Source organism: Mauremys mutica, chromosome 16 (assembly GCF_020497125.1).
Source record: "Mauremys mutica isolate MM-2020 ecotype Southern chromosome 16, ASM2049712v1, whole genome shotgun sequence".
Classification (NCBI taxonomy): Eukaryota; Metazoa; Chordata; order Testudines; family Geoemydidae; genus Mauremys; species Mauremys mutica.
The window spans coordinates 7,507,209-7,709,420 of NC_059087.1; the positions used below are offsets into that span (position 1 = coordinate 7,507,209).

Consider the following 202,212-nt stretch of genomic DNA (forward strand, 5'->3'; position numbering starts at 1 on the left):
AAAAAAAGAGAACTATCGATGTGTGAAATAAGGTCTCCAATCCCTCCACCTACTCAGACCCCCTCACCCACCAGCAGACTTCCCACTCTCCTCTCCCAGAGTGCCCCCCTCTGCCCAACACTCTCCCCACACCCAGATTCCTCCCCTCCACTCAGGGATCCCCAAGTGTCCCCCCCACTCCGCCCAGCGCGCCCCCATGTGCCTCCCTCTCTCAAGTCCCCACTCCCCCCTTCCAGGGCCCCGCCCCACTCGCTCTCCCGGGCCCCCAGCCTCACCGACAGCCGCCCAGCTATCTGTGTCTCCCCCTCCATACTCCCGCCCCCTCATGCAGCCTCTCGCCGGGCCCGGGCTCAGGTTTCCCGCCGGAATTGCAGAGCCCTGCACCTCGTCACCGCCGCCTCGCTCGCTGAGTCTGGTTGGCTCTTTGCGAGCTCACGTGACTGAGACCGGCTCCTGCGATTGGCTGTTTTGCGGGGAAGCCTGTTGCCCGGGTGATGGGGATGGCGCTCTGGCGAGTTGGTGGAGGCTCTTGAAGCCTCGGGCTGTGGTAGCGGTGGCTGCCTGGGCCCCCCTCGCCCGGCTCGGCCATGGCCAGCGTGCACGAGAGTCTCTACTTCAACCCTATGATGACCAACGGGGTGGTGCACGCCAACGTGTTCGGCATCAAGGACTGCGTCACCCCCTACAAGATGGCGCTGCTGGTGCTGCTCAGCGAGCTGGGCCGGGCCGGGGCCCAGCTCAGCCTGCTGGAGAGGCGGCGCCTCAACCGGCTGCTGCTGCCGCTGCTGCAGGTCGGGGGGCAACGGGCCGCCTGAGGAGGGGAGCAGGCGCGGGCAGCGGAAGGGGTTGTAGGGAGGGGATGGGGGGATCTTCCCCAGGTGGAAGGGGTTGGGCTGCCTCCAGGTAATAGGGGTCTGGACATCACCAGTGCGGGGGCCACAAGAGAAAAAGGCAGCAAGTGTTTCTAGAGCGTGGATCTTGCTCATGGATCTAAGGGAGGGTGGAGAGGGACTGTCACTAGATAAGGGCTGGGGTTGGGAATCTGCTGCAGAATAAATAAATAAAACATAAATAAATTAATGGAGATATCCTATTTCCTAGAGCTGGAAGGGACCTTGAAAGGTCATTGAGGCCAGCCCCCTGCCTTCACTAACAGGACCAAGTACTGATTTTGCCCCAGATCATTAAGTGGCCCCTTCAAGGATTGAACCCTGGGTTTAGCAGGCCAATGCTCAAACCACTGAGCTATCCCTCCTCCTATAAAGAAGAGCGTTCACAATTCTCCCTGCTCGTCACCTGGGGCAAGTGAATGTTGCTACTGTAATAAGGGTGGCTAAGGATTTTTGTGCCTGGGCCGTTACATTTTTGTGATTATTATGGAATCATAGAAGTCATCAAGTCCAGCCCCCTGTGCTGAGGCAGGACCAAGTAAACCTAAACCGTTGCTGACAGATGTCTATCCAATCTATTCTTAAAATTCTCCAATGACTAGTGTTCCACAGCCTCCCTTGGAAGCCTATTCCAGAGCTTAACTACTTTCCAGATGTTCTCAAAAATAGAAAGCTTTTCCTGATATCTAACCTTTATCTCTCTTGCTATAGATTAAGCCATTACTTCTTGTCCTGTCTCCAGCTGACATGGAGAAAATTGATCACAGTCTTCTTTATAACAGCCATTAATATGTATAGTGATGCAAAGTTGCTGTTTTTTGTGGGTCCAAATTGACTGTTTGGATTTCTAAAATTGATTTATCATTTTGTATAGGGTCCTGATATGACGCTGTCACGATTGCATAAGGCTATTGAAGAATCCTGTCCTAACTTAGCAAATTCTGTGCAAATAAGGTAATTTATTTGCTCTATCCTTTGGCTGGGGATTGTATACTGCTTTACCAGAGACATGGGGCCATGTTGTCTAATCACTTTTTTCCTTTTTATTAGCTTCTGTAATTTATATGATTGTTACCAAAGAAAGTGATTAAATCATAAACATAACTGATATTTTAAACTTAGTTGATTTTTAGAGAATGTATTTCCTTGGAGACTAGAAAGGAAAAAGAAAAGAGAAAGGAAGTGTAGCATACAGCATATTTTTTCCTTACAGTAACTACCACTCAACCTATACTTTGATGATTTAACATGTTGTGATTTGGTTCATTGTACAGTTCTCCTTTTCAGATGGGAAAAAATAATCACATGCAATTTATTTTTTTAAAGTGATTGGTGATCATTTTTCCAGATGTTCAAAAATTTAGAAACACTTTTGGTATAAGTGAACTAATAACCATTTGGTTTCATTTAGGTTTGTGTCTCATTCTTCCAATACCTGAAATGAGGAAGAGTTTTTCATGTGAGATTTATTTTGGTGGTCAAGATTGGAAGGGAACATTTCTATAAACTTCTTTTCCCTGTTTAGGATAAAACTGATGGCAGAAGGGGAGTTGAAAGACATGGAACAATTTTTTGATGACCTTTCAGATTCATTTACTGGGACAGAACCAGAAGTTCACAAAACAAGTGTAGTAGGTAAGTATTTTATATTCTTTCAGTTTTGCCCTGGAAATCCATTCATAATACAGATTTTCTTTTTATATCTGAAAAACAATTACAAGTACACTACTTAAGACAAATACTCAGTCTTTGTATAAAACCGTATACAAAGAATGCATCTGTTCAAAAATGTTTCACATTGCAATGCCATTAGCAGTTCTCATTGGTCTTAATAGGCGTTCTGTGATCAGATTACCTGTGGAATTGGGCCCTAAAGTAAACTTGACAATGTACCTGAGAGACAGTGAGAATTATTGGGCCACTTTTATAGATTGGTATACTGAGACACCGAGGTGAAGTGAAATGCAAGTTTACATTCCCAGTTAGTGCTGGAACCAGGAATACTGACTTTCAGTCTCTGATCTAAAACTACTAGGCACCACAACTAGCTATCTTTCTCTGTGCTCAAATGTAACAAATATTTTCCTTGTATAGGTTTATTTCTGCGCCACATGATCTTGGCATACAACAAGCTTTCTTTCAGTCAGGTCTATAAACTTTACACTGCACTTCAACAGTACTATCAGAATGATGAGAAAAAAACTGGAATTGATGAGACCGATATGGAGCTGACAAATACTGAAGAACTCGAAGGGAAAATGGAAAAAGAAGAACTCGATGTACCTCTGAGGTAATTATTATTGATTTCTGTAAAGTCTTTCCACTTTCTAGAGAGTCTTCCACACTAATCGTATTAAAAATTCCTCTTTACATGTCAAAACAGGGATTCAAAACTTTGACCAAACAAAGGACACACTCACATTAAAGAAGTATCCTACCTTTGTTAATATCATGATAAACCTTATGCATGTGTTATCACAGGTAACTAGGCAGGCACAGCCTTTGGGATTCTAACTCGGGTAGTAGAGCAGATTGCAACTGCTTTGATCTTCAGTGTGGAGGCATAACCTCCTATCTAGACTACAGGTTCCAGAAAGCAATTTTCAATTACTATGTTTTTATTTATTTAGATTAAAATAATAAAAAGACATTATACAAGGTTCTAGGTACTCTTAACGTATAATTAGTAGTACAACAAAACTCCCAGCAGCATTAAAATGATAGATCAAATAGGAACTCAGCCAGCCATCTTAAAAAAACAAAACTAGAAAAATCAACCGTCTTTTCCATCCCTTCATCATTCTTAGAAGCTAACCTCAGCCATCTCCAAAAACCCTATGGAACAGTTTGCTTGGATGGAACATCTCATGGTCCAGCTGTTTATTGTGGGGTGGCTTGCTTTATATTATGGCATGAAAGGAGGTAGATGGGAATTTGATACTGTACTCTCATCTTTCTATAATGGCACCCTTCATTAATGGTGAATTCAATCATGAAGAGGATGGGTCATGGTCGGTTTTTGCAGAGAGCAAGATAAACTTTTTTTTTTACATTTAGTGCTGGGATGGCCACTCGGTTTCTTTGGTGCCACCATGTGGCAGTATTTCTAAACTGCAATTAAAAAATCTGCAATAATTCTATATTCAATTAAGTACAGTACCACTGTATAAGATGGCGGTGCCACTTTCTCTCCCTTCACTTAGCACTTTTGATTTTGTATGTCCCCTCTTAATAGTATTATTAATGCTAAAAATGAAGATTTTAATGCAGTAAAAGTGACTTTTTTTCTTTCAACATGATCTTTAAATAAAAGTAGTTTTCATATACACATTAAATTGTATTTTCAGAAGTTGGACTCTTCTGTGTCCCTGAGCTTTTCTGTGCCTTCCTGATGGCTGGGAATCTAGCTAATTGTCCTCAGAGTTTTACTTTTTGTTGTATATTTCTGTTTTCCCTTTGAACAAGGTTCTGTTTCTAGCAAAGCAGTTGCTTTCTGGAACTAATCTTACTATGCAGAGTACCATGATCCTCTGTGTGATCAGCTTCCTTCAGATGATCATGAACATTGCTCACGTTGCTCATAGTCTCTGCTGACTGAAGATTAAAATTCAGCCATGGTCTCATTACCAGTTGAGACATCAAGGTGGTATGTCTGTTTTTCTTCAGACATATCTATATACTGTATTTAGTCTTTTGTCTATTAAAACGTATAATAGTGTGTCTGACTACTATATTGTGGCTTCCGTGTGCCAGGTTTTATTCTTTATTAAAGTTTAATCTCTGTAATCCTGGTTACTTTTCACACTTCCAGTTGAGCACTGATGATGTACCATAATACTTTGTAAACTAAAATTGTGCGTGTGTGTGTGTGGCCTCTAATAAAATGTACTTATTTTTGTATCTCCCTTTATTATAGCTACAATATAAGCTACACAGCTGTAGCCTTCTGATTCCTTTTTCACTGCTTTTATTTCTAATCATTTTTTGTTTAACAGGGAAGAAGAAATATCTTGTAGTGGGCCTCTCTCCCAGAAGCAAGCAGAATATTTTCTTTCTCAGCAGGTATGTTAATTCTGACTAGAGCTGGGAAATAATTCATAATGTAAATTTTACCTCTGTGTTTATGAATTATCAACAAACATCACACTTTCTTGGATTAATTAGAAATTATTTTGTTGAATAATTCTCGGTTTATATCTTGTGTGTGAATAGTTCATTGTGAGTACTTGAAATTCAAACAGTTTTAACTGGACACATAAGTCGTGGAATGATTCTATTCCTTGAGAAGAGTGTTTCAGAATCAGCTTTCCAACGGGAATATTTGTAGTTTCCAATTGGTTTCTCCAAAATGTGTTTTTTAAAACTTTGTTTGTTTGATCATTCCTGCAAATAAATATATGCAGAGAAACTAAACACACAAAGAGCACAACCAGACCTCTGAAGCATGGTAGCAATATTAAATATGTACAATAGCGTAAAGTACTTCTTATATATTTGAAGGTCTCTAAGTAATTGTTAAATGCTACTGGTTTCTTTAATTCTATATCTACATCTAGTGTACAATTTTTGTTAACAGTCTTGCTGCTGTGCTGTTATGCAAATTTATGAATTTAACTACAGTGGCATCATATTTTGACTTCATTTTAGATTTTTAACTAATTTATTGTGTAGTATCCTGCAAGTGTATAGAAATCATCTCTCCAAATAAAATGACAATATTATGGAGCAAGAGAAATCAAAATGTTCAGTAATTTTCCTGAGATCTGGAGTCTTGTGATAATTTATGATTACTATAATAACTGGAATTTTTGTTTGTTTGTTTCCCATTTATCAGTATTCTTCCCAAAGCAAATAAATGATTTGTTTTTGTATAGCTACCTGAATTTTTTGTGAGCAGTCAGATATATATTTACGTCAGAAGTCCAATATAATCAATCTCCAAAAAGAGAAACTTGAAGAAATCTCTGTCTTAAAGCAGTTTTTCCATGTTAGTCAACGCGATTGTGGTCTCTCTAAATGTGAATACTACAATTTAATTGAGAGTAAAATTGCTGTTGGCAACATTTAAACATGATAGCAGACATAACCCTTATGAAATTTTATGTAATTGAAGCTATACAGTTAATAAATTGACTAGCATCTATTTATATAATATTCTACCGCTCCATTCCTAGTTACTTAACAACAATTTACCCTTTTATTCTAGGCTTCTTTATTAAAGAATGACGAGACAAAGGCTCTTACTCCAGCATTTTTACAAAAGGAATTGAACAATTTGCTGAAGTTTAATCCAGACTTTGCTGAAGCAGTAAGTGTCTTTCCCCCTCAACCCAACATGCTCACGGGGCAGTTCTTCCTATTTCATAGACTTTAATCATAGAATCATAGACTTTAAGGTCAGAAGGGACAATTATGATCATCTAGTCTGACCTCCTGCACAATGCAGACCACAGAATCTTACCCACCCACTCTTGTATCAAACCTGTGTCTGAGCCATTGAAGTCCTCAAATCATGGTTTAAAGACTTCAAGATGCAAAGAATCTTCCAGCAAATGACCCATGCCCCACGCTGAAGAGGAAGGCGAAAAACCCCCAGGGCCTCTGCCAATCTGTCCTGGAGGAAAATTCCTTCCTGACCCCAAATATAGCGATCAGCTAAACCCTGAGCATGTGGACAAGACTCACCAGCCAGACACCCAGGAAACAATTCTCTGTAGTAGGGAGACCAGATGCTAAATGTGAAAAATCGGGACAAGGGGTGGGGGGTAATCAGTGCCTATATAAGAAAAAGCCCCAAATATCAGGACTGTCTCTATAAAATTGGGACATCTGGTCATCCTACTCTGTGGTAACTTAGATCCCATCTAATATCCCATCACAAGCCATTGGGCATATTTACTGCTAATAGTCAAAGACCAATTAATTGCCAAAATTAGGCTATCCCACTATACCATCCCCTCCCTAAACTTATCAAGCTTAGTCTTGAAGGCAGATATGTCTTTTGCCCCCACTACTCCCCTTGGAAGGCTGTTCCAGAACTTCATTCCTCTGATGGTTAGAAACCTTCGTCTAATTTCAAGTCTAAACTCCCTGATGGTCAGTTTGTATCCATTTGTTCTTGTGTCCACATTGGTACTGAGTTTAAATAATTCCTCTCCCTCTCTGGTATTAATTCCTCTGATATATTTATAGAGGGCAATCCTAGCTCCCCACAGCCTTCTTTTGGTTAGGCTAAACAAGCCAAGCTCTTTGAGTCTCCTTTCAAAAGACAGGTTTTCCATTCCTCGGATCATCCTAATAGCCCTTATAAATAATAATTGGAGATATACCCATCTCCTAGAACTGGAAGGGACCTCGAAAGGTCATTGAGTCCAGCCCCCTGCCTTCACTAGCAGGACCAAGTACTGATTTTTACCCCAGATCCCTAAGTAGCTCCCTCAAGGATTGAACTCACAACCCTGGGTTTAGCAGGCCAATACTCAAACCACTGAGCTATCCCTCCTGCTCTTCTCTGTACCTGTTCCAGTTTGAATTCATCCTTAAACATGGGAGACCAGAACTGCACACACTATTCCAGATGAGGTCTCACCAGTGCCTTGTATAATGGTACTAACATTTCCTTATTTCTACTGGAAATACCTCACCACATGCATCCCAAGACCACATTAGCTTTTTTCACGGCCATATCACATTGGCGGCTCATAGTCATCCTGTGATCAACCAATACTCCAAGGTCCTTCTCCTCCTCTGTTACTTCCAACTGATGCATCCCCAGCTTATAACAATGATTCTTGTTATTAATTCCTAAATGCATGACCTTGTACTTTTCACTATTAAATTTCATCCTATTACTCCAGTTTACAAGGTCATCCAGATCTTCCTGTATGATATCCCGGTCCTTCTCTGTATTGGCAATACCTCCCAGCTTCATGTCATCCGTAGACTTTATCAGCACATTCCCACTTTTTGTGCCAAGGTCAGTAATAAAAAGATTGAAATAAGATTGGTCCCAAAACTGATCCCAGAGGAACTCCACTAGTAACCTCCCTCCAGTCTGACAGTTCACCTTTCAGTACAACCCATTGTAGTCTCCTCTTTAACCAGTACCTTATCCACCTTTCAATTTTCTTATTGATCCCTATCTTTTCCAATTCAGCTAATAAGTCCCCATGTGGAACCGTATCAAATGCCTTACTGAAATCAATCTATTGTGTTTCCTTTGTCTAAAAAAATCTGTTACCTTCTCAAAGAAGGAGATCAGGTTGGTTTGGCACAATCTACCTTTGTAAAACCATGTTGTATTTTGTCCCCAGTACCAGTGACCTCAATGTCCTTGAAAATTTTTTGAAAGAGAAAGTAGTTAAGACCTTGCATACTACAGATGTCAAACTAACAGGTCTGTAGTTGCCCGGATCACATTTTTTCCCTTTTTTAAAGATAGGAACTATGTTAGCAATTCTCCAGTCTTACGGTACAACCTCTGAGTTTACAGATTCATTAAAAATTCTTGCTAATGGGCTTGCAATTTCATGTGCCAGTTCCTTTAATATTCTTGGATGAAGATTATCTGGGCCCTCCGATTTAGTCCCATTAAGCTGTTCGAGTTTGGCTTCTACCTCGGATGTGGTAATATCTACCTCCATTTTGTCATCCTACCATTATCCCTAAACTCCTCATTAAAGACTGAGGCAAAGTATTTGTTTAGATATTGGGCCATGCCTAGATTATCCTTAACCTCCACTCCATCCTCCGTGTTTAGCGGTCCCACTTCTTCTTTCTTGGTTTTCTTCTTATTTATATGACTATAGAACCTTTTACTATTGGTTTTAATTCCCTTTGCAAGGGCCAACTCTACATGGCTTTTGGCCTTTCTCACTTTCTCCCTACATGTTCTGACCTCAATAAGGTAGCTTTCCTTGCTGATTACTCCCATCTTCCACTCATTGTGGGCTTTCTGCTTTTTCTTAATCCCCTCTCTGAGATGCGTGCTCATCCAGCTTGGTCTACAACTCCTGACTATGAATTTTTTCCCCTTTCTTGTTTGTTTTGTATAATCTGTACTGTACACTGAAATACAAAACATTAATACAGATTTGTACAATCTTTGTGTATGCTAATATAGTATTTTAGGATGGGACTCCTTTTAAAGACACAGAGCATAATTCAGTTAAGTACTTACATGTGTCCAACTTCAAGCACAAGTTCCATTGACTTGAGTGGCACTACTCAAGTGCAAAAAGTCAGGCATGTGTTTAAGTTCCTTTTTGAAATGGGGCCTGAGACTTACTTGTCTTTCTGACATTAAGTTGTCTTGAATAACATGAAACAGTTATGCTTCTAAACATTGTGAATGTAAGAAATGTACCGGTGATCAGTACTAGATGGAGTATGCACTGGCTATTGATTACTTACACTGATTTCTGGTTATTAAAAGAAGTTTGAACTCTGAAAGTGAAATGTATTTGACAGAATAATGCCATCTGGGCCTGTACTACATGTTTTGGGCCTGATCCTGTAGCCCTACCCATGTGAGCAGTCTCACATGAGTAAGAGTTGTAGGTCATGCCTCAGAACCACTGACTGGTGGGAGATGTTGAAAATATTAGCTGTGGTCAGCAAGCCTTTCCTTGTTCCATTTTGGAGCAGAGTCATTTGATATAAAGGAAACATGATCAGCTTTATCCCAGTAGTTCTGAACTGTATAAATCATGTTGTTTGAATTGATATTTCCTGCTAAACACACTCTCATTCACAGAAGATCTTACTGCCACCTTTCTCAGTAAGAAGATACAACATACATCTAAAAATTGTTACCAATTCTGTTTTAATTAAAGCTGATTCTGCTTTAAATTTTAGCATTATTTAAGCTACTTAAATAGTCTTAGAGTACAAGACGTCTTCAGTTCAACACACAGCCTCCTTCACTATTTTGACCGTTTGATTCTCACTGGAGCAGAAAGCAAAAGCAATGGAGATGAAGGTTATGGCCGAAGTCTGAGATACGCTGCTCTTAATCTAGCTGCGCTGCATTGTCGGTTTGGCCATTAGTAAGTTAATACACCTTGCTGCATAGTTAAGAAACCCTTGTGCTGCTATTGTTTCTGAAAGTTAGATAAGGAGAGGGGGAGGAGGACTCTGTAGTTGGGGAGCAGGCACAGATGGGCTGTGTTTGTAACTATCCTTGAATCTTGATTTGATTTTAACATCCATTTGGTCTTCTTGTTTGGATCAGTTGAATCATTTGGAATATACTAAGATTTAAGGTTCTTTTTATGTCCAATTACAACGGTTTCCCAGGGAATTAGATCTTTACCTGCTGCACTTCCACGACTATACATAGGTCAGAAGGTGTGGGTGCTTATTTATAACTGATACATGTTCAGGGGCAACTGTAGCTGCCAACCTATTACTCTCGCAAAGATAATGATCAGATGAGTTGGAGAGAGTACTTTGCAGGTGTTTATTTATTTTTTTTAAATCTCTTCGTGGAGTTGGGGTATTGTTTCTGCAGTGCTGTAGATATGCGTGGTGTTCTGCAGACAAATGAGAGCGGTCCCTGCCCCCAAAGAAACCTGTAATGTAGGCCTGCATACATTGCCACATGACTGGACAAATCACAGTTGGTGATGATGGGAGGTGGGTCAGGAAGATGATGATGAGTACAAACACTTTCTACCTAGGCAGGTATTTTGTATGGCACTCATCAGAATAATCTCAGAGCATATTTGAACATATACATGTCCTTTAAGGCCCAGTAATAGGTTACAATTAATTTCTCATGAATTGTAGGGGCTATCTTTTATATATCATCAGCCTTAAGACTAACAAGAAAGTGGATGTGAGGAAATACTCTCTCATCTGAACTGTTTAATTGGAGTTCACTTCTGAGTGGGATATGTATCATTTAGATCAGTGTACGTTTGAGATTTCATACTACTACTTGTCATTGTTACCAGAATATTAATATGCTGTATCTTTGATTTGTTGATAGTCAGCAAGCTGAGCTTGCTCTCCAGGAAGCCATCAGAATTGCACAGGAGTCCAATGATCATGTTTGCTTGCAGCACTGCTTGGTAAGGCAGCCATGCTTAGGGGATACATTGCCTTTGTCTTAGCCATCTGTCTCTCAACTCAGTTAGACTTTTGATGCATTTTCTGTAGCTATATCTAGTGTTTGGTAGTAGTTTTAATATTATTTCCCTGCCTCAGGATGACTTTTTTTGGTCTTAATTTTTTCAGTAAATATCAAGGGATTCAGTAAATATCCAGAGATTTTGGGGTTTTTTTTTTAGTTGTGCAACTCTGGTTGATTTTAGTGGGAGTCATACATTTAAACCCATATACAATGCTTTGAATGTTTAGTCTTTGCACTTTTAAGAACTTTGTTCAAGATAATTTATAAAAACCTTTTTTCCCGTATCCCTCTGTTGTCCTGAGAGTGAGCATAAGGCTCTCAGCCAATAGAAAGAGGAAAAAGGCAAAGATTTTAGTTTCTCTCTCTCTCTCTCTCTTCCCTCCCCCCCTTTTTTGGCAACTTCTTTTTCAGTTCTTTCCTGTCCATAATAGACTGACTAATAGAGTGTGTTTATAGTGATGGTTTTTTTTTAATTTACAACCTAGAGAGCACTCAGCAGAGGTCCCTGTCTAAATCTATGCAGTGTAAACAGTGCTCTTGCTAAGAGGGGTGATCCACTTGATAAACTGCCATAGACTAGGCCTCTTCCTCTGCCTTCCCAAACACGCTGCAGCATAATGGCTCAGTTTTAAGCTCTGCTTTTTGGCTCAGGAAGTTTCAAGCACTTTGTTATATTCAACCCATGAGAAGAGAAAGAAGAGCTCTTGTTGTCCACTTGATATGAAGAAGAGTTAACATATGTATCTGAAGGGAGCTCTCAAAGTGGCACAGGTCACCTGTTTCTCCTTGGAGAAGCAGAGCAGGTTCTAAGGCTTCTGTGTCTTGTTGATTTTGAGACTGTATTGAGGAAACTTATAGGTCCAAGGTGAAAAGCACCACTTTCTAGCAAGGCTCATTCCATGAGAGTTAATCTATCTCTTGGGCTGAGAGAGGATGTTATCCCAGAAGTCCTGTGGAAGGTAACCCTATGGGTGCCTTGCATAACTTACTATACCATTCCAGACTTGACATGGAAGCATCCTGGGCTGCTGCCTTCCATAGGAGGGACTCTGATTCTATAGTCAATTGTGGGGGTTTTTTGTTTGTTTGTCTGGGGTTTTTTTTTGTTACCACATATGTTTTTGTGTCCCCTCCCCTCTCTTTTTTTTAATGGTTGCACAAAAATGTTGTACATGACATTTTACATCATGCCTTTGCAATGATCTTTTTATCTTGTTCCCATACCAGAGTTGGCTGTACATTTTGGAGCAGAAGAGATCAGATAGCTGTGTCCTGTTAGAACACTCTGTGAAAAAAGCTGTACATTTTGGATTGCCAGTAAGTCTCTCAGCCCTCAATTTTATTCTAGGACAAGGAGAAGAGGGTGTGTGCACTCACATATAATGTATGATCTGTAGCTTTTCTTTTTGCTGATCTTATGAATATGTATAGCTGAGATTTACCCGATCTATTTTAGATTACAAAATCTGCCTTTTTCTTTCTTTTAAAAACATAATTAAATTAAAAACCACAGTGGACTTGCTCCCATAGGGATCTTTGGCTTTCACCCCCATTTCTCCCTGTCCCAGCTGCTTGGTCTTGCAGGGCAGCCCTCTCTCAGCAAGTCTCATGCCAGCTTCCTCCCCGTCTCCTGGCTGTTAGAGTGTGGCGCTCTCTCGCTCTCTAGTTTTTCTGTTCGAGATAAGAGAACGAGCTGCACTAGAAGGAATAGTGTAGCTCACGTTGGGGAAGCTGAGAGCAGACGTTAGATTATTTAGAGAGAGGGCTACCCTCTGGTACCCAAGAACAAATAGAGAACCCAGCCACTAGATTGCTGGGGGTGAGGAAGTAAAAGTCATGGGGAAAACTGGGTTGGGGTGAGGAGTTAGGTGGGGTGCATACGACAAAGGATTGGGAACTAATTGTGTAGATGGTGTATGAGCCCTGGAAGGTGGAAATTGTATTTTTTGAGGGAGTGTCAGGGGAAAAGCAGAAAGTTCTGTGTGTGTGCACAAGTGTGCGTGTGAGTACTTTATCATTGGAGTGACTCAGATGTAAACACCAGCTTCCCAGCCGCAGGACTGTGGGGTGGGGAAACTACAGATTCCCCTTCCATCCCTTTACAAGGTGGTATTATTAACTATGTATATGAAGAAATCCCCGTAGCGGCATTTTGTCATCTGTACTGAATAATAACTTGTTTTTTTAGGTGGGAATTTTGATAGTTTGTGCTTCCTGCTTAGTTGTAGCATGTATATGTTTAATATGTTTGTTTTGATTTCCCTCTCCTTAGTATCTAGCTTCCCTGGGAATACAGTCCCTGGTTCAGCAAAGAGCTTTTGCAGGAAAGACTGCTAACAAGCTAATGGATGCTTTAAAGGACTCTGATCTGTTGCACTGGAAACATAGCTTGTCAGAGCTCATTGATATTAGTATAGCACAGAAAACTGCCATTTGGAGACTCTATGGTCGCAGGTATTTTCTCTCATCAAACTTTGTTTTTATATATGTTGTAAATGTTGCAAGCAATGCCTTTACTATCAGTCGTAGAAGTGCACAAGCAACTGCATCTGTTTAATGTGCTGAAACCAAGTGTATAGGCTATTATTCAGGAGGTGTTGGGGGAATTTTTGTTTTCCTAGTTCGGCTCATTTAAAACACAGTCTGGAGGAACAACGACGAGTCTGGTGGCACCTTAAAGTCTAACAGATTTATTTCAGCGGACGAAATGAGGTTTTTTACCCATGAAAGCTTATGCCCAAATAAATCTGTTAGTCTTTAAGGTGCCACCGGACTCCTCGTTGTTTTTGTGGATGCAGACTAACACGACTACCTCTTATATACAGTCTATAGGAGAGATTTTAGTCCCTATGTTATATCTGTAAATAGAACAAAGTTTTAATCTCTCTATTTACCCATCCTCAACATCACCTTATAGAAACTGTGTTCAGCTCTTAGCTGGGTTGATGCCTTGTTCATGAGCACTCGATGTGCTGGCACAGTGGGGAGGTCCTGGGTAGCAGTTGCTTACAACAAAAAGGGGGGAAACTGTAAAGCTAGAAGGCCGGAGAAGCAATCTGTGGCAATTTATCATGACTTTTGGAGTGTAGATTAGAAATCTCTGATGTTTGTTGCATGAAAGTAAATGAAGCTCTTCTCACTGTAGCACCATGGCACTTCAGCAAGCCCAGATGTTGCTGAGCATGAACAGTCTAGAAGCTGTAAATGTGGGTGTTCAGCAGAATAACACGGAATCTTTTGCTGTAGTATTGTGTCACCTGGCTGAGCTACACGCAGAACAGGTGAGGCTTACATTGAGTTGCACAAAAAAATCATGTGGGTGAAGATTCAAAGGCCCGTGATTAAAAAGTGGCTTTTTTTGATGAATTGTGTGCATGTGTGGTTCTGATCAACATTTTGGCAGGTGAGGGAAATTTAGTTTCTCCTCTTAACAGTTGTTTGTGTCTCATAGTACAGAGACGAAATTAAGGAAAGGAAAATAGTGCTTGCACTATTACTTGCTCATCATACTCCTGTTCTTGTGTTGTAGGGATGCTTTGCTGCTGCTTCAGAAATATTGAAACATTTAAAAGAGAGATTCCCTCCCAGTAGTCAGCATGCACAGGTAACGTGTGGCTTTTATTGCATAGAGAAAATACACATTCACGTGACAGAGTTATATGTTGGGGATAAGATCTGATTTTCTTAATTCCTACTGTACCTGTATAAAATGTGTTTTCATTAGAAAATCTGAATTGGTTTCATGTACATCTGGTCACTGTGCAAAAAGTTTTAGCTTTTCCCACTAAAGTCAGAAGCCATTAAAACATTATGCACCACAGTTGGAAACTTGAGAAAGTTATCTCATTAGTGCCTCCAGAATGAAGAGCTATTTGGATTTTCCTTCCATGCCCTCTGTTCCTTCTGTGCAGCTTACCTTTACTGCTAGCTATATCATATTTAACGCCCTCTGAGGGCGTTATCGGGATGAAATGTTTGTAAAGTGCTTTGAAGTTCAAAATGCTATACAAGTACTCTGAGCTAAGAGAAGGGGCTGTGATTTGTGTGGCACTGGGAAACACCCTAATGGAGTAAATCTGTAGGACAGCATCTATGTCATTTTAAGGCTTTCTAGATCCAGCAAACTTATTTTTTCCAATCTTTCCTTTTCTGTGTTACAAAGGGAGCCATACTGCCCAAAAACAATTATTCAGGACATAACTAGAGGAAATAATTTTATTTTAAATGTGATCCTGTAAGCTTTGTTGGGGTTCTTTTGCCATTTTTCTTTAGTAGACCTAGACATGTCTGCTGAAGTTGTTTATTGATACAATGTGTTACAGCCAATAAACTCGGACAACTTATTTTAATAAACAGGAGTATAGTCAGTTATGTCTGTAAATAGCATGCTTTAATGTTAGGGCTGTCAAGCAATTAAAAAAATTAATTGCACGATTAAACAATAATAGAATACCATTTATTTCAAAACTTGTGGATGTTTTTTACATCTTCAAATATATTGATTTCAATTACAACACAGAATATAAAGTGTACAGTGATTACTTTATCTTTATTTTTTATTACAAGTATTTGCACTGTAAAAAACAGAAGAAATAGTATTTTTCAATTCACCTAATACAAGTACAGTAGTGCAATCTCTTTATCATGAAAGTTGAACTTACAAATGTAGAATTATGTACAAAAAACTGCATTCAAAAATAAAACGATCTACAATTTTAGAGCCTGCAAGTCCACTCAGTACTACTTCTTTTCACCCAATCGCTCAGACAAACAGGTTTGTTTACATTTGCAGGAGATAATGTTGCCTGCTTCTTGTTTATAATGTCACATGGAAGTGAGAACAGACGTTCTCATGTCACTGTTGTAGCTGGCATCGCAAGATACTTACGTGCCAGATGCACTAAAGAGTCATATGTCCCTTCATGCTTCAACCATCATTCCAAATGACATGCATCCATGCTGATGCTGGGTTCTGTACAATAACAATCCAAAGCAGTGCGGACTGATGCAGGTTCGTTTTCATTATCTGAGTCAGATGCCACCAGCAGAAGGTTGATTTTCTTTTTTTGGTGGTTCGGTTTCTGTAGTTTCTGCATTGGAGTGTGACTTCTGAAAAACGTGCTCCACACCTCGTCCCTCTAAGATTTTGGGAGGTACTTCAGATTCTTAAGCCTTGGGTTGAGTGCTGTAGCTATCTTTAGAAATCTCACATTGGTACTTTCTTTGCGTTTTGTGAAATCTTCAGTGAAAGCGTTCTTAAAATGAACGTGTGCTGGGTCATCATCCAAGACTGCTATAACATGAAATATATGGCAATATGCAGGTAAAACAGAGCAAGAGATATACAGTTCTCCCCCAAGGAGTTCAGTCAGAAATTTAATTAATACATTATTTTTTTAATGAGCATCATCAGCATGGAAGCATGTCCTCTGGAATGGTGACCAAAGCATGAAGGGGCATACGAATGTTTAGCATACCTGGCACGTAAATACCTTGTAATGCCAGCTACAAAAGTGCCATGCAAATGTCTGTTCTCACTTTCTGGTGACATTGTAAATAAGAAGCAGGCAGCATTATCGCCTGTAAATGTAAACAAACTTGTTTGTCTGAGCGATCGGCTGAACAAGAAGTAGGACTGAGTGGACTTGTAGGCTCTGAAATTTTACATTGTTTTGGTTTTGAGTGCAGTTATGTAACAAAAATCTATGTTTGTAAGTTGCACTTTCATGACAAAGAGATTGTACTATAGTATTTGTATGAGGTGAATTGAAAAATACTATTTCTTATCATTTTTACATTACAAATATTTGTAATAAAAAATACACACTTTGATTTCAATTACAACACAGAATACAATATATATAAAAATGTAGAAAAATGACCAAACTATTTAATAAATTTAAATTGGTATTGTATTGTTTAACAGCGCAATTAAAACTGCGATTAATTGCAATTAACATTTTTAATCACGATTAATTTTTTTGAGTTAATTGCGTGAGCTAACTGGGATTAATATCTGTTGATTTAACTTTGAATCACAAAATGAACATTCACCATTTCTTCTTAAAACTTATTTCTGTACACTCTTGGTTTAGCTGTGGATGCTGTTTGATCAGAAAATACAGTTTGATAGAGCTATGAACGATGGGAAGTACCATGTTGCCGATTCTCTTGTGGCAGGAATTACAGCACTTAATAGCATCGAAGGCGTGTACAGGTAAGAAACCATCAATCTACAGAAAAATCTTGCAATAATATCCCACTGAAATAAAGATGGAATAAGGTGCTTGCTTGAGATAATACATTATTTGTCTCGGCGTACCTTTCTTCAGTGAACTACAGTAATGTTTCCTTCTTCCTTGCATCCGAAGAAGTGGGTATTCACCCACGAAAGCTCATGCTGCAAAACGTCTGTTAGTCTATAAGGTGCCACAGGATTCTTTGCTGCTTCTACAGAACCAGACTAACACGGCTACCCCTCTGATACTTCTTCCTTAACTCTGCCATAATTATCCTAAAACAATGATCTTGGTATAATCCATTTTACCCACCTCCCTGGGGTTATTTTAATGGCTATAAAGCATTTAAGCCCTAAATTTATAAATTATTCTATGACTATAGATCTCTTGCTCTCAGAGAATGCATTAATCTATTTATTTTGAAATCTGTTCACTGTGGCTATCCCAGGAGCTAGTTGCAATACAGAATTTATATAAAACAATTAGGAGAGTTGGGGCCTATTCCTGGTTTTGCCATTGACCTACAGTGTGACCATGGGCAAGTTGCTTCATTTCTGGCTGTTACCCCATCTGTAGAATGGGGGAATACTTCCCTTCCCTTATAAAGTGCTTTGAGATCTGTGGATGAAAAGTGCGATATAAAAGTTACATGTTATTAACGGAACATCCCCACCAGGCTCTGGTTATAATTTTATGCATTTGGGTAGAAAGCAGTTTTACAAGTGTAGAAGCTGAGTACACAAAACACAAGTGTGCTTTTCCATTGCATCCAAGTGAAGGATTGCGTCTAAAATATTATCATCTGGTAATGAAATTCTTTTTATTATAGAAAAGCCATTGTATTGAAAGCTCAGAATCAAATGTCAGAGGCGCATAAACTTTTGCAGAAACTGTTGATCCACTGCCAAAATATAAAAAACACTGAGATGGTGATTAGGTAAGAACAGTTAATTTCCAGAGATTTCCTTAAATTATTAAAGCTACTTTACACTAATTAACATCAATAGTCACAATCTGTTCTGTATTTCTTTGCTAATTTGTAGTTTATCCACCATTTGGATAAGAAAATATTCTGATTTATTAAATGTAGTATAGAAGAATTTATTAAATGTAAAACTTTGGGTGGTGATAAGATGAAACAATACCATGGCAATACGAAAGTGCTTTCACTTGCTGAGGTAAATGAACTTGCTGGTACCAACACTGTTTTAAAAGAAAGTCATTTGGAATGGCCCCTAACTACACATGTTTGCACTCAACAAACTGAGTTTTAGCAGGTAAACTTCCATTATCAAAGTGGATGTATGAATTGAATTCTTCATGGACAGTGTGAAAATTCAACGTTAGGTTTTTTTTTCCAGGGGGGAGTTGTTGTTTTTTCCTATGGCATGTGTGGGGTATGGGTGGTTTGTTTGCAGGGTGTTTTTTTTATAACAAAATTTAAAAATTGATATAAAGGATACTGTGAAGCTGAAATTTAGAAGTCTTTTCAAAACTAAATTCAAAGTAGTTTCAAGTACTAAATCTGCCCTGAGTGGATGTTTTGCAACCACAATTTCCTTTTAAAAAAAAAAAAAAAAAAGGTGGGTGGGGTGGATTAGTTTCCCTGTTGAGTGAAAGAGCCACACAAACCAACTGTGCCTAAAATAAACTGGGAGATGTTTTCTCTCTACTCTGTGTCATCATAATCGTCAGTGTCACTTATCACAATAGTATTTTATTCGTGGTAATTGGTGGAATCCCTTTTAAGGATGAACTTCAGATTTATTGTGCATGTGATATTTTAACTTATTAAGAATAAATGAGAGTGTACTATTAGGGATAAATAATTGACATCCACTTGCTTGTTCTCTGGAGGTTAGTGTGCTGGGGAAACACTTCAACATTTTCAGCAAAACTGTGTCACTTTACATTTTTCACCCCTCTTTTTGGTTAGTGTACTTCTGTCAATAGCAGAGCTTTACTGGAGATCTTCATGTCATACAATAGCACTGCCTGTCCTGCTTCAAGCTCTCGCTCTTTCTAGAGAATACCATCTACAGTACTTGGCCTCTGAAACTGTTCTGAACTTGGCTTTCTCCCAGGTAAGTTTGATTCATGTTTTCACAGGCTGCAAATCAAACATTTATGTTATCAATCTGGATATCACTGTTAGATTTAAGAACATAATCCTGTCAGGGTTCAGTTATTGCGTCTAACGAATGAAATGTATTTCAAAATGTGAAGTCTTTCAAGGAAGTTTATAAAAACAATTGAATGTCATTGAGGCTTTTAGACTCAGTATGTTATAAAATATGCGGTTATAAGTTGGCACTGCCTTCACTTCTCCAATTGATATTTCTTATGCCATCTTGTTGACTTTGCGGTACCGTAACTTGTTGACATGAGCTGAGTTTAAAAAGAACACAGGTTAATGGAGTTCATTCGTATTGCTTATTCTGGGCAGATGGGGATCCTCGTTGTCAACACTGGGCAGTGTCTGCCAATCAATTCAGATTCTTACTGGCATTCGCCACCACAGTGCTTCATCTCTGTTAATGGAAACAGATTAGAACATTATGGGAAGAAGCTAAAAATCTTGTCTGGACTATCAATTCCTTTTAAAACAGATGTGGCATTTGAGTGGCTTATGTTGGCCTCACCAGAAGTGGCTGCTATTTCCTGTGGGCACCAATTTCAGACCAGCAAAGTATGTTTTTCTTTCAGCTAATTCTTGGTATTCCTGAACAAGCGCTGAATATTCTGCATACGGCAATAGAACCTATCTTGGCTCACGGGGCAGTACTGGACAAAGGCTGTGCCATGTTCTTGGTGGCCAAATGTCAAGTTGCTTCTGCAGCTTCCTACTCTCAACCAAAGAAGGCAGAAGGTAGAGTGAAGAATAATTATGTCCATTTATACTTCTCAGCTTTGAATGAGCTACAATCCAATTTAGATATTTGAATTTTAATATACAGAGATATATTATCATTGGTAATAAAATCAAAACAAAAACAAGACAGGTAGTGTTATTGAATGGGAAGATTGGGGGTGGGGCAGGAGGGTCTGAGTCTGGACTCTCAATGTCACTGAGGCCAAAAGAACAATGTCCATCTTGAAAATACTCAATATTTACAATAGAACCTTGTTTATCTGCACACTTTATCATCCACACCCTGCAGCAAAGCTTGAATAGCAGAGGCTGTAGTTGTATGCCCATGTTGCCAAGACCATTATTTTTACAAAAGATGCAATAAAATGTTTTCTCCCACATCATGAATTATTTTAGAAATTGCTAAAACCTGTGCTTTTAATTTGAAAAATGAATTCATAATGGGCCTCCCTAGTGTGGGATTGTACTGCAAGTGGTGTTTATATGAACACAATTTTAAATGTTGGACTTCCTCACCCTTTTGACAGCTCTGGAATCTGCTATCCTGAACCTAAATGAAGCCAAGACTTATTTTGCAAAAGTGGACTGCAAAGAGCAGCTCAGAGACGTTCTTTACTTTCAGGCCCGACTCTTCCACACCCTGGGAAAGGTTCAAGAAAGAAACAAATGTGCCATGCTATTCCGTCAAGTGCACCAGGAGCTGCCTGCTCACGGTGTTCCGTTAATTAATGCCTTCAAGTGAAGTGTTTAAAGCTGAGGCTTCCCTCTTTTCCTGCTGCCCCCTCCCCCCGCCCCCTTTTTGTTAATGTCTTCATTATGTTCAGTCATCACTGTTTGGAAATAATTACCAATAAACTATGTTCTTCTGTTTAGAAAACTTTGTTTTTTACTTGTAATGATTTGTGGAAAGCAGATGTTTGCACACACCTCATTTTATTCTGTAAATGAGTAGTCATCTTCTGTAGTCACAAAATAGGAATCAGATTTTTGAAGAAAATGCCTGCAGTTCACAGATTTTTATGCTAGGACCAACACTAAGAGGTATTGGCAGGAAAGGGTGTGTATGTGTGGAGGGGGGAGGTGTAGTGATGCAAATAATTCCTGATATAACTAATGAGATGTTCACGCTGGTAAATGCAAAACAGCATGGAGATATTAGAGTAGAAATTACAGACAAAAGATGCTTTTCTGCTAACCTAAAATAACTGGTATTTCTTTGAATGTAGAATTTCATTTAAAACGTGTCTTTGCCTTTAATATGTTTGCAGGCACTATTTCTAGAGATTATATTAGCAGAAAGGAAAGAAATAGAATCCTATTGATGCAGGACCTTTGTCCCACTGCTTGCCCTCTCTATTGTGCTAAACAGACACATCTATGTGCAAAGAAAGTAAAACATGGTAGATTAATTTGGTGCAGTGGGGAAACCTATATCAGCTTAAACGTTTTTATTGCAGATGCATTAATTAGTGTGTTTCATGGGTGTGTGTGTGTGCACTTTACTCACTCTGATTTATGTATCGATAAATGAGGACAACTGCTAACTTAGGGCTCAATTCACCTATCGTTGGATCCATCCTTAGAAGAAAACTTTTTAATGCTTATATAGTTTGTGTATAGTATTTATAGACACACACACATTGGGAGGCAGTCTGAGTCCAGAGGATAGAGATTCAGGAAATTCTGAGTCCTATTCTTGGCCCGTCGGGGTAAGTTGTTTCACGTCACTGTGCCTCAGTGGGATACTTTTTGCTCCTGTAAAGCACTTTGAGATCTACAGATGAAAAGTGCTAGATTAAGCGGTAGTTATTGTTAACTGGTGCAAACAAGATGAAAACTAAATCTACCGATTTCAGTGGAGTTACTGTGATTTATTTGGTATAGATGAGATTTTAAGGGAGGTCGAATAAGTGTAGCTTAGTATTGCTTCACACCTTTTAGTTTACATCATGCTGTGGATGTTGGCAGATAACTAAGTGTTTCAACTCTTAAAACAGTAGCTGCATTTCAGACCTCAGTGAAAAGCATCTCAGTTTTACACAGGAAGCTTTATAAGGACACTATTTTAAATAAAGCCAGTGTTTTGGCCATGGAGGCCCTTCCTCTTACATTATTCAACCCCTCTGATGGGAAAGCACTTGAACTTCAATCCATAATCTTGTGAAATAGTCTGGAACACCTCCTAGCACTTACATTACAATTGTAGGTCTGTCCAGCTTCTATAACGATAAAATTTCTTGTCAAAATAATACAGCTCTGTCATATAGTTAATATTGATCTGACTGATGTTGAAGTGTAGAATCTTGAAGTGATGCCTTTGTAGGTGCCTGAAAGCAAAACAAGGTGTGAGGCGATGCTGTGTTCACTCTGAAGCTCGCCTGCCTTTCTCACTTTGTGAGATGGTCCAGTTAATCTGATCCCTACAGTTTGAAAACAAAAGTTACTGTGGTGTTAAATGGGAGTGGGTTTGGCAAGAAAGAAGTCATCATTAGAATTAATAAAGCAGGGGGTACAAAGGTTGGTAGTAGATTTGGCAATGACATGCAGATATGGGCAAGGAGAGAAATTAAGTTTATAAACTGCTACTTTTTTTTCATAATTTAAAGAGAGGATGGTTGCTTTAACATTCCTGCTGAATTTTATAGCTCCTTTTATCCAATCTTGAAGTGCTTCGCAATCATTTTAATCAAGTTTTTTTCAGAACATCTTTTAAGAGAGGTAAGCAAGATATTGGTTGGGCCAAAACTTGACACATTCTGTTTGCAAAGTACACCTCTACCCCGATATAACGCGGTAAAGCAGCGCTCCGGCGGATCAAAGCAAGTTCGATTATAACGCAGTTTCACCTATAATGTGGTAAGATTTTTTTTTTTTTGGCTCCCAAGGACAGCGTTGTATCGAGGTAGAGGTGTAGTTGTAATCCTAGATGGGAGCAGGAGTGCGATGGGTTGTTTAAAACCTATTTCGGTAATGTGCAGGATGGTAATGCATTTGTCCCTCGCGTTTTCTGTGTTTATATTTTGTGATGTACAGTATGGTGTATATGTTTTGAAGTACATTGCGATCTGTCTCTTTTCATATGGAGAGTGCCAGCTGCTGCTGCCAAACCCTGAGAGGCTGTCCCATAATGTAGTGTCTGTAAGCGTGTGTACATTTTGCTGAAGATTTCACTGTTACACTTCCAAGACTAGTTTTACAATGTGTAGGGCCCCAAGTTGCTTCCTACTGTACTTGTGGGGGGGGGGGTGGAAATCTGGATGTGAACTATCTGCAGTTGTCTTGCTGCTACAGACGGGAATGAGGTTGACTCATGAGCTGTGTAATCTGCAGTTAGAGAATAGAGGCTGAAAATGGCCACTTCTTTGCTTGTGCTTAAAGTTGTTTAGGATCAAGAAGTGGAGATGGAAAAGACCTGCTCTGCTGGGGTCACACCAGCAATTGCTGAACCTCTCCTCCCCTCTCTCTCACACACCTACTCACACAAAGTTTTAAATAAAACTGCTTAAACATAGTTTTTGCTTTGTTGACTGCAAACAGGAATTCTGTCACAGCTTGATGGGTCACTGTGGCCAGACCTAAGTAGTGTTCAGAAACAGTGCTGTACCCTGGCTCTGTATATAGTCTAGAGCATCATTGTTTAAACATGGCTTGGTCTTGTCTGTGTTGGCTGTCTACTCTTGTTAGAACCTAGTTTGGCCAAAACATAAGTACAGGGCGAAATCTTGGCCTTACTGAGGTGAGTGGCAAAACTCCCATGCACTTCAATGGGCCAGGATTTCACCCACTGTTTTTAAATTGATTAGCCTGTGCATACAGAATCATGGATAAACTTTATCTGCTTGCATGGGATGGACTTGCACTCCTTTTAAAGGGGACATTACATTGGCACTTAGGCCAGGGCAGTGAGCTGAGAATTCCAGAGATTTGGGTTCTGGTGTCTGTCCTGCCTCTGATTTACTGTGTGCCTTTGGGGGAAGTTACTTCTTCTCTGTCTGTTTCCTCATCATCAAAATTAAGATCATTACATTTTCCTTTGTAAAGCTGTGTGGGCTCTCTGGATGAAAAGCTGGACTAATTGCTAAGTATCATTTTGATTGTTAAACTGATCAAACTGGCTGAACAAAATTTATTCTTAGCCAAAAGGCCAGGGAAGAAGTTATCTAAAAGGGTGTCATAGGGAAGAGGGAGAAAACTTGTTCACCTTAGCCTCTAAGGATAGAACAAGAAGCAATGGGCTTAAACTGCAGCAAGGGAGGGTTAGGTTGGACATTAGGAAAAAGTTCCTAATTGTCAGGGTGGTTAAACACTGGAATAAATTGCCTAGGGAGGTTGCAGAATCTCCATCTCTGGAGATATTTAAGAGCAGGTTAGATAAATGTCTTATCAGTATCAGGGATGGTCTAGACAGTATTTGGTCCTGCCATGAGGGCATGGGGACTGGACTCGGTGACCTCTCGAGGTCCCTTCCAGTGCTAGAATCTATGAATCTATAAGTTATTCCCCTGAAATGGCTTTTCTAAAGGGTGAGCGACTGGGGGTCTGCAAGGAAAGCTAGGGCGACAGGCCGTTCTGCACCCTCGAGCACGCAAGGAGAGACTAGAGAGCGCGTGTGTTGAGTGCCGCCCGTTTTCCATTCCCTGCTGGCGTCTGCCGCTGTCTGTGCAGCTTGAGAGCAAAATTGAAAGCAAAAAGGCGCTGGGAGAGAGCTGCGTGCAGGCTGCACATCTGGGCCAGTCAGCGAAGCTCTGGCTTTGCAGCGGCCAATAACAAGGGTGCTGGTGAAATCTGACTCTCTCCTTCTGGGCCGGAAAATCTCCCAGTCGCAGCCAATCGAGGTGCCGCTGGCCGCAGCCGGGGGAAGGTGGGGATCGCAGCGCAATGGAGACCCAGAAGAAGGGGGCGGCTGCGGCTGTGCCCGGGGGCGATTGCTAGGTAAGCGGGGGCTCCGTGCCCCTTATTCCGGGGGGAGGCGGCCCTGCAGCTCGCTGCTCTTCCCGCGGAGGGAGCCAGGCATCCGAGACCGGCCGCGGCGTTTTCCGCTTGTCGGTGGGTGGAGGGATTTAATTCTTGCTTTGCCCTGGAATTGGGACCGGACTCCGGGCGGGGGCGCGGGCGCGGGGAGGGGATGGCGGAGTGGGCGGGTGTTGCAGCCCGTGTCTGGCTGGCAGGGGGAGGCCTGGGCCAGCCCAGAGAAGGGGAGTCGCTTTGCCCGGGGCTCTGGGGGGGGCGGGGGGAGATAGTCCCCGGTATCTCCGCGCTGGATGGTGCTGCGTCTTCTGCCCCTGCTGCATCCTTGGCTAGTGCCGAGGATGGACCCCCGAGTCCCACGGGGCAAAGAGAGGCCTGGGTTTGGCTGGTGGGGAGATGCTGGGAGGAAGAGGAGCTGCAGCTCGGTGGAGGGTGGCTCCCTGAAGTGATGTTATGCAGGGACCATGCTGGGAAACGACTAAGATACTGGCCGGGGTGGGGCGGGACCCGCAAAGGACGTGGGATGGGAACCTGGTGAGAGGCTCTGCGCTGCCTCTCTAACGGGGCTTGCTTTGTTTGGCGCTGGTGGCTGGTGCCTGTCACTCAGCTGCCGCTGGGTACGAGAGGTGAGCGGTGATCCTGTCCAGCTCCCCGGGCCTGGGAATGCTGCGCGGATGGGGCGCCCACGTGCAGACCCCGGCAGCTGCTGCCATAGGGCAGTACGCACCCCTGAGTTAGCTTAGTCCGCGTGCCCTTGGGATCTGCCCTCTTTCAAGTATGTATATGGGTGGGGGCTCATTCCTCATCCTCCCCCGTCAAGCGCACGTGATAGTGATGGCTGGGAAGAATCAAATCCCCGGCCCCCCACTTCATTAGCTGAAAGTCGACTGGTCTCCCCCCACCCTGCCAAAAAACAAACTAAACAGCAACACACACCCCACAGCAGCCAGAAAGAGGCAAGACTGACAGGCTCTTCAGACCCTAGGGGCTAAGGAACTTGCAGCACCTGTTCCCATCCCCAGTGCGCACACAACCATTTTTGCATTTTTCACAGGTTGGGGAAAAAGGAAACTAGTTTTCACTTCTGTTTCTACTCAGGTGTCTGTGGTTTTATGCACTAGCCTAGTGTGCCAGTGTTTGGGTTGCAAACTCTGGTGAGGGAGGGATAGTTAAGAATATGTTTCTGTTGGAGTAAAGCCCCCAAGTTCTTCCTGCTGGATCTAGGTTTGGCAAAGCCTTTTTTTTTTTATGGCCATTTTTATCCTAAGAAAATGTAAGGTTGGGGCCAGTTTTGACCTGATAGTGTGTCTCTAAATGGAGATGTGGGAGCTGCAAAAAGGCCAGTCTTTTAACTCTCGGGGCAGTAGCTATCAGTTTATAAACTGATTGTTTGTTTTTGTATGTTCTGGGAATAGGAATGATACAAATAATTCCAGAGCCCAAGTGGCCACCATTAAATTAGCCTCCCCTATAGCTTTCTTTTACTGCTGTAGGCCTATGCTCACCCCTTTTTTTAGGATTGTTCCAGATTATGTCAGGGTATGAGCTTAACAAACAGGTGCAATATGCTAATATTTTTAAGTTAGTGCCAACCGCCCCCTCCCTTGTTCTGGGTTTCCCTGCAGCTCCATGTGTGTCGGAAGCAGCCGTGTTTAGTAAACCCTTTAACAGTCAGTTTTCCCTCTAGCCTCCCACCCTAGCTCCTGTTTGTTTCATTTTGCATTGCATCCTGATTTCTGGCTCTGGCTACTTTCACAGCCACTGAGGCCTTCTTGTTGATCTGACTTGTATCTCCTATAATCTGCTCCTGATGCAGCTCTCTGCACTCTCCCACATGAGACTGTCTCCGCATTTCCCCCAGTTTCACACTGGGGGAGGATTGAAAACTTCTTGTTCCTTCAAGCGGTTGCTCTGATTTTTTTTCCCCCCAGTAGTATTTTTCTTCTGCACATTGAGCAGCCAGCACATTTACTTTCCCTCAGGATACCACTGGACATTAACATTCCAGAATAAGGAGAGTGTTTCGTATTTATCTCAGCTGAGATGACATTACTTATACTTCTCCCCCCTTCTGTCTGCTCTGTGTGTGTCTGCTGGGTAGCAGTGTGTACTTCTCTATATTTGTTTTGATTAAACTAACGGGCCTATTCTCCCCTTATTGCAAGTTCAGATCACTTGTGGCCATCAGTGACCAAGTCTTCATAGTTTACATAAATTATTTCATTCTCCACCAAACAAAATGCCCTTTTCTTTAATGTTATGACCGGAACCTGAAATAACAATACCTAGTTCTTGTGTAATGATATTTATCCATAGATCTCAAAGCATGGAGGTTAGTATCGTTATCCCCATTTTACAGATGGGGGAACTGAGGCACGGGGTCTCAGTCCACTTAGTCTCAGTCCAGGGCTCTATCCACTAGTCACATTGTTTAAGTTACCCTTTTTATAAAGCGTTGTCTGACGGAACTACATAGTGCATGCTTCTCATTTTCCCTTTAGTAATACTAAGAGACTGTCGAGATTTCTTATAAATACTGTCTTGAGCGTGTTTGTGTTTTAGCATGAGAATCTATTTTAATTCTCTCGTTTTGTAATTTTCAGACTATTTCTCTCTGTAATGCAACTTATCTTTAGTAAAGCCTTTTGAAAATCCTCTAGAAAGCACTGTGTAGATTCACAACATCATTTTTGTTGTTTATCTCAAAATATTTTGATTGTTAAAAAGTATGAGCAGAGTGGAGAAGAATGGTCCAGCTCTCTAGTCGGGGGTTTCGGATGCCAGGGTTCAGCTTCCTGCTCCACCACTGACTTCCTGTGTGACCTTGGGCAAGACACTTTAGACTCTCAGTGCCTCAGTTCTCCATCTGTAAAGTGGGGATATAGCACTGCCCTGCCTCACAGGAGTGCTACGAGGAGAAATACACGAAAGATTGTGAGGCACTAAGCTATGGTCATGTGGGCTCTATGTAAGTACCTAAAAGACTTACATTGTTTGGATCAGAAGGAAAGATCTTTTCAGGTTAAATTTGAAAAGAAATGGAATCAGTGTGGTTGAGAGATACAGAAAGACATGAGCTGCAGAGGAGAAGGCTTTCACACCATCAGTGGCCAATGGTAAAGAGACTTGCTGTGTGGTGATACTCAAGAGTTGTAGAAGCAGTGGAAGAAGAAGAGAGAGAGCAAAATCCTTAGAAGGTTTTAAAGAGGGAGCCATTGAAGCAAATCCTGAGGCCAATGGGGAGTTATGGAGGCGTTGCGTGCAAGGAGGCTGGCAACTGCAGCCAAGGACTGCACATGCGCACGTGCACACGCACACCATTTGGAGAGCTGGAAACTGGCTAGAGACGTGGGACTTCTCATAGTGAAGGCAGGAGGAGATGAAGGCATGGATGAGGATTGGTTCAGAAGCGATACATAGGCATCATTGCAGAGGGGATGATAGGCAACTTGTTGATGTGGGAGGAGGAGGAGGAGGAAGAAGAAGAGAGTTCAGGGTCATGGATTACTACAGTTAAAGGCAAAGGGGAAATGTGAGTTGAGGAGGAAGATAACTCTCTCACTTTCAGTAAATGTGTATCTGAAGGAAACAGAGACAAAACCACACAATCTTACTTGCTCAAGACACCCAGAGAGAGGTCGGGGGGGTACCAGTAATGCTGTGACCATATACATGGCGTTGAGCATCATCAGCATAAAAGTGGCAGCAAAAGAACAAAGTAAACAGCAGAGCATCTGACTGTGTGGCCCTCCTTAGAAGAGGGGTCTTAGCAGAGCATGAGCCATCACCAGAGACAGGGCCTAATCTGAGCTGCACAGGTATACAGCCAGAGTAACTCCACTGGCTTCAGCAGAATCCTCCTGGGTTGATGCTAGTGTAATAGAGACCAAAATCTGGTGCCATGAGTGCTTAGAAAGGAGGAGCTTTATGATCCCAGGGAACCAGAGATGCCTGCATAGCGATGGAGATGATCCAGCTTCATTCCTTAGGATTTGGGGCTGCACTGAGCTCAAAGAGAATGAAGACAGATATCGAGCTATCATCAGCCAGAAGGAGGAGGCTGCTCACTCCACCGAGAGTGGCTTCTGTGCTACGACTAGAACAAAACCAGACTTAAGTCCAGTGGAGTTTGATAAGATCAGCTACTTGGAGGCTTTGCCAAGCCCCTGTTCAATGGTTTGTACTGTAATACACTCCCAAAGGCTTGAAAACACCTGTCTTTGGATTTCATTTATTTCACTGTTCTTGCTGGATTTCACCTGTTAGCAAATGCTGCTCAGTACAATACAAGGTCCAGTCAATTTCACAGTTCAGGAGAGCAGTGCGCAAGCAAACTAGTTCAGTTTCCTTGGGATCTCTCTGGGCAAGGATTTGCAATAACTGCTGAAAGCCATTCAGCAAATACTTATCTGAGACTCATGCACTGATATAGGAGCAGGAGCCCTATCTTATGTCTGTGAGGCTTGGGATTTAAGGCATCCAAGAACGGTCAAGTAAAGCAATAGTCTCCATGGATGTGTGAATGGTGAATTTAGCGCTGTTCAAAGGTGCTGATTAATTGCTTTGGAGAGTGGTTTTCTCTAGCCACAGAACATGGTGGGAGAGCAGCACTGTCTGTGACCTGGAGAGATCTCTTTCAGGGGGAGAAGGCAGTTAATTCTCTGCTGGGGCTACCAGTAGGGGGGCCAATTAGTGCCAGTTTTTCTGGTAGTTCTGGTGATGTTGCCCCTAGTCTACCAGGAGCTGAACAGGGACCCGCCAAACTCATTTAATATTGGACCACTTTAGCGCTGAGGGCAGGGATTGTCTCTTTTCTTTGCTTGTACAGTGCCTGGGACAATGGGGCCCCAATACCAGTTTGAGGTCTTTGAGCACTACCATAATATACTTACTTTTCCTCACAACCTGGCCTTGCAGTTAGTCAGTCCACAGTGTCCTAGAAGTGAAAAGGCTGTCTGTCCTTTTAGGTATCCCTTGCCTGAAATGAATATGGTATGTAGGTTTAAAAATAAAACCCATTTGTAACCAAATGACTTTAAGTATCTTGCTGAGCAATATCAAACCAAGGGAACACAGCTTTCATTAGACGGTTAAAGCATTTTGGGGGATCGGGGCTTTGCTTTCAGCCCAATTCTGCGTAATGACTTTTAAGTGGAGTTCACAAAGCAGCTCATTCTCTAACTAGCAGGGGGAACTTATTAAAATTATGATTTGTATGAATCCTGGGGGGATTCCTCTTGGCTAGATATTAGTGGAGGGAGCTAACATATTTATGACTGATACATGTACACATGCATTCAAGCAAGGTTTTCATCTGGAAAGTGCCAATAATTGGGGCTTTTAGTAGTCAGATGCTGCCTACACAAAGTTCCCTGGCATCTTTTCTCCTTCAACTGACAGGCGATCAAGCAGATCAATGCAGAGGAATTATTTTTGGGAGGTGGGGATTGGTTTGGGGTTTTTGTGTTCCAGACCCCTTCTGTTTTATGGTGGCAAAGTGCTTCTGCTGTTGCTAAATTCGATCTGGCTGGTGCTCTATTAACAGTGCATTTTAAAAAATTAAATAATTATCAGATTTACAAATTCTTTCGGCACATTCATAAAGTCAGCTCCCTAGGAGGTGGGAGGCTTGATCCTACTGCTCACATACTTTGCTGCTGTGAGCTCCAGGGTTGGAATTTGACCAAGACACTGGAGACAATGCTAATGGGAGCTAAGGAGGCTGAGTACCTCACGTAACACACCACACAGGCCCTAATTTAGCAAAGTGCTTAAGCATGGGCCTAATTTTAAGCATGTGAGTAGTCTCATTGAAGTCAATGGGACTGTTGATGTGCTTAAAGTTAAGTACGTGCTTAAGTGCTTTGCTCAACTGAGGTCTTAGTGCGTGCAGGCAATAGCTGTATCCTCCAGAGTATCTGCAAATGCTTCACAGTGCTGCATTGGTACCTTCACCAAGATAAGTGCTGTGGTTTTCCTCCCAGCAGTGGCTCTCACATTTCTTATCAAGATTCTTGAAGTTCTTGTAAAATGTCATTTTTGACTCCTCTGGGAATCTACCTGCCAATCCCTCAGAGTTATGCACACTCCCAGCTCAGCCCCCGCATTGATTTTCACACTCTTGCCATTTTCTGTTGGATGGGCAAGGCAGAGGGAAGTAGCCCTATAACTCACCAAACTGTTAACAAAGATCATTAGTGCTCACCCCTCACTGGCGGATTGAGCCTCATGGGGCCCACTGGTCCCAACGATGGGATCATAAGTGGAGGCAGGACTAGGGTTGCCAACTTTATACTTGAACAAAACTGAACAGCCTTGCCCCACCTCCTCCTCTGAGGCCCTGCTCCCGCTCACCCCATCCTCACTCACTCACTTATTGTCACCGGGCTGGCTCAGAGGCTTGGAGTGCAGGAGGGGATGATGGCTCCAGCTGGGGGTGCAGGCTCTGGGGTGGGGCTGGGGATGAGGAGTTGGAGGTGCAGGAGGGTGCTCCAGGCAGGGATCAAGTGGGTCGGAGGGCAGGAGGGGAATCGGGGCTGAGGCAGGGGGTTAGGGCGCAGGAGGGGGTACAGGCTCTGGGGCTGCGCTTCCCTCAGGCAGCTCCTGGAAGCAGCGGCGTGTCCTCCCTCTGGCTCCTACATGGAGGCATGACCAGGTGGGTCTGTGTGGTGCACGCTGCCTCATCTGCAGGCACCGCCCCCGCAGCTTCCATTGGCCGCAGTTCCTGGCCAATGGGAGCTGCAGAGCTGGTGCTTGGGGAGGGGGCAGCCAGGGGTCTCTATGCGTAGGAGCCAGAGAGGGGACATGCTGCTGCTTGCGGGAGCCGCACAGAGCCAGGTACGTAGGGAGCTGCGCTGCTGACCGGACTTTTAACGGCCCCGTCAGCAGTGCTGTCCGGAGCTGCCAGGGTCCCTTTTCAACCAGGCATTCCGGTTGAAAACTGGACGCCTGGCAACCCTAGGCAGGACTCAGTTGGCCTCTTGCATTTGTATCATCGTGTTATCAAACTCTCTTCTGAGTTGCACCAATGTAAAGTGCAATGGTGGGAGATTTCTATCAAAAAATCTAATGTAGATATAGTCTTTGTGTACTACAGTTGCTAGCGGGTTTCCATCAAGGTTTTTGTTAGCCTGTAGGAGGAGGTGGCATGTGATCAGTGCCACCATTATTACAAATTGTATTTTTGTCATCTTGTTCTTGGAAGTTATGAGAGACCCTTTGATCACAAAAAGTGAAATGATGACTGGACTTTGTCTAGCAAAAATGAGGCAACTGATCCCCATTGTTCTCTGGTTAACTTTTAACCAGGATGCAGAAAAAAAATAGCACTTTGTTTGCTATTAGATTGGTCAAGACATTAACAAGGCAAATGCCTATTCAGATGTGGGGGGAGGGGGGAGCTAGGGAGTCCAAAAGTGAGCTTGGATCTGTCTTCAGACACCAAAAAAGAGCTAAGAATGACTGTACAGGTCAATTCCTAGGCTCCGAGGTGTTACCGCAATGCAAATAATAGATTATCTTTATTTAACAGATGAGGAATTGGGGCACAGAAAAGTGAAGTGACTTGCCCAAGGTCACACAGGAAGTCCTTGGCAGTGCTAGCAGTGGAACCTGCTCTCTTTAGACCCAGTCCTTAGGTTTAGCCCCAAGACTATCCATTTCCTCCTCCCCCCTCCCCCCCGAACAGGGGAAGTATTAGCTATTGCAGCACACACTATGCTAGCTTGTACCATTTTCAGAAATGACTCCAATGAGCTGGTCCAGGGGGATATGCTAATGACTGACTTTCTTAATTCTGGTTCCCAGATGATGAGATATGAACTCTTTGCATTCCTATGAACTGTAGCTAGCCTGACTTCGTTTTTTGGCTTTTCTTTAAGTCAATTTATTGCTGTTAAAAGATTAACAGCTCTGGAGCCTGTATTTGTCTGTCGACCCCTGGGCCAGGTACAGCACTGGCGGGCCAGGTTTCCATAACACTAGGCTGACCAGATAGCAAGAGTGTGAAATCAGGACAGGTGTGGGGAGGGGTAATAGGAGCCTGTATTAGAAAAAGCCCCAAATATCGGGACTGTCCCTATAAAATCGGGACATCTGGTCACCCTACATCACACACACGCACACCCAGTCGTCTTGTTTTGCTAGGGGAGATCAGAGTCCTTAATACGTGGCCTTGCTGATGAGACTGTCAAAAGGGCCCAGTTAGTGGTGGGAATGAAAGCACATAGCAGTGTTACTATCTTTTCATCCCTTGCTCCATCGACATATATCAAGAAATGAAACTGCCTAGATACTGAAGATTCAGAGAAGCAAGAGCTAAGTGGGGTGATGAGTTAATGTGCTTTGCTTTAATCTCTGAGGTCTGGATTTAAATCCTGGCTGAGATCACTGGGTAGTCTCATTTTAACGACCCTAAAAAGGCTCAAGACATGAGCAGCAGGGATGCTGCTGCTCTGAATTGAATCTTCTTCCTGTATATTACATGTGTGAGCTGATCTTGTCTGTAATGGTAGAGACAATGATCTCTGTACAGTGCTTATCACTTAACATAAAGAGCATTGGCAGGGTTGTATTAGAGTCTAGAGTTAGGATCACAGGGAGAACTGCAGGTCAGGACTGAAGGACATTGGGAAGAAGATGACTGGCTCTGCACAGTAAAGCCAGTCCCTCATATACATGGATACCACCTTTAAAAATATATGAAACTAAAATAAACTAAAACCTGTAAGTAAGGGAATTCTGCCTGAGTCAGAAAGGCATCTCAGGGGAGTCCAGTGTAAACGAGCAATGTATGCTTCCCCCTCGCCCCGCCCACTTTCTGTTCTCCTGAAATTCTTCAGCTATCAAACTCCAGAAGCTGGGATCTTTTGGGCTAAAAATTAACAAAACACAACTCCTTGTGGAGGATCAAATGCTTTATTCACCACTGGCTTAAGTGAGGGGAACTCCATTGAGTTAGGGAAATGCACCCTCTCTGGCCAACTGTGAATTTGGCACCAAGCATCTATAAATACGTGTCTAGAAAGTTTCTCTCTTCCCTTGCATCAGCTTCCTGTTCCCAGCCTTTCTTAGCTTTGCAACATGTTCGCTGCCAGTAAACTCTTAGCATGTTGTTTATCAATTAAAACTTTTACACTTAATGGCTGCTTTTCCTCTCTGTGTTCTTCTGCATTCAGCGTGTTTGATGGATTGATAAATCACCCTCTGATGCTACAGATTTCGTTTTGCATGTAATGTTATTAGGAAGCACTCAACTACAGTTTTGATAGGAACAGTATCAATGAACAAATAACTTGCAAAGGAGTTGTTTTTACTCCCTGCCATCAAATATTGTGTAGTTTTACCTTGTTCCACTCCATAGGTGGTTGCATTTTCAGTAGTGTGCAAAGTGAGGGTGTATATAATTATAATATACACTCTGCAATCCTTTGGATGGGGAAAGGCATTCTATAAATGTCAGACTACTTCTCCTCCTCCTCACTAAGGTCAACCTCATGCCCATACCATTTTGTTAAGCCATGCGGACTTTTGAGTGATACTAGCATTGCATGAAATTCTTTCATTTTAATATTTGACTTATTTCTGAATTAGATGTGCAGTTGTTTGCCTTTAATGTTCTTACTGCAGTGGGTATGGCTTATATAGAGAGAGCAGCCCACAGGCAAAACATGTGCCAATAAAAAATTATACATACCAGGCTTTTCTGCTTCTTGCAGATTTTTCCATGTATGTGGCTCTACAACAAGGTAGTTATTCTATTTGGATTCTTGTAGCATGCTTTGATCCAATGCCACAATGGGCCAGTGTTCCACATGTGTGCAGTTTATGGGATTACAGGGTGTTGGCAATAATGGCGAGACAAGCAAATGCATTTTTCTTCTCAAAGTAATTCATTTCCAGTCCAGCTTTGCCTTTTTTTCTCCAGCGGATTAAATTTATATCCTCCTCCTCCTCCTCAGATTCCCCATATGCTTATTACAAAGAAAAACAGACTGCATGATCATTAGATTCTGCACATTCCCACGAACTGGCTGCATGATTAGCCCTTCTTGAAAGGCAACGGGTTTGTGGAATATTTGTGTGGGGGTCTAATTTGGTCATTGTGTTATCTAAGTTTTAAGACGACAGGTTTACCTCCCAGTTCTCAGGCCCAGTCGTTCCTCCTGCCCAGAGCAACACAGGTAAGGAAGTCTGTTGGATTTTCTGCCTTGACGCTGCCTACGTAAAGTGCCACAGTTCTTAGACATAAAGCTTTGTGTTGAGGGTCTGATGCTCTTTAGCCTGCTTACAGAGCACAGGAAGCCTGCTTGAATTAATCAGCCTTGATATGTTTAGCCTTGTCAAGCCAATGAACTCCCCAAGTCCAGTGCACTCTCTCTGCTCTAAAGTGTTGCTGATACTTTGTGACTTAAATTCACGTTTACACAAGTATTAGCCCAGAACCTGTTCACCATGAGCCTTTTAATCCCTGCTAGTCTTCAAGCAGCTGCCCTATTAATGAAAAAAGATTCTAATGTGACAAGCAAGTGGCTAGTTATGGCTGTGTCTGTATTAACCTTGCAAAGCCTATGAACGTTGCCGTCTCCCTTAATGTAGGAGGGGTACTGAGTACTTTCGGAAATCTCTGCTTTCGTATTGCTGTAAAACCCTGGCAGGTACCAGAAACAAATGCAAAGCAGCACAGTAGTTTAAACCACTACCGGTGAAAATTCATGTCACCTACGTAAGACCCAAATAAAGCCACGTTTTCTGCAGGTGAAGTGTGAGGGATCTGGGTGCAGAGCAGCCGTGCAGCCCTTCTGTTCTAGTGATTCCTTGTCAGGGTCCCCACCTGCCCCAGCAAGGGGCAGAGGGGCCTCTGAGGTCATGTAATTGGGATCCAGGCTTGCCAATGCTGCAGCCATCACCCACCCTCTTCTGTTTGTGGCGGGCCGGTGTGGGGCTTCAATGTGCACATTTTCACCACCTCGATGGATATTGCTCTGACTTCATTTCATACTCTTTCTGAAGGGCTGGAAGCTATTTTCTGTTGGGTAAAGACTATCTGCAAAATCTAGCATTTCTGGTAAGTAGCCCAAGCCCTGCATGGGCCCATGGCATACAATGGCCAGTCTAGGTTTGGATAATTGTGGTGTTATAGGCGGAGGGTGATGATGGCCGGCTGATAAGCATACACACCCTAGAATGCTAGCTGTGATCCTCCTTAGCTCGGGCCTTTGCAATACACCACATCAAGGGCAAGCCAGCTTTCCACTTCTTTCAGTTTCATCTCGCTATGCCCCATGAATGAGAAACGGCCAGGTTCTTCCTTGTTTGGTGTGGTTTCTGAAGTGAGGTGGCGGTGAATGGTGGGGGTGCAGGGCGCAGCGCTTTGGCAATGGTTCCTGGTTAATGGGAAAGCTATTTATCTCTGCAAGCTGGCGTGGTTCCTAAAAGAACCTACAGCAAATGGAAACCAGCCTTTAAGAGCCATCTGCTCTCTTTGCTTGTTTGCTTTTCAGTTTTCTTAATGCACCACTCTAGGGAGTGCATTAAAATGCACTTGTGCTGTGCAATTCTAATGGATTCACAAGTCCAGTGTCATTTACTAGTGCAGCTGCTTTGCTCCTAATCCAGTTCCATGGATTTGCCGGCAGCAGCAAGAATGCTCACACCCAAAGGCCTGGGCCAGCTCCCCCTGAACTTGATGGGGATTTATTTTGACAATTTCAGTGGCAGCAGGATTGGACTCTCAAGATGCTGAGCGCCCTGAAGTTCCAAGGAGCCTGATTTTTTTCAAACCTTGCCTTTAATTTTGCACATGCAGATTTGGGTGTGTGCTTTGTTCATGCCTTTCCCTGGCAACTGCAAAAATGAAGGCTCAATGGAAAAGATCAGATGAAGTATCCATTGATCCTGCTCCATTGAAGTCAGGCTCTGTGTGCAATGGAAGGATAAGCTTGTTGCCATGCTGGGTCCAATGCAATCTTCCTCAGGAATGGTTAACGTTTAAATCTTTAATTTCAATGGCTTCTTTGCCCTCCCCCTGCCATACCATGGAGGCACCAAGGGGCCGCCAATCCACATCAACAACCTGAACTTAATGGAGCAGCTGCCAAACCTGGAGGCTTCTTGGCTGAGAACAGGGGTCCAGGAACACATTTGCAAAATAGATAGATACAAGCAGCTTTGCTCCAAGCCAAATAGCACAGCGTCCTAGCTAGCACACATCAATAACAGACTTCCTGTCGGAGAGAAAAAATTCCTATCTAGTGTTCCTGGATATTAGGCATCCCAACTCTTTTGAACAGCAAGGGACAGATGAATCTATCGGGGGTGGGGAGAGGAATCCATCCCTTCTTAAATAATTTACCCTTTCTGCTAAGAACTGGTCTTATTTGTATCTTTCATTGTATTTTAATTCCTTTTTCTTCTTTGTCTCTTAATCTGCAAGCAGTAAACTGTGATGTGCCAAAAAAAAGCAGCATAGTTTTGTCAGTGGACCATTCCAGCTTCAGAGAAAATGGTCTCATTTATGCAGACGATTCTGTGTCTGAAATGGCAATTATGCAATTATAAAGGCTTTAAGAGGGAAAGAGACTGCTTGTTTTTTTTTATATTTGACATGTAATTTCTACTATATTGATTCAGAGCAGCTATGCCAGAGGGCACAGCATAATGGAAATTTTTAATTTTAGACAAGTGGATCTAATTTTAAGCAGCCACCTTATTGAGGTGTTGGAACAACATGGCAAAAATAAATAAATAAATCATTGTTTGTGGTGGTGTTTTTTTACTGGTGGCAACTTGTCAACCTAGAAATTAAAAATAAAATTGTGTTGCAGTGGGAAAAGCAATAATCTTTCTGCCTGTGTATTCCAGACTTGCTAAAATAAAACTCCCAGCCTGTTATCTCAGCCAAGTTGTTTCTGGCAACTCAGAAATGCTGTCTCTCCAACTGACACTTGGGTCATTCACGGGTTTTTACAGCAATCCACTTTGGACAAACAAAGATTCCACTGCTTAATTTCACCTTGATGGTTTTCAGATAAATAACTGTATGGAACTGTCTCTAATGCATCAGAGCTATAGAGACTTGCCAATTATATTGTCTTTTTTTAAACTAAGTTAATTTCGCAGTCATTACCATGGTTCATAAATCTAATTAAAAAAAAACTAAAATGGGAAAATATAGAAAGCAGACAATGGATAGAGGATAAGGTAAAATAATGTGGTTGATTGCAGGATTTGGACCTAAGAAAAATAACCAATCAGGTCTTTATGCCCATGTGTTGTCCCTTTGGCTTCAATGGTGTCCTAGACCGGTGCAGAGTTCTGCCTACCCAGACCAGATTTCAGAGTCAGGGCCCTAGTCCAGATAAAGGCCTGGTCTTTGAAGATACTGAGTACTCTCAGGACCATAAAACGTTCTGGGAAGGGATGGTCTTTTTTCCATTGCCTAGCACAAGAGGGCATGATCCTGATTGGATCATTGGGTACTTGTGGAATACAAAAAAAATATACAGTAATGTCCATTGATATTTATTGTAGTTGCATCTATGCATCTGAGAGCAGAGGGCCCGATTCGGGCCCTATTGAAGTTGATGATACAACTCCCCTGACCGTAAATAGGATCAGGCTAGGGTGTCTGGCTTTTCTTAAAGAACTTAATGCTGATGCTCAGGGTTGTTTATATAGGTTAGAGTAAAAGGAATATTACTGTCTAAACTGCCTCCCAGAACGCAGAAAGAGAAATGTTATGTGAGAGAATCCTAGCCAAATGTTTATACCTGGTCTTAGCTTTTACCCTGTTGTGCTAATAGTGGATCATCAACATTTTAAATAAAAGCCTCATAATAATAATTCAAACAGCAATAATACTGTGCACTTCTCATTCAAGGATCTCAAAGCACATTGCAGATATTAAGCCTCACCATGTCTCTGTGACATAAGTAAGGAATGTATAGAGTTTACTTTGCTTGCCACTGAAATGCAGTAGCTATTTAAGAACTCACAGGAACACCACCCAGCAGTCTGTCAGAAAGTGAGGAAACCCAGTATGTCTAACTGAAAATGCAAGGGGCATTTAGGGAGACAGCATCTAATTGTAACTTGAATTAGAATTGGGGAAGGACACTGGGACTAACATCTGCTGTTACAAAAAGTGCCACAGGACCTTTAATGGCCCCACGGGACCCCACTCCAAGGCTGTCTTCTCCTGTTCTGAAGCCTGACCTTATTAAACAACAACAAACACACCTAACAAGCTGCCTATGCAGAAGTACAAAACAAATGACATACCGGTAATACTTTCTTCTAACCTTTGTCTGTCCCAACCCATCTTTGTTGTGGTCCTTTTCTTTGCTTGTCTGATTTGGATTGTAAGCTTTTTGGGGCAGGAACGGTTTCCTTTATTTCTGTAAAGCATCAAATATGCTCAGGGCACTACATCAATAATTTACAGAAGGGCCCCAAACCTTGAATCTGAAATTCGTGCTCTGTGTACCCCAGATTCAGATGCTCCAGAACATGGATTTGAAATCCAGATCTGAATCCAAAGCTTCCCAGATCTCATAGGTGTTAGTATTTAGCATGTTGCAGAGATTGGATCTAGCTTCAAATTCTGATCCGAACCCAAACCTTGAGGTCTGGCTTGGCCCCATCTCTGCTAACATTAATAGGAATTAGCTGGATCACTACTGCCTCGGATGGAAAACTACCACCTGTCAAATTACCAACTCCATGGTGCTCATTGGATAATTTAGTGAATAATTCTGTAGAGTGACAAGTGCCAGAATTATTGACTTTCAAACAAATTGTTAGATCAGTTAAACATCCAACTAACAGTAAGTCTTGTCTTTAAATAAGCCTGTGAATGATCCATGGCCAATAGGTATGGCATTACAAAGTTGCTGCTAACTATATCTTATGCTTTTAGATTACTCTCTCTGATGGAGCTATGCCATCAGTTGGGATGAAGCCGGCCAGTGCATCATGCCATCATGTGTTCCCAGCAGACCTACCACCAAGAGACCCGTTTGTTACGATGAACCACGCAGCCAGTGCAGGAAGGCACCTGACTATCTGTGTAGCTTGTTGTCACTGACCATTGAGTACTTGGGCATGGAGTCTGTTGTTGTGGTGACAGAGTATGATTCGACTGGTGCCTCAGGTGAGGAGTGGGGACAGGACAGACGGGAGGAAGATGAGCATGTGGAACACTGCAGAGAAGAAATGATAGTGTCTGATAGCCAGGGTCTTGCAAGGGAGGGAGTTTCTGGCGCTCTAGAGGGCCCCCAGAGATGACAAGGGAGCCAAAAGCCAAGCTGAATCTTTCAGGTCAAAAACTATCTTGACGGGAAAGATCACAGTCACCCAGTAGCACTGCAGGTGTGAATGAACGTTACATTTACCCATCTCTCCCTTATTCTCCAGTTACATCTCCACATTCTTCTCCTCGGTTGCCCCGGAGGCCAACAGTGGAATCAAATAAAGTTTCTATTACAGGTTTTCAGGTAAGGAAAAATATATCCTATGTAATTGAATGTTTTGCACAGACTCTGCATTTCTGTGATATGTGTGTGGCTTTCCTGAGTATAGACCAGTTACTATTTCCGCAGTCTTACTGGTTCAGGATGCTTTTAGCCTACTGCTTTTTGACACAACCCTTTATTCATGGAGGGGTCCTCTTTCGATAGTGTTTTGTGAACTTTAAAGGAAATTCAGAATAGGGTGCAGCCCTAATGAGCCAAAGGTCTTGGGGATTCCTGAATTTATCGTATAATCAGATGTCCCTGAATATTTGCTCCTGTGGAAATTGCAGAAGAGCTCTGCTTCTGTGGGGGCTGGGTGTTGTGTATGGCTGGAGCATGAGTCTCCTGTCTAAGTTCAAAAGAATAGGGGCTTGACTTGTGCAACCCGTGACAGACATAACCAATGTTGAGTTAACTGAGAGTCTTGGCTGGGAGTCACTCACTCAGCAGGGCACAGTAATTTTTAAAAGTTAACACTTTTCAGTGTTCTGAGGTCAGTTTAATTGCTAAGTAATCTAGTGCTGTGTTTATCTTCACCTTCTGGGTGAGGCGAACATGGTGTTCTTATTAAAGCTTTCTCAGTGGAAGCAACCATGGATCCCCGTGCATGCACTCTCCTCACCCCTTTTAGGTGGAGACCTCCTGACAGGGGCTTTTCCCTCTCTCTCCCGCCAGGCTGTTCAGTTCCCTGCCTGCACTGTCCCCAGCAAGCCAGATTGCCTAACCAGACCAGCATCTGTGCTTTGCTTTCTCATCAGTGACTGTGAACAACGTACTGTTCAGCTACTCATGCCAGCCGTGGAGAGTTATCACACAGATCTTTATAAGCAAGCCCATTTACTCTTACGGTGAAAGCATTACAGAGAAAACATTTAAAAACAAAAAAGAAGTTCCTATACATATGCTTAACGCTTACCAGAGGTCAGTCACCCAAAGTCTTTCCAGCCCTGCCCTTGGACAGAAGGTCCTGTCCATTTGCTGGATCAGAAAGAAGGCTATTTATCCAAAAGCGATTTCTTTGTCTGTTTGGTCTCTGGAGAATCCAGTTTGGACTAGTATATGCAGCTTCTGCAGCTGGTGGTACTTCTCTGAAGGTGTTAGAACCTGAGTGAATTTGCCTAATCACCCCCCACTGTTCGTAATTCCTGGATGATGTGTGGTCACTCTTCCCCATGGAAGTGCCTGGCCCACAATGATACAGTGCCTGGCCCACAATGATACATACACTTAATATAGTAAGATCTGTCAAAAATATTGCAGGAAATTGCCATATCTGTCGTGGGGGCTATAAGGTTGTGAATTGTCCAAGTGCTACTCTAGGGCGGTTTGATCCCAGCTCTGAGTAGGACTCATGAGTTCCTGGCTTCCAGTCCTGTGCTTGGATCACTAGATCATACCACTCTGAACCAGGACATACTGGCTTCTCTTCCTGTGACTGTAGCAGCTATTATGGGGATTGCAACTCATTTGTGCATCATGAGTTTCTCTATGCAACTTGAACATGGGGAGAATCCTGTGTACCTGCCCTAACTCCCCCAAACAGAGATTCTTCCCTGTCTGTGTGTGTGTGTCGCTATATTAATGGAACCCTGGCAGTATTTATCACAGCCGACAGTACCACAAATTGGGGGAAGGAATGAAGGGGGAGGGAAATGAGAGACTCTTTAGGAATATGTATAAGGAGTTCTGTGATCTCTGACAACAGCAGCTGATTAAAAAGAGGTGGGAGAAATTAATTCCTCCTGCCCATTCTTGCTTAATTATGTATTTGAAAGGAAATGCATTTATTCTAATAACGCTCATCTTCTGGCAATAAATCTGTGCATGTTTTATACAATGGGTGGAAGGCATGTGGTCAGTTAGCTTAAAAAGAGACCTCTTCTTAAGGAATATCTCGTTCAGGGCTAGCAGAGGTGAGCTTCCCCTTGTAACTGAATTAGCAAAGTGTAGTCATCAGTTCTGAAAAGCAATAACCGAGAATAACCAAATGCTCACAATACAAGATAACATGTTATGTTGCAAGGTGCTGATCACCCGATGCTCCTAGTGAAGTCAGTAAAGGCCTCATCCAACCACATTGCAGTAAGTGGGAGTTTTGCCATTGATGCTCATGGGAGCAGGGGCTTGGGCCTAAATAAATTAGTCAGTGCTTTGCAGGATTGTCTCGCGTGTGCTTTTCCAGAAGAAGGCATTTCATAGGAGGGTTCAGATTGGAGTGTTAACCCTTGAGGAATTGATCATTACAAAGGCCATGTCTGCACTAGCAAGCTTACAGCAGTACAGCTGTACCGATAAAGCTCTACCGCTGTAAGATCACTCATGTAGCCACGTTATGCTGGGGGGAGAGAGTTCTCCCGTTGACATCATAAACCACCTCCAATGAGTGGCAGTAGCTATGTTGGCGGGAGAGCGTCTCCTGCCAACATAACACTGTCTACACCGGTGCTTCTGTTGGTGTAACTTATGTCTCTCAGGGGTGTGGTTTTTTTCACACCACTGAGCAATCTAAGTTATGTCGACAAAAGTAGTAATGTAGACATGGCCTCAGTAACTGGTCTGAGTTCTTCATGTGTAATTAACTAGTTGTTAATTATGATAAAATGACAGCAAAATGAGGGGCTTATTGGTGCTTGAAACAATGTTCAAAGGTGAGTGGACTTGATCTTCAGCCCAGTGCATGGGAAATGTGAATGTAAAAAACCACCATCTGAAATAGTGAGCAGATACACTGTATTGCATGCCCAGAACCTGTCGTCTCTAACACAGAACAGGCAGTAAATGTCTGCTGGACAGTGTGTTAGACATAATAAAGGTATTTGGAAGTTAGTCACTGTTAGTTAAGGACTAAACTTTCCACTGCTTACAAGGCCTGGGGCACTCTGATAGGTTTATAACCTGTTAATTTCAGCTACCGATCTTTATATATCTATTTAATGTGAGTGGTTCTTATTGAGAACGATCACTTGAATGTCAGTAATTAGCCATGTGTAGAAATTCCCAATCTTGGCAAATGACTGTCATTTATTGCTAATGAAATCAAACATTATAGTTACAATCTGAATGGATTTACATTACCTAACAAATACAGTAATCTGCAGAGTAAAAGATGACATTTATTGTCTAAAGAACATTACATCTGTGATTTAAGAGGCTGTTACTGTTTCAGGATTGTTTTTTTCCCCTCTCTCTCCAGTTAATTGACTCTAATGGTGCTCTGATGTCTCGAGTTTTTTTGAAGCTCTGTTTATGAATAATACATTTCTTCTTCCTGTGCAAAAAAAAAAAAAAATTTGCAAATAAATACGTGATTGTTTTTGTTATGCCACTGGTTCATGTCAAACTTTTTTTTCCTCCCTTTGTAGGACTGTGTGCAGCTTAATCAATATAAATTGAAAGATGAAATCGGAAAGGTGAATACTTTACAGATTTGGCATACGAGCATTAGGCTGGGAGTTTCAGGGGGGGCTATTTAATTTCTTTTATCCTAAGCTCACACCTTCACAAGTATACTCCATTAAATGTCCTCACCCCTGCTACTTTATGCAATTACAACTGTTTTCAGTTGTGCTACAAGGTTAATTTCTAGTCCAATGAAACACAGCAGGTATAATTTTCCATGCAAGAAGGTGATCTGGCCCTAAGCTATTAAGCTCTCTACCAGAGTTTTTTAATAAATTGGTCAGCACCTGTGGTGATTCCCTGCTCAGAAATGTCCCCAAGATGGCTACTGGTGTATCAGAACTCTCAAGTGACCTGCCTGCATTGGAGCCTGAGAGGCTACAGCACTTGAAACCCACTGTGTTTGTATTGCTAGTGGGCAGTTTGAATGGAAATGTTCTGTGCCACGCTGAGCTCAAACTTGGGGGTCAGCTTCTGGCAGTGCTGGAGCAGAGGGAGGAGCCCCACAATCATTGTGAATCTGAGGGCCTACAAAGGAGTCCAGAGAGCGACCTCATGTTTCGCCCATAGTGGGAGCCATGGTGGCTAATGTGTTTCTCTGACGGCCCCCAGTCAGTAACCTGTGGCTGCTGGTGTATTTTTCTAGGGCTCCTATGGGGTTGTGAAGCTCGCGTACAATGAAGATGACAACACCTACTATGTGAGTATCGTTAGTGGAGATTCTCTGGTGGAGCGTAGTCTAGTGCTGGGTGTGGGGGCGGACCTGCCTCACCACCAGCTTCTGAATGGAGTCGTGAGCATTCCAGCCAGCTCTCTAGCTCCCTGATCTGACACCCACCTTCCCAGCTTTTCTGGGCTGGGCACCAGATCTAATAGCACGCACCAATCAAACAGCACTGCAGCTTAGAGACTCTTCCTGTTCTCCTCACCCAGCTGCATCTTCTTCCACATCCCTGGCTCCTGTATCAACTTGCCTTGGAGGGGAGAAAATGTGCTGCTTGGCTAGCTGATGAGGTGTGGGAGGAGTATTTCTCAGCTGGCCCAAGGGCACCAAGCAGGAGCAAGACCTGCCTTAAGGCCATGCTGCCCTTGTGGAGTCAAGATCTTAGGTGGGTGAACCTGGTGGCAAGACCAGAAGGGGGCTGAGAACCTGGGGGAAGGGGCAGAGAAAGTTCTGGGATGTGGGGAGAGGAGAGACTGGGAGACACGAGAGGGGAAGAGATTCCCCCTCAGGTATATCATGGGGGAGCTGCCCCCAAAGATGCTGTATGTGAGCAGAACAATGTCTCCCCAGTGCTTCTGAAGATGGATCAAAAACACTTCTTTGTCCTATGAGGTTTGCGCTCCCTTCTCATCCCCTACACCAGGCCCATTTGGCTTTGCACAAAGGTCCAGCGTCTGCCCCCAAGAGCGAGGTTTCAACCTACACATGTGAGTTCTTTGCAACAGCAGTGACAGAATCTATTTACATATTAATTGTATTGCAGGCAATGAAAGTTCTTTCCAAAAAGAAGCTCATGAGACAAGCAGGGTTTCCACGTAAGTAACAAATGGCTGTTCGGCGTGTGGAGAACTAGTGAGATCTATAGCTGAGCAGCAGAGATGGTGGGGTGGGGGAAACATAGCCCCACAGTCTCTGACAGCAGAATTACCATATATGTATGAGGCAGAGATCCTGGTCGGAAAGTGTTTTGTGGCAGTGATGAATTTTGTGTATATTGATGTTGCACGTTTGGGGCGAGGGCTGGAGTGATGGAGGGAAGGTTAATTTGGGGGTTAGGGCAGTGGACTGGGAACCAGAAGATCTCGGCTCTGTTCCTGGCTCTGACAGACATCCTGTGTGACTTTGGGCTGGTCACTTAATTGTGCTGTGCCTAGCTAATGATCCAACCGGCAGACCAAATTCGGTGATGAATCCTGGTCACATGCCACCTGAGCCATGTTGCACATATGCTAAGAAGAAGCATCAAGTGGAATTTGGCCCAGAGACTGAGGGCATAAATTTTTAAAGACTCAACAGAGAAAATAAACAAGTTCTTGCCTTCAAAAATGAGGGGTTTGGGAATTTTTATCAGCTGCATTTTGTGCTATTCTGTAGACTGTATCTCAGACACTATTGAAATTAAATGTAGATATTTGCCTTGGTAAGGTCATCAGTGACCATGCGTATTAAGCAATCATTTGGCCTTTCTCTCTTTTAAATGATCTTTTTGTTAGTGCATTTTGCGGTGCACTAGGATTATTCAAATACATGCATCATGGCATGCTCCTCAGAGGTGCCCAATACCTGCAGAAAAGGCGGCGGAGAGGGGAAATCTTTGCACTGCTGAAGATCAGGCCTTTTATCCTGTGACCGTTAATGAGGTGCTACCTTGGCTCAGCCACATATATTAGCCGCCAGCTTTTATTACTTGTCTTGTGCTATCTGCCTCTTGTATCTTTACCATTTTAAACAGGCCGCCCACCTCCTCGAGGTGCCAAAGCCACATCCGAAGGCTGTCTGGAACCAAAAGGGCCTATTGAACAGGTGTACCAAGAGATCGCCATCTTGAAAAAGCTGGACCATCCTAATGTAGTGAAACTGGTGGAGGTGAGACTGGCTGAAATGTTAACTTGCAATCACAATATTAGGGTGTGCGGGGACCTGAAGGTGTTCAGTGCAGAATACAGGTTTTCCTTGAATAGCAGGACGTTTGTCATCCGGAAAGCCATTCCTACATTGATCTGTCTAGTGTGGTTGAAGGACCATCTTTAAAATAAATAAGTAATAAATAATAATAAATCTTCAGAGCATTCAGGCGTCTAGCTTGACTCAACCAATGCCTGTTTGTAGATTTACATGGAGGGATGCATGTGCAATTGGTTTTCTGTGGGCTTCAGTAACCTGTTTTGTGGACACACACACTGGATGTGCAGTCTAGTTGTGCTTGGACACCAGGAATAAAATGATCTCTGTTCTGCAAGGCACTCAGTATGCATCAGTCTGAAAGAGAAATGGTAACCTAGGAGCATCTCTGTGTACCAGTCAAGATGGAATTGTGGGTCTGGTTCCTATATCTCAGAATCAGATGCTTGTTTTCCTCCATTTTAAAATGGTGATTTTTGGTAGTAGGTAATAATTGGAGATATACTGATCTCCTAGAACTGGAAGGGACCTTGAAAGGTCATCGAGTCCAGTCCCCTGCCTTCACTAGCAGGACCAATTTTTGCCCCAGATCTCTAAGGGGCCCCCTCAAGGATTGAACTTACAACCCTGGGTTTAGCAGGCCAATACTCAAACCACTGAGCTATCCCTCCCCCCTAATGTTAGTTTTTGTGACTGACTGCAAAAACAATCAGATTAGGGGAAATGTAAAAGGTCAAGTCCATTTTGGGGAGGAGGGGAGTGGTGTTTCCAGGGGTTCTGTGCGAGAGATCACATATGCTCTAAGTCAGGGGTAGGCAACCTATGGCACGTGTGCCGAAGGTGACACGCAAGCTGATTTTCAGTGGCACTCACACTGCCCGGGTCCTGGCCACTGGTCCGTGGGACTCTGCATTTTATTTTAATTTTAAATGAAGCTTCTTAAACATTTTAAAAACCTTATTTACTTTACATACAACAATAGTTTAGTTACATATTATAGACTTATAGAAAGAGACCTTCTAAAAACGTTAAAATGTATTACTGGCACACAAAACCTTAAATTAGAGTGAATAAATGAAGATTTGGCACACCACTTCTGAAAGGTTGCTGACCCCTGCTCTAAGTGATTGTTGTTTTGTTGCTCTAGGAAGGCAGCAAAAAGTGTAACTTCTCCTTGTCTGCATAAAGTGCCATAAATCCCAGCCCCATTCTATAATCCTGGATCAGCCCCTGTACAAAGGCCCTGAAGCTTTAAGGTGCTGCATCCGTCCTGTGTAGTGCTGAGCATCCCGAACTCATTAACTTCAGGGGGAGCTGAGTGTGCTGAGGATCTTACCGGATGGGGCTCAAATTGAGAATCACTTTTATTTTTACCTATATTTATTTCAGTAAAGGAGCCTGTTTGATTTGGTCCCCGCACTCAGCAGTAGAAGAAAACCTGCAGGCTCTGTGTACAGAACCTGCCGAAAGCATAATTTGATTGTAATGCTGAGGGAGTGTAAATGGTCCTCTAAAGCCATATGCCCAATTACGTCTATGGGGTTTTTCATTCTGAGTTGAGGAATAATCCATATGCTCCAACTTGCTCTTTCAGCATCTACTGTGGAATCGCAGTATACAGTATCCCCTTGGATGGTTTCTCTGGCCTTTTTTTTTTTTTTTAATCCCACTTCTATTTCTTTTCATAATTAATCTTTAAAGGATAAAGCATTAAAAGTTTGAGTAATGCCAATGCTAGATTCCACATTTGTCTCCTAGGAAACATATTGGCTTAATGAAACTGACCATGCAAAAAGTATCAAGATCTATGAATATGCATACTCAAATTTGCTGGTTTACAAGTGAGATAAAATATTTAAACATACCGGAAGTATTATTTCCTTTGTGTTACAGCTACATTTTTTTTCCTCTCTTATCTTTTCCCTTGAGGGAAGGAACTAGTGAGATTAGCAAAGCAAAAATGTCTGTTTTAAATTAAGATGTTGGGAACTGGAATTCCTAAAGGGAAATGGCTTTGAGAAAAATACTAGTTCTAAAATTGGAGCTGCTGACCTGATATGGGTATATCCGGGGTGTATGTTTAAAAGATAATTAAACTGGTATCAACCAGACAAAACACATTTTGCTTTATTTCTTCATGAATCCACTTATACAACTTACATATTTAACGTGTGTGTGTGTAAATTTAAAATCTATCTATCCTACAAACATATGCCTACAGAGAGGGATGCAGTGGCTGATGTGCATACCATAGTTCTCTTCTGAATAGATTCAGAACTTCTGAGTCATATGCCATGTACTGCTTAATAAATAATAATTGGAGCTATACCAATCTCCTAGAACTGGAAGGGACCTTGAAAGGTCATTGAGTCCAGCCCCCTGCCTTCACTAGCAGGACCAATTTTTGCCCTAGATCCCTAAGTGGCCGCCTCAAGGATTGAACTCACAACCCTGGGTTTAGCAGGCCAATGCTCAAACCACCGAGCTATCCCTCCCCCCACAACTAATGGAGTAATTCTCCCTGATGTCAAATGTTAGAGGCCTGTGCTTTTAGAGGAGAAACATCTGAGTTCTGTCCCTGATGATGTCAAGAAGTTCAGACTGACCAGGGTATGCACAGTTAGTTGGGACAACCATGAAACCCTAGGTGGCTTTAGATTTATTGTGTGTGTGTGTGTGTGCACATGCGTGTGTGTATGTAAATAAAACCTTAGCTATACATTTGGGGCCTAAATTATCTGATACCATGTCCCCATTGTCAGTATATTTATTCTTGGTATTTTCTGATGGGTGATACGAACCTGTGGAAATATAGAATACTTTTTATCCACGTGCAGTCACTTTATTATCCTTCTAACTTGTGTTGACAGGTGCTAGATGACCCCAGCGAGGACCATCTGTACATGGGTAAACAAGTCACTCTTCCCTTCTGCCCCACTGTGCATGCCACATGACAGTGACAGTATTTGGATGCAATCTCTGCTTGCGTGGATCAGACTTCTGGATGACTGTATAAAATATTTCCCATGGTCTGCAGGGAGGACTGAGGTAGTGAGTTATGCCAGCAAAGTAGCTGATCGCTATGGAGATTCCTTTTATGCTGCTTAAAGTAATAGAATAGGGCTTACAGCAGTGAGAATTTTCATGGCATGGGTATATCGGAGGAACAGGTCCCCTTTAATTACAGAGACCTGTGGGATCCAATGTCTGGGCTCAGAAAGAGAGAAAACAGGACTGTACCTGGTCGGCCTATACTCAGCAGTGCACTAGGTTATAATTAGATGTCTGGGAGCACTTTGCAGAGCCAGGTGCCCAGCTGTAACCTGTAATGCTCTTAACTGCTATCCTGCTGTCATCTTACCCACGTGCTGTAGTTCCTTTTTTGAAAGAGGGACTGTCTTATCTGCATTCTCTCCCCAAATGTTGAAACCCTGCCCTTCCCACGGAGGTTAAAGAGGAGCAGAGTTCAATAATAATTTTGTTTCCTTAGCTATCCTGCCAAACGAGGGTTGCAAAGAGTTGTGCTTACATTGTCTTGCCTCTCCCAACCCCATTTTACAGCGAGAGAAACTGAGGCACAGGGGAGCAGTAAATCATAGACTTTAAGGCCAGAAGGGATCACGAGATCATCTAATCAGACCTCCTGCATATCAGAGGCCATCAGCATCTCCCAGCACCCACACACTAAACCCAACAACCAAAATGAGACCAAACATTACAGCCCCCAGGAAACTAAATTATCGCATGTCACAGGCAAAGAATAGGAGGGACTGAGTTGCGCCGATGTAGGAGCTCCCTGCAGTGGCAGGGAATTGATTAAGTGAAAGATCCCGAGATGATCCTGGCACGTGACCCGCACCCCCATGCTGCAGAGAATGGCTGTGACTTTGGGGGTGTTTTGCCTATCTGACCTGAGGGAAAACTGCCTCCCAACCACACACATGGCGATCAGTTAGACCTGAGCATGTGAACAAGAAGCAGCCAGCAAAGCACTTGAGAGAAAGAATGCTTGATGCCACCTCAGGGCACTCACCCACTCTTCCCATCTCCAGCTTTAGAGACACGGGTGGGGGGAAACCAGGTAATAATTGAGGGATAAAAATCCCTTTCTGACCCCTGCAGGTGACCGGCTGAAGCCCTGAAACGTGAGATTTTAGGAACATAAGACACAAACTGGATGGGGCCTGCAGGACTGCCAAGCCCTGCTCCCTACAATCACAAGCAATCCCATCATACAATCCCACTCATAAATTTGTCCAGCTCTCTTAAATCTAGCTAAGTTATTTGATCCCACAACTCCTATTGGAGGCTGTTCCAGAACCTCACTCCTCTGACAGTTAGAAACCTTCTAATTTCCAGCCTGAATTTGTTCATAGCCAGTTTATGCCCCTTTGGTCTTGTGCCAACATCATCCTTTTTCTTAAAGTGACTTACCCAAGAGCATACAAGTCTGTGGTAGTGCAAGGAATAGCACCGTAGGGATTGCCATATTTGCTCAGACCAATGATCCCATTTGTTTGGTACCCTGACTCTGAAAGTGGTCAGTGCCAGACCCACATACTAATGTATTGCATATCTTTCCAGACGCAGATTCTCTCCCTGCACTAGCTGGACATCTATTGATTTGAATCAAAGGTGCAATAGAAGTAAATTAAAATGTGATGTAAACTGGATATTCATTATGGACACCTCTTCCTGCAGCTTCATTCTTGCTTAACCCTATTTGGGATTAAGCTGAAGAGTGGTGTTATCTGTTAGTTATAGCAGGGTGTCAACAGTCTGACCTGGATTTAATACGTTGCTCTGCCACTAACTCACTGTGTGACTTCGGGCCAGTCACTTAACTTTTCTGTGCCTCAGTTATCCCAGCTATAAAATGGGGTAGAACTTACCTACTTAAACTATACATGGTTGCAGAGCATGTGAGACTCTGGGTTGAAAATACCTATGGAAATGCAACATTTCCTTATTGTCAGATGGTGGGGTTTTTGTGGGGGGAGTTTCCTCCTCGTACCCTAATTTTAGCTCCTTTTCAGAGCTGTTGAAGTTGGCTCCTGGTGGGAGTTGTAGATTTTTTTTTTTAATTTTTTTTTAGGCAGTAATGACTGTAAAGAGCAAACTACTCTCAGAGATCTGGGGGGGGGGTCATGTCAGCAAAGCCTTTAAGAGCTCACTGATTAGCACAGCCTCTACCTTTTTTCCCTGTCTCTCTAGAATTGTTTAGCAGTTTGTTCCCTAAAATAGACTAGTTTAAGGGAACTAATCAGCCTTGAGAATGTTCCCTGATATACATCGCTTAACATTGCTCAAAACTACACTTAAAATTTGAGAATTTCAATACAAATACCCATCTGCAATAACAAAGGGGATGAACAAAGGCCAAGACAATGACTAATTAAGACCAATGTTCCAGTCACTGCTCTTGCCACTATGCCTTTTTTAAATCATCATCTGAGTTCATTAGCATATTGGTCTCATTGTGAATCTGCCTTATTTCTATTAATTTAATCTACCCCCTCAGGGCCAAGTTTTCCAGTGCTAACAGCTGTTGTGTCTGAAAAACACATGTTAACTAAGGGGCACATTTGTCATCCTTTCTCATGCTATGCAGTACCTTAATCCCTGTTTAGTCCCATAAACCTCAGTGGGACAACTCTGAGTACTTACTCCACATGAATGTGGCCGGATCAGGGCCTGAATGTATATCTGTGAACATACAAATAACTGAATATATTAACTTCTCCGTTTTGTACAAGGGAATGTGTGTTTTCCACATTCAACTTAGGTGCAAAAATGTTATTTACTTGGTTTAAAAATATAGCATCATAGAAGGTGTGAGATGAGCATTATTTAGCAGAGGAACTAAGGGTATCTCTACACTGCAGCTGGGAGCAAACGGGTAGACACACTTGTGCTAGTGGGGCTTGTGCGCGTGTGTTAAAAATAGCTGTGTGGATGTCGCAGCCCCAGTGAAGGTTTGCGTGAGCCCCTGGTTCCAAGCGTGGGTGGCTAGTCGAAGCCCAGGCTGGTGCTGCAATATCCACACTGCTATTTTTAGTGTGCTAGTGAGAGTCCCGCTAGCACAAATATGTCTTCCCAGGCTGGGAGGCTCATCTCAGCTGCAGTATAGATAGATCCTTACTGACTCCTTCCCAGCTTTTCTTGAAGAAATAAGCAGTTTGTTAAAGCTAAGTCCATAAATGTTTTTTGGGGGGAAACTTTTTACTTGGTTCCTGGTGGAACCTTTCTGATGGTTTGTCTTTTGCTCTGTACCTTACTTAACTGATGATGGAGCACAGTATTCGGGTCAAAGAGCTAAAGTGTCCTTAGACCCTAGTTCTGCATTCTCTGCACACTCAAAACTTGGGTATGTAAGAAATGCAGAATCAGGGTCATAGTGAGAAGATTCTTAGCCTGATAAACTAGAATGATTCTGAAGTGCTGAACAATTATGCTAGTTCATAGATTCTTAACAAGGAAGATAGTAATATGCTCTTTGAAGAAGCGCTGTGAATTGTCAGTCTAATTTCTGCATGAACTCCAGATCTGTGTGATAAATACAGCGACGACGTCATGTAAAAATGTACATTTTTAAAAAACAAAATATCACAAGGGATTCTTCCACATTCTGAACTCACCTTCACCCAGCCAGCCAGTTTCATGTTGTCGTTTATTATTATTTCCATAATTGGTCATAGAAATAATTGCTTTTCTGCTGGGATCTTGTTTGCAGAGCTTTCAGCCTGTCATTAATCACCTTCTCTTTTGTGTTTCAGTGTTTGAACTGGTAAAACAAGGGTAAGTATTGAACCTTGTTATTAGGTCTACAAACTTAGTGAATACTGAAGCAAATGTATTTCATAAGCAGTGTGTGTGAGTGTAGTTTGGTTGAAATAGTGCATACAGTGGGCCAAATTCCTTACAGTGGTGATGCGGAAGGTGTTAAAAGTAGGTCTCCCTATGTCCTGGTCTGCAACTTACAATTTAGATCATCCAGCTATGTTAAATTCTCACCCCCACAACACTGTAATTAAGCCAACCTTTACCCCCCATTGTAGATGTGGTTAGGTTGACAGAAGAAGTCTTCCGTGGACTGAAGTACCACGGCTCATGGTGGTGTATTACCTACATTGATAGAAAAAACCTTTCAGTTGATGCAGGAAGTGTCTACGCTATGGCGTTGCAACTGTGCTGCTGTAGCCCCTGCAGTGTAGATGTGCTCTGAGACCCAGATATCTCTGAACCTGGGTACACCCCTTACTGGTCAATAAGGGAGTCTAATTTGTTTTAATTGACATGCCAAGGAATTTGGAGAGGTGTAAGTTAAAGTAAGGTGGGCTCTTACCTCCTCCTGCTAGCTGCGGTTCTTGCTGCAGTCTCTCTTCTGGCCTGTGTTTATGTGAGTTACACTGACTGAGGCTCTCTGACATGCTCCGAGTTTATCCATGAGAGTGTAGAATGAGCCCAAGTGATTGTGAGATGTGGAATCCTGGGTCCAATCCAGCACCTTATTGCATGTCTTGGGAAAATGGCACAAGGCATGATCTACAACTGCAGATACCTGTGTCGGCTTGTGCATGTGTGTGTAGCATGCTACATTCAGACTGGCTCAGTTCTGTTTGGGATGTCAACATCTTGTCTGAGTTTTATTCCTTTCTAAACTCTGTTGCCTTTCATCCTGCTACATCAGCAGAGGACAGAGGCAGCATGGCCTAGTGGACAGGACTCTAAATGGGAGTTAAGAAATCTCAGGTTCTGACCCCACTGATGACTGTGTGACTTTGGGCAAATCATGTAACCTTTTTCCTCATCTTTAACATGGGGATAATAATGCTCACTGAACTTTGTCAAGTGCTTTGAGATTTACAGATGAAAAATTCTAGGAAAAATAAAATGGCATGAGACGTTTAGGAAAAAGTATCTCTGAATTTAGTAAAGGCTGTTTGCAGTTCTCATGACAGCAGCAGTAGCGATGTAATTGTAACTAAAACTAGATTGTTAGCTCTTTTGGGGGTAGGTTCTATGTTTGTACAGCCCCTAGCACAATGGAGTCCTGGTCCATGGCTATGGCTCTTAGGTGCTATAATAATTCAAATAATAAAATTGTTAGAGCTGAAGATTTCCCTTATTATCATGGGCAAGAAGCTGAAATCACAGTAAGCCAATGTGTTTCTCTGTGGATTCATGATACAGTTTTCTAGCATGAGAATTTAAACACCCATTGAGCTTATGTTGATATATCTTCTCCCTCAGTACTGAGAATTAGCTTGGGTCATCTTGGCGAGAGAATGAAATGCTGAGTCCTCCTCACCTCTTTCTCTCTCTCCCCATCTTAAGTGGGGAAGCCCATGTATCCAGCTGAGAAATAATTGTGTCCTGTAGAGTCTCTTCTGCCCTTGAGAGGCATAGGCAACTTCCATTAGTGCTAGTGGAGGGTAATCCTGTGCAACAGATAATGGGTCATTTTTTGATCCTCTTGACTTGTGAGGCCATCTCCTGTGTTATCCATCAGTCTTATCTTTGGCACTCAGCCTGTTGAGTGTGTGCAGTGCACCATCGTGTGCTAGCGTGAGATGGGATTTAGGAGGATGTAGATGACCATTTATGGGAACAGCAAAGGGGTGGGCAGTGCAAGCAGCACGGTTCAGTGGTTAGGGCACTGGACTGGGACTCAGGAGACCTGGATTCTATTCCTGGCTATATCATTGACATGTTGTGGGACCTTGGTCGAGTCACATCCGTCTCTCTGTCCCCTCCCACCATTGATCTGTCTTCTCTGGTTAAATTTCAAGCTCTTCAGGGCAGGGACTGTCTCTTCCTATTCATGACAGTGCTCATCGCAGTGGGTCCCTGGTTTTGGATGGAACCTCTAGCTGCTGTTATAATACCAGTGATAAATATATGGGCACCCTACACCAACGTGAAGAACAAAAGGTGGCTCTTGGACAGAGCAAGGCACTCTAGCATCTCTTTAGCTCTGTCTCCTTCGGTTAGATGCTGGATCCTTCAGAGATTCAAGACGGGCAGCAGCATCTCCCACAGCTTTTGGGAAAATGTGCAGACTCTGGCAAGGAGACAAGAGACACATATTCAAGGTGGAGCTAATTAGTTTAAGTTTCCTCTGAGAGTCCCACCCGCCTTCCAAAAAACCAACACCCCTGCACTGCTGATGGCAAAAGGATAATCTGAGCTTTGCAGTTAGCCCTGGGACACTAGAAACCTCGATGGATCCTAAATAGACGGGGGCGTGGCACCAGATCCTGTGCTTCAGCACTTCTCTGAGATACCACAGGAGGGGGGTGCAATACCGGGGAACTAAGACTGTAGTGGAGAAGAGATTTTTCTTGCAATGGCCACGTTAAGGGTCAGCTTCTGCTCTCAGTCCCAGTAAATCCAAAGCAACTCCATAGACTTTAAGGGAGTAACTGCAGATTGGCATTGGTGTAATAGAGGTTGGGATCTATCCCAAAATCTCTTAGTTTGAGGGAAATAGTGAGTAAAAAGAGGAGACCGACATTCCTGGGGTTGAAGAAAATTCCATCTGTCCCTCATATAGAAAGGATACAGTTCTGAAAGGACGAATAGATGGACCAGTACAGCCAGCCATTGTGACCCATGGAAGAACTATGTACGGTCCAGATGTGCAAGCCAAACAGCTGCCAAGGTGCTGTTCCAAGTTCTGTGCCCTGTTTCTTTCTAATGTGACTCAGTTAATCCCTTCCCCTGTCCCACTTTGGCTTTTTATAGTGACGTGAACCAGATTCTGGGGGTCGAGAGGGGACACCGCTATTTATGGGAGAAAGCCATGGTACCACTTCATTTTTTGTGCTGTGTGACTGTGTAGGGGGAGATTGGAGTGGAGCCCGCTAGTGCCGCTTTCCCAGCTTGTGCTGAGGAAGAGGGTTTGAAGACACTTGAAACACGATTGGGTGACAGGAGGAAACCACACTGGAAATCCTTGGAAACTTCTCTTCCCGCAAACCCAAACCTCAATGAGAATCAGACCTAAGAGAGGGCAGCTGAGTGCTTTCGTGTCTGTGGGAGACATCTTGCACTGAAATGGCTTTTAGTTCTCTCAGTCTTTGAATTGTATAGATCTCCACTTTCAGGCTGCTTCTAAAACACCACTTAGTCCAGGAAGCATTTCTACTGTAATGGCTGCTTCCCAGCCTTCGTACATTCTGCCTTCCTGTAATGTTTGCCATAGGCAGTGCCTCTAGATTGCAAGCTCTTTATCTATAAGGCCAAAATCCAATAATTTATCCAGTGCTATATGCACGTACCATGCTATCTATGTTAATGACCCGGATTCTAATGGATCAGACCCTAATTTCTTCACTCCACCCTCATTCAAGCAATGCTCCCACTGACTTCAGTAAGAGTTTTGCCTGACTCAGAGCTGATTAAGTCCTTCAGGATTTGGCCATCTAATAATAAAGGGAGGCGCTGCCACTGCCAAGTTAGCATTTGTGCATGAACATGATGCTGCTGAGGGCAGCAGAGCCCTGCTGCTTGGGCTCTTGTGTGTATCACAGCCAGGGGGATATTCTGGGGTGACATCCATCCAGGTGCCCATGCAAGAGGGGAAATCATGGAACCTGTTATATAGAGGGAGAGCTAAGGTGTAGGCCTCCATCTTTGGCTACAGCCAAAGAACACGCAGCGTAACTCACAAGGCTGCAAAGGTGACTTTAAGCCACTTTTCTACTTCCCTGGTCCTGGTCCTGGGCCATTGTGTTCTGAACTGACCCCTCCCCCCCGCAGGGTAATTTGGAGTAGCCTGAGGGCTGCTGTAACTTAGGCAAGCTGTCAAGCTCAGGGGCAGTTACAGTAGCTGGGAATTGCTGGGTTTTAGGGGAGCCCCAGCTATGTCCCCTAAGCTACCCACCAAGAGGAGGGCTAGCGTAGGAGCCATTTTCCAGTTCTGCACCAGCTGAGGAGCCCACTCGGCTGAGACTGTGGCTGGCTTCAGCGGCTTTAGGGCTGCTTTGTCATGTGGCAAAGGGGCCCTCATGCAGCCAAAGATCAGGGACATAAAGTCTCTCCCCTGGAGGAGCAGGGGTGGCTGAATGTCTGGCACTGCCTTCCTAGGCAGAGTCTGTGTAAAGGAGTCACTGTATCTACCATATTAAAATTGAGTTCCCCAGCTTGTTTCTTCTGGTGACATAGGATGTGTCTACACTGCAGTTAAACACCTGGAGCCAGCCCATGGGGTGTCCCCAAGCCTGGCACAAACTCAAACATCAACACTGCAGTTAAACAGCCTTGTAGCACGAGCCCAAGTCAGCAGACATGGGCCAGCCACGGGTGTTCCATTGCAGTGTAGACATACCCATAGATAACTAAAAACCATGTGTCAATGTGCTGAGCCACAACAATGCAACATGATTATTTATATAGTGTAGACAGGGCCTAATATGCTAATGTTCTGGTTTATTATAGTGAGTTAATCCGTAGCATTTGCTGAAGACAGGAAGGAGAGTTGCAGGATAGCCAGGTTCATGAGCTAAAGAATCCATTATCTCTTGCTGGGTCAGAGCTTTGCTACCTGTTCTTTAAACATCAGTCAGAAAAAGAAGCCGCTGACATCTTGTGGGTTTTAAACTGTGCCCCTCTTCCTCATTAGTCCTGCTTTGTTGCCTTTCCAGGCCTGTGATGGAAGTCCCTGCCATTAAACCTCTCACTGAAGACCAGGCTCGGTTCTACTTTCAGGATCTGATCAAAGGCATCGAATACTGTAAGCTTCTATACAGAAACCACTGGCGTTGTTAACAACTGCGGGCAGATTAGCAGCTGGTGTAATTCAGCTGGCTCCAGCAAAGCTACACTGACTGGCACCAACTCAGGATCTGGCCCATAGAGTCAACATTCTTGTTAATTGAGTTTTGCAGTCCCTGTGTGGTTGGTCATTTGCTCTTAGCTGCCCTCTGCTAGTTGTGTTACAGGCATGCACTGCCATTAAATGTCCTGCTGTTTCTTTAACACACAGTGCACTATCAAAAGATAATCCACCGGGATGTTAAACCTTCCAACCTTCTAGTTGGGGAAGATGGTCACATCAAAATCGCTGACTTTGGAGTGAGTAATGAGTTCAAAGGAACTGATGCCCTCCTGACCAACACTGTGGGCACCCCTGCATTCATGGCACCGGAAACCCTCTCAGAAACAAGAAAAATCTTTTCTGGCAAGGTATTTTGTAGTGAGGATTTTTATAACTCTCTCTTTAACATATACACATTTTTCGGGCTCCATGTGCAAGAACTAGCTATAATACTGTATTCTCCTTTCTTCCAAGGCTTTGGATGTATGGGCCATGGGAATCACGCTCTTCTGTTTTGTGTTTGGACAGGTAACGAGTTTCTTGTTTGAGTCTGGTCAGTGAGTCAGCATGTCTCTACACAAGGCTTTGTGTGGTGTTTCATAGGGTGAAATTTATATACCCTACCCTACCCTCCCCCCCAAAAAAGCCTGATCAGTCATGGCTTCTTCCCCATAACCTATCCCTGTGCTGCCTGCTGCACTGGGGCCGGGCCAACGTTCCTCCAGCGCAAAGGGTGTGCAGAGGCCTGCCTTACAATGAAGCTGCTCCTCCCAAGGCCCAGTCCCTTGCATAGCCCGTCTGCAGGGCTTCATTGCTGTAGTGTAGAGACCTGTGTGGGACTTTTTAAAATCCTGCTCCCGCTCTTATGGCAGGAGTCCTACAGGATCCCAGTTCCACTGCAGGGTTCTACTGTAGAGTGTCTTGTGCAACCCACAGCTCCATAAGTGTTGGGTTTTTTTTATGAATGTCTAATCATTCATCCTTAAGGTGTCAGGACATTACTGCAGCGGTTTTTCTCACTGTGTGTGGGGATGGTTAGTGATAATGAAGTAATTCCTGCTCTGATTCATTTATATTGTCAGAACATCTGGGCATTTCACATTCAGCTTAAAATCAATAACCACAAGCTTGGGTGACTCTGTGAAATTGTACATGACCCATGCCTGCTGTGATGCTAATGGATTCATTAGTTGAAAGCCCAAGTAAATGGGTGAGCTTTTCCCATACCTTGCAAATTACTAAACATTAGATCCATTTGACCAGCGGAGGGCGCCTCTGCTGAGAACATCTTTGTGCCAGTCCTGGGCAAGCGAGAGCTCATCCAGCAGAGATCTTAGCTGGTGCAATGGGACGTAGAGGGAGAAATGGTTTAATAAATGATGCTGGAGAATGGATGACCTGTCTGGCTCTCTTCCAAACCCGGGGTCAATCCAGCAGTGCTTGCTCGGGAGAGGCTCCACTGCTGTCAGAATGCTCAAGGATTGTAGGATTGGGCTGTCCAGATTGTTCAGCCAGGAGCAGCTGTTCTGTTCTGTCCTTTGAGCCCACACTATGTAAAGGTGTCGTCGTTGTTTTTAAATGAAGCTGAACAAAATAACAGGGTGAGAAAATCAGCCATATGTTGTGTTTTTTCCCCTGAATTCTTTCTCCCTCTCCTTTTGAATCCTGCAAAATTCTTCCCAAGGCAAGTGATGTGTTCTGCTGACTCCACCAAACTGGCTTATTGCTTAACAAATCCTGTTTATTTTTGTTTGTTTGTGACTAGTGCCCTTTTATGGATGAGAGGATTCTAAGTTTACATAGTAAAATCAAGACCCAACCCCTGGAATTCCCAGATCAGTGAGTACATAGAAGGCTTTTTATTATTTATGCACATTGGAAAGTGAACACCATTTCCCCAGGATCCCAGAAAGCACTGAGTCAATGGAACTGGACCTGATCCAATGAGATTTTACAAAACTATAACCCAAACCACCAGTCCTTCCCTTTCTCTGTTGCACTCATCCCTGGAAAACTCCCTTCAAACTTAACATGGGGTCAACATTTGTTGATCTACAGCTGTTGGAAAAAATGTTTGTGATTTAAGTTCTGGAGTCTCCAAAGAGAATTAACCTCTTCCATCCACATGGTGGATTTCTGTCCAATCTCGCCATCTTTTTTTTTTATATATATATATACCCTGCGCATCCCTGACCGCTCTGAGCACAGTTCTTTATTTGACTCCAAGTCATCTCAGTGTGTATTTGCTTCTCCTATGGAAACGCCCTTGGGGACAGTTACATGGGAGTGGGTCCCTCCTTCCCGAGGCAGTGACTAAATGGAGAAGTAACTGATCTGAGTAATCCCATGGATTCCTGAATTTTCTGCTACTCCTTAATCCTTGGTTCTCCTTCATCATTTAATCCCATTCCCAAACACTGTCACCTCCACTTTACCAAAGTGAGAGCTGGGCAGCATGGACCTCAGGATTCAGCTCCGCGGTGGAGCAGAAGTGAGTGTGCACACAGCATGGTCATTCTCTAGCACTAGCCTGCGCAATCTGCAGAAGCACAGGCTATGTCCAGACCTGTCCCGCCCCACAAACACCTCTTTGGAAATGAGCTGATACAATGAAACCTGTCAATGAGAAGTGGCTGTGAACTCTCTCAGATTAACCTGTGGCTCACTTTAATTTCCCAAGGCCAGACATTACCGAGGATTTCAAGGATCTGATCATGCGGATGCTGGATAAAAACCCTGAATCCAGGATTTCAGTCCCGGAAATCAAGGTACTTGCCAGTTGGAAATGAAGCCTTGTTGGTGAGTTGTGGCCTCGCTACTGTCCGGGCTGTTTTTATTTTGTTGCGTTTTCTTTGCTCAGTCTTGTCTGGAGTCAGTTTACCATTCGTTGCTCCCTCCCCCAACTACCAATGTCTCCTTTTCAGGCCCTCCTGAGCCTTCTCCATCTCAGGACCTCTTGTGCCTGCAAGGCCAAGCCACATAAAGAAATTGTCTGAGTCCAGTATTTCCTGGGCTTCTAGGATAATATTGCAAAACAGCCTTCCCAGGAGTCTTCTGTCCCTCACTCCCTGCTGGAGCCCAGAAGTGTTGAGCAGGTGTGAAAATGGCAAATAAGGTTGGGGAAAGGCAGAAACCAGGGGGAGTTAATGAGCTATTTCTGAATCTTTCGAAAGAGCTTGAGAAATGGACAATGGTTCATGGTGTTTGGAGATTGGGCAAAAGATTCCTTATTTTATTCTGAACATATTCTCCCATTTCTGCTGTGGTCTGTTGGTTTAAAGTCTGGGGCTCGGAGCCAGGACCCATGGATTCTACTCCCAGCTCTGCCACTTGTCTCTGTGCGTGACCGTGGGCAAGTCATTTCACCTCTTTGTGCCTCCATTTTCCCATCTGTAAAATAAGAGTAATGATGACTCCCCATCTTTGCAAGGCATCTACAGCTCCCTGGATGCAAAGTGCATTGTATGTGCTACCCATTATTTATCCTTTCCCCTCCTACGTGACTATAGGCCTGGTCCACAGAGTTTGGGGAAGTGCAGCTCTAGATCCAAAGTTGGAGGGTGTGTGCATCTGGAGTTTTGGTTTGGGCTCATCTCTAGTCCTAATGATTTGGGATCGTTCATTCCTCTAGCTCACTAGGTTAAAGGGCAGAGCGTCCCTGACTCCTTAATAACTCACAGGCCTATGAGTACTGTAGCTGGAGAGATGCGGTGCGCTTGCCAGGTCTGAGTTGTTCTAATTTTTTAAAAAAGAGGAAATCGTTTCTGACAGGCTGTGTTATTAATTGAAGTTGCACCCATGGGTCACTAAGAACGGAGCGGAGCCGCTGCCGACGGAGGATGAGAACTGCACGCTCATCGAGGTGACCGAAGAAGAAGTCGAGAACTCGGTCAAACACATCCCGAGCCTGGCCACAGTGGTGAGTAACACAGGCCAACCGTTCGCTCAGTGGGTGCATGGAAAATGCTCTGCTCATTCAGAGGAGTCCCTTAAGACGGGATGTTGTCTAAGAAGTTGTTCTCTTGTCGCACTTCTGCTGTTCCGCAGATCTGAGTCTCTTATCTCCTAGTGCTGAGCCTTCCCCTTCCCCTGTCACTTTTAACCCCTTTCTAAAAAATATCTGATTGGAGCGTCTGTGGCTGCCATCTTGCAACTGCTGTTTAGTGGGATTTTGTTGCTTCTGTTGAACCTTCTAAACTCCAGCTTGCTTTTAACCTGACAGCTCTGGGACTTTGGTCACGCCTGTCCCATGTCCTGCACTGAAGGGAAGTCTCGGTGTATTGTAGTGGGAGTTTGCAGAAGAATACTGAATGCTGTAGTCTCTTAACTTGCCTTAGGGTTTTCATGTGTCTGTTTGTAATATGGTGCTGTGGAGGAAAAAAGGGAAACATTGTTTTTTCCCATCTTGCCAACTTGTGGTTCGCTCTCAGATTTCAAAGCTCTCATACATTGCTCCCACCGATTGCAAAGCCCAGCTCTGCAGCAGAACCATATTTAAAGTTCTGGACCATATGGAGAAGAGAGCCGCACTCAGCAGAGACCAGGCCTTCAAGCAGGTATCCCTGGGCCTGTTGAGATGTTCTTTTGGCCGCCACGGGAGCCATGGCTGCTCAGTGGCGTTGTCATAGTTTTAGTTTGTACCTTCTGCTTTTTCACTGTGCACCACAAGGTGTCATAAGAGGTGCTGTGCTGCATTCCCCTTCCTGCCGCTGCCCCGTACTCTCACTTTACTGAGAGGGAACAAATCTGGGAGGAAAAACAATGATTATTGGCAACCGTGTGTGTGTGTGTTCTGCTGAGCAGACAATGGCACAGTCTGTGCTCCACGGCCTCGAATTCTGCCCAGCACAGCGCACGCGCCGTCCTGAGTTCTGCGGGAATTGAGGGTGCTCAGCGCTTTGCAGGAGGCACTCTGATCCAGACAGGATCAGGCCCAGCAAGGATAGTCTCTGCATCTGCTCCTCACAGAGCTCAGCTTCACGTCAGACAATCTTTGTGTTCCCAACCCCAAATCTCCTACGCCTTGAATTCATTAGCAGCAACCTCCTTCCTGTCCTGCTGTCACGTCTTTGAATTTAGGTCATTATTCAGAAGAAGGGAAAAAACAGGCCTGCATTTTTATTTCTGCCTTTATTTGTGAATAGCTCACCTGCTTTAATGTCCCTGTAATAGGTTGGTTTTTAAATGCTAACATTGTGTGTTGCCCTGTACGAGATGCAAATACAAGGATCATCCCCCTCTTGAAGAGTTTACAATCAAAGGAGAAGGTTTGATTGTAAACCCCCCAGAAGAGCTGAGTACCCACAGCCCCACTTGACATCAGTGTGTGTCTAGCACAGTGGAGTGCAAAATTAATGATTTATTAATTTATTAATGATTCATTATTATCAACTTGTTTTGCCTCTCTCTTTATTTTCTATTCATGAATTGGCCACTGACAGGTTGCAGAATTGTCAAATTATTCACAGATTTCTCATAGACTTTAAGGTCAGAAGGGACCATTATGATCATCTAGTCTGACCTCCTGCACAACGCAAGCCACAGAATTTCACCCACTCACTCCTGTAACAAACCCCTAACCTATGTCTGAGTTATTGAAGTCCTCAAATTGTGGTTTGAAGACCTCAAGCTGCAGAGAATCCTCCAGCAAGTGACCCGTGCCCCATGCTGCAGAGGAAGGCGAAAAACCTCCAAGGCCTCTGCCAATCTGCCCCGGAGGAAAATTCCTTCCCGACCCCAAATATGGCGATCAGCTAAACCCTGAGCATGTGGGCAAGACTCACCAGCCAGACACCCAGGAAAGAATTCTCTGTAGTAACTCAGATCCCACCTCATTTAACATCCCATCACAGGCCATTGAGCATATTTACCTGCTGATAATCAAAGATCAATTGCCAAATTAATTGCCATAATTAGGCTATCCCATCATACCATCCCCTCCATAAACTTATCAAGCTTAGTCTTGAAGCCAAATATGTCTTTTGCCCCCACTACTCCCCTTGGAAGGCTGTTCTCCAGGGAATAATTCTTAGTCTGCCTGTCAAGCTGCAAATGTTACACTGAGATATAAGATTCACACACACACTTGGGTTTTACATTAATCACATGGTATTGTTTCTGTTCCCTGACTAAGTGACTTTGTAACCCACTGACAGTACATTCAAACTATACACTCAATTGTAATACTCATAGTTTGCACTATGGTGGTTAGCTGCATTCTTAATTCAATCAGGGAACTGATGCAATAATATGTAAGTTATGAAACTAAGTGGTAACATGAATTTCAAATTTTTTTTTGGTAACTTCTGTGCTTCACAGTTGAAGTTAGCTCAGTACAAAGTATAGCGTTTCCAATCACAATTCAGTTTTGGCAAGTATTAAAGCATTCTCTTTCCCCCTTCCCCCCAGCAGATTGTGCTTTTCATGAGTATTCTTGCCATTAAAGACCAAGCAGCTGGAAATTCACAGAAAGTGAACCCAGCAGGGTGACAGATACATGCAAATCAACATTCACTTTTGAATTGGAAAGATTATTGGAGAAGAAAATGTCACATTCTTCGCTCAGGTTTCATATCCAGTCTCCTGTGGTTTGAAGTATGCATATGTAGCTCTGAGGAGTTCCAGATAAAGAAATGAGCTTCTGTACTAAGCAGTTGTAGACCTGGCAATTGTCGTTATTGTTAAATGAAAACTTTGCCCAGTCTAGGCTTGTTTATAATAGTTTGCTAAAGCACAAACTCTGTTGGTTCAGTATAAACTTTAAACATTTCTGTTACTCTTGAGTTACTCTGCTATTGGGAAGGGTTGTCCCTGACTGAAATCAATCTTGTCCTGCAGATCTTGGTTAAAACGATGATCAGGAAACGATCTTTCGGGAATCCATTTGAGGGGAGCAGGAGAGAAGAACGATCGCTGTGTGCCCCAGGGAGCCTACTGATGTAAGTGTCTTCATCTCACTCAGGTGCAATGGATACTTCCAGAGTGATTTACAGTGAGTGAATAGTCACATTGCAAAACACCAGGAGAGCCTGAGAATTTTTATTTGAAAACTGTACTACCACCAGGCTTTTAGTTGGTACGATGTATGTATGGAATGAATCTAATCTCAACTCTATACCCATAGAAGACTGCATTTCAGTGGTAAGGGAAGTGGTTCCTGTAAATTACTTGTAACTGAGGCACACAGTGCTATGATACTTCACAAATGGTATCCTGTACCAAATCCGAATGAAATCAAATCTTTGTCCCTAAAGAATGCTCAGCCTCTGTTTTATAGATCTACTGTAGCCTGGGTCAGTTCAGGACACACGGCTCCCTACGCATGTATGAGTGGAAATACCGATTTAGAACCAAATTTTCAGAGGTTCTGAGCTCCTGAACTCCCCCAGGAGACAGAACTGTAGTTGCAGGAAAAGTGTTCAACGTCCCTCAGGATTTGTCCTTACTGCTGCCACGTTTGTGCAGATTAGAGGCACAGAGGCTCCTCCTCCAAGCCAGTGTTTTAGGGACTAGGAATTTGGAGCCTGAGCCTATATGGTGCTGAGCTTCCTCCACTGCTGTCGAAACCAATAGGAACTATGGGCGCTCTCCATCTTGCAGGTGGCATTCGCCACCAGGCAGGATTGGACCCATTGTAAGTAGCACATTATGATGTGAGTCCTGGAGTCTCATAAAGGCAGAAAGCCTTGTAATAAAGAGGAGTAGGAGAAATATGAAAAGGCTAGCTTTGCTGTTCACTTCCTGCATGTGAATGGAAATGGGGCCTTTCCATCGGAGGAATGCCAGAGTGGTTGTAAAACTGCCACCTTCTTACGCATCTCATCTGCTCCTTGTGTGTATTCACAGTCAAAGCTGCTCCTGGAAAACCAACACAGCTAAGAGAGTGCAAGCTGGATTCTAGTCCACATTGGTTCCTTTCAGCTCATTACTGGGGAGGTGGGGAAAAGGCCTCAGACACTGTGGTCATCTTACCTGATTTGTGCTCGTTCTCACTTCACTTTCCCACTCCCCACAATTCTAGAAAAAACAAATGGGTAAATGTGAAATATTACATCAGTCAGACTTACCCGGCAGTGCCTTCTGCCTATCCTTCATGTATGCAACGTATACTCCGTGGAGCTCTGGGACATTCACAGATAATGTGTGATGCAACTCAAGAGAAGCGTTTATCTCTTTGGATTGTGTTTTCCCCCCAAATTGTCTCTGTACAGAGATCTAGGTATAAGGAGAGGGAGCACAATTTGGGGACACATTTACACCAGGAAGCAGTGTTAGTGCTACAAGCAGTGGCTATCGTATGAAGGTTCCAGAATCGAGGGCTGTCCATTCACCAGAGTGCGTGAGCCCAGTAACCGATTGCCATTGTTTCAACCAATGAGACCTGGCTGTAGGAAAATTACATTTAAAATAGATAGTCCTTTAAAGCATTAATGGAGCTTTCTCAGAAAGTGGATCACGCATTACTGGTAAATAACTGGTAAATAACAAAAGCTCTTCTGGCTGCATGCAGTGGATGATAGACATGCATGAATCGTTCTTCTGATAACAGGAATGGGCTTGTATGGATTTCCTTGCTAAAATGGAGGACACAGAACTGAATTTTGCCAGTAAAGTAATCAGGCCGATTAAAGGTGCATTGTTTTTCTTTCTGTTTGCATTGCAGCTGTGAAACGTTTGTAAGTTAGCTTTAGAATAAAGGTTTCACTTTAATAAACTGATCCGTTGTGCTGGGATCTGCTTTGTACTAAATACAAATTAGTAAATGAAAACGAACGTTGGACTTCTTGTTTGCCATCACCTTTTCCCCCTCATCTGAAGCAGATTTTTTCACCTGGATTCATTCCATTGATGAGAAGATCCCAAGGGCTTATATGTGGGCCAGCACTGAAGTCAATAGCAAAACATTCACTGACTTCAGTGGAGCTGGGATTTCACCCCCAGTGTCTATGGGCTCCTGAGCTGAAATGGGGCTTTCTAAGGCCTTTCTGAGCTTGTAGATGCTTCCTGTGAAGTTCCTATTTCCTAACCAGCCTATAGTTTGCCTGGCTCCACTGGTTCCCAGATGGATGAGGGCTTGGTGTCCTGCCTGTTAATGCTTAGACTGGGCTGCATCTGCATGGGAGTTCAAGTGACAACATCTCTTAAGCAGAAAGCTCCTGTCTGGGTCAGTCCTGTGTATATTCAGCACCTAACTGCCTGGTGCAGAAAATCGATTTTAATTTGAACCAGAGCCCTTGTATATGAACCCAAAAGACTGCTAATGCCTGTGATGTTGGTGTGTTGCATTTGTAATTCAGGCTGTATACGGCATTTTCCATCTGGATAAACTGGAAGATCAATCTAGTGATATCATCACAGACTTAATAAAGAGAGATCATATTGTCAGTTTCAAGTCACTGAATCCTGGCAGATTCAGTCTGTGTCAGTTTAAGGTTGCAATACAAAGAACACGTTATTGGATTCTGCTGCTCTACCAGTGTCTAACAAATGTAGAGCTGCAGTTCCTTGAGCCATTTGTATCCGGTTTTAATTTCCCAAAGTAGCCTGGGCATTTGTGTGGTTTTTCTATGGAGAATCTTAAAACAGATACATCGTGGGGGATTGAGCTTTCTGAATGGAAGGGTTGACAAACCACTGAACGTGCTGTTGCTGGACACTGACTTCCACCATTCACACTCCTCTCTCTAGCAGTATCTAAAGGGCATGGTAATTTACTTAAATTTTCCCCAAAGACCCTGTATGACACTGATTACAGGAGGCTCAGCTGACAGATGTGTGTGTGATTTGAATCTTTTCCATAGCCAATGCTTGATTCCTTTCTGGGCATGCCTGGAACTTAAGCAAGTAAATCCCCCAATTATCTAAACCCACTCCCCAATAGATAAGTTCTTGTCCTGAGATGTGTTCAAGCAGTAAAATTCACCCTGTGCAGAGGGACAGAACAAGGCCTGTGCACCAGCCACCTGAATCCTATTTTGAGAGATTAAGTAGGATTTAAGTTGTATCTAGACCTCAGACTGGCCTGCAGAGGGGTGAATTTCAGCTTATTCATATGACTCTTGTTGACTTCAGATGGAGTTGTGCATGGAAGACATCTTCCCGTAATGTATGTTATTAACTATGAGATAAAAGAATTTATCTGTGTATTTTCTGAGTCTTTTTCTCATATTCTGAATTGTAGCTGACAGTCTGACACTCTCATCCTATTCATATCGGTGATTTATTTGATTGTTCTACAACAGAGCCGTAATATTTTACATGCTGTGGTTAGCAAGCTCCTGTCTCTTCCATCACTGATCAACTACGGAAGCGGTTGCCAAACACAGTAGATGAAAGTAACTTGTTTTATTTTTGCCAAACACCCCCCACAAACACTGGTTAAATCAGTCATGTGAGGTGAAGTAAGTGTCTGAGGGCTAGACAAAGGTGATCTGTTCTCTCTTTTACCATATGTATTTTATCATGTGATTTTATGTGGCCCAGAATCTTCCCATATTTCTTTAATCTCCCCCCAGCCTCCACTGTCCTGCAGTCTTTCATGTGAGACTGCTTCCATGTGAGTTACGGTTTAATCTTTGATAGCTAGTACTGCTGCTTTCGAGTGGTTTGGGCTATTGTTACGGCCATTAGAATGCTAGTTCTTACCCAGACTGCTCTGTCTTTACCTATTTAGGTTTGTTGTGCTTACAAAAAAAACCATGATTTTGTGATTGGCAGTGTGGAAATTGTTTACTAGATGATATGTTGAGACCATATACAGTTTTGTTTTTTTTCCCCTCCTCATATAAAATGTTTCCTTTTTAAGGACACTAATGTGTTTTATTTCATTTTAAAGCAGGAAGCAAGGCAGTGAAGATAATCTGAAGTGCAATGACCTGCCAAGTGTGGGAGGAGATGAAGTTCTTTCATGAAATCCAACATTGTGGTTATGATGAGCAACTGCGTCTATGGCTCCTTTTATACAATGTGCATCTGAGGATAAGAGATGTAACAGAGCCTCAGCCAAATAGACACAGCATGACATGGCACTCATACAGCATTATACGCTGCATGTAGCGCGTACATAGCAGCATGTTGTAAGAAATCAGATTACAGTACTTGTCGTCAACATTGAACATCTCTGATTGTTAAATACATAACTAAATGGACTGCTTGGTTTATTGTCGGAAACATGTTGGCAGAGATCAGAAGGGTGAGACGATTGTGAGGGGCAGTGGTGATTTGCAAAAAGCAAACCAAGATGCAGTTGGAAATGGTTTTTAAGTGGTTTTAATGCCAAATATTTCACAGAGACTAATGCTACACGGCATTGTACAAGGTAGGTCGGCAGGCATGTGAAAGTGTGAATCAAAGTGCAGAATTCTGGTTTTTACAGCTGTGTACGAAGAGAGTTCACAACCTACCGGAACTATTGTTGCATCTATTTTTTTTATTGTTTTTCTAATTGACACATATTAATTGCACGGAAGCAAAGTAAAAACCACCACACCACCTTTTTCAACAATGCCTGACTTTTTGAGCAAAGTTTTAACAGTTTGAATAAATAGCATCTTCAGGTAGTTCACAAACTAACGTTAATTACTGTGTTTTGAAGACACGACTTTTCCTAAAATCTTGACATTAGCATGGATAGATGTGCACTAGCTGGGCCAAGTATTCAGGGTACAGATGGAAAATGTATCTAAGGGCTGGAAGTTTGGTCTGAACTCTTATAGCAATGGGCGTTTCGTGTTAGAATACGACTTCAAACCTGTATTGCTGGGGGAAGCTGAACTCCAATTTTGAGTGGCAAAAGAAGCACTAACTTTTCTAAACCTTTTACTTGAGTTCGGTAGATATATAGTTACGTGTTAAATTCAGGGTAAAATCCTTCACTTCCGTGTACATCACGTTTTAATACTTACAAATAGCATAAATTGTTTTTTTAAATTGTATCTATTTAGACTTAGGATTTAAGATCTTATTGAAATATTTAGATTAGCTGGTAACTTTCAAATAAGCATTTTTTTTTTCAAACTCTTAATTTGGATTTTGGGGCTAGATATTTCTGCAGCCTAGTAGCCAATAGCTTGTAAATCCCTGTGGATCAGAGGCTAGTTAGCAGACTTCAGTAATTAAAATACACCGCTAGTTTAGGGATTACTCCTTACTAAGAGCATTTTCATCGTCCCTGAGATTGCTTCGGAATGATTTTGTGGTGGTGGTAAAATCTAAACGGCAAGTGGTGGGATTCTGGCTTCTACATTAGATTTTCAGGTCATGCATGCTCTGCTAGTAGCTAGAGCAGAATAAGGGAGGTAATCATGAATGAGATTCTCCATTTGATTGGGAAAAGGTCAAAATAGGATAGTACTGCGGCTAAAGCATGGCACTGAAAGGCAGAAGAGCTGGTTCTTTTCTCAGCCCTCCCGCTGACTTGGTATGGGACCTTGGGCAAGTCACTTAATCGGCCTGTGCAACTGGGAGAATCAAATTTCCCTACCATGCAAGGGGCTTATGAGGCTGAATTATTTATCCTTGCGTGGAAGGCACTATAGAAATGTCAAGTATTATTTTGATCCCTAGTGATTTCCCCACCCCCTACCCTACAGATGGCTTATTGGGCCAGAGCCATTATCACATGGTTGTATTTTTGCCTTCCTCTGAAGCATCACTTCGTGGACACTGCAAGAGGCAGGATTTGTTGGCTCTATGTTCTGACCTGGTCCAACAAATCCCATCACCCTAGACATGACAGACCTTTATTTAAGAATTAGGAAGTTAATCTGGTAATTAGCAAGAAAAGTCCCACTTACGCAAGTTCCCTTTAGTATAATAGCCTGTATACCGTAGTTGGCAAAATCTTCTGGGTCCCAATAATCCAAGATTCCCTGTATTCCCAAATTGGTACTGGAATGGTACAGTCATCTTCTTTCCAAAACCGATTACATGATTCATACAAGAACCACAACTTCAGTAAACGTTTTCAGAGCAGAAACAATGAATCCGCAGCAGTGCAAAGGACACTCAGTTCTTCCTGTTGCTTAATTTGAAGCTGTGAATGGCTATTGTTTGCTCTGCTTCTTTGCTTTTTAATACCAAGAGGAATACCAAAGTAAACTCAAGCTTCACAATTTTTCCTTCCTCTTTTCCCCAATCTATTTTCTTTGTGGAAATACAGATTGATAAAGAGCTGCCAATTGGTTTCCTGTGCTTGTAAATGGATTTGTTGTTTTGCAAAAAAAAATGCATCTAAATGCTTAAAAGAAAATTCTCTTTGTTCTTGCTGGGTAGTTTGTGTATCGTGTTTTTGTTTAAGGTCTGTGAGTGGCATGGAGATATAGTGCTGAATTTTTCCATTTACATTAATGATTTGGTTCATGCCATTGTATATAATTAAAGCTTAATTTACAAAACAGGAGTGATCAGGGCCTTGAGAGGTGCAATGCAGGGAGTAATGAATCTGTTAAAACAAGCTCAGGTCTTCTGTACCTATCAGCATCGTATCACGGCACCAGAGATTAGCTGTAGAACAGTTTATGGACATTGACCTTGGACTCCTAAGCATCCAAAACCTAAGAGCTTCCTCAAGCAAACTCCCCAAGGAACTTATTTTCCTGCTACACCTAGCTCCATGGCTGAGGGACAGTCTGCAGCCTGACCTCTCTGCCCAATATATTTTTCTGAATTAAGCTCTTTGTTTTATATGGGCTTCCTTGTCAAAGTATAAAGTACAAAGTGTGAGGAAGAGCTGTTATCTAAATGCATGAGCTGTTAGAGAAACTATCTATATATAAACCTGTTCAGTTTTGTACCTACCGTCCTTTACTAGTCAAGCTATCTTTGCTGTAGTGAAGTCAACCTTTTCCCTGTGCCTTTGAACGAGGCTGTGGCTAGTTTTCCCCTTGAAAGTCCTTTAACAACACAACCCAACACTGGCCATAAATTGTTGCTGACCGACGAGCCACGTGGCTCTGAAACTGCACAGTAAAGCTGTTACTGGTTGGTGGCTCCCTATTATCTACTGGATCAGCAATCTGTAAGTTCTGTGATATTGCTGAGTTTTATACCGTTTATTTAATGCCTAAGGCTTGTTTTATTCCTATCCCTGTTTACTATGCATTTTACTTCATCAAGTGTATAAAGTTTAAATACTGTGTATTTATCACTTAAATTATATTAACTAATAAAAGAAATGTAGGTGTTTTTCCACAGATGTTTAAGCTTCTCTGTACAAGTTGAAATAAATAGCCTGCAAAAGTCAAGCCCTTGTTAGCTTGTTTATTGGAGAACTTCTATTCTGCTTCACCCAGAGAACTTTATCCTGCATTAGAGAAATAGTGAAACAGCAGGAACCTGCTAGCATGGCTGAGAGCTTGGTCACTGGTTCTGCTAGATGAGATGGACAGTTCTTAATCGTGGCAAGGGGAAGAGACCATGTTAGCAATGGTGGGAGTATTGCTGCAGGCCAGCTGCCATTTGTTTAAACCATTGTGTGCAACTGTCTGTCTATTTGCATGAGGGGGGGAGGGATAGCTCAGTGGTTTGAGCATTGGCCTGCTCAACCCAGGGTTGTAAGTTCAATCCTTGTGGGGGGCCACTTAGGGATCTGGGGTAAAAATCAGTACTTGGTCCTGCTAGTGAAGGCAGGGGGCTGGACTCAATGACATTTCAATGGCCCTTCCAGTTCTAGGAGATATACCTATCTCCAATTATTATTTATTAATGAGATGGTAGGGAAAAAATCTTCAATGTGGACTAGGTTTAGTATTAAGTGTGCAACTTCAGTGGAAGAGCTTAGAGTAGCCCTTCAAAAGCAAGATTGTTCCTACTGCTCCCTGGTTGGGTGCTAATGGATGGCAACTTCTGACACTTCTTTTGGGAAAACTTTTCCACTGCTCGCAAAATATTCAGGGTACCTCTTCTGTTTTTTGCAGTATTCAGCCTGCCGACAGCACCCTCTGACCGCATTATGCAAAGAGTCAAACAGCTTGGCCCTGTCCACAAGGTAATACCCACCCTGCACTGTAGGTCTAGCCATGTCAATGGAAGAAGCATAGTGACTTTCAGACAAGGTTTAGGAGGGGCTACCTGCTAGCCTCTGCATCCTGTACTGAGGTACAGCTGGCTTCCTGTGAAAGCCTGATTTTTCAATCCCCCAAGCCTGTTCTCCTGGCATTTAAGACAGGCCCATCTAAGCTGAATACAGTGGCTATGCTGTTGCATTTTGAAGTTTAGGCTTGTGGAGGGGAAGGAGAACAGGGGCAGGCTGCAGCTCATAGAGCATGAAGGAGGAAGCGATGACACTGGTCCTTGCATCCATCCACTGGATAGATCATAGCTAGTAGTAGGACCACATACAAATCCTGGTTACACACCTCCAAGCATCCCTCCCCTCCCCTCCCCCCCCCACTTTGGTTCACAGCTGGAGTGGTCAGAGTCTGCTCCCTCCTCTAAGCTGTGTAAACCTCTCCCCTAGCACCAGCATAGGAAAAAGGGCTTTTCCAACAGTGTCATTAGCTGGTGAGAATGCTTCAGCTCTGCCCTGGCCTCACCAGCTGCAGCATGTCTAAGAAAAGAGACCATACTTTACCTTTGCAAGGGCTTTATTGGTTCACTAGAGAATGGATTCTCCTCTTATATTAAATCACTGAGAACAAAGTTTATTCACTATGGTTAATTTGAGTGTTTGGAATATTAGCACTTCACAATGAGTGGAGATGCCATCACCGTTGTCATCCTTTTCCTTCATCACAAACACTGAATTTTAAGAGGACCAGAAAAAAAAGCAGCCTCTTTATAAATGCATCAGCCACCTACTCGAATGCAGGAGACCTACAGCGAGCTTCATCTCCTACTCTGGGCTCCTGAAGATCAGATACATGAGGGATAACCTGCAGGTTAGCTGGTGACTTGCCCTCACAGTAAGGAAATACATTTTATTGCCATCAGGCTGTAGCTAGATGCTGTCCAGGCCTGAGGGGGAAGTTTAGTGACCAGGTTCACCACAGCAGGGGAAGGGATCTCACCTCTTAAGAGGGGCCTGGCTCCTCCACCAAGTAACCTCAAGGGAGGGCAGCTACCCTTCCCCCATTTAACGTCACTCATCCTGGCCCAACTTCCTCTGCCCCTAGCAAAGAGGTAGGCGTTGGGTGACTGGCCCCTCCCGGGGGCTTTCTAGGCAATAAGGGGATATAGGAAGTAAGGGGGAAGGGAAGACTTACTCAGCTGTTACTTATCTTGAGAGACTTTCCATGAGAGTTTGGCATAGAGCCTGATCTTTACAGGTGTTTACCAGGGCCAAAATTCGAACAACTAGTAGCTTCAAAAACTTTCCCTAGGTTGTCAGTGACACAGAACAAGAATGCACTGTTTGTCAGCCATAAAGTAATGAGGGAGGTTTCTCTTTCTTTCCTCTTGGAGAACAGACTGATTAACCCAGTTCCAGGAAGGGAAGCCTGCAGCATCATCTTACTGTCACTCCATGAAGCAGAACAACATTCACAGCAGCACTTCATGTTGGGCAGTTGATGCTGCAGTACCACCGCTGTCAGGATTGCGTTCCATATGTCTCACTGGCTCCCTTTAAAAAGGACAGAAGGTAGACCACCATTACACTTACAGTGAGGGCAAAATGGGCAGACCCTAGGTTAGGGTAGTGCACTAGCGTCTCACGCCTGGAGACCAGCATTGGAATCCTGCCTTGATCTAGTCAGCCAAAAAAGGAACCTTCCCACAAGAAATCTGCTCCCTGTGTGTTTTAGATAAAGGATAATTAAGTTGTGGCTTTTCACAGGTGAGTCCAGCTCACGCATAAGCATTTCCAACCAAATTTAAGCCGCAGGGCAAAAATCCTGCCCTCCACAGCTTGGGTGAAGTCCTATTGAAGAAGACAAGGAGGCAGCAGAGGGCAGACATATACTCTTGGAGAATAGAGATACTAGGAACAGCCCAGCCTCACACCTAGATCCCAGAATTGTTTATGGTGCTGGCAGTTAGGAAGCTAATGTCAGTTACAAACAAACAGATACTTTGACCTGTGAGTTCAGATCAACGGGAATTGTTTGTTTGGTCACTTTTCAGAGCAGGATCACACTTAAGTCACCCGTGGAAGGGTTTGGGAAAAAGGAACATTAATCTTTACCCCAACATCTTCGGCTCACAAGAGGCATGTGCCTAGGGTTACAGCTCAGGACTGAAATACAGTAAGAGCAGGTTGAAATTTCTCCCACCCCTGCATCAGGAACAAGATCATGTTTCCTGGAGGACAGACACTGGATTCTAGGGGCTTGGGTTCCACCAAGAAATAAAACTGGCCCTTTTGAGAAGTCCTGTCCTCCTCCACCCCCTCATCTATGAAACACTGCATTTGGGATCTGGATAGAGCTAACTCAGTGGTCATCTGGCTGCAGATAACCATTTCCATGGATAAACCACAATGTCCGGGAGGAGGGGGGAGGAAGGGAGTGAACTTGGCTGCAACTAGGACTAACCACACCCAGCCATGCTGCTTACCAGTTCATAATCTTCTACGTATTTGTATTTCTTCTCTCTGTAGTAATATCTCTTCTTCATGAAGTACAGAACCACGATGTCACACAGGACTGTTGCCTAGTTGAGATCAAAGATCTTGTAACTGTTCTTACTTCAAGGCAAACAGATATTAGTTTAAAAATCTGTCTCAATAAAGACAACTTACCACTCCAAACAGTGCTAGCCCAGAGCCAATGTTAATCATTGTAGGAATTATATCAAATTTTCCTGCCTAACAGAGACACAAAGTGACAGTTGTAAGCATTTTTGCAGACTCTGAAAATATTTAGAAGCTAATAAAGGAGTCAGCCATGAGACTGCTCAAGAAACAAAGAGCTACCTTTCCAAACACCATGATATCAAAACGGATGCCGTAAGCCTTAATTAGTGTCCGCGAGTCAGTGCCACTTGCGTCCTTGTAGTATTTTGCAAATCTGAAGAACGAGTGTTTTAGAGACTTAAAAAAAAATTAGGATTTACTTTCTGTTCCACCCGATCCCACAGTTGCCATTAATTTTACTCATATTGGCCAATGAACAGATGAGCTTGTATTATAACAAGTACAGAAATGACTGTTCACAATTCCACATACCATGCAATATCCATCAAGGAGAATTGAGAGAGCCTTAGACAGAAGTAGTTAGTGGCTGGATTAGAAGAGCTGGGTTTGGAAAAGTTCTGAAGCACAGGCGGGAGGAGTGGAAAAGGGGAAATCCACGTGAGATGGTGAAGTTAAGCAAGACAGTAAAAACTAAAGTTCCCACTAGTCACTTTCCAGGATTTCGTTTGGTGGCTGCTGCTCTTTATAACCAACCTTGGATACCTCTTGGTGCAGTCAGAGCATTTCAGACGAGTAATTTAGTTTCCAATAGGACAAAGTGGGAGTGAAAACATCAAGAGGGTTTTAGTTTACAGATTTATAGCAGAGCCACCCAAAGGATCTACTAAGCTATATACAGTCTGATGTGGGAGGTACAGAGGATTTTTGCAGGTATGTGATTTGCTAAAGGAGACAGATAGTACTTCAAACTTGAATGAGACTTGCTTAGTGACAGTACTTGGAGCTACAAGGTTGCACCCCCAGAAGTAATCTTCTTAGCTCATGCAACACTACTTGCATGCAGACGTTTAATAGGGGAGAAAGAGGGAGATCAGACTTACTGTGCCGTGTGATTTGCTGCTTCACGTGGACAGAGAAGAAAGGACGGAAGAGAAGAGGAATGACTGCTATTTGGCTACACGTTTTTCCATAATAAGCACACACAATGGTAAGTGTCAATGGCCAAGTCTAGAAGCAGTTTACACTCTGCATAGCTGGACCAGCCTGTTCTAATCAAATAGGCTAGTGTACTAGGGCTTGACAGCATTTGGAGTTTGCTAGACGTGGAGGCCTGCAGGCCTTTTAGGCTAAGCGTGAACAAACAGGGTCAGCTTTCCACAGCAAAGCAGCCTCCCGTGACAGATTGTCTTCTGTTTACATGAGAATCTCTCCATAAAGAGTCTTAGCCTTCATGCTGACACATCATAGTCTTTAGGCAGTCGACCTTATGCCAGAATTTAAGATTCACAAATTTTCAAGTTCTACCAGATATACCCTCTACGCTAGCGGGAGTGTTTTGTAACCTTAGTGACACAGCGGACACAACTTGAGCCAGCACACATTATGGTTAGTGCTGTAACCACAGTAACCAGCCAGACATTGCTCTTGCCAGTGGTTTAAGCTGGCCCTCCAGCCAGGTCCAGGGCTGTGATCTCATTGATATAGCTGTACTGCTAAACAGCCCTGGTGTAGACACAGCTATACTGGCAAAATGGAGGGAGAAGCAGCTGAAACAAGCCACAGTTTTTCTTATCATGAATCTCCCAGTTGCATCCACACTAGGGGTGCTTTGCCAGCATAGTGGTATAGCTATATTGGTTAAGTGCTTCTAGTAATTGTCCTCTTGTAACCAAAGTGAAATACTATAATCTAGCTGTACCTACACAGTCCAGTGGGCTAGTTCTCTGCACCCAAACTCTAAATAATAGGGGATGCCAGAGTTCATTATCCCACATGCAGATCCTCTGGGCACTCTAACCTCCTATGAAACACAATGGGAGAGCTGCCCAGATTTTCATAGGCTGCACTGCTACAGACGTGGTTCAGTGCATGTTAAGCTGAGGCTCTGACCCACCCACTTAAGTCACCATATCTCCACTGACCTCAGCATTGCTACAATGAGTTATAGCAGCTGAGGATCTGGTCCACGGTAAGGGGGACTCTTTGGTGGTCATAAGACAAATTGGTTTTTGGTAGCTAGATCATGACATTAACTGGGGCAGAAAGAGTATCACAACCTGGTTCCCAAGAACTCACGCAGTTGTACTAATAATGTGGAGTGAGTCATAATGACACCACAGACTCTGTTACTCAACCGAGTACCTGAAATTATATCCAGGTGAGACTGTGTGGTCAGAATCCTTGTTGTCAAGGCGACGGAAGGTGTATTTTGGCACACAGTAAGAAGCAGATTTGTCAAGGTCACAGTTCCAGTTGATCTGCACCCCCATTACTCCACCCTGCACAGCACAAACAAACAAGAAGGCGCACACAGAGCGAATGTATCAGACGGGGTAGCTTAAACTTGCTGGCCAACCTGTCAAAGGGATTTCTTCACATTGACCTGGACACGCTTGTTTAGAGAAGAGCATATCTGGTTTTGAGGTACACATCAAGATTTGCTTCTCATCCCACTGCAGATACCCCACTAGACTCAAGCTCACACATTTGCCAATGTGAAACTTGTAATTCAGGAGTGATGTGTGTATCCTCCAACTTCCTACCCACAGAATAAGCTGCTAATTTCCAGCCTATAAAAAAAGTCATCAGCAAGAGAAACCAGGATCTAGTTTATTAAAACAAACCAACCAAAAACTACTTACAGACAGTGTCTTTCACTGAAAATGCAAGACTTTAGAACTGTCTCAGGCACACAAACCCTTTCCACTGTAAGTGGTGCACAGTCCCATATGCCAGCTGAATTGTTTACCAACTTCACTTCACCTATGCTGAATGAGCCCTTGTTCATAATACTGCAGAAGCGTTTTCATGAGTGCCACGCAAGACAAACAGAAGAGAAGTTAAATATTGACGAAGTAAAGTTAAAATATTCCCTATGGCCCTGGAAAAAAAAGCCTTCCAACTGGCAGCCGTTTTGCTTGTGCTGGCAGCCATCTAACACGTAGCAAGTATTACGTTCTGAGGCAGCTGAAGAGGCTCCATAACAATGGCTCCTGTTCCTTTGCTGCGTCCTTTCATTGAACAAACACGAAAGGGCAGATCTACACTTCAAACGCTGCAGCTGTGCCCCTGTAGCACTTCAATGAAGATGCTACTACCCTGACAGGAGAGCTTCTCCCGTCGGTGTAGTTAATCCACCTCCATGAGAGGTGGTAGCTATGTCGGGGGGAGAAGCCCTGCCGTCAACAGAGCGCTGTCGCCCCCGGGGGCGGGGCGGTATAACTGTGTCGCTCAGGGGGGTGGATAACTGAGTAACATACCCATGTAATTTTATAGTGTGATCTGGCCTAAGTGAGGACAGAATTTCCACATACCTCAACAGCCATCTCCTGAAAATTCTGTCCTGCAGCTTCAACTATTCGACGGATTCGGAAGATTGGGCAGAAGGGATCCGTTTTAGGGTCATAAATGCAGGTCTTGAGGTAAGTGGTACTGATAGAGGGCAGAATATTTCGCCTGAAGCGGCACGGAAGAAGAGACGAGACGTGTTACGGCAGCCCTGTGCACCTGCACATCCTCCTCCATCCCAGCCCACAGAGCTTCTCAACACCCTGTTCAGCAGAGAAGTACTAGCCCCAGTGATCACATGAGCACCTCTCTGGGACACTTACCTGGTGAAGTTGAACTTGGGATACCAGATATTGTTCTTCACCAAAATGGTGAAGTTCTCAGCATCCTTTAGGAAAGCCGGCCTATGAAACAATTGGAAGATTAAAAACATTCACCTTTGCAGTGTCCTTACACAGCATCTCAGAGCACTTTGTGAAGCCACTTATCCAACACCCTTGCAAGGCAGGTAAGTTACACCTACCTTACTGGTGGGTAAACTGAGATAGAGGAGTTCCTATAGCAGTGTGCACGTTATAAAGCTAGACAGAGGGAGTGGGAGTGAAATGGGATCATAGGTGTCACGAGTTTGACTCCTGGTTTACTTTTCTAGCAGCACTGGATTAGACTCCTTAGTCTACACAAGGGGATGTGTTAGTATTAGATTTATGTTGTGGTAGAAGAGTGCACTGGACAGTTCCTGTAATCTAAAATTGGGAAGTGGCCAGTATGGAACTAAGGCTACGTCCACACTTATGAGCTAGGAGTGTGATTCCCCACTCGAGTGAACATACTGCATTAGCTCTCATCAACCTAGTACACTCAAACGGTACAGGAGCCGCAGTACCATGTGCTAGCAGCCCCCAAATAGGTACCTATGAGGTCTCAGCGGGTTTGTACTCAGGGCAGCTAGAATGGTCCCACTGCTTCCCAAGCTACGCTATTCTCTTTAGCGCACTGCCTCAGATGCCAGCCGGGACTCACACCTCTGGCTTGTATTGCCACCCGGCTGGAAGTTAGTGTCAGCCATTGCTTTCCATGTTACTCATCCAACTTGAGGAAGCATCCCACTGTGCCGGCAGGTGACACCCTCTGCCATGCAGTTCTGAGATGCCCCAAGGCTCATCTGACAGTTCTTTTCAGTAGGCAATGACTGCTCTCAGCTCTCTCCCATTCCTGCTTACTGCCATTGCTACAAGTGCACCAAAGCCTCCTTCAGCCATGGTTTTCAAACTTCCATGATTGGACCACACAGTAAGAGCTACTGCCCAGAGACCATCCCTCCAGTTCAGGGCTGCCAGCCCGCTCATCGGGGTAAACAGAATGTGGCAACAGACAGCACTCACTTAGGTAAACGAGTGTCATTCTCCACGGGACACCAAGCATAGATCTCACAGGTTTTGACAGAGGTGGAGTACTTCCTACACTTCCCAGTCTGGACTCCTGGAGGAACATGGGAACAGAGTTAATACCTGGGCATCGAGAGCAGCATGGCAACATTCACACAGGCTCTGACACACAACCCTCATCACCCTGTAAGGCGCTAACAGGCTGGATGGCTTAGCCCCACATCATGGGGAAAGATCAGCAACAGAACCCCCTGGTAACTATACTAGTTAGGGATAGCACCAGTGTAAACCTGCCTGTTAGCGGAGGGCTAACGCCCACGGCAGCGGGGTTAACATTAGCAGTGGGTCACCTCTGAATAGTCAGCAGGAAAACTGGCTTCTTTGCCACTTGGTGAGACTCTGGTAACAGCTTGTTCCTATGGTATGTCTAACCTGGAAACCTCAATACTGTCCTTGAGAAACTCTGCCAAAATCGTGAGAGGCCAACCCAAGCCCACCAGCCATGTCTCCATCCCAGGCCATAACGGGAAGAGTCTGATTAATTATGGTGCCATTTTAAAACATCAGTCTGATACCCTGGAATTTTCTTCTAGCCCTTCAGTTGCAGTGTGTTTTACTGTTTAAATGGAACATGAAGCATTATGACCACCCGCCATCTAAACAGCATCTTGTTAACCTGGTAAGTGGATGCCGACTTCTGAAAGCAAAGGCTGTGCATAAGGAAAGCTAACTTGACCAGAGGGGAATGACTAGCACAGCAGAGATTTACAGCTCCCAATAAACTTCACTTTATGGAGTTCAGATCAGTAACGTTTCTATTTTCATGTGGTACTAAAACACTGATCCCTTTGTGCTCCCTTTTGTGAGGCCTCTCGTTTTGCTTACAGAATAAAAGCCAAGGTAATCGGACGAAACACTGCTTCCTCTCCTGTACTAGTGACAACACAACCTCTTAGGTGTCCCGATACAGTGTACATTGGTTTCATACCATTGCTGTGGGTGCCTATGTATCCTGCAGTACAGTCCTTACTGGAATTACACACCGTTGTCTTATCTGGAAGCTAGAGGGGAAGAATTGTTACTGTAAGTGACAAAGATGACTTGCCATCCTCCCCCACTTCCTTCCCCGCCATGAGATGGGAGTTACTCCTCCCAGTTAAGGATTAGACTCTTCCGGAGATAAAGTATAAAGGAGACTACCAGATACCGTACCTACCTCAGGACAATAGCCTTGTGTCTGATTCAGTGTGATTATCAGGTTTGTCATGATGAATAACGTATTCTCTCCCTGAACAGGCAAGACAATCAATGAGATTTATGGGTTAGTTCTAAGCAGCGATGCTCTGGAAAGCAAGAACCTCGCTTGATCTACATTAACAGGTTCTCAGGTGGCACTGTAGAAAGCTAGTGTTTGGAGAGAGCACACACACTGCTATTGTAATAGGGTGTCTCAGGCATCACTTGAAGAATCCTCATTCCTTAGGACAGAACACTCCTGAAGGAGTATAACCCTTTCTACCGTGCTCTGTCCAGAGATTCACTGAATCCACACTATGAAAGTTAAGGACCCCTCCATAACTCTCCAATGGTGCAGCTCTAGTGGGGTGGCACTGGCACAGACAAGGCTCCCAGCAGTTGAAGCAACAGCTCAAGTCAGGTGTAATGAAACAAGGAGATGACATGTCACCCTTGAGGAGTGGTTCTCAACCTGTGGCCCATAGGCTGCTTGCAGCCCAATCAGCGACACAGTTGCGGCCCATGTGGCATCCTCAGGGCCATACAGGTAGTGTGTGTATATATATATATATTTTTATATTTATTTTTTTTATTTATTTATTTTATGTGGATGCAGCCCACATAACACACAGAAAGCTGCAAAGCGGCCAGCAATGGTAAATAGGTTGAGAACCACTGCCCTAGATATTAGTTTAGCACCAGGCTGAACACCTCGAGGGCCGTTAACATTAGTATGTAGATCTGTGACGTGGCCAGAGGCAGCTACTGCTAGAACATGCTGGGGTTTTCATACGAGTGTGCAAAGAGGACCGCTGGCCACTGCCAAGTGAGATCCCAGTCCTGCAACCTGATCCACACAGGCACAATGCTCCTGAATGCAGCACCATTGACTTCAATGGGTCCTAGTGCAGACAGAAAGCTCTCAAGTGCATGGATTAGCTGGCATGATCAGAGCTCGCGGCTTTAATCTCTTAGTGTGGAGCCTGTTCCAGCTTTAGTGCTTTTGTACTTTTCCACCTGCAGCCCTTGACCTCCCACCTGCATTTCTTTAGGGCACAAGCCCAAAGGGCTCAGATTCTTTTCCTTGTTCATGCACCAGCAAACTAGTCTTAATTACTTAATTGGCAAGTTCCCACTAAGGCAGCTCTGGCACTTCTGCACCAGGTTTGCTGTGGACAGAGTCATTCCAAGGCTGGCAGGCTGTAGGTGTCCAGGGAGAGTTGAAGGCCAAGCACTGCCCACTCAGGACATACAATGGCAGCAGACTCGCCTCTGCCAATCAGTAACTTCCAACAGTTCCTGTTTAGTTCCGGATCAGGCTATTTGAGAACTGTTAGGACTGTTGAGCCTGAGAGAACACAGTGTTTAACTTTGGTCTGTTGGCTTTTAAACAAACAAAGCAATACAGAAGTAGGAGAGACAATACCTGGGTCAGTACTGCAGCTTTATCTAGAGGCTGCGGTATTCCCCTCCCCACCCCCACACTGAGACAAGTTTCATGCTCAGGACGCACAAGTGCTGAGCACTCTTAGACCCTGATGAAGTCAGTGGGAGTTGCAGATGTTTAGCGCCTCTGGAAACCAGGCTAATAGCCAAATGCCTTTTTCAGCCCAGTAGCTTTGCTGCGGCCACACAGAACGGGCGTTCCAGAGTTGAGGAACATCTGTCTGCGAGAGACGTCCGTTTGTTGGCAAAGCCCTACCAAACTGTGCCAGAAAAGCCCATACCTGAGGTGGAATAACATAGTCAGCCACATCCCAGACCCGGAGTCCCAACTCCGATGTGTTTGTCATGGTTATTCCCTTCACCTTGGTGGTAACCGAACTGACCACATTGTCTGTTTCTTGGTAGCCCTTTTCCCACACAAAGACCCAGCTGCAAAAGAAAGAAAGTTCATCAAGGCTTCTGCACTGAGACACCTTTAGAGATCCCAGCAGCGTGACTGGGAGCCTGGAGGCCTGGGTTCGATTTCTAGCTCCTTAGGTGACTTTGGGAGAGTCTCTTAGGATGTGACTCATTTCCCTCCCACCCACCCCCCATTTGTAAAATGGGGCTAATAGGGACCCACTTTGCATGGGAGGACAGCCTCAACTAATGCTGTAATTTCCACCCCCCGCCCCGGTCACCTGCTTTGTGGGGTATTATATAATTATTGGATCCTTCAGCGGTGGGTTTGCACTGGAGGTTTTCACAGGTAAGTTTTAGGGCCAGGATCTGAAATGAGAAGGGTGATCTGGCAGGCCCCAGCCATTATTTGAGGTGGAGATGACAGATACACTCACAACATCGAATGAGAATGAGCTGCAAAGACTGAAGCAGAGAACAGCAGACACTTGCGGGCTTTGGTATCTACACAAGCCCCACCTCCCATTCAGCTCTTACTCACCCTGGTATAATGACATCAGTGGAGTTACTCTTGCTTCACACCAGTAAGGGTGGGAGCAGAATCAGGCTGACAATACATATGGGTCCTATGTGCTTTTCTCATCTGACAGGATCATCTATTTCAGGAGAGCCCCAGTGAGCATCTTGCATTTACCTTTTATTCCTCCGCCATCTACAGATGTCACTACCTGGTTTGACCAGTCCCTTAGCCCCATTCAGGCAATGTAGGGGCCTGTTCTCCCTGTACTGGGCCTTGCTGTGTTTCCAACCATGAAAAGTGGGTATAAAAAGGGACTGCTACCAGCTGAGGGTTCTCCACCCACTTATACCAGGGGTAGATCGCTCACACACACATAGATGCTCTCACACAGGGTAAGTGAATGCATGAAGCAGTGGAAAAGTCAGGCCCATAGATTTTCCTTAAGGGAGGTCATTTAAAGTAATACTGACCAGGGTGATTGGATTTAAATCATGATTTAAATCACGAGTCAGGAAGACTCGATTTAATCATGGATTTCTACATAAAAGTGCATTCTGGAATATGCTGCTCAGTTTCAATTTTGTTTCTATTGCCTGTCCCTCCCTTCTCACATTTATCTCCAGACGACTTCTCCTTGTTCAGAGCTATTCCGCCCCCAACAATCTTCTATTCACTGAACTTTTTGAAACTTTGCACTTTTGGAGAGGTAAGGGCAGGGCCGGCTCCAGACCCCAGCGCGCCAAGCGCGTGCTTGGGGCAGCATTTTGCCGGGAGGGTGGCAGGCAGCTCCGGCGGACCTCCCACAGGCATGACTGCGGAGGGTCCGCTGGTCCCGCGGCTCCGGTGGAGCATCCGCAGGCACGCCTGCGGGAGGTCCACCAGAGCCCCGGGACCAGCGGACCCTCCGCAGGCACGTCTGCAAGAGGTCCCCCGGAGCCACGGGACCGGCGACCGCCAGAGCACGCCCTGCGGCGCGCCGCCCTGCGTGGGGCGGCGGAATTCCTAGAGCTGCCCCTGGGTAAGGGATTGACTCTGGGCTTGGCTACACTTACAAATTTGCAGCGCTGCAGCAGGGTGTGAAAACACACCCTCTGCAGCGCTGCAAATTGCGGCGCTACAAAGCGCCAGTGTAGTCAAAGCCCCAGCGCTGGGAGCCGCGCTCCCAGCGCTGTCTGTTATTCCCCACAGGGAAGTGGAGTACGGACAGCGCTGGGAGAGCTTTCTCCCAGCGCTGGCGCTTTGATTACACTTAGCGCTTCAAAGCGCTGCCGCGGCAGCACTTTGAAATGCAAGTGTAGCCAAAGCCTCTGTGTACACAAATTTGCAGAGGAACAACAGGGTTGAAGACTGTTCTTTCTCCCCTCTATATATTGTTTATTTAAAAACATTTTTGCTGTTAACAAGGATGTTATCTCCAGAGACACAAATCCACAGTTTGAGAACGGCAAAACAAAGCATCTCTGACGGTATCTTCTAGACTGAGCACTGAGTCCCACTGGGTAGATAGAAAGATTAACCTAAATAATCTATACAGAAGCCCCTGGGACCCATAAAACTTGGTCTCTAATCCATGAACTATTGGAACTCATTTACAAGACTTTTCTTAAACATTATATGAATATATTGTCTCATACTATAGAATTAATAATCCCTATTCCATGATGAGATAGCTTTGAGCTGTAATGTATCTTAATTAAAACGATCTTTTAGATAGGTTTTTTCCTCAAAAAGCATTTTATCAAAAAAAAAAATCAGATTTACATTAAAAAAAACCCTTTTGTTTTATTTAATTAAAAAATGATTTTTATCCACCCTGATACTGACATTACCTTAGTACATCAAGGTAACAGGAAATTTGATCTCTCTTGCAGTTTTTGAGAACTTTAATGTTGCCAACTTTTGTCATTAGCCTTGGGATATTTGGAGTTTCTTAAAACCCCCAGCTACTGGACTCGTGTGATTACCTGAGAACCTCAAAATTTTAGAGAAAAAAGTCTAGTCCTCATGGTTACAGAGAAAAGCTTGAAACCATGAACTCTAAGAGCTTAAAAAAAAAAACAGAAAGCAAATGAAGAGCCCACATTTTGTAGTTTTAAAAACATCATTATTTCTAAACCAATCTCATAATCTGTGGGAGTTCGCTCGTCATTTTTAAGCACTGGAGATTGGCAGTACTGATACTGACTAGTATGAAGATTAGCTGGGGGACAGGAAATGTCTCAAACATGTGAGAGGAGGAAGTTAGCAGTTCTTGGTTAGAAAAAGCCATGTAACAAGCCACATTGAAGACAACACACACAAGATCATCCTGTACAGTGATCTCCTGGTCCAGCCTCTAGTGCCAATTCCCAAGACTCTCATACTGTAAAAGGCAGATGGCTATCCCTCAGCCCGATATGCTTCTCTCCTTGTACGAGGCACAACAGTTTAGCCTACGAGTCAGGTATTGAAAATTCAAGCCCCTACGAGCAGCTTTGGGCATTCCATTCACAACACTTCAGAAATCCCACAATTCAGAACAGGCACAAGGCCATTCTCTCTAGAGAGTTTCTGCTCTGTCACTTGGAAGCCATTTTATGGGGCTGAGACACTTATTTAGGGAAATCCAGTTTAAGATCCTTTCAAAAGGCCTGATGGCTTCCCAGGGTGTCTGAGCCTTGACAGCTAAGGACAGCCCCATTAAAGGGAGCTGGCACTAGAAGTGACACTATCCATGAAGAGGAGCTACCTTAACTCAGAAACACCAGCAATAGCCAACAAGCTTAGGGTCCAGTTGAACTCCCAATACAGTCAAGGGGAGTCTTTCCATTTGCTTTAATGGGACTGGATCAGGCCCTTAAGTTAATTGCATTAGGGTCTCCATTCTATTTTTGGAGATTTGTTCAGCTGAAAAAGGAACTAGATGGGCTGAGGTTTCTTTCCACTTTACATTTAGTGGGCAGATGGGAAAGGACTTTGGGGAGGATGGCTGTGGAGAAAACCACTGAGCTGTGGTAAACGAAGAGCTGACAACAAGCCAAAAATCTCAGAGGTGAAGAGCACAGTGAGAAACCAGATAGGAAGAAGCCAAGTAAGAAATGACCTCAAGTTTTTGTAAGAAAGAGCAGAGATGACAGCACCAGCATTTATCCTTGTGCATGGAAACCGGCTGGTCTCCTCTCACCCAGTCCAGTTCATATCAGGAGTAACTCTAGCACAGTCAGTGGCATTACACACACAAGACTGCGGAGAGAGGAGAATCCGGATGCCAGCAGAAGAATCCAACCAAGTCACAAATTAATGCCACTTTACCATTCCTCTGTTATGCAGTCAAGTCCCCCAGAGACCTTTTGGTGCCCCATAGAAGTTAAATCAATACTGTTAAAAAGACATTCCAATTACATATCTTATCTCTCTCCTTTAAGGGCTTGTGACATCCGCATTAAGTTAAATTTCTCACTATCATCTGATGTCCATCTTCCTGTGATATCAGCTATTTAAACAACAGTCAAGTGACACGACCAAAGTTTCACAACAGATAACAGAGAGAAATGCCGATTCGATGACAGAACAGACAGTTAAGAAGACACTGATGTTTCCATAAGGTGTATGCAGTGTTGTTGTAGCCATGTCGGTCCCAGGATATCAGAGGGACAAAGTGGGGGAGGTAATATATTTTATTGGACCAACTTCTGCTGGTCAGAGACAAGCTTTTGAGCTAACACAGAGCTCTTCTTCAGGGCTGGGAACCATTCTCAGAGTGTCACAGCTAAATAAGGTGTCAGCAGTTCAATACGAGACCCTGAATTTTTCAATCTATTAGCATAACAGATATTAGATATGTAAAAACTATTACCTTTAGTCTAATACTCCCCATCCAGTAGCAAAAGGTTCTGTGGCATATTGGAATGCTTTATCCAGCCCAGTTTTAAGTAAAGGCCATTCTATCACTGTCCATGTGACACTCACTATTATTAGTAATTCCTGATATTCACCTTAAGTTTCTTAGCTTGATTTCACTCCATTACACCCAAAAAAAACCCCACACCCTGGTCTCTAAATAATTCCTTTTCTGTTCCCAGTATTTAATCCCTTGAACTTCTTCTAGGGGATAAAAACCACAATAGCTATGTCCCTCATTTATTGGGACTTACAACTGCCCCAAGAAGATAGTCAATGAAGTCTGAACTCCAGGTTTTAATATATTTCAGACCCTGCTGAGTACTCAAGTCAAGATACTTTCTTTTATTAGCCATTTTCCCCTGAGTATTGATGACCTGGGCGACTAGCCACTGTGACAACTCCGTAAACATTAAGTTCCAGGATCTGCATGAGTTCATAAGATCACTTGGTCAAAGGCCCAATCCATCAGGTGAGCTTTACAATGGGAAACTTCAGGGCACCAACTCTGTTGTGACAGACAAGACGAGCAAGGATAAGTTCTCTAGGTAAGAGCCCTCCACTGCAGACATACCCGCCTGCTATAGGAAACTAAAGAGATCAAAATCTTCCTTCCAGCTAAATCCCTACGTTTGCCTTAGAATCCCAGAGTTTAGTTAAAAGAACAGGAGTACTTGCGGCACCTTAAAGACTAACACATTTATTTTAGCATGAGCTTTCGTGAGTTACCTCTCACTTCTTCGGATGTTTAGTTAGTTTGAGTTAGCGTCAGTTACAACACAGGGCTCAGGAGCCATCTGCACCACAACCTGCCAGGCTTATTTCCCTTGTCTTGTGGGCAGGGTCACTTTCCTTGTTGCTGCGCATCCTGGCACCCAAAGCATTGAGTCCAAATAATTAGGAGGCAGCGCTGGGGTGCTCCCGTGCTATTACGCCACCGCCCAGAGACCCCGATCGGGAGCAGCACAAGCAGAGGCCAGGCAGCTCCCAGGGCAAAGGGGTGGAAGACACGAACGCAGAACCGAAGTTACACAACTCTGTGTCCCACACGCCCACTGCCTCCAGCCCTTGCTTGACCCCAGCCAGGGGGACCCGGAACACTGCGCACCCCCCCGCTAAGTCACCAGCCCCCCATCAGCGCCCCCCCCCCGGAATCCCCTTTGCAACACACAGCTGGGATGGGAGGGTCCTGTTTTCTCAACAGCGTCATCACAAATGAAAGTCCCTGCGGGGGGGGCGGGGGCGGCTCGCGCCGGGGGGTGCTCCTCGAGCCAGCCCCGGGGCAGGGGCGCCCCGCCGGCGCCCCCCAGCCCCGCTCACCCGATCACGTAGGCCAGGATGGCCAGCTGCACCGCCCGGTTCACCAGCCCCACTTTGCGGCTCTTGATCAGCACGATGCGGGGGGTGTCGTACTCGAAGAGGAAGCCGCGGAGCGCCCCGCAGCACGCGCCGGAGGCCATGAGCCCGGCTGGGGCTGCAGCCCGCCCCGCTCCTCCCTCGGCCGCGGGCTCGGGCTCGGGCTCAGGCTCGGCAGCTGCTGCACATGCCGGGGCCAGCGCCGCCCGCGGAGCCCTGGCTCGGGAACTCCCGCCCCCACAGCTGCCCGGCCCCGGATTGACAGGGAGCGGGCACCCCCTATTGGAGCAACCCCGCCACGGGCCAACCCCCGGCGGGCCACGGGCTGACCCCGCCCCGGCTCCCCTGCTAGGGTGGTTGGGCGTTAAGCCTGGGGGCTGCTGCACCCCCTGGCTGGAAGCGGGTCCCATTAGATCCGGGCTTTACAGTTTGGGTCAGGGGCTCCCAGCACCGCTGTTCACAGCCCTTTAAATGAAGGGGGGGCGGGGGGAGAGCTGTGGATTGCCAAACGCATGTTCAAAAATCATGCGATTTAAACAAATAATAATAAATTTTGGGTCCTCTTAATTGGCCACCTGGCTTCTGAGCCTTTAGGGAGCGCTACGTGTTTTCGAGCTTTTCACTACAACCACAAGGGCTAGAAATGCACTTTTAAAAAACATGAAAGCTGATCTTTCCATGCAATCTCGGATTCCAGCCGCTGGGGAGTTTAGATAAACACTGAATACGGTGAGACTCACGTCAAAATGACGAAAGTTGGCAATGCTGATTTAACACAGACAACTTTAATCCCAAACATTTGAGTTAAGTAGCTGTATTAACAAACAAAAACAAAGTTCTCATCCGTCTGAACAAAAATCATTTCCTTTTCAGCTGAATTGGGTTTCACTTGTGCAATGACTTTGATATCATCGTCCTGTCATCCATAGAGCCTACCCTGGACAATATGGTGGATACAACCTTAATTTCTAATTATTATTTAACCCAAAGATCTCAATCAGGACTAGCCCTCCCCTTGTGCTAGACAGATGGTGGGAGTACTACCAGTGTTTTAGTCAGCTAATTTTTCTGAGGAATTTGAATCATGTTCTAGCCACCTCCTACCCCAAGAAAAGACTCAACTAGAAACCCCTGAGGTGTTTAGCAACCACGAGCATGGAAATAGATACAAAAGAGAATTTCGCAATGAAGGCAAAGGGGACCCCACTACACACTAGGGTCAGATGACCAGGGCAGTATCAAAGGTTGAAAGAGCAAGTGGGGGGGAGGTGACTGTAGAAAATCAGGCCAGATTAATGGAGTGGCGTCTTCAGCTTTCAACTGCTGCTGACCGAGTTTTAAACAGCCAAGACATAACGGCTTCTGGTACACGCACGCACGCCCCGCCCCGCCCCGCCCCGCCCCGGGTCAGATTCTCCCGACCGTTACCCTGTGCCAGCACACCGAAGTCAGAGGGTTACTGGGAGGAAAGTGAGAGCAGAATCTGGCTGAGCGGTTACATATATCTAGCAAGGCCCCAATTCTGCTCCCATTTACAGTGAGGACAGAACTGGGCCCTAGATGTCTTAGGCTCACCATTTATCTCTTCCCTTAGATCAAATCCTTTACTGTATTTTTTCCTCTCCTACAAAATGGATCAGAAGTTCCAAACAATTGAACCACTGTGTGATACCAAGCTATGACGACTAGATGACCTCCTGAGGTCTCTTCTAACCCTAATCTTCTATGATTCTATGAGCTTTGAAAGTGGCCACGATTTGCTAAGGACAGCAACAAAGAGCTCACATTCCTGCTGACACTCAGCTGCCCAGATACTATGGCGATGGGGTTTTCGAAATATGGGTAGCAATAATAATGATTTTCATAATAGTCCAACAAAGCACTAGAGAGGGGAAGGGGATTGGCTGGGGATTTAACGTACATGCTACTGCAAAAAAAAAGGAGAGTCTTCCACTCTGCTATGGATTGATTAAACACCGTATTTATTAATGGAAAAACTCAGTCAAAACTGACCTCAAGATAAAAAGGGTTGCAGAATGAGCAGAAGAATGTATTTAACAGGTCCTTAAAAAGACAGTCCTAAACAAACACTCCATGTTCTGACATCAGTATTTCCAAAAGCAAAGGAAGTGTGCTAACCAATATATATTAGTACAGGAATGTATCAGTGCCAACATTACACAAATAACACAATCCCAATACATAGCTGCAATGAGATGCTGTCGCATGAATGTCAGTGCCATTAATACATACTACCATTGGAAATGCAACTAGAGCTGGAATATTTTTCCAGACACCAGTTTTAAAAATATGTACAAAATTAAAACCACAAAGTATGGAGTTGCGCAGATTTACAATAATGCAGAGCTGAAATTGGCCCAGTATATACTAATTAATATCCACCTTGCCGCATTGCTGCAAAAATAGCTAGTGAGATTGAGTCAAAGCACAAGAAAAAATAGGAATCAATGCACAAGTTAATCCATCATTTATCTGCAGTCTCGGGGCCATATATACTGCCCTGAGACTGCATACAGCTATGCAACTCACTGGGAAGCTAACTGAGCATCCTGGACGGTATGTGGCCCTACATGAACTTACAGCAAACATGAGGCTAAAGTCTGCTCTCAGTTACACCGATACCATCATAATGACATCATGAATTAGCACCAGAGTAAATGGCAGCAGAATTTGATCCAAGACTTCTGAAAATAAGGTAGAAAGGCAGTAAAAATGTTGTCCATTTCAATTCCTGAGTTTATGCTTAAAGGGGCACTATCTACATAATAACTGTATCGTTAAAAATGCTTTTCCTGTGTTACTAACATCACCCAAAGTGAGCTGGTTTCCTCTAGTAACAGATTTGATCAACCACAAAGCTGAAAGAATCTGAAATGCAACACAGTTTGTGCAGGACTCTATCCATGAAATACACCCTCAAGGGGCTCAATCCTGCAAGCCTGTTCTCTGGACCTTAGGACTGTTTGTGTGACGACAGACAACTCACATGAATAATGATTTGCAGGACCGAGCCTGAGCAAACAATAATACTCTGCAGTTCTAACGCATCTTTCATCCAAGGCTCAAAAGCCCTTTTACTAAGGTAGGTAGGTATTATCCCCATTTGACAGATGGAGAAACTGAGACACCAAGAAGTTAAAGGTCAAATTTTCAAATGTCCTCTACTTTTGGTTCCCTGAATGTTTGGGTTCTCACCTGGAGGTAGCTGTTGGTGCAGTCTAGTTTTCAGCTGGAATGCTGAGTACTCAGCACCTCTGAACATCAGGGCCAAGGTGTCCAATACTGGGCATGCAAAAATTGGGGCAAGATTTGAAAGCTATGTCCGAGGTCACGGAGAGTGTCAGCGGTGGAGTGAGGAACAGAACCCAAGACTCCTGACTCGCAGCCTCCTGCACTAATCATTAGCTAATACTGCCTCATTAACAACACAGAATACAGAATTCAGTCATAGGGCAGTGGATTCAGAGAAATCACATGCTTTTCTTTTTAAAAATGTCTCCAAAGATAAATTAAGGGGGTTTAACTGTGAGAAATAAGCTGCATTGTGGTTCTGGAGCTATATAATAGAGGCTTAATAAAGGTTAATTCTTCCTCTCTAAACCAGTATACTTGCCATCCTCACTGGGATAAGTTTCTCTGATCTTCCACCTGCAGCAACTTGGTATCAGGGCACTGCTCTCCACCTCAGCAGAGCCAAAACGCCAGTGAATATACTGTCTGTAAGCACAGTGACGAAGCTCGTTATTGAGGGTCTCAGTATTCAAGTCCAACAAGGGCTCTTTGTAAAGCAGGATAAACTCCAGTGCTGATCTGGAAAGAACGAGCTGCTCGAACAAAGCCGAGGTTGTAATGCATGCCCCTTCTTTTCTTCGGCAGCAGAGCTGCTCCCGGAAAGACTGCGTTTGGTGGCATTTCCCACAGCAGCACCAAGAAGGGCGGTCGTGGGATGGAGAAGTTTGCCCTTTGCTTTTAAGGGGTTGCATCTCATAGGCTTTCGCTAAGACAGGGACCCGGTTGGAACATTGTGCTGCGAGCTTGGTCGTGTCAGTAAAAGCCCCAATGTCTCCCGGCAACTAAAATTCCCAAACACATAATCAGAGGAGTCAGAGTGAAAACGAGAAAATGTAGCATTTACTTTGCTCTGTGTCTACATCTGCACTTATCTGTCATTAGAGAATCCCCCTGTATTCCCAGATCTGATTCTAACTGCTCAAGCTTCACATTTAATGCAGTAAGACTGTATAATACAACAGTAAAGAGGCAGATCAGGAAAACAAATGGTCACTGGCTTTGAATCCTAATGAATCCAGGGAGCTCTTTGTTCATTCCCACTCTATATGGGACAGGATCAGAAAATTCTTTTAAATCTGTTTTGTAAGTTTATACTCAGTGATCGACTGTATTAGTGACAGGATTCTACGCAGTGTAGTTGTAGCTGTGTCAGTCCCAGGATATTAGAGAGACACGGTGGGTGACAGGAGTCTACACTGCTATTTTTATCCCCACAAGCCTGAGTCAATTGACCCAGGCTCTGAGATTCTGTGCTACGGGTTTGTTATTGCAATGTAGATGTATCCCAAGTTGTTTCACGCAGGTCTAAGGACACCCACTGGGCGGTAATAAGATATTTTAGTTTTACTCTAGAAAAAACACTCTCGAGTTCCCAACACAGTCAACTTCAGGTGTTTCCCAGGATCACAAGCATGGCCCTTCCAAAACCTAGCTAGAAACGTAGGGAGAAAAAGCTCAAGTCACTCAGGAAATAAATCCACAAGAAGTCATAACAGTAAATGCTTGAACTTACCTGAACAATCTCGCCTTTAACGTTCTGCAGACTCGTTCTCAACGGTTTGTCTACCAGAATAATGTGCGGGTCATCAACATATGACACGTACATCAGGGTCTGTGCAACAAAAGGCATTAGCATCCTCAGCTGGAGTATTTATTTAGAATACTCAGGATTTATACTGTATTGATCTGACCCGTAACTAGGGTCCTCAAGGTCCAGATCTTGCATTCCTTATTCAGATAAAAATCTCTCTGAAGGTGCATGTTCATTGGGAGGCTGTTCCTGACATAAGGGGCAGCATGGAGGAAGGTCGGGCATTGGGAGCAGGTGAGGGAGACAAAGGGAACAGTCAGGTGTTAGCCTTGAGTGGAACCCAGGGAGCAGGAAGAGAGGAGGTTGAAGCTGTAGGTGAGAGATGGATTGTACAAGGCTTTAGAGGTAAGATTTTGAGCTGAGATTTGGGCACCTAACTCCCTTGGACTCCTTTGAAATCCCAGCCTAGAAGCTCAGCTGTTCAGGATGCCACAGTGATGTGTGCAGCATGAATTTCTAGAGAAGAGACGCTGGAGCTGAATGTGGACTGGAGCTGATGGACTTGAGAGAAACAGAACTATTTTCATGCAAATGCCCTGAACCGTTCCAGGGGGGAGAAGCTCTGAGGAATGCCTCTCCCTACAGCTGTGGTTCTCAACCCGTGACCCAATCGTTACCCAGCTGCGGCCCATGTGACATGCTCAGGCCCATACAGGTAGTGCATATATATTGTGTGCATGTGGCCCACAGAACACACAGAGAGCTGCATATGCGGCCCACAATGGTAAATAGGGTGAGAACCACTGCTCTACAGCATCTTTCCACTGCTCTCTAAAGGGTGAAACCTGCCTCCTGCAGCTGCCAAAGGTCCTGGCTGTAGCAGACCTGTGCAGCGGAGCAGCATTCAGGGTGCTCAGGCCCTGGGTCCACAGCTTCCAGGTACTGCAGAGCACAGCTCTGTGGGGTTTTGGGAACAAATCCACAGAGATCTGATGAAGGACACAATGAAAGGTCCGATACACTGGATTTTCCTACTACTTAAGCAGCTAATTGCATCCCTTACCCATTTTGGCCCCAGAGCAGACTCGCACTTCTTCCTGAAGTAATATTCCTTGATGGATGCTTTGCAGCAGGGATAAGTGTATGAAGTAATAAGGAAATCAATAATGAACTGAGCCTGCATGCAAAACAAAAGTGAGCAGTGATTCCATTTTCTTAATGAGACTGCGTCTCCCGAAGCAGCTCCGTCAGTACAGGAAATAAATCTCTTACCAAGCCAAAGTAGGACAGCACAGACCCGATGTACACCAGCAGCTCAAAGATGTTAAATCGTCCAGCCTTAGGCAAAGCAGAAGAGAGTCATTTGAGAATTCAGATAATTTCCTTCCATTTGCAGAAGAACGGCAACAATTGCTGCATGATCAGGCCCAGCCAAATTGCTGTCATGTGCAAGATTTCTAGTTCTTCTGACATGATCCGACTTCAAGCACCTAACCAGGTGGAATGTGTTTAAATTAAAGGGTAGTTTTGCTGCATCCAGCTGGGAACTAAGGGTTCCCTTTTAGCCGTGCTATCTCCTGCTGGAAGGATCCCTTGTCTTCTTCCAATCAGAGCCAGTCGCTTTCCCCAAGGTCCCCTTCCCAGCTGGAAGGGGAACCAGAGACAGGGAGCGAGTCCTCATCTGTACAATATTAAGCAATGACACAAAGGCTCCCACTTCACCTATTCTCCCCCTTCAGCAGGAGCCTCCTTCCCCTCTGCCTCCAACAGCAGGAAAAAAGCAGCGCTCCTTTCAGGGTACGTCGTTCCACCCTAACAAGGGCCCCAGGGCATTATCCCCTTCCTCCCTCATCCCCGGAGCTGTGAGTGCTACCTGCCAGGCCAGGAATGAGGGACCAAGCCTTGGTCTCTGATCCCACAGCATGGCAAGGCCAAGTCCTGCCATTCGTTTGAAGATTAATTTGATAGGACTCAATCCTGCAAAGTGCCCAGGATCCTCCCCTCCCACGGGGACCCCGCTGGCAAAATCAGGCCCTTCATTTCCGTAGTGCTTTGTAGATGTCAAACACTGTCTACCAGGGACAGTACGTAACCATGATACCATGCCCTTCTATAGCACCTCCCCTCCAGTGACCTCAGTGCATGTTACGAACAGCGAGTGTCACAAGCCCCGCCCTGCCGTAGGCACCAAGCACGACCTCCGTTTTACAGATGGGGGAACTGAGCCACCAAGAGCAGAAGAGACTTGTCCAAGGTCACACAGAAAATCACCATCAGGACCAAGATTGTAACCAGGTCCATGCCACGTCCTATGCTGTAATCACTAGGCAGTGCTGCCTCCCGGAAGGGCTACACTGTTGTTATTACTGGAGTTATTTTTGCCAAAGAGCCAGAAATTCTCATTTCTTTTTGGAAGCAGACAGGTTTGCAGGGGTGATGAGAAAACAGGGTTGCACTTACTGTGCCGAAGACGAGGATATCGAATCGTATCCCATAGGCTTTGATCAGCGTCCGTTCCTCCTGCCCATTGGGCCGTTTGTAGTACTTCGCGAATCTGTCAAAACCAAACAAGGATCCATGCATCATGTCAGGGGAATTCAGTGCCTCTGGGCTAGAGAATAAAATGGGGTTTTGTTTCTACCTCCTCCTCCCCTTCCTGCCTGTTTAGTATTGTACCCTCAGCCAAGAAGTCAAAGCTCTTCCTCTCCCAGGACCCAGGAGTGCTGCCACAGATTGATGAACAGCATTTCACCCAGCTCCCATCACAGAAGCTTAGAAAAATCAGAGCAATGCCCAGGAAGGGATCTGCTGTCCTGAATCAAAGGGTTACTTTTAATGGCTCTAGAGAGGCAGCCACCTACAGGAAAAGCAGATTTTAGCAGCTGGCGATGGAGGGAACACAAGTGTCTCCCAGGCACCAGTGCTTTTACCGCTGTGTTGTCTGCACCTACTCTGAGATCTTGGGGTCCCTTTCTTCCACTGGTTTTTATAATCACTTTCTGCTGCTCTGTTTCAAAGTGTCTATGAGAGTATTAGCTTCAGGGATAAAGGGCAGCTTTCTAACTCATGTAGCTGCCTGTGACAGGGTCACACACCACCCCAGTTACAGAAGTGAGAAAATTGACCCCACAACTCCTGAAACCCAGCCCCTTATTCTACCCACTACATAACGCTCCTTCTCCTCCTCCCCAAAGTCAATTACCATGAGAAATTCTACTGATAACACCAGCATAAGGATCAGCAAACAGGGACACTGTGAACACAGAACAAAGGCAACGCTCCCACCTGATGCTGAAAAGTTGGCAGATCAGGCAGAGTTATTAAAAAAAAACAACCCAAACTGAGAGACTTCCTGATAAATGTTCAATGACATTAAAATCTTAGCTCCAATACTAACATTCGTATTACTCATGTCAGTGCTCCAGGCTCTTGCTGAAAGCCCTGTCCTGTTCTTGATCGGTTTACTTCAGTATTTTCTAATGTGTGTTCTCTTTGGATTCATTTAGCCTAGTAATTCCGGCGGTAATTTTTTTAGTGGGGTAAACAGGTGTCAGCTCTGTGGAGAGAAAGTAATTCAAGGTCGCACTGTCACTGCTCTCTAATTGCTCATCTCACAGATGGCATGAAAGCATCAAGGGAAATACAGATTTCCCTCCTTCATGGGTTTCAATTAACTTGCCCCGCATCAGTATCCGGAGCCACATCTGCCAGAACCACTGAACAACCCAACAATCCAGTTTGGAACTGCTCTCCATGGGCCATATTCTACCCGGGAGGAGGCAAACTCACTGGAACCCAAAAACGGATAGCAAAAAGAGGGGTAGGAGGGCTGTCTCCATGGTTTGGTGCCCAATCTCACAGAAGCCCCTCTGTGGGTTCACTGTGGAGGTGGGGCTCTGGCTGGCTTTGGCACCAAAGCCAGGGAGTCGCTGAACTCTGCAGTATGCTTCCCTCAATTCCTTGCACGTATCCAATCAGGAGACTGCTCTGTGGCTCCTGCTGCACTGCAGTGACTATGCTGCCAAGGACACAGCAGGATGGCTGAGCAGCATTGTTTCCCCTTCACCCTAAACCCTGTGGCTCCAACCAGCAGAGGCAGAAAGAGTTCCCGAGAGAGAAGTAGTATAACCCAATCCTGCCTGTATTATCTTCCTGTCATTCCTGCTTCCCACTTTACACGGGGGATCCCCCTTGAAAGGCAGGACCCACGGGCAGCTGCTGGCTATGGAAGCTTTGTCAGCATGGCTCCAGTAGAGCCCCAGTGCCAGAGAGTTGGGGTGAGGGGGCCACAGGGCTGATAGGTGGGCACAGAGGCAAAGGGTCTTCGCACAAGTGCCCCTGGCCTCCTGCTAATGCCCTCAAATCGATGTGTGGGCCCCGTGGTCTGTTCATGGGAGGAATCCTGTGCAAATTTCTTCCCTTAGCCCCTCCCACGGGTCTTCCCTCAGAGGGAGGCAACTGGCCCCTGGGCTCAGTTTCTACACAGTCCTTAGTCAGGCAAATGGCTGTCAGGGCAAGTTTAAGGCCTGAACAAAACCTGAGGCAGGACCAGTGGCTTTGGCTCACCGCTCCTGAGCATTCAAGCACCACACTTGGCTCGTCAGAAATCTTGGGACTGCCTGTAACTGCTGGGCGCGCTCCTGCAAGGTGCTGAGAGTTCCTGAGAGGTGCTGAGTGCCGCCCACTTCCTGCAGTCAGTGGCAGTCGAGAGCACCTGCTCCTATTTGGGGTAGGACCCAAAAAGACAATGTTTCCTAAAGCTGTACATGGCAGGAAGTGAGTGTCTCTGTCATCGCCTTGATACCAGCAAATCAGCCATCAGCCAGCTTTCACTCACTCCCACCTGCTGCAGCACGGCCCCCTCCCATCTCAGTTCTGCAGAACTCTGATGTGCTTTTCATCTGCATTCCATGTCTTGTGTTCATTAACTTCCCCTTTGCTGAGATCTGTTCTTAAGGCAGTGAATGAGTCACTCAGCAACGCACTGTGTAATGGGTTCTGCTTTTCCTGGCTGCACAGACACAAAACATTCTTATCTTGCGTTCAGTGTCTCTGTGATCTCTAGCTGAGGCATGTTTTGCTGGCCAGCACTTGGCTGAGCCTGCGTTCATGCCTGCAGCTCTGTGACGTTATATTTTCAGGTTTTACCTATGTACTCAGGATCAGATAGTATTCCCCACACACAGGTTTTCTATCCCCAGGAGGAGAAGTCACTTTACATTTGCTTAGGATGTCACAGAAACTTTCTCCTTTGCAGCAGCTTAGTGCTCTGATTTGATATATTAAGAGCGTCATTGATGACCAGCTGGGCAGTGGCCCATTGCACCTCAAATAGTGCTTTGCATTTGTAGCCTAATCCTGATACCATTTAAGTCTATGGCAAAACTCCCTTTGAAACTCAGCTGAAGTCAACAGAGCTGCATGCAGGCACTGATGTTCACCCACACAGAACAGTCTGCATGGTCAGTGCCTTGGACAATAACTTGACTTCCAGAACTTATATCCCCACTCAGATGATAAAAAGGTCCCTGAAATGTATTCCCCTAAGATTACCCTTATGTAGCCCCACTCTCCTGTGACAAAGGCTCCCTGGACATCCTGCAAGGACCTATTGCTCCCCAGGCCTACCCAGGAATGCACAAGGTATTTAATAGCCTTTATTTTGCACATTGCCATGTGACATTCTACCACATATAAAATTAGTTTGATTCAGTCACAATCAGTTGAGGGCAGGGCCCAATCCTGCAACCCTTACTCACCCGAGTAGTCATACTGAAGTCAATGCAGCTACACCATATAAGTAAATCTTACTCACATGTGCAATAGTTTTGCAGGATCTTTACAGAAAAAGCTCTCCTGACATGTGCACAGGAAAAGAGTGCCTGTGGGGCAGACTCTGGTCTCCCTTATTACACCAGTGCAAATCTGGAGGAGTTCCAGTGGAATTACTCCTGATTTACACCAGTGTAATTGAGACCAGAATTCAGCCCCATCACCAGGAAAAAATTAATCCCAGGCTGAGTTATTCTGAGAAGAACAATGGAGCTTTTTCCTTCAAAACTGTAAATGTTTTTGGAAATAACAGCATGCTCCAAAAAGAAGTGGATTTTGTGCAGGGTTTCTTTTTCTTCTTGTTTTAACTAGCTTTGTCAGACTCGTCGGGCCAATTTGCTATTAGGATCTAACCAATCCAACGACTCACTGCCCTGCTTTGTAATTTTAAATTACACATCGTTCAACTACCTGAAAGGGGGTTCCAAAGAGGATGGATCTAGACTGTTCTCAGTGGTAGAAGATGACAGAACAAGGAGTAATGGTCTCAAGTTGCAGAGGGGGAGGTTTAGGCTGGATATTAGGAAAAACTTTTTCACTAGTAGGGTGGTGAAGAACTGGAATGGGTTACCTAGGGAGGTAGTGGAATTGTCAGGCTTGACAAAGCCCTGGCTGGGATGATTTAGTTGGGTTTGGTCCTGCTTTGAGCAGGGGGTTGGACTAGATGACCTCCTGAGGTCCCTTCCAACCCTGAGATTCTATGATTCTATGATTCTATGTTAAACTGCTGCACACAAATGCTCTTCTTCCTTTGTTTTTATTCTTTGAGAAAGTGCTGGGGGCTGTGGGGGATTTTCGATGCTCATGGAAGCAACTGATGAACAGCAGTAGCACTAGCCAGTCATCACATGAGCTGGCAATGCGTAAACTTCCCCAGACAGGCATGCCATTCTATGTTTCTTAAGCCCTGAATAGCCACACTTCCACAACTCCAGGGCTGGGCTTCCCTTGAGCAGAGCTAACTGTGCTGAACTGTAGCAAAATGATCTCGCTACAGATCTGTGTTTTTATATATTAAAATAATGTTCTTTATAAAGTGCCCTCCTGCCTAGGTGCTCTGACACTGCCCATTCATTTGATAACAAACATGAACATTCACAAAGCGACCTTGCTGTCCTCCTTCAAAACCCTTCTGTGATGTCTACAAAAATATTGACAACACTTAGGGCGCTGGTGTCATTTACTCAGGTCATGTCATGTCTTCCTTGCACATGGTAGGTTGGAAAGCTGCTACTAGGCTTCTGTCCTAGATCTGGACTGGCCACAGAGGGCCCATCATGGAGAGCAATACACAAGACAAATTCTCTTTAAGATATTTTAAAGCACTGCCAGGTATGGCTGTTACCTGCTCAGGTACGGTATGTTACACACTGTACCATCTACTGATTGAATTTTATAAGACACTTTGCATTCCATCACACTGAAACCACTTGCCCACCATGCTGATCCGCACCGTCTCATGATTTCCTTGTGGTCCCCCGTCTGTCTGTCTGGCAGTATCCACTTGTTGCCTTTTGTCTTGGATTGTAAGCTCTTTTTGTTTGGTGTTTGTACAGCACCCAGCACAATGGGGTGCTGGCCCATGGCTGGGGCTCCTAAGCACTATGGTAACTCCATTCAAACCCACTGGAGCTCCATGCACAAGCAAAGCTCCATCTGCATGGAACAGCTGGCAGGATTCGGATCTTAAGTTGCACATACATTCACTAGAACCGTGCACATAGCCTTGGTAAATGTAAGCACAAATGACCAGTTGCATGCATGAGTGGTTGTGTGTGTGACGAGTCCAACTGCTAATGCACAAGCAACTGTAGTAACTGTGCATGCAAGTTAGGTTCATCAGTACAACATTGGCTATTATCAAAAAGAAAGATCACAGCAGAAACCTGTGGCATAGTCAAGAATAACAGCCAGGGCTCCAACACTCTAGCCACAAACCCCTCGGATTCCACCTGCACATCCATATCACCCAAGCAATACAGACAATACGCTGCTTTGCTACGTACGATTTTAAAAATATCTTTTACCTGAAGTTGTAACCAGGGTATTCAGTCGTTGTTTTGTCATCAAGGCGACGAAAACTGTACTTTGGACTGCAGCGGTAGAACCATTTGTCCAGGTTACAGTCCCAGTTAATCTCAATGCCCATGATTCCGCCCTTGACACAGAAAGGGAAAACACACTTGAAATGCATTCAGGAGTGCACACACACACACACACACACAAAAAAAGACTGTGCCAGGCCTGGTTCTGAAATTGCTCTGTGCACCAAACTCCCATTGAAATGAGAGGAGATTTCAATGTGGCCCCGTGGCAGAATCACACCTATAAATACACTTATACTTAAGGTGTATTTCTACCTCTAGCAAAGACTTCCTCCTAAGTGACTTAATTAACTGTGTGGATCAAACTAACTACAAGCTAGAATTCATTCAGATTCTTAAGGCATCTCTTATTTTTTTGACAATTTCTCATCCTACCAACAAAAACTCCAACTTCATTGCCGCTTTCTGATTGCCATTTCATTCAATTAAAATAAAGATGGGCTCAAACTAAAATCCCAAATGCAAACTCCCATTAATTTTGCAGGGGATCTGGGATCCAGAGCTGAATGTTGCAGCTTTGAGGTATTGCAGACCGGGACCTCAGGAGAACTGGGTTCGGTTTCTGGCTCTGAGCAAATCACATCATATTTCTGTATCTCCATTTCACCCATCTGTAATTATCAATCTTACAGAGGTGCTGGAGGCAGAAGCCTGCTCTACACTACAAAGTTAGGTTGACGTAAGGCGCCTTGCATTGACTGAGCTGCGCACATGTCTACACTTAAATTTGTCTCTCAAACATGTAAGTGCCCCGTTATGGCAACGCAGTAACACCACTTCCCAGGGTGGCGTTGAGCCATGGTAGATGTACTGAGGTCAATGCATTATGTCAACTGACCCTAACAGTCCTCCAGCAGCTGTCCCACAAAGCCTGACACTGACCACTCTGGTGACAATTGTAGCCTGATCTATAGACTTTGTATTAATAATATTGATTAATTAAGAGTGGATGGGAGAAAGGCCAAGGAGTCCCAGCAGGAAAAGGAGAGGAAGATGCACCAGGACGTAATGGGCCTCTCCAGCAGCAAACACAGATGCTGCAGACTCTTATGGACCTACAGCGTCAGCAACCCCAGGCTCGCCTCCCTTTGCAGTGCGTGGAGAACTGAATTACAGCAGCTCCCTAAACCCCCGCCAACATTCCACATGGCATCAGGGGCTGCATCCTTACCCCTACCACTCCACACCAGGGGAATGTAAGGCCACCACTGCTTCATGTATACTGACCTGTGAGAGGCATGGTAGGTATAAGTTTAGCGAAAATAGACATGAATGTTCCTTCCTCTTGTTAACTTCTATTCCATTAATTTATTTACTTGCTTTTAACATGCACAGAATGTTTTTTGCATGCGCACAAACTAACTGCACCGGCTGTGTACCGACATAACTTGCGGCAGCAAAAGTTTGTAGTGTAGACATGGCCTTAGGGTACATCAACACTGCAATGAGAGGTGGGACTGTAGCTACACCCAAGCTAGCTTTGATCTCGCTAGTTTGACTAACCACGACAGTGAAGCTGCAGCAGCCCGGGCTACACAATGGGAGCCTGGGTATGTGCTTGAGTGGCTAGCCCTGTGCTGCCAGGACTTCACTGCTATTGTTACTTGGGCTAAGTGGATCAAAGTTAGCACAGGTATTTCTATGTCTATGCTGCAGTCGCACCTCTCACAGCAGCAAAGACAGACCCTCGAGCCTGGTCTATAATGAAAAGTTACATCGCCATAGCTATCTCTCTCGGGGGGGTGAAAAATCCATACCCCTGAGAGACGTCATTAACCCAACCTAACCCCCAGTGTAGACAGAGCTAGGTCGTCAGAAGAATTCTTGTGCCAGCCTAATATTTGGTGAGGTGTGGGGGAATCTTTCCCCCAAATACATGGCTCAAGGTGCCCCTTAACAGAATCCTGAGGAGATAAAGAGTTGACTGGCCTGAGAAGACTGTTTAACTACTGACAACGAAATCCAACGTGTATTAAATTAATATGGGCCCAATCCTAGAAGATATTGCGTACCCTCAATTCTCATTAAACTCTGCAGAGCTGAGGGTGCCCAGTACCTCCCAGGATCAGCCCTTAAAACTGGAACAATTCCATTGTTTGCAACATTTAACAATTAAAATGAAAAAGAAATACCATGGAGGTGTTCTGAATGGAAGGCAGAAGTCATGCCACTGACCTGAATTGCCATCTCTGAAAAATTTTCTCCTGTTGCTTGGAGAATACCTCCCAGCTGGAAAATTGGGCAGCCTGGTGCAGTTATCTTGTTGAATGTGCACGAAATATTCAATTTTGGTGAAAAGTTTCTTCTGCAAAGAACCACAAATTATTTGAAAACATAAATGTGAGCTCTTCCCTAAAAAAAATCTGCAAATGCTACTGAGGGGCTCCCTGCTCATTGCTCCTCCCTGAACCTGTATCAAATGCATAGGTGCCATCTCCATGGGTGCTCTGGGGCTGGAGATTTGGGGAAGGAGTTGGAATAGGGGATGGGAGAGGGCAAAACAGGGGTGGAGTTGGGGTAGGACCGGGGGCAGAGAGGAGTCGAGCACCCACCAGTGCCAGTAGAAGTCGGCACCTATGATCAAATGTGCTGTTTACTAGTAGAATATGGGGAGACTTAGTAACTACCAGCTCTGCAAATTCAATGTGGGGTCTGAGAGTCAAGCTGTGTCCTTTAGTTCTTGGGCATCATCACCAGTAACAAAGGCTTTGCAGATCAAATTATTCCCTCAGTGACATTTGCGTTATCCTATGCCTTCAGTGGTTTTCCCTGGTGTAGCCAATTAGAACTTAGTAATTTTGTCACTAATGCATGAGAAGGAATAGAGTTCATCTTACTGTCCTATAGCTATATTGGGTCCTGCAAGGTTAAGAATAAAGAGAAATCAAACCTGAATTTTGTCACTCAGCATAGCAAATACAGCCCTAAATACACAGAGAAGCTGCAGACTGAAAGTGCTTTATTTACACATTCATTTTTGGAGTAGAACCGCTCTTTACGAGGAGATGGCTGAATGTTTGCACTTACGCAGTGTGATTAAATTTTGGGAAGTGGATATTGTTCTTTATTAGTACTGTGAAGTTTTCAGCGCTCTTCAGAATGGCAGGCCTAAAAGAGGAACATATCAAGTATAATGAAAGCTATTAAACCAACTATCTTCCTTTAGCTAAATACATCAATTAATGCTACACTATTTTGCTATTACCTGGAAAATTGTCAGTAAGAGAACATGATACTGAGAACAATGAGTTAGATGGCTCAGGGGGTTGAGAACAGAATAAATAGCTTTCTTGGTTTTATTTATAAACTTAAATTGTCAGTTCTCTGGGGGCAGGGACTGTCTTTTACACTTGTTTGTATAGTAGCTACACAATGGAGCCTGATTCTGACCGGGGTCCCCAGATGCTATCGTAATACAAATAAATACACCTCTACCCCATTATAACACCACCCAATATAACATGAATTCGGATATAATGCAGTAAAGCAGCGCTCCGGTGGGGGGGGAGAAGCGGCTGCGCGCTCTGGTGGATCAAATCAAGTTCGATATAACGCGGTTTCACCTATAACACGGTAAGATTTTTTTGCTCCCGAGGACAGCGTTATATCGAGGTAGAGGTGTCATAATAAGGGATTTCTAATTTGAAATCTGGCCATTGATCAGTAATGACTGATGTTATCATGTGATGGCTGTGTCTTATGGGAAATTAGCTGGTGTGTTCATTGCAGTTCCCAGTAGACAGATGGCTTTGTCACAGACACTTAAACCACAGTTAGCACAGATTACAAAAATGAGATGTTGAACTACATTCTCCTCCATGGAGGTGGCCCCTCCACGTCAGAGTTCAGTCACATCAGCTGGACCTTGTGAAGGAAGCTTGCTCTGCTACTGCCCAGGTCATCCCTGTTTGGTGGAAAAATAGAGGAATTCAACTTCCAGCATTGTCAACCTGGCACCAGCACAAAATTAGCTTTGAAAAATAACTTATTGCGAGAGGACGTCAGCCAAGATACTGGCTTCTCCCATTCTCTTTTCAAAATGGGCCAGGAGAGCTTTGATTTTCACCTAGAAAGTCCCTGAAGCAGCAACCCATCCAAAGGACAGTACATCGGAGCATTCTCCTTAATACATCATTGTATTAGCAGCAGAGTCTCTGAGCCAAAGACCTGCAAGGACAGGAAATACTTCAGCAAGCTGACACACAGTGTCAATTACAGACTTTTCAGCATCTCTCCTAAGCAAATCGAAAAAGCAGGTGTTGGCTGCAACTCAAACGTAAACATTTTGGGACATCATCTGAACAATTAGAATTTCTAACCAGTCTTCAGTTTACAATGGTCAAGAAATGAATAATGTATGTTGAACTTTAAAAAACTAAAAATAGATGAATCAAAAAATTTTAAACTGCTTATGTTTTCAGGACAGACACCTGGGAATCTCTCCAGACCTCTTCTATGAGGGTGCTGTAAACATTTGTCCTTAGGTAAGTTTATCGGGGTCACTTTGCCTGGCATTGCAGAGCTGGAGACCAATCAAAACAAAAGAAAGGGAACCTTCTTGCCAAAAAGTTACAGTTTTGTTCAGTTTCAACCATCACAAAAGGGAAGGAAAGGGAAGTGCCCTTTATAATGCACAGAACTTGCACAGAAAAGCCAATTGCAGGGATAGCTGAGAACCAACATTGTTCTGCCAGAAGTCAATATTTGAAGGCACCAGGCTACAGACTTCCATACAGGTTGTTTCACTTATTCATTCAAGTTGCAGAGAAACACTCATATTACCCATTTAGTAACTGGCACGAACACTTGCCAGTGCATTTTGTGAAGAATTCTCCTACATGTGATTTGCCACTCTGGCTCCGAATATCGGTTCATTGGTTTTGGTCTCCTGGCACTGACCAATCGCTGATACATTAGAGGAAAATTGGACAACAATATGGGCACTCTGCCAATTGTGCAAGCTAAATAAAGGCAAAATCTCTTTCCTGCTGCGTTCAGCTACCAGCTTGCGCAGTGCAACATTTGAAAATATTAAATATTCACTGAAGTTACATTGGAAAAAAACCAAGAGGTTTAACAACTTGAGTGTTCATTAAGCTGCCCTGCATGACCATCACAAGAAATCTCTTGATTTTTTATGTAAATTTGGGGCTTGACCTTGCAAGGTGTTAACCAGCCTCGAATTCCATTGAAGCCAATAGGAATTGAGAGTACTCAGCAGCATGCGGGGTTGGAGCCCTAAAGTGGCATTTTCAAAAGGGCTCAGGCCTCAGCCCCCAATGAGACTTTTACCACTGACTTCAAGGAGAGTAGAGTTAAGCCAGTCGTGGGATCCTCTATCAATGGAGAAAAGACAGCACTGGCAGCTTCCCCTATGCCTGCCTCGCAACCTGGAGGGCCTACCCCATGGGATATGTTTAGTTTTATTTTAGGAGAGTTTAGTTTCCCTGGCCTATTTAGTCCTTGGTATCTCTGCTGGAACTGCCAACAAGTGGGCAAATCGATATTAATTGGACTGCTGGGTTTTGTCATGTGGACACATCAGTTCAGCAGATGGACTAATAAACACTAGCCTGTTCTCTGTGGGTAAGCCCACCAAACCACACGCAGTGGTAGTGAGGGGAGAAGAGAGCAAAACCATATCATGGTCTAAATACACGGGTAGTGTAAAATGGCACGGCTCCATTTAAGTCAAAGGAGCTGCACCAATTTACTCTAACAGAGAATTTGCCCTCTATATCTTTTCTAAGCAGCAAGGCCTAGTTTAGCACAAGAGACGTAGTTCAAAAGCTGCAACATATCAGGGTTTGGTAGAAGCAATATTATATCCTGGGGCTTCAGGTGGAGAATACTTTTGCATTGCACATGTGAATGAAATCAAATGTTTTATTATAACCATATTTACATTTTTTGCCTGATACAAATGAGTAACTACATGTTAAAGTGGAACCCTTACATCACAGAACACTTTACAATCATGGGATCATACAAATTAGATGTGGAAGAGAGCTACTAGGTCCTATAGTCTACTCCAGTATATTTTATAGAGCTTAGTTCAGTCCAGTTTTACATGTTACCAGCACTAGGCCTTTCACGACTTCCCTTGGACTGACCCACTGTCAGAATTAGCAAATGTTTCCCCAGGAGACCTATCAGGATTGCCACATTTTTCCTTGCCATTCTCATTAATTATCAAAATGCCTGTAGTGAATCCATAACAAATTTGTGACATCTAGAATTATTCTCATGGCAACATTCTGTGATGTCACAAGCTTGGATTTATTACTTCACCACAAGATCAGAGAGAAAGAGAAGCCGCTACAAGCAAATTGATGATACTTAGTTTATAAAAATAAGAGTTAAGAATAATAAAAATTGGGTTGGAAACAAATGTTTTACAAAGATACCAAGGGCCCTCTGCCAGGTGCTGAGCACCATCAGATCCTATTGTCTTGCAGAATCCAGCCCTTATTGATTACATACAAATGTGAACACTTTTACTTACACTGGGGCACCTTTCATTGATTCCACAGGGCACCAGGCAGAGACTTCACAGGTTTTAATTGTTGCATTATACTTCACACATCTTCCTGTCTGAATTCCTGGACAGAAGAAAAGTTAGCTATCGTTGAGCTCACACACACAGTTTGACTCAATTCTTTGGATAACACAGCCTCAAAGTATTGGTGGATCTCTACATACAGGTAGGACAGAGGCTTTAAACTCAGAGCTCTTTGTGGGCTGAACTAGCTGTAGGAGGGGTTATCAGATCCATGCTTCCACGACATGTGCAGTGCTTAACTCCTCCCCTTGCCCCTGTCAATACTGCACATTGGATGTGGGTGAAGGATTTTCTCCATAGTTGTGCCTGAGTAACAATATTGAAGAGTTTTTAGGGCTTAATTCAACAACATGAGCAAATTAGAGCAAGGATGTTCAGCTAAGTGCAGAACTTCACCCACAGCACTGTCAGCAGGATACTGAGTGACGTCACTCAGCCAATGAAACACAGGCTAACTATTATGCCATCAGAGACTCATAGACTTTAAGGTCAGAAGGGACCATTATGATCATCTAGTCTGACCTCCTGCACAACGCAGGCCACAGAATCTCACCCACCCACTCCTGTAACAAACCCCTAACCTATGTCTGTTATTGAAGTTCTCAAACCATGGTTTAAAGACCTCAAGGTGCAGAGAACCCATGCTGCAGAGGAAGGCGAAAAACCTCCAAGGCCTCTGCCAATCTGCCCTGGAGGAAAATTCCTTCTCGACCCCAAATATGGTGATCTGCTAAACCCTGAGCATGTGGGCAAGACTCACCAGCCAGACACCGAGGAAAGAATTCTCTGTAGTAACTCAGATCCCACCCCATCTAACATCCCATCACAGACCATTGGGCATATTTACCTGCTAATAATCAAAGATCAATTAATTGCCAAAATTAGGCTATCCCATCATACCATCCCCTCCATAAACTTGTCAAGATTAGTCTTGAAGCCAGATATGTCTTTTGCCCCCACTACTCCCCTTGAAGACTGTTCAGAGACAACTCCTATTGGCTATCAGTGTCCTAGAAGGTAGGACAATATTTTAGAACTAATTAACCTTTCTGAGGGTATGAAAGACAACACAGCCTTTAAATAGGGCTTGATCTTTGTGACATTATTAATATGAAGTGTAACAGTATAGATCATTGTTGCAACCACTGTTATATATTTGCAGCAAATATTGTACAAAGATTGTCATGTGAGGTGTCTATGGAAAGGTTATGATTTGCTGATTATGATTATGCTAGCTGTATGTGTATCATTTTTGTAGCTGAAGTTACGAATATTGGCTATGTACTTGTATTTTGGTTCCAAGCAGCCTTAGTAAAGTGTTTGGTCAGCTTCTCAAGAAAGGAATTTGCAAGTTAAGTGCCCAGTCAAGAAACACTTAACTGACAATAGACCTTGGAAGACTCCAATACACATAAGAGGTCTTCCTGGGGATGTTCAAGATAGCATGTGAGCAATGGCTGACACCTGTAGAGAACTGAGTCATGCATGGACATGTGGTTTGCCCATGTGACTCCAGGCTCCATCTTGCTACTGTGATCTTCCACAGGGCAGAGGATATAAAAGGCCCTGAAAACTCCTCCATTTTGTCTTCAATCCTGCTTCTTGCCTCTGGAGGAACTTGGCTATAAACTGACGCTCTAAACAAAGGACTGAATGACCCATCCCAGCTGTGGATGTACTCCAGAGACTTGATTTGAACATGCAATTTGTTCTATCACTGCTACAAGCCTGAACCAAGAACTTTGCCATTACTGTATGTAATAGATTCCAGTTAACCAATTCTAGCTCTCATCTATATATTTTTCCTTTTATGAATAAACCTTTAGATTTTAGATTCTAAAGGATTGGCAACAGCGTGATTTGTGGGTAAGATCTGATTTGTATATTGACCTGGGTCTGGGGCTCGATCCTTTCGGATCAGGAGAACCTTTTTCTTTTACTGGGGTATTGGTTTTCATAACCATTCATCCCCATAATGAGTGGTACTGGTGGTGATACTGGGAAACTGACTAAGGGAATTGCTTGTGTGACTTATGGTTAGCCAGTGGGGTAAAACCAAAGTCCTCTCTGTTTGTCTGGTTTGGTTTGAAGGAACTCCAGCTTCGGGCTGTAACTGCTCTGCTGTAAGCAATTTGCCCTGAACTGACACTCTTTAGAAGTGCTCCACCAGAACCAGCATCGTTACAATCTTGCAGTCACTCTACATGCAACGTGAATTACACCTGTAGAAAGCACTGCAGGAGTGGGTTCTATATGTACTGTGGTTTCTGATTTGCATCCCCCCACCACCACCGCCACCCTCTCTGTGACCCCCCTGCCCATTTCCACCTTTTTGTTAAAATTCTCCACAGTGGAAAAAATCCAGGTGAGTGAATATAAATTTCATATCATTCTCCTTGCTGCTCCTTTTGTTTCCATCTCCCACTCTTGTCTTTATGCCTCCCTCCTCACCACCCACTGTGCTTGGAAGTTCATCTCCCTAGTCAGATAGATCTACATACACAATTGCTAGTGGGTGTTGCACCAGTATATCTCAGAGCAGAATTTATCTCTACAGTTGCAAATTCTCCAAGGCTGGTACCTCATAATTTCTTTAACCATCTAATAATTATTAACTAAAAGACAGTTGCATTTCATCACCTGCTACGAGTTTTAAAATCTGAATGTGGAATTCATGTACCATTACTCTGGGGGTTCATGTGTCCTTTTTTGCAGCTCACATCTGAAGAGCAGACAGCTTTGGCAATGGGGTACTGAAAAAGACATCAATATAAAAGACCATTATAAATATCTACCTCTCTATTGCGATTGTAAAATGTTCTGCACAGAAATGGCAAACAGTAAGATGAGATCACAGAGTGAGAAGCAGAACAGAGGAAGTACAGCCCTCTTCTGTAACCATTCACTCAGCGTGGTGCTTAATGTGACCTCAGTTTTTGAGAAGGTCAGTACAAGCAAAGACTGAATGGGACAAATTCATCTGAAGTGTAATCTCTTGGCTTCACTGGAGTTAGCCCATGGATTTATTTGTCCGGTGAATCTGATTTAAAAAAAATCACACCAATTATATAGGAAATGCAAGGAAGTTGTTCCTAAGTGCCCTGAGTTTCTGGGACAATGCATTAAATTCAGTTCTGGTTACACCCATGCCACTTCCTCAGCTGCAATCCTATTGGCAATGCAGGGAGAATTTTGATTAACCAATTTAATTACTTTACATATAAAATATTTTTAAAAACTGACTATCGGAATAAACCAAAGGCTTCTGAGGGATTCAAGTTGCAGCCACAAAAGAATTCAAGAAAATATTCATGGTCCTGTTCCATATGGACCTGCAGAACATAAACAGGTTTGCTGAGTTCTCCTCATGGAAGCCTCCTCAATGTACAAATAGCAAATAGGCTGGTTTTTATCATCCATCTCTCTCTCTCTCAAGTTCTCTGGTATCACTCTGATGCTTTGGCATCAGTGATTTAGGGTACAGACAGAATAGAATACAATCTTTTGACAAGCTTGGACATGTACTGTAAGATATTGCTATGTCTATCAGTGGCATGGAATTTACTTTTGTCTGTTTCACACTCATCAAGAGTAGATTGATATGTGTTTTATGCAGGGCTTTGGAACTGTGCTCTGGCTCCGCTCCAGCTCCAGGCAAAAACCTGCAGCTTCACTGCTCCAGAGCTGCTCCGCGCTCCCGCTCTGGGCTGTAGTCAATGACAGTCAACTCATTGCTGCGAACTCAGGTCTCTTCTAATAACTATATGAATGAACGCATAGGAGAACTGCAATTGGCTACAAATTTTGACCAGAAATAAAAGAAAAAGACCCAAGCATGATCAAGCTTAGAATTACAGCACGGCAGATTACTGCAGAGAAGCTGGCAACAATTCTCTAACTCCACTGGTCCTCCGAGTCCTAGTTGCACTTTATACCAGCAGTGAATCCAAATGTGTTGAACAAGAGGAACAAATGCATGGGGAGAGTGTGAGCCAGGCGCAGGTTTGGCTGCAAGGTCTTTGGTGTGGTACATTACGCCAGTTGATTCACTGAGAAAAGCAAAAGAGCGGAGGGGAAAAAAGGAGTGTAACTAGACTAGTTGTTGCATGTTGCTGAACGAAATAAAGAAGCAGAGGAAGACAAAGCAATGTTCACTTGTGCAAAATTGCCACAGTCATGAGCCACTAATTAATGTTTGCAGCTGCTATGGATTACTTCTGCAAAAGAATGCTACATTATGCAGGTGGGAAATCACTTACAAAATGCAGTTACCTCAGGGCAAACACTTTGAAACTGGTTTTCTGTCATAATTATGTTGGTTATCACGAAAAAAGAGTCTATTCCCTATATAGAGAGAAAAGAAAACAGTAAGTCTCAATAAAATACTATATGCCACATTCTGATCTCAGTCACCCCCTGTGTTAATCCAGAGGGACACCACTAAAGACACATGGGCCTGGTTCTAATCTCACTCACACCTGCATACATCAGGAGTAACTCCATTGAACTCAATAAAGTTCTTTCACTGTAAAACTGGTGGAGGATCCATATTTGAATCTCAGGTGATGCTAATGTAAATCAGGAATAATTCTATTAACTTCAGTGGAATTACACCAGGACTGAATTTTTTCCTACGTATTCTGCTACTAAAATAAAAAATTATTTGTGGTAGAAACATCAAGTTTCTTAAAATCCCATAAAAGAACATTTTTAAATATTTTTTTCCATGTTTAAACGTTACTGCTTCCAATTTACAGCCTTCTTAATTCACACTCACAAATACAACTGCATCTCTTGTTGATATGTTAAATAAGATATGCTTGCATCTGAAGAAGTGGGTATTCACCCACGAAAGCTCATGCTGCAAAACGTCTGTTAGTCTATAAGGTGCCACAGGATTCTTTGTTGCTGTTAAAATCACTGTGCAGCAGGACAAACACGCATACCAGCAAAGCAACAGCACGGATCATTGGAAGTCGGATACTGTGCTGACCTTAAACTGAGACTCACCTGCATGGGAATAGTGTATTCGGCTGTGTCCCAGATTCTTGAGTCAGTCTGAACTACTCCCTTCACTTTAGTATGAACTGAGCTGATCACAGAGTCCTTTTTCTGATACCGTTTGTCGGTGACAAGCACATAACTAACCAAACAAAATGGAAAGCACAAATGAACCCACTGAAATGGGTTGAAATGACAGTCATTTCTTGGCATCATTATTAGAAAAAGTGTACTGTAAATTAAAAGCCGTATTAAATTTGTCCAAGGAATTTGGGATCTTATCATGCATTGAATGCATTTGTCAGGCCAACATCTCCCTCAGTGATACCACCACAATCCCATTGACTCTGATGGGATTGCACTGATGTATGTAAGAGACATTGTATAGTGTAGTGGTGGACTATTAGGGTGAAATCCTGGCCCCACTGAAATCAATGGTAAAGTTCCCCACTAATTCAAGGGGGCTTGAAACAGCTCCCTTTGCATTCCCTCTCATGCAAAGGGCACATGACAAGGGACCCATTAAAAGCAGTACCAATCGCAGCCCACAAGTCTCTTCAAATTGCTTGCTGTCATCTTCACGTGTTAAAGGGTCAATCTGAAAGGCTTCTCTTTAGAGTAAAAACAGGCTTTCCATATGCTACTTTTATTCGTAAAGGGTCACCGCCAACTTAAACTTGGCCTAATATTTGCATGCTGTAAAAACAAGTTTTTATAAAACCTAAGGCCAATATAAAGCTATCACACTCCAGTTAAATAGTTGTTTGAAAAGAAAGAAACAGCCACGCACCCCACCTCTGCAGCCTCTGGCACCCAAAAAGTGCAGCACTACCTGAAAGTGTCTCTATTGTCTCAGGGTAACATTTTAAAAAATGCCTAAGTGACTTTGGCGTCTAAGTTCCATTGACTTTCAATGAGACAGACTCCTAAGTCATTTAGGTGCCTTTCAAACTTTTACCTTTGATGTATTTTCACTGTCCAAGCTGAGAGAAATGGAAAAAGTAAACAAAGGGCATAAATAGTGCCTCTTAAACTGGAGTCTAGAACAAGAGTTTAAAAAGGGATTAATGGTTTTGGATGTCTCAATTTTGGGTCCCTAAATAAAGAACATTAAAGGGCCTGACTTCTAGAAAGCGCTGAGCCCTCGGCCCTTGGAAAATCAAGCCCTTTCAGGAGTTCCAGGTTAAACAGCCAAAATCACTAACCGTTTTGGAAAACATAGGCCTGAACATTTTCACTCTGTTAATAATCTAATGCTCATCAATAACATACAGAAGGAAATATGTTTGTTTATAATATTTTTTTTAAAGTTGACTTTTAAGAGTCACTGCCATCCATTGCTTCTGCACTGCAGCATGAAGTGTGCAAATGTGATGGGTTAAACTCATGAAACTGACCATTTCTAAAAGTTTTGTGTAAGTTCAGAAGACCCTTTCCACATTAAATAATGTCATATAAGAAGGGTTTCCTTTCACAAACAAGTCTGTGATTTAGTTGACTGAGTCAGCCCTATTTCGGGGTGAAAAACTGTCTAAAATGTGTAAGTGTGAAGTGACTGACTAAACCAATTGTCAGTTTTAAAATCACTCCTAATCTACTCTTTTTTCTGCCTCTGGGGTGTTTTCTACAGTCAGTCTTTCCTCTCTTGAGAAGAGTGATTTGGGACAGTCCTGCTGCTGCAGTCTGGCTGTGTGAGAAAACATCTCTCAGCAACAATTTGGAAATGGTGCCTTAATTAGGCAATAGAACTTCTTACAAGTTTATTGCCAGTGAAATTGGTATCAGCTGCTCAATGTGTAAAAGCACCATTCTGTAATAATTAAACATATTTTATGAATAACTAAAAGACATTGGTCAGCAAACATTATTGCTGAAAGCAGAACCAGGTCTGAGGCAAACAGGAAAACATCTGCTCTTTATGATCCAGACCTATGCACATAATAGTCATGAAACCCTGTTTCAAAGATTTGATGTCCTGGGTGACCCCTTGTGCAACTTGAATAGCAGATCTAGCCTGGACTCTCAAGGCCAGGTTCTGATTTCAGTTACATCAGGGTAAATCTCAGGTAACTCTACTGACTGTGCAAATGAAACCAGACAGCACAGTTGGAAAATAAACTACATTCAGAGGATGAGAGAGGAATATGCAGGACCATACCTCCAGCAGCCAACTCCCTGTTCTAAACAGCCACTCTATAGTATCCCTTCTGTTACCATACACATCAGCCTTTAAAAAACAGCTAAACAACTGATTTACGTTGGTCCTCTAGCACAGAGTGAAAAAGTTCTCTGTACTTGTTGAAGGCTGAGTCCTAAGCATTCAATCACCCGCATAAGAAACATATTTGCTCATCTAGTCATTTTTAACTTACCAAACATACAGGAAGACAACCATATGGAAGGTCCATTTCAAACTCCCATAGGAAACGCTCTGAAAACGGACAACTTTAGAAGTTTCATATTCACAAAAATTCTTCAAACTGCAAAATGCAGCCATTGTTTTCACTTCCTTTGGAATCTATGCTCTGGAGAACTGTAGCCACTTGATTCTGTCTACTTCCACCCCCACAACTCCCTTAGGCAGGCCACACCACTTAAAGGCACAGTAAGAAAACCGTTTGTATTACTAGCATGGAAGCTGAATAAGAGAAACTGAGTATGTTATGCTCTTTAAAGAAAGATCATTCATTATTGTTAATCAGTAGCAAGAAAATGGGTTAAAGTGTGCCATCTGCTTTACCTATGGGCAAACAAAATACAAAGAGACATATTAATCCCTGTTGTATCTTCATTAAAATCAAAGGAATTACACAAGGGATGAATTAGGACCGTTTGTTGACTAAAATACAATGGTCCACAGCCACCCACACTACGTTGGACAAAGACAGTTTTCAGAGGAGGAATATTTCTGGAATTCCTTTTGATTGGACATTTCAAATATGCTTTAACGTTTTGAATATTCAGGATTTTTAAAAAGCAAAAACTTAAGTGTCAGATGCATTAATACTCCTATGATGTCCTCCAGATAGCCTGGCTATTCATATCAATGTCCTGGGATCCAAGATTTAATTTCCTGCTAAATTCTCAGCCATGATCCTTCTGTTGGCAAATTCTTATCTTTCTGAATGTCCATTGGAAATCTTGTTCATGGTGTTGTTGTAGCCATGTTTGTCCCAGGATGTTAGAGAGACAAGAATTTGGTCCAATAAACGATATCACCTCACCCAGTTTATCACTGGAAATCTTGATTCTTACTGAACAAATCAGGATGTGCCAGACACCCACTGAAGGCTCATGAGCTGTAGAGCAGCTCTTGAGGGCTGGTGAATGACCTCAAGTCCTACTGATTTCACTTGGCATCTCACAGGGTCAGACTTCATTAGTTTAAAATGTGCATTAGGGACCTGCTCCCACAGCCTGAAGTCAGTAGTTTTTCAATAAACTTCTATGGAAGCAGGAGCAGAGTTAAAATCCAGCAACAATCTCTCACTTACCCTCGCCCAAGCAAGGAAGCCTTAAAGATGCATTGGGCCTGAGAGAAAGCAGGTGGGAAAGCGAGCTGTGTTATCCACCTGTTTCTCCTTCAGGCCTCCAGAGCACCTAGAACTGCCCAGGGCAGCTCACAGCCTATGTCACTGTCTCTGCTCAACAGCACCATCTTCAAATGCCACTACAATTCATCTGTTCTGTTTCTTTATGATCCCACTGACAGGAGATTGCATGGGGTAGAGACATGAGAACAGGAAGGAGAAGGATCTGCTATCTAACCAGCGTTTGTCACTGGCATGTTGTGTGGCCTTATTAATAGATTCCAAGCCCAGAAGAGACCATTGTGATCTTCTAGTCTGACCTCCTGTATAACATAGGCCAGTGTTTCCCAAACTTGGGACGCCGCTTTACCTGCCGCATCTGCAGGTCCAGCTGATCGCGGCTCCCACTGGCCGCGGTTTGCTGCTCCAGGCCAATGGGAGCTGCTGGAAGCGGTGTGGGCCTAGGGACGTACTGGCCGCTGCTTCTAGCAGCTCCCATTGGCCTGGAGCAGCGAACTGCGGCCAGTGGGAGCCGCAATCAGCTGCACCTGTGGACGGGGCAGGTAAACAAACCAGCCCAGCCTGGTCCGCCAGGGGCTTTCCCTACACAAGCGGCGCCCCAAGTTTGGAAAACACTGCCCTAGAGGTTTGAAAACATTGGGCTAAGGTACGTCTACACTGGAAACTTCAAAGTGCTGCTGCAGGAATGCTCAAGGGGGTGATTTTTCACACCCCTGTGCCAGCAAGTTAGAGTGCTATAAAATGTAAGTGTAAACAAGCAGAGATGAGTCTAAAGGAGACTATGCTGGTGTAGCTTACACCTTGTTCTGGCTCCATTAAGGGCCTGATTCTTTGTTGCCTTGAACCTTGCATAGTCATTTGCACCAGTGTAAAGTGGGTGTGATACGCTTCCAAATTAGAATGTTAGTGCTGTATGCCCACCCTGCACTGGTGTGAATGATCACATAAGGGGCAGGGCAGTGGTCAAACAGGCCCTCAGTATGTGAATTACACCAGATCAGACTCATAAGTAAGGCTCAGAGGGCCAATTTCCCTCTCTCCCTGTTGCTGTGTGAAAGACCCACATCAGAACCAAAGACACAAGTACACAAAACAAACAAATTCAACAAGATAGAAACAGGCATTGTTTCCTCTAATCTTTTTCAGTTTATAGTCATCTAAGCTGTTACATGTGACAGCAGTAGGCACAAGAAATCCACAAAGAAGTGTGATTTTAAGTTGGCAGGGTTTTTTGAAAATTGATTTACAATCCCCTACCACACAGGGGCAAATTGGCTCCCGGGGTAAGCAGGTACTTGTTCATAAAATCACAGAATCACAGTGGACATTGCCTATGCCAGCACTGATTTTATCCAAGGGTGCTGTGGTTTGTAGTATACTATGCTGAGAAACTTAGCAGCATTTCAACAAACTTTGAAGTGTGATACAAAATAATAGCAAAAAATAACACAGATTGGGATCAAAGCAAGACCTGTGATACATCTAGGTACTTGAAAAGCCATACAGTAGAAATGGATTTTAACATAACCCCTTCAGATTTAAGTGCACATCCCCTTATTTATAACAAAAAGGAAAAACAACAGGACTTGGATTCCACCTGGGACAAAGAGTTGCTCTTCAGAGTGTCTTCTTTTCTTCCTAAGCACACTCACATTAACTTCTTCCATCTGCTTGGGATCTGACCTTAGCAGCCAGGCCAGATACATTCATTTCCTTGCCCATGGATGCTCCCATATAAGGTGATCTCTCTTTTGCTGTTGAGCATGATTTCTATTTGCTCAGGTTTCTTTCCACTCTGATTTGCCGGCTTTCATGGTTGAGCTCCCCTCACAGATTCACAAGGCAGTCATACATGCAGTAGTGTCTGTAAGGGAGAATGGGGCTATGATTGCAGATCCAAAGGATTTTGGTTAATTTCTGTTCAGGCCTAGTTCTTCTTCTTACTCTCCTAGCCTCTGGAAGAAGCCCTCACTATAACTCTTCTCAAACAGCTCAAAATATACTAAACCCAATCCTGAGGTTTGTCCCTTTGTGAGTTTCACCTGAATAAGAGCTTTAGGGATGAATACAGTATTGTGTACCACTGTAATAGAATTAGGAAACCTTGTTCAAATGCCTGTGACACCTCCATCTGAACTATTCCAGGGGATATGGATGCTATACCTGGGTGTGTATGAGAGCCACAAAACCACCCACCTATGTTTTGTGGGACCCCATCCAGATACCGCTTCACCTACATGACCCATATATCCCAGCTGTCTCCTGCCTGCAACTCTCCTTATGCTATGATGAAAACATCATCCCTCTCACATGTGTGTGAAGTTTCATGGCCTATGTTGTGATGCCAGAAAGCCAGGAGATGGAGATAAAGCTTGATTTTCTAAGCAGACGGCTGGTAGTTAGGGAACTTAGGCTCTGCTTTGGCCTGTTGACACTGGAGTCAGACGAACTCTGGATGTGGAAATCTGGGTTAGCACTCTGGCTGGTTTAGGCTGGATGTGTGCATGTGTGGGACGCCTAGAAGAAAGGGCTATGAAGCCACACAGGTCAAAGGTTGCCTCAGGATCCTCCGTGGCCTTCTCAAATCGTGCCACCCCACACCAGTGCCGTAACAAGGGCGAGGCAAGTGAGGCACTTGCCTCGGGCACGCAAAGCTGAGGGGCACAGAAAAAGACAAATTAAGTTTTTTAATTCTTATTATTTTATGAAAAAGTATAATCACATAATATGCACATTGGGTCATGACAAATGTACAATGTAAATGGAAAATAAATAGAATACACCCTACAGTAATTATAAAGCATTGGTTCTCAAACTGGAGGTGGCTCCCTCCTTCCTTCACCTCAACCAGGGTTTGAATTAGCAAACCATAAAGGCTTATACTAGGATAGATAGGTATTTTTATCTTGTTTTGTTTTTATGTTGACACTTTATATGGCACTCAAACCCACTCCTTTCCCTGACTACTCTTTGTGCTCTTGATAAACATGAATGGGGCAGATTCTGTGCTGGGCCTCCTGAGAGACGAAGCCCAAGGGGAGACGGCAAACCTGGCTTGAAGCTACCTTTGCGTTGCCTTGATTTTGGGCCCTGTGGGGGCTAAAATAGTCTGTGGTGTAAGGTAGAAGAACCTCAGCAGCAGCCTCCTTGTGGCTGTGCCACACCCCAGAATCCTCATAGCTCTGAATGCTACAGGCACATCCCCTCATTGGGACTGGGGAAAGGGGGCTTATGTCGCCTCTATGCTGCTCCAGCACTGGGGGAATTCTCCCCATGTCATTTGTGGCTCCTTTATGGCCCTCTATACACCACCAGAGCAGCCTGTAGGGGCCAAAATTGGTAACAGTAGCACCACAGGAAGACACTCTCAAGTTACTCCCCCTGTGTAGTACAAATATTCCAAACACTCAATTGAGGAAAAGAGAGCTTAAAAAAATCAGGAAAGCATGTGAAAGGAAAGTGAATCTCTTCTGGGAACTAAGGATTACTAAAGGTCAATATAAAGACTAGTAGTAGCAAAGGAACATGATCTAGTTTTTAAAGGGCAAAACAAAAGGAAGTATTTTTTCACACAACGCACAGTCAGTCTGTGAAACTCTTTGACAGAGAATGTTGTGACGGCTAAGACTATAATAGGATTCAAAAAACAACTAGTTAAGTTCATGGAGGATAGGTCCATCAATGGCTATTAGCCAGGATGAGCAGGGATGGTGTCCCTAGCCTCTGTTTGCCAGAAGCTGGGAATGGGTGACAGAGGATGGATCACTCGATGATTCCCTGTTCTGTTCATTCCCTCTGAAGCACCTGTCATTGGCCACTGTCAGAAGCCAGGATACTGGGCTAGTTGGACCATTGGTCTGACCCAATATGGCTGTTCTTATGAAGTCCTATGCATTCATCTTTTCAGGATTGGGATATTATACAGGTGTAAATCCTTTGAAGTTAATGGAGCCACACTAGAATGAGACAAGAATTACGCTCCCCATCTTTGAAACAGAAAACACAGCTCACATACAGCATATCAGAAAATAAAATAAGAAATACAAAGTTAAATTATTTACATTTGCAAATCAATTTATGCACCCTGATGTTGAAAAAGAATAAACATTGGAAGAGGATGATTAACAGCAAGCTATTTATTTTTTAATACAACTGGAAACATTTTGGAATTCCAGAGATGATAAAACTGCAAAGACTGGTATACTCACCCACCTGCCTGAAATGTGTTACACGGTTATTTTCTCCAATGAGATTCATATTTATTTGTTAGCAATTATGGATATTCAGATACTAGGGTAATCAGGTCCAAATTAAAAAGAAAACCAAAACCCACATTCTCCTCATTTTACTCCTTTATCAAATGAGAGAAGTACTTGGGTCTAGAGGCTCAATTCAATGATTCTTGTAAAGCAATTTGTTACCTCCTGATGAAAAGGGCTCAACAGGAGATCGAGTTATGAATAAGCCCCAACAGAAATGGGCACTGACTGTGGTGTAAGGACAGGTGCTGGGAGCAACCCCCGAGCTCTCCTTGCTGAAGCCCACTTCTGGCCAGAGTCAGAGGCAGCCCAGCTGGTGATGCACACTGCAACGTGGGCAGCTCACACCCATGTGCCAGGTGGAGTCACAGCTGGGGGGGCATCCAGGCAGGGTTACCACTGGGGCCCACTCCGGCTCCACCTTTACACCTGCTCACACATAGGCTGCAATTCGCCCCTCCTCCCTCCCCCTGAACCTGTGGGGAAGCAGAGAGCACCCCAAAGGCCTTCACTGCCTCAAACTGCGCATGCGCCTTCCCGCCCATCCCCCTCCCCGTCTTGGAGCGCAATGGCCCGTTCCTGTCGTCATGTACGCCACGTGACCGGAAGTAAGGGCGCCACTCTGCCCTAGCAACCGTTACCAAGGGCCTGGTAACTAGGAGAAAAACTCTTGGGGAGAAGGAGAAGGAGGAGGGGGGAACGACAACGGGTAGCTGGGGCAGGAGGTCAGGTAACGGGGGCCGGGGCGAGGGGGTGGGGTCCTGCGCGGAGCAGCGCCGAGGTCCCTTGCGGTCGGCCCCGGCGATGGGGTAGATACAAGGTTCCCAGCAGTCCCGGCTGTAGGGAGTAACACGGGGAGGCCCGGGCAGCTATGGGGGCGTGTCCTACTCTGGAGAAGGATCCAGGGCCCCCCCGGCATCCCGGGGTCGGTCTCTGATGCAAGGAAGAATACAGGGGTTCCCGGCAGCTAGTGGGATCAGGTCCCTTTGTGATAATTGATATGGGTTCCCCCAGGTCCCCGCTGAGGGGATTGATACAGGGTCCCCATCAGTCCCATTGTACAGAGTGATGAGACACACACACCCCGGCACCCGTAGGGATCAGTCCCTGCTGTGGGGAGGATCTGGGATTCCCTTAGCACCCATAGGGATCAGTCCCTGCTGTGGGGACGATCTGGGGTTCCTCTGTCACCCGTAGGGATCAGTCCCTGCTGTGGGGGAGGATCTGGGGTTCCTCCTGGGGTTCCTCTGTCACCCATAGGGGTCAGTTCCTGTGTTGGGGAGGCTATGGGGTCCACCTGGTACCTATAAAGGTCTCTTCTACAGAGACCCTGTGCAGTAATTGCAGCCAGGCTGGGATGACCCACAAGGGCTTCTTGAGTCCATGAACTACTTTTTGCTAGTAAATACAAATGTTTCAATGTACATTTCTTTCTGTTGTCTAAACTAAAATGTTAGGTCAACCCAGCTAGGTCATTCAGGAGTGTGAAAAATCCACACTGCTGACTGACTAGTTAAGTTAATGTAACCCCCACATAGACAGCTCTAGGTGGATTGGAAAATTCCACCATTGACCTAGCTACCACCTCTTGGTGAGGTGGATTAGCTATCCCCATGGGAAAACTCCTCCTACTGGTGTAGGTAATGTCTACACTGAAGTGCTACAGTTCCAAGTGTAGATAAGCCCTCATGATAAAAGGCAATGCACTAGGCAGGGTTTGCATGCTTCCTATTTTGCAATATTCCTCTTCCCCACCCCACCCATCACAGGAGTTTTATGGCATACAGAGGTTCACATATTTCATTAGAATCATAGATTATTAGGGTTGGAAGGGACCTCAGGAGACCATCTAGTCCAACCCCCTGCTTAAAGCAGGACCAATCCGTAAATGGCCCCCTCAAGGATTGAACTCATAACGCTGGATTTAGCAGGCCAATGCACAAACCACTGAGCTATCCCGCTCCCCATCTATTCCACTGAATGGATTTTCCCCCCTCCCACTTTCTTTTCTGCAGGATTGTTTTCAAGACCCAATTATGAGTGATCAAATCAAATCAATTGTTGAGAAGCTCAATAAGGAGCCTTTTAAGAAGAACTATAATTTAATCACATTTGACTCACTGGAGTCAATGCAGCTATTGCAGCTTCTCAATGATGTTCTGGGGGAGATTGACCCAAAGGTAAGGCTGGAGTTTAAACATACATGGGCATTAGAAGGCTTGCTCTCAAGAGTGGTAGAAGCAGAAATCAGACAGAAACTCTGGGATGCAACTTTTGCCCTTGTGCCCAACAAAGCAAAGGAGCTGACAGTCCACAATTGATCCTCGGGTTCTATGAGTGCTGACCTATGGAGGGGAATAGGTTTTTAGATCAGAAGGTGTGGGCTATATATCTGAGTAATGACCTTGCCCACAATGTAATTGTCTTGTCAGGATTACTGTTACTCTTGGCAGAAGTAATCTGTATGACTGGCAGACTGTGGGCCTATGGCCAGCCAGAATACAGGTCTGAAAAAAGTTGCCTAAGCACACGTATGGGGAAAGAGTCCAAAGGGAATCAGAACTTGGCTCTTAGAGTGGTGTTCTGTATGTGACACCTCACTTATGTCAGTCACATGTTATAATATATCATATAATGGGTGGATCAAGTCCCGTCCTTTAGATCTGCGTGGCTAACAATTTGACCTATGCATGGTAATACAGTATTTGTTTTTTTGCTTTTCAGCATGTTGTTGACATTAGAGAGGAGATGCCAGAGCAAACAGCTAAACGAATGTTGAGCCTTCTTGGTATCCTTAAATACAAACCTCCAGGAAGTATTACTGACCTGTAAGTATCATCTGCAGTATCCTGCCATCCATCTCCACCCTCTGACAAACAGAGGCTAGGGACACCATTCCTTACCCACCTGGCTAATAGCCATTAATGGACTTAACCTCCATGAATTTATCTAGTTGTCTTTTAAACCCTGTTATAGTCCTGGCCTTCACAACCTCCTCAGGTAAGGAGTTCCACAGGTTGACTGTGCACTGTGTGAAGAAGAACTTCCTTTTATTTGTTTTAAACCTGCTGCCCATTAATTTCATTTGGTGGCCCCTAGTTCTTATATTACGGAAACAAGTAAATAACTTTTCCTTATTCACTTTCTCCAGACCACTCATGATTTTATATACCTCTATCATATCCCCCCTTAGTCTCCTCTTTTCCAAGATGAAAAGTCCTAGCCTCTTTAATCTCTCCTCATATGGGACCCGTTCCAAACCCCTAATCATTTGAGTTGTCCTTCTCTGAACCTTTTCTAATGCCAGTATATCTTTTTTGAGATGGGGAGACCACATCTATGCTCAAAATTCAAGATGTGCATGTACCATTGATTTATTTAAGGGCAATAAGATATTCTCTATCCCTTTTTTAATGATTCCTAACATCCTGTTTGCTTTTTTGACTATCTATTTTAGTTGCAGACAAATACTAAAATGATCTACTCTATGTAAAAATATTGTATGTCTTCAGATTTTATAATTTGTTACTTGAACGTCTGTCTTATTAATTCTTCTGCCATTGCCAATATCCTTTTCTTGATTCAAAGAGAAAATGATATATTTGTACCAAATTCTTTCATTTTCAGACTCATTCATCAATATATCTCTATTTAGAAGTTATTGTTTTGTTCTACTGTTTAAATAGTACTGTCAATCACTCAAGTATAGAAACTGATTGTTCCACTTAATATGCAGATGTTCTGAAAATATTTCTTCCATGAACCCCTAGGAGATGTATAGTATATGGCACACTTTGCTTGTGGTAGTAAAGAATTCAAGGGTTTGGGAGTTGCTTCTCAATCCTGTCCTTGTTGATTTGGTCCACTGTTGTGCTACCTTCGCTTTTGTATCTTGTGATATTCAATAAGTTAGCCAGTAGAGGGTGCTGTATGACTAGTAGGGTCATCACCTTCCCATAGAGACCAGGCCCATCGGTCTGTACTGCACTCATCCTGTACCACTTTGTAGTCTGATAACCCAGGCCATTCTCAGATCTTCTAGTTTTCTGGAGGATACCTCAGAAACACAAGATCCATTGCTGCAATCTCTGTTCACTGACTTCTGTGGGAATTCTGCCTGCATAAGGGCAGCAAAATTGGGCCTGTGGTCAGCAAACTGGCAGCAACATTAGAGAAAAGCATTAGCAGGTCGGGGAGAGAATCATAAAAATTGCTAATAGTGTTTGCTCCAAAGCAGTGTTCTTTAGTTGGAGACTTACTGTTTTTTATTATTATTTAGGAGTACATTCCGCCAGGGTTTAGTTATTGGAAGCAAACCTGTGATTCATCCCGTCTTACACTGGCTCCTTCAACGGACTAATGAACTCAAGAAAAGAGCCTATCTGGCACGTTTCTTAATTAAACTTGAAGTGCCAGCTGAGTTTCTTCAGGATGATACCGTGGCTGACACCAACAAACAGGTAGTGTTTTAGATGAATTTGCTACCCAGTTATTATTTTAAATTAATAAAATAGGTAAAAGGAAAGGCAAAAAGGGATGGTTTAGGGGATTATTGCTTGGGCAGACTAAGAAAAAATGTGTTTTTAAAAGTGAGTTAGCTACACCTTTTAAATAAGTGGTGTTAAAAACCATGTTAACACCTAATGTAGACAGGGTTTAACACTTTTTTAAAAAACCACCACCAAGTTTTTAATATCTGAGCTAACATACGTTTTTTCTATTCTAGACAAGGCCGTGGAGTTTTTCACTGTAGGTAACTCATAATCTGTCCCCAGACATTAGTGACTACATGCCATTGTCTTCTAATTGCTTTTTGATTACTCAAGTAAAATGTATTGGTGGGCTATCCAATTTCTAGCAGACAGATATCTATGTTCTGTGGATAAACAAAGGACTTCAGTTGCCAAGGGTGATATTCCAGCATTTTTTTGTGAACCTTAAATGTGGATCTTAAGTAGTCACATTGGGTGGGTCTGAAATCTGAAATTTAAAGCCAATGAAATGTAATTAAGATGTGTGTTCAAATTTATATTATCTGAGTTAAATGGTTACTTAATTTCTATGCAGTATTTTTAGTGCATTTCATTAGGTACAGTCATTCATTAAATCAATATTATGGAACGTTTGTAACAAGTAGAACTCATTATACTTGTTATGCATCACAAAAGCTGTATAGCTGCATGGAGGTTTGGACAATACCCCCCCCCCTTTTTTTATCATCGTCAATCTCTGATTTTATAACTTTAAAATAACTAAACAGAAGCAGCAGTTAGAAAAAGGAATGTAGATTGTATGTTTGTTCAGTATGTGGCAGTCCTAATTTGTATAAATATCCAACTCTCTTGTTTCCATTACGTAAATTGTGTTCCTTTTTGGGATTAGAATAATATAACTATATTATTAAACTAATACTGTACTGACTAGTTCAAAATAGAAGCTGGAATAATATACCAGCTTTTATGCAATTTGACATTATCACGTGAGAGTATTTAAATGCTGATGAAGTTAATCGAGTTTCACTGACTGTATCTAGCTATGCAAATGTACAACATTGTATTTTAGGGATAGACATCAACAATTCACAAATGACTTCTTGGAAGTAGCATAGCTAATGCAGGTTTCTTTGGTATATGGTACTTTGCTTAATTGTATTTTTCCAATTACTTAAGCAGTTGACTTGAAGAAATTACCAGTTTCCAGGCCATGCTATGATCTGCACATCAAATTGGCTGTAGTTTATATTAAATAACCAAGAAAATATAGACCTAAATCTCTCTGGCCAATCTTTGATGAACTTGCCCCCATGGCATTGATAGTCATGCCATCACTGAACCTATAAGCTTTCCTGGGTTGCTTGTGTGTGTCTCCTGTTGCATGTGCTGTGTGTACTCCTTCTCCACTGGTAGTTCCATCCAATGAAACTGGCTAACCATACTCTTGTTATGGTCCAACATACTATACTGGCCTTCACTCAAGTGTATCTCCCATTCATGAAAGACTGAGTCTTTCCCAGGTGGATACTATTGGCTTTAAGCCTCCCAGTCCATGAGCTACTGAGAGGTGGATCATCTGAGTGCAGCCTCTTGCCTGGACTGTGCCTCATTTGGAAAGAGGAATCTGTCAAGCAACAAAAGAAAGCCAAAGAAAATACCAACTATGCACACTTCACCATGAGTATGTAACTAAACAGTGTCTCTGGATCCCAAATGAAGAAGGATCATAGAAAACAGAAATGGAAAAGCCCTTCCAGATAATCTCATCATCCACAGATATCAGTGCAAGATTGTTGTTTATAGTATACTTTTCTAGGGCTTTAGCCAGTCTTGTTTTAAATGTCCCAAGCTCTGGACTTCCATCACTGCCCTTGGGAAACTGTTCCACAAGCTAACTGATCTCTGTGTATGAAAGCTTTAATTATCATCATCATCCATTTTTCTTTTACTATTATTATTTATCATTTATACTGCCGTAGTGCCTAAAGGCCACAGTGTCACCCCACTACTCCACGGCTTGTCTATACAGGATGTTACTGCATAGTAAGCCAGGGTGTGAATCTATAGCGCAGCAGTTGGCCACACAGTAATGTCCTAGATGGACAGTGCCACAGTGTACTAAAAGTTCTGTAGTGCACTTTGAAAGAATCCCATTTCAGTCAACACTACATCAAAGCACACTATGGAACTTTTAGTGTGCAGTAGTAGTGTCCACTGTAGATTAATACCTGGCTTGTCATGAAGTAATGTCCCATATAGACAAGCCCTTAGTCATGTTTCTACTCCCACCTCTTTGTAAATAATTCCTTGTCATCATTGATGCATACATCCTATCGTGTGTCCCTCTCTATTTGTCACTTAGCCACGCTACATGTATTTAATCTTTTACTATTTTCTTGTAAATCAGTCCCTCGAGCCCTTAATAATTTTGTTGTTGTTCTCTGAATTCCTTCCACTTTGTCAGTATGTGTCTGATATTGAAGTGCCTAGAACAAAATGTAGTATTCCAGTTGCTATCTCACCAGAGTTATTTAGAAAGGAATAATCACTTCACTGCTTTGAGATATGATACTTTTCTCATATTGTGTTGAACATTCTTATCTAATTTGCTCTTGCAAGGGAGTAAGAGAGCACTTGCAGGTCAGTTTTTAGATTTCTCCATCTTATTTAATGTCTGTGTTTCTGTGGCCATTATCTTTCCCTGGATATTAGTTTGCATTTTTCCAAATTTAATCTAATTTTATTTCCTATCTGTATTTCTAAACTCTCTAGGTCTTCTGGTATTATTTCTCTACCTGCACTTACTTTCACATTGACTCTCAGTTTAGGATCACTGGTGGGAACGCAATGTCTTAGAAGTAGCATGCGGTATACTATCTTCTATCAAATCTGTTGTAGTATTTATACTGTAGCTGTAGCATCTGAGCACATTGGTCTCAATTCTGCAAGGGCTAAGCACTCTGGCCCCAGTTACATTCTGTGGGACTACTCACATGCTTAAGTGCTTTGTTGGAGTGACGCCAGAGTGGTCAGGATCAAGAAGTTTGTGAAACTTGTATTTGCATCCTCAGATCAAGATTTTCCTCTCTGGGCTCTTAGGTTACACAGGAAGTGTACTCAGACCATACACCAACCGACCAATGACTCTTACTGAGGACATACATGGATTATCTCCCCATGGAGCCAAGCAAGTCTTCCTTAGGGCTAGTCTACACTTACCTGCCGGGTCGACGCGGTGAGTTCGACTTCTTGGAGTTCGAACTATCGTGTCTAATCTAGACGCGGTAGTTCGAACTCCCCGCGCGCTCCGGTCGACTCCGGTACTCCACCACTGCAAACGGCGGTGGCGGAGTCGACCTTGGAGCCGCGGACTTCGATCCCGCGGCGTCTGGACGGGTAAGTAGTTCGAACTAGGGTACTTCGAGTTCAGCTATGCTATTCACGTAGCTGAACTTGCGTAGCCTAGTTCGACCCCCGCCCTTAGTGTAGACCTGCCCTTAGTTACAACTGTGTTGGCTGCAATATGTATCACTGAGAAAACATTAAAGCAAGGGAGAAATTGTGGGGTTCATGAGAGCACCCTCAAATAAAAGGTTGTTGGCTGCAATGATGTAATAAATGTGAATGTCTACTTTATATGTTGACTATTTTTCAGATGAGAAAACAGCTAAATGACCCTGTGTTCACATTGCTGATCTTTGTGCACATATGGTATTACTAAAAAGGAATGTAGTGATGTGCAACTTATTAGATACAGTGCTTTCTTTGAAGTTTTTCTTTCCCCTGTGTTTTGTAGTATGAAGATCTGATGGAAGCCTTTAAAAACCTGCATAAGGAATGTGAGCAGCTCAAGACTTCTGGCTTCTCCACTGCAGAAATAAGACGGGTAAAAAAAACAAACAACCCAAAGGAAACCATAGATTTGCAACAGTTTTGTCCAGATTGTAACTTAAGTCGGTTTGTTTCATTTTCATCAGTTCCATGGGCCCACTGCAGTACCTAGTGTGTGCAGGTCATCGCTAATAGATACTGCAGCTTTGTTCTGCTTAGCTGGACTAGTTCTCTGCTGACAAAGGAAGAACGAGACCTAAGGTCACGCTCAGAACTAGGTCTTCTGCAGCACATTGTGAAGCAGTGCTGCCAAGACATAGGACTGGCCTCAATAATGATTTTCAAATATTAACACTACATTTCCCTCTGAACACACATTGTCTATAAAACCTCTTTCTTTAGTAATGTAGGGTAACATTTTCAGAAGCACCTAAGTGACTTAGGAGTCAATTGAAAGCAACAGAAATGTTGAAAAGTAAACTCAATTATAAAAGTTATTTCAGTTATGATAATCTAGGTGGTGTTATTATTAAATTACAGTATTTTCATAGAGACCCTAATGGAGCAAAGCACATGCCTAGCTTTTCAGTGGGACGGCTCGCGTGCTTAAAGTTAAGCATGTGTTTAAGTGCTATGCTGGATTGTGGCCTAAATATATAGTGACTGTTTATAAACCATGGGTCTGATTACTGTTGTCACTTACCCTTCTTTTACAGTGATGTCTCTCCATTGTTTTACAATGATGTGAGAGGAGAAACAGAGTATCTCTTTAAATGTAATTTCACTGGAAAAATGGCAGAATGCAGCTCTCGTATGTAACTGAATGCAAAACTGGAATTCAAACATCTATCTGCATAGAAGTGGACATGATGGCAGCTTTTAAGAGCATACACGTTACAGGATTAAATTTGGAGTTGTCTTCATTTTTTTTTCTAATCATCAAAGAAATCCATGTGCTCACATTTTAAATGTGCACAATAATTACATGGTGAATGCTATACTGTCATCTAGCCTGTTCTACATAAAGATTGTGAGGGCTGGAGTGATAAGACGAAAGAGAGAGCGGGACTAGAGCCTTGGATGATTAGATCATGAATCAATGAAGTTGCAAGTGTATCAGTATGTAAAAGGACAGATTCAGATTTTGCTTACTCCACATTTACTTGACTGTAACAGAATCTGGCCCAACTCCTATATTATAATATTGTAAGTACATTAGTATTTTGTTTATTTTTCCTGCTTTGTAGGATATCACTGCAATGGAAGAGGAGAAGGATCAGCTCATCAAGAGAGTGGAGCGTCTTAAGAAGAGGGTAATGAGAGAAGTAACATTGTAACATTTCAGTGTCACAGTCCTTGGCTTGCAACTCTGATTTAGGAATGCAAACAAGGATTAAGATGATCATGCTGTATGTCTGAGGAAGGAATTGAATAACTAATTGACGGAAAGGGAATCTCCCTAGGCAATAGTCCAAAGCTTTTAAGGACCTTGAATCCAGTGCCTTACTGTCATCTCTAAGTAGCAATATATATGGAAAGGAAGTGCTAAGTGGCTTTGTGAGACACATGATCACGCTAATTTATTTCTCAACTATCTGACAGTAACGTGCACTATTTATCCATGTGCTCTAGGTGGAGACGGTGCAAAACCATCAACGAATGCTTGAAATAGCAAGACAGCTTCGAGTAGAGAAAGAGAGAGAAGAATCTTTAGCCCAGCAGAAGCAAGAACAAAAGAATCAGGTATCCATGTAAAAGCAAATCTGTTAAACATAAGGAAATAGATGTTTGGCTTTATTTGGGGATGAGCCCTAGGTAGGTTTTTAAAAGAGTAACACTGAAGATGATATTAGGTGACCATGTCTATATGCTCCCCCAGGAAATTAAAACCTATTTTTAATAGGAATGTTTTAGTAAATTTCTATACTAGGGGCTTGATCCAGCAGGGTGCTGAGCACCTCTCAAGTGTTTGGCAGTCTTAACTGCCACTGACATCAAGGCCACTTAAGAACTCTGTGCTCTGTGCCATATTATTGTATTTCTGAGAGACAGAGAATTGAATTTATTGTAGTGAGCAAATATTGATTTGATATGGTTTGTACTTGTATGCATTTCCATTAAGATTTAAGATGGGAAATAGCAGAAACAAACACAATGGCATTGCACTAGCCTGTTCTCTGGGATGTGGGTTCAAGAGTAACCTTGCGATTTTGTCTTTCCAACTTGAAGATCATGTGTATCATAGATATAACATGCTTGATTGGAAGTGGTTGGTATCAGAATGGCAGGCTGGACTTTGCTTACAGGTCACACGGACAAAACAAGACTTTTTAACGAAGTCCAGTGCTGTCTGATGGCATTGTTTATTATACCAGCTAGCCAACTTCTGACGACTAATGTGAACTGGCAAAATGTACTGAAAGAAAGTCGAAAATTTTAATATTGCAGGCTTCATTTGTGTTTGGCACTTGTGCAGAAGTTAGTGGATTCTTTCAGCTGTTGAGCCCTAGCTTGACATCTGGGTTAGACCACAAGTAAAATGAACTTGACGTTCAGCTAGTTTCACTTCTTAGTGGATATTTGTCCAAATCACAAAAATACTATTCAAGCAGGTGCTGCTTAGCAGAAAACTTGGCAGTGTCTTCGCAAACTTGGCTGCAACAACTCATCCGCATTGCCAAAGCACTGTAAGGATACTTATCCAGTACCTCCCTTAGCTCTCCCTGATCCTAGTTACTGTTTTTTGTCCATGAATACTTCGTGAATACTAGCATCTTTTGATGTTTAAAAAATTGTTAAGAGTTTTTGTGCCATAAAGAAAAAATCATGGACTCTCAGACTTTAAGGTCAGAAGGGACCATCATGATCATGTAGCTCAAGAAGTACATATTCTTTAATTCTAAAATGAAACAAATAAAACTAAATTAATTGTTGAAGCATTTGTTTTTGCATTGTAAGAACATACTACCTTTGTCTTGTGGAATAGATGTTCTCTAGGTGCAAACTGTTACCATTTTTTGTATTTTGGGCATCTTGTTGATATTATATTTTGTTGTTGCATTTCAAAAGAGTACATATATTAATAGAGTCAATTGTCTTTTATAAGCTGTTCCACGCAGAGCAGAGGCTGCAAAGAGTGCAGCTCCAGCTGAAAGATATGCAACATGCAGTCGTGGATTCAAAGCCTGAAAGTGAGTAACAATCCATAAATGTTGCTTTTTATTTCTCCTGGTGTTAGAGGCAGAAAGAATCAAAGTTTCATGGTAATTATTTATTATCTTAAAGTGCCAGAAAGGAACTTCAGAAAAGACAAAGAAAGAAACAGTCTGTACAGTGAAGAGCTTACAATCTGAAATTTGGTCAGCCCTGGCACAAGAAGGAATGACGGAGACAAATAGTAGAGAGGGATGGAGTGAGGAGGGAGGGGTTAGAGTGATAGCAACATGAGTGTCTCAGTTTAGGCATGTGCATGCTTTTGTGGCTTAATTAATTTTTTTAATGTTTAAAGAATAAAGTATTCAATATTAATGATCATATACTAGAAAGAGAGATGACTGGAATTAAAAATGACCAGTGTTGTAAAAGTAGATGTATGAAGGTCTAATTTACATACTGTTAAAATAAATGAATACAGGTTCAGTTTTTATATTGTATAGTGAACCGAATGAGAAGACTAATGCCCTCATTTCTTACTTTTAAGTCATTTTAAAAAAATTCCTCCTAGAAATATACAGTGGAGAAGATAATATTTGCACACACTTACGGCTTGGGGGCTGATGAAGCAGTGATTTGCAAACTTTTTTTTTTTTTTTTAAACCTGGTTGAAGTCTGTAAGAAAGCTGCACAAATGGGATAGGAATCAGGTCTTAAAATGGTAATATACAAAATTATGAAGAGATTGAAGAATTTAATTCTGTATGGCTGAAAAAAGAAAAATGAGGATGCAGCATCAGCATGTAAACTTCAAATGGAACCAAAAAGGGATCTGAATTACATGCTTTACTCAAAAGAAGTATGTAGGGATTTTGTAACCATTCCATTTTCTCAGGAGTGGTACTCAGCTGCCAGAGATATTGCCATACCAAAGCTACGTCAGCATTTCTGCACCAGTTCCAAGTTTTTTTTATTATTATTATTTTTAGTCCAATGGAAACTTTAGGGGTTAGTTTTATCTTCGCTTACAGAATTAAGGCAGCATAGTAAAAAAAGTCAGTAAACTTGTCATTTCATCACTGAGATCAAAACACAGATTAGGTTAATATATTGAGATCTCATCTTCTACCTTGCTTGCAAAAGAGAACCAAGTGTTTAGAGATTCTGGGCTAAATCCTGGTATCCTTACTTAAGTAAAGACCCCGTTTTGACTGAGTAAGGACTCCAGGATTTGGGTTTCTGATTGTAACTAGCGTTGGGGAGAAGCAAAGGTACTGCTCTCCAGAGCAATTACAACATAGCCAATCTGGTTTACAAAAATTTAAATTAGATGACATAAGTGTATTAAGTAGGGTTTAATTTATTGCTTTGTTGGTCTGTAGTTGGAGCTGTTATATCTCTTAAATGTTTGGCTACAGCTCTTTTAGTCAAGATGTCTATTCCTACCACTTCAAATCCATGTCAGTTTAGTGGCTGTCTGAAAGCAATGGAGTCTCACTGAAAGTTTGGTATTTTCTCCCCTAAAATCATTCTCCTCAGTTTTCAGTCTGTATCACATTCTTTCACTTCTGACACAAGGAGGAAAACCTGTTTAGTGAGTGTGTTTCTCTTCAGCGAGTGCTTAATTGGAAGCATTCTATCTGTCTTTCTAATACATACTACTGTGATCTAATTTTGAATTCTTTTTCTCCATGGTTACATCAACACTTCGAGCTGGGGGTGTAATTCCCAGCTGGAGGAGACATACTTACGCTAGCTCTCATCAAGATAGTGTGCTGAAAATAGTGTGTGTCACCATGGCAGCATGAGCAGTGGGAAGGGCTAGCTGCCCCGAGAACATGTGTAGGGTCTCAGGTGGGCAGCTAGCCTGTCCCACCACATGCACTGACATGGCTACACTCTATTTTTAGTGCATTAGCTCCATGAGAGCTAGCACAAGTATGTTTCCTCCAACTGGGAATTACACCCCCCAGCTTGAAGGGTACACATACCTCATATTATGAACTAAAATGAAGTTAATTTTAAGAAAAGCTTATAAACATGGAACTAGGTCACTATTTCTTATTGTGTCAATGTGCAATTAGTATCGGTGTGCTTTAGCCTTGCCAGGAAAATATTACAGCTAATTGTTACTAGAGGTTTTATTCTTCTAGAAGTGTAGCTCGGGTAAGTGATTTAAAAGACGTATTGTACCATGAAAAATGGTTGACCATTGTACTAGTTTATATAGGTTTTCTGCTAAGTGTTTTGAAGTGACTGTTCTCCTTGGTTTCACTATGGCATCTCATCCTGGTTTCATTAAGTTCAGCATTTCTTAATATTTTGCTTAACTGTGGAGGCAGTTGTGGCTGCTGTTAGTATTAAAGTAAGTGGCATGAATTTGCAGTTTCTAATTTTTTGCCCAGGATATGACATAGTATTTTTGTTGACAGTGGTCAGTAGCACAGTGGTTTGAAAACTCTAACTCATGCTTTCTCAGCAAGATTGCCCTCGATTTGCTTTGAATATCTCTGCTGGCATAAACACAAATTGTTAATGCCAAGAAGGGAACTGAATTACTTAAATTCTTGGTTCTTGTCCACTGTAGAGAACACTATTGTTCATTTCATTGGCACGGATACTGGGATGTGGATAACTAGCTGTAAAATATTGATTAAAATAATGTATTAAGATGACTATCATTGATAAGTAATAAAATTGGTACACGTGGTCAAATTAATAAATAGTAATAGGCTCAGAGGGATAGCCACTTTAAAATACCAGTAAACGAGGAATTACTTCATATAAACTGTATCCAATATTTAACCTTACTCTGTACATATGATGAAAAAGAGAAGCATAAGATGCCCTTATTAAAATACATTACATTTAATTTAAAAATATAATTAAAAAATTATTTGTAACCTATGTCATTATAAATGCATTGTATTTGGTTCACTGAAGTTTCTTCCTCTAAATTCTTAGGGATAAATTCTTCCCACAGATCCTCATGTTCAACTCCCACTTATAGTCAAAGTTGTGTATTATAGGGTAGATTCTTGCCCATAATTAAAAAAGAAGAGTTGATTTTAAAAAAAGAAATCAGAGGTTTCATGAAAGAGCTGATTGATCTGGTGTTGACAAATAAGCCATATTTTAATGGGTTTCTCATACACTTGCATTGAAATCAGTCTGATGTCCCCAAATCCCTAACATTTGGATGAGGGATATTGATTTTTTCACATTACTTTTAAATAAAAAGTGAAATTAAAGAGGAAAGATGACAATAAAGATAGATTCAGGTTCTTATCCAGGTCTCTGCTTCAACCCTGAGTCAGTGGGCTTGGCTCAGGAAGTTTTTCTGGCAGTTGGGATGGAGGATAAAGACAGTCCTCTCCCAGGTCTTACTCTAATAGCAGAACAGCACTCCCGCTTTTATAGGACCTGATTCAAAGCCCACTGAAATTGGTGGAAAGTCTTTTGTTGATTTCAGTGAGCTTTAGATCAAAGCCACAGAACACAGCTCTGTAGCGGGCATGGAGCACCCAACTCTCCTCATGTAGTACAACCGTACCAGTCCTGCTGTATTTCATGTGATATGTGGCTGTGGAGGCAGAGGGAGGATTTGCTCTTGATACCTTAAACTCACGTAGAATCTGATTCTTCTCCCGGTGAACTCAATGACAAAATTCCCATTGACTTCAGCTGAGGTAAGATTGGACCATCAATCAAAAAAAAATTAGTTAAAAGCTGAAACTCCTGTCCTTAATGTGCCGCATTGTGCTTAGACAGTTCACAGATGTCTCTGACAATGATGTGATCTAGCACATATACAGTATGTGCTGCAATACAGAGGCATAATAAGATTATAATAGCTTAATCCTTAATTTTTCATTGCTTTGTTTTTGGGTTTTAATTAAGACCATTTAGGCCAGATTTCAGCCTTGGCCTGTTTCTTTGTGCCCATTTTTGCAGGTACAGATTATTGACTGACTTTTGCATATGCAAAAGTGAGTGCAGAAATCAGAGAAAACACTGAGACTGATTGAAAAATAGCCCTTAAAATTAAAGTATGTCCTTTGTGTATTTTTATCATTATTATTTATTATAGAGGAGCTGGTAGCTACACATATACTTAGGTAGCTTACCACTTTCTGTAATAAAAAATTCTAGCTTACTACTTTGAGAAGCTCTTGTTAGCAGCAGGCCTTTCAGTGAGCAGAAAGCCCCTGAGCCAGAGAAGAGCTTTTTCTTTAGAAAACCTGAATAGAATTTCATGGGCCAAAGTCCACAATCCTACAATAGGGAAAGAACACTACACTAGTTAGAAAAACAATCTGGGTGTAAAGGGAAGTGAAAGAAGCTATAAAAAAAAATATATATATATATATATATATACACACTTCTACCTCGATATAACGCTGTCCTCGGGAGCCAAACAATCTTACCATGTTATAGGTGAAACCGCGTTATATCGAACTTGCTTTGATCCACCGGCATGAGCAGCCCTGCCCACCCAGAGCACTGCTTTACCACGTTATATCCAAATTCGTGTTATATTGGGTCGCGTTATATCGGGGTAGAAGTGTGTGTGTGTGTATATATATATATATATATATATATATATAAAAATGGAAAAAAGGGGCAGTTGTTAGCAATGAATATCAATTTATAAGCTAGGAATTATAGAAAATTGATATAGGAATTAAAGGAACAGAAGACCTCAATGGCCAACAGAATTAAAGACAGTAAGAAGTTTATAAAGTATATTAGAAACAAAAGGAATCTGAACAAAGATATTTGACTATTACCAGATGGAGATGGTAAAATTGTCAATAATAACACAGAAAAGGCAGATGTGTTCAATAAATATTTCTGTTCTGTATTTGGAAAAAAGCCAGATGATGTCTTCATGTCATATGATGATTAAATACTTTCCATTCCAAGAGCAACTCAGAAGGATGTTAAACAGCAGCCACTGAAGTTAGCTATTTTTAAATAGCAGTTCCAGATCACTTGTACCCAAGTGTTTTAAAAGAACTGGCTCTGTAGCTCTTTGGACTGTTAATGTTGATTGTCATTAAGTTTTGAAATACTGGAGAAGTTCCCAAGGGCTGGAAGACGGTCAAATTGTGGAAGTATTTAAAATGAGTAAACAAGATGACCAGTGTAATGATAGGCCTTTCAGCCTGACGTTGATCCTAAGCAAAACAAATACAGGACCTGATTCATATAGAAGTAAAGGACTGTAATATAATTAGTGCTATCAACATGTATATATGAAAGTGGATCTTGTCAAACTAACTTAATTTTTTTTATGATATTACAAGTTTGATAAAAGTAATAGTATTTGTGTAATATACTTACACTTCAGTAAGTTGTTTGACTTGCTAGCACACAACATTTTAAGAAACTGGAATGTTATAAATTCTACATGGCACATTTAAATGGATTTAAAAGCTGGATAAATTTTAAGTCTCAACGTGTAATTATAAAAAGAGATTAATCATTGAGCAGGTGTGTTTCTAGTGATGTCTGACAGGGGTTGGGTCTGGCCATATGCCGTGTAACATTTTTATCAATGAGCTAGAGGAAAACATAAAATCACCACTGATAAAGTTTGCAGATGACACAGAACTTGGGGGCAGTGGTAAATAAGAAAGAGGACAGGTCACTGATACAGAACTGTCTGGATCACATAGCAAGCTGGGCACAAGCAAACAATAAGAGTTTCAATACAACCAAATGTAATGTCATACATCTAGGAACAAAGAATGTAAGCCATACATACAGGATAGGAATCTCCATCCTGGGAAACAGCGACTGATACAAAGACTTGGGGGGCCATAGTGAATAATCCATGAGTTAAACGTGAGTTCCCAGTGGCCAAAAGCGTTAACAAGATCCTTGGATGTTTAAACATAGGACTATTGGGTGGGAGTAGAGAGGTTATATTACATCTGTATTTGGCACTGGTATGATTGCTACTGGATTATTATGTCCAGTTCTGATGTTCAGAATTCAAGAAAGATGTTGAAAAAACGGAGAGTATTCAGAGAAGAGTCATGAGAATGATTGGTAAACATGCCTTATAGCGAGAGACTCTAGGAGTTCTATCTGGCTTATCATAGAGAAGATTAAGGGGTGACTTGATCACAGTCTGTTGGTACCTAAATAAGAACAGAAGTTTTGATAATCGACGGCTCTTCAATCTAGCAGATAAATGTATAACAATTTCCAATGTCTAGAAACTGAAGCTATTCAGACTGGAAATATGGAGCAAAATTTTAACTGTGTGGGTAATTAACCATTAGAACAACTTACCAAGGGCTGTGGTGGATTCTCCATCACTGGAAATTTTAAAATCAAGATTGAATGTTTTTCTAAAAGGTATGTTCTAGTTCAAACAGGAATTAAGGCAGAGAAGTCTTATGGCTAGTTTTGTGTAGGAGGTCAGACTAGATGATCACAATGGTTCCTTCTGGCCTTGTAATCTATGAGATGTAAGCTTTTGAAATAATCTTTTCTCTCTGTCATTTGCATTGCTCAGGAAAATTTTTGCAGCATGCAACAAATAACTCATGCCCATACCACTGACAAAGCAACAGTCATATGCACCATAGGGAGACAACCCTTAGGGAGCCAACCTCTCAAGGATGAGGAAAGAGAGCCAGAGCAGCTCCCTGATAACCCTCTTGGACCTAGCGCATGGACCCAGGAGACATCCTCCCTTTGGGGATAACAGCTAATACTCCTGCTGCCAGCTAATACAGTTAATCCTGTATCTGAAGCTGTACTGCAGTGATGAAGGTTCAAAGTTCAAAGCTTCCACTGATGCATGATGAGGGGCAATGTTACCATTGCACATAGTAAAATTTGGTTTTACCTTTTTCCTTTTAAAAGAACCCTCAAAGAAACAGGAAATTACATACCAAAAAATACGTTAAAAAGATATTACGGTGTTATTTAGGTTGCTAACTTAAGCATTCAAAAGTTAGGAAATGTCACAACCTTAATTTGGCCCTTTTGCGTATTCATTACGATAGTCTTTCATTACATGGATATATACTGTTTTCTTCCACGGGACCCCTGCTTCATCAGTGCTAGTATGGGTGGTGGTCTGGAAATGAATTAGGGCTGTGTAGTGGAAGTGTCCGTACCATCCATACCTTATGTGCTATAGAAGTTGGAAGTGGTGAAGAGAACAAGATGGTGACTGCAGGAAGAGAAGGGATGATCTTATGGTTAAGGTATGTGAATTCTACGCAGGAGAAGTCAGTTCTAGACCTGCTTATGTCACGGTCTTCCTGTTGAGCAAGTCACTTAAACCAAAATTTTGTTAGGAGGCCACAAACTGTATGTTCCTCATTTTTTTTTTAATCAGATTGGTTAATGTTGCAAATGTTTATGGTACAAATTTGCACAATTAGCAGCTTGGAAAGAACTAAGAGTCTGAGAGCTGAGGCAAGTCTGAATTTATGTTCATTAATAGAATCGGGGCAAGAAAGTTGCCTAATTCCTGCATAACTGAGCAAGCACTAAATAACTCTTCACCCACTCCTTTCCTGTAATAAAAAAATCTGAATGGAAAACTTTAGGAATTGCTGTTAATAGCTTTTCACGTGTAAATATGTGGTTGGAAGAACTCAGCTAAAATAACCTTAGGGCACTGAGCCAAACTTACTGTGCAGCTTGTGTATAGAGAGAGAGAAAGTCAGAGTTGAAATAATTAAACAAGATTTTGAAGTATGTAATGGAAAGATTTAAAGTACACTTGCTGCTCTGCCTTCTAGCCTGGGAATTTGAAAAAAGTATGATTCACTGGAAAACACTGTTTTAAAAAGTTTCAGTTAAACTGCAGAATTAGCATTTAGGTAGCTACTTCCCCATATGTCTAATCCTACAGAGAGTAAAATATTCCAAAATTATTTGTAAAGGAAACCAAGTAGGTTAGTCATCAGTCTTCTGTTTGCACTTTCCCATCAAGTTGTCAAGTTTTGACTTGTTTCACTGCTTTACTGTACCTTCAGGAGCATTCAGGGTATAAGGAGCAATCAAAATTTAGTAGCTTGGTAATAGCTATCAGATTGTTGGAGGAATAAGCCCAAATACCAGCAGGTTCATAGCCCCTTGAATCCAGTTGGTCCCTGCTCCTCTGGAAATGCTTGATTAGAATTTTTAGCTTGATTACAATATGTACAGTGGGGTATTTAGAAATGTATATCCTTATAATAAAGACGTAAGTAGCATTAGATATCAAGAATAATATTTGAGGGTCATGGTGGATAATCAGCTGAACATGAGGACCCAGTATGACTCTTTGGCCAAAGAGCTAATGTAAACCTGGGATGCATAAAAAGGGAACTATCGAGTAGGTGTAGAGAAGGTATTTTACCTCCATATTTGGCATTGGGGTGACCACTGCTGGAATACTGTGTCCATTTCTGGAGCCCACAATTCAAGAAGGATGTTAATAAATTGGAGAGGGCTCAGAGAAGAGTCATGAGGACGATTAAAAGATTAGAAAACATGCCTTATAATGATAGGACTCAAAGAGCTCAATCTATTTAGCTTAACAAACAGAAGGTTAAGATGACTTGATTATAGTCTATAAGCACCTACAAGGGTAAAAAACATTTAATAAGGGGCTCTTCAATCTAGTAGATCATAGAAAGTTATGATCCACTGGTTGGAAGTTGAAGCTAAACAAATTCAGACTGGAAATAAGGCATACGTTTTAAGAAAGGGTAGTTAACCATTGGAACAATTTACCAAGGTTCATGGTGGTTTCCCAGTCACTGGTAACTTTTAAATCAAGACTGGATGTTTTTTTCTAAAAGATCTGCTCTAGGAATTATTTTGGGGAAGTTCTATGGCCTTTGTTATATAGGGGGTCAGACTAGATGATCTAATGGTCCCTTCTAGCCTTGGATTCTATGAATCTATAAGGTTAAATATATTGTAATCTCCCTTTCTTATTTAAAAGGAAGTTGGAAAGCTAGAAATCTGCCTAAAGTAAAAAAAAACTAGCAGTTAGTATCAGGGTAACTCAATTGGCATCACTTTTGTTTCCAGGCCAAGGGCCATGGTTATATATCCCAAACCAGGGCTTGTGTTCCTATTCAGTGCTGATGCTGAAGTTTAGTACACTGTGTATGTGGGAGAGGTTGCTGCAGTTGTAGAGGTGCTGTGTTTCTGTTGAAACACTAACCATGGGCAGAAGGGACCGAACTCTGATGAAAGGCCTGGTGAAAGTTAAAAATCACAGGATGATGAAAAAAGTGAATCATAACCCTGCCGTGCTGACCTGCATTTCCTTTTGATAAATCAGATTCTAATGGGCAAGGTGGCAGGTGAGCTATTGCTGAGTGCATAATGGCTACTGCATGAACCTACTCATTCTATCCCAGTTCTGAAGTCACCATTAAGGCTGCATTTTTATTTATTTTATTTTTTAATAGAAACACTTGACATTTTCCATGGAGTAAAACAGTGAATTTTGTAGGGCAATATCTATTTTCTAAGCATGTTTAAATGGCCAGTATAAACAATGCCATGCATCTGACGAAGTGGGTATTCACCCATGAAAGCTCATGCTCCTATATGTCTGTTAGTCTATAAGGTGCCACAGGACTCTTTTCTGCTTTTACAGTATAAACAAATTACCCTTATAAACTGCTGGAATGGAAATGAAAAATTCACTCACTTTTGGGTTGTGTCAGTTTTACTTCATAAATAATACTGCTTTCTGTGGAGGTGGCTTGCTTTCTTCTATGTTTTTAAGACCTTTTCCTCTCTTCCAGCTGGTTTAGTTCCCTTAAGGCAGCTGAAATGAGGCCCCCCACCCCTTTCTGTCTAAAAAAACTCTTGAGAACAAAAGGCAAAGAGGATCTGGCCCTCCCCATTTTTCAGATGTAAATAGCTGCAGGAGAGTCACGACCTCTTTTCATAGGCCTGTTTCTCATTTTGTTTTGACCTTCTCCCTCTGTCATTCTTAATGACAAGGCCTCCAGACCCTCAGCCTGAGAGAACTAAAGGGCAGGCCAGCTGACTCCAGCCCTGGTCCCATTCCCGCTTGCCTCCTGCATTTCCATCCCTGTGTCAGCAGGATCAATCATATCCATGTGTCTCAGGTTTTTCCCTGCAGGTGTGCAGTAAGTGAAAAACTAGCAGATTCTGAATTTCATGTTTTTCTTGGCATAGCTAATTTAACGTTTTCTGTAATATCTGTGACAACCATGAAAATAAGTCATGCTTCTAAAGCACTTTGGATAGCTACAGCGCTACTAGTCTTTTTTGTGTCCATCAAACGGATGAAAATATTCTAAAATACCTCTCCCCACTGTCATATTATCTTGTGTATGCTTTCCAAATCACAGTCCTTGGCACTAGTATCTTAAAGAACTAATTGAGCTATTACCACCTACTGTCATCAGAAGACTGTACAATGTAATTTTAAAAATCTCACAGCTACTTGACAGAGTAAACTAATTTCCCACTGGTTGTGAATTTTACTTATCTGGATGTATTAATGTTCCTTTCTGAATGATCAGGAAAATAGGCTAACCTACAATACCTAGTAAGAGCAAAATGGTCAGAAGCTTGGTAACAGGCAGTGCACATGAGGCTTCTACAGAGCAAACAATGCTCTCTCCTGTTGCATCCGTGGACAGAAACCTCAGCAATTTATTCTTGTCTTTTTTCTATTTCATTTTTATTTTCAGGTTTCTTAGTCAATGTACAGTTGTGTGATTTCTTTTTTTTAAGAGAACTGGGACACCACTCTGGCAGTTTGAAAGAGACTTAAAATGAGCATAAACTGCAATTCATTCACTTTTAGGTTCCTGTACCCTGCCAGAGCAGTGTAAAGGGGCCTTATTGTAAATAAGAATCGGGCTGAACAGGGTTGGAGATTATCAGAAATCTGCACATTAGACAGGACAAACTCTCACTAAGGCCCACATTAGAACACTTACAAATGCTTATTAAAGATAATGGGTCAAATTCTAGACCTGTTCTATTTTGAGTCACAGATAGAGGGAGCGGGTCAGGTATAGGAATGGTGCAGAAGCGGTGCTAAGAGCGGACAGGCAGAGATTCCTTTCCTCACTTCCATGTAATCCCTATCTGGGGCTGAAGTAATCCACATGTGACTGGGATTGTCTATGTGCAAATCTACATCACGATGCTTAGTTTGATGCTCCAACCCCGGAGGTCCTGAGGTGTGAGAGTTTTAGAGAAGCCTTGAGCAAGCCACCAGACTTGTGTTGTGCTTGGCCACCCTTTTCTGAATACACACAAGAAGATGGATACACACAAGCACTCTATATTTTGTCACCCTCTTCTAAAACTTCGTATACATGTAGTCCAAAACCACATCAGTTTTAGTATAACAAAAAAGTACTACACAACCCAGTTTTCTGAATGAAATGGGGCACATGGTGTTTGTTTGAATGGGGGATGGTGAGACCTTTCATGCAAATTGGAGATTGTATCCAAATTCAGATTAATGGAGTTTCACAGAAGAGGGGGTTTTATTGTAGTTAAATCCTGAAGAAGGAAATTTGGAAGGGAAACACACGTAGTTTGCTGTATTATATGTTACTCTTATTTAAAGAGAGAACCAGAATTTAAAGTATAAATCAAACAACTAGGTATTCCTTTCAGTTTTGAGAAGCGGGCTCAAGCATTATGCTCTAATTATTATAATCTGTTGCTAAATAGCTTGATGTATTGGTTAAATTACAGTTATTATGGAATGAAACCTAATTACCCTCTACATTCCTTTGTTTAGACACATGTTGATTAAATATTTTTTTTCAAGGCTTAATGAAGAGACTGGAAGAGGAGATAAAGTTCAATTCATATCTGTGCTCTGAAAAATTTCCTAGAGAACTAGAAAGTAAGAAGCAATCATTGTATTTCCTACAAAAAGTGGTTTCAGAGCCAGCTATGGGTCAGTCTGATCTCAATGAACTTGAAACTAAGGTATGTTGCCTAAAAACCCAACTAGTTTGTCTTCTGGACTTATATAAGCATCGACTGTCTTATTTCTGCCCTAAATCCTTGAATAAGTGTTTTTAATTCCCAAATATAATTACCTTCCTTTTTCAAAGAAAAGAAAAAGTATGAGTTGCTGACTCAACCCAGGGTCTGGCATTACTCCAAACCCCACCTTACAAAACTGTTTAGAAAATTGTTTTAGTAATTTGGGTTTGTATGAATAGAGATATTCATTTATTATTGTTGAAGGCCTGATTTCCGCCCCCCCTTACATCAGTTTTATACTGGTTTTAAGTCCATTAACTTCAGTGTAGTTACATTTACATAAAGCCAGTGTTAATAGAGTGGAGAATCAGATCCTCAGTATGTAGTATATCAGTGACATTTCATTTTAATGCAATGTGCAGAGGTGTGAAGATAATTTGCATACTTGGATAACTTGCATGCTTTTTGTTTCATATGGTAACATCTCAGCTAATTTGTTGATCAAAGCTAATATATTTGATTTACTCTTTATTACAGTTTTTCAAATGTCAGAAACTGAAGCTGTTCAGTTCAGCTAAAATCTTTGATCGTAATAGATTTCTTATTTGCCTAGGAAAATCTAATGCTTAGTAAAACTGAATATTTAATTTTTATGATCCACAGTAAAGTATAATTTATAAAAGAAAAATTGGCATAATGTGTGAAGTTCTATCTGCAAGAGAAATAAGTTTGCATATTTCCCTCAATTATTGCATCTGCCTACGTGAGAGAATAGATGTGTAATGTAATACATCTTAGAGTTACTATTAGAAATGTAGTGAAAAGTAAAATACTGTTTAATGGTATATATGTTGAGTATAAGAAAAGCTTGCTGCAGCCTTAACTACAGACAGGCTAATGACTCTTCATAATTTTTGTATAGTGTTTGGTAGACATTTTTGCTCCCCAACCTAAAGCTGACCCTTCATGATCTCCCTAAATGCCTCCAAGTCTTGGCGTGGCTTATGAAAGATGGGCAGTAAAGAAACTGAGGGTGAAATCCTGGCTCCATTGAAGTCAATGGGAGTTTTGCTGTTGACATCAGCGGGGCTAGGATTTCACCCTGCAAGCCTTTGTGATAGATTTTAATGATAGTATTTAACTGTGTCACAGCAGTTATGTGTACAAGCTACTCTAATATATGCTTTAAAATACTTTGTGATAGTGTAATTAAGCCCCTCACTTTATCTGAAGATCTGGGAAAGAGTGGCTGTGGGAAGAGTGATGCTTTAGCTCACACTGTGATAATAACCAAGTATTCCACACTCTCTCCTGGTGTAATGAAGGAGGGACAAACTTCTAAATGGATAGGCAATTTAGAGGTGATCTAGTGGGAAGAAAAATAATCTGGAACCACGAAAAGATCATATGCCTACAGTGCACTAGGGAAAGGAAGGTACAGGAAAGAGCTACATGGCTAGCAGAAGTGATTGAAACCACGAATGCTATTTTGATTACAAGAATCACACCATGGTGGATGGCAGAGGTTCCAAAGGTGACACACCACTATTTTAAGGCTTCAGATCTAATCTGTAGTTTAATAATGGAGTCATTCGTAAAGAATATACCAATCAGAGTATGGGAGGACATGGTGCTGTCATTGGCTTTACTTTGATCATAACAGAGGCTGCTGGTACCAGATGCTGTCCAAGCCAGATGGGTGCATCCAGGTCTGCAGCATGAGTTCATACCCTCCACCCACCTCAGCACCACCTGCAGCTGGTGTTGATGCCTCTTCCCGAGCTTGGTTGATGCCGGGCAGCTACCCGATTTGTCCCCATTAGACCCCCCAAAAAACCCTCATCTTCAGTCCCCCATCTCACCAAGAAGCCCCCTTCATACCTACCCCCAAAAAGTCCTTTTCTGACACTTAACGCCTCTTTCAGCCCAGCCACTCCAACACCTCACCCCCAAGGGCAGGACCTGGCCCTCTTCCCCCTAGCCCAGCATACCATGAGAGGAATTTCTGGGGGCACCCCTCATGGGGTAGATTCACTCTCAACCCAAAAGTATTTTACTTTTCACTACATTTCTAATAGTAACTCTAAGATGTATTACATTACACATCTATTCTCTCACGTAGGCTGATGCAATAATTGAGGGAAATATGCAAACTTATTTCTCTTGCAGATAGAACTTCACACATTATGCCAATTTTTCTTTTATAAATTATACTTTACTGTGGATCATAAAAATTAAATATTCAGTTTTACTAAGCATTAGATTTTCCTAGGCAAATAGGCCCAGTCTGGGAATTACATTAACTGAGATTAGCCCAAAGGGGGTCATGGCATTAAAAAGTTGGGAATCACTGATATAAGGGAATTCATACCCTCTTTGAATTCACACCCATTCCAACAGAGAGTTAATGCCTTTAGAAATAAAAAAAAGAGAATCCCACATAGAGGAGGAACAGTTCAGGAATCTCAGTATTTGAAAGACTCTCTACACCATTATTAAGCAATAGTCTTGACATATTTGGTCTTCAAAGTACACATCTGTTGCCTGCAGAATTGCTAGGGTAGTGCCCAGTACCGTGACTGTGTTACTTTTAGCGTTCCCTCTGACTGCAGCACACTTTTACAGGATTTGCTTATTAGCACATATCTTCCTAGGCAGCAGAGAATTAAGGCTCCATGGTTAGAGGGAACACCCAATGTAGCAGTGAGTCCGAGTTAGAGTATCAGGCATCAGTATTTTACCATAGCTCCTGTTGACTAGCTGCCAGCTAAGGTGGGCTCACAGAGGAGGAAAATCAAGGTTTTGGGAGAAGAAGCAAAATGAGCCTGTCTTGGAGGAGTAGAAGGAACATTGGGCAAGTGGGTCCTGTGGGGCAACAGTGGGCCAAGTGGGTCCTGGGATCTTCAGAATTATACTGGAACTGGGCGCCATTTAGTTTGAATCTATCTCCTCTTCAGACTAGTGGCTTATTAAAGAAGAATTATAGCTGGTCATTGATATAATCAGGGCACACAAAGCAATTGTAACATCATCCCTTTTCTCTGTAAGAGTCCATCAACCCAGTTCCTTTTGCAGGATCAAGGCCTTAGTTTGGAGGGACTCCCTAACACAGGTTCATCTTGTTGTTAAGGCACAGGACTGGGAGTCTGTAGACATGGGCTGTATTTCTGGCTTTGCGTCAGACTTACTGTGCAATCTTGGCAAGTCACTTAACCTTTTTGTGTCTGTTTCTCCATCTTTAAAATGAGTCTGATAATACTTCCTTACAAGTGTGTTGTGAGGCTAAATTCATTAGTTTGCAAAGCATTTTGATATCCTTAGAGAGAGGGAGGACAAAGTATTAATATTCTGTTTTCTCTAACTCTGCTAATGTTTATTTAGTAAGAAATATGGCATTTTTTCGATCTTCCACTCTTTATTTCAGATAAATGAAGTCAATGCTCAAATTAATCAATTGATTGAAAAGAGAATGATGAAATATGAGCCAATTGATAGTAAATTTTCCATGTATCGACAACAGGTAAGAAGGAACAAAAGGTTTATTGTAAGCAGCAAAATGTTGTCAAATTGACTGACTGTTATCTACAGTCTTGTGTTGTCTTTTTTCTTTAATTTAGTTTTTCAGAAACAAGTAAACAGAAAGACATGAAGAATAAATAAATAAATAACAGCTGAACACAACTATATTTACATTATATAAATCCTTCAACCACTTACTGTTGGGCATAGTCCTATTGACTGCAGTGGGACTAAGCCTGATAAGAAGCAATTACAGGATCAGGCCCGTAGGCTTTGTGTGTTAGATACAGTAGAGAGTCTGTATTCTAGGCCTAACATCTGAAAGGTGCCCTCAGCTCCGATAGAAGTTAGTGGTAGTTAGGGCATGTTCCAAGATTGGCCTAGATATATTGCATACTCATTACTGAGTTGCTAGTCTACACTTGGAAATTTACTGAAATAGCTCCTCTGGAATAAGAACATTCACACTGGGGCTTATTCCAGAACAGCTACATTGGTAAACTTCCAAGTGTAGACAATTCCTAAAAGAGAAAAGCCTAGATCCTTATTCGGCAATCACTCCAGTTCTTACTACCAGTCATATCCCATTTCTTGTGTGTGACCATGTATCATAGCATTTTCCCAATTCTCTATTTCAGAACATATGTTACAGACTTAAAGTGAAAAGAAAGCAAAGAACAAATGCTCTTGGTCAAGACACGATAAATCCACACATTATAGACCAAACTTCATGAAAACTGACCATTTCTAGGGCTTATATAGTAAAATATTAGATTTATTTCCCAATAACCTGTGTGACTTTGAATTTTACTGGCATTGTTATTGACAGTTTCTACAGTTATGAAAAAATATTTTTCAAAGTTATTGGGTAAAAATTGTAATTTAGTGGTAGAATGTATATTACTTTTAGATGCAAATGTGATCTGAAGTATGTAGTCTTTGTTTTGTAAAGAGGTGTTTTGTTGCCCAAGATAAGCTACATAATGTATTGTACAAAAAGCCATCTGGCTCCTAATATAAAGCTCTGATGTTCTACGGCGGAAACATTCCAGGAATTCAGCTTGAGTGAAATCCTCTGCTCAATTCCACAATGAGTATAGTCAACTTTACAAAATCATCGCATGTATTCACCACAGTTTGTCTCTGTGGATAATCTTAAGAAGCTAAGAGATGAGATGTCGTGTAGGCAGAATCACCTCTGATATATATTTAGAAAAAAAGATGTTCCTTTAGTCCAGTGAGGAGAAACTAGCATTGAAGATACCTACATTGTGGCTATGTTTTATTTTAATATGCCAAAAACACTAGGTTGCATGTTATAACTTTAGTGTTTTGATTCTTGAAAAAAAAATTTTGATATAAAAATGCTTTATTTTTCTGATCTATTTTACACCTATGTTCTTAAACACATTGATTTTTCCATGAAATGTTAGGCAACACTAAAAATACTATATAGTATACATGGTATGAAAATTTCATTTAAAAACCATCTATCTCTGTGAGGCTCAAAGGGCTGTAATCCTTTATTCCTTTCCTCGTTGTCTTTTTCTAGGTTGCAGAGATTTAATGGCTCTGTTCTGTTGCTAGTTACTAGCTACATATTTCTGTAGGTTGGAGTTATAAAAATCCACATTATGACATTTTGAAATCTTGCAAAATCTTGGATACTTTTCCAGTTAAGCCTGGTTAGTGCAGCTTACATATGCACAAAAAAGACTAAACAAATTAAACTGAGCAACAGTAATCTAAACCTCTTTTTCTTTAACGAAAATTAATAAATTCAGTTACAGAAATTAAAGCTAAATGTAAAAATATTAACATGAATCTGGAATATAAATGTTTAATGTGAATCTGGAACATAAGTGCTCTGGGTGAAATCCTGGTTCCAGTGAAGTCAATGAGAATTTTGCCATTGACCAGAATGGATTCAAGATTGAATCCATTACTATTGTTGTTGTTGTTGTTGTTTACTTTCAGTATAGCTACAAAGGGGCATGTTAACAACAACATTTTCTCCTTAATAGTAAATTTCCTCTACAATCTCAATGTTACCCCACCTGAATTTTAAAATTTAACTGTTAGATTTTATTGATGGTTAACCATGGGTGACCAAGTGCACTTTTTTACTTTGCTCATCCAAGTTGACATCTGACAATCCCACAGGCATCCATAATTTCTCGGAAGAAAGAAGCCAAGGCAGAAGAGCTTCAGGCTGCCAAGGAGGAGATGTCAAACATGGAGAGGCAAATGTTACAGAAAGCAAACCAGGCCCGTGAGTTGGATGGCACAGAAGTTTTGAAAGGTGATGAGGTGAGCTGAGGTAGCAATGGGGTTGGGGAGGATGAGAGAAGGTAAAAGATGGAGCATTTCTAGTTGAACTTTACAATTTGGTAACAGTTGCTAGAGTAGTTTACCAACATTTTATGGAATGTTCACATCAAAGAAAATGACAATGTAATTAAATTAGGTCTCTGCTTTCTTGCAAAGTATAATTTAGAATTTGATACCGAAGACTGTTTTAAGACTTTTCTTTTAACTTCACGCAATCAGATAAATAACAATATTTTCCATAGTTTATACTACAACAAAACTTTTTAAACATTTGATTTGCAGCTATTTTCAGGTTGTTAATGTTTTACTCAAATTGTATACAAATATTCATATATAATGTGAACTAGAGTTGTTGGTATCTCTTAGCCTTTTAGTGTCACAGGTCAAAATAATGTCAGAGTCCATCTCATTGTTGGCATGATAATAAATAATGGTGTTTGGTCTTGCTAATAATCATGGTTCAATCACAAGGAATCAGAATTCAGAGATAAGTCATGTAGTGCACTTTTCTAAGGGATGTACAATTAAAAAAAAATCCACCAACTTACATTTTATTCTCTTTAGGACACATCATCATAGAGTGAAATGATCAGCAATGACATGAAACTTGATTTAGTACCATTTTTTCCTTATCCAGATACATTTTACTTTTTTTTTCCTATTCTCCCAGACCCACTTGAAGTTTATCTGTAACACAGATTTTGACTCTACATTCAGTTTGGCTCAGGCAAAGCTTTATTTGAAGCTGCACACATCAAAGAAGCTTTTTCTTCTTAGAAGGTTTGTGAAGTGTCAGGCTGCTGTAGCTGGGCAACAGCTTGTTGCCATGCCAAATTGACTTTCCCGATATAACACTTCCTCTCATGTGGAAAAAACTGTCGCCCATATTGAGAGATATGGGATCAGAGGCAGGCAGAATCAGTAAGACAAAGCCTGCCTTAGCTTTAATCCACCTTCTTGCCTCTTGTTTCTTTTCACTCTCCTGCATACGTTCTTTGCTTAGCCCATACTGCTCATCTGGAGTGATCCTTAGTGGTCTTTTCCCATGCCTTAAGAAAGGGCTAGTCTACACTGGCAACGCTAAAGTGCTCCTAGCGCTCTGAAAAAAACACCTCCACAAGGGGCGTAGATACCAGCGCTGGGAGTGCGGCTCCCAGCGCTGGTGCACGGTCTACACTGGCGCTTTACAGCGCCAAAACTTGCTGCGCTCGGGGGTGTTTTTTCATACCCCTGAGCGAGAAAGTTGCAGCGCTGTAAAGTCCCAGTGTAGACAAGCCCTTATATACTACTCTGTGTGGGGAACTCCCTTCTGGATCCCATCAGCCATGGCTCCTCCATTAACTCCCTCCTCAAATATCACTTTTCCTTCAAAGGAGCCTTACACACTAAAAGTATGTGTGTGCTCATGTGCATGTGTGTACTTGTGCATGTTTATACGCTTTCATAAGTAATAACTGTTTACTCCGCACGTTACTCTAGTGCATCTTGCTTGTTCATACCACCTTCCCACTTCCCCTTTGCCCATCTCCTCCCTAAATTATGCTGAAACAGGTGGAGGCAACAACAGGAACTTCCTATCCATGGTAGTGTTTAGTACCGTGAATGGTTCAGTTGACTCCAGTAGAATACTCATGTTAGCAAGACCCAAGTAAGTCTGCAAGATCAAGGCTTTAGGCTGTCAGCTCTTTCCTGTCTTGTAAAGCACTAGGCATATCTATGGTGCTATATCAGTAGTAGTAATAATAAAACCACTGGATTGGATTTCTCACCACCACCAGCTCTTTAGCCACAGGGTCCAGCTTGTCAGAGTCTGACAGCTTTTTAAATAAAATTTAGAAGCAGGCAATCTGTGCTTCATGACATCCCAGCTATTCAGAAAGAAATGATTAATTACTCAGCAGCAATTTTTCACAAAAGCAATATCCACAAATACTCTGTCTTATCTCCAGGAAAATACTGCATATCTATGTACTATACAGTAAATGAAAAAAACTTCATGTTGTGGCAACATCTGACAGGAACAATTTGTTTTGAATCCAGGAATTTTTAGACAGTCAGGTAATACAGTAAATCAGGCTGCTTTGTTTCAGGTACCAGAAAGACATTCGGTGACAAAATATTCAGGTTGCATGCCTGGATCATAGCATGGAGCAAGGGATATGGCCCAAGATGGAAAAGCTGAAGAGAATATTTGTACAAAAGATGTGTTGCCCGTGTTCAGATATGCTCTTTTATTTTGCTTTTCATGTCTTCTTAAGTCTTCATTTTAGGAGCCACTGCTATTTTGGAAAAAGTGCCTGCTCCCCTTTTTTTTTTTTTTTTTTTAAATATACTACTTGTTTTACAGAAAACATATTTGGATGCAGACCCAAGGGAACACACACTATTTCTCAATAATGAATCACAATATAATACAATTTTTCTACAATCTTATTATTTTTTTTATTATTAGTATTGCAGTAGTGCCTAAGAACCCCGATCCAGAACTAGGGTCCCATTGTGTTAGCACTGTACAAACACACATTGAAAAGATGATCCTGACCCCAAGGAACTTGCAGTCTAAATCATGCCAAGACAGGACCAGTGGACATGGCAAACAAATGTGGGGGAAGCAGAGGATTAGGCAGAAGTTATTGTACGTTAAGCAAAGATCTCGGCTCACCATTTGTCTAGCCAACCTTAAATACACCTTGGGATCTAAGATGATGTGCTCATAAATTTATATTGCCTGATTTGCCAGTGTGAATCTAAGGCTAAACTTGAGTAATGTAGTGCTGAATCAGGTTTGTAGACTGTATTGTAATGTATATGTTCAGTGAGGACAGAGTTAGGTTTCTCAATCAACCTTAACTTTTGCACTTTCTAACAACTGAATGCGTACTTGTGCAAGCTTAATGTTTCAATAACATAGATTCTTTGAGTAGTGTCCCTGTGGGTGCTTCACTTCAGGTGAGCATGTGCCCTGCGACTTTGATCATAGATTTGTGGTAGCCAGTTTGACCCGCACATGCACCCTTCATATTGTTGTGGCCCATATTGAGGCTATATAGGGCTGCATGGCAAACCTGCTCAACCACCTTCAGCCAGAGTGTGTGCCTATTTGTGCTTTGCATTAGTAGTTAGTTCTTTAGTACAGTAGTAGTATATTTAGTTAGTAACCTTATAGTTGTTGGAATGGTTGATCGTGCTTTTCTTTTCTTAAAAATGTGTCTGAATAATTGTTTTAATTTTTCCCCTATTGAAGGGTCCAAACAAATTTTTCTTCTGTCTGGGATGCCTCTTGTTTCAAGAAGCTGTCCCCCTTGGTGATGGCTGATGGGCATTCCCAATACATACATTGTTTCGGAGACTCTCATATCCCCAGGACTTCTTTTAAGGGAAGATCATGTAAAACAGGGAAATAAAGTGTAGTCTATTAACCCTGGTCTACACTTTTTTTTGGGGGGTGGGGGTGGGCGTTGACCTAAGATACGCAACTTCAGCTACGCGACTAGCATAGCTGAAGTCAGCGTATCTTAGGTCGATTTACCTGGCCGTGAGGATGGTGGCGAGTCGACCGCTGCTGCTCCCCCATCGACTCTGCTTCCGCCTCTCGTGAGCTGGAGTTCCGGAGTCGACAGGGAGCACGTTCGGGGATCGATTTATTCATGTCTAAAGGAGATGCGATAAACTGATCCCCGATAGATCGATCCTTACCTGCCGATCCAGTGGGCAGTGAAGATCTGCCCTTAGTGATGGAGCAAGCCTTAAGATCAGCTGTAGACCCAGGTGCAGAGAGCCTCCTGTTGTACAGAGTCCCTCCCCTTCTGTTAATGCCCCATTGATGTAAAGATCATGATCACTGAGAGCTTCCAAAGTGAAGGCAGTGTTGAGAACCTGGTTTCAAGCACTCTCCATGAGTGAGGTACTAATAACTGTGTTGGCAGTACCAAGAGCTTCCCACTCAAAGATTAAGGAGAGGATTAGAGGAGCAGGACAGAGAGTTACTCCTCAAAGAAGATTCTGTCACCAGAGACCTCAGACCCCAAGAAAGGTGTCAGTGAGGCTCCAAGCACTTCAGGTACCATAAAGCACTCTAAGACTTCAACTAAGTCCCATTCCTCATGGGTAAAGGGGCTCGGTACCAAAGACTTCTGTTGCCAAGAGAATGGCTTTAGTGGAATCCATGATACCCTGAGTACAGCGCTTCGGACAACAGCTTTGGGAACATCATCAGTGCCTGTACCAAGTTCTGTTGTGCTCCTGGAACCTCAAGAGTTCCACTACACTAAAGACCTCTTGGTACCAAATGAGTCTGTCTCACCCCTCCTTGTGACCGCCAGACACCTCTCGGTGCCAAGGTCTGCCTGGTCACCGACTGCTCATGTTTTTGCAAGACCTACCTCCTCCCCAACTTATACTATCCATGAAGAAGGATTGTCACCTCCGGTACAATATGTGGAGGAGCATTCTGACTCAGATTTGGAACTTTCTATTGAAGGCTCTCCAATATACTCCAGGAGATATTCCCTGATGCACTTGCAAGAAAGGCAGGATATCAGACGCCTGCCTATTAACACTTGGGACAGCCAACAAAGGATACCTCCCCGCATGCTTTATAGTCCTCTTCATTGGCTTTACTGGGATCCATGGGCAGTGTACCACCACCAATTTTGAGGGGCCCCGATTCAGTCCAATAAGGAACTTAGAAGGCCTCGGTACTGTCCGTCCCTCCCCACCCCTCTCAGTCAGCAGGTGAGACCTTTGAGGAGCAAGATCAGACAAGGAGGTTACCTTTGCTTAGAAGTATATCTTCGTCATCATCTGAGGCGGCAGTAATGCCACCACTGCCATCATTAACTGATGACTTTTGGCAATTCCAGAACCTGATGAAGTTGGTTGCTGACACCCTGCAAATTCCCCTGAAAAAAGTCCAGAATTCCCATCAAACTCCTGGACAGATTGCCAATTAATGAAGGCCTTCTTGAGCCAGCCAAGACCATCTGGCAAACTCCAGCAATGCCCCCACCATCCCTTGCAAGCAGGACATTAAAAAATACTACATCCTGGACAGGAATTCTGAATTTTTATTTTCTCACCTAGAACCAAATTCTCTGGTCGTGGATGCAGTGAATGAAAGGAGCAGGCAACATGCCCAAAAAGCTACCCCATATAAGGACCAGAAATTTCTGGACCTTTTGGGATGTAAAAGCTACCCTTTGGCAATGTTACAGTTCAGGAGATTCAATTACCAGGCACTAATGTTAAAATATGAATACCTGAACTATGAGAAGTTTAATGCTTTTATTGACCATTTACCACAGGAACACTGAGAACAGTTTAGCAACATCATAAAAGAAGGTCAGCTCTTGGCAAAGACATCTCTGCAGGATTCACTTGGTGCAGTGAATACTGCAGCTAGGTCTATTTCCACCACAGTAGTAATGAAATGAGCTTCCTGGCTTCAGTTGTCTGGTTTCTCCAGGAAGTACAATCAGCTATGAAAGATTTACATGTAGAGAGCACAAGCTCTTTGTAGACAACACAAACAACTTGCTTCATACACTAAAGGATTCCAGGGCACATTTAGGTCTTTAGGGATATACACACCTACAATTAAGAGAAAATTTATCAGGTCCCAGTTGGTGTCAAGATCCCATCTTGCTCAATTTTCAGCCTTACATAGGCCACCAGAACCACCAGTTAAGAAGTTAAGATTTTCTAAAAAGAAGCCTGCAAGTGCCTTGACTGCATCAACATCATCCAAACACCAGTTGTGATGGTTTGGTCAAGAGTCCAAACCACAAAATAATCAGAATTTCTCAGCTGCATGGCACAGCCACTCCTTGCTCAATTTAGGCATCATCTCTCTCTATTCCATCAAACATGGGAGGCTGTAACATCGGACAAATGGGTACTAGAGCCCATTACATCAGGTTATAATATCTGATTTACCCCCATCCCACTGTCCCACCCCTTTTTCCCATCTCTCTTCAAGTACCCGTACTTCTCACAATCATCTACCGACACAGGAGATCTCATCATTCCTAAGACTAGGGACCAGAGTACCAGTTCTATTTCAACCAGAGGAAAAGGGTTCTACTTAAGATATTTTCTGATACCCAAGAAAAATGGGAATTGGAGGCCAGTACTAGATCTCAGACAATTGAACAAGCATCTTAAGACATCTGAAATTCAGGATTGTGTCCCTACTAGGTATAATTCCCTCTCTGGAATCCAGGGACTGGTTTGAGATCCTTGACCTCAAAGATGACTACTTCCATGTAGTTATTCATCCCTCTCACAAAAGATTTCTTCATTTCACATTTGATCACAATTATTAGTAGTACCAGGTCCTACCCTTCATCCTGTCTTCCACCCCAAGGGACTTCTCAAAAATCATGGCTGTTGTAGCTGCGTACCTCCGTCATCTAGGAATAATAATCTTTCTCTACCTCGACGACTGGCTCCTCAAAGGTTGATCTTATCAGGAGGTGTGGTTGGCTGGTCAAACAACAACTTCGCAATTTTGAAGTCTAGGCCTATAGATAAATCTTGAAATCAATCTTGATTCCTACACAGCAAATACTGTTTATAGGAGTGTTTTTGGATTCAATAAAGGGCAGAGCTTACCTCCCTGCTGACAGGTTCCTTGTTCTAAAGAACTTTATCCAAAGAGTGCAGCTCAGGCCTGCCAAGGACATGCTGGGACTCATAGCAGCTTGCGTTTTTGTGACACAAAATGCTAGGTTGCATCTTTGATGTCTCCAGGGGTGGCTCACGACAGTTGTGTACCCAGAAAACAATCTGATGAAACAGGTGTCTGTACCCAGCTGAGTCCTTCAGGCACTCACCTGGTAGAAGAATCCTTCCAATGTTTGTGCAGGAGTCCCATTGAACCACAATTCCCCTATGGTCACGTTAACATCAGACACTTCCCTCTTGGGATGGGGAGCACATTTGAGTCCTCACACAGTCCAAGGCAAATGCTCACAACAGGACAACACCTGCACACCAATCTATTGGAGTTAAGAGCGGTCAGAAATGCTTGTCTTCTCTTTCTTCCCCTACTCAAAAACAAGACCATCAAGATCATGACAGACAACATAACTTGCATGTATTATATCACTCATCAGAGTGGAGCACCTTCCCCCTCGCTCTGTACCAAAGCGATAAAGTGTTGGAACTTATTCATAGCCAGCCAAATAATCATCTCAGCTTCTTACCTCATGAGTTTACAAAACACCATGGACAGACAACCTCAGCAGACATTTCTCCCTAAATTACGAATGGGACTTGGCTTCCTAACTTGGGAATTTCGAGAGGTTAACCTTTTAGCCATGGCAGCCAACGCAAAGGGCAGGAAATTCTGTTCTAAACGAGGACTCGATCCCCAATCTCTAGAAGTTGCTTTCTTCATTGCATGCATATCCTCTAGCTCCACTGCTTTAAAAGTCCTCATCAAGATCAAGCAGGGCCAAGCCAAGCTCATTTTGATTGCACCAGCTTTGCCAAGACAGGTTTGGTTTCCTTACCTCATCAAACACAACTCTTGCCCTCCATGGTGGTTCCCGAGCAATCCTTGACTGTTGTCTCAGGATGCAAGTCAAACACTTCACACCACTCTGAATGTTCTACAACTACAAACATTGTTTCTCAATGTCTCTTGGGTTTAAGAGTTGGCCTGTGTTTGTCAGGAGTACAAAATGTACTTTTAACTAGCAGAAAGGAATCTACAAGATACACTTATTTTCAGAAATGGAGACGATATCATCTCTGGTGTAACCGGCACCACCTTACACCTGCCCACTCGTCTTTTTCCACAGTCCTGGATTACTTCTTGGAGTTGGAAATGTCAGGGCTTTCTGTGAGTTCTTAGTGTCAATAACAGCTTTCCACATGCCAGTACAAGGTTTCTTAATGTTCACTCATCCAATCACAACGAGATTCCTGAAAAGCCTTATGAATCTTTTTCTGCAGATTAGAACCCCTATACCACTTTGGGATCTCAACTTTGTTCTTAACCAGCTCACCTTTTTGATGGCCATCACTTCTGCTCAAAGGGTTGGGGAAATGGGGACTCTAATGGCAGGCTCTGCATTTATTGTGTTCTCCAAGGAGAAGGTATCATTACAACTCCATCCAAAAATTTTACCTAAGGTTTCTTCTGAGTTTCACATTAACCAAACTATTCAACCTTCCAGTTTTCTTTCCTAAGCTACATCAATTTACACAGGAATCTACCTTGTATACGCTAGATGTTAAGAGCCCATCAGCCTTTTACTTGGACAGAACTAGGCCATTCGGGAAGACTCCTAGACTCTTTGTTTCTATTACAGTTAAGTCTAGTGGGTTCTTTATCTTCACTCAGAGACTTTCTAACTGGATCTCTGGATGCATTATTGCCTGTTTATGGTTCTGCTGTGGTTCTAGCTCCCCAACAAGTGACTGGACATTCTACTAAATCACAATCTGCATCTGTAGCCATACTCAAGGACATTTTAGTTGCTGAAATCTGCAACATGATTGTTGGTGCATTTGTTTTCCACCCAGTATGCTTGGTTCATGCTGCAAGATCAGATGCTGCAGTAGGCGATGTAGTTATTCTGCCAAAAGACCAGGAGTACTTGTGGCACCTTAGAGACTAACAAATTTATTTGAGCATAAGCTTTCGTGGGCTACAGCCAAAGAAGATGGCATCCGAAGAAGTGGGCTGTAGCCCACAAAAGCTTATGCTCAAATAAATTTGTTAGTCTCTAAGGCCTGGTCTACACTAGGACTTTAATTCAAATTTATCAGCGTTAATTCGAACTAACCGCTCAACCGTCCACACCAGGAAGCCATTTAATTCGAACTAGAGGGCTCTTTAGTTCGAATTTGGTACTCCACCCCGGCAGGTGGAGTAACGCTAAATTCGCACTTGCTAGCTCGAATTAGGCTTGGTGTGGATGCTAATCGAACTTAGCAGCTCCGGGAGCTATCCCACAGTGCACCACTCTGTTGACGCTCTGGACAGCAGTCCGAGCTTGGATTCTCTGGCCAGCCACACAGGAAATGACCCGCGAAAATTTGAATTCATTTTCCTGTCTGGGCGGTTTGAATCTGACGTTCTGGTTGCACATCGGGGCGAGCTCCGCAGCACCTGCAACGATGCAGAGCTCTCCAGCAGAGGAGTCCGGGCAATCCCAGAATAGAAAGAGGTCCCCAGCATGGACTGACCGGGAAGTCCAGGATCTGATCGCTGTGTGGGGCGAGGAGTCTGTGCTCTCGGAGCTGCGCTCCAACAAGCGGAACGCGAAGACCTTCGAGAAGGTCTCTAAAGCCATGAAAGACAAAGGATACAGCCGGGATGCGATGCAGTGCCGCGTGAAAGTGAAGGACCTAAGACAAGGGTATCAAAAAGTCAGAGCGGCAAACGGACGCTCCGGAGCCCAGCCCCAGACATGCCGCTTCTACGAGGCACTGCATGCCATTCTAGGTGGGTCTGCCACCAGTGCCCCACCAGTGACGGTGGACTCCGAGGACGGAATAGTGTACCGGGACAGTTCCCCCTCCCTGTTCGCCGATGGGGAAGATGAGGAAGGGTCTTTAGAGGACGGCGCAGGCGACATCGAACCCACTCCCGCTTTCCCTGACAGCCAGGATCTCTTCATCACCCTCACAGAGATCCCCTACCAACCGTCCCCGCCCGTTAACCAGGACTCGGAATCAGGGGAAGGATCAGGCGGTAAGTGCTACAAACAGGGAAACATTTATTTTTTTAAGAAACAGGGATTTATATAAAAAATAGAAATACTATATAAACATTTTTAAATATGAAACTAAACAAACAGCAGGTCTACACAAACAGCAATGGAGCAATAGTCCTCTGGGGATATTTCAAAAAAGCTCTCAGAGAGCAGCTGGAAAAGCCTCAGCAAGAGGTTTCTTGGGAGAGGTGCTTTATTGGGTGCTCCGTTGAAGCACACTCTTCCGCGCCATGCCATCCTCAGGTAGAGGGGGACCATCGCCTCTACGAGCATGGCAGCGTAGGGTCCTGGTCTGTGCAGGGCTTCTATTAACATCCGCTCTCTCTGTGTGCGCCTGACACGCCTCAGGGTGATGTCGTTGTGGAAGTGCTGCATCTAATTAGTGGAATTAGTGTACTGTTACTATTGTGCATGGTAGACTTTTACTTTGCATAAGAATGACCCTCGCTTAACAGAGTTTTACTTTGCATAAGAATGACCCTCGCTTAACAGAGTTTTACTTTGCATAAGAATGACCCTCGCTTAACAGCCACGTGTTCCAGGACTCAGAGGAAAAGCATACAGGGGTCTTTCGCGGTCACTGGCGGGAGATGCCGCATAACGCTCATCTTTTCTGCTTTGCACATTGCCTCCAGCAGGAGAGCACAGCTAAGCACTATCTGATAAGCAGTCTGTACTGTAAGGCTTACCAGGACTTTGTGCAAGAGGGATGCAGCTGTCTCTCCTCGCTTGTGCGCTATCCAGTGCAATCGCGCCGCCAATGAGAGCGTAGTCCGAAATCTCGGACTAGTTCCGAGATCTCCTGAGACTTGGTTCCCTGTTTGGTCTTCTTAACTGAAAATGACTAGACTGTGTTTACTGTTGGCAAACATGTATTTGTTCAAGGAAATCACCTACTTTTTCGCATCACACAGCTTCGGCTCCTTCACGGACTGCCCCGCTATCCCCCTCGCAGAGGCTGGCTCAGATTAGACGCCGAAAGAAAAAGACAAGGGACGACATGTTCCAGGAACTGATGCCCAGCTCCACAGCGTAGCACCAAGAGCAGAGAAATTCGAGGGAGAGCCTGTGTCAGCAGCATCGCACACACCTGGAACGGGAGGATAGGTGGCGGCAGGAAGACCAGCAGGCGACTCAAACGCTGCTTGGTCTAATGAGGGAGCAAACGGACACGCTCCGGCGCCTTGTAGATGTTCTGCAAGACCGCAGGCAGGAGGAGAGAGCCCCCCTGCAGTGCATCTGCAACCGCCCTCCAACGCCAAGAAGTCCTGTCCCCCCCTCACCCAAAGTGACAAGAAGGAGGGGCGGTAGGGGCCGTGAGAACTGTCACTGCACCGCAGCAGAGCGCTAATGTACAAGACACCTCTCGCGCTGTAAATCTGTAGAAGTTCTTCCCTTACAGGATCACCCAGTCCCAAATCCAAGTTTCAACCCCCCACTGTGTATAACATTATTAAAAGCGGTTTGCTGTTACTCACTGTTTCCGTCACGTTTCTCGTGTCAGAAGACTTTGTGTGTGGGGGGGGGGATTTTTAATTGCAGTGCATAGCCCACATTACCAGGGTACAGACTTGGGGGCAGGGTCAACTGCAGGGCACACACAGACTGCAGTCACTAGGCACCAGGGACAGTCTGTGTGGTGTATGCTGCCCCGGGTCTTTCCTTGATGTGTAGGGTCCTGGTGCCTGACATCCCCGAATGTAAAGGCAGGCTTCCCTTCACATGCATTTGGACCGTAGTCACGATCCTCCCCGGTGCCCCGAGCCCCAAAAAGAGACCTCATCCAGGGGCAGATACTCACCCTTCCCCCACACCCCTCACCCCTTCCAACGCCCAAACCCACAGCCGTCATGGTAACCCCTATCCAAGGACGGCACCCCTCGCCCCTTCCTGCAAACCCACCCATCAGTGCACACCTTAACCAGCACAGAATGCTTCCATGTTTCAACGAAGAAACAGAAATGCAAAGTCAACGAAAGATTTATTATTAATTACTAAAACATGTCCTTAGTTTTAAAACGTCCTTGGGAAGTGGGGAAAACTTGGTTTATGATCAGGCTCTCTTAAAATCAAGTGGACAGTCACAGGTTACCCTGCTCTGCGAGGAAACTCGCTTTCAAAGCCTCCCTGATGCATATCGCTTCCCGCTGGGATATTCTCTCAGCACGGGTGTCTGGCTGATCGTAAACAGCAGCCAGGCGATTTGCCTCAACCTCCCAAGCGGCCAAAAAGGTCTCGCCCTTGCTCTCACAGAGATTGTGGAGCACACAGCAAGCAGCAATAACTACGGGGATATTCTTTTCGCTGATGTCAGAGCGAGTCAGTAAGCTCCGCCATCTCCCCTTGAGACGTCCGAAAGCACACTCCACCACCATTCTGCACTAGCTCAGCCGGTAGTTGAAGAGTTCCTTTTCAGTGTCCAAGGCGCCTGTATAGGGCTTCATGAGCCAGGGCATTAGCGGGTAGGCCGGGTCCCCGAGGATCACTGTAGGCATCTGCACATCCCCAACCGTTATTTTGTGGTCCGGGAAGAAAGTGCCTGCCTGGAGGCGTCTAAACAGACCAGAGTTCCTGAACACACGCGCGTCATGAACCTTGCCCGCCCACCCGACGTTGATGTTGGTAAAACGTCCCCTATGGTCCACCACAGCTTGCAGCACCATTGAAAAGTAGCCCTTTCGGTTAATGTACTCGCTGGCCTGGTGGGCTGGTGCCAGGATAGGGATGTGAGTCCCATCTATAGCCCCACCGCAGTTTGGGAATCCCATCGCGGCGAAGCCATCTATGATGACCTGGACATTTCCGACAGTCACTACCTTTGAGAGCAGTTGCTCAACGATTGCGTGGGCTACTTGAATGACAGCAATCCCCACGGTAGATTTGCCCACGCCAAAGTGGTTCGCTACTGACCGGTAGCTGTCTGGCGTGGCAAGTTTCCAGAGGGCTATGGCCACTCGCTTCTGCACAGTCAGGGCTGCTCGCATCCTTGTGTCCTGGCGCTTCAGGGCAGGGGACATCAAGTCACACAGTTCAAGGAAAGTGCCCTTACGCATCCTGAAGTTTCGCAGCCACTCTGTGTCATCCCAGACCTGCAGCACTATGCGGTCCCACCAGTCTGTGCTTGTTTCCCGGGCCCAGAATCGCCGTTCCACACCATGAACTTGACCCATTGCCACCATGATCTCCACTGCCCGGCGTACCCTGCTTTGTGAGAGGTCTGCGCCACTCTCCTCACCGTGCTGCCGGAGCCTCCTCGCCCGGTTTCTCAGCATCTGACTGTGGAAGAGGTGGACGATAACGTGCGAGGAGTTGACAACGGCCATAAGTGCAGCGATGATCGCAGCGGGCTCCATGCTCGCAGTGCTGTGGCGTCCGCGCTGTAACCGACCAGAGAAGGGCGCGAACAGATTTCCCGCCGGCGCTTTCAAGGAAGAGAGGGAGGGCGGGATTGACGGTTCAATGACGACACATTTTTCCCCCCAGCATGCATTGGGGGGAAATCCCACAATTCCAATGGGCAGCGGGGAGTGCGGGAACTGTGGGATAGCTTCCCACAGTGCACCGCTTCCAAAGTCGAAGCTGGCCCCGTGAATGTGGACTCAGAAGTTCGAATTTGTGTATTTAGTATGGATATACAAATTCGACTTATTAAGGTCGAATCCACAAATTCGAATTAAGTAGATTCGAAATAGTCCTGTAGTGTAGACAAGGCCTAAGGTGCCACAAGTACTCCTGTTCTTTTTGCAGATACAGACTAACACGGCTGCTACTCTGAAACCTGTAGTTATTCTGTGATGGACTCTTCCAAAACTCCAACCTCCTTAAGGGGTTATTGGTTGGGATTCACCTGAAGTACAGCACCCACAGGGACACTAGAAGAAGAAGGAGAGATTACTTACCTTGTGCAATAACTGGAGTTCTTTGAGACGTGTGTCCCTATGCATACTTCATTACCACCCTCCTCCCCTTTGCTTTGGCGTTTCCCCTGTGGGACTTTGTGGTAGAGAGAGAACTGAGGGTGGTTCGCCCACACAGCCCTATATAGCCTCAGTATGGGGCACAAGGATATATAGGGCCCATTCATGGGCCAAATGGGCACTGCTATGAAAAATCGCCTATCAAAGGCACATGATGCATGCGCAGCTGAAGTGGAATGCCCACAGGGACATACATCTCCACCTCTTCATTTTGTATTTGTACATGATTTTTAAAGGGATTAAATGCAGTCTGAATGATGAGGCTAGCTATTAACAGAACTATCTTCTTCCCAAGTCCTATAATAAAATCAACATGTTCTTTTTCTCTTATACTTAGGCATTAATGTTTGTGATCTTACATCTTTAATAATTTATTATCAAATTGCTCTCTCTCGTGCTGCTGTATCCCCTTATGGCATGGCACTCGCTGGATTTGGCATTCAAATTAATATCTTCTTTGCCTGGATTCTCAGACCAACAATTGTATCTCCAGTTGAGATCTTCTTAGCTCTTCATCCACTGAAAGGTCAATCCTGGCTTATGTTTTTGGGAGCTAGTGTTTTGCCTTCTCGTCTAATCATGAAAAGGAACATACAGTTTTCCAGTAACAACTAGTTCAAGAAGTTGCACAGCCGGATGGAATTTACAGGCAACAGCAGGGAGTGACCAATTCATTTGATACCAAACTACAAAATGTTAGAGCTAAATTGTCTGTCTGCTGCAGGGATTGTGAAATCTTTTATGTACTTCAAACAGAAGTACAATGAACATAGGGGCAAAGCTGGCAAGCTGTTAGCTGCAGCTGTCAGATCCTGAAAATTAGGGAATCAAATTTTGACACTTAGAAGGGTAGATGGTTCAATTACAAGTGATCCTAGGTAAACCTGTGATATTTTTAGCTCTTTTCACAGCACATCGTACTTTTCAAAGTTCAACGTAGGACCCCAGGAGCCTAGACTTTCCCAGGGTATCAGAATTAAATAGGATCAAAGCTGGGTTCACCCATAGTGGATGAAGTCGAAAAGAACATGTTGTTGAGAATGTAGCCTAGGACATCTCATGGATTTTTAAACATGTAGTTGAGTTAAGCAACTTGCTTGGTTGGTGAGTTATTTTTACATACAAATCTCTCTCTCTCTCAAACAGAAATATTTTGTTTGCAAATATCAGAAGAAAAAAGAGGCCTTTGACTGTAGATCATTCTGCCCCAAAAGTGTCCTAGTCAGTGTGAGTCCATCAAAAAACAAACTTCTGTTAGCAATTCCAGATAACTTTAAAAGTCTGGTCATCAAGGAGCTGGCAGTTTAGGCGTTAATGGGTTTAAGCAGGGACCTGGGATATATTTTTCCCACCATTATGCAACCATCTTTTTCTCTTAACTACCAAGTGAAATACTGGAGAAAGGTTTTAATCCTTTCTGCCAAAGGTTCTATAAATAAATTAAACAGGAGGGATGGATGTTACAGTCAATCCCACTGAGAGTACAAAGATGGCAAGTCTGTAGAATTGTCACTGAAGCCAAAAGCTCTTGCTGTAAGACATTAACCACCACTGAAACCCAATGTATGTTGTGAGTCAGACTTAAAATATGGCTTCACACAACTGAATGCTCTTTCAGCACCCACAGGCATGAATAAAGCATTAATCTTATTGATCTCCATGTTTTCAGTGATAACTGGAAACACTCTTTCATTAAATATATTCGGATTGGTACAAATTATTAGTGATGGCTGCTGTAATATCTCTTCCTGCCCAGCAGCAAGCATCTTAGAAGAAACCTGCTAGTCAACATTAATGAATAACTTCTGTGATTGGTCTGTCTGATGAGCAGACTGTAGGATAATTTTCCTTTTAATATACCAAAATAATTGGCTTCTCTCTAAAAGTTTGTCCTAAGTATATGAGTCATTAGTTATATGTAAAAATATCTATACTGGCTCAAACACAGAGATCTGATAAAAGATTATTGAAAACCTGTCATGCCCAGGAACTTTCCCTGACTGAATTTTAATTGCTTGCAAGGCCTTTATCATGTTAATTGGACTGGCTAGAAAATTAACCATCTGCTCCTTGATTCTCAGTACACCGATTTGGCTAAGATTTTCTATGGCTGGCGTACTGAGACAATGATAGTGTCCCAGTATTAACAAAACTGCTTGTTCAGAATCACATACAATTCTTAATTTCAGAAGGAAAAGTCCCTTTTTAGGGTTTAGATTGACCTAATATTATCCAGGTGTTCTTAATTATTAATAATTTAGTTGGTTTTCGATATAACTGCTGCTAAAATCTTTTCTTCACATTTAATACCTTGTTTTCTACATTGAGTTTCTGCAAAAAGGAATATTTTTAATATGATGCATCCAAAATGATATCCCCACATGATTGCCACAAAAGTAAGGGATTAATTTGTGGATTTGTTTCACCTCACCCCACCCCCAAAAGAAAACTAGCCTCTCCTTTCATCTTTTCAATGTTTGCTGCTGTTAATCCTGGAGTAAGGAGTTTGTGAAATCTCCATTCTTTTGTTCTTTTTCCTGTTTATATGATAGAGGATACCCAAATAAACTAGTGCCTTGCAACATCTGAAAGGTTTTTATCTAGTAAATCTTTAAATATTAATAAATATTAAGTCAATGACAGTATTAATGATAAAGTAGAAAATAAAATTCTTAACCCTGATAGGCCACCAAGTTCTGCTCTGATTTACACCATTTCCTACTTCACTGGAACTGCCCAGGGTAAATCAGTACAAAATACGTCCCATCATGTTTATAAACTCATAATCCCAAGCACTCAAAAATCATGGGATTGGCTTAAAAATAATGAGATTTTTAAAATAAATATTTTGGATTGTCTTTTGTTGTTGTTTTTTTCCTGCTGGATTTTTGGACCTTTAGGGTTATCAGGCTTTTCTCTGCAACCTATGATGGCTAGAAACTTATAACATGACTCCACAAGCAGGATCTTAAAGAAAAACACCAAATATTGTGAGTTGTTTAAATTTATGATTGACACTTTTGGTTATTGAAAGAAATCTAGAAGAAAACCTGAACTAATTATGCTGTTTGTGAAGGGCTCAATCTTGCAGAGCACTTCAGTATATTCGTAGCTGTAAGTATGTTAGTACTGCTGTTGAAGTCAATGGAACTACTTGTGCTTAAAGTTAAGAATGTACTTGTGTTTGCAAAATGGGGGCCAGAATGCTGAGCACTTTGCAGGATCAAGCCCTAAACTGTGTATCGTACATATAATGGGCATAGTTTATAGAGAATTAGAGTATATTGTATGCCAGTGTTATGAAAAGAGAGGAAGCAAAGAAATAGGAGGGAATGAAGATCACCATTTATGTTCCTAAGAATATAGTTCTTTAAAAACAAAGACTTAGAAATGTTGTCTGTTCGTTTATGATACACTGCCCTTCCGAGGACTGCTCTGATTGTGTCAAATATCCCAAATACACTGAGAATTGTAAGAGGTGCTAGGTCAAAAGCCACATGACGTAACCATATAAAGGGAATGTGTTACTTAAGTATCCGAGGGGTAGCCATGTTAGTCTAGATCTGTAAAAAGCGACAAAGAGTCCTGTGGCACCTTATGACATAGAATATCAGGGTTGGAAGGGACCTCAGGAGGTCATCTAGTCCAACCCCCTGCTCAAAGCAGGACCAATTCCCAACTAAATCATCCCAGACAGGGCTTTGTCAAGCCTGACCTTAAAAACCTCTAAGGAAGGAGATTCCACCACCTCCCTAGGTAACCCATTCCAATGCTTCACCACTCCCTGAGTGAAAAAGTTTTTCCTAATATCCAATCTAAACCTCCCCCACTGCAACTTGAGACCATTACTCCTTGTTCTGTCATCAGGTACCACTGAGAACAATCTAGATCCATCCTCTTTGGAACCCCCTTTCAGGTAGTTGAAAGCAGCTATCAAATCCCCCCTCACTCTTCTCTTCTGCAGACTAAACAATCCCAGTTCCCTCAGCCTCTCCTCAAAAGTCATGTGCTCCAGCCCCCTAATCATTTTTGTTGCCCTCCGCTGGACTCTTTCCAATTTTTCCACATCCTTCTTGTAGTGTGGGGCCCAAAACTGGACACAGTACTCCAGATGAGGCCTCACCAATGTCGAATAGAGGGGAATTATCACATCCCTCGATCTGCTGGCAATGCCCCTACTTAAACAGCCCAAAATGCCGTTAGCCTTCCTGGCAACAAGGGCACACTGTTGACTCATATCCAGCTTCTCGTTCACTGTAACCCCTAGGTCCTTTTCTGCAGAACTGCTTCCTAGCCATTCGGTCCCTAGTCTGTAACAATGAATGGGATTCTTCCGTCCTAAGTGCAGGACTCTGCACTTGTCCTTGTTGAACCTCATCAGGTTTCTTTTGGCCCAGTCCTCTAATTTGTCTAGGTCCCTCTGTATCCTATCCCTACCATCCAGCGTATCTACCACTCCAAGTTTAGAGTCATCTGCAGACTTGCTGAGAGTGCAGTCCACGCCATCCTCCAGATCATTAATGAAGATACTGAACAAAACCGGCCCCAGGTCCGACCCTTGGGGCACTCCACTTGCAACCGGCTGCCAACTAGACATGGAGCCATTGATCACTACCCGTTGAGCCCGATGATCTAGCCAGCTTTCTATCCACCTTATAGTCCAATCATCCAGCCCATACTTCTTTAACTCGCTGGCAAGAATACTGTGGGAGACCGTATCAAAAGCTTTGCTAAAGTTAAGGAACAACACATCCACTGCTTTCCCCTCATCCACAGACCCAGTTATCTCCTCATAGAAGGCAATCAGGTTAGTCAGGCATGACTTGCCTTTGGTGAATCCATGCTGACTGTTCCTGATCACTTTCCTCTCCTCTAAGTGCTCTTGAATTGATTTCTTGAGGACCTGCTCCATGATTTTTCCAGGGACTGATTTTATTCCAGTGCTGAACCACTCTGACAGTTAGGAAGTTTTTCCTTATGTCCAACCTACACCTCCCTTGCTGAAATTTAAGCTCATTGCTTCTTGTCCTATACTCAGAGGTTAAGAAAAACAGTTTTTCTTCCTCCTCCTTGTAACAACCTTTTACATAGTTGAAATGCCCTAGTATGCTTTCACACATTTGAAAGGCTTGGTAATTTGCAATTAGACTAGTCATAAATTCCCTGATTTTGGGGCTCTCTTGGTTTGATTCATGGCTGCTGGGCTAGGGGGCACCTGGGCTGCCACAGATCTGGTAAGTCTGCCATGAGCTCCTTTCCAGTTAGATTTAAACAGAGTTGCACCTGCTGAGCTAGAACTGAATTTGGCCCTGGATTTAGGAGAGTTTTTAAATTACATTTGGAGAAGACTAAGTCTGTAGAAATTCTGCCAGGCTATTTGATTCATTATCTACAGAACATTGTCATCTTGCTACTATTGCTTATATTTTGTTTTACAGTTTCATGTAACTAGAATAATGTAAAAACCAAAATATGTGTTTATAAACCAGGAGATTGCACTATATTAGAGCCAGATTTGCTTGTCCTAAAGTGGATGGAATTGCAACCCTGTCCACATGTCCCTATCTGAAGGTTTTGTCAATTTTTTTTGGTTTTGGCTGGTTGCTTATTATATGGCCCAGACTCAGTCCGCTAATAATAGAACATCTGTGGAATCAGTTCTTTAATCAACAGGGTCCTTTGATTTCCATTATTAAGTAGATTGTGCTTGGCAAAATACTGAATATGCAAATACTGTGTCTCCCACTCAGGCTATTTTCAAGACCTTAAAAGTAGTTATGGAAGTGAGGAGAATAATAGCTTGCTTTCAACCCTGGGGTAAACTGACAGAAAATCATTCAGCTCTGACAGCTGTCTACAGTCACATGTGAAAAAAGTTTCTTCTCTTACATAATTCTTTACTATATTCTACTGTCCAAATGAAATATCACTGGAACTGCTCCATCAAGAGAGAGGAGGGCAATCCATGTTATGTTTTTTGTTATATTGGTCTGTGTTAGTTGGAATTATGTCTGATTATTTTGTGACAAAGTATCTTCTGTAATAGCTTGAAAACCACAGAAAATTCAGTGTTTGCACAAGTGATAAAACATTTTTTTCTAGTCTGTATAAACTGAAGGGATGTGTTTCTTTTGCTAATTAACGGGATATTTAAACTTGCAACAACAACATTACAATTGTACTGAGGTCTTTATTGTAACAAAACTGCTGCTTTACTGTTAGTGCTATGACTTTTGTGACCTTGTCTATCCTTGTCCTAGGTAATACGCACAATGTAAAATGGTATTCTAAAGCCACACATAGTCCAATCTGCATAGAGCACATTGAGTAATTTGTGGGTTTGTTCTTTCACGAAAAACGTTTATAGCTTTTGTCTTTAAAAATAGTTCTGGAGCATAGCAAGATAGAAAAAGCTTTGGCCTAGATATTGCACAGGATGGCAGATGAACAGGGTGGATTTCATTTTGGGCATTTTGCCCAGGACACTTTTTATAGAACATAGTTACTCTAAGGGTTCTTAGGCTGTAGTCACATCAGTTTTATGCATTATTCTTCAACAGGGAAATTCGCTCACAAGCTAGGTACTTTCATGCATCTTCATTTTAAAGTTTAAAATTGTATCTGTGATACTAGGACTGCTGACATTTTCTTGTGATTCTTTGTTAATAGAATGCACTAATTCTACAATAATGACTTTATCCCAGCTGAACATTTTGAAACCTGTTTTACACTAAATTATCATAGCGTATTTTATTTGTTTTGAATTCCTTGCTCTCCACCTGTGGATCTAAAAGCACTTTACAAATGTCAATGATTTTTGCCTCATAACATCCCTGTGAAGTGTATCAATAAGAGCTAACCTCATTTTATAAATGGGAAAACTTAGAGATAAGAGAAAGTTTAGGAACTATATTAAAAAAAAAGTTAGTAATTCAAAGAGCCTCAGTTCTTCTGCGTTTAACTTAAGAGACACCATGGGCCTGATTTTTCAGGGGTACCGTATATCAAATTGAACGCGTAAGAATTGAGAGACAGGTTAAGTAAAGGTAATGATCTGTAAGGCTCTGGATTATTATGCTTTACTTTTTAATACGCAAAAATTGAACTACTGTTCACTAGTTCTAGCTGTGTGCCTTTTATGCTAGTTCTGTGTGTGACAGTCCTTCAGCTGGGTACACGGAGGTTGACATTAAAAGAGATCAGTATTTTAACTACTTACAACCAGTAATTAAATTAAGAATCTTTTCCCTATGGCCTGTCTCAATTTTCTCTTAGCATTTTTCTGCCCTTTCCCATCATAATTGAGAACTCTGTGAGTTCAAGCTAAGAAGGGACCACCAGTCTGACCTCCTGTATGTCACAAGCCACCACCAGCACTGCACATGATCCCAACAACCAAAATCAGACCAAAGTATTACAGCCCTCAGGAGACTTGACAATTATGTGCCACAGGCAGAGAATAGGAGGCAGCAATCGAAGTGCACCAGTGCTTGAGGCCCCTGCAATGGCAGGGAAATAATTAAATGAGACATACCCAGGCAAGTGACCTGCACCCCACACTGCTGAGGAAGATGAAAAACCCCCAAGGTCACTGCCAAACTGACCTGGGGGAAATTCCTTCCCAACGCCACATATGGTGATCAGTTAGACCTTGAGCATGTGAGCAAGAACCAGCCAGCCAAGCACCTGAGAGAGAGAATGCTTGGTGCCATAGGCGCTGACTCCATTGGTGCTCCAGAGCTGGAGCACCCATGGGGAGAAATTAGCGGGTGCTCTGCACCCACCAGTAGCCAAGCTCCCCCATCTCACCACCTTCTCCACCCACCCTGAGCGTGCTGCATCCCCACTTCTCCCCCTCCCTCCCAGTGCTTCCTGCCTGCCCGCTGCCTAACAGCTGTTTGGCGACACTTAGGACTTTCCAGGAGGGAGTGGGAGGAGTGGAGACACGGTGCACTCAGGGGAAGAGGCAGAGAAGAGGCAGGGCAAGGGTGGGGACTTGGGGGAAGGGGGTGGAATGGGGGCAGGAAGGGGGCAGGGCTGGGGTGTGAAAAGACAGAGTGGGACTTTGGGGAAGGGGTGGAATGATGGTGGTGCAGGGACGGGGCTGGGGTGGGGGGTGTGTGGAGTACCCACCGGGCAGAGGAGAAGTCGGCGCCTATGCTTGGTGCCACCTTAGAGCCCTGGTTAACACCGTCCAATGTCCCATCTCCAGATGTAGCCATCCTTGATACTTCAGAGAGAGGATTTTTTTTTAAATACTCCTTAGAATACATGGGGGTGGGGGTGGGGGAATCCGTTCCTGACCCCTGCAGGTGACTCGCTGAAACCTTGAAGCATGAGCTTTAGGATCATAGGACTCTGTAATTCCCGTGTGTTAAATTTCCGGGGGGGAAATAGAACTCTTAATTAAAAAAAAAAAATAATTGCCACGGTGACGTGAATCAGAGGTAACTGGAAGATTAATGATAATACTTACCACTGCCTTTCATCTTAGGAGAGGAAGGGCAATCTTGTGGCTCAAGCCCATGACTAGATAGTGGAAGACCTGAGTTCTAGTCCCAGCTCTGCCACAAATGTCTTGTCACTTTGAGCAAGTCATCGCTCTGTGTCTCAGTTTCCATCTGTAAAGTGGGAATAATAATGATTATCTACTTCACAAGGATGTAGTTCAGTTCTGTAAAGCTCTTTGATGTTCTTGGATGGAAGGCATTCTCATGTAAGTGCAAAGTACTATTATATTAACTTCATTATTATCCAAGGGTCTACACAAATTTTCAAGCATCAGTTAGCCATTCTAGCCCCCCAGTGGGGCAGGTAAGTAGAAATGAATGATTTCCATGTTCCAGGTGGCTAAACAGAGGTATAGAGAGATGGAACTGACTTTCCTGATATCTCATGGTGAGTGATTGGCAGAACTGAAAATAGAACCTGGGAGTCCTGATTTCCAGTTCTCTGCTAAATGCTATCTAAACAGGATAGTTTATTGTATACAGTTACAAAGTGTGATAAGGCGATTTTTTTCATTCAAATTAAATTACAAATATCCCTGTTATGTCTCATTTCAGTTTAAACGATATGTTAATAAACTTCGAAGCAAGAACACATTTTATAAAAAGAAGCGTCAAGAAATAGCAGAAATTACAGCCGAGTACGGTATCCTACAGAGAACAGAAGAACTCCTAAAACAACGTCATGAGGCTATTCAGCAACAGTTGGTAAGGCAAAATTCTCCCACTCCCATACATGCTAGCCACTACCAAAGCGATAACCATCAATACAATGATATGGACATAATTGGTTTGGAATTTTTTAATGTGTTTTAATCTTTAAAGCTCTCTTACTATTATTAGCTAAACACTGATAAAGCGTGCTTGGTATAGGAATTGTTTTAATCTGCCAGTTATACTCAGCTATCATATTTCATGACTAGAAATAGTTTCTTATGGACAGTAGTACAAGCTCTACTTTTTTTTTCTTGACTATGACGGGCCTAATCCTGCACTCAAGTGAAATCATTGGCAAAAATGTTATTGACTTTAACAGAAGTGGGACTAGGTCCTTAATTAGTTGAAGGTAAGCTTTAGTATATTTTGAAGGCTTTAAAATTACTTTATCAACAATAAGGTACAGATACAAGCTGTCAGAGATACTGGAATAGTATTTAAAAACAGCAACAACAACCAAGCATTAAGGAGCAAATGTACTTCACAGTGGTTCCTGAAGTAAGTTAGATAATATGTATTACTCAGAAATTGAAAACTAGCCAAACTCAGCTTCTACCACTAAACAAGAAGAAAAGCATTTCCCACACCAATCAAGGGCAACTGAATATGCATGAGTACAGAATACAAGTCTCCAGGGAATAGACATCCATTCTAATTGCACTAGAATTTTATGGCAGGATAGATAATGTACATTAGTTATCCTGCAGTAAAAAACACACCTTTTTTGGCAATGAAGGCAAAGCCTATATCTAACTCCATACAGCTATTAAACCCCATAAAATGCTCCACACCAAAGTGGCTGTAGATATTATAAGATTAATGTTTTTAAAACCACTAGAGTTGAATGGGGTTTTTTAAGACGGATCCACTTGGAGTTGGTATATGTGTGTCACTTTTAGAGAATTAATGCTCTGCATACTAGCTTGAGTCGTCGCTCAACATTCTGTGTTAACTTAAATTTCTTTGCATATTTAATGATCAGCTACTGTAACCACTGTGTGACTGAAAAGGTAAAGTTTTGTTAAACTGTGAACAGAATAAAAAATAGTTAAGCGAATAATTTCTCTACTGTATTACATCCCAAATATTTTGAAGAAATGTATGGGAAAAGTAGCTTTATATATTGAGGCATTGCCTTAAGCTATTTTCTTCTGTAAAAAAACACGATTGGAGAATACGGTTACAAAACAGTTCAGAATACTGTATTCTGTTCTCGTTTATACAGTAGTTTTTTTGTAGAATTAGCTATATTTACTACAGATTACATCCTCCAAAATAGGCATCCCTCTTTTTATATATTTAATTGCTGCATAGAAGATCTGATCCAAAACCCACTGAAGTCAATGGGAAACGTTCTTTTGACCTCAGTTCACTTTGAATTAGCCCCATATAGAGGTCTTGCAGAAAGTAGTTGTTAACCTACCATTTGAACAGAATGGCAGATTCTTTAGTTAGTTCTTATGGCAGTCATAGAGTTTCATCACTCTTAAAATAAACTGATTCCAGCACTTAGCTTCACTTTCAGCGTTCTTGCAATGTTTCACTTACATTAGAGAACTCACTCCATGGTCTGCCAGCACCTGTCCTCACATTTTGTATTTGTTTCCTATGTCCACAGCAAGCTATTGAGGACAAGAAGGGTATCTCTGGATACAGTTACACGCAGGAGGAGTTGGAGAGAGTATCTGCAGCAAAGAGCGAGGTGGATGAAATGAAGGGCCGAACATTAGATAACATGTCTGAAATGGTGATTTTTCCTAATTTAACTATTGTATTTCTGCAAGCTGGATGTTTAATTTTAGAAAAAATAAAATCAGGATTAATATTTCTGGCACAGGTTTTAAAATAAAATGCAATGTATGTTTGTAGAAATACATTTTGCAATATACTTTTGGGCAATGTACAGCTACAAAGGTGACCTGGAAGAGTTAGTAAAATTGGGCGTGTGCCCCTTTTTGATGTACAAAGACTGCCTTTTTCAAAAGGATGCGTGCGTGCGAGGGCAATGTTTTCTGAGCGTTTTTCCTTTAGAAATATCAGGGGTATCAAATCTGGGCTTCCTTGGTTTGACATTTTTGTGATTTCAGGCATTGTCTATTGTTAGTATTGGCACCTTAATTGAAAACATGGAATGGGATTGAAACTTAACAAAGACTCCCTTTTCCAAAATGTGATTTAATCACTGGAATCATATAGTTGTTAACAAACTCAAAACATAATGAGTTTTAAACAGCCTGATTAATCCCTTCCCCCTCTCAGTTGCTCAACTTTCAACTGTCATGAATCTTGTGATGTCATCATTTAACTCATCATAGAGTCTTGCAGACAAGACAGGACTTGAATTTCTAATGAAAAAATCACACAGAAAAAATAGGTTTCAGAGTAGCATGCTGAAATAAATTTGTTAGTCTCTAAGGTGCCACAAGTACTCCTATTCTTTTTTACAAAAAAAATATTTATTTAAAAGCCTCTCAAGCCTTCTTTATTTAGACATAGTAAAGAAACAACAAAAAAGGGCATAGGTTGTTCTTTTACACTTTGCAGGTCCCTTTTTAAACTGACCGATGAAAATAAAAAAGCATTCTTCTCAGCCAGAAGGCTGGATATGATTTGAACAGTTGGGCAGCATCATTTCATTATTTCAAAATATTTCTATTTTTCAAAGCGTTTTACAATAATTTCTAAAGCAATCATAAATGTACTTGCAAAAACCTAATTGTTGCTGAACCAGTAATAGGAAGCCCCGGAGCAGGAGGGATTTCCTGCTCTGGAATGTCCCGACAGAGGAACATGGAGTACTCTGATTGATTTATATATATTTTTATCAGGGGAAGCCCCAGCCTGTCAGCACATTTGCAGAAAATATAACGTTAGAATCCAGGAGAGAGACTACCTGCTGGGTGTCTAACCAGTTTAAAGTTAGAAGAAGGACTAGGGATTGGATTGGAATTAGATTGATGGAAAGCAAGAGGATCGCACAAGTTTCTTGGGAAGCAAGAGATTGCCATAAATTAAATAAGGTTTGAACCTCATAAATGTTTGAGGTTTTCCTATCTTTACTGCACAGAATGGTCCCTTTTTATAACACTTCATTGTAAAGCTATTCCTGTTAAAAGGTTTTTGTACTCTAGATTGCAATTTGTACTGGTCCTGACATAACTTCCGTTGAAGTGAGTTCATCCATTAAGTTCAGTGGGCGTTCGATTGGATCCTGTGTTCGTGGAAATGCTGCCTCTTTATTACATGCTGTACAAAAGACCTGGTTTTCAGAAACAGTCTTGGGGCAGGTCTATACTAGAAGCGCTACATCGGCATAGCTACACTGCTGTAGCGTGTCTGGTGAAGACGCTCTCTGTCGACGGAAGAGCACTCTCTTGTCAGCATAATTACTCCACCTCCAGGAGAGACGGAAGCTAAGTCGGCTGGAGAGTGTCTCGCGCCAGTGTGGACAGCGCTTAGGTCGCTGTAATTTGCGTCGCTCACAGGAGGTGTCTTTTTCACACCCCTGAGCAATGTAAGTTAAATCGACTTATGCAGTAGTGCAGACTTGACCTTGGAGAGAGGACTAACTTTGGTGTAAATATGTGTAATTTTGTATCTATCCTGATGAAGAACAGTATGAAATATCAGTAGAAGATTTGATACTCTTATTTAATATATATTTATTTGTAGCTATTCTCTTTGTGCCCACCTTATAGATCAGTATATGCAAATAATGTTGGAAGCTGACTAGAACTTTTTCCATTTTTTCGGTTCTTGTCAGGGTTTGACACGCCATACACCTGAACTAAAAAGGTTCAGAGACCTTTATTCACAATAACTTCCAATCTAAGCAAGGTATTAGGTTGCATAATCAGCAGGATAGAATTCATCTATATACAGAATAAACAGGAAATTCAAACCATGAGAGCAGAGCTGAAGTAGATTGTGATGGTACCCCTATTATAAAATGTACTGTTTCCTAGTTATCATTTGCCTATCATCTCATACCTGTTTTCTCCCCATATCTTTTCCTTCCTTTTCTTTGACCTCCCATTCTTAATATTCTCACTGATTTACTAATCACATATTCAGGTAATGCCTTTTCTTCATATATCAGGTAAAAAAACTGAATGCTATGGTGGCAGATAAGAAGTCAAGCTTAGCTCCAATTATCAAAGAATTGAGACAGTTGCGGCAGAACTGCCAGGTTAGTAAAAATGTTTAGGAATATATTGTGTAATAGACATTAGTGAACTGTCTGTGCAGTGGGACAAATTTTCAGACACCACCTCGAAATTATGTTTTGCAGTTTTGCCCATGAAATCAGGGGCAAATCTGCAACCTGCTTTACTCCAGATTTATACCAATATAACTGAGTTTGGTTTCAGTAGAGTTACAGCAGCATAAAACTGGTATCACAAGTGGCGAATCAGGTCTGTAGATAAGTCTGTCTGTAAACTGCCATTCAGAAGTCTGTGTCCAAAACTGATTGCATGTGCAGATTTAGAGGCTGAGTTGAGGCCCCTAGGAAAATTTAAGGCAATATGCATGTTACTTAAGTTTTATTCTTAGTTGTTGGAATCCAAAGAGCTAGATCCTCTGGTGGTACAAGTCTATACTGTCTTATGGACACAGGTGCTGGAACTAGGGGTGCTGCAGCACCCCCTGACTTGAAGTGGTTTCCATCATATTCAGGGTTTACAGTTTGGTTCAATGGCTCTCAGCACCCCCACTATACACATTGTTCCAGTACCCCTGCTTGTGGATTTAAACAATTTAATTATAAACCTTGAGGATTTCCCCCCAGAAAACAGAATGATTTTAATGACAAATAACACTGTCGTGTTAGTTACATGAGAGCCTCCTTACAGCTGTATTGAAGGCAAAACCACAATTATACATGATTTACAAACCTCTTTTACCTAGTACAAGACCACAGTCAACTTGGAGGAAAGCTGGAAGGTGTAGAATAGGTAAACTGTGGTGAAATTCTGATTGAGAAAAGCAGTTTGCAACATGAAGTGGCCAAAGGGGTCTGGAACTCTTAAAAATCAACAGGAGAGCCATACTCTCAGTCTGAGGCTTTTTCCCTCAAAACAGTCATTTCTATGGTGATGACATCATCATCACAAAACAAAACATCGTAATTAAGCAGTTGTAGCTGAACACACTGATACCATCTTGTGTTCCAGTCTTTGAAGATGGCAATTTTATCCATTGGCTTTAGAAAGCTACAGGGCTATGGGGGAAAAAGGAAAAAAAGGCATCCAGATCCTCAGCTGCTGTAAACTGTCCCACTTCCAAGAAAGTAAATGAAGCTCTGCCCCTTTTTTACCAGCCGAGGATTTGGATACATTCTTTTCATAATTCATTTTAAAACATGTGTCTGCAAATATAGGATAACTAATTGTGGTTTAGTAGCAATATGTACTCTTTGTAAGGGGAAGTACGATAACTTTGCTTGTTTGCTAAAGTTTTAATGCAACATCAATTTCTTCTTTCTGCAAGGCCAACCTATTCTTGTTTTATAATGTAAATAAAGGTCGACAAAATTGTATTTACATGGAACATAATTAATAATCTAAACTATCTTGTAAGCTTAATGTTTAAAGAGCAAGTAAAACCTTTGACACATTGTGAACAACTTAGAAATTGAATCCACTATGTTAAAGACTTTGGATATAAATATAAAAAGGAAACTTGTATGTTATGTTGTAGTTTATACTACTGATCCTCCAATATGCAGGGCTAGAAGTGATATCCTTGTAATTCTACTTGTATGTCTGCTTGGTTTATGTAAGACACTCTGAGTGTGCCAATAGCTGAGGTTGAAGTGTGAGATTGACAAGAACTTACATTGCTTAGGTGCCTTATGTTATTAGACTTAAGTTTTTCATTTACACGACCTTTTGCCCTTTTCACACCAGGAATTAACCCAAGAATGTGATGAAAAAAAAGTTCAGTATGACAGCTGTGCAGCAGGTTTAGAAAGTAATCGCTCCACACTTGAACAGGTAAGATTGTTATTATTGTATATTTACAAACTCTATGAAGAATATAATTAATTATGGGATAAATTCCCCCTACCCCGTCTCTGGACAGGAAGGATGGCCCAGTGAGTGGGGCACTGGTGAGATGTGGGAAACCCAGGCTCAATTTCCTGCATTGTCACAGACTTCCTGTGTGACTTTGGGAAAGTCACTTAGCCTCTGAGTGCCTCATTTCACCACCTATAAAATGGGGGTCCCAGAGAAGAGATGGGGATTGGAGGGATAAAACCGCCCATTGAAATGTCACGGAATGATCCCCTTGTAACTGGGATAAACACACACCCTGCTTTCTGGACAAGGAAGACCCCAGTGCACACAGGTTGGGAGTGACTTGATATCCCCACCTATGCATTTCCAGCTCCACACATCCTAAACTGCCTAGGGCTATCTGGAGTTGTACACATCTCCTGTTTGAGCACAACAAATGCATTGAGTGGGTCTTCCAGGCCCATCCAATGGAATCTTGTCCTGATCAGCAAAATTCTTTTTGCAGAAGATGCATCTGCCAGAATCCCTGCTCACTCATGTGGCACCTGCTAGGATAGCATTTGGCTGTTTGAATGTTAATGAGTTATTACCAAGAGAAATCTTCAAAAGTTTATGTAACTGGAATGCCATTTTCACTAAATTAGCAAAACAAAACCAATGGTTAATGGATAAATGTAATGAAATGTTAAGCAGCTGCTATCCATAGGCATACAGAGTAATTGTTTTCCCCGAGAATTTTAAAAATGATTATAAAATGTGTCTGTTTACATATTGGATAGATTACAGACATCACTTTTTATAAATATACAAACATATTTGCATGTCTAAGTGCTTGTCTACACCTAAAATGCTACAGCAGCACAGCTACTCCGCTATAGTACGTCAGTGTAGACACTATCTATGTCGATGGGAGGAGTTCTCCCATCGCTGTAGGTAATCTGCCTTCCCAAGAAGCAGTAGCTAGGTCGACAGAAGAATTCTGTCAGCCTAGCACTGTCTGCCCCGGGGGATTAAATCAGTGTAGCTACTTCTTTCGGGGGTGTGGATTTTTCACATCCGTGAGAGATGTACCTTTACTGAGGTAAAATCCTAGTATAGACCAGGCCAAAACCAGGGATTGTATACACACAAGTTTTGAACTGCTTTAACTATATCAATTTAGAAACTGATGTAGTTAAATCCGTGCAATCCCCCAGTGTGTATGCAGATATACTAGTATAAACATCCTTGTACTGGTCTAGTCTCTATTTCTGGAGACCAACCCTAACAGTTTTGTCTAGACTTTAATTTTAAGTCCTATTCTAACATGTTAATTGATTGTCAATTAACGTGTTAGCTAACATGATGGTACCTTCTGATGTAGACATTTCACAAATGTGTTCCAGGACACAAACACTTATGACATGCATAAGAACTAGGATTTGAGTCCTGGAACACATTTATGAAGTTTCAGAGTGGTAGCTGTGTAAGTCTGTATCAGCAAAAACAACGAGTACTTGTGGCACCTTAGAGACTAACACATTTATTTGGGCATAAGCTTTTGTGGGCTGAAAAAGTGAAGTGTCTGTGTTAGAAATTATGATCATGTTAGTTAAACGTGTTAACTGGTAATCGATTAACGTGTTAGAACATGACTGAAAATTCAAGTCTAGACAAAACATTAAGGGGCCAAAGGGATTTTTTAAAATCCTTTCATTACCATTTTAAAAGGAGCTTTAATACTGGAAAACACAAATGATTTCACCATTTAAGGAACTGAACAGTACATGGTGATGTGCATTACCTTCACTTGCTGCTGCAGAATTTTAAGATCTTTTGGTTGAGAAATCTTTTAAATATTTTTTTAACTTCTTGGTAATTTCTTATGAAGCTTCTCTCATGACTGATGAGTGCTGACTGTCTCAAATTTAAATGGATGTAATCTTTATAGAATTCAAAGATTTTGAGCCCAAAGCAGTAAACAGGGCTTTGCACAATAAGCAAAGGGAATTCAATTACTAATTCACATGAATGTCAGGGCCATTGACTGCAGTCAGAATTCTGCACACAAAATTATGGCAGGATGTTGCCCTAAACACTTTCAGTTGTACTTCGTACAATAACAGTCTGTCTGCTGGGGACTTTCAAGAATACTGCCTAATAAAATATATTGTTCTCATACTGCAGGAAGTAAAAGGGCTGCGTGAGGAGTGTATTCAGGAAGAAAGCTGCTATCATCATACTAACTGCATGAAAAAGGTAAGTCCACAAGAGAGAAGTCTAAACTTGTGTAGGTGAGAATATTTAAGTAGGAAAGATGGCATATGTCTAAAATATGCTGTGTATTTCTTTTTAGAATCTAGAAATACAATTTCAACGTGCTAAAGATGAGATGAAGACATATGTTTCCCCAGATCCACAAGACAGAAGAAAAGCAATTAGGTAAATGTTCTTGTCTGTCTCTTATGTGTTAATCAGAGGATTTTTATAAACTGAGCCTGACTTTATAAATTTGTTCATTGGTATTTGAACTGGAAGAAGGAATTCACCATCTAAGCTTAAAAATACTATAATAATTCAAAAAATAAGTATCCTACATCCAAAATATATTATTGTATATCCAGTTCTCTCAAACATACTCAAAACCTTTCCCTTTGTGTTGGAGACTATAGGCTAGACAGTAGCTTTTAACTCCAGGTTCCCGTTGGAGATGGATGCAGAGGTGTCTTGCTGCAGCTAAGCCCAAGGAAGAAATATGGTTGAGTCAGACAGAGAGAGTCAGCCAGATTTCCTCCAGGGGTTCCTGGAAGTGCACACTGAAGCAGCAAATTCATCACCTTTTCAAGGGAGTATAGCATATGTTGTTCTCAGATCCTGACCAACTCTTGCCAGTCTGATACGATAGCTAGCACTAGTATTGGTGCTTGAAAGGAGGAGTGCCTATGCTCCATAGGAGAATTGTGTTGCTCCTTGTACCCTCGTGATACCATTCACCCCAGCAGACACAAGTGGGTGCTACTGGAATATCAATATTTAATAATAATAACCAGTCACTTATGTGCAGAGAAGAACTCGAATGTTCTACAGAGGGGCTGTTATTAGTACACTAGAACTGAAACTGGGAATTGGTGTAGGAGAAAAGTGAGAGGGCCAAGTTGAGGGTGAAGAGAATTTAGTGAATATAACTTAAAAACACAAGCCAACCTCCAAATGTGTCTCATCTCCTCATCTCTTTGTATGTTGTATCCCTTTCCACCACTCAGCTCCCCTTATTTTTTATGAGACTGGATGCTCTTTAGGGCAGAAACTGCATCTTCCAGTGTGTGTGGAAAGTGCATGGCAAACCCTACTGCTGTCTGTCAATAATGGTTTCATGGAATCAAGTAACTGTAATTGGGCAAACAGAGGAGCAAGGAGGGGAAATGCGGGAATTGGAACATGGTGAGTGGAGTTATGGGATTCTGGGCATTGGGAATAAGACTTGAGTGTAGCGTTGCCACTTCTCCTGCTGTCACTGTTTCACTGAAGCTTTGCTAAACATGAGAAAGGAAGCTAGATAAGGTAACAGTTTCTCTGAAATTATAAACATTTTATTTTGACCTTCTGTGAGTTCAGAAAGCATTCACATTTATAAGTATATACTGAAGGCTTTGATATGCAGATATTTACAAAATGCAAAATAGGGAGAGAAAATGAGTTTCTAGACCTCCTTTCAGAATGTGTATGTCTTTTCACTGGGCACTGGAATGTAAACAGAGCTAAAATGAACCATAAATAGAACAGCACTTTCCTAATAACATATTGACCCTCTTTATTGGATATAAACTCTCTGTTCCATATAGTCAGTACTAAGGAATGTGAAAAGTTAATTTTATTCTCTAAAAATAAAGGTTGGGGTTTTTTTCTAATTAAGTTGCATTCATTCCAGTCATCATTATAAATAGTAAAGAAAAAGACTACCATGAAAAAAGAGTTCTTGTTCTTTATCATTGTTTTGCAATAAACAGCTTTACTTAAAACAAACAAAAAACACATCCTGGGGTCAGGTTCTTAGTTGTGCCTGAGTAACATCCAGTGAGCTTAATAGGAAGGAGGAGATTTTAGGTGGCTTTCTGCCCTTTTGATCTGGTGGGAATAGCCAGGGCCAGTTTGGCTCCTAGCACAACTTAGAGCAGTCTCATGCACTGGCTAGAATGATTCTGAGTTGCCAGAGCACAACATGCTCCAGCCATCCCCTTTCCGGCCCCTAACACATCTACTATGCTGAGAGAACAGGAGCCAGGATCAGATGGCATGGAGCTCAAAGAATGTATTAAAGCGACAAAGAGCCCTGTGGCACCTTATAGACTAACAGACGTATTGGAGCATAAGCTTTTGTGGGTGAATACCCACTCCGTCAGACGCATGCAGTGGAAATTTCCAGAGGCAGGTATAAATATGCAGGCAAGAATCAGTCTAGAGATAACGAAGTGGGTTCAATCAGGGAGGATGAGGCCCTCTTCTAGCAGTTGAGGTGTGAACACCAAAGGAGGAAAAACTGCTTTTGTAGTTGGCTAGCCATTCACAGTCTTTGTTTAATCCTGAGCTGATTGTGTCAAATTTGCAAATGAACTGAAGTTCAGCAGTTTCTCTTTGAAGTCTGGTCCTGGAGTTTTTTTGCTGCAGGATGGCTACCTTTAAATCTGCTATTGTGTGTCCAGGGAGGTTGAAGTGTTCTCCTACAGGTTTTTGTGTATTGCCATTCTTAATATCTGACTTATGTCCATTTATCCTTTTACGTAGGGATTGTCCAGTTTGGCCGATGTACATAGCAGAAGGGCATTGCTGGCACATGATGGCGTATATTACATTGGTGGATGTGCAGGTGAATGAACCGGTGATGTTGTGGCTGATCTGGTTAGGTCCTGTGATGGTGTCGCTGGTGTAAATATGTGGGCAGAGTTGGCATCGAGGTTTGTTGCATGGATTGGTTCCTGAGTTAGAGTTACTATGGTGAGCTGTGTGGTTGCTGGTGAAAATATGCTTAAGGTTGGCGGGTTATCTGTGGGCAAGGACTGGCCTGCCTCCCAAGGCCTGTGAAAGCAAGGGATCATTGTCCAGGATGGGTTGTAGATCACTGATGATGTGTTGGAGAGGTTTTAGCTGAGGACTGTAGGTGATGGCCAGTGGAGTTCTGTTGGTTTCTTTCTTGGGCTTGTCTTGCAGCAGGAGGCTTCTGGGTACACGTCTGGCTCTGTTGATTTGTTTCCTTATTTCCTCATGTGGGTATCATAGATCTTGTAGGTGTTGGTCTCTGTCTGAGGGGTTGGAGAAAATACATTTGTACCTCAGCATTTGGCTGTAGATGATGGATCATGTGGTGTGTCCGGGATGGAAGCTGGAGGCATGAAGGTAGGCATAGTGGTCGGTGGGTTTTCGGGATAGGGTGGTGTTAACATGACCATCACTTATTTGTACCGTGGTGTCTAGGAAGTGGACCTCCTGTGTAGATTGGTCCAGGCTGAGGTTCATGGTGGGGTGGAAGCTGTTGAAATCGTGGTGGAATTCTTCCAGAGTCTTCTTCCCATGGGTCCAGATGATGAAGATGTAATCAATGTAGCATAGGTAGAGAAGGGTCATGAGTGGATGAGAGCTGAGGAAGTGTTGTTCCAGGTCAGCCATAAAAATGTTGGCATATTGTGGGGCCATGCGGGTGCCCATAGTGGTGCCACTGGTCTGAAGGTATATATTGTCACCAAATTTGAAATAATTGTGCATGAGGATAAAGTCACAGAGCTCAGCAACCAGTTGTGCTGTGGTATCATCAGGGATACTGTTCCTGACAGCTTATATTCCATCTGTGTGTGGGATGTTTGTGTAGAGAGTCTCCACATCCATGGTGGCTAGGATGGTGTTTTCTGGAAGATCATCAATGCATTGTAGTTTTCTCAGGAAATCAGTGGTGTCACGGAGATAGCTGGGAGTGCTGGTGGTGTAGGGTCTGAGTAGAGAGTCCACATATCCAGACAGTCCTTCAGTGAGAGTGCCAATTCCAGAGATGATGGGGCGTCCAGGATTTCCAGGTTTGTGGATCTTGGGTAGTAGATACAATAACCCCGAATCTAGACTGCTTCTTGCCTGCATATTCATACCTGCCTCTGGAAATTTCCACTACATGCGTCTGACAAAGTGGGTATTCACCCACGAAAGCTCATGCTCCAAAACGTCTGTTAGTCTATAAGGTGCCACAGGACTCTTTGTCGCTTTTTACATATCCAGACTAACACGGCTACCCCTCAGATACAAAGAATGTACTGTAGCTCAAAGATGGAGTAATCAATGGGAATGGGGAATGTATCACAGCAGATCCTCCACCCTTGCCTAATAATACCTTACTAGCACAACCTGTGTGGTTTATTGATGTGTTTTATCCTTTTGGAAACTAGGATTTCCCCATGCTGAGGAATTTTGAAAGTTCTTTAGATATTTGAACCACTCTGTGTTCTATGAACTCCCAAACCCTCTGCAGCTAAGAGTACTTGTTACACACCATCATACTTGGTTCTTAAAAGAGATCATGTTTCTTAATATCTCACCTAAATTTGAAAAATATATAAATAAGGGCATAACAGCATATCAGAATTTGTTATGATTTGTGTATTATATCATGCTGTCAGGTTTCACATACATCAAGGGAATAGCTTCATCCACCAATGACAACAACAGGCCAAGATTTTTAATATTGGATGTCAAGAGTTATGCTCCTATATCTATCTCTGGGCACCTAAATAAGAAGCCTGATTTTCAAGTGCTGAGCACCCAGCAATTCCTATTGAAATCCACTGGAGCTGCAGGATGCTCAGCATTTTTGAAAATCAGGCCACCAGTGTTAGGTTTTGTCAAACATGAGACCAAATACTGCTCTTCCCATTTGCTCCAATGACACTATTCCCATGAGTGAAGCAGTCTGGATTTGGACACTGTATGGCCTTCGTACAGAAGTATGACACTGAGCAGTCTCCGAATACTGATGACTTTAATGCAGTATTAAAAAAGATCTCAACCATGCATTATTCGGGAGGGGCCATGTACCCAGACTTCACGTGGGGAACTCCAGAAATCAAACTTGCTCGGAAAGCTTAATAGTGACCTTATCCATTCCTCAATAGCATTTTATGCCAACTGCACAATTATGAGGGTCAAAGAAGTCCTGAAGCCTGATGATAAAGATGTTTCTTCATCTCACTCTTTTGACTTTCTTATTTCGGGGCTCTTAGATTTTGATGCTATCCCCACCCTGGCTATACTTGTAAACTTTCTACCACTTTCCATTTTTCCCCCCACTTGTAGAATTAATGTTTTATTACTTAAAACTAATTAAAATTATAACTCTATTATGTACCTTCTTTAGAGAACAATATACACGAATGATCCTTGAACAAGAAAACCTTGGGAAGGTAAGGATGAGTTTGGGTTTTTTCACTTGAACAAACATGTTGCAGTTCATACTTTTATTTGGTTCAATGTTCAAAACTGTGTTCATCCTTTTAAAAAGCATATTGCAGAACACAAAGAAAACTCCATTACTGTTGGCATCAGTAATGAATCCCCTGCAAAGATATCACACTTACCCTTCAGAGTTTGATTTGCTACAGAGCATAGCATGAGCTTCTTGTAAAAGATAGTCAAACAGCTTAACACAACAGCACATTCCCTGTAAACCATTTGGATAAGAAACTGAAACATAGATATAACAAACTGTGCCAGCTCAAATTTGAAGTCGTATATAAAGCAACCTGTTGAAGTCAATAAATTTTAGAGCTGTCAGTCTTATCTTTAGAAAAGACTAATGATATCTTCAATGTAGTTGTGTTAACAAAAGCCGTTGTCCAAGTTTATTCACATGTGAAGTTCAGGCTAGTGAGGGTCTTAGCCATACTATTTCAACCAGAATGTCCTCTTTTTCCTCTCTAGTTTTCCCTTTGAGTCAGTTTGCGAGTTAATTTTACAAGTTTGTGTCACTACAGTTGAGAATTAATTGCAGTTTCTCTTGTAAAAGTTTAATTTCAGGATATATAACTTCATGATCAGAACCCATTACAGGCTGCAACTTGCTATGCAGTGTCTCAGTCTGGAAGTGAACTGATTTTTTAAAATAAACTTTTACAAAACAAATGGGACTCCACACAGAGAAACTGGGAACACAGGAGGGTAAAGTTGCACTATATAAAAATGGGGTGTTATTTTCAAGGAGCTGCAATAAAACTAACATTATACAAGGCACACACATCAAAGACTCTACAGAGAATGCTGCATATCCATTTACAAGGAATGTTTTTGAACTTAACTGAATATTATTAATGTTTCAAGGGGAAAGGAAATGTTCTTTATTCACATTAGGCTACCTATGTAAGCTAATGTTTGTCATGTTGAACCTATCCAAAAATCTGAAATACGGTAACTTTATTTGTTTATAACAGAAACTACGAGAGAAACAAAAAGCTGTGCGGGAAAGTCATGGACCAAATATGAAGCAAGCTAAAATGTGGCGGGATTTTGAGCAACTGATGGAGTGCAAGAGAGAGTGTTTTCTAAAGCAACAAAATCAAACTTCTGTTGGTCAAGTCATTCAGGAAGGTGGCGAGGATAGGCTGGTATTATGAATTTGTTTAGAATTCCTGCTTCTTACCTCGTCATTTCCTCAGATCATTCAATTGAATATTGCTTTGTTTTCTCACTGTTTCTACATAGGTTACTTTTAAATTATTTATTTTCAGTGGGTAATATAAGGTTGAAATTAACTCCCATGCACAGAGCCCTCTACATTATTTAAGTGCCAAGTTAACAGCTTAAGTCATACGGAGGGTCTTCTGTGAGCCTTCTGCACTGAGGTGAATTTCACCGTAAAGACTATGGATCTTCCCAAAGAAACCAAGGGGAAGGAATCCTTTCCCAAGGCCATAGAAAGCTGGTAGAGCTGCTCTTCAGCTGCTACTGTAGCCCTAACATTACATTTCTCAGGGGGAAGGATAGGAAGTTCTGGTCCACCCATTTCCTAGCTCGGCCCTCTCCTTCCTGCCTTGCCCGAATTCATTCAGTATGTGCTGGTAAGCATGGAGCCATTGCAGAACCAAGCTTCATGCCATGGTAAAGGTGCCCACACTCCACTCCCAATCTCCTTACACAAGTGAAGTAAACTGATTGTGCTGCCAGAGGGACCCTTCATTGGCACAAAGACAGAAGCAGGATTTGAGAACAATTACTTGGGTTCTGAGCTTTTTCAATTTTTTTTCTTTTTAAATATGTGCTGTCTTCTAACTTTGCCCTGTGGTTGTATGTTACCCTCATGAAAACTTAAACTGGGGCCTAGTAAGAAATACAGGCCTAGGGTTTCCCCTGCACTGAGGCAGCTTTGTGCTGCTTTATTTATGCAAAGTGATTCTAAAGCAGTGATAGCTGCCCACAGGAGGGTCATCCCAGTGTAGGGGCAATCCTCCAGTGATGTAGATCTGGCCCAATTCTTCCTACATAAATTAGGGTATGGAAAAGTGTTTGTGGACAAGACTTCCCTGCAATCTGACTAGTTGTCAGAATAGCCCCTGGAGGTCACTGGCAGCCTTCAGACTGTTCTGAGAGACATCAGGGGATCCATCTGGTGCACAGCTGGCCCAGGATCAGAGGAGTGCAAAAATGGTTTGAAACCCTCCTTCACCCCTCCTGATTTTTGCTGTGCACTCCTTGGCCAAACAGACAAGGGTCAGAGCTATAGAGTTATGTCATGGAGATCAAAATTCTTACTGCTTTTCTTAATTTCTTTTGGCCTGTGGAAAAGCCACTTGGAAATGTCTATCCTGTTTGAAATAAAATTGACCTAATTTTTAATAGTACCTTCAGTGTTACTTTGGGTATAGCAAGTATTTTAGCCTTCTCTGATATTTAACTATACATCCACTTGCTGCTTTTTGTGTGAACCCCTTCCCTAATCTGTATTTGCATTAAATATATTTAACAGAAATAGAAGAAAAATAAAATCTGGTGTCTATAGTGTGGCTTTGTAATTTTTTTAAAGTTTCTTTAGTTGATAGAAGTAATTGAACAGTCATTATTAAAGGCAAGCAGCTTGCTGGGCCTTAGAGGAAAAAGGCGTTTGAAAAGCTCAGATTCACTTCACAGAGTTATTTCCAAATTCTCCCTTTGGCAACAAAAAGTGTTTGCAGCCATGCTAAGAAAACAAAGCTTTCAAATACTGCACAACCCTAAGATTTGCCTGGAGATGGGAGTACAGTCCCAGCTCATCCCCATGTGGGACCCTGCCCCTTGGCTCCTCTTTCCCCTTCAGGATAGATCAAGGGACTCTTTCTCCACAGCTACACACTAACCTTCTCTCCAAGGGTAGGTAGAAGCTGCAAAGGGTTAAGCAGCATTAACTCCTATGCAGATTTTCACTGGGTTTGGAGGGAAGCCTGCTGTGTAAGGGGCGGACCTTAGGTAGATTTACAAACAGCTGGGAGAGCATGTCTCATTACCACCATGTGCCTCCTCCAGAATTTGAGTGCCCTACATGGCAAAAGGAGGATTGTCTTAAGGTTAAGGCACTGGACTGAAACTATATCAAACAATGTGCTGGGGCAAGCTCAACAAAATGGCAGCAGACTATGTGGTATGGGGAAACCCAGTTCCAGGAATATCTTTAGGTTCTTCTCTTGCTAGCCCAGTATTTATTAATTATTACTTATTTATTTACAGTGCTCTGGTGCCAAATGGAGCTGAAGAAAGTTATGGGAGTTACATACTTGGCCTTTTGAGGAAGGGTTATAGGCATCTTGTTGAATGCTTGTCATCAACAGTGGAATAGCATGGCCATCTAGACAGGAGATATATTAGGGGGAGCCTGGGATGATCTCCAGAAATGGGGCATTTGGATTCCTTAGGGGTCATGTGCAGTGGTGAAGGAGAACACATGCTCCAAAGCCACAGAAAAGGGGGGGAGGGGAGAGGATGAGGGAGGGACATGCACATGAAACAAATACTTTTGAAAATCCCAAACTCTAAAATCACATTGATTATTCACTCAATCATTTAGACATCTCTTTTTTTATATGGCATTGCCAGTTATGCAGGAGTTATGCTTTTGAAATCTATAGGAGTAAGGTACAGTCCAACTGGATGTAATTTTTTTTTCTGTTCAGCTTTACCCTGAAAGCAGAGTCTCTTTCTTTTTAAAAACAAGTTACTGGTAGTTGGTTTAAGATTACATGATGGTTGCACTGATTTAATTAGTGCAGCATCATTCTTACAGCATCAGAATGACTTGCTGAAGCAAAGCAGAAAATCATAATTACTCTAAGAAAAGACAATTGGAAAAACTAAAAAGCTGTTACAGTTATTTTTAGCCCTTATATAATTGGACATTTAATGTGGGTTTAATGGATTCTGTTCAGTGGCTTTTCCAACCAGTTAGTGATTTGATGGGAGCATTCAAAAATCTTTGACTGATTCTGACAGTTAATTTCTTCTGCTGGTAATTTACAAAGAAGGAGATTATTATCTTTTGCTCTATTAGTATTAATAGTCTAGCTGAGATTACAGATACAACTTGGAAAATCACCTGCCTTTTACTTGTGAAGATCCAAATAAAAAATAATGTAGCCAGTGAAATTCTGTGTTTCTGTACTTTTAAAAATGTCTTCTTATTAAGACACCACTCTTGCTAACAGTTGCTAGAACCAACTGCATACACTGATTCAAGAGACTAGTACCTATCTTTACCCAGAATTCAGTCAGGAAATAATCCAACTTTAAAGGCTGTTTGTGTTCCATAGCATTGCATGGTTTTGTCATGCAAGCTTAACACTGATTCAAGGGATGTCCTTTTCAAGAGTTACAGGCAACTCCCAAATGAGTAAGCACTATGAATAGGGAAATCAGAAATGGGCATGAGCAAACTTATTTGGCTTGTTACATAACCGATCAGTTCATACTTTTATCATCTGGATTTCACATGCTCATTGTTTGGTCAATATTAGCAGTTACCATTTTGCTTCTATTAGAGCATTAACAGAGGAGAATATTAGAATATCTCCCAAATGGCTCAATCTGCAAACACTATATGTAAACATATAACTTTACTTACGTGATTAATACAATTGAGCAATTCACATATGTAAAGCTGTCCACCTGCTTAAGTGTTTGTAGGCTTGAGCTCCATAGCTGTATTTTATTATGTTTAAATACGTTACATTTTTGGTAGATATAAAGTACAAAAAAAGACCTGAAGAAAAATCTAGTTCAATTAAGACCTTAACATTTTGTTCTAAAAATAGCAACTCAAAAATGTTTTGGCACAGATTATCCTAATAAATATAAAACCTATTAAGGATGTCTCCTTAAGAAAGCCCTGCAAACATCTGTCTTAAGGTACAGTATAATAGAAACAGTTACTTAGTGACAGCTCAGTGAGTTAAGAAAAGTCCTCATGGTGAGAATGTCCTGATTAATTAAAATGGATAGTATCATTCTCAATATGTAATATAAAATCTGTTCTTATGGTGATCAGATGGCCTGGGGAACTGGAAATGGGATACAGAGCCTTTCATCTTTAGATCACTGTTCCATATCTGGCCCAGATCAGCAGTAGCTGAAAGTCACTACTACCTGGAGGCTGTCCTCAGCTCAGTTAAGTATGCATAGTGAGTTGGCAGTATCAGGCCAGTTCCTAAATCACTGTGGCAGCTGGCAAAGTTTGGCAACTCTGTAGCCATTCTCAACAACAAGGTAGGCACAGGATTGATAGGGCCGTGGAGACCAAGCTACCCTGTCACCATAGGTGTTTCCACCAGAAGAGGGTTGTGCCAAACTGGCATGGCAGAGGGTGGGAAGCTTCTTGTATCTGCTTTGTGGATAAAGAGAACTACAGACCTGATGCCTGAAAATCTGGCTCCTTTCATTAGCACTGTATTCGCCCAGATTTAAATGGGAAAAAAACCACCACTGATAACTTGTTCTCTGTAAATCCTATATTCTTTATATCAGCAGGTTTCCTGCTGAAGAAACCATGTTAACTCTTCAGCTGCCTTTCTGTTCTGGCCTTTGTTCCGGCCTCAGAAGGGTAGCACAACGCAACAATTTTCTTGGACATGTGAATGCTCCAATAGGGAAGTATTGCATGGGTCAGCTTTGGAGGTGTCTATTTCTCAAGGTATCAGCTGCATGAAGCAACACCCAAATAATTAGGTAGTTAAGTAGTCTCAAAATTGGGCCTATTTTAAACTTGTTTTAATATGAAGAGGAAGGGGCCTCTGGATCCTGAATGTGTGACCCATACAAACCCAATTTTTCTGCTCTTGTGCTCCCTATGTTCGTTTTGCAGCAGCAGTTTCCAGACACCATCGCTAACCTATCTTTACTAAAACATGGCAGGGGATGATTTTTCACAAATAATTGTACTGTGCTGCTTTCAGTGATTTTGGTATACAAACAAGGAAGTAATGTAAGCAATTGGGGCCATGGTAACTTAATGCCCCATTAGAAGCACAGGATTGTAGGAAAGGCAGAGCAAAATTTCCTACATAGTTGAGATAAAATCTGCAAGGAATTGTGAGTCAAATCCTGCAGTCTTTCCAACAAAATTCTTGTTGACTTCAGTTGGTATTTTGCCACAAAAAGGTCTGATGGAGTTAGCCCTGTGTTCTTTTTCCTGGCCAAACATCAGTAGTTAAAGGGACAATATAAAACTTGAAAAGAATAAATTTAAATATATATATTCTTCCCTAAAATAATGGTCTTGATCCTGCTGAAGACTCCCACTAAAGTGGGACACCTTAATTAAAAGACCTGAAATTTATTAAAGATTTTCTCAGCATGAAAGATAAAAAGAGGCCAGTTGGTATCACTTTAGTTTGTAGTTGATGTCTACTCAGTTTCACTGTCAGGTTCTCATGCAGTAGCACAATGCTGCAATGTTTGACTTTATTCTTTAAAAAAAATTAAATTATTGCTTTTTTATTTTATTTAATGGAAATATTTATTTTCATGAATGGTAAAAAAAGGAAATAAAAGAATTTTCACCATTTTCCCCCATTGTTCTTAGTTTAGAGAAAAACATAATTTTTACAAAATGTGTGGAAAACTTGATCCAAACATATCCCTTTAACAAAATCCTATTCCCAGAGCAATGCAAATAACATATAATATAGCCATGAAGAAAATGAAACAAAACCCTTCAGGTTAGCTGCAACTCTGCTGAAAACACAGAATCAGTATCTGCCAAATGGATTAAGGCCCTGATCTTGCAATTGGCTCCACAGAGGCAGAGCGTATGTCTGCGCAGAGCCCTATTCAAGTCAATAAGTACTGAATAAAATCACATTTTTAAGCTTTTGATTGCAACTATTAGAGTTTTTAAAAAGCCCCCATTAACACAGTAAGAATGTCACAGTGTCTCTTTTTGGAATATAATAAAGCCAGATCCTGCACACTTTGGCCAAACTAATCCTAGAGACGCGTTTGGTCTACAGGAGTAGGGCAAACAGGATTTGACCAATATTTAAAGATAAATTCTTCTCTCTCACTGCTCCGATCCCTTTGAATGGAGAGGAATCTGTCTTTGTTATTTTACAAATAATGAACCACAAACACATGCATTTTATGCAAATAATAAAGATGCATGAGGGAATCATGCAGAAATTGGCCAAGTAATGTTTTGTTTTTAAATTATGCAAATGATGCATGGAGCTGAATACACAGTTAGAGAAGATATTGGGTTAAGGGAGATTTTATATGGTTTAAAAGCATTAGTTTTTCCATTTAATTATTTTAAAAAAATCTATTTAACAATTGAAAGTCTGAGGCTGTAAAATGTTAAGTGAAAATTTAAGAAGCTTATTTGATTTACTCCAATGGAGCATTAGCTGGACAGTAAGATGTTTAGACATGCTGTTGCAAATGGAAATGCCAGGTCCATAAATGAAGAATTAAGTAAGGAAGAGTTGATTGACCCAAGATTTGAGAAGTTAAAAATTGTGTGAGAATTATACATGTTGGATATTGGTGATCAACTGACTTTTAAACTGTACATTCTCCAAATGCTGAACTCTTTCAATGCAATTAATATTTTAAAATTTATTTGTAGATTGTTGTATTAACCTTGTTTTAGTCTGCCATATTTTTATTGTATAAGCCTTAAAGATTAAAATGGTGTCATTTGAATTGCTTCCTACTAAATATAATATGGCCAGGTCACAGCTCTGGTGTATACCAGCTGAGAACCTGGTCCAGTAATATTTTACATTAACATTACACCTTTCATCCTTGAGGATTTCTCTGCTCTATCACTAGAGGAAATAGGAATAGATTGTTTTGGTACCTCTAGGAGCCAGCCTGAAAATCTTTAGAGACCCATTTATTGTCTTCAGGCCATTAATGAAAATGAGGTATTCATTAACTCAGACAATGACAAATAACCATCTCAAGCTTAAAGCTCACCAAGAAGACAGCTTCCACAACTTATAATTAGAGCAACTTGAACTCCTCTCAGATGAAAAGAAGCCGGAGTGTGGCACGCTAAATAATGTTAACAGTTATGTTCCTATTCCTTTAAGGATTGGGTTTTTTTTCACTTTGACTACACCAGACTTTGTCTGTCCATATGGAACACATCACTTTATATTCTTTCTATACACAGCTAAGCATGCCTAGTTTTTCTTGAGGTTGATTAACTTGCATGAGCTGAAAGATTAATCATAAAAATATTAACTGTGTACATAGTAAGCTTTCTTACATTGTAAAAATCATCCTAAACGTTTTCCCAACATCACTAACACAACTTGGTAACCCTTCCCAGCTTTTGGCTAAAAAAGATCGACTTACATATAAGGTACTTTTTAATGACGTATTTAAAAAATGTTTACAGTTTGCATAACGTCAACTTGAATGTTTTTAAGTCGGGGGGGGGGGGCATCCTATAGTCCTTACCACTGTTGTCAAAGCTATTTTCAGCCTTTAAAGGGATTCACTTGCTAGTGACTTGGTAATGTCAAACAAATGTTCAACTTTTATTCTGACACTTCTTGAAGAATTTGATTGAAACTATATATGTCTAGATAACATCCAACAAAGTGCCCCTCTTGCGTTTGTTTCAAGATATTTTTGGAAACAACAGAGGCGACCTTGGACAGAGCTGCTTTTCCAATTTAGGACTTCAGTTGGTCTAACTGAATAATTATAATCAGCAAACGTTTTTCTAAACACACAAACAGCAAAACAGTTTTGGTAATATATTGTACTGAAAAATTGTGCTTTTCTGTAGTATGTACTTTGCCAGCCGTGCTGATCTATTTAGGACAAAATCAGTATATTTCATATTCAACAATCTCCTTCCAAATACATTTACAAGTGGCTCTCTGGTGCACATTTGCTGTTCATCAAAAAGTCTCTGTGTAATTTTAATTGAACAGTGCTTGTTTATATAATATTTTAGTTTCTTTAAAACTAAGAACTCGGAATTAGCCTTTGCTTACTGACATCAAAAGTCTGATTTCAAGCCAGGGCTCACTCAGACTTGATGTAAAGTCTAAATGAGGACAGTGGTAATGCTGGCAGATGCTCTGTGATGGGATTGCCACCTGTCCAGATCATAGGAGAAATACTGCTTGTCAAGCTTCAAGTTTAAAAAGCAAGGTTAGGTGCCAAGGCCTGTGTATATCTAGTCTGGGACAGATCACTTGCTTTTCTTTCCTCAGTTGGCCAGTCTTACAGTTATAGCCGTAAATCTTTGTTGCATCCACGTAGTTAGGCGATTTAAACATTTTTGCACTTAATTTTATATCCAGGCAATAAATTTGCATTTGTTTGTTAGTTTGTTGTTACAGTTTAACAGTATGTTATGAAGAAGTAGTAGCTTACTGCAGTAATAATGCAGTTCATAGACTCGTAGACTTTGTCAGAAGGGACCATCATGATCATCTAGTCTGACCTGCACACTGCAGACCACAGAACCTCACCCACCCACTCCTGTAATAGACCCCTAACTTCTGGCTGAGTTACTGACGTCCTCAAATCATGATTTAACGACTTAAAGTTACAGAAAATCCACTGTTTTACTGTTGTAAAATAAGTTCCCTGTAATTTACGTGGCCGCGTGGCCACACAGCAGGCTATCAAGGGCCGTGCAGGTGGGGAGAGGTGCCCCTCCCCTGGCCCAGCCCCACCGGAACTGCCATGGTCAGGGAGAAGCTCCTCTCATCCAGCGCCAAGCTGCTGCAGTGAGAGAGGGCTGGGGGGAGTCCTCTCTCCCTGCCGCAGCCCTGGGGCAGCCTGCACCCCAAACACTTCATCCCCGGCCCCACCCCAGAGCCTTCACCGCTAGCCAGAGTCCTCACCCCCTGCACCTAACCCTCTGTCCCAGCCCTGAGCCCCCTCCCATCATCCCAATTCCCTCATCCCTGCCTCACCCCAGAGCCTGCACCCCCACCCAGAGTCCTCACACACACCCCACACTCCAACCCTCTCTGCCCCAGGCTTGAACACCCTCCCACACTCTGAACCCCCTCAGCCCCATCCCTACCACACATCACCTCCATATTGGAGCACATAATAAAATTAATTCCACACATGGATGTAAAAAATTAAAGCAATACTCATTGTGAATGCATTTGGCATGCTCAGAGGCACTTATTGGCTCAGGTCCCATTCAAAATCCAGTCGGAGGAGGAGGAGGTACCCAGCTTATAACTGTTAGCTCAGTGGTTAGCGCACTCACTGGGATGTGGGAGCCACAGGTTCATTTCCCCTCCCCCTGCCCCCCTCCCCCAAAATGGAGGCAGGATTTGAATAGGGGTCTCCCACCTCTGAAGAGAGTTCTCTAAACACTGAACTGTGGGATACTCCGATGTGCACCTTTCTCGGTCTCTCCTGTAGAAGCTGTTGCACTCTAGATAAATCATGAAGGACCTATTGGAGCAGAGGAATTGGACTGGACCCATGGTCTCCCCCTGCCCAAGTTGGTGCCCTAACCACTGGATTACAGAATCACGCTCTGGCCCAATAACTATTTAAGTATTTGTCCACAGTGGAACGGTCATCAGACGAGAGCGAGGGAGTCCCAGATCAGAATATCCCTTAGCTCAGGAATTAGAGAGTTCGGAGAGTCCTGTCTTTCTCCCCCTCTGGCAGAGAAGGGGGGAATTGAAGCTGGATCTCTCCCATCCCAGGTGTGTGCTCTAACCACTGGGGTAACAGTTATAAAATGGGGAATGGCATCTCCTCTTCTGAGCATTTTGCGCAGCGCGCCTGAGTCCTGTAAAAGGCACCTAAGCCACCTGAATCCAGGTGGGGGCGGGTGTCCCATTTGTAGATCACTAAGCAGAGCTAGGTGCCTCCCTACAGCATGGATTTAGGCACCTAGTGCAGAGAGAGAGGTGGGGCTTAATACACATCTTTCTCTTTGGCTTCTCTTATTGGCTAGTTTAGGCAGCTTCCTGCCTAGCATTCTGGCTTTTGTGGATAGCATTTTTCAGCATCTGTCTCCCCACATTCATCGTATAGGGAGCCTAACTCAGGCTTTGTGGATAGCAGTGTTGTTCCTGTGATTATCTAGGCATCTAAAAGCTAGGCGTCATGAGGCTCAGCATTGCAATGCCTAAGTCCCTTCATGGCTCCCACCCATGAACACTAGCCACAATTAATTGGACCTGTAAACATGGCAGCTGTTTTTAAAAATCAAGATGTGTACACATGTATATGCATGGGTGTGCTTGCATATGCTACTCACTAAATTAGCTCAAAATCAATAATATTTGGCACTTATACAGGACCAAGCCTATGAACAACCTGAGATAGGTAAGTAAAAACTATTAACTCTATTTTGTAGATAGGTAAATAAAGGCACAAAAAGATTAAGTAATTGATCCAGCTTCACACAGTGAGTCAGAGGTAGAACCAGGAATTAAATCCAGTACCAATGAGTCCTAACTTCTAGTATCCTGGTCTGACCTTAGGCCACCTGCCACTCCATAAAAGGTAAATAATTTTAAAGGCTGAATCATCATCTGCAGATTAACAGTATGATACTTAATTTGTTAAAATCTTTGTATTGAATCCAATTACAAACTCAGACAAATATTAATATCAAGCCAATTTTTAACGGCTCTGAGCTAAATTGTAACATTTGTGGAAGGAACATCAGTGCATAAGATATCACATCAGAACTACCTGCAGTGATTTATATATTAAAGATATTAATTCAATTGCATGCAAAGACACCTGCTAGTTTTAAGCCAAACTCCTGGAGCCCTTACAAATGTAAGCAATTCTTATTTGTGACAATAAACCCACTGACGTCAACCAGACTATGGGCCTGATTCTCACTGTCCTAGAGCAGTGTAAAGGGACCTAAAGCTGGGTATGAATTATACTTCCCCCACTTTAAGACATCTTTAAACTGCTAAGCCTTAATTGGAAGCACTGTCTGTACAAGAACTATGCCTGTGAGTAAGGTTTGTATATTTAGGCCCCTCTTTTGTAAAGAATGTATTTAACTTTATGAGACACACAGTATTTTTGATGGGTGTGTCTGTCCTGTGTACATGTCCATTCTTCTGTGAACATCTAACTGGTGCCATAGCTGAAGTGCACTAATTAAATAAGCAAGAGCAAATAGTAGCTATTCAACTGCAGAATCAACAGCAGAGTTTACTTTTCCTGAAGCCCTTCATTCCCTGCGTTATTTGGTACTGTCTTTTAAAATGCTAAAGGTGTGTAATAGAAAAAGAGAAAACAAAAAGGGAAATTGGATGGTTCAGAGCACTGGTAATGGGACATGGAGTTTCAACTTCTGGTTGGTTTCCCTGATCTGGAATGACCAAAAGCTGTTATCTTCTAAGGCCTCCTTAGTGGGCCAAATATGATTAATTTAGTTGTGTTCCATCCTTTCCTGTGGCAAAGGCACTATCACAAAATCAACCGCACAACTGATGCTAAAGGTCATACTCCACTCTCATTTATATGGGTACAATGCAGGTTAGCCCCACTGGTCATTGGAGCTACCTTGTATGTACATTGGTGTAAAGAGCAGAATTTGGCCTTAAATAGTAACTGTGAGTCTGACCCTGCAAACATGTGCTACTAGTAGAGCTAGCCAGGTTTTTCTATTCCCCCTGTGGAAAATTTTTATGAAACCACACAAAAATGTCTATATATTTTTTTAGTTTATAACAAAATAATAATAATAATTAATAATATTTTTTAGCCACAAACTCCAAGGTTTTGGTTTTCAACTGAAAAGTTTTGTTTGTTTGTTTGTTTGTTTGGCCCAATGTTGACATTTTCCATTGAAAGGAGATATTTTCCATGAAAATGTGTTTGGTGGATAATCAGTTCTGATGGTAATGTTTTGACGAGCCGTAACTACGAGGCATAAGGCTTATTATTGAGAATAATTCCCTGAAAACAAGTGAAATTCAGAGCAGTAGGCAGTGGTGTTTGTAGGATTGTGCCTTATGCAGAGTGGGCATGGAGACTGAAGGCTTATCTACACTAGGGATTTTTGCTCCAATACAGGTGCAGCAGAGCAACCATCCAATGCAGACACTCTGCACTGGTGCAGTCACCCTTGGTTTGAAACTGAGGTGATCTGTACTGGTGCAGTCACCTTTTACACGGATGAAGAAAAGAAAAGAAAAGAAAAGAAAAGAAAAGAAAAGAAAAGAAAAGAAAAGAGGCGAGCACACCTAACCTGGGACATTATACCTACCCACAAATAATCTTAATGAAATGAACACCCCCTAGGTTGTTGTATTATTCAGGATTTAAGCATGCAGAACGTTTTGCAAATCTCTTTTAAACAAGAAATATTTTTTAAAATGGCATGCAAATAAATACTGCCTCATTATGTCTCAAAGATATGTCTCAAAGATCTCGTTATGTATAAACACGTGATTGATTTATGCACAGAAGTAACATGCTTTTGACATACGCCTTTGCAGTGTTTATGGTGCCCTGCAGTGAAGGAATCATGCAGACTGGTCTATTTCTCTCTGATAAATATTTTCATCAACCTGAGGTTTATCATTAGAGTTTAATAATACACATACACATCCCCAAGCCACTGATGATAATATCATTAGAACGTAAGAATGGCCATACTGGGTCAGACCAATGGTCCATCTAGCCCAGTATCCTGCCATCTAGCCAAGTATCAATGCCAGATGCTTCAGAGGGAATGAACGGAACAGGGCAATTATCTGGCAGTCAGAGGCTTAAGGACATCCAGAGCATGGAGTTGTGTCCCTGAACATCTTGGCTAATAGCCATTGATGGACCTAACCTCCAAGAACTTATCCAATTCTTTTTTGAACCCAGTTATAGTTTTGGCCTTCACAACGTCACCTGGCAATGAGTTCCATAGGTTGACTCTGTTTGAAGAAGTACTTCCTTTTGTTTGTTTTAAACCTGCTGCCTATTAATTTAATCAGGTGACCCTTAGTGCTTGTGTTATATGAAGCATAAAAAGCATAATGCTTTTAAATCCACAAAATGTCCTGTGCAAATGAGAATTTGTATTCATAAGAAATACAGGCGAGTCTCATCTTACGCTGGGGTTACGTTCCGCTGTCAGCGCATAAAGCGAAAATCGCATGTAGTCAAAATTACATTGAGTGTAATGGCGGGCGGAATCACCTGCACTACAGGTACAGTATTTAAATTGTTATTTTTCTCCTTTTTTTTTGCCGACGGCGCAAAGCTGAATTCGCACATGTTAAATGCGCGTAAGATGAGACTCAACTGTATTACAAAGTAAAGTAAAGTAGCCATAATTTTATTCTGTGATCAAAGGGACTGATTGTCCTTTAGGTTACGGTGAGTGATATAAATCAGAACTAAACCCTTTGAAGTCAATGGGGTCACTCTGATGTAAATGAGAGAAGAATCAGGCCCAAAAAATCTATAATCAGATCATCAGCTGGTAACACCATCAACCTCCAGAATGACCTGAGCCGCCACCATTCTCCAACTACAAAAAGAAGGATATATCACATTCTTGAAAGTGACAGAAAAATGAAAAAACAAAAGCGTATTATAATAGCAATAATACAGT

General features: G+C 42.5%; 5 protein-coding genes across 14 annotated transcripts; 3 read left to right on the forward strand and 2 right to left on the reverse strand.

Moving 5' to 3' along the window:
- Window positions 1–460: 460 nt before the first annotated feature.
- ANAPC5 (anaphase promoting complex subunit 5) lies at window positions 461–21,013 on the forward strand. The gene is made up of 17 exons (XM_044989720.1): window positions 461–791; window positions 1,765–1,844; window positions 2,416–2,525; window positions 2,985–3,180; window positions 4,886–4,952; window positions 6,097–6,198; window positions 9,747–9,937; window positions 10,882–10,963; window positions 12,253–12,342; window positions 13,298–13,479; window positions 14,171–14,306; window positions 14,555–14,629; window positions 17,121–17,242; window positions 18,094–18,201; window positions 19,201–19,348; window positions 19,971–20,133; window positions 20,664–21,013. The coding sequence occupies exons 1-17, from the start codon at window positions 588–590 to the stop codon at window positions 20,876–20,878; spliced, it is 2,271 nt and encodes a 756-aa protein (XP_044845655.1). The 5' UTR covers window positions 461–587; the 3' UTR covers window positions 20,879–21,013.
- A 3,929-nt stretch (window positions 21,014–24,942) lies between these two features.
- CAMKK2 (calcium/calmodulin dependent protein kinase kinase 2) lies at window positions 24,943–72,705 on the forward strand. Of its 3 annotated transcripts, none has more exons than XM_044990220.1 (17): window positions 24,943–25,068; window positions 40,022–40,255; window positions 40,519–40,598; window positions 43,979–44,026; window positions 44,662–44,715; window positions 45,503–45,554; window positions 46,472–46,605; window positions 49,512–49,548; window positions 53,418–53,439; window positions 58,290–58,378; window positions 58,631–58,830; window positions 58,937–58,990; window positions 60,228–60,301; window positions 61,143–61,230; window positions 62,253–62,381; window positions 65,300–65,400; window positions 69,297–72,705. In XM_044990220.1, the coding sequence occupies exons 2-17, from the start codon at window positions 40,078–40,080 to the stop codon at window positions 69,370–69,372; spliced, it is 1,416 nt and encodes a 471-aa protein (XP_044846155.1). In that variant the 5' UTR covers window positions 24,943–25,068; window positions 40,022–40,077; the 3' UTR covers window positions 69,373–72,705. The 3 variants fall into 3 exon arrangements, with proteins under 3 accessions (XP_044846155.1, XP_044846156.1, XP_044846157.1); XM_044990221.1 differs by lacking the exon at window positions 24,943–25,068 and adding an exon at window positions 25,104–25,182; XM_044990222.1 differs by lacking the exon at window positions 24,943–25,068 and having other exon boundaries at window positions 69,300–72,705.
- A 1,323-nt stretch (window positions 72,706–74,028) lies between these two features.
- On the reverse strand, window positions 74,029–89,963 carry P2RX4 (purinergic receptor P2X 4). Its single transcript, XM_044990223.1, has 12 exons — window positions 89,730–89,963; window positions 83,893–84,040; window positions 82,146–82,217; window positions 81,918–81,990; window positions 80,927–81,023; window positions 79,865–79,945; window positions 79,568–79,709; window positions 78,396–78,532; window positions 76,314–76,407; window positions 76,140–76,205; window positions 75,956–76,051; window positions 74,029–75,023 (listed from the first exon to the last, which is right to left on the reverse strand). The coding sequence occupies exons 1-12, from the start codon at window positions 89,867–89,869 to the stop codon at window positions 74,991–74,993; spliced, it is 1,179 nt and encodes a 392-aa protein (XP_044846158.1). The 5' UTR covers window positions 89,870–89,963; the 3' UTR covers window positions 74,029–74,990.
- Window positions 89,964–91,785: 1,822 nt separating this feature from the next.
- Window positions 91,786–173,528, reverse strand: P2RX7 (purinergic receptor P2X 7). Of its 5 annotated transcripts, none has more exons than XM_044989915.1 (14): window positions 121,872–122,420; window positions 116,481–116,539; window positions 114,118–114,250; window positions 113,380–113,451; window positions 111,788–111,860; window positions 109,051–109,147; window positions 105,573–105,653; window positions 104,721–104,850; window positions 102,468–102,598; window positions 97,069–97,162; window positions 95,881–95,946; window positions 95,672–95,785; window positions 94,591–94,689; window positions 91,786–93,859 (listed from the first exon to the last, which is right to left on the reverse strand). In XM_044989915.1, the coding sequence occupies exons 1-14, from the start codon at window positions 121,914–121,916 to the stop codon at window positions 93,368–93,370; spliced, it is 1,686 nt and encodes a 561-aa protein (XP_044845850.1). In that variant the 5' UTR covers window positions 121,917–122,420; the 3' UTR covers window positions 91,786–93,367. The 5 variants fall into 5 exon arrangements, with proteins under 5 accessions (XP_044845850.1, XP_044845851.1, XP_044845852.1 ...); XM_044989916.1 differs by having other exon boundaries at window positions 121,868–121,886; XM_044989917.1 differs by lacking the exons at window positions 116,481–116,539; window positions 121,872–122,420 and adding an exon at window positions 173,394–173,528.
- On the forward strand, window positions 122,507–190,153 carry IFT81 (intraflagellar transport 81). Of its 4 annotated transcripts, none has more exons than XM_044989911.1 (20): window positions 122,507–122,526; window positions 123,934–124,098; window positions 124,643–124,746; window positions 126,198–126,378; window positions 130,208–130,297; window positions 131,490–131,555; window positions 131,875–131,985; window positions 133,349–133,433; window positions 145,199–145,362; window positions 148,787–148,882; window positions 151,045–151,191; window positions 173,983–174,132; window positions 175,760–175,888; window positions 178,241–178,330; window positions 180,051–180,137; window positions 182,328–182,399; window positions 182,497–182,582; window positions 187,531–187,576; window positions 188,600–188,743; window positions 188,812–190,153. In XM_044989911.1, exons 2-20 carry the CDS (start codon window positions 123,955–123,957, stop codon window positions 188,950–188,952), a joined length of 2,133 nt encoding a protein of 710 aa, XP_044845846.1. In that variant the 5' UTR covers window positions 122,507–122,526; window positions 123,934–123,954; the 3' UTR covers window positions 188,953–190,153. The 4 variants fall into 4 exon arrangements, with proteins under 4 accessions (XP_044845846.1, XP_044845844.1, XP_044845845.1 ...); XM_044989909.1 differs by having other exon boundaries at window positions 122,511–122,643; XM_044989910.1 differs by lacking the exon at window positions 122,507–122,526 and adding an exon at window positions 122,629–122,648.
- Window positions 190,154–202,212: the final 12,059 nt, after the last annotated feature.

What these genes read in the sequence shown, in the direction of transcription:
- ANAPC5 (XM_044989720.1), top strand. Translation starts at nt 588, where the DNA reads ATGGCCAGCGTGCACGAGAGTCTCTACTTCAACCCTATGATGACCAAC. An exon ending in TCACAAAACAAGTGTAGTAG is followed by an intron (nt 2,526 to 2,984) that starts GTAAGTATTTTA and finishes TTCCTTGTATAG; the next exon opens with GTTTATTTCTGCGCCACATG. An exon ending in TCAACCAAAGAAGGCAGAAG is followed by an intron (nt 20,134 to 20,663) that starts GTAGAGTGAAGA and finishes CCCTTTTGACAG; the next exon opens with CTCTGGAATCTGCTATCCTG.
- CAMKK2 (XM_044990220.1), top strand. Translation starts at nt 40,078, where the DNA reads ATGCCATCATGTGTTCCCAGCAGACCTACCACCAAGAGACCCGTTTGT. An exon ending in GAGACAAGCAGGGTTTCCAC is followed by an intron (nt 45,555 to 46,471) that starts GTAAGTAACAAA and finishes CATTTTAAACAG; the next exon opens with GCCGCCCACCTCCTCGAGGT. An exon ending in TCCCGAGCCTGGCCACAGTG is followed by an intron (nt 62,382 to 65,299) that starts GTGAGTAACACA and finishes CTTGTCCTGCAG; the next exon opens with ATCTTGGTTAAAACGATGAT.
- P2RX4 (XM_044990223.1), bottom strand. Translation starts at nt 89,869, where the DNA reads ATGGCCTCCGGCGCGTGCTGCGGGGCGCTCCGCGGCTTCCTCTTCGAG. An exon ending in ATCCTGGCCTACGTGATCGG is followed by an intron (nt 84,041 to 89,729) that starts GTGAGCGGGGCT and finishes TTTCTTTTGCAG; the next exon opens with CTGGGTCTTTGTGTGGGAAA. An exon ending in ACTATGTTATTCCACCTCAG is followed by an intron (nt 82,218 to 83,892) that starts GTATGGGCTTTT and finishes TTGCCTGTTCAG; the next exon opens with GGAGAGAATACGTTATTCAT.
- P2RX7 (XM_044989914.1), bottom strand. Translation starts at nt 116,605, where the DNA reads ATGGCTGCATTTTGCAGTTTGAAGAATTTTTGTGAATATGAAACTTCT. An exon ending in CATGAACCCCCAGAGTAATG is followed by an intron (nt 109,148 to 111,787) that starts GTACATGAATTC and finishes TCTTCTGTCCAG; the next exon opens with GAATTCAGACAGGAAGATGT. An exon ending in TCAATGAAAGGTGCCCCAGT is followed by an intron (nt 105,654 to 109,050) that starts GTAAGTAAAAGT and finishes TTCCTCTTTTAG; the next exon opens with GCCTGCCATTCTGAAGAGCG.
- IFT81 (XM_044989911.1), top strand. Translation starts at nt 123,955, where the DNA reads ATGAGTGATCAAATCAAATCAATTGTTGAGAAGCTCAATAAGGAGCCT. An exon ending in ATCGCTCCACACTTGAACAG is followed by an intron (nt 180,138 to 182,327) that starts GTAAGATTGTTA and finishes CTCATACTGCAG; the next exon opens with GAAGTAAAAGGGCTGCGTGA. An exon ending in ATCAAACTTCTGTTGGTCAA is followed by an intron (nt 188,744 to 188,811) that starts GTCATTCAGGAA and finishes GCTTCTTACCTC; the next exon opens with GTCATTTCCTCAGATCATTC.